The sequence below is a fragment of the Anticarsia gemmatalis genome, chromosome 5 (genome assembly GCF_050436995.1).
Source record: "Anticarsia gemmatalis isolate Benzon Research Colony breed Stoneville strain chromosome 5, ilAntGemm2 primary, whole genome shotgun sequence".
Lineage (NCBI taxonomy): Eukaryota > Metazoa > Arthropoda > Insecta > Lepidoptera > Erebidae > Anticarsia > Anticarsia gemmatalis.
This window is the reverse complement of record NC_134749.1, coordinates 3,523,979-3,786,447: the sequence shown is the minus strand read 5'-3', so window position 1 is coordinate 3,786,447 and position 262,469 is coordinate 3,523,979. Positions and strand designations below refer to the sequence as shown.

At 32.9% G+C, this 262,469-nt stretch overlaps 4 protein-coding genes and 1 non-coding gene across 6 annotated transcripts; all 5 read left to right on the top strand.

Moving 5' to 3' along the window:
* Positions 1–52,596: 52,596 nt before the first annotated feature.
* Positions 52,597–192,064, top strand: CCAP-R (Crustacean cardioactive peptide receptor). Of its 2 annotated transcripts, XM_076114143.1 has the most exons (13): positions 52,597–52,847; positions 103,295–103,343; positions 134,289–134,313; positions 172,839–172,989; positions 175,421–175,556; positions 183,017–183,120; positions 184,103–184,196; positions 185,449–185,544; positions 186,522–186,725; positions 187,332–187,433; positions 188,546–188,726; positions 189,377–189,521; positions 190,500–192,064. In XM_076114143.1, the coding sequence occupies exons 4-13, from the start codon at positions 172,843–172,845 to the stop codon at positions 190,596–190,598; spliced, it is 1,308 nt and encodes a 435-aa protein (XP_075970258.1). In that variant the 5' UTR covers positions 52,597–52,847; positions 103,295–103,343; positions 134,289–134,313; positions 172,839–172,842; the 3' UTR covers positions 190,599–192,064. The 2 variants fall into 2 exon arrangements, with proteins under 2 accessions (XP_075970258.1, XP_075970259.1); XM_076114144.1 differs by lacking the exon at positions 190,500–192,064 and having other exon boundaries at positions 189,337–189,442.
* LOC142973248 (odorant receptor 13a-like) lies at positions 161,809–163,511 on the top strand. Its single transcript, XM_076114887.1, has 5 exons — positions 161,809–162,587; positions 162,668–162,767; positions 162,842–162,946; positions 163,218–163,373; positions 163,458–163,511. The coding sequence occupies exons 1-5, from the start codon at positions 161,809–161,811 to the stop codon at positions 163,509–163,511; spliced, it is 1,194 nt and encodes a 397-aa protein (XP_075971002.1).
* LOC142973329 (uncharacterized) lies at positions 165,215–166,781 on the top strand. The gene is made up of 5 exons (XM_076114977.1): positions 165,215–165,993; positions 166,060–166,159; positions 166,265–166,369; positions 166,478–166,633; positions 166,728–166,781. Exons 1-5 carry the CDS (start codon positions 165,215–165,217, stop codon positions 166,779–166,781), a joined length of 1,194 nt encoding a protein of 397 aa, XP_075971092.1.
* On the top strand, positions 167,905–169,563 carry LOC142973328 (odorant receptor 13a-like). The gene is made up of 5 exons (XM_076114976.1): positions 167,905–168,683; positions 168,763–168,862; positions 168,963–169,067; positions 169,183–169,338; positions 169,437–169,563. Exons 1-5 carry the CDS (start codon positions 167,905–167,907, stop codon positions 169,488–169,490), a joined length of 1,194 nt encoding a protein of 397 aa, XP_075971091.1. The 3' UTR covers positions 169,491–169,563.
* Positions 185,257–185,329, top strand: TRNAV-UAC (transfer RNA valine (anticodon UAC)). The gene has a single exon. It is a non-coding gene; the product is annotated as a tRNA-Val (tRNA).
* Positions 192,065–262,469: the final 70,405 nt, after the last annotated feature.

Here is a 262,469-nt window from a genome sequence, read left to right as displayed (position 1 = left end):
ATAATAACACGATACTCCTCAGGAAGATTTGCAGGGTTCTGACTACTGATAACGACAGTAAAAGATCTCTGAAAATAATAGCCGGGTCCCACAATTTTACTTGCATTACGAAACACGAAGTAACTCTATAGTATATATTATAGTGTTCACCTATCTAATGATCAACCTCAGCAAGTGTAGTGTAGCTTACCCTAGGGGAGAGATCTGCAGGGCTGTAGACACGTCGTATTGCTTATAATCTAAAAGGAGATTCTGGTCGATTTCATTAAAGCAATCTTGGGTGAATAAAAGAAAATAATATGTAGGTATTTAATTAATGAAAACATGTCTAAAGGTTGTGTTGTTCCATTAACTTACTAGGTATTTTGGTTGTTACAGATATAAATAATTATAAAATAACTCAATAATAACAAATATTTTACAAATTAAATAAAAAATATTTTATATCCTCGCTTAATAAACTTACGAAGAATCCATAAATAATTCCGTAAAACCATTTATCGTGACGCGCGTTTATCGGACGCCAAACAAGTGGATTGATTCGGCCCTTTTTCCTGCAAAAAGTGCCTTTCCATGCCCATACGGCTTAACCAAATCCCTGTAGAATGTAACACCATGACTCCCCATAATAAGTTGGGTTATAACTTGAGAAGAATTAGGTCACCTATATACGGACAGCTTAGCGAACGGCACGTATGGGACGCATTGTTGATTTTACCATTTTTTCCGCCAAAAATTTTCCACCCCAATGGCCATTGGCTTTGCAATGAGATTACGGGTTGATTATTGAGATTTTACTCCTTTTGTGGTAAGGCTATAAAACAATGTCTTCTTTTACTGCGACAGCTGTTTATTTACTTTATTCAATTTTAATAAAGTTTAGTGTTTACAGCACCAAAAATAAAAGGGCGCGTAAAATCATTTTGATTGGTATCAAATCACATCATAGTGAGCAACAATTAATTTGTTTCAGCAACGAATGGAGTCCAATTACGAACAAATAGAGACTTTATTATAAATTAAAAGTTGGAGCCGTCCTAATTATTTGGCTGTTGTTTGACTTTTGACATTGTACGGCCTCGAACTCGGACAGTGGACGGTAGGACGAAGGAGGTCGAAGACACAGATTTGATCTGCCAATTTACTTCAGTAATAAAGTAATTAAAATTCATGCATGTTTTGGCAAAAAAGTAATTTTATTAGCAATATTAATTAATAAAATGTTGATCAAGAATTACAACTGGTTGGAACTACTTACTTACTGACAGAATAATGATCTAGTGAAGTAAGTGCCTGCTTGTAACATGAATGGTTTTCTCAAATACGAGCTTAGCAACAAGTTACATAATCCTGCATTAGGTGCTTATTTGAAAAAGGATTTTCTAGAAAGTATTTTATTTTGTACCCTTAAAAAAACCTTCCCAAAATACTGACAACCACAAATATAAAGCCTTTAAATTGACTTAGCAACTGATATAATAAATTCTCATCGGCCGGAAATGAAAACCAACATCGTGTCCTTTCTTTATCCTGTATATTAACTCACCCTTGAAATAGTTGTCACATGTCACCTTTACCGAAGGACAAAAGCTATGAAGGTTAAAAAATATGAAATATGTATCGTCCTTGAATCTTTCTTCTCCATTGACTCTGTATCTTGTATCGGATTACTGTCTGAGGTAATTATGACGTCATCCATCTTCCATCCATTCAACGGTGATGGCCGATATCAAACTATATTTCTTGTGGCTATCCGTTTGGCGTGTTCTTGCGGTCATTATTTTGTAGATGGTGATGATAATATACTTTATGATTTGGGAGATACGAATATTTTGTGTCGTTCTAGTTTTGGACTTTGGAATGTAAGTATATTAGATCATACACTACCTACGTCCGTTACTAAGACACCATAATATTAACAGTCTTACTGCACCTGACAATTTTGAACATTCCCTCCAAAACACTCAGTTTGTAAACATGCAAAACGCTCACAAATTACAAAGAGGCTTAATATATCTTACTTTCTGGCTGTCAAATAAGAGAAGTGTTCACCAAATCTATGCAGACAGGCAAAACAAGTAACTTTACGACTCTGCTATGCAAAATGCACTTAACTAATCAGAACTGCTCACCTTTCATCTCAAATAACGATATTTCATAGCGTTTTCAGTAGGCGTTACTAAGATGAACAACCGTAGGGGTAGACAAAGCACAAATCTTGGGGAAAACGTTCATTTATCAACATAAATTCAATGCAATTTGCTACAGTGACTTGCGACTACAGCATTGCTTCACCGTGTATAAAATTACTGGCATTTCTTAGAAAATAACGCGTGATGTAACATTATTTAGACGTTATTTTTCAAGCGGAAGAATGCGATGAAATATTGCGTGATCATTTGAATATACTGGATTGGGGTGAAATTTCAGAGGTGTCGACTGTCGATCAACCATTTTTCTTTTCTCGCGAAGATGCTTTAACCCGGAATAAATCATTTATGAAGTAACTAGAGTAAAATTATAAAACAAAGGCTTTATAAATAGAAGCATTGCCTTGCAATTTCGATTTCACTCGTATTTACTGTAATCACCGTAGGTCGCAACATGATAATAGATCATTCTACGTATGCATGCAATAAACCAAAATCTTTCAAAATTGACTGGTATTTCCAGAAATGCAAAAATATGAATAAAAATGTGTCCAGCCTTATTATAATAGCCCAAAGACTTGAACCTATTAATATGCCGAGTATTTTATGTCTCTTGACCCAAACCCGGTCATTGCTATTAAATAGTTTTCCTAAGCTTTCATCTCCACTGAAGCGGAACGAGGAAGTCAACATTGCGACTTGAAGTTTGTTAATCATCTTTCGGGTCAGTTAAGTAATTAAACTTTGATCTTCGTGCTAACAAATTATTATTTAATTAACTAGCAGTTTAAATTATCTGCCTTGCGGATATAAATCTACTTAAATTGTTCATTGTAATTATAAGGTAACCGCGTCGTTTAGGTTAGGTACTTAAGGATTAAGTAATACTTCGTTAGCTCTATTTTGTTTAATAAAACAGAGATACAAAAGATAGGAGATTTTGAGCATCGGGCGGTCCATGAATACGATTTCGGTACGAAACAGAAAGATATGCTAAGCAATTTGTAGTTAACCTTTCTTTGGTTTCTTGATTGGTCCTAAAACATAGACTTGAAACATCGCTGGAGGTGTCTGTTGGATTCAAAATGAGTCGTCAAACCAACAATGTACCACAGTTGTTTCTTCCTGTTATGACACTGACCTTTCCTCTTTCTATGTGATCCCAAACATCAACCACAAGTATACTCTTACCAAAATACTGAGAAAACGGGTCATAAGTGAGAAACAATAAACAATTCAAATGACTCCAGGGACCAATATTAAATCCATGCGAACTGCGAAGTATTTCCTTTACCTTTAATTTAATTATGTTAAAAGCTCGACGTTATAGACGTTAATTCGTTGGATATTTACCCGGCTATAGGAATGTGATAATAAACATTGTTGCCAACTTTACTATCGGAATTAATGTTTAATTTTCCCGTTTCTATACTCGTGGGGAGTGAGAACCTTGTTTGGTTGCTAGGCGGATTATTGTATGGGATGAGAAAAGGTATGATACGTAATCAGTGTTCATTGTGATCATTGTTAATGGAAAAAGTACATTATAAAATAAGGCTTTAAAACTCCTGATTTTTTCTCGGTCGGATTAGTTTTATTGCCAAATTATTTCGCCATTTTTATTGTAAATTATCTGACTGCATACATAAAATCACGTCGTTCTATCAAAGAGGTACGTAGAAACCAAAGAACGCCATTTGCTACGATTTCTATAAAGTTATCTTGCTTCATTTACATCTATAGGTCTTGTCATGTAGGACCGCTCTGGTTATGAGTACTACGCATCTGACCTTGCAAGACATCACCTAGTTAGACCTCTAACTACCTACCTATAAATTATGTGTTAAAACGTTAGGTATAGGTACGTAAATATTTCTTCATAACTACGTTTGCAATATGTAATTCAAATGTAGGTCAATTCGCGATACATAAAAACTTATGTGGTCCATTTCGTTTTCCTGTATGCAATCTACGAAGCAGGTAAAGGATTAGGATAAAAGGATTTATTTATATTGCCGACAAAGCCTCGTATCGTGATAAAGCGTCAAAACTTCTTTTACTTTTACACAACAAAATATGGAAAGAGGGTTTCGATACAAGCTTGTAACAAAGTTTATCAGATCTGAAGTTTACCCTGTGTACTCTGTATGCGTATGTTGTGGGTTAAACAGTCTGTTCTCGACTTAACTATCTATCTATCTATCGTATGGTTAGTGGTCAACCTAGTGTCAAAGTTGTTCAAGCCGCACGAAAGGCCTTTGACATGGCTTATCGACTTTTTTCTTAATTGACAACAACCGGGACCGACGTTCAAATACAACTATACGGTCACCCATCTATAGAATGACCGCGCCAACGGTTGCTTAACCCACAGATTGTTTACCGACCGGTGAGCACAACTGGCTATGAGCGCCTCGACTTGACTGAATACAGTTCAAAATAATTTATTGTCTTCTCTTGTAAGAGATTAAATCATCAAGACTCTTGTATCTCAAACGGTGCTTATGCGACCGTCCATCGAATTATCGCTGAGTTGACACATGGTAAAAGGCTCGACCCCTATTACACGCGACCACTGTTAAAAGCCAAGAGCGTGTACTTCGATATACCACTGGCCACAATGACATATTGTTTGCGTAAAACGTGCGTAAAATTATAAAATACCACTTAATAGTGTAATAAATTACAGAAAGTAGGTATGGTTTACTATAAACAAGTCAGTCAAGAAAATTTGCTTGAAAATGGTCGTAGTTTTTGTAGGCCTCTGCCAACTTAAGATAAGAGTTTAGTCTGCACTATCTTTATGTACGCAGAATAAAAATACTAAAGAGGTTGTGTGTGGCAAAGACATCTTTTATTAGATATTTTTGAAACTAATATTTAGTATTGTGAATTTTAAGTCTTTCGTGTGAAAATCAAAATATTTATTATAATGACGACTATTGAATTTGCAATAATTTTTCAGTCACGATTGCACGATGAAACTGAATCTATTGCGGCCAAACATAAACAACTGCAAAAGTCAATTAATACAATTTTATAATATGACATTAATACTGTCGGTATATTTTAGTCTATTCTTATAATTGGATAAAAATGTATTATGTAGGTCAGTTTTTTAAAGCTGAACACACAAAACAAAACATTTTGCTACACATCTGTTGCTTTCTCATGTTAAGAAGAAATACGAAGAGTTCGCAATCGATACTTTTTGCTCTCGCGGGATCTTTTACTACAATATATGTTTAACAAGTTTGATGTAACACGTGAGGAAAATTGCACGGTTTGTAAAATAAAAACTGTTGTCCTCTACAACAATTTTTCTTGCATGCAATTACGGAAAAATCTATACTAATTTAAGTTTGTTTCTTTGTTTGAACGCGCTAATCTCAGGAACTACTGCTACGATTTGAAAAATTCTTTCAGTGTTAGATAGCCCATTTATCGAGGAAGGTTATAGGCTATATAACATCACGCTAGGGCCATTAGGAGCGGAGTAGCAACGAGAAATATTACAAAAACGGGGAAAATTATGACTCTTTTATGTGACGCATCTTACATAATTCAGCATCAACTTTTCGATTATTGTCATAATAATTGGGATGGATTTCCCAAATTTCTTTATTCAATTTATACTCACAAAGTGAAAACATTTTTGGTTAGTACTACCCTTTATAGTTTACGTACCTGAAAGTTACTTTTACCGTTCAAAAGCCTAGACTCATTTTTCATGTCTTGATTTTTGACTCGTAATTACAGTAGGCAGTATATTCATGCAAAGCTTAGCTTATTTATATGTTCGTGTATTTCAATCTAAACCGTATCTTCTTTATATTGACTAAGGAATAATTGTGTATTTAAGATTCACCCGTATAAAGGTTTTCTCCCGGTAATTCTTATTGAAGAAGGCTTATCCCAATGGAAAAACATTATGCGCAGTATTTTCCTTGAGAAATAATTAAGGATTAAAGCTAAACCTAAACTGCAATTGAAGAGATAGAAAAGCAATTTCTTTTTAAATATATTAAGTTTATTCGCTGGAAAAAAACTAGTTATTTGCTTTGATTCTACCTTCATAGCTTGCCTATAAAGTAATCTTTATCCTTGTTTTTATTCTATTAAAACCTATCAAAACAAGATCATCGCCCCTGGCGGGTACCGTCTTAACTAATTGTTCAATGAATTTTAAATGTCAAATTCTCGAAAATAGGACTACTTGGTACTGACCAAGTGTAAAGAATCGCGTTACAGTTATAGTTATCCGTTAAATCGTTATAAATAAAAATACAGAGAGACTTTTACTTTGATATTTATTCGGCCAGTTTCTTCATACATACATATCTAAAGTAACCGCTAAACCCATACATTTACTTAACATTTGTGTAGTAAAGGCAAATCTGTTTCTTCGTAAAACTGTCAGTAAATTGCGGGAGAAACAAATTGGACCATCATTTTAACTTTACCCATATACTTTGGCTGTTACTTACGATGAAATAACTGGAAACTATGGTGAGTATATAACAAAGTCCATCGATTTAACCATACAAGTTAACCTCGTCACGTACAACTTACCATAACACGACCATAAACCCCATGATATTGTTCATTTCTCTATGTATCGAGTGTTCAATATCGAGGTCGGATACATTCTCGCCGCCATTACGCTCGCGCTAGTCGGGAGTCATTCCAGCTCGGTTGTGTTTGTGATTGGAGGAATCTACCTTTCTTTTAGCTTTTATTATTTATTGTAAAGGGATGTAAGATTGAATGTAGTAAAAATAATGTATGTTAAGATAATTGTAGAAGAAAGAAGGAATTGCTTTTGGAAGTAGCAACGGAGGGGGCGAAACAAATGACTATGTATCAGCGAGCTTTAATAAGCCCTTAGCTATATAATATAAGATAAGAATCATTTCTGCGTCCTTTGAATGTAACCTAATATAATAATCATGTTTATCAAACTTTTTATTAGGTCGGAGAAAAAGTCTTTTCGCATTATAGTATGTATGTATGAACCTGTAATAATTGTTTTTCTCTACACAAAAAAGCTCGATATTTGGGTAAGTACCTCACGAGCTCATTGAAAGAAACTTAATGAACCGTTTCTAATTTGTGATTCTTGAAGCTAAAGAGATTTTATTACAAGTTCATACATACTGTAATGCGAAAAGACTTTCTCCTCGACCTAATATTATACTATGAAGTAGTTCTCCAGAAAAAATATATCAGAGAGTTTATGATATATAGCTTGTTCAATTTTATTACTCCATGCATCTGTGAACGGATTACCAACTTTTTTGTGATAAAAAGATATCACAAAGTAATTATAAAACAATTATTTTTCAATGTTTTTACCCAGTAAATTACAAACTAATATTTTCGTTTGAAGTTCTTTTCTTTAAATTATTAGCCATTGACTTCGAAACTTATCCCGCTGAATATAATTTTGAATCATAAATATAAGAAAAGTTGCAAGTAGGGAGTGACGTTATTAGATTTGGGAGCAGGAGCCAATTTTCGGTGCAAATGACGCGATTTCCCATGACCCATGGTTTTTCCTATCGGTTTTCGATAGTTATAGGAATATGATGGGAATATAAGAAGTATATATGACTATGGATATAGGGTTTCTGCAAGTGTAGGCAATAAATGTCGCATTACATGATAAAAATATGAGTAGTAAAATGTCAAGATTAAAAGTAATAAGAATAATTAAGACGAACAATGAAGATCCTCTAAAGAAAGTAAATGCATTTTGTTGGATACCTACTTTCAGTTTTAACGGAGCCTGTTTTGGAGTCTCGAAAATGGCTTCTTGTTCTTGTTTTGTGTTGTGTTGTATGTATTGAAAGTAATGAAGCGCGACTCTCTGCCACAATCGGCTAGCTAACGATAAGTTTTGTATGAAAGTCTGATCAGCGCCTCTAGCGGGCGCTGTAGGAATCATTTTTGCAGTACATTTTAACTGTCAAACTGTCGACAGTCGATTGTATCAAGTATAGTAAATATGTAATGATAATGTTTTCATGGCTAGTCAAACTATCTATCCCGAAATTTTGTCAACTTAGATAAAAGTTGCAACTTGACTTTTGATATTACAATTTCTAAGGTGCAATTTTCTATTATAACCTGATTATTAGAATTTTCAAGTACAAATGAATTTTAAAATGACAAGGAAATTCTCTAAAGCTACATAACCATTACCTTGCAGGTGGCTGCGTAGAGAAATTCGTTTTTTAGTCTTGTTGTAACAAGGCGGATAGTTTGTGGCAAATTGTTTGCAGATAGACTAAATTAGTAAGCTGTTCACTAGCATTGATTGGTATATCTTGGAGCATTTTAAATATATTTCTACTACCAGCCTAACATGGAAATGCTGATGTAATGACGTCACTAGTGAAGTATTTTTCTTAGGATCAAACGAGTGATCATCCAATATTCAAACGATTAAGTTGTTAAGGGCAACGTTAAGACAGCAACACAATAAAATTGTCTGATAGAATGATACAAGTTTCTTTTATTAACTGCTGACTTGCTAACATTCTGGACCACACTGTTGGCCAAATACAAAACTGTCGTAAGACTTTTAATTCACGTTGTTCCAGGTTTTTCCGCAATTTCCTACGTGACGCCGGCAACAAAGGCAGTACGTGTACTGTTTTTATGGACTCTACGAACATCACATTATGTAAGACGGTATAACTATCTATGTATACAACATTATGTACCTACTTCTACAATCTACAGCAGCCATTTCTTTTTGGCTGAAGAATGAGGTTTTATACAAAAATTTGTAATGAGGCTTTTCTTTAAGAAATAATGTAAAAATTGAAGGTTTTTAGGTTTAGGTTTTGTAACTTTATGAAAATTTGCTCTTACAGTCTCATTAAATACTGGACATCAACTCTTGCCTGTCTGTCTGTGCTTCTATTACTACACGCCTACAGCTATGATTCATCTTTACCTATCAAGTTTTAAACTCACTGTAAAAGAAAAACTAATCTATCTTATGTATGTAATGATATTCTTGTGGTAAGGCGTATTGTGGGTCAACAATTCGCGGCAAGTATTCGACGTATTCAAGCCACATTCTGCCTTCAGTCCCTATTCTAAATATAACATTGTTCAACAATACTCATGTCTTAAATACTTTTCTACCCCTTTACTTTCTGTAATCTGAAATTAAATAGCTTTAAAGCGTCAGTTGAAAGCCATTGCCAATTTAAACACGATGGGGTCCAAATGCCCTTACATTTACATATTCAATTAACATTTTACATGGCGTCATGGGAAATCGTTTAGACGCCTTTAAGTGGCTCGTTTACGAAGACTTTTATGGCAGATATTTTCTTTTTTATATACTGGCTGAGTTATTAAGGGGTACTTGGTGTAACGATTTAGATTTTTTTATTTTTTGGTAAGTGTGCGGTTACTCTTGCGGTTTCGTGAATGGATTCTTTTAGTTCGCATAATTACATCTTATGTTTTAAAGTAGAAAGAAGTTAATGAAATTTTCTGGTCGCAATATAATTTATATCATAAACGATTTTATTATGATTTTTATAAATTACCCTTAGCCAATATTCTTCCATTGTTAAATTGTTAAAGAAAATCTAAGGAGGAGACCTTTACGGTCTCCTCCTTAGTTTTTCTCTATAGTCTTTCTCCGGCCGGTGCTCCTCTTTAAGAGGTTTTGGCGGCTTGTGATAAAACTATATATATAAAATTTGGCACTAGAACCACTACTACAATTTTTGTAGTAGAACGTACTATACAAAAAATTGCTTGATGATGCAATTGAGAAACAGTTTTTTGGCACAGTACCTCCCTAGATCGAAGAAGTGTCAAAACGATTTGTAAACTCGTAAATATCTTTTGTTGGTGATAAACTGGACGTAAGTTGTAAACACTGTATGTTTACAACTGCTCACAATACTCCATTCATTAGTTTACATGTTTCTTATAAGACAGTACTTTCAGTTTTATGTGCATGATCTGTTGACCATATGTTGTGGTCATGCGATATCTACCATTTATTATCCTCGTCAAATCGTGTACAGTCACGAGCATGTCCTGCGACTTTAAAGCGAAGCGAACGTACTTTATTCAGTAGTCAATATTTCGTATAAATGTAATGCAAGAAGATTAAGCTCCGTCTTCACCACTTATAAATAAATATCGGGTAGGATCTTGACAGCTATTTACGTACATTTGTTGTCACGTAATATTTCGGGTAGATATTTTTAGGCCTTGAAATTGGCCCTAAGCTTAATAAATCGGAATCTTACAATACTATCGAGGAAATTTCGCTTAACTAAATACCAATGTATTTAGTTAAGCGAAATTTCCTATACTCGGTATTATTGGATATCGAAAGTTTCACATTTAACGTTAAAGACATGAAGAATTAGTTCCTACTTCACCCGTTAGGGGCGCTGATCAGTTTTTCATACAAAATTGGTATTACAGTTTAATTAAATTTCCTGGATGAATTAATCTGATAAAACTGAGCAAAGTTTATAAAACCTAGTTGAAAATACCAGCAGTCAGACCCGTTTTCTGGGAAATTTTGTTCATATTACGCATTACGTAAATTTTGTGTTCTATATTTCATTCTATAAATAACTTCTTATTTACACAGTTATAACTTGAAATGTCCAAAAAGCGTGGGTATAAATTAATTTGTGATGTTTTAACTAAGTTTTGAAGAACACTTGGCCCACTTCCTCAGCATAATTGGAAAAAATAAGTATCATAAAGAAAAGTTCTTTGTTTTTGTTTTGTTGTCATCAACACCAGTTGTGTAAGGACCAGACAAACGCTCTGTTACTGAAATAGCTTTTTATTGTGATTAAAAGAAATGGAATATTCTCTGATTAGCCGGTCTAAAACACACATTTAGATAATATATGTGTTTGGAAGAGATTATAATAGATTGAAGCTTTAATATTTTCTGTCTGTAATGGTACCTGTCCTTTTCAACAGTGCAACATTACCGAGTTTCACATACAAAATGTACTGAAAAATTTGCTTCTACGGCACCCGCCCGGAGAATTGATAATTTTCTTATACAAAATTAATAATATTTATTTTATACATTTTATTACAACACTGGGCAGACATGACGCATGCAAGAAGCATCGTTCCGCAATCCGATATGAACTTATCGTATCATACTACTTATAAAGGGAAGTGCACATTAACAAAAGTTCAAATAATTACAAATTGATGACTTTTTATAACTTAATCTTTATGGCGAAGTGCACAAATTTTAAGCAACAAAACAGTAGCACAATTCAAAACCATTATTATCAACCCTCAGCAAACGACTAGTTATCTTGTATGAGAACCTGATCAGCGCTTCTAACAGGAGAGCAGTAGGTACCTACTTGTTTTGAGTACATTTTTAATGACAAATCTTTCGATACTCGGTAGTGCCGACTTTAAAAATCGAGCTTTATGCGTGGATATAAAGGCAACCGTCTTCATTATTCTTTCAAACTTTTATATTACAGTTACAGCACAGTAAACACTCCTTACATTGTAACCTTATAATAATGTAATCCTTTTAACTCGTCTTAATCCATAAATTAAATTCGCTTTATAATGCCAATGGATGACGCAAGCCGGTCGAAGAAGACATTGGAGGTCCAAACCGAGATGATGGAACGATCTGGCCACGTTTTTAGAAGGAGGGCCAGCAACTGCAAGGGATTGAGGAGTCTGGAAATATACGATAGAGGCATACATTGCAAACAAAAAGAACTTGAACGTCGTATTTATGCCAGGCCGTTTTTAGATGCAAAAATGCTTTAGAACTAGGGTTTAGTGTAGCGGTAGTGTATACTATCTTTAAAATGTCTGCAATGTAAACCAACGCGTAAACTGTAAGCCCACGTCATAGCAGATTCAGTTCGCATATTTTTCTCTTGTTTTTCAACAAGCCATTGTATTATGATTACATAATGTACTTAAAATAGAGACAAAGAAACGTGGGCGGGTGGAGTTTAGGAAGATCTCGATGGATGTTATTTATGTATCCTCAAATCAATCATGCTAATGTTACATTGAAGCGTTTATTTTTTGTTATGACATGTCTTGTGCAGTTATTTATTATAAATGTGTTATTATTAGATTTTATTGCATTTGTTTGTTAAGCGATTGATTAGATTGCATCTATGTACAAATATTTCCTTTTTTTAATCCTCCTAATACAATAGATTATAATTGAAAATCATATCTTGTCACTATACAACATTTTGAAGTCTACTAATATTAAGTACTAGCTGACCCGCGCAACTTCGCTTGCGCGACATAAGAGGGAGGAAAATGTTCCCGCTTTTGTAACATTTTTTATTGCTACTCTGCTCCTATTAGTCGTAGCGTGATGATATATAGCCTATAGCCTTCCTCGATAAATGAACTATCTAACACCGGAAGAATTTTTCAAATCTGCCCCAAACAAACAAACAAACAAACTCTTCAGCTTTATAATATTAGTATAGATAAAAAAATTATTTTTGTTTTGTTGCATAATCTACAACGCTTATCAGAAATGTATATTTTGTTGCCATAGAGATCCTCTCTTTATTATGAACGTCAGAAAGTAATGCAGTGAGAGGGTGTGAGGGAAGACATGAATAACTTGCTCTTTCAATAGACGTCGATCAATTATTTGCCTAAAGACTAAACACATCACATTTACATAGAAATCAAATTTAAAATTGCAACATGAAACTTTTTAAAACTTGCTTATAAATATCGCCGCTATAAAAGCACTTTATTTATTCCAGGGAATAAAAAAATATAATTTAGGATCGAGTAAAAAACAATACTTTTAGATAACTATTGAAATTCTTTTGTTATCTTGACTAATTTGATCACGATAAAACCATTGGTATTTCCTTTGCAATGCAAAACACTTGAGAAACAAAATTAAAACATCGCATTCCTAAACCGATAAAATTAATGTAGTCTACTTTCGACTACAACTTGTACGAAAATGATTTGCCGATGGAGTTGTGACGTCACAGGATTCCTCGCGGTACAAATTAGGCGAGAGCGGGAACAAGGCGGGTGGAACAACACCGGCAAACTATTTTGAAACAAGATACAAGAAAAATTCTATAGTATTCGAACTAATTTATCTATCAATTCAACTATTTGGAGCCAGCATTCCTTAGAACTTTCGAGATCGTTAAAACTTTGTTTCTTATTAGTTTTACTTAGTATTGACAGCTTATAGTCTGTAAGCCAGGCGCTAATTTTCGTCAGTCATTTCCTCTCAGTCAATAATTCGTAAAATGCCTCAGAGAGTCGCATTATGACGTGTTGTAAACGTCAGCTGCGGCTCCGAGGGTGGGTTGAGCAGTGGCAGCCGCCCACGCACGTAATAAAAAAAATATTTATAGTCATTTCTTCCCGATTAAAAACTTGATCAAATTAAAGTTAACCCATATCTTCCCAAAGCAATAAATATTCAAAAATACATTGTTTTCTTTACACTTTTATTTAAAGTAGCCTTTCAATAAGACAAAAATAGGCGTCAAATTTTTTAGGGTTGTAGGGTAACTGAAATTCAGTACCGCACCTTAAATGGGGCGCTGGGATAATATGCCACTGGTATATGTATAGAGAAAAAATTACCTGTTGTTATGTTATATCACTTTTATTTATGGAATGTCAAATAAATAGATAAAATTACAAGTAATCATATTAAATAATAAATAAATAAATGAAAAATAAATCAGTAAATCAAAAAATATTGAATTGTGAGGCAATATTGCAGGCAATGTGCGAAAAATTACGCAAACCCTTCATTAGCGGCACCTAAAATTAGGCTTTTGTGGCATTCACGACACCAAATTTGAGTTCCGTTTTGATAATATAATGATCCTTTCCTTCCTCTTGATCATAGTCTTAGCTTTCTTAGGGGCGCAGCAGACATATCGGATCAAATAGGGGTCTTCACCGCTTCGCCTTTCCCCTTGACGTCAAACAGTCGTCCACATTGCCTTACCACATAACTTCTGAACTTTTGATGATGAAACCGTACATCGAACTTCGGTTTCAGCCAACAATTAGCGACGCGCAAGATTATAAATCGCCCCTGCATCCTTGCTTCCACTATCTTCGTCACTCAAATCATCATTTTCAGGTGGCGTGACAAAAATATTAGCTGAAATTGTAATGTTATCGTCTTCTAAAGCTGATAGAATTCACTGATATTCAACCTTTAACTAAAAAAAACAAAAGTAATTCTAAATAAAACTCTAAATTCTATATAAACTATGTTCCAATAAAATTGTTCAAACAAATTATCATGGTGCCTTCTGTTCCCAACGCACCTCAAATGGGGCGTTCAATAGAACATTGTAAAATTCACATAAAAAAATGAAATAACTTTATGTTACTATTATTACCTGATAATATAACCTTATTACTTTCCAAAACATCGCCCCACTAAAATAATGAATAAAAAATATAATAGTTATTACTTACCTTTTCCTGCCACTCGTGTTGCTTGAAATTGACCAAACTCGGAATTTTATAAAAAAAATACTAATGATCACAATCACTGCCAATCACTACTAGATTAACTGCAAATATGTCTAGTATATAATAAAATTATAAAATCTATCGTTAATTGTTAACATCCAGGTTTTATCGTGTAAAATATAAGTGCACCTTAAATGGGGCGGTGGGAAGATATGGGTTAAACCAATATTTCGAAGAAATAAAATCGTCAGCTGGTTATACAGTGGTGGATTATACGTCAGCTGGTCACGCAAAGGTGAAAAAAAAAAGTTTTGTGATTTCCTCTCAAAAGAAAATTTATCAGATGATAGTTTTTGTATTGTTTTTAATAAATAAATAAGTCAGCTGGCTGTATGTAGGTGGAATGTTTGTCAGCTGATGACCTTAAGGTGTAACATAGGAGCAAAGTAAATGTATCAGCTGACGTGTTTTCCCCCAACATACTGCCAGCTGATTGTTTTTATTACTTACAGGATCATGTCAACAATTAGTACAAATTTTTTTTTTCGGGAGGAAATGACGTACATAAAGTTATTCAACATTATATTTAATGTGCAAACTAAAATGTAAGATTTTCTGGCAATGTTTCGATTGAATATTAAGTTATTAAGCTGCGTTTAGACGTGTATAGTATATTGTATCTGATATTGTTTTTATTTTCTCTCTCACGTAAGTAAGTGATACTTATCTTAGTCTTACTCATGGCGTAAGCGGAAACTTTAAGTAAATAACACAATCAAACAAATAAGCATTAACAAAAAAAATATTCTAAGATCGTCAGATCATAAAATAATACAGCCACTCACGAAGGACTTTAAAAAAAAACAAATGTGTTGAACTGTATGTTATATGTGAAGTTATGGATAAATCCTCAAATTTTATTTCGGTAATTCATATATTTCGTTCTCGCTTTAGCCCATGTTACTCGCATGCAGTGTGGCCAGACCGTGGGATATTTTTCCCTCCACTTTGCCGTTTTTAGTGTACTTAGATGAGAGTGTGTCAAAAAGTGAGGTAAAAATATCCCACAATGTGGCCACACTTCTCTCGTGTCTTTTAGATTTATGTCTGTCCCCAAATATCCCTCCATCGCCCCTTACGGTGGTAACTCGTATATTATTCTAGTTGTACCAGTTCGGGCATATCTATCCTCACCCAAGGCTAGGTATAGTTCTGGGTTTTGAAGTATTATACGTGCTAGTAAATAAAAGAGAGGAAAGTGAGATGAGCAGAAGCGAAAATGAAAATGATTAAATTACCAAACATAATTAAATAACTTTTTGTATTAAATCTTAAGCATTATTAATTTAAATATTGAAAAATTATAAATTAATTGATTAGCTCAGCAAAGTATTTATTTATTTCTATTCTTAAAAATCGTAGTTCCCATAAAAAAAAAATTAATCGAAACATTGCCCGAAAATCTTACATGTTGAATAACTTTCAGTACGTAATTTCCTCCCGAAAAAAAATATTTGTACTAATTGTTGACATGATCCTGTAAGTAATTAAAACAATCAGCTGGCAGTATGTTGGGGGAAAACACGTCAGCTGATACATTTACTTTGCTCCTACGTTACACCTTAAGGTCATCAGCTGACAAACATTCCACCTACATACAGCCAGCTGACTAATTTATTTATTAAAAACAATACATAAACTATCATCTGATAAATTTTCGTTTGAGAGGAAATCACTAAACTTTTTTTTTTTTTTTCACCTTTGCGTGACCAGCTGACGTATAATCCACCACTGTATAACCAGCTGACGATTTTATTTCTTCGAAATATTGGTTTAACTTTAATTTGATCAAGTTTTTAATCGGGAGGAAATGACTAAATTTTTTTATTTTTTTTACGTGTTTGGGCGGCTGCCACTGCTCAACCCACCCTCGGAGCCGCAGCTGACGTTTACAACACGTCATAATGCGACTCTCTGAGGCATTTTACGAATTATCGACTGAGAGGAAATTGGTCGTGAAAATCTGTCACTGGCTTACGGACTATTAGTTTAGTTATTCTATCACTCTGTATAACTTATTCGGCTAGAAAATTACTTTAGTAAGTTTCGTTTCGAGAAAAAAATTGTTTTGGTTAAAAAAGTATAAATATTTTTTAAATTTGCGAAAAAATCTTATTTGAACGTTGCACATTGTTATAATCTTACGCTTGAGCAACAAATTGCAATTTTATATTTTTTAGAATTTCTGTAATGAGTTCATATTTGAAATTTGAAGCGAAAAAATGTTCAAACGGTTTGGAGTGCAATGCCTTTATAAATCTAATAATCAAAGGCGATATTTCGAACGAAATATGAGCAATATTTGATTTCATCAGATGCCATACATGACTGGCTGAAAATAGAGTTTTCCACAAATTTTGGTGCTTCAAAAGACATGCAAATCTAGTTTTGCATTCTTACGATTTGTTAGGAATTTTTCAATCATCGTCACCAAAATGGAACTAAACGTTCTTGGTGATATTTTTAATATTTGATGAGCGATTTTAACCTTACAAAAGTACAAGTCAAACTCATAATTCGTATAACGAACAATCGAAAATAGATACACATCAAGCCAAAATAAAGCAATAAAACTGAAGAAAGATTCGCACTTCAAAAGTCATGACCGGTCATACAATATTTTTCGTAAATTCGATGCTAGTGTCTCAGTACTTTTAACCAGTGAATCGGAACACTATCTGGTATATCTCTGAAGTATTTGAGTTATAGTCCGATAGAGATTTCTGTGTGGAACTTAGTACCGCTTTGGGGAAACTGGGAATTTATTGTCATCGCTTCAACGAAGTATGTTCTTTTTGAGGTTTATTTATCTTTATTGTAAAGTTTTTGCTTAATGTACTAGAAAAACGTAACGTCTAATTTTACCAAGTTTTATGTTCATGAAATGACTTCTTTGTCGCCTTTTCTTGGTACAGATAGACGCGTGAATACTCACTTTGAGTATACTTAAAGGCTTGTACTTAACCTTTAGGCTTGTGCGTAACGTTGTCATTAATAGATAATTATATGATCATGCCGAATATGTCGGTACATTAATAAGAATATTTTCATGAATGTCACGGCAGATTTGAAGCAACCTTCACCTTTTTGTCCATAATAACAAAAGCTAGACTTAGTTTGCGTGACTTTTAAGCAGTTTTAGTTACACTGTATCATTTCAAACTTTTGCTATTCATGTAAATATCAGAATAAATTTGACAAAATGCCTATCAAGTACGAACAGGTTGAATTATATTAGTTTTGAACACAAATTAAAAATATTTCAAATGTAACAATAGTTTGCTTGAAACTGCTGAATGTAATAAATTGTGAGGTGAGTGAGGTCACCACGAAAAGTTCAAAATAAATTGTTTAGACATCATTGCCGTTTTGTCTTCAGAATATTTTAGTGTATGTTTCACGAGCTATAAATGTATCGTGTTATTTTTTGACAGTGAGTGTTTTGAAGGAATCATTTTAGTGCCTGTTTGTTTTAGTGTTTGCATATTAAGTAGGGGCGGGTTTAATCAAAATATTATATTTAAAATATGTGTTTTTTTATAATAATAATAATATTAAAGAAGATACATACATCTTCTTTCTATAATATAGAAAATAATAAAATATTAAAAAATTATAGTATTAAAGTAATATGACACATAATTGAAATTAAGATATTAATATGACACATGAGCGAAGTGAGCAATAATAATTTTACTGTAGTTAATGAAATAGTAGCTATGATTATGAACATCTAACTGGTATTTTTATGTCCTACCCACTGGGCGCCTATTGGCATTACCTAGCCTTTTTCTCTAGAGTATTTCGTATTTTTTCACATCTTTCAAGAAAATATTTTCCAGCCATCATTATTTGTGTAGTAACTCAAGTACTAGAAACATGATCCAGTATCTCAACATTTCTCAAACCTTTTTGAGGGTACTTCTAAACAATACACGTCACGTACTCTTCCCACAATAAGTCTGATAAATTACGAAGATTACTGTAAAAATGACGACCACATGTATTCATTTCTTTGTCGTATATCATTCGACTATGGTAATGTTACGAGAATGCTTAACATTTTATATGAAGCCCTCGATTATGTTGCGGGTTTATGAGGAAAACTCATTTTTATGAAATCTGGTGAAAATACGCATATATTTTGTTGCTCTTCGTTGTATTCAGCGCTGCATTCATGTTTTCGTAATATAAAAAAAACACTGGATAGTGTAAACTTTAAACAGAGTTTAACAAACTTTAAACGCCGGTTAGAAAATAACAGGCTTAAATTACAATTGAACTATTACTTAGCAAAATCAAACCTTGGATGTGTTATGGAAATCGAGAAAGGGAAATAAACAACAAATTTACGTAGTAACGTAAAATTCTATCTTTCTTATAATTTGCCTAACAGCTTTCCTCAATCTATACTATAATACTATATATACTATATAATCTATACTAATCTATACTAATATAATAAAGCTGAAGAGTTTGTTTGTTTGTTTGTTTGAACGCGCTAATCTCGGGAACTACTGGTCCGATTAGAAAAATTCTTTCAGTGTTAGATAGCCCATTTATCGGGGAAGGCTTTAGGCTATATATCATCATGCTACAACCAATAGGAGCAGAGTACCAGTGAGAAATGTTACAAAAACGGGGAAAATTATGATTCTCTTATGTGACGCAAGCGAAGTTGCGCGTGTCAGCTAGTTTGTTGATAAAAAATGAAGTCCAATTACCTGTTAAAAATGCTCTATACATTTAAAAATAGTTCATCGAGAAACCCAGTTGTGCAAATAAAGCCTAAATTAAGTCAGTCCAGTTACTCTTACTCACATTTCGTAAAACCTATTAAGCTTTCCACGTGTCGAATCACGGTATGAAAGATAAACAATTATAGTACTGTTTACCTTTGCTATAAGAATGGTTGAATACACAGTAATGATGACGAAATGTAAGCTTTTCCTTGTTCTCCTCAGCGTGTAAGGCAATGGAAATAAATTGGAGATTTATTGGTGCATAAGGAGTACCTAATTTGATCTATAATAACACGGAAAGCTGTTATATTATTTATTTTCCAGCACACAAAATATCGTTATGTAGAAGGGTTTTCAAAACTTTTTTTTTTACCAAAAATCTACACTAGTAAGCCTAGACTCTCACATATATTTTATTTGTATAAAAATGAAACAACCTAAAATAATGTACCATAATAACAACTTTACGGAAAACGCCATGAAAGAAAGAAGTTGAGTAAAATTTATACAATCACTTTAGACAATTTCAGACCACGGAAATGAATCCAGAATGTACGAAATGCTCGCCTAGTCTTAAGCTTATTGGAATAAAACTACATTGAGTTCGTTACCCACTTTATCGCAACTATGCTTTAGAAAAATAACCTACTTTCACATAGACAATAACCCTCAGACAAAGGTCCAATCTAACCGGATATTCCCTTGGGAACTACGCAATATTGTAATATAATTTTAAAACTAATAAGCAAGTAATAACGTTATACGTTCAACTCGTTCGTATTATGTTGGAAACTTGTATCACATTTAATGTATTAACATAGCCTTATTTACAGGGAAAATGTAGCTATAATATTGATGTAGAGATCAATTATTGTTATACTAGCTGACCCGTGCGGCTCCGTTCGCGTGAATTTCGTACTGTTGCTTATTCGTTTGACTACGCGAATTGCGAAGCACTCGATACACCTACACATAAAAATGCTAACAACTCTTTTGTCATCTAATGGTTATTTACGAAATGGACCCGAAGGGCACACAATGTGACACAGGCTGAGGCAGGCCTGATTTCCTGTGGTTACCTTCTTTCCCGCTCTTTCTGTAAAATATAATAGGTACCTTATTATAGACTGACCATTGCTTACCCGTCTGGATTCAGAATATTATTATAGGTACAAACAGACCTATCTGCGCCGGAGCTCTTCACACGCGTAATAATGTATACTTGCGATGATACGTCCGAAACCGCGTAACCCGTAATTATTTTTTTAATATATGATCCGTTGTTTATTTTTTAAAACTTACCACATAGTCTGTTTCACAGCTATCCAATTTATTTCCTTAATGAAACCAATTAATTTGGTTATGTGATACGAACTACTACGCCATCTATTAGTTGGGGCGACAACAAACGAAATTACTCGGTTTGCCATCTAGTATATCCCGAGGGCACCGGAACCACGTAAACCAACATTTTTGTGTAATATATCATACAACATTTATGTTTGAAAATCTTATTAATGTATAGCCTGTTTCAAAGGTTTTTTTTTTACAATAAAGCAATCAAAATAAATTAATTAGGAAAAACATGCTGTGTTGCTGACTATAACGCCATCTATTGGTTGGTGAGAACAACAGGTATCGATACGGATGGCACCGCGTTAACTATATGCGAATGTTGTGAAATAGATTGCAACGCCATCTATGGTCTCTTTAGGGAAACGCAGGTTCAAACGATTTCTACGTATTTTTTTCAAATTTCTAAAAATCTATGAAATTTTATGCGATAAAAAGTATCCTAGAAATTGCTCCACTACTTATTCTATGCATATATCAAATTTCAGCGCATTCTATCCGGTAGTTTTTACGTGATAGCGACACATACAGACGGAGGACAGACAGACAGACAGACAGAAAAGAAAATTATAAATTGCAGATTCGGTATCAGTATCCGTTACTAAACATCCCCCATTGGTTTTTTTTTAAATATATTCGATGTACAGAATTGACCTCTCTACAGATTTATTATAAGTATAGATGTTATTACACCAATTGACAACAACAACTGAATTATAACGTATAATAAAAAAGAGATTTCACTGCTAACTTACTGAAAGAAATCTTTCAGTAAGTTAAGAGTGAAAACGCTACTTCCCAACACTACTAAAGTTTCAGTGTCAAGGTTTTTCACCCACTCCAAACATGTTTGTCTTCTCAATTAAAGCAACTAATCCCAAAACTTTCATTTATAAACACTTTTTGAAAAACATCCAACCTTTTAAATTTAGCCACGTAAACCAAAAAGAAAAATACATACAAACAACACAGACGTGAATACAAAAAAAGTGATGAAGAGTTTTCCCAATAGTCATAAAATTTTGAACAGCCTGTGATTCAAATTGTCTGATTTAACGACCAGTATTGCAGTTGATTAACTCACACGATCAAGAGAATCTTCCAGTGCGCTGATTTCTGATTAACATCATTAGTTCTTAGAAATTATTCTATAAAGAATGTTCACTGAACTAGAAACCAAGACGTAGGATTTTTCAGTAATAATACCAACAGGAAAATATAACATCGAATCTCTGTTCTGTTTTGAGAACAAAATAGTAAAGCAATGGAAAACTTTAGAATAATAATTGTCTGATCCAGACAGTAAAAGTGCTTGTTGAAAACTAAAATAACGCTGCGGCTTACGTTTTATTTCTAGATGTTTTACTAGACTTAAACTAAATACAAACTATATTTTATTAACTACATACATTTTAAAGATGTACAGTCTAATAAAAATGTGGTTTACTAATACCATTCTACGATTGAAATTCATTTACACGTCTTCGGCTTCCTTGTTATATGAAGCTTTTTTATGACAATTTTTCCGCAGTTTATTTGCATTCTAACTTCACGTTTTACGCAGTGGTTCACGTGTCAACTCGTTGCAATAACCGTAGCGCCGCGCGTGGTGGGAATTTCACCCGGGATAAAAAGAGCTCTCAGGAAATGTGATAAGCAGGAGTATCTGTTCTGGACCTAGTTGTTAACGTATGTATATAGAAGTATATAAGTATGTCTATCAGTTATTTGGTTATCATACAAACCCTGCTCAGCTTGGAATCAAATGACAAGGTCATTTGATTCCAGCTCAGCTTAGCGTGCTGCTGAGCTGAGCTGAGCTGTTAGTTGTTCAATGATATTTATTTATTTCGGTTAATAGAAATTGTGTCGAAACACAAGACAAACGTTGCAATTCAACACAAATCTATGCTGAAATTGCATCAGCTAGTCGACAAAATGTTCCGACAATTCAATCGAACACAAACTAATATAACCATCAATTCAATTCACAAAGGAGTTGCAATTATGCACCACTGAACTGCAAGCGAACATGACACATTGATTTAGCGTTTGCAGACAAAATGCACTTATCTTTCAGAGCTATTTCCATGATGCATTCAATAAATATATCTGGAGTGAACCGCAACAGTAAATCAAACGCCAAATGATTCAGCAAGGTACAGATATCAAATTTATGATATATACAGACGAAGAAATCGTGCGTTTTATTGTTTAAGAACATGTTGGGTTTGTAATTTATGTGTGAATTGCTGTACGGTGTCGACTTAGAGATATATATATATATATATGAATGTTGTAGTGTGAAATAAAAGTTGGGTTTCCTTTTTCTTGTGTTCCTTTTTTTACTTTTTCATTTCTTTAGGAGGACGTGGGCACAAGATAAGGTAACTAGAAATTACATCGACATACAAATAACACCGACGTGAATACAAAAGGCCATTACATCTACACCTAACTACTTGAAGTAACGAGAATGAAAGGTGATGGAAGAAGTCTTTTAACCAAGAAAATGAAAAATAATCCCCTTTCACCGAATATTTTTTAGCAAAGTCACGACTCCTTTCATATTATTGCGAAACAGGTAAACGAGCTCCCCTTCAATTTTTTCCTGCAACAGCAAAGCAAAATCAAAAACATCAAAATTTCGGAGAAATGCGCCAGCAATATCAGTAGCTAGCTCTAATTTTGTAAGAAATATTCTGGTACGGAAAATTCTGCTGCATTTATAGTCCCAAGAGGAAACAGTGACGAGTATTTCTCTTGGTTTTAACCAGGACTGCCTGACATTTACCGACAATCTCCCTAAGGATGCACTGCATAATGATGTACTCATATTAATAATACAATAGTTGATATAACTATGAACTATTTTTATTATTCAGCATTAGTTTTAGTGTTTGGTTTTTATTGAGGTAGGTACAGAAATCAAACAAGAAGCACTGAAATAGTCGATGCATCTATAACCTACATTGCGTATGTCGCTCACTACTAGAAAGGTTAATGTATTTTTATTTTTTCAACTGCTTAAATGTTGGAAAAAAAAGGAGCTGAAGAATTCAGAACGTCCCTTTTTAAAAAGCCTGTTGAAACATAAAACGAAAGTTGTGCGTTATTTCATATTAATTTCTTTAAAAAAGTTCAGAGAATAGAATTTGAGTAGAGAGTTGATAATGGAACATTTGCGAACAATACACTTTTGTAAAGGATCCTGCGACATAAGGATTCATACCTATATTTTATATGTCGTAAGTTTAAAAGCAATTTGTCTCAATCGATGTTGATTAATGCCTTATATTAATACGTACTTAGTAAGATTTATGGCTGTTAAAAATAGCGTGAACGATTTGTTGAATTGTGTACGTGGTTCAATTGGATTTCGAGTTTTCGACGATGTCGGCTACACGTGACGATCGTTACAAGCGATTTATGTAAAACTTTATTTTCTTTGCTATAGCAAACGAAGTGAATTCAAATATACTCGTAATAATACATTTGTATTGTTACGAATCTTTAGGATTGGTTTTTTTGCAAGGTTTCGGGAGCTGCAGAGACGCACCAAATGAAAGTCTTGCTGCCCTCTGATTTAGGTTTTACAGTTTCAAGAAGTACCTGGTACCACAATAGATTGAAACTAAAGCGTATATTGCGGCAAGACAACCACGAATCAAGAAGTATATTTATTATAGAAGATCTAATATAGTAGTCTGTAGCTCAATTTTCTACCACTATCGACTATCCACAACCGGCCGGCTAACAAAAATGTTGTATGAATACCGAATCAGCGCCTCAGTCAATTTTAACTAACAAACTCTCGTTCAATAGTACCGACTGTAGAGAATCAAGCTACTTTTTATATATTCTGATCTATTTGATAATTCTATAGAATTAAGACTCATCGTTTTCCCTCATCACTCTTAATTATTCAACTAAAACAAACCACCCACAAAACAATCGCGCATAATAACACGAAAGTTACGAGTGGGATGAAAAACCGTCACTTTTTCATTTACTGGAAACTTAGTATGAAAATATTCTATTTTTATACAATTGCTAGAGTATTCATATCACGTAGGTCGTAGAGGGTATAATCCCGGGAACGTTTTTATTCGAGTAAAGCGTGCACGTGGCTAACATTGCGCTAAAGAACGCTTGTTTGGGAGCTTTCGGCGTAAAATTTCTGAGTCACTCGGCTTGATAGAGCATCAGTGTGAGAATCTTGTATGAATGGCTAATCGGCCTGTTTATACTTCGATAGTTTGTTAGTTTATTTGTACGAAATATCCTCAGTGTTTTTCATCTGTATTTATTTTCATAATGTACATTTTTGTGATGTTTTTATAGAATGAAATGGCATCTCCTACGTACATTTTTAAGACTTAACCAGCTGTAATAAGTATAATAACTCTATTATGCATTAAATTGCTGAATATTGGGTACAAAATATGGAGCACTCTTATTAACAAAATGTATTGTGTAATAAACATAAAATAATACTTTAAAAAACAACCACTTATAGTAAAACTAAAAATGTACCTACATAAAACTTTGAATTTCATAAATTTAAAAATATATAAGTGCACTCCATTAAAAAAAGTTCCCTTACATCTCCCACGCCATGTAATATTCGTCCATGGTAAGTATAATGGGGGTCATAGCTAAAAGCCCGCGGTCTATTACCGCCCACTCTTTAATGTATATTAGGCCATTCCCACCACATTCCGAATAACTTGAGTTGTGCAGAGACTTAGTCGCCCCATTGACGACGAGGAAGTCGTTTGGGAAGAAACGTTGGTATTGTTTTTGTTTCTTTACGCTTCTGGTAAGAATGGAAATTGAATGACGGGAAGGATTGAATAAATAAAGTTTTATAAAGAGTTACCCAGAAAAAAAAATGACAAGCGAAAAAAGGTTAATCGATTGAATTATCATAATTTTATTGGCCTCATGATATACAGTTGAAATAAAAAGGGGTTTACAGAGACCCAATCTTGCTACATGGTTTATTGCCTTATTACACTTCAATGCATTTCCTAATACGATTAGGTGAGATAAGGCAGACATTTTTTATATGTACGCGAGGTTTTCAATTCTATCCGATTCATAGGCACTTGAGACTGAGGCCTACGATTCTTGACGCAATGTATATCGTGTTGTCAAATTTCCAACGAGGTACAAAATCTAGAATAAAATTTCACTAGGTCCTGGATTTGAAATAAAGCCCTGGTTTATCACGCCTGAAAAATATCTATAAGCTGTAAAACTAGAAATTAGTTTTGCTACTCTTCAGCATCCAGGTGGAAGTACCTTATGCTGAGTACGACTACTAATTCTCCGAAGGAAGCCTACGACTCCTAGAATCTACCAACTCTATATACTTTAGTATAGAGCTGTTAATGTAATTCAATAACTCAATCACAGCGTATGATCTAGATGCTGACGTCATTGGACACGTGTTTGTATATAACAAGTGTCTGATGCACGCTGCCTCGGTGAGTACTCGCTATGCGCATTTCTAACCTAATAGGGTGAGGAATCTTTATGACGGTATTTTAATTCAGAACGGGGTTTCTTCTTCGATTTCAGGGGTTTAATTGTGAGGATCACAGCAAAGGCCTCTTCTATCAGACTTCTCTTTCAACCGTCCCGGAAGGCATTCAGATAATCCAACCATCTCGCACTTTCTTGTTCTTTCTTCGACGCTAACCAGTTTACGAAATGTATGCGCACTATTCTGATTGGATAAGATGGACGTGTCCAGCGCCATTCAGCTTCTTAGAATAAATAATAAAACAAAAATACTAGGTAAATAAAAAAAAAGAAACTATTAAACACGTACTATGATTTTACTTCTTTTCATTTTTAATGGGTTTTAAAAAGTATATTTTGTTAAACTTTCGATTGTGTACTTGAAAAAAATTATATAAAATACCTTCACCATAATAAAACAATAAACAAGACACCAAAAACCGCATTCTTCTTTATTCAGCGCATATAATATGACAAACGTTAAAGGCAAATAAACAAAGTAGTACCAGACTTTCAGGAACGTACCCCCCACTATATAAATACTGTACAAGATCACGGCAAGTCAGTCTAAAATGGTCTCCAATAAAACGCAACAACTCACCCTCCGTTGTCTCAGTTCAATGACTCAATGTTGAATCAACAAACATGCAAACAAAACATATAAAAACAAATCAGATTTTTATTACTTTTTCACTTGTTATACTCGAAGGAATTCCTATCTTATAAATATGTGGGAATCAACGCTACGATGTATTTTCCAGTGTCATTTTAGTTGACAAAAAGTGAACGTTTAATTGGTAGCTATATGCAGTACATTGCTGCTTTAGACTTAAGTATTAATCACTACCATTTTACGAAAGAACAATGTACAACATACTTCGTGGCGCAGTGGTTTAGGTCACCGCGTCACCATTGCTTTCGGAGGTCGTGGGTTCGATTGATAACAATTATTTGTGCGATCCAGAAATTATTGTTTCGGGTCCGGTTGTACTTTGTGTCCGTTGTTTGTCCACACGACGTATGAGCAATTCTTAGTGCGGGAGTTGTTTTTTAAAATAAATAAATAACAAAAAACATAGTGCTATCATGTAGCTGTAATGTCTAAGATACAGAATAGCTTCTCTAGGTTTGTTGCTCTTTTCAATTAATGTCAGAGTTAATTAATCATGTTGATTATCTTGAAGAATAGAATGTCTATTCAGTGCAAGTAATTAACAGATAATATACAGTTATGTACGGGTAATTGACTGGTCTATCTTCTGCTCGACGAAGTTGAAACAATGCTATTGTGTTGGATGAAGGAATTTCAGCGTTTGTTCAGGTGATTCAGGTGATTATTGACTGTCCATTGATTGACGTTTCGATCAGCACGTATTGTAGTTAGAGAAAATTGACGCAGCCTTTTGAGAGGTTGTGGATGATAAAATAGAATAGTACCATATTCTTTCAACGTTTTTTCAATTGTTTTTTTTTGTTCTTTATAGTTTTGCTGTCTTGCAAAGCTATTAGAAAGCTTTAAGAAGACAAAATTAAACTTTATATCCATAGTATACATTAGGTACCATTATTATATTATGCATACATTCTTTGACTGCAAGAAACACTTTTTAAAAATAAAATCTACGCTGGAAAATTACCTGCTACTTATTCTTTTTATTTTCTCAGATAATAAAAACTTTGAAAACTAAACCCTAGAAATAGCAATCTATACTAATCTATACTAATATTATAAAGCTGAAGAGTTTGTTTGTTTGTTTGTTTGTTTGAACGCGCTAATCTCAGAAACTGCTGGTCCGATTTGAAAAATTCTTTTAGTGTTAGATAGACCATTTATCGAGGAAGGCTTTAGGCTATATAACATGACGCTACGGCCATAAGGAGCAGAGTAGCAACGAAAAATGTTACAAATAAAATATATATAAGAACATTTTACCTCAGAATTTTATCATAAACTAGCTGACCCGCGCAACTTCGCTTGCGTTACATAAGCGTTAAAAAAATTCCCCGTTTTTGTAACATTTTTCACTGGTACTCTGCTCCTATTGGTAGTAGCGTGATGATATATAGCCTATAACCTTCTTCGAGAAATGGACTATCTAACACTGAAAGAATTTTTCAAATCGGACCAGTAGTTCCTGAGATTAGCGCGTTCAAACAAACAAACAAACAAACAAACAAACTCTTCAGCTTTATAATATTAGTATAGATTGTATTTATTTTAACTTTAACGATGCAAACGAAAGAGCTCAGGACTATAAAAATAGATGCACACATGCATAATTTCACTTACACATAAGCACAACTCACGTGGCCATATGGCAACCGCTACGCAAGGCAGCGAATCCACACATACGCTACCTTGCGAAGTAGTTACCGTTTTCCGTCTAAAGCTTTTTGTGTTGTGAAAGAATGAATTCGTTTCTTGCACAACTAATGCAAAAATGTAAAGCCATTATTTTTTAGTAGATCCACCTGTCACTGTTTTGAACTCTCACAACTGAGTAATCGAATCAGTCGGGTTATTACGAGTATCGTGGTATTTTAGCTACAGTTCAACTTGAAGCCCTTTAGGGTCAGCTGGCTCATTTAATATCTCATATCGATCGATAGGCGCCCCATAGCCACTTGTGCTCAGCACTCGGTAAACGATCTGCGGGTTAAGCAAATATTGGCGCGGTCATTCCATACATAGATGGGTTACCGCATAGTGGTATTTGAGCTGGGCGTCTTCGTGTTTCGGAGGGCACGTAAAAAGTCAGTCCCGGTTGTAGTCAATTAAGATAATAGTCAATAAGCCACGTCAAAGGCCGTCGGGTGACTTAATCAACTTTGACACTAAGTTAAACACTAACCATACGATAAGAAGAAGATGGATATGTAAGTTGATGGTTAGATACATTGGTTTTTCTCTATCGTTTATACCTTACTCTGTTTGATCCGGTAAGAGCCAAAGAAGTCGACAATGTCGAAAATTCTCAGCTGTATATTCTATGCTCTTACTACTATACATATAAAATTGTGGAATGATTGCGTAAAATGCTTTTAGCAGACGATATTGTAATCCACTTGAAGCAGGTATGAAAGTTTCACCGGAACTATATTAACTGAATCTTTATGGGTTTTGCAGTGTATCGCGCGGTACTGCGGTATTATTAGACTGTAAACAGATTCAGTACGGTGCAAGGAACTTTCAAGTAACTCTGCTATATGTATTTAAACGTTTATATACAAGTAGATTATGTAGTAGTTATATATCGGTGCTCTCATAAAAATGTAGATAATCTTCTTTGAATAAAATTTTGTTTTTTATAATTAATCGCAAAAGCTTCAGTATGAAAATTGATCACAAAAGCTGTCCGACGGTTGACTGTCTTCGTAAAGTCAAATTATGGACAGCGGCTGTCGGAGGCTGAGAGTTTGATTCCCGAGTCCGGAAAAATGCTATTTGGTTATTCTATTGCATTTGGGTTTCTCAGTTTGTATCGTAATGATTAAAAATAGAGTCTGGATTTTCCTTCTCATTAAATGGCTCACAGAACTAAGCGATACGAAATAAGCCTACACCTACATATATGTCATGAAGTTTTAAAAACAGCCAGATAAGAATCTCTTTTGTACACTGACGTACGTATATAGAGATCTTTTACTCAGTCAGTACGCACATTTCAGAGTCAGAAATGCGTGTAACGTTATTCAAGATACCTGAGCGTGTTCTGTATTTTGGGCGTCTTTGTGCTGCCTCTATTGAATAACAAAGGTTATTAAGATAAGGCAACAAGCCATGCACGTGGATAGAACGCCTACGGGAACTCTGAAGGTTAAGGCTAAGGTTAAGCTAAGTTTGGATTGTTATGACAGATATAAATTAATATTTTTGAAATAGATTGGTATTTATAATACCTAACCTTAAAGAAAACTTCCGTATTGAGAATCTCGTGTTGAATTTTACAAACATACAAAGGATTCAAAAGTTTGACTCGGCAAGGAAAACTATTTAGGAATCATACAAACATTTAATCGACAACCCCTCAGTTTAGTGGCATAGCGACTACAAACGGACACTATAAAAAAGGGCTTTAAAAACGCTTTCAGTCCAAACCAACAATATGCGAAGTGGTTTGTATTTTGATAACTAAATTAAAACTATTGCCCTCCCATTGTTGCACAAGTTGCCTCCCAGAATGAAGAAGGAAGATCCTGCACCTGGACAGATCTGTGGGTGTTATGCTAGTTTAGTCCATTATCCTATGCCCGATTGCAGTCTTGCTTGTAACATTTTTTCTATATTTTAGTGATTTATTTTACAGCTAAAAAAGATTGGTAAGAAATTTTCATGAAACTTGGCAGTTGATGTAAGCGCAATTTTATGAATATGTATGAAAATCAGTTTGTTCATAAAACAGAGGTGAGTTCCGGTGGCCTAAAATCGTTGAAGTAGAAAAGAGTGTTTTTTGCTTACCTTTCACAGTTTGAAATATTATTATTTGTAGTACCTGTGCTTGAGTACCTACTAATATTTTATTTGGCGTTTCCCTTAGACGAAATAATTAGTTATGGGTTGGGGGAAAGATCCGTTTTAGTTTTATGGATGGAATTTCAGGATTTCAACAATTTTTCTGGAAAGTTTCGATATTTGTACTGGAGGTGTTATTGATGGAGTAATTTTGAAGTAAACGTCATATTGTTCCGGAAATCTGTTTAAAACTTTAAACCGATACATGTTTTTAAAATATCCGTTAATTTTATGAAATGCTTAGCTACGAGACCAAAAGTTCTTTCTGCAACTTTTAAAATACCAATTATGACGGACTGACACAATCTTAAATGCAGAATGTCAAAATAAAAGTAGTATTCAAGATAAACTCTCGTAAAAATGACATAGGAATAGTGCAACTTCGCAGACTAATAAAGGTGAACGGTGACGGTAAAAGTCTGTACCTAATGTAGACGTTCTAGACCTGCGGGCTTATCACGTATCTCAGTTGACAGCTAGTATACGTCAAATCTATGGTCACTATTCAGTACATTGCTGCTTTGACGTAACGTATTAATCACTATAATCTAAGAAAGAAAACAATGGACAGCATAGTGGCTTTCAAATGGTTGTCTTAGTTTATTAATAGACACTAATTTGGTTCAGAAAATTGATGTCAGGTGAAGTAAAAATTGTTGATAAAAAAGTATAATATTAGGTAACAATCATGCATCGCGCACATTTAAAAACTGCGTGTAGTTAAATTTTGTATGCATATTATAAAAGAGAGAAGTTTGGAAGGAGACCCTTGCCCTGCAGTGGGACAGTAATGAGTTAAAAAAAAAAGTATTTATACAGTTTAATTACTTTCTTTTATTTCTAGGTAAGGTCCTACTCAACTCATATAATAAATTTTTTCTTGCGCATCTCTAAATTCTGAAATCACGAGGCAATGTTATCAAATACAAGATGTTACTCAAATTTTTATATACTTTATTTAAGTTATACAACTGTCTAATAAAGACACAAAGAATATCTAAGTTTATTAAAACTAATTAGATATGCTACACGAGGGCTATAAAAATCCTACATTGTAGACTTAAATCCAGGCATTTTTCTAGCCATCATTTTATCTAAGATTAGCTCCTAGACTTACAATTATGTTTGAAAGCCACGTACACACAACACGACCTAAATACGCACGTACTCGAGATTTTGTTCGATTAATCTTTCAAAGTTAAAATAAAATGTGAAATACAAAGGCTTTGTAGTTTTGTTGACCCTAGAGATTGAAAGTCAAAATCCTAAAAATAAGAAAGACTAAATTGTAAAATTGTGACATAAAAGTTTGTTATAAAAAACTTTCTTAAGACTTTGCTAGGAATTAATACTTTGCTGTGGGAGTCGAAAGTCGATGTTTCATCATACAAAATATTAGGTCGGGGAAAAAGTTTTTTCGCATAATAGTATGTATGAACTTATAATAAAATCTCTTTGGCCTCAAGAATCACAAATGAGTACACGGTTCATTAGGTTTCTTTCAGTGAGCTCGTGAGGTACGCAAATAACGAGCTTTTTTGTGTAGAGAAAAGATTTTATTACAAGTTCATAGATACTATAATGCGAAAAGACTTTTTTCTCGACCTAATATGTCTTTCCCGGCCCGTCTGGAGAGTAAACTTACGACAGCTATTCCAAAAGTTGACCCGTACTATCTACTTTAACCACTACACATACCAAACATGGCATCAAGCTCATTATCTTCTCTTCTTCTTCCTAGCATTAGAGTTCATTACTTTCCCTCTTCCGTCTCGCTCTATCTTGGACATCATATCCTACAAAATCGCAGCTGTGTCATTTCATAAATTATGGTATTCTGAGTAATGTGATAATGAAATATTACTTCCACTTTCGATAGTGTTTATTTATGTCATTATGTCATAATTATGAATGAATCACACAATATGATAATATTACGAGAATTGTAATGGTTCATGCGTATAGAGGTCAAGGACGTAGCAAGGAAGTAGATTATAGGAATATACAAAATAAAAAAAATACTTGCACTTTACTGTACTGCTTTTGAATATAAGAGGAACTTTTTTTGCGATGGGGATAATTTACCTGATCAGCGCCTCTAGCGGCCGTCATAAAAACTATTTTGGCAGTACATTTTAAGTGTCAAACTCTCGATACTTGATGGTTCACTAAAGTAGCTGTTAAAATGTATAATTTTATAGTATTCTATATTTTTCAAAAGTTAAGAGACTCGAAGTGATACGTATTTTCGGTTTTATCAATAATAATACTTGGAACTAGTATTGACGTATTTAGTTAAGGAAAAACGTTGTCCAAAAATCAAACCGAAACCCCAGACATCAACTCAACAAACTATCCTGTAACTAGAACAATTTATACATTTAAATTTATATAAACCAATGACAAACGCCCGCATATTCTTATCTCAAGTTCACATAATTCTCACAGATGCGGGATATCCCTCGCTCTGAATAAAATATCGCTTAATTCATCACATATACATTATAAAAGTGATGTCCGTTTTCCTGCTCGTTACTCGGAAACTGCTGAGCAAAATTTCGCGTTGTTATGATAATCGACAAGGTCTAAATTGTTATTGATATCGGAAAGGAAATGTATTTTTTTCACATTTTGATAACACTTATGTTTATGATAGCCGATTTTGTACATTACTATGTTACTAAAGAAATTTAACAACAATTTCTGATCCCTTTAGCTATTTAAATGATTGATAACTTTGCTATTGGGTTGAAAGAGCTCTTCAGTAGTCTACTTGTTTTCGGGGTATAAGGTTATTAGACTATAATTATTAATGAAACATTTCAAATTGACGTTCTATATCTTATAAATGAGATAAAAATTAAAAATAGTGAAACTGAAAACAGATGTTTCGTTTAAGAATTTTTGACTACAGAGCAACTATACGTATGTATATAAATATATAGACTAACACGTATCGCAAAAAACGGCTTTCAGACAGATTTTAAATTTGGCTTTAACTAAGTGGAACATAAAGTTTTAATTGGCTATCTGAGGCCGCAAATGAGTTTCTCCATAAGTAATTAGGCGGTTCAAATGAAAATTGAGCATCGACTATTTAATAAAAGGCCTGTTTGAATCGAATTACGAATACTAATAGCAAATGCGACGATTATTCGATCATGCGATTATAATAAATTATTGTCATAGGTTTGGATTGATATCACATTAAATTGTATCGCGTAGGTTTCGTTTAGTAGAGTTAACTACCTTAAATGTTTAGAATTTTTATTTGAAAACAACGCCTTACGGGTAGATTGTTTTGCGCTTGTATACAACCTCTTAATAAATCGTTGTTATCAAAATGAATAAATAATTCCAGTTCTTTATAATAAATAATTTCAATTCAATTCATAAAATTGAAGAATATTAAATCCGCTAAGACAATACAAAAATATAAATATCCGTTTTAAAATTTGTCTTCACAACAGTTGAATAAAACCTCGGATTTTGCTTATTGGAATGTCACTGATATTGTAAAGATATTCATGCATGACCCCAAAGGTCAACGTATTCTGTGAATAGAGAGAAAATAGGGTCCTTTCTAATATAAAATAAGCTTATAACGTCCAGGGACTGACCCTATTGGCTTTCTAATCCATACAATGCTAAGTTTCGTACAATTCTTACGCCTGTATTTTTCACGCATGTTTTTGTTCTGCAAAATTTATTGTATCATTGTATCAATTGAAGCGTTCAGTAAAGGGTTTGTTTTTCTAAGGAGTGAGAATTTATTATCAAAAAACAACATTAGTGCCAATAATTTGGGGCGTTTTATTCATGACGTATTATCGAATTGCTAAACTGTGCGATGTGAGTTTGTGCTGTAAGTACATAGATAGTTTTTATTATACTTAAGTCTTTCATTTTACATTAAAGCTTAATTTTTGAAACGTGTAAAGAATCTAGCAGAATATTTTAACATGAATATTTTCAATTAAACAATGTAATAGCAAACAGCGAGCGGTCAGTGCCAGTACCAAAGCAAAATGCCATTCAATTTTGAAACTAAGGCTTATAAGTCACATAAATAAATATATGTTCCGAGTGAGAATAAACTTTGCAACACCATTTAAACTAACATGAGCACGATGTCCAAATAATTATTGCAACCAACATACCAACTGACAAAGTCATTGAACTTTCCAAGTAAAACAATTCGACTTTCCATAATTTATTCGTTTATTCTGCGTGTGCAGGAAGCGACTGTGGATCAACTAGCGATGAGTGCTAATAGCTTTTAATAAGGGAAGTGGCGCTACACGTGTGCCTAGACTAGACCTTGCGAGTTCAATGATATTATGACATAATTTGCACTGTATTTATACCTCGACCTGATTGTGTTGTAATCGATTATGGTATGCAGCTCCTTATACTTGATATTGTATTTATGCTAATGATTTGAATTCAAAAGATAGTGTTAGGTAGTAATCTGTACATATTCGTATGATAAAACAGTAATAAGTAATAACTAAAATTAGATTGCATATTTGGATGATCTTAAGTAAATTATGCAATAATGTGGAATGGGTTTTTATGAAATGTAGTACTTACACAGTTTATAGCTTAAATAAACGTGTAAGCTACTTTGTATCCTAGGAAATCATTTCACGCAGACCAAGTCACGGACAGCAGATGATGGTTCTAACCCCACTTTTTTTCTGGGCATAAAACTTTGAAATATTAGGTCGTGAAAAAAGTATTTTCGCGTTATAGCATTATAATGCGAAATGACTTTTTCCCCGACCTAATATTTATATTTGTTAAAATTGGCTCTACTCCCTGATCTCGTAAAATCATAAGCTGTAACTTTGTTAGTTATAAGTATGACTAATATTGTACAATTGAGAAGTGACGGTCATTGGCAAATGTTTGAGTTGGACCAATCGCGTTCTGAAGGACATCGCGATATTTCGGTACCAAGAGCGGCTAGCGGCACTTAAACAGCAAATGGGCTTCAAAATCCTTCATAAGTACTTCTGCCTTAATCCCCTAAACATCGACTTGTGATCATTCGAAGATCACAATAAAAGAGGGATATGTCCATTCAGTTTAATCGAGCATTAAAAATATAAGAGTATTTCATTTTAAAAGGGTATTCGTTATTAAAATGATGGCAAGGACGTTGTTTGGCTATAGCCCTTTTACACGCTTGCAATGTTGACGCATATGATACTGTTCGCTCGACAGAAGCGATCTTTTCTTGCTTATGAAAAACTTTTTTATTGTATCAAATGAGACGACCTTGTTATATCACTTTCTTTCGCAATCAGCGTTTTGAAATTTTAAATTAGTTTATAAAAATATAAACTTGAAATCCTAAATACATTTATATAACTAGTCATTCAACAATATCTACTCGTAAGTAAAAGTGAATCTCATATGACCAGTGTTATTACAATATTAAATAATAGTCGACTGATTCAGTTCACAAATTACATTTCCTCCAAAGGAAGCCGCGAATAACGATATCTGCCAAACAGACTATTGGCACTGACTTTAGTTCCGTTTCCTGCGACAACTTATTGACAATGTTACCGACGTAATAAACTCGCATTTCTTTGAAAATTCGCGCGTCAAAGCATCTCTTAATGATTTATTCTAATTATTTTCTTTGTATTAACTGCCCCAGTTAACTAAGTTATTGCAGTGGTGATTACGATAACTGAGATATTGAGTTCGATTCTTGAAATACCGTAATAAAGTAGAAAAGAAAAAAAGTGTGGTATTAATATTTGTTCAAACAATTTTTTGTCCGCTCTAGGGTTATTTTCAGAAGAGAATAGAAGCATATAATGGCTTAATAACCGAGCTTTTCAGGTTTTCATTAAAATAGAAAACAAGCTGAACAAAACATAAATGCCTCTTGCCAAATAATTTTATACATTATTATACATAAATTATTATATTTTTTTATAAAAATAGCCAGTAAGCATTATTAAAATTCACTCTATATACAAAATATGCTCAATATAATATGATTACTGGCCGCTATAAAATAAATCTGCGATATTTTCTAAACGCTTTTTCACATATATTCGATCTGGGCTTAGAAATTTACGAGTACATAGTCGTTATGTTTGCGGCGCAAATAATAAGATCGCATGTCGTAAATTTTCATGTTCTTTGTAAAGTTTAATGGTTTAGGTAGGTCAAAATGTAGAGTGGCTAGCATTTTTATTTTTCAAGCTTTATTAAAATTTTAACAACATAGTTTTTGGGTGGTATGTTCTCCCTCGGTTAAAAACAAAATCCAGCTTATAACCTAACTTACCCAACTAGTGAAATTTTGCATATGTTATATATTTCTTTTGTGTGGTGCCAGTTGGTGTGAGTCTATGGTAGGGTCATGACAACCAAATTATAAAGACCTAATTGCTAATCAAAGAAAAAAGCTTCTTTTACCACACACTGTCAGGTACTCCATTCTCAAAAGTATTTTCAATCTATAACATTTCAATACTTTACTACGATTTGCTTGCAAACAATACAGTACAATCATTTATCACAAGTGGACTGTAACAAACACGAACAAATATCATTGATATTCAGCGTGGGAACACAATGATAAAATATTTCCAATGAAATAGTGCAGAGGGGTGACTGTGTTAGTGGCTCGAGGAAAAACATTCTGCAGCGACAAGGATGAAGTTTATACTTTTTGGGTCAATATTTATTTGCAAAACTAACTTGTTCTTATGATTGAAACAAGATAAGAGAGTAATATATGTATGTAGAAACTAGAAAATAAAGCGGAAGAGGCTATATTATACAACAAATCTTACTTACTCTATCAAAATAGAGGTTTTGTGATTTATACCATGTAACTAAAATATTATGAAATTATATTATTAAATAAGTAGCTGACCCGCGCAACTTCGCTTGCATCACATAAAAGAGAATAGGTCATGATTTTCCCCGGTTTTGTAACATTTTTTACTGGTACTCTATTCCTATTGGTCGTAGCGTGATGATGTATAGCCTATAGCCTTCCTCGATAAATGGGCTATCTAACACTGAAAGAATTTTTCAAATCGGACAAGTAGTTTCTGAGATTAGCGCGTTCAAACAAACAAACAAGCAATCAATCAATCAAACAAACAAACTCTTCAGCTTTATAATATTAGTATAGATATTAGTATAGATAATAAACAAATAACTTTAGTGTTTGGAACAAACAATACTACGGAACCTTTAATACAGTTTCACTTATTTTTATTATCATAATTTGAGAGTTTTTGACCTCAAAAGCTAACATCAAATCAAATTGAATTATAGATCGAGTATTTTTCTTCATTTTAGTTTTAACTATTTTGATACAATAACAAACGTATTTTATTGGTTTTTTAAAGTAAAAGAGATTAAGTCTAAAGGCAACCTTTAGACTTTATCTCTTTTTGTCCAAATAAAACGTTAAAACCTCATTAAACGTAATAATAATATTTTTGGTTATTATTTTGTGCTCGTTAAACGTCACCATTTTTAACTGAAACATATTTTTGAAAGACGCCATATAAAACGTTGTCGAAAGAGCAACATTTTCGTATTCTATAGTTCTAAAAGAAATGCCGTGAAAAAATAAGGTTCCGAGTGTTTTTCGCTAAAATATATTATGACACCTTTTATTAAAAACCTCACTGCACCTGAATTAAACGCAGCCTTGACACAAAAACTGTTTTATGAACACCTTTTTATACTAATATTTTAAGAAGAGAACATTGTACTTTTAGAATAATCTCTGAATCCATTGAACGTGTTAAGAAAAATACTTCACCATCTGAATGTTACGTTACACGAAGTAGTAGTAGCCTCTATATAAAGGCTATAATATATGTATGCACAAATTAGTAAAACCCGAGCGAAGCCATGGCGATATTAATATAGTTTATAAACATTATCTATCATATAAAGTGCATGCGTCCCACGATAATAACGCCTTGCGTTTAGATCTTGAGTGCACTTTAATAAATAATTACTGGTTATACGCTATCTCAACAGCGATGTAATAAACCTCTGACTATTTTAATTTATGGAATAATGGGAGTAACATGCAACAAACTCCAACCTTGCATGTTAGAATCTACTCCGCTGCCGTGCATTGCGTAACGTTATCGATACTTCTTCTTATCGTATAGTGGTCAACCTAGTGTCAAAGTTGTTCAAGCCGCACGAAGGCCTTTGACGTGGCTTTCGATACTGAAGAGAAAAATAATGTGTAACGACTTTGATCGCGGAAAGATACCGTAACCTGAAAAAAACTATAGTTTCATTCTTATTTCGTAAATGTATTGAAAGCAGTGTCTTGATAAATTATGGAAAATTTGACTGCAGATAAAATAATAAATCAATCGTTATGTTGTTTTTGTTATAATATACCTTTGATCATTATAAATCATGCTTAAAATTCGTTTCATACTTGTCTTTTCTTGACGGCGTGCAAAGTCCACTTGGCCAGTGTGGGTGGCTTAACCCCCCCCCCCCCTCATCTTTCAGTAGGACACCCTTGCCAAGCAGTGGGACAGGAAAAAACGATCAATCCCTCTAAATATTGTTTTTTCGATACGTTAATATATTTGAACAAGTTACACGTGTCGTCCATATAATTATTTCATTACATTAATGACTATACCTTGTGTACGCAACTTATTAATTAACGTCCTCAACCCTTGTTCTTTAGCAGTTTGCATTATAAATGTGTCCTTCCGTTTATGTAAAATATTCAACAGTTACATTAGAGTTTAGAATTATGTATTTTCTATGCGTGAAGTTAGCGATCATCAGCTTAGTGGTATAACATATATTTATCATATCAATTTAGGTTTACCTAATTCTGTTCAATTTTGTCTGTAATGTGTATAACAACCACCGATTTCCACTAAAAATATTTAAAGCAAGGGCTTTTCTGGTTTTACAAAAATCACGAGATCAGCTCGAATGACGACACAGGGCATGCCTAGTTAGAAGACCAGGGAGAAATTAGGACAGAGATATAAGGCAGGAATTGTACTTACCGTTATATAATGTATCAGCGTTAGATATAGTGATGATATAATATATTTATTTCACAAACTTTTGTATGTTTTATTGCTGCAAAAAATATTTTTCACTATAAAGCGAGCATCCATCAGTGAAGAGTCCATACAATAATCACTTACCACTCATTTACCGACCGACGACCGCTAAAGCATCTTGAGAACTAACTAAATTAGCAAAGGTCAACTTCCAAATGGATCAAAACAAACACCTTCGGTTCATTGACCTTTGTACATTGAATAGATCTCTGATGAATGAGTGCTCATCAACGCTCATCAACGCTAGTCGCTTTTGGTACTTAATCTTGCTCCATACAAATAGCATTCACCGTCAATGGATCAGGTGATGTCTTAATGTGGTTGTTGAACTGCGAGCGACTGCACCCTTTGGTTTTGATAGTTCCGGCTTTTGAGTATTACTGTTGTTTCGCAATACTATACGCGTATGTAGTTCAGAACTCTTAATCAGTAAGTATCACAGCAATTGATATGCTACCTTTGTTTTAAATATAATTGTAATTGTATGCTAACTTTCCTTCGAACCTAAAACAGATGAATGTCTTTACTTTATTTTGAATGAGTTTCACCGTCAAATAAATTTACGAAAACTTAACCACTGGGGTATAAAACTATAGCTTTTTTCATTTGTCACCTTTCTTATATAAAATTTTAAACAGCAATCGTAAATTGCAGTCGTCATATTAATTGCGATAATATTTTTTTTGTAAGTTAAAAAAAGAACAGCACCACATGTTTACCGTTAATTAAGCTTATATTTTGTTCCAAAGATAAAACCTTATAAATGTTTCTTATATAAATTGTAAACGCCAGCGTAAAAAGGCACCTACGATATTTCAGTAGTAACTAAACGCCCGTCACTATTTCGCATGACGGGCAACAAGTGATTTGGTGTTAACCGCGAAGTGTTAAGCAAATGTTGTTATCAATTATCTACGTGCGGCTCTCAGGCTGTTAATTAGGTTCCGCACCCACGCACTGTGATAAGATAGCTCGTGTCCGCAGGTGTGAGTTTACTTTATCTGAGTTTGTACGAATTGTTTTTGAGAGTTGTATGAGAGGTGTATTTTTAGGTTATGTTACGATAGTGATGATTTGTAGGTTACAGGATAGTTTGCGATTACAGTTTCAGTGAACGGTGCCGAAACGTCAAGCAATTTGACATAAACAGATCGTATTAATATCCGCAATAAATAGGTTAGTTGCGAAATGCATAAGTTTTGGGGTAGTAAGTTTTAATATAACCAATAATAAATTTTAGTTATACATTTAAATAAATATGTGGTATAAATATATGGAAGAATTTTAGAATCGAAAGCTAAACATTTTTTGCCAAAATTTTATACACGAACTAACTGTATTTTTAAATAAAATAACAACGAATAAATTCTGTATAGTATTTTGTAATTCACAAATTATGTAAGTAGTACCTAATCTAACACACAATAGAAATTACTCGGTTTATTACGTTTTATTTAATAGCAGCAAATTACGAGCTTTAGCAGTATTTAGTAACAAATCCATACCAGACGGATCCCATTTAGCAGGCTTAGAATGACCATTAGGAGTATTTTTACGACTCTAAATAATAAAAGTGTATTACCACATTCAACTCCCATTTAAAGTTGAGCCACTTAATTTGTTAGGTTTAAGAGATGATGTACACTAGACCGGTAATCCCTAGGAATTAGATGGCTACAGGTAGAGTAGGTACAGTGAGTCTAATGCTGAAGATTATTTCGAAGCGAAGTATATAATGTACCTGTCGTCAGGACATTTTATGACGCCTATTTACTACCAAAATTATCCAGGCACATAAAATTTTATCTTCTAAAAATAAAGCTTAAGATATAGATCGAAAAAGCGAATATTCATCTAGTTAAGTTTCACACGTGAATAAATTTCCTATACTCGGTACCTACTGTCGAATTACGAGCGTTTAGCATTTAAAAATACTGCATAAAATTGGCTTTGTAGAATACGGTGTATTAGTTACTCGATTGTCGACAGTGCGTTAGAAAGTCACCTTTCTTTGTACACCTGATTGGTACTGAATTATGATTCTGGATACTTTATATTTAGTTGCACACGTGTCTCTTCTAAATTGCCAACACGCAACACTTAGTGCAGTCGTCGAATGCGTACGTGATCTTAAACCCTCACATATTATTAAACAGGTCGCAAGCCCATATTTTTACGACTAAAACTTAACTTTTGAAACAGTTTAAACGTTTCATATCAAGAAAATAGGCAGTAAAAATATAAAATTGTATGAAATTGCAGCGAACAGGCCTTTTTGTAAAATGCTTGGAAATAAAAGTGAGATGAAAAGTTGTTTATTTCATCGTAAAGTGGAGGTTTGAAATTGAAAGTTTTTCTTTTACTAAATGTAATTTGGTGAAGCCTAATAATATAGTTGTCACGTTTTGTTAACTTACTGTAAGCTCGTGGAATTCTTAGTAATACTGGGGTTAATAGGCGACTGTAAATGTGTTTATACACTGGACGTGGACGTACAAGTTTTGAATTTGAACTTAGATAATAATTTATAATGATATGCTATGTTGATCGTCTGATACGTGCTTTTATAAGCGAGTGTATCACGTTCATATTTTCTGAACTTACCATATGAGTTTATACATAGTTGTATGCTAATCTGATGTTAATAAATAATAAATACTGTGCTTACTCTCAGCTAACAACAATTTAACCTTTTTTGTGGGAGTCCCATTTAAATTGCTTTTAAATGACTATACTTTCCCATAAGCAATATGCAAAAGTATTATAATATATCTACTTACTAATTTAATGGTCTTCCATCGATTCATTCTTGGTGATTGGTTTTGAGAAGCTTTAACAGTCTTTCGTGTGTAAATAGAAATATATTATAAACCAAAAATACTAGTGTAAAACATCTTCATAAAATTAACTCGAACATCGAAGTCAGTCATGAACAAGAACATGTTAGTCAGATAACCTAAATACATGAAACCTCTCAACTATGCCCCTAACTTTGAACTGACCCAGACATTTGAAAGTTTGAAACAATATTTAGGTCTCCACATCAATTGTTTATTAAAAGTTAAGTATTAGCAACCAGGTTATAAACTACTGATTATATTATTGACTAGCTGACCCGCGCAACTTCGCTTGCGTCACATAAGAGAATCGTAATTTTCCCCGTTTTTGTAACATTTTTCACTGGTACTCTGCTCCTATTGGTCGTAGCGTGATGATATATAGCCTATAACCTTCGTCGATAAATGGGCTATCTAACACTGAAAATAATTCTTCAAATCGGACCAATCGTTTCCGAGATTAGCGCGTTCAAACAAACAAACAAACAAACTCTTCAGCTTTATAATATTAGTATAGATTTACTAAATATACTTAAGTATAGGAAAAGCGTGGTCCTAAGCGTTTTAATTGTTCTTGAAGGAATGCAAAGTTGCACAAATGCCAATATGAAGGATTCAAGGAAGCTTTCAAGAAGATAACGAAAGCTTGCAAGAAGCGGTCCAAGGAAGATATCATTTCGCATTCTGGTAGAGGACCCATGCCTAGTGCTTGGATAGTAATGGGTGGGATAGTAATTATTCTATTAATTATGGTTTCAGTGAGATGAACTATTTCATTATCAAGCTAGTGTAGTGTAACTAACGTAATTAGTATAGTTTCGTTCGACATAACACTATCGTAATTGTGCTAGTAAAAATAATTGAATCTGAAATCTAAATAAGCATAAATAACAATTCGGGTCGCTCCATAAAATTCTGTTCAAATAAAATTGGTTGGTCATAAAAATGGTAGCGTTATTCGTATTATCATTATACTTCAGGCACTTAAAGCTGTTGTATCAAAACACTGGTGGGGTAAACAACCTCTACTGCGGCTAAGGAATTGATGAATGACAATTAAATATTATCCTTTTCATACTTTTTTTAAACTATGTTAGTGCTTAGATGGGTCGAATGTTTGCCCAGAGGCATCAACCAGAAAGACAGACAGACAGGCGTTAGGCATTTAAAGGTAAAATGCGTGTTCGTGTTAATTCTCGTATTCTATTATACATTAAATAATTAACAGCTTTAGGGTGAATTCGAAATTGAAGGTACTAGAACAATTATATGAAACGTTTTAGTATCAAAAACACTAGTGCAGGTATAGGTACAACTGACCCAACAAATATGAGTACTAGGTACTGGTTCTGGTATTAATTTTAAGAGTACAAAAATACTTACTAGCACGGTAGAGCTAACCTAGGTATTAGGTATAGTACCTAGTACGTACCAGACCGGTGTGTACTGCCTAGCCGGCTAGTAGACACCACCGCTAACCACAACGAAAAAGTAAGAATAAAGAACAGACATCACCTAGACACTATAGCCAAACGAAAATTCTACCGTAGATTGTCTAACGTCATAATATTTGTTCAACGGCTTCGAAAATAGTTCTCATAGGTATTTAGGAGCTATTAAACTAATTTACTGAGTCACAAAAGTTTTCAGACCAATCCAGAAGTTCCCCATTGATTTATACGTCTACTAACAATTTTATTAGAACGTTAAATGAACTGATTCCTGTTTCAGAGTTCTTTGTTTTTTAAATATACTTTAGTTTTACTGTTACGGTACCTCTTCTTTTGATGTTAGTCTGTAAAAACATTTCCTAAGCGAACTACATGGATTTGGCATACTAGGTACTAGTTTTTTCTAAGAAATTACTAGTTTCCTTAGCAATATACCTGGATTTGGCATAGTACTAGTTCATCTAAGAGTTTTTAATTGCTTTTTAGAATACACATAATGATTTGATGATCGAGAATGTTATCATTGGCCGCAAATAAAAAACAATTTTGCTAGAATTTTTCCTATAGTTCCAATTTGCATTCTCTTCTGCTACAATCTTAAAACCTGTTGCTGCTATATGCTAGAATCTTATGACAACAATAATGATAATCTAGTTATTATGTCCGTCAGTTATTGAAACTCAACAATAAATAAAGTTGCACTCTCTATTAACAGCCTGTGGTCACCAATGTAACAACAAAACCAGTTAAATTTTGCCTTTCAAGCGAATAACCTTGATACTTTGAAATTGTCAACTTAAAAGGTAATAGAACGATTCAAATGAATTAATTTGTATTAAGTGGAATTTTGGGAATTCACGAATTCATTTCAAAATATTTCGGATAATTTTAAATTCCGCAAATTGGTAGCCAGGAAACGAGTCTCTATCTCAAAATTTCTGATGGATCAACTTAAAAGTACGGTTTTAAAAACCTCTTGGACCAAGATTTGCATAGACTCTTCACCCTAGTGCTCTTCTCTACAAATTTATCGCTTTAAGGACAATAACAATCACAGCTGAGTGCGGCGCTCAGATCGTTTTCTTAGTAAATAGCTTAAAAAATCACAAGAAATGAACACAAATGGAACGACGAAGAAGAATCTTAGTAATTAACTTAACATATCACAAAAAATGAACAGACGCTACGTAACGACGAAGTAGAGCCTAAAATATTACTATTTGACTGTCTTACAAAGATCATCTAGGTCATTACATACAGGGTGTGGCGTAAATAATGGATAATCCTTTACCAGCGGATGGGCGACCACCCAACTGATCTAAATATCAAAATTTATATCTGGCACAAGTATCATAGTTTTTGAGATTTTGGCCATTTTGTGTGTTTTTTAAAAAAGCGATTTACGCTCGTTCTTTTTGAAGCTGTGATCACAATTTAAGGCTTTTTTTAAATCCGTTTTTTGCAAATAAATCCTGAATAGATGTGCTATTGAATCTACAATCTTGTTTTGTTATTACTACTTGTTTTTTATTTAAATTATGCATTCAAAGTTAAATTTTATAATCATTCACAACTTTTGGCAACTTTGAGCACTTGTGGTGAAAAAAAAATGTATGGTGGCTTTACTGCCCACGCCATAAATAATTTCTAAATTTTATTAGAATTCTAAATTGGTATATCATGCAGCATTAATACCGATTATCGTCAAAATATTACAACGAACTTAAATTATTAAAACTTTTGCCGGTCGACTAATTTTATTTTATCAGCGCGTTTAAGCTAAGTTTGCTTTCAAATATTCATGTTTACAGTGTTATTACACTATTAAAGATTATTTAGATGATAAAAATGCTTGGAGCTGTGCTGCTTCTACCAAGTCTATTTCAAAATAATGTATTACAATTTGATGAAAAATGATTTTTTTGTCAACAGAGTAGATTTCTTTAGATTTCTAATTATCTTTATTATTTGAATAGTATTTATGTTTTGTATTTCTTTTTTTTTCAACACTGCACACAAGTGCTCCTAGTTGCACAAAAGTGTTGAAAAATTATAAAATTTAACTTTGAATGCATAGTTTAAATAAAAGACAAGTAGTAATAACAAAACAAGATATTAGGTTCAATAGCACATCAATTTAGGATTTATTTGCAAAAAATTTTGGCCATTATGTGTGTTTAAGAAAGCGATTTACTCTCGTACTTTTTGGTGCTGTGATCACAAATTAAGACTTTTTTTAAATCCGTGTTTTGCGATTAAATCCTGAATAGATGTGCTATTGAATCTAGAACGCGCTTAGCGTGAGAAAATAAAATTAGTCGACCGGCAAAAGTGTTAATAATTTAAGTTCTTTGTAATATTTTGACAATAAACGGTATTAATGCTGCATGTTATACCAATTTAGAATTCTTATAAAATTTAAAAATTATTTATGGCGTGGGCAGTAAAGCCACCATACATTTTTTTTTCACCACAAGAGCTCAAAGTTGCACAAATGTTGTGAAAGATTATAAAATTCAACTTTGAATGCATAATTTAAATAAAAAACAAGTAGTAATAACAAAACAAGATTGTAGATTCAATAGCACATCTATTCAGGATTTATTTGCAAAAAACGAATTTAAAAAAAGCCTTAAATTGTGATCACAGCATTAAAAAGAACGAGCTTAAATCGCTTTCTGAAAAAACACACAAAATGGCCAAAATCTCAAAAACTATGATACTTGTGCCAGAGGTAAATTTTGATATTTAGATCAGTTGGGTTGTCGCCCATCCGCTGGTAAAGGATTATCCATTATTTACGCCACACCCTGTATATTTCTTCAAGAACATTTCTCCATCCGTCTAATCCATTGGCTTTCCTAACAATTTATATCTTTCCTTCCTTCTGTTATCTTTGCTATCTAACGTTCTAGAATACACGTCGAATTGAAAAGATTAATGAAAGTTCCAACTACCCTGTTTCTTTTCACTGCGCCTTGATTTAGATAGCTGGTGTTTGGAACTGAATTTATTTTACATCTAAAGTACATTGACCCTTGTTAAATGTACAGTCTCGAGGAAAAAATAGAACAGAAGGGCTATTTTCTAATACTATGACTGTCAACAACCGGCCAGCTAACGAAAAATGTTGAATGAAAATCTGATCAGCGCCTCTAGCAAGCGCTGTAAGAACTATATTTGCACAATTGGGAACTATTTCTCAAACTCTATATTCTCCATACTCGATAGTAGCGATTGTAATTGCGAGAATTGTACTACAGTTAGTCATTTTCAGATATACTTAAAAAATGGCACCAAAGTAAAAAAAATAAGTGACAGTATTTACATATTTTTGCTCATAACTAAGTATACTGAATGTTGGGATATCGTTAATGATAACGATAAAAAATATAATTACATTAGCGAAAAGGTCTCAAAAAGTAATTGGCAAAGGTTTTGAGTGGATATTTCCGGAATTAACAAAATTAGAGATTCAATTGAAGTAAGTAGGAATCCAGCGTTTGAACCTTAAATATATTTTTATACTAAAAGACGAAAAAATCTAGGATTGAGAGTGTGAATGGATGGTGACATTTAACAGGGTTTTTGTGAGAATTGATTTCATTTGGCAAAAATTTCGCAACGACGACATGATGGACGGTTTTAGGTCCGCATGGAATAAATAGTAGTAGAATAATAGTTTTTTGCGTAGCTCAAGTTAGGCGGCACCTTTAATAGATTGTGTCCTGGAAATATGGGTTTGTTCTTGTCAAATAAAATGTGACTCAATTTTGCGACCACGGGCAAATGCTACATAATTATGTATGCTACATATTTGGTTCTAAATCATAATCATAAGATTGAGAGATGATATTAATTATTTTTATTAATAAAGTTGTGATCTATTGAATGTTTTGATCGTAAATTGATTTTGTAAGGCCATTTAGTTATAAGAATAGTGGATGAATGTAGTTTTGCGGATGTAAGTCATATAGTAAAAGTTAGTTGAAACGATTTATGACTTCAAAAACTAGTTATAAGTAATGGATATTATAGTTCCCAGATACCTATAAGTAGTTACCAATTCCATCTTTGTTGGCATCTGAACTTCTTCATCTATGTGCCAGGTGAATGATTGACTATCGACAACCGGCAAGTTATCTGATGAGCGCTTCCGCGGACTATGTAAGAACTATTTTTGCAGTACATTTTAAATGTCAATCTCTCGATAGTAGAGGCTGTAGAGGATCACGCTACAGTCCATGTTGCTTTCAAAACTACAAATATAAAACTACATTTAGCTTTACAGTGTGGAAGTTGGCTATGGCGACCAAACGAAGACGACTCGCATTTTTGAATCTGGAAAGAAAGAGCAACGGCTTTACATGCCTTCCGAAGTACGGCATGAATATTTTCGCATAAAATGTAGGATGATTACGAAATACAACAAAAGTATGAGTAACAAAATATGATATCTGTCAGTACATAGAGATTGATCGCGAAACTTTACTACTTAACTATTAGTAATAAGCTTACTGATAGTTCCCAACGAACTTGTAGGTACAATGTTCGTATAAATTATGCGTAGGTACAAATTTTCATTTACATACAGACCTACTTTACAAACCTATACGTCTAATTTCAAATAATTTTAATTATTATTTTTTAAAGACAACTCCCGCACCAAGAATTGTTCTTGTGTCGCGGGGACTTTTACAAATACAAAAATAACGGACACCAAGTACAACCAGACCCGACAAAAATATTCGTAGACTGCACAAATAATTGCCTCGTGAGGGAATCGAACCCACGATAGATGCAATGATAGCGGTGTAGCGACCTAAACTACAGCGCCACAGAGCCGAGATTGCCTAACAAATTGAGTTACGAGAAAAAAACAGATTATGATGGTATTACAAAAAAATACGTGCACAAATTATAAAACTGGAGTCATATATTATTACTCCTATATGTAATGTGTACTAAGTTAACACATTTTTGTAAAATAAAATTTGGTTTGTAAGACGGGTACAATTCCGTGAAACGGTTTGTAATGTTGTTCAAGCAGGGAGCGGGGTTCTAGCCTCGGGCGCGAGCGGTCGGATGCACTTCCTCCACTTAAAACTTTTAATTAAGTCCCAAACATATAAACATGTTACTATGGCGGTGACGTTTATTGCGTGATGTGCTTTAAAAGGTGAGTTTCTGCTTAAATTTGTGTAATTCACTTGTAGATCTAAAGGATGAGTGAAGAGTGAATTTTGACTGAGTGAATTGTGCGTTTGTTAAAATTTTGCCTAACAATAAACATTTTAGTCTTATTTTTTACTATATTTATGTTGTCATACTGGCAACCCTTTACAGATTTAAATCGCGTACCCATGGCTGCCTTGTGAGCAGTGAAACGTTACGAGTTTTGATATGCGTTTTGCGGCTTGAGAAAAATGAAAGCTTTCGATTCAACTTTAGCTTTTGATTCAGTTTTGTTGATTCTCCTGATTCTCTATCTCTATCATGTGTCGAAAACCGGTTAACGAGATTTTTTATAAAAACCTGATTAGCGTATCTATCGGGCGTCGTAGGAACTATTTTTGTAGTACATTTTTAATGTCATCGTCTTGATACTCGATAGTAAAGTAAGTGACTAAGTAGTTAAAGTTAGTGACGAGGAGCGCGATTCTGTACAGTCGGTTCGGCTGTGCACTGATAAATAACTTACATGTCACACTGTCGGCAATATAAGTTCAAAATAAATTTACCGTGTACACTGTGGTAATCATTATAATTTTATTAATTTCCCCAATCATGTACTAGTCAATCAACTTAACAGTTTAACAAATACGATTATTACGGGATTGTCAAACGAGTGCTTATAATAGGGTATAATATTCGCACATAATAATAACGTGTAGTACTTCCTATGAAACTGGTTACACATCCTTTAGCACTTAAAATATAATTATATTGTACTAGTTTCCGCTCGTGCCGTTTTTTGAAAGAATAAGAAAAAAACAAAGTTATTTTGATGTTTAAATTAATTATGCGGTGACGATTTTTAGCATCGTCACTTATTATTCTAATTATGAAGGAAAATATCGTGATGAGACTTGGCATACTGGACAGTTGGAAAAACAGTAAATGGATACAAAGTCTTCAATCACTGCCTAGTCGGAATATGCTATACTTGGGATAGAAAAGTCACTTTATTTCTAAGTCTATAAAAAAACATAAAGAAAGTCTCAAAATTTGTGTCATTTATGGTTTGAACTCGGTATATACGTTGTATGATGAGGTGACTATAATAACTACTCTAGACAAGCCAAAGTAATTAAATAATAATCAATACGAAAAAGTTATTCGGTTGAAAGCTATTAACAGTTATATTTTATCACCTATGGCAGTTGAAATATTTGTATAAATAATCTTTATTTATGAACATTGATTAAGTTATAAATAATTACAATATTCTTCTCTCACCTCGGTAAGATTGCTAACATCTTATTAAGGACGATGAGACATACATATACCATATTTTAACATTTTCTTTAGTTTAGTTTTTGTTTTACCGACTTTGCAAAAACCACCTTAGGATGAGCCTCCTTTGCGGTTCACTATTGAGTTAGTATTCTGCTGCGGCAATTTTCAGGAAGCACTGAGAATATTTGTCATTTCAGCGTAAAAATGTTTTGTTTTGACTATCTAGTCGGTGAATTTTACTAAAAATAGATTTTGCAAATGTTTTTATCGAAAGGCTATGCATTTTCAGTTATTCGACAGGCTATGTGATGTTTAGCTAAGTGGTATGAACTCTCTGCCTCGGAAAAAATGAATAATTTCATGTATTTTGTAGGTAAAAATTATAGTGCGGCTGCCGTATTTTTTCTTTATGTAGAGTGTCTAAAGACATCGTACAGTGATTGAGCGATTGAGCATAGATTGTTTGACTTATACATTCCAGATATATAATTAAATATCAAAGGTAGTAGTTTCACGTAATTCCGGAAGCTATCACCTATATTTAATACACGAACTTATAATACAAATTGTATATTATTATTTTTGTCCGTTATAAAGCAAAGGAACTTGCTTATTATATTATGAATTACGATTATTGCTTTATTACTTTCGTAAATCCAATCAATCTTATAACTAATAAGGACTTTATGATGTACAAATGTTATATTTTTGTACAAATTGCAACATTGATGGATGCTAAAATCCGGTTGCAAAGTTATAATCAAATCATCTTATTTCGAACCGCAGTCTTTTGGTTTCGTAATAATCAATTATGTCTTTTGAGAAATATTGCACTGGAGTCAATTTAATTGATTTGTATTATAACTTGGTATTTAAGTCTATTTTCTCACGAGCTATTTTCTTTTTAACGAACCCATTCCAATTAGAAAAACGAATTAATTATTCTGGAATTTTTAGCCCAAAATAGGATCAAACAAGATCGAAGGCTCGCTCAATTCGACGTTCTCTATGAAGGAAAAGCTTGGAAATAAATCCTACAATATTGAATATTATGTGTCTATTTTTTTTACTTCTTTATCATCGCGAATCACAGGTGTCGTCCAAATCTTTAAACAAAATCTACATTATATTTATATATATATATTTATTTAGCTGTACCCAACCTCGTCTAGAAAATCTTGCTGATTAAACTTTGATAAAAGAATTATTCTCACGGCTAACAAAATAGAACACCGATTTTTAGGAATTGCCTTACTCAGGTACTAACTCATTGGTTATGAATGGATAATACACAATTTCCACAACAACAAGACAGGTTAAGACAACCACGAGCCAGTCCCCCTTTTACCAGCAGAAGAAAATAATAGATGTGAATTATTTGCTTTTTGTACTAAACTAGGTACTAATAAATATTACTAAACAGATATACATCATTATATCAATTTGAACATCGCACTTAGCTTATAACACGCCTACAATAGCGGCCAAGAGCTATGGATTCTATTAAAACAAATGAACGAAAATAAACAATGTATTCAACGGTTTCTGTTTAATTAAAACCTACAAAGTATTCAAACGCCGTCGACTCGTCGGCGCGAAAATAAACTCAAAAGAAAAATCATTGCGGTAGGTAGAGGAAATGCAATCTTATTCTGAAAAGAACGAGTTCAAAGAATACTTAACCCGAATACGGGAGGAATAAACGATCGAAACACAAAAGAATTTAAATAAGGTATCTGAGGACCCTTTTATTCTAAAACGGCCAGTGTTCAATTTAAGTGTAATCTTCCAGTGTTCCTTAATTGACTGACACGCAACTGTTGCAAAAAGTACGATGGGATAGCGTTTGATAGAGTGACGGACCGGGATCTCTACGTTCATTTCACTTGTCGATTAACTGCGGTCGCGAACGAACGCGCCGACGAACCGCCCGCCGCACCTAACACGCGCGTCGAAACTTTACAAAAACATGTACCAATTTGACGACGTGACTTAAATTAAAAATTATTTATTTGTTTTTTAGAAAGTTGTAAAAATCTTTTCAGAACTTTTTGACAGAGTGTTAAAAATTGTTTTGTTGTTTTTTTTGTTTTGTGAGTTTGTATTGACAATGTTTTGAATGAACTGAGTTTCGGAGTCAAGGCAGTAAGTAATTGCTTTTTTAAATAACTAAGATATAGGTTTAAAACATTCAGGCTCAGTTTATGTTACTTGAACGTCTTGGGAAGTAAATATATTGTTTTAAATGGCTTTAAAATGTTTTTAGGAAGGAAGAAATAAAAAGCTTACCGGTTGTATAAAATTCAAGTCCGAAATGAGTCACTCATTTTTCAATAGCAAAACTAATTTCAACAGTTATTTTTCAACTGTACTACAAAATTTATAACCGTAATAAATATAAAACACATACACAAAATTACATTAAAATATTGTTTACACATTTTTACATTTTGAAATCGATAAAAAACGAAAAAAATTACGAATATAAAAAAATAAAACACCGATAATGACACGTTCTTTCAAATAAACATCAAAAAGATTTTGTTTTAAAAATAAACAGGTCGTTTTGGGACCACGTACTTGCCGGTAATATTTACGTGTTAATACATAAGAATGCTGTTCATACATTCTCATACATTGTCGTTTATTTATTTAATCCTTATTTATTACATGTCTTAATACTTAGTTACGAGAGTTACAAAGTTGCAGGACTTTGGGAAAGATAACTTCATTTGTTGAGCACATTCTTGTTATAGTTTTGAAGTTCGATAATTGTTTGTTTCTGTTGAAGTACTGAAAATTCTTGCTCTAATTCATGATAAAGAAAAATAAACAGTTGCATATTCTTATGCCCTATTTACTAAAAGAAATAAATAAAACACTTTATAAGCGGCCTAAAATATTCTACAGCTTTCAATATAAAAAATGAAATTAGTATCAAACCTAAAGATTTTTAAATGTATGTGACAATGCAGATATATTCCTGTGGGAGTCATAAATAATAACGTATGTTACTAAAAATTTAGTTTTCCCATAATTTTTAATTTCCAAAAACATGTTTTTTCCCTAGTCAAAATATCCATTAGTCATTTCAAACACGGCCCAAAAGCTTCATAATCTAAAATTTTATAATATACTAATTTATACTATACTAAAATAATGTCATCCTCAACTTAATCCCTAGTGATTTAGGTGTTAGTTTATCCTATAAAGATCCTAATAGCCTAGTTTTAGTAGTTCGTAATAAAGTTGGCTAATTAATTTGTATCGTATATTGAGTTAGTAAGATTTAATCTAGGAAGTAATCCCTAGGCGAAATAAGTTAGGAATGTAAGTAGTAAACGAAATAAGTTGTCCCAAAGATAATTCTAGGGAAATAAATTATTAAAATTGTGGTTATATAGCGGTTTTTTATATTTTTGTATTAGCGTTTCAGTAAACAAGCTACATAGAAATATATTAACTTTGATTCGAGCTTAAAGATTTCTGTCATTCGTATGATTTATAATAAAATTCGTCTCCGATTGTTAAAATAAATGGACTTCACACATTATTATTGTATCTCTTTATGCTTTTCATAAAGTAAAAATAACACATTTTTCTTTGAAATCGAATCCAAGACCTTGCAGGGCCTTTTGATAGCAATTGCAATCAACATTAAACCAACACAAGTACAATGGAGCTTAAATTCAATTAACACTGTATAATTTATAATTTAGGCATGATTGTCTGTTTGTGTGTGCAAGTATGAATACACCATTATGCCATTTGCGTTGTGCCAAATTTAATGTTACTTACCATACAAAAGTTGGCCAGGTTAATTGATTAATGTGATGTTCTTTGTTATACAATTCTAATAGGTTTTAAGGTAGTCAGCCCAATGATGGTTCTAATATACTAAATATTCTTTACTACTATCGAGTATCGACAATCGGCTACCTATCGAGAAAAGTTGTACGAAAATGTGATCAGTTCCTCTAGCGGACAAACTATTTTTATAGTACATTTTTAATGTCAAACTCTCAATAGTCGATGGTTCCGATTGTAGAGAATCGCGCTAAAGGACATTTGGAACATTGCACAGGAATAATAAAAATAACTTAAGTAACTGTTCCACTCCTGGGCAAAGGTCTCCTCCCGGAATGAGGGTGGGAGCTACGCCCTGAGTTCACAATGCTGGACATTTGCTATCTTAGCATACGTTCAAAAACTGTCCTTAAGAACAATGTTACTCACGTGAAATATACAAAAAAATACCTAGTTTTAAAGTACAATTCAAAATATAATGCAAAGTTGAGAACCCCCTCTTCTTTTAAGTAGACTAGAATTACCTATTCTAGGGACTTTATAAAAACTACGAAAGCTGAAAAAAGCATCAATGGAACACAGCATTTTAAGACTTTTGTGAAGTGAGCAGACTTCATGACTAACATAGCACCTTAACCATTTTGATAAACAAAATCTACGACAACTAGATCAACTACTTGTATTATAAATAAAGTTAGCTGTAAAATAAATAGCCGTCCAATCGTTCAAAGACTTCCAAATTATAGTGTTGTGATGAAGCTGTTCTTAAGGACCTGACGTTGTGTGTAACGGGTTAAAACGCCCTGCGGCTCTGTGCGTCTTATTAAATCGACTAAAGAATAAGTGTTTGATCACTTTTAGTGTGATTTGATTTTGATAAATATAACGCGGACTTTTGGTTAAGGTTTAATTGATTCTGTTGTTGGAGTAGTAGAGTGTAATCTGAGTTGTGTTATTTATTAAATGTGTAATAAACAAAACGGATAAGGATATTTATTTTATAAGGATTCCTAATAAAATCCGATGGTTTAATATTTGCTACTTATGCAACTTATATATACTTAACCTACACTAATAATCCAAAAGAGTTCACTATTTTACTATGTAATCCTAGATTCATAAAGTTTGATATCGTGTTGAACGTGTTTGATGAAATTGGCGAGCGATTTGCTTCGTATATCATAACTACGTATTTGTACGTTTCAAAAAGTAGATAATTAGATATTAGTTTTCATTCTTTATTTTCATTAATACATACTGATTAATACCTTTATAAAGATGCAAATCCATGCATAGATTCCCTTCCGTAATGATTTGTTTAAATTTAAATAGACTTTATACATTATTGAGTGAAGCGCGGTGCAAAGAATTAATTAGTCAATTAGCACTCCGGGCAAATAAACGCGTGTTAGTTCAATACGTTGTAAACGACTGATGATTAAGAAAGAGCTTTGAATCCCACATTGTGTATAAAATAATAATTAAAAATATATGTTTTATAATGTACTCGATGTTTCAATTTTACTCATCAAATACGAAATCGAAGTCATTTTCAACTTTGCAATACTGGAGAGATACTAAGTCCTCTAGGGCTTGTTATAAGTAATTGTAGTATCACACAAAAATCAACTCTATATCATAACCAACACAGATTGATTTCAAATACAACAGCTACCTAATCACGATACAGCAATCAACACAGGCCAAAATTGCAAAAACTTTAGCCTATCCTAGATCTGGGAGTCTGAACGCAGCAAAAGTTTGTTTACATCCATGATGAGCCAAATGTACTTTTTCGTGTAACGAATTTTGTGGTTTTCTTTAAGTAGACCTTTGCCCTGCTTTTATGACTACTCTGTAATGATATAAGCTGTGTTATTGTGCCAACCATGAGCAAAGTCATATGAGAACCAATGTTCAAACGAATAATAGACAGAATTTTATTTATGTTGAATGAAGCTTATAATGTTTCCAGCGGAAAACAACAAAATGAGATTAATAAATATGATTTTAGGCTACCTTTAATTTTCAGTCGCGTTTAAGACCCGTTACATTATAATATTGTGTGCACAATATGACAGACGGATACCTCTTTTTTAAATAAAAAATAGTCTGTTTGTTGTTAAAATAATACCCTCTAAAATGAATTTATAGGTTCCATTTCACGCGACAAAGATTCTGTTACTAAAACACTACTCTTTTCTATTACGAATACATATTTCTAAGACTTGACCTTGCCGGTCATTTACCGATTGGGAAGCTATAAGCACCTTAATCTCTCTCGGGATATTCCACTGCTAAAATATACAAGCATCGAATTAATCTCCAAACAGTTCCGTATACCGAGTTTCTTAGAAAATAAACAAAGAATTTTATCGTTTGTTTTAACATATTTTCTTCAGTATCCTATTCTCGGAAAGTGAATAATTTCGTTATATAACTGTTTTATTCGGCTGACTGGTTGTTCAGACAAATGGTCTCAGCTGAGAACATAATGTTCTTTATCTTGCCGTGGGCGATCGGTAACGGCTGATGTCTGAATATAATTATTAGTCTATTGTTTGTTTGACATTTACGGAGTGTGGAAGATTTATTTTATGTAAATTATTTCAATAATGGGTAAAGATTTTCCGTAAATTTTCCGAAAATAAAGTAACCTAACATTGCGGAAAGAAACGGGCTTCCAAATCAATAATATTCGGACCAGTAGTCCCAGAATTTACAGACTTAGCAATATTATTGTAGAAGTATTGGATTCTATCATTCTATTAAGCAAGAAAAATATGTGCAGCAAAGTCATAAAAATAGGCTCAATAGTGTTTCAAAATTTAATTCAGAGCTTTAATAGGCACGTAGCAAGAGTTTGCATTGCAAGTTCTCAAAACGTAGAACATTCATACACAGCGTACTTTAATTCAATTCTAAGTAGATACGTGAGACAAATTCGTGACTAGGTACATTTCAAAACATTGCAAGTTCAAATAATTAAACAATTTTACCAGGTTGTTTGTATTTTTTGTTTTGTGGATTCTTTTATACTTTATATAGCAGTCGTTTAACCGCATAAAAATCATTTTGCTCTGTCTGAAGTAAAATATTTTTTGTAATTCATATTATTGTCCCACTTGGTCCCTTACCACTGATGGGATAGGATCTCTTCCCGAACGAGGGAGGCATTAAAACCGTTACATTGTAATAATAATAATATAAGGTCTAAAAATATTAAATATACATTCATAATAATATGCACTGTGCTACCTTCCTAATTTCCTGTGCTTATTCCGAATTGCAGAAATCAAACGTATTTTTTTTCGATGGCCCAATTTAGTCAAAAATTCCAAATGCACTTGAGACGTTTCTTTATGTAGGTTAAATATCCTAGCATTAAATCATTGGTGAAACATTGGTGATTTTAAAGTGGTTCAATGTTATTTTTGATTGAAATAGTTTACTATGAACTTTTAAATTAAGTATATTAAAGATTGTGGTTAGATAATAAAATAATATAGATGATGATCTAAGTCATAAATTGCATTTAAAATAATGGATTCTACTGAAAGTAAAATGAGGCGTATTTTTTAAAGTGGCTTTGTAGAAGTACATTATTTTAAATTGATGCTCATTTTGAGGGGGTGTTTCATTAATAGCGAAAAATTATTAAGTTAGTTGAATTAAATGAAGTGACTTTGCCTAGATTCAATTTACAAAAATATGTTGTTTTTCAACAAAATAAATTCAGTGCCATACATTAATTAAATTCAGGGGTAAGCATTTAAAGACATATCTGATAGGTTGAAATGCCATAATGTACAAAAGTACATACATATAAATATCAATCAATGGAGCAAAGAATTGATCACAACTTTTGTTAACAAACCATAGTTTAGTCAATAGATTTACCCACTTATTCATAAACACACTATAAACCTATTTTAGTTAAACAACTACTATAATATGTTTTCTCTTTTTCACTTCGCTAAGGAGTGATAGAAACAAAACTCTTTATAAGCCTTATATAACTTCATATATTTTTGTGAATAAGAGGGTTAAGGTCCAAACTAGCTTTGAAAACTCTAAATAAACGCTACAATTAAATGAGTACAGAAATTAAACTTGACCCGTATATTATTATTAGCACTTATCCCAGTTATAATATATCGTATAGAGGTGATAGTTTCCTCATAATATATATTATAACTGAAACAATATTAAGGTAAATACTTACGGCAATTACACTCAGATTTGTATGTTTGCGGTGTCTTTGTTAAACTAATGTGTGATTACATTGAAATTAGTTTAACTGTGAGACGTATAACAAACGTAGATGAATGAAAATAGCGATGATTTCTGTGGAAATGTCATTTGTCACTTTTAAAGGGACAGATTCCAGATCGCGTCTTTGAGGCTTTCGCAGCTAGTTGCTCTCATCATCAGTGAGTTAAGTCACATTGTGGTATTTGAACTGAGCGTCTCCGAGTTTTGGGGAGCACGTAAAGTAAAGTACTTTGCACTATAGTAGTATTATGAGTACTGTCTTGATAAGAACAGAATATCATATCTTTTGGTTCACAATGTTCGGTTCTGCCAATAAACTTAAAAATATCATACAATATCCTAGATTATTTCAAACTTAATAGCCTTTGTGTAAATCCACTAGCAGGCGACAAAAATAAATTATAAACTAAGTTTATTAAAAACTATGTTAAAAGTTTTTTTTATTCGCATAACTTTAGCACCACGTTATTTTATAATCTCGCCGTGGAATGTTCATAGGAGTTAAATAGAGCAATCAAACGTGATTAAAATCAAATTACGTAGTGGTAATTGTGTCATCAATGTACAGTTTGAATTTGTTTTACATTGAATTGAGTCATTCCATTAAAAGTTCATTTGATTGCTTTTATTTTGAAACAGTTAAGTTTATTTTTGGTTTTAAAGTTATTTTTGTGAAAGTAGCATATTTTCTTCGTCTGAATATTACAGGCCCAACATTTATTTTCTTAGAGTCAAACATACATTATTTTTGATAAAACTACGCTTTACTATTATTAAAAGTTACAAAATACATATCTATGCAAGGAGCTAAACCAACGATTTCCTTAGACAAACAGGCACTGTTTTGTCTACTGTGACGTACCTATAGCTTATATAAACATGTTACGTATATAACCGTGTTATTGTATGAATAAATGTCAGTATAACCGCAACTCTCGTCTTGATCACTTACATTCCTAAACAACACCTCACATGGCGACCCTGCCGAAAGAGTCGGCCATCCGATCCCCGTCGCGCATTTGACACCGGCTTGCGTTCGTCTGGCGCCATACGTACCATATATGGAGCAAATTTTTTAGAGTATTCGCGTACCAAACCAAGATGCATATTATTATAACGTTGTTGGACTTATTAGCACGTATTTTGGCACAGTCAAGATGGGCAAATCCCAATCTCGAGAGGAGGTAATAATTGCACAAAACGCAGCAGGATCGAATACGGCCACAGTGGATGAATTTCGGTATTACCTCAGTACGACGACAATAATACTGTCGCTTATAGCCTTGGCGATAGGCATCGGGCTGATTTTTGTCGTATTAAGAATGTATAAGAAGTGTCACGGTCGATGGATAAGACAAGAAATATCTCGGCACAATCTACGTAGATCAATTTTTCGGCGTGAGCGTTCGCGAGACCAGAAGGACGACGATATCGAAATATAGCGCTACAAGTAACTTTTCGGCATCACGGAGTCGGCGTTCGTATTATTATTATAGCAAGTAAAGTGTTAAAGTGGCGGTAAAATGAAAGTTTAACAGTGACTGTGCAGTGAAAAAAAAAATATAATTAGGCGCGATTCGTTTAAAAAATGTAAGTTAATGTATTCTGTTTTCGGTTACTCTGGATTACTATCGTTTGCGGCGTACTGTGTGAATCGAACTATATAGTGGACTTTAAGGCTTATAAAGTATATAATGTGACCAACTATTTACAATATTGACTTCTATAGTGGTAAGTTATGACTGAAATTTTAGAAACCTTATGTAAAGAAATAAAAGAAGTTAGAGTATACTTGATTAAAATTGGTGAAGCTCGTAGAAAAAGGAATATTTTGATAAAAAAGTTAAGCGAGGCGAATGATATTTTTTCTAGGTATCAATCCTGTGTAAATCAGATTAGCAGTGATATTAAGCAAGGTATTATAAAGACTAGTGATACGCCTTTAATTGACAAGTATATAGATTCATTTCAAACTTTATATAGTGAAGTTTTGTCCTTGTGTAAAACTGGTGTACCGGCAGAAATAACCATGTCGACCTTCAACATTAAAGTAGCCTTGAGTTTATTACCACAGATGACAGATGAGGAGGAAAATATACAAAAATTAATTGAGAATATAGAATATTATGCCTCTACCCTTGAGACCGCTGAACATAGTAAGCTCATTGAATTTATATTGAAAAGCAGATTATCGCGATCAGCAAAATTACAGTTGAGTTCTAATTATTCTAAAGCATCTGAGTTAGTTTCTGACATGAAAAACATTTTATTGCCAAAAAAATCTTCAAGTGCTTTGCAAACAAAACTAATTCGTATGAGGCAAAATGAATTAACAGTAAAAGATTTCGGTAAACAAATCTCTGAGTTATTTGTGAACTTAACGATTTCGCAGGCCGATGGTAAATCAAGTAATTATAACTTGTTAAAGCCGATAAATGAACAATTTGCTATAAAGAAATTTGCCGACGGCCTGAGGAATCGACGTTTGAGCACAATAATCGCTTCTCGTAATTTCAGTAGTCTTAAAGACGCGATTCAAGCGGCCCAAGACGAGGAGTTGGAGACAGCTGGAGTGTCAGGAGATATTTTGGGTATGTCAACGTCCAGAGAGCTTAATCATAGATTTTTCAGAAGTAGGGGTCAGAACTTCGCTCATGGTCGCGGAAGATTTAACCAGCGAGCATCGACATGGCATAGAGATACCAGCACGCACCGAGGTGGTGGCAACCAATACCGCGGGAGCTACGTACGACGGGGTCAGCAGCAAGCGTTTACACCCAGACGAAATAATAGAGGTAGGTCTTATTATAATTCTAATTATCAAAGAAAGCAGCACATCAATATGACTACTGAACCAGAACCGACACTGGCATCAAAATCGCCTGAAACTGATTTAAAACATAATAATATGTTTTTTCGAGACTAACGAACAAATTTTATCATGTAGTAGTTCTTATTTTATTCAGCTCACTTCAAACAATTCCGATTACACTTGGTTGCTTGACACCGGCGCTTCAATATCAGCGCTTAAACATAAACATGTCATAGAACACCATATTCCATTTGTTAAACAAAGCTCATACATAAATGGCATTGGCGGCAAAGTAAAAAGTGTAGGATACTGTTACTTGTTTTTATTTGTGGGTGGTCATCGCCTGCGTCATAAATTTTATTTGTTTGACTTCTTACCGATTATGGCGAATGGAATAATTGGAAGCGACTTTTTGACGAAATATAAATCAGTTTTAGATTTTAATAACAACATTTTAACACTTTCGGTAGAAAATGTGCACATCAACATTCCCATATTATTACGTTCTAAAAGTTGGTTAGATATACCACCTAGATGTGAATCAATACACTACATTGAGACTAACTTACAAGGTGAAGGAGTAGTTTGTGCATCTCAAATTGATGACGGAATTTATTTAGCTAGCACCATAGTCAAACCTGTATGCGGTAGAATACCAATAAAAATATTAAATACAACCGAGAATACGTTTAGCTTAAATGAATATAAATTAAATCCCGTTATTCATAACGCTAGTGATTATAACATATGTATTTTTCAGGAAACTAATATAAATGCAGACCGTGTAAAAAGACTATTTTCCCAATTGCAGTTAAATAATTTAAATTTGGAAGAACAAACTTGTATAGAAAACTTATGCGCGAAATATTCTGATATATTTTATTTGGACGGTGATAAATTAACAACGACTAATATTTATGAACACGATATAATATTGAAACAAAACTCGTGTCCTGTGTTTAGTAAGCCCTATAGAATGCCTCATTCTCAGAAAAACGAAATTCAAAGTCAACTTAATAAGATGTTAAAGGACGGTGTTATTGAAAAGTGTAGAAGCGAATGGAGTAGCCCAGTATTACTAGTTCCAAAAAAGGTTAATGCAAATGGATTAAAAAAATGGAGACTAGTGATAGATTATCGGAAATTGAATAACTGCGTAGAAGATGATAAGTTCCCACTCCCTAATATCACTGAAATTCTAGACTCCCTTTCGGGTTGTATTTATTTTAGCCACTTAGATCTCTATCAAGGATTTTACAACGTAAATTTATCGGAAAATAGCAGAAAATATACTGCGTTTCATGCGGGACAATATCAAATGACTAGGATGCCCATGGGGTTAAAAACTAGTCCAGCAGCCTTTTCGCGTATGATGACGATGGCTATGGCTGGCTTAAATTACGAAAAATGTTTAGTTTACCAGGATGACCTTGTAGCATTTGGACGAAATTTAAATGAAACTATGAAAAATTTGCAACTTGTGTTTGAAAGAATTCGACAAGTAAATTTAAAGCTTAATCCCGTAAAATGTGAGTTCCTAAAAAAACAGTTATTATATCTCGGCCATATTGTGTCAGGTGACGGTGTTTTACCCGATCCGGATAAGATATTAGTAGTAAAAAATTACCCATGCCCAAGGTCACTTGATGAAGTAAGACGATTTACAGCGTTTGTTAACTATTATCGTAAATTCATACCAGGCTTTGCGGAGAAAGCATTTCCTTTGTACGAACTATGTAAAAAGAACGTACCCTTTGTTTGGGATGTGCGTTGTCAAAATTCTTTTGAAACTCTAAAACAGTGTATTATTTCTCCACCAGTACTACAATATCCAGACTTTTCGGAAACTAACGAGTTCATTGTACAGACGGACGCGTCTGGCAATGCAATAGGTGCTGTTTTATCTAATAGTAATAAAAAACCCATAGCATACGCCAGCAGAACTTTAAACAACGCTGAAAAACGATATCCGACAATAGAAAAAGAATTATTAGCAGTAGTATGGGCTGTCAAATACTTTCGTCCTTATTTATACGGACGTAAGTTCAAAATTTTAACCGATCATAGACCATTAGTTTATCTTTTTAACATGCGTGACCCATCCAGTCGGCTTATGAAATTTCGACTCACATTAGAAGAATATGATTATACGGTAGAATATGTAAAAGGCGCAGACAACGCAGCTGCAGATGCATTGTCTCGCATATCTTTTACATCTGACGAATTAAAAGAGATGAGTGAACCTTTAGTTAGTGTCATGACGAGAGCTCAAACGAGGAAATTACAGAATCTTTCGGATGATATGATTCCTTTAGACCGACGGCCTGATCAACCAGACGTTTTGGGGACACATATTAAACCGAAAGAAGCTGTCGAATTAAGATTTATTGACAAAATTGACTTAGAATATTTGAGAAAAAACAATAAGATAAATAAAGAAAGAAACGCGTTTTGTTTTGTAGAAGATAGATCGACTATTTATATAAATCCAGACTTCCAATCACAAATGACGCGAGCCGCATTCGTGAGGGAGCTGAATGAGTTTTGTAAGGAAATAAACGTTAGTGAAGTTTGTTTTATAAAGAATAAAGATAATAATATATTTGTTGAAAAATTACTAAGTGAAATAAAGCTTTTGAATGGCGTTCGATTGTTTATTTTAAATGACGTACAAAGAATCGACGATAAAGATGATAGGAAGGTGATTCTTAATGACTTCCATTTCTTGCCCACAAGTGGCCACGCGGGCATGAGAAGGATGTTAAATAATATCAAAAAATATTTTTATTGGCCTGGATTAGATCGCGAAGTTAGAGAATTTGTTAGGAAATGTCATAAATGTCAAAAGCAAAAACATGCTCTTAATATAAAAGAACCTATGCATATTACGTCCACAGCAACATCTGCATTTGAAAAAGTTTATTTAGATTTAGTTGGACCTCTAGACAAAGACTGCTATAATCACTGTTACATCTTAACATTGCAGTGTGAATTGAGTAAGTATGTGGTAACTCATCCTTTACAGTCTAAATCAGCAGCAGAAGTAGCAAATGCATTGGTGAATAGCTTCATCCTTCGCTACGGTATACCACAGGTAATTGCTACAGACAGGGGCACGGAGTTCATGTCGTCAGTTTTCAGCGAGGTATGTAAACTCTTAAAAATTACTCACTTAAGTTCCACAGCTTATCACCACCAAAGCATTGGCGCATTGGAAAACTCGCATAAAAACTTAGGTTCGTATTTACGCATCCAAACAGATAACCATCCTGAAGCTTGGAGCGTATGGTTGCCTTATTGGAGTTTTGCATTTAACACAACAGTGCATTCCGAAACAAAATTCACCCCGTATGAATTAGTTTTTGGCAAAATTTGTAACCTTCCGAGTAACTTTAAAAGTAATATAGTAGACCCCATATACAATCACGATAACTATCCATCTGAATTAAAATATCGCTTACAATTGTCACAAAAAGAGGCTCGACAAAATCTACTTAATGGTAAATTCGCTAGGAAAAACATTTATGACAAATATGTCAACCCTATTGTGTATAAACATAATGATTTAATTCTAATAAAGAATGAGAATGTAAACAAGTTAGACAGTCTTTATTCTGGACCTTATGTTGTTGTTAAGGATATGTCTCCAAATGTACAGATATTAAAAAATGGCAAATTAGATATCGTGCATAAAAATCGAACTAAATTGTATATTCCTGATGATTTTAGCCCATGACTTTGTACAAGATTTTTTATTTTATTGTTACGCTAGTACTCTTAAACTTAAATTTATCTTTGCTAAACTTTTTATTTTATTGTCATTTTATCCATTTTTTTTTATATCTTTTTATTGTCATTTTATTTTGTGTATTGCAAAAAAAAAGTGAAATTGTACTTATCACTTTTTTTTTTCTGTTTATGATGGGCGTGTGACGTACCTATAGCTTATATAAACATGTTACGTATATAACCGTGTTATTGTATGAATAAATGTCAGTATAACCGCAACTCTCGTCTTGATCACTTACATTCCTAAACAACACCTCACACTACAAAAAAGCTTAGCGACTGAAATAAGAGATGACAATATTTTTACTAAGCTGTGTTGGTCAGTCATATAAACGGTTTTCTATTTTACTGTCTCATAAGTCAACGGTATTATAGGTCAGCATTCTCACAATGGGTTCAGAATTCGTCAAAATCTGGTATCGCAGTTCCGATTAGACATAACTTAGCGCTTAGGAATGGGCTTCGAGTTACGTGTGAGTAATCTAAGTCGGTATTTTCAAACACATGTCACACGCTATCTCGGGATTTCTAGTCTACGGTTCCGAATTCCTTAATGTCATGTTTGTTTCTGAATATTTCGGCATAAAGCATTGGCTTATGTGTGCGATGTCATGAATCTTACTAATTTAATTGTATGAGATAACATCATATCATAAGAATGTTTTATTGTTTTTCGAGTTTATTGAGAATCAAAGTTCGTCTTGTTTCTGAACCCTGTTACGGTACCTTTCTATACCTGCGTATACTCCTGTTCGATTGTTATCCAGTATTGCCTTGCAAAGCTGATGATCTAATTTGAAATCGTTAGACTGCATAGGCGTTAGGTTTTATCTTCGATCATTGTTTTATATTATAATGTATTAATGTTTCAATAGTAATAAGTAGAATACGTAGAGTGAATTTGATAAATATTATGTAAGAGTCCATATTGGTTTGATGTTTGTTAAAAATATATTTATATAATACAATTTAGCAACCGCGTTGTCGCTCGCGTGTTTATTATTTGCGATTAAGCAACTCATTCGTTATATTAGATTACCGCTTCAAATAAATTAATTAGTAACCATAAACGACGACTGAGCGATTCCACTCATTTCTGAGACCCGCATGGATTTTACGACAGACTACAGGCTCTCTATAGACTGAGTTTGTACCTTTTAAACTTTTAGATGATCATTATCTAATGACCACAAAAAAATATATGTGATAATAATACCTCACAGTTTCGCCTCATATATCAAACTAGCTGACTCGCGCAACTTCGCTTGCGTCACATAAGAGAGAATGGTTAAATTTTTTTCCCGTTTTTGTAACATTTTTTACTCGTACCCTGCGCCCATTGGTCGTAGCGTGATGATATATAGCCTATTATAGCCATCCTCGATAAATGGGCTATCTAACACTGGAAGAATTTTTTAAATCGGGCCTATAGTTCCTGAGATTAGTGCGTTCAAACAAACAAACAAACAAACTCTTCAGCTTTATAATATTAGTATAGATATATTTACAACTTTACGATGTACATATAAATCGATGGTATCTTAATAGTCATTCATGTACGCAACAATGACACATGACTTTATATGATAAATGGTCATTAAATACTCGATAACTCGTATTATGTTCTGATAACGTGTAAAGAATAGTTATTTTTAGGTATTTAAGTATTGTTTCCTTTCATAAATCAAAGTTATTTATTGTTGGCTCCTTAATATTTTTTTAAAGTTACGCACTCAGGGATTTTATATTTATGATATGGAATTAAGATAGATTATAATTATTATGTAGTTTAGTTCCAACGGACTTTTGCCTTTTTTAAGTTTTGATGCAGCTAACGCTACGTTGCTGTTTTAGATTCGAGACAGACCTGTCTCACATCGTCAAGTCTGTTTTCTTGTACAAAGATATTTGACAGTCTTACTAATGAGACATCTTCTTTAAAGTAACTATGTAAACGTTTTTAAACAATAGTATTGTCCAAAGTCAGTCTTAACATGCAACTGCGTTCAATCTTACATTATTATCACTTATCTTACATTATATTAGTATATGTATATATATGTTACTGTAAAAGCCCGAACTGTGGTAAATCCTAAGATTTTCCGGTAAAACCTAAGATTTACCTAAGATTTACTTAAGATTTTTGTTTATATTCAACGCATTTCATAAAATCACTAACTCTGATCAAAAATTAACTAACTCGAAATTATGTTACATATTTTAAAAATAAATTTAACTAATTTATTTATTTTGATATTTCCAAGTGTTCAGACATTATTTTCTTAATGTAGTCTATATTAAATAAACTTTGTTATAATTTCCTTCATTTAAGACTATAAACGTAGAGATGGGTTACTGCAAACGTAAGTTATTAATTTTTATATTTTTAAAAACTTTGAACAGCCATATCTCAAAACAAGGTTTTTCGAGTTAATGACTTTTCGCTCTACGGGGACGATATATAGTTATACTATAGTTATTAGTGGTTACCAAAGGCTCACGACTATGACAGAATGTCTATCAAAAGGGCGAAACGGCGAGAAATTACTACGAGTAACTCTTAATGTTAGGAACATGACGAGCCTTCTCTAACAGGAAGTTATACGGAAAAGGAACAATACTATTTGTTTGGCTTGTGGTCGTTTACTGAAACAATTTTGATAAATTGTTCTTTTGATAAAAGAATTTGTTGAGACAAGTTTTTGTTGTTGCTGCATTTGAGTGTATTTCTTTTTATGATTGTTCTAGAGGCCGTCTTCGCCCGAGATCACTCAATTATTTATATCTATCGTAAGGGAAAGTAGTAGCATAGTATATATAATGTAGCTTGTATATGTGTGCTCAAGTAAAAAAGTAGTAATAGATTACTTAAAGGTGCTTTCTCGAATACAACCAGTTTTCCACTTTAATACACTTAGAAAAAAAATATTTATTCTTTGTCTTTAGCACAAATTAGTTGAATCTTATAAAGGTATCATAACTTTTCGTTCTAGACCTACACAGGCGTTGTTTTGCTACATAATATAGTGACAGACTAGTAAATAATAACCATAAACTGTACAAGATACTTAGTCAATAATTTACATTTACATTTCTAAATATTTCGTTGAAAATGTTTGTGAAATTCTACAATAAAACTTGAGTTTTATCTCCTTATACCATAAACTCATTCTTGACTTGTTGGGAATATTGTTCGTGAACATTATTACTTTATCTTTCGATACCGACAGTGTTAAGAGCAAAGTTTGTAATACGTACCTGATACTTCCAAGTTCAAGTTTAGAATTTTTTGGATGCGTTCAAAATACAAATGTTTAGACGTGACTCACTGGGCTATAGGATTCGGGGGACATTTTTAAGAATAATAATACAATTAATCTATAAACATAATTCCAGTTTTAACAAACATTGTATATTTTTTGGGTCAACAATTCTTCTCTTTACATAAAATTAACATACATTATCGTATATATAATTATAAAAGAATATGACTTTTCAACAATTGATTGTGATTTTCGATTTTATGTAGAAGATTACCCTAATTAAATAAACCTGTGCATAAAATTATAAACTATTCAAAAATTACAGCTCATATTTTTGTGTTTATCGATTAATAAGGTTAGCCTGATGAAGAATATTAAATAACCTAGTCTATTACCTGCACCTCATTAAAGCGTATAACGATATTACTAAGAAAGTAGCACAAAATTATCTAGGCATCTAGGTATACTTTGGGCCCATAATAATTTATGTTCAATGTTTACATTATACTGGCTTTATATACATTAAGTAATCTGGTCAGGGTTTAGTGTCTACAAAATTTTCCTTGTCTTTATAATTGTGGCTCCTGACTTGCCTTGCAAATTTGTAAGGGCTAACTCACATGGAAACTTCCCTTAAAATGTATTGAAAACCGGTATTGTATTTGAGGCGCCCATAGCTAGTTGCGCTCACCGTTCGGTAAACGACCTGTGGGTAAAACAAACGTTGGCGCGGTCAATCCATAGATGGGTGACCGCATAGTGGTATTTGAACTGGGCGTCTCCGTGTTTCGGAGGGTACGTTAAAAGTCGGTCCCGGTTGTTGTCAATTAAGATAACAGTTGTTGAGCCACGTCAAAGGCCTTCGGGCGGCTTGAACAACTTTGACACTAGGTTGACCACTAACCGTACGATGAGAGAGAGATTTGCTAAATAATTTATTTTCGCGTAACGGGTGATTTGTATGATAAGGAATCATTTAAAGCACATATCAGCGAATTGTACCGCAACATAAAGCAGTAAGTCATCGTAACTATTAAATACAGCGAATAAAATCATTGAGGCGTGTGAATTTGTCGCATGCTAACTCAGCAAACTAGTTGCGAACGGTAGGACCATGTTGTGATGGACTGTTTAAATGTTAAAATATCGCGCAGTTGTTAGTTCTTGTTGTAATTAACTACTAAATATAAAATTTATTAACTTATATTATGCATTGTTTTCTCATTTCCGCATATGCTTTATATTAATAACGCTTAATTAATTCGTAACTAATTCAAAAGGTACGTACGATTAACTTGATTAAAAACAGTCACGAAGCTTAAAATATGAAGTATGTTGAGTTTTATAATTCAACCGTAGCACTATTCTTTACTACTATCGACTTTAGACAGAAGAATAGCTAACGAGAAATGTTGTATGAAAATCTTATCAGCGCTTCTAGCGGGTGCCGTAGGAACTATTTTTGCAGTACATTTCGAATGTCAAAAATTCGATACTCGATAGTACCAACTGTAGTAAAGATGAGTCAGCTGCAATTGTGAATCGTTGAAATTTCGAAAAATAAGAAACACCGTAACCTATCAATTTTCATCAATCATTAAGTCCGTTTGCATGGTGATGTGTGAAGACTTAGCGCTGGTTAAAAAACGAGAGTTGTAGAGTTTTGATTAAGAGTAAATATAGTGACATAATTCACGTGAGGTGACCCTTACGTAGTATTGCGTAAACTAGTTGCGCATCGTGATTTTTAGATAGAGAAGACCGGTCTTTCCGGTAAATTTGCATATGCATAGTCCTCTGAATAATAAATTAAGGCCATCATACGTAGCAAAAAATAATAATAAAAAAAACATTTTCTTTTAAACAAATGTAAGTCAGTTGAAATATTTACCGATTTAACTTTTAATGCAACTTAATTTTTTCTTATATTGAGAGTTGGTATTTTGGTTTGACATAAAACTTAGATTCTTTTCTTTGAGGTTACAATTTACAGACTACTAGCTAAAGTACTGTATTAATTAAAGATATATAGCTTATAAGTCTCAAACTATTGTCATGCTGCTACCGTTAGACCAGTGTCAAAGCCTTCAAAAACGGTCAAAAGTACAAGAAAATAGTAATGTAGTGTTAATATGCTAGTATTTTTTTTGTTCTTGAAACTTATTGGCACTGGTCTATGTACTTACTATACAGATAGTTTCAAATTAATATAGTACTATGCGAAATAGAATGGCCCAGCTCATTTACCACTAAACGTCGAAGTATAAACGAACCGCACTAAAGATTGCCTAACCGCAGTACTGGTCAGTAATCGTTTACTGATCATTATGGAAACAGTTACGATTGCTTCATTGTTTACACTACAGCTGAAATGTTCCAAGGTGTAACACAGAGTATCCAGTGAGTAAAACGCGCACGGCTTTTTATTAAAGCGATTTTCCTAAAGAAGCGTTACTATGTTCCTTGGGGTATTATAATGAGTGGGATTCATAGTCACAAAAAAATCTTTGTAACTAAAAGAAATAACAAGTCATCTTATATTAACTTTCAAAAAGGGTAGAATATTATTCAACAATGTTCATGAATCATGTCTAAAGATTCTTATGGAATCCATAGAATATTGTTAGGCTCTTTCAAGCAATTAATCTTACCCTACAAAATTTGATTTAAGGTAGTATTTTTTAATTAAGCTGATATATGTACCAGGGGATAATATTTTAGTAGACAATGTACAAAAGTTAGTTTACGATACCACGGTACGGTACGGCACTGTGGCATCAATTTCCCAACTTCTTCAATCACAGTATTTTGTTCGCCATCAATCAGTCCATCAATTAAGTTCAATGAAACTGCGTAAGTGCGAATAACGTGAAGCAAAGATAACAACAGAACAAATATACAAAGTGCTTGGATTAACTAAATCCCTGCGATTGATGCTACCGTTTACTGATAAACAAACTTGTTGCAATATATTTTGTCTTTTTATTTCGCTCTACGGGATTGGATGATGTATTTATACAATATTTACGTCCGTTTTTTAAATGCTTAATGTATCTTTTGGGATAAATTGTGTCGAAAATGTAGTTGTAGTTTTTAAAAAAGCAGCGACTTTGTAATAGTTTTAATGATATTTAATCACGGAATCAACACGTTACAAACATATACACAAAGTTATAGTTCAGGAAAAAAATATAAATAGTTGATAATTTTGATTCGGATGTTTTTTGAATCTAGTAAGCTTTACACGACCTAATAAATGGTCGACACATTATGCTTGAATGCCGGGAATCGAACCCCGTAATCAACAGTCCTAAGCTCAAATTGTCAACGCATTAGCAACTTGAATAAAGGATTATTTATAACACAACACAAAAGTTTAAAACTTATTATCTTTATAACGCTTCAGAAATGTTTCTTAACTGTTGTTTATAATCTCGCTTTCACAAGCCGTTTAATAAATTACGCAATTTATTCTTTACTTCAAGACAATACAATGCTTTTATCTTGAGGTCACAAAAACAAAGATATGTGAGGGTCCTACGAAATACTGACGGTTTTGGGTACTAACTGTTATTTTGGCTTTTTACGGCACTTTCGGTGGTACTAAGAGAATCTTGAACTGCTTGAAGTGCCTGATTCTCTTATTGTAGTAATTCTATGTGCTAAAAGGTTAATACGTAACATTCGGCTTGTACAAACTTGATAGTTGCATAGACGATGCGACGATATTCTCTACATGTCTGTTCAATGTTTTTATAGAATGAAATGCTTTTGGTTTATACAGAAAAGTATACTACTTTATATAAAAAAGCAGTAATATCTACACAGTTATGTACCTCTAGATTTGATCCTCAGAATAGACCTTACAGTCACGGCATTAACAGTCAGTATATATTTTTTTAAAAATTGTGTCATGAATGTTAAAAAATAAAGTATATTTTCGTAAATTTATACCACAACTTTCGTAAACTTAGTTTAAACGGTCTAAGCTATAGCTTGTCTACAAACCGCACGAGAAACAGCAGTAAACTATCAAACAAACACGACAGTCCAAGTCCGAGACAATAACGTAACTGTCGCGATAAAATCCTTTGATATCTGTAAACCGAACAACGGATCTCAACTGTCGCGTATTTGAAGATGCAATCCTTTTAAACGGGATACAAATATAATGTTTCTCACAACATGAATGGACATCGAAAATCAATGCTTTTGACTTTTGCGGTGCTTATTTGCTTCCGAAAAAGTTTTTTGACAGTTATTTAAGACATTATATTACAATTTTGAAGGTTACGATACCTTATTTGTTACTCGACGGTGAAGATGCGTTTAGCTATTAATATTATGTTTTTTTCTTTAAAGTATTTTAATATGGTAATGATACAAACATATTTATAAAGATAACAACAAAAGGTACCTGATTGTGTTTTCAGAAAACAGTAATTTTATTAGAGGTATACTCAGAGTTTTTATCGCATGATTAGTATAGTCACGTTCTAAGAAATTCGCATTTTACTATAATAATTCAAATTTAAAATATGGGTAAAAATCCGGGAACGCAAAATGTAATCAATATGTCTTTACTTTCTTTATACAATCTAAAGTTACAACGGTCACCATATCATGAAATCCCTACATCCGTTGTATTTAATTTAAAACCCGTTCTGTAAGTAATCGAGAAGTGTAATCTCACACTGTCACCGACAACCAAATGAAAAAACCGGCCAAGTGACAGTTGGACTCGCGCATGAAGTGTTCCGTAGCATTTTTTTTATATAAACGGTAAAAAAACTTATATGTTTATTTAATTCTATTTTTAGTAGTAGTGTTTGTGCGACAGCAACAGATATACATACATCATTTGTAAAAATTTCAATTGTTTTACTATCACCGTTAATGAGATAAGTACACAGTTTGGTGACAGACCGACAGACGGACAGCGAAGTCTCATAAATAATTCCGTTTTTACCCTTTGGGTACGGAACCCAGAAAACATTTCAATGTTTAACTTCAATCTTAAACCGTATCATAAACTGGAATAATCGAATATAAAGAAATCATTCCATTAACATAAAGTGCGTGTCTTCGTATAATTAATTTTGGTATGAAATTTATGCGAAGTCCTTTCTCGGTGAATGTAGGGAATGCAATCAGAAAGGGATAAGGCTTTTGATTGGTTCATGATACTGCTGTGATTTGGCTTTCATCGATATTGTTTTGTTGTGTTTATTGCGTATCGTATGAATAATTTTAAGATTGTATTGCAAGCTTACTTACAGATTAATTTTAAAGAGTCTTTTCACTTCTTTCTTCATTTTGTACGTATTATCAGTCGTGCGGTAATACTTTTAAAGTACGAACTGCGAGATTGTGTACGCTTTGTTGGACCAATTAATTTAATTAGACACATAAAATGAGTCACTTAAAATACCTCTTTTTACTTACCTAATATCCACACCGCTTCATTGTTAGGTGCAGGTTTCCTTCAAACTTTATAACCTTAATAATATGTTGTAAATAATGTTATTTGGTTTACATAAAATATTTAGTAGTATAACAATACTTAATGTTTTTTTATTGTTGTTCTAGTCACTATTTTAAACAAAACCGTTATAGATTTATTTAAATTGATCGTAAAACTGTATCAAGATAGAATGAGGAAGCGTCTCATGGAGCGTAATAGACTATCTCACGGTGCAAGTTGTAAATCATATCGAATCATCTTAGATTGTCTGTGGGACTATAATACTATTACACAGGTTAAAAACAAGATATAGAATTAAACTACACTTTTAGCCGTTTTACTATATGAATCACCTTGTAATTTGAGGATTAAGATGTAATTTTTAGAATGATTTTGAACCCACTCATGACCATTTGTTAAAATTTAATTTATGTGGGATCAGTAGCGCTCTTGTCAACAGTTGATTTTATTGACAAGTTATAGAGTGTTTGTTATTTAAGATAAAAGCAAAAGTAATTCCTAAGGCACTCGTTTTCACCTGAAATTTCTAACAGCATCATACATTTTATATGTCAAGCTAGATACTCGCTAGATACTCGATAGCACCGATTGAAAAGAATAGCGCTACAAGTTACTGTATTTACCGAACACGTTAGCACAATGTTTGTAGTAAAGTACAGTGACTACAGTGCAATAGTGGAGCATTTATTCCGCTAAAATGTTTAATCTTATCAATTTAACGACGCTTATCTAAAAGCTTTTAAATTAATGTGACAAACAATTAAGAATTATAAGCGCCTTGAAACTTTCGATACCATTTAAAATAAAAAAAGTGATAAGAAGTAGTGTTACGATTTGATATTGCAAGAAATCGAATTGGAAAGGATCATTGTGGTGACAACACCTTCTTAAAAATATGACGCTTTTAGAAATCGCATTTTGATAACCTTCGTATGTCAATGAGGAAGAGTTAAGAAGCGCATTTGTCTTCAAACTGTACTGTAAAGTATCGAGTATCTTAAATGTGCTGCAAAAATAGTTCCTCCGACGCTCACCAGAGGCGCTGATTAGGTTGTTATACAAAATTTCTCGATAGCCAGCCGGTTGTCGATAGTCCAAAGTGATAGAGAATTGAGCTATAGCAGCGCTTTCTTTACTGCTATCAAATATAGCCAACCAGCTAGCTATCGAGAAATGTTGCGGGAAAATCTGACAGCGCTTCTAACGGGCGTCCTAGGTACTATTTTTGCAGTAGATTTTTAATGTCAAATTCTCAATACTCGATTCTAACGACGCGGCGACGGCAGAGAATCGCGCTACAGTAATAATTCACGAACGACTACAAATCAAGTAAAACTAAACGCTGACCTGTCACAACTTTTATGAAATTCTACAGATTGTCTTCTATCCTGACAATCAAAGTTCCACTGTGGGTATTGGAAACGGAAAATATGTTCCAAGTTTATTGTTTGAAGTAGTTTTATGCTTGATATATATTTCTCTGACTCATTTATAGTGTGAGATTTTATAGATAGAATTCTTGAAAAAAATTGTGATGTGCTGCTTCAGTTTCGCAAAAAATAAAAAAGAAAGAAAAATAGCATTCTTGCTATTTTTTTTTCATTTCAATAGAATTAAGATAACAAGCTGCTAACCCTTTCCTTTCTTACGTGCACGTAGAACAATAAGCTTGTAATAGGAATTTTGTGACTGAACTGTTAATACAATAAGCTACTTTTCAGTTTGTGTTAATGGCTAAGTGCTTCAGTCACTCAGTTGGCGGCTTGAACACCACTTGTACCCTACCTTCTAACCACTAACTAACCAGACGCGAATGGTTGATTGCGCCGAGTCACTGCTAGCACTACTGTAAATACTTTAGGCTCAGAGCTTGTGAACCACTCGGGCTGTATGCTCTTGGAAAGGTTATTATTAAGTATGTTTATTGGGACCACTGACTTTTAACTGAAGAAATAAGAGAATATGCAAGCACCATCTTTCAAACAGAAAAAAAACCATTGAAATTGGTCCACCCAATAAACATTTATGAGGTAACAAACGTAACGACTTGAGAACTTCTCCTTTTCATGAAGTCGGTTAAAAGGCTGATGTTATGTACGTTTTAATCATAAAGCCTTGAGCATAAAGCCTTAAAGGCTTTCTCGTTAGTTTGGTAGGGAATTATTATTATTATAGTTTTATCCTTTGACGAGATAATTTGAAGCTCGGCACGTAATTTCTTTGCTTTATAGAAGTTAGCCACTTACTAAAGTTACTTCTTGAGTAGAATTACACTGCCGTGCATAATAATGTGAAAATATTTATGTGATTGAACATTTGGACTGAAGAAGTACTCTTCAATTTGGTAAGATATTTAATTTCTCAGGCGTGCAATATGCTATTGGAAAATCTAATTAGTATTAAAGGTGGAACATATAATTTCCGAGAATATTTTTGGTTAATGCATAGCTTGTATGCTTGCAATTAAAGTTTGAATGTTTAGAGGAAACACTACAGATTTCATGCAAAAAATGCTTCAGGCAGCTGTTTTATTGTAACCAATATTAATTGTTACTACGTATAAAGCCATTTATATTACAGAATCGGTAAAATGTAGAGCAAAATCAAGTCATAGTAACAAGCAACCAAAACGTATGCTTTTGAGAAACATCGTCGCAGAAATGAAATCTACTTCTTCTATTTTTCAAAAACATCTCTCTAACTAGGTATTTTTACCATACTTTTGTAGTAGGACAAAGTGTAGGGACCTTGCCAACAGATGTCTATCGGAGTTCATTGTTTTGTCTTGAGATATCACGGCCGAATGCGTTCCAATTAGACTAGTTATTTTTGTTTATTGGCACTCTTAATATTCTCATTTATTAACATATTTATAGACCACCGTTGTCGTGTTTTAATTTAAATTATGCTCGTTATACGTTGTAGTGAAAACATATTTTGTACCCCAGCGAAACTAATTTTTTTTGTTTTTTCCTGTATGTGTTTAGTGACATTCTTTTGTAAAAAATAATAAACTTATATCAAAGTTGTATAAACCAAAACCATTTTATTCCGTATCGATCCGAATTACCATTAAACCATTTCATGTATTGACGTCAATTAAGACGATTACCCATCTATGCGCTTGCCTTGTGATACGTAACTTAACCTTGGTGATCGACTATTATCCAACAAATTTAATACAGTTACCAGTTTGTGACTAATTTATATTCCAATATTAACGCACTATTTACGCACATAAAATTCAATTTGAAAGTAACAGTAAAGTATTTCGAGATGAGTCCGAAGCACTTAATCGAATGTCATTCATTATGGCGACGACACGGTACGGAATTTACTCGTTCAAAAGTGGGTTATTTAAATATCTTGATAGTATCTTTCATAACCAAATAAGAGGTGTATATTTGAGCTTGTAAAGAACGGAATGTGAATAAAAAAGTGCTTAATGTTGCACTTAATAAAGAAACTTTGTTTCTCAAAGTTTTTAGTATTTGTCATTTCTTGTCGGAAGCGAAATGTTAACATAATTATAGTGACTATACCATTTTGTAGCCGGGAAAAAACGAATGGAATTGCAATTCCATTCGTGTGGAATTTCTAGTGAAAAAGGTGGCCATGTTGTTCTGCCTCGACTCTCATTGCGTGAAATTTCTGTCGATGTATCACCCTATAATTTTTAACACAAGAGCAATACAAAATTAATCAATATTTAATAAGTGCACTTTATTGCATTCTCATTGGTAGTTTATAAAACAAAATTGTTGATACATACCTAGATTGACTAACAAAATAAATGGCGCAAAACAATTAATTTGCAAACTCATTAAAATTCATCATTACGTTATCCACTTCATTAAGTTGCCATTACCATTTGATCCGTTAATACATACATGAAAAGAGTTGTATTTATTTTAATGCATGTATGAATGTAATATAAAGTATGTATGAAAAAAAGGGGAAAATCTCTACGCTGTTTTTTAAAGTAAATATTTTGACCAAATGTTTTGTTGAACGAAAAACGTAAGCTGCTTAAAAATTAATAGTTATAGCACAGTTTTCAATGTTGCAATTGTTGATAATCACTCAATCGGTTTGTAAGTCTTTAATACAAAAATATTGATGGAACAATACCGTTTTCCCGTTTAGTGAAGTGGACTTTTAGAAAAAAGGCCGTGAGTTCTTAAACCATCCTCTACTAATAATACTAGCGAGTTTGAAAATATGGACCTATTCCTATTTAATACCAAAAAACGAATAGAACTGGTATTAGTTAATTATCACAGTAAATTTATTTGTATGAAATAGGCATAGTTCAAAATATGAGGTGCCTTTACAAATAGCAGTAACAAGAGATTCGTGGAACATAAAATATCACTGTCATTCTAAAAATAGCTCCACTATTTACAATCCTAGGACACGGGTTCCGTAAAACTGGAAAGGTCAGTTGCATTCATTTCTAAAACTGTACTAAACCAATTAAGAGCGCTTCGTTTAAGCGGATTTCATATCATTCGTTCAAAGCAGTGGCTCTCAACCTGTAGCTCGATTCTCTACTACTATCGACTACCGACAGCCGACCTGTCATTGAGAAATTTTGTACGAAAATCTGATCAGCGCCTCTGACGGGTGTCGCAGGAAACATTTTGGCAGTACATTCTAAATGTCAAAATTTCGATAGCTAGTCGGTTGTCGGTAGTCATAGTGGTAGAGAATCGAGGTACTACAGTAGTACAATAAGATATTTTACTGTATGCAAAACTTTTTCCACTACCATGGAATTTATAGCATTGAAGAGAAAGACTATGCAAAACACAGGTACATTATAATTTTACTTCATCATTTTTATGATTTAATAGGATTACAGACAGAAATATCTTATATTTCTCGTCGCTGTACCGGCACAGCCCGCGTTTACCAATACATAAGAGTGAGAACGTACTTTCTGGCAAAAAAACCCCGTCACAGCTTTTTGAACTCACCCAAAACGCCACAGCAAATTCTCGCGTCAAATATGTTGAGAACCTATGCTTCAAAGAATACCAAAACGCGAAAACCAAGTGTTCTTTTTATAAGCACCCACACGGAAATGTTTGCGCCAACAGCTGTTGTGTTAAAAATATAATTTTTACAGCTTTTATGAGCTTAGTGTTTATGGACATAGCGAATGTATTTATAAATCCGATGTTTTCGCTCTCTATCGCGGTTTAACTGCTTGCAAAAAACGCAGATACGCGCTGAACAATCCGGTTTTATATTTTATTATTTTTACATTTTTTGTTTGATAGTTTAAACTCGCCTTAGTCTGCAGGGCTAGGTCATAGCACAATGACAATTTTTTTCTTAAAAGACTATGGTCTAACTACAGGGATAAGACAGGTGGGCAGACACTAGTTGAAAAACTAGATAAAGAGGTATAATTCTTAAATTAAAGGTATCATAATTCCACATGTTTATCAAAATATTTGATATTAGACGACCCAAAAGTCCAATCTCTCTTCATATAATATGATTTTGGTATTTTGATGCGTGAACTACGGCAATGTTAGGTTACAATTAAATAAATTTAACACTTAATGCCTAAAAGAGCAACAAAATACCGTACATTGTAACTTCACAAAACTTTCGCAGTTATGAAATTTGTAGGATTTTTAAGAATATACCAAAAGTGTAATTAGTGAGACAACTGTGCTTATATTTTTTCTTTGTCGTTGAAACGAAAGCGTGTAACGCTATACTTTGCACTTAAACTTAAATAAACGGTTTAATGTTATTCTTGTTCATGTGGTCCTTATTTATCTGAGTTGTAAGATGGAATTCACAGAGTACAATATTGTGGTTCCTTATCAGTTTGGCAGCAACGCATCGTATGTTAACTGTACGGCTAATTAGGTTATTGGTACATTTGTACAATGTGTTATTGATTTCTTAGTATTGATTGCAATTTATTCGAAATAATTGTCACGGGATGGATGAGAATGCAGATAATGATATGACTTGGATGTTTTTCTAAATGGGTTGCCAGACGCAACCAACAACCGAGGGGACTAGAAGTTTAAGAAAGAGACCTTTGCTTAGTAGTGTTTCTCAAAACAAGGTATTAAAAAAGCTTTGTGTGGCCTATTGTATCTCAAGGCAAAATTCAAGGCAGATCTATTGACACCATAAGATTATTTTTTATCGCTTCAAAATGACTAGGTATCGAAAAGAGGAGCATCTTCATTTTTTACATTTTGAAGAGGTTTTTTCTTTTAATATTTTGAGATCAAAGTTGGTAAGTATTTGTTTTCAAAGTACTAGAGGATTCTGTTACGTGTAAAGCTTATTGAGGCTCACCGAAATTCACAGCATTTTTTTATTCAGTGCACTAATCGGATTTGATGCTTTCAGCGTTTGAAACCGCACGTTCTTTCACAAACTTAACTACTAAACGAGTTTTATTTATTTGGTTAAGAATTCAAGCTTACGTGATAATTTTTAAATGATGTTATATATGTATAATACTCATACAGACTCTCATACATAAAAAAATGTATGAGTGTCGATTCGGGCCAGTGCCTCGATTCTCTGCTAATTTTGTATGAAAATCTGATCAGCGCCTGTGGCGGGTGTCGTAGGAAACATTTTGGCAGTACATTCTAAATGTCAAAATTTCGATAGCCAGCCGGTTGTCGGTACTCGATAGTTGTACAAAATCGAGGTACAGTGTGAATTTATTAAGTTGGATGTAATTTTAATTGGTGAAGATTGGCAGGCGTTTTCCTCACTTTGTAATAATCTCGATAATCAAACTGCCTGCCTTGGCCCTTTTCTCTAAAACTTACATTCCTTTATCCTATTAATTGAGTCACTAACTGATAATTTTTAGACAAGTGACACGTGGTGAACGGAAAACGAACCAGTGAAAGAAATTCATATAATTCACATTTCAACATTTCGCTTTAATTTGACAAAAAATAGATTAGTTATATTATCATCTTTTTATAGCCGAAAAAGTCGAATTAAATTTAATTTTGCTTCTATAAAAAGTAACCTACTCGCTTACAATTTCTAATTTACATTTTGTAATTCAAAACTAAGTTAATAGAGCAATTTCAGTTCCAATCATATCCACACACTTACTCGTATAACTCAACACGACGGCAGTTCAACTCTAATTGCCGTGCAATTAATCATAAGTAATTTAACTAATTACTGCACGTGGTACAATCACTTGAAATTAATTCGGTTATGAAACTTTCAGAGATCACGATTTGAAAACATTCATTTACTTCAACTTTGATATTGATGACTATGAAATTGTGTTTTGGAGTCAATGTTTATTTTTCATTGCTGTTAGGAACTGAAAAGGTTGCTTGTTTATTTTTGGATCGGTATAAAACAAATAAATATGCTTGAAGATGACGCGATGCCGCCACAACGTTTTTTAAATAGTCACAGTTATTGTCTTGAGGGGTTAACATTTTTGAGATTAATTACGTGAATTCTGTGGACTAACTAAAGAACATTTTTGATCATGGACTTATATTTATTTTTACGGGTAATGCCACATCAACATATTGATTCATCGAATAATATTGCCTTACGATGTCAAAATCTAAAATATGTATAAGATAAGAGTTTTTCGAGCATTTAGAATAATTGGTTCACTAGTACCTAGAGAATGTCTTGATGCATGAAGTTTAAATTAATATGTAAATATGTATTTTGTAGACATTATACGTATATTCTTAATCAAATTGCTAACATTACATACATCTAAAGTTGTTGAACATGTGCCTCTCACATAAACCAAAGGAAAGCTTCGTAGAACTCGGTTTATCGCCCGCGCGTTCCTAATAAAATATTGGATAGGTTAGTTTTAGAGGGAATTTCACCAGAATACTGTGTAGGGTTGAATATTACAAATAGCTCATAAGTTTAATTTAAAATATCAAGTAGATTGAAAAGTTATTTGTTTATGTTTTTATAAAATTATTTATCCACATTATTGTAACTAAAGAAAGGCATTTTTTGCAATTTAAAGAAATAATTACGTATTTTTCTTAAACGCACCTTTCACGTTTGTGTTCATTGTTTTAGTCGCGAGCTTTGTCTGAATATCAATCTGGCAACTGTAATTAACAACATCGTTAATTGACGTTACAACAACCGATTAAAAACAAGTATGTATATAAAATGTTTTTTTCTGGAAAACAGCAGATTTGTAACAGTGTAAAAACGTACACAGTAGTTTTCCTCTAATTGTTTAAACTCGAGCGATCAAAATCTCATACATTTCGCAACCAGATGTTCACAATAACCGTTTTCAGTTATACAACACAGTTATTACAAACAGGAAATCTCGTTATATAGGTTTACGATTCCATAATAATATGAATGGTATAAATTCTTTATACTTTCTGAATTTCCTGCGGGAGCAGTCTTTCAAAATACATGAAAGCAATTTAAGAACGGTTATCTCGAGTCGCCGAAACGATTATTTTTTTGTTGGTTTTTTCATGCGTGAGATGTAAATTGGAGACCACGTGTGCTTTTGATATAATATTTTATTAATACAGTAGTTTAAAAATGAAACAAAAATAACTATTGAATAGGAGCACATTGTTTTTGATTACGATTACCTATCTAACTCTACTAATCCTAATCGTACTCAAAAATATAATAATAATTAACTGCAAAATAGGGACTTACTGCCTAGGGCTACTGAATGACACTATATCATTCATAATTCAGAAGTCCTCCTCTAATTGGTTATTGGGTTTCGTTAAAAAATATTTGTAAAAAAGATGTTTTTGTTTGGAGTTTAAAATTATAACAAATCTCATTGTTATTTTGTTGATAAATCCTTGTTAACGTATAAAATTAACTGAATAAGTAATGTTTGTTGCATTTAGGATGCAAAAGACATAAAATAATATCCGCAGAGGATAAAGTGGCAACACATGGCGCGGAAACGACAAATGCACTGAATGCAGTCTGTAGCATTTCACATTTAAAGGATGTTTTAGTAAACAAATGTTATGTTGTTGGGTAATTAAACGTTTTAGAATTTTTGGATGTTAAGATACTACTATTAATATAGGAGCGAAAGATTGTAAAGATGAATGGATCATATTGTGCATGTTTTCAAGCGATTAATAACTTGTTCTAGCTAAATTTACTCACATAACTTCACAGTAATACATATTTCATACACTTCATTTTCGTTGAAATGATTAAAGAAAATATCTGCAGCAAATATTTTTTTTATGTGATAGCTTTTGTATTGTTGCCTATATTATTGTGCTCTCGTTTTTTTATTGTTCACCCATCTCGATATTGACCATGGTAACATGCAGGCTTTCAACAGTTTAACATCAACAGATAGGATACCACACCCTTTCACAACAAAACGTAAACAAAATAAACGTTAATAAGTGTATGGCAATAAAAAGGCTTCTATGCATGTCAACCTTCATCCCAAGTTGTAAAAATCAATTAAGCGAAATGGTTTGTTCCGTCGTGTTGATGGCTTCAAATTGTTACTGCAAGTGATTATTGTGACCCGCTTTATTTTGTAACCGCAAACGATGTTGACAGGGTTATGATTTTTAAATGCAATTTGTATTTTCGAAATCAAATTATTTTTACCAATCCCTGTGTTTATACTTTATTTTATTTTGGTTGGAAATATTACAACGCATATTGCAAACCACTTTTATTTACGGTAAACATTTACTTATGCCTTAACCAAAATTTAAGGCACCGGCATAAACAAAACCAAAAAAAGCTTGCCCAATTTTTCGTCATAAATTATATTTCTGAAGCTATAAATTATATACATTGCTCATATTACATGGACATATGCTCACCATATTGGCCGGAAGACGAATTACTCGCAGTTTCCTGCATTAGCACCGCTTACAATTCCGCTCATCCCCTTAAAGGAAATAGAGCGTAAAGATAACTGAGTAAACAAAAGGACAACATAATTTTGTCCGTCCTTTCGTCATTCGACTCCCTAATTTGAGGCAGTAGATGTCTAAACTGCTCTAAAGTTATGTCACATTGAACGGAAAGCGTATAATAGGAACGGGTCAAGCTTGAAGAATCGTGACAGGAATTTTCGAGAAACTAAAGGAACTGATTCAACTCCCTGATTGATAGTCTTCAGCGAGCTTGGATTCAAGTAGTGCGTAATCGAATTTTGGATCAAAATTCTTATGTGACAGAAATGTAATTCAAATTCTTTTTGTATCTTGCGTGTTAGTATCTAGGCTTGGTATTTTGGAGTGCGATTTGGTGCAGTCAGTTCTATCGAGTATCGAGACTTTGACAACTACCCTCTTATTCATGAAAATATATGGAGTTATGAAAGGGCTTATAAAGAGTTCTGTTTCTTTCACTCCTTAGCGAAATGAAAAAGAGAAAACATATTATAGTAGTTTTTTAACTAAAATAGGTTTATAGTGTGTTTATGAATATACTGCTAAAGTTGTTTCTACGGTGCCCTGTAGAGGCGCTGATTAGATTTTCATGCAATCCTTCTAGGCAGGTAGACGATTGTCGTTAGACGATAGTAGGAGAGAATCGCGCTACTGGTATAGAGATGTATGTAATGTACAGTCGGCTTGAAAAATTGTATGAAATAAATAACAACTTGATAGGAAGATTGTTGTTTCCTAAGTTTGTTTCCTTATAGCCCGACGGTTATGATTGATTATACTGATACGCTACGCTACGCTATGTGCAAACTTTTTTCCAAGAAATATTGCATTTTAACTTTTGTATCATAAAAGTAACGAATTGCATGACAAGCAACTTTGACTAATGAAACTATATGTTATGTTTATTTTTTGTCCCATTACTGTCCCACGGCTGGGCAAGTCTTCTCCCAAAAGAGAGAGCTGTTAGTCTTTGAGTCCTTAGATACAAATTATGATAAATACTGATTTAAAAAACATGTTTTCAAAACTATCCTTAAAGACAGAATAACTAAAAAGACGAAAGAGTGAAAGCTTCCAGAAACGCTAAACCGCGCGTTAACCTCTCCCAAGCGCTCGTTACGTGTGAGTTGACACTAATAACTCGGACACAGTTGTTTCAGACGACTGAAACGTGATCAATAATTGACATCTGAGCTTACTGCGACTTGTTTTATGAACAGAATTATGAATAAAACTGAAACTGTGGGGTAACCAGGATTAACGGTAGTCCGGGTCAACGCCTCCGTCTGTTTAGTTGATTGTGTAATATTGTGACAGTTGTATGCAGTAAAATTCTAATGGGATTAACGTATTTTATGAAAGGAACAACCTGAAAACGTCACAGAATAGAATGTTGCTGTCTTTTTTAGTCAGATGTTTTAGAAAGAAGATACCGTTTGGTAGTGGTTGGTTTAAGTATAATTTCATAAAATCTTTACTGAAAAGTTTGAGTAAATATGTAAGTCGCTTCTCGTATAAAAATACAAAAAAAACTGGCTTATGAATGCAAGTTCAGATTGAATAGAGATCACAACGCAAAACCCGTGTATTTTGCAAAGTAAATTTGATTTTGTTTACTCAAACTTGCATACTAATTTTTCAAATGTTTGTGGATTGCAATTTAGAATCAAGGCTTCAGGAAAGTCCTCAATATAAGTATTTTATATTTTTTAAATATAAACGGAAATCTTAAACAAACATTATCAATTTCTCGGTACATTTTCTGTAGTTTTTGATGGATAGTATGACTGTCGCGGGGACTATTTGTCATCTGTCTTCAGCAGATAGCGAGGAAATACCGTCGCGGACGACTGCAATCAGTTCTTGGCGAAATGGAAAATGGTGTACCTAGTACTTACTATACTTATGATTTTTACTGTACCTAGGAATGGCAACATTTTTTCATCAAACCAATTTATTCTGAATCATACACACATCAACAGATATAATATAAAAACTGTTTTATTTTTATTTAACATGAGGTTCAGCGTAGGATATGCATACAATGTGTGCTTATAATCTAGCATCGAATTAGTTTAGTACAAACTTCAAGCCTCCCTTCGATCCTAGAAAACTGCTCCACGTATTTTGATAAAATTTGGTACACTGATAGCTGTTGAACATTAATTATACTTTATATCCCGGGATTTTCTTTACGCGAACGAAATCACGGGCAGAAGCTAGAAGATCATAACTGCACTTCATGACCAGAAGTCTATTCTCTACAAGGGTTTCTAAAATTACGCAGAAAAGTTTCACAGTAAAGACTTTCTATTGGCTTACCCTAGGAAAATACGGTACAAACAAATGTTATAAATACACCATAATATACCCATGAGTGCCATGAGAGGCGACTGAAACGACATCTGTCGACCCTTCCCGAAACATTGATTGTTATAAATGTGGTCTATTTTAGTCACTTTACTATCTTCTTTAAATTGTAAATATGTTTGTTGATTACTGGGTTAATTAAAAAAAAATCTATTTATATTTATATTTAATTATCTATTTATATTTAAAAAAAAGTTTACAACCTTTAAAATAAATTACTGTAGAATAGACGACCAAACCCGAATGATTTCTAAGTACAAGTAATTACAAAATTCTGCATAAATACGTCTGATTTATCGAGATTTAATAAACATTTCATTTAAACTACACTGCACTAACAAACAAGTTTCAACATAATTAATATTATTAGGAAGCCTAGCCGTAGGCAGTACATGCCGAAATTTATTATTTTACTAACAACCCATCATTACCTAAAAATAACATAGTCGAGTTCTAACCAAAACAGAATTAAGTATAAAACGACAAACAAGAATTGATTACATACGAAATCACAATAAACAATTATCGGATACAGTGACACATTCACATTGTACGAGCGACAATTAAACGCTGTTAAATAAAAACTTTATGTATGAAATATAAAGCTGAAGCTTTTGTGGAAACACATTTGTACTATAAGCCGCACTTGTACTTTTATATGCTCGTAGCCATGTTTTATTCTGTTGAATTATATAACAATAATAATATGTACATTTTCTAATATCCTTACCAAACCGCCGTAAAAGGTATATTACATATTATTATATATTTGAAGTAAAACAGTAACTGATGAAAAAGTGATGGTCGGAAAAAAGAATAAAATACATTATTATGATAACATAATAATGTAAAACAGCTTCGAAACCAGTCCAATTTTTGTAGTGTTAAGGATACAATATCGTTAAACATATTTGTTTTTAGATCTTGCCTGTGTTATCTTGAGTAAGCCAGAATTTACCCAAAATGATTTTGCTTACATGATGCGAGGCACGAACAATTTTACATAATATTATTATGTTTCAAAGAAGCACACGCAACATTTAGGTACATATCTTAAGGACTTTATCGTTAAGTTTTCAAGTATATTATGTTTAAGTGAAATTCGAGCCAAAATTACCAAGTTATTTCAAGTCAAATTCTGCAAACTCAATAAGCTTACGACTTTACACGTTCAAAGCCTTTCGAGAGTGAGTGAATGAACGAATGAAAAGTAAACAATAAGTACAAAAGGTTTTGTTTGTCGTTATCCCGACCAATGGTTCGTGAAACTGGTATGTGAGGCCTCTGTCATTTTGTATCGCGTATTGAAAACTGATGGACAGTGATGCCTGTTGTAATGTATCGGTTCGGCTTTTCTATTTACTTTTCCACTGATACGTGTGAATTCTTTGAATATTTGAGTTAAGTTTATGTGTATGTGATGTCTCATGTCGAGATATTGCCTTGGTAACAATATTTTTCCACGCGAACGCGATTTAGGCAATAACTTAGCTAATTTGTAAAAATGGTTAACAAGTTTCTAAGTCAAAGTGTAGTTTCAAAACTTATATGTCTTTACGTTTAAAATACGTTTCAAAAGACAGTGCTTAGCTTAATACGATTTCATTGAAAATCATATCAGTAGGTATAGGTATCTAGAGTCATATAATATTTAGCCTCCAAGTCACAGGCAGTTGAAAAAATACATTGAAATTCTGCTCCAATATGCCACAGACATATTCCTTTACGCTATTTATCTTGGACCCAAAACTAACAACATTATGACGATCTCGAGTTACCTATTCATATTTCAGCGACAACCTCACATTAAGATCGTTATATCAAACTCTCACATTTCCCGCCCACGACGTCATCTATCAAAACATCCACTTATTAGTTTCGCACCCTTTAATTACAAACAAATCGATAGACCTTAACGCCTTCGCAATTCAATTGATTTCATTTAGGGACATTGCACACGATGTTTCTTGAACGAGTCGACAACGCATGTGGAACGCAATTAGGACGCTGAATAAACGTAAGACGCGTTGCATCTTTTGCATACGATGCTTACGCTTCTATCGGTATAAACGTACATAATAATATAGCTTTATAAACGCGGTGTGAGCGCGCTTGTGTATTACTGTAATAAAGACGTCCACATCGATTTGCATTGCTGATTGTATCATTAGATACAAATTGCTTATTGTTTGCAGAGCGTTCCACTATCATTTACATCGATACAAACATATATATGCTATGCAGTCTGCTTAGAATAACGTACTAATGCCCGGTTTTTGAGGCACATTTAGCGGTAGTTTACCTATTCTATCTGTTTTTTTTTTTAAATATAAATTTAAACGTTATTGAATAGATAATAACGCTTTTCATAACTTTTCTTTCATAACTTTAAGACTTTTGCTTCGCATGATAAATATATATTGGGATAGAAAGTATCCTATTATATTTACTAAGACTCGTTTATTAAAGATGCGCGATGTCGCCGCATTTACAAAAAGTCTTGTGGAAAGGCTCTGAGTTGCAAATAGATAAACCTTCGCGCCCTCCACTCAAGGACCAGTCCTTGACTTTTTAATTTGGGAACTAAAGACTTAACGGAAGATATATTGTGCAATGGAATTTCACAATTGGAAGCTTAAGGAGGATATCTCTTTAAGCTAATATATTGAAGAAAATAACTGTCTAATATATTTCGAGAGTTAAAACTTTAAGCGTAATTTGGTAGTTTTTATACCACTCAGAAGCTATTTCAGTGCTTAGTAATTCGGTGTTCTACGTCTAAACGTGATCTATCCGCTTTACTAATACATACTCGATTTTATATGAAGAGGAAATGCTAGATTTGTTCCTTTGACGTAAATACGGTTTAACACTGATCAGAATCTTAAGTCTGTAATGAAAATAATCTCACCAATTTCCTCGATAGAGAAATCTCCCAAACCCCATTTAATTGGCTGAAATTTGGCAGAACAGCAAATATTTTGCCACATATAACTGAATTATGGAAACACTTGGAAGGGTACGCCTTAGTAAGACATACGTACTAAGATTATATTTGTAAGAAGTCTGATCAGCGCCTCTGACGGGCGTCGTAGGAACTATTTTGGCAGTAGGTACATTCTAAATGTCAAACTTTCGATACTCGACAGTACCGACTGTACGGAATCGCGCTACTGAATTAAAGTCTCTTATACCTTTGTAGTACACGGAAGCGGAATTAGAGTGAATCCTGTAAGCCTGTTTCGTGACCCTGACCTTAGTTATTAAGTCAACATAGAGGATTAATTGAAGAGGTCAGAAACTCTCGAACCTAATCATTTATTTTCTTGTCTTTTAAATATTGGATAGAGTTTTGAGTGGAATGGTTGATTACTTCTTACGATTAGTTAGGTGATCTTTATTTTTGAATCAGTTTGTATCTGCCGTATTCAATATGGAAATGGTAACCGTCTAACTAGGCTTTTGGTTTATTAAATTTAACATGGAGATAGTTGAGGAACTGGATTCATCATAGGCTACTCTCTTTTAAAAGCAATTCGTGAGCAGCTGAAATACGACACATAATATTAAATACCTTGCATGATCAATTTTTACGATCAGTACCCACATAATTAATTCAAAGAAAATTTTGAACATACAAACACAACAAACACAGGATCTTAATTTGTCGAAGCTTATCAAGACCGTAATGGCTGCCATTTGACTGTGATGTTACCTTAAGGGATTTAGTAGAAAGCAATTCTTTTTTCCCGACATAATCTGAGTAAAGTCAAAATTGTTTGCCTAAAATAATTTTGTTGGTACGAGCATCAGTCTGAAAAAAACGAAGATGAAATTCTATTTTGGATATAAATAGTTTTTTTAAATTGGATAAAAACTAAAATAAACTTCAAATACAACCAAGAGAAGTGAATTTTCAACGAAATGCGCGTTTTTTTAATAAAGATCTTTAATCCAGACCACCGCGAGAGCTATATATTTTTGATCTTTTAAACCTAAAGACTCAGATTCATCATTTGATGTTCTAAATTCCGTAACATGACTAAATAAATTTCGAAATTATCTTTATTGCAGTCCTTGAAACGTTTGCAAAACATTGCTTTCCCGTGTAACGCAATAAGTCGCCGTATGAAAGTGAAAATTAGCGATGTCACGAAAAGACTGAAATATGCTTTATTAATTCATTTACCGTATGGTAAAAGCCCGACAGAGAAAAGATAAGTAGACCTACAGAGATAGAGGCTTGTAAGCATAGTTTATTTAGAATATCAGTAGCCCGCAAGTCTATGCTGACGACGTGGCGACGACTTGTTCGATACAGTAACTTATTTTGGAAATATACTAAACAATGATATAAAATCGATAAACCTGGCTGGGATTCTCTTCTAAGTGGTCAAACTATAGTGGTCAAATTCATTCAGAAATATTCCGTCGGTCCATATATTCCTATATTCTATGTAAATATCACTTACATACAAACGTCACTGACATAGCAGAAACATTTATGTCTCAGATGAGTGATAGGAATGGTGGCAATTGTATGAATTGCACAAAAGAAAAGAAAATTATCTTATTTACCCTCGAGGTGCACACAAACAACAACAAAACAAAAGCATTAGTAAATAATACAAATGAGAAATGAAATGAGAACACAAAAACTGGGCCTTAATTTCCTTGAATGTTGGGTGGAGAAGCTCTCAGACAGTTGCGATGTATTATTTCTACCGGGTGATTGCTAGTCCTACACAGCCCTTACGCTATACTATTTATTACCAGTTTTGATTTTGATGGTCTTGTTAAAAATAAATTAAATTGCGTATTTAAAGGAAAAAACGCGGGACAGTATATAAAGAATTTCAATAAAGAGTACCGTGTTAAAAAAAAATTGATAGAAAACCAAATTCAAAGAAGAAAATATCAACATAAGTTATCTTTAATGTATTCAAAATTAATTTGTAGGTATTGTAGACACTTTAATCAACGTGAAGTTCACATACTTCCGGTTTCTGAGGTACATTTAGCGGTAGTTCATGTATTCAATAGCGTTTGAACTCATATAAATAAAACGCCATTTAATAGATAAACTACCCCTAAATGTACTCAAAAACCGGGCAATAGAAGTCTACTTTGATAAAACATTATGAGAATAAAGAGAAGAAATAAATAAACATCACAAAACTCCTAATTTCTTGATCGTACAGTAGCATTCACACGACCCCACATCTGTTCGCCCAATACATCATTAATACGATGATCCGTCGCCTGACATAGAATAAACAATTGCCATCGGAAATCCGCAGCTCTTGGCGCCAATTCAAAGAGTACAACTTTGTTTATATATCACGAGACGTTATTCAGTGTTTTAGTATAATTAGGACGGTGTGAGTGGATTGTGACGTAGCAAAGGGCATGCCAAATAGCTAGCTTTACTCGAATTGATTCGGTTTCGTTTGTTGTCAGTACTGTCAGGTAAATTTGGAGTTTTAGTTCAAATAATCAAACCTCTTTCCAATTTAAAACTGAAACATGTAACGCTTTGCTCCTATAGATAGTGCTAGGACTGTACCCTAAATTTTCAACAAAAAATTTCGATGTTGACACAACTAAATTTGCGAGATTATAATTTCATTCAAGTCCGCGTCCCGATTCATGATTATGGTATCCCGGTACTTATTATATTCTGTAATGCGCTCAGGCATATTTGACTTTCCATTGAATTCATCTCTATACGTTTTTACAGCAGATCAAAAAAGCAATATAAAAAACTAATCTAAGTAATTTTTCACGGAAGATGCGTAGAAACATGATTGCACGTAGCCGAATACCAAATGTTTCCAATACATTCGTAGTTTGATTTACTCTCTCCCTTAAGAGCAACGTATTATTTATTGAGCAAACTGTACGCGAGCAATTTACCCGGTTATTGGTGAAATATTGGCGTATTTGTTTATTTTGTTCGTTCCTCTGATTTTATTGAGGAAATGCTTGGATTTGTTTCGGAAGGGTTAAGGCCTGATTTTGATTTGTTAGTTCAGGGAGTTACTTTAGTGTCAAGGTTATTAGAGTCCTAATAATTCAAGTTTGCATGCAAAATAATTCTTAATAACAGTTCTATAAGGTATGCAAAGTCCCGAAACCTCATTTGGTTAACTCGGTAGCCTGAACCTTGCGTCTGGCCAGCGTGTTGGAATCAAAGTCTGATCTTTACCTAGTAATGGAGTTGGAATTTCTTTTGCAGTCATTCAAACTTAAATACGTCCTTCATTTGGTCCTGTAGGTCGTAAGAACCTCTGTCGATATTTGCAAGAACATTAAAATCCCGATGACGAAAACAGAAAGTGAATTGTGTGGGTGATCGTTTCCAGTTACGTAGGTGTCTATTATACAAAAGAAAGTTTTAATCACTATGAAGGCCATATTCAGGAGTTTGCCGCTTGAAACTAATATTACACGTATATGTAGTATACCAAAACATAACCTAGATCTTTCGTAAAGAAAATAATAATACACAAAGCCTTGAAAAAGAAAGCCTTGAGAGTATACCGAATGAAAAATTACGATTGATTTTTATTCAATACATCTCTTCACGAAAGAAAAACCTTGAAGCATACATAATTAATCGACAAGTACGGTTTGTAAATTATCAAACGTATTCACGCATCGGTTGATATGCGGAATAAAAATTTGACGAGACCCACATAGTGAAACATTGTAAGTACGTAACATTTACGCAAATTAAGTATAATGAACAAAGTTAGAAGTCTTTTACGTATAGCTCTAAAATACATAAAATAAATGATAGTAACCCATCTAGATCTGGTAAAATTAAATCGAAATAGGATTTGCTTTCTTTTCCACTACTCAACAAAAAAAAATCTTGGTAATTTTTTTTTTAATGTAAATCAGATTTTTTTAAAATTTGGCATCATCGAATAGTATTTAACCAGGAACAGATTTTATTATATTATTACATAAACAAGAAGAAAGTGTCATCGTATCAGGTGGAACCAGTTCTGCTTATCCCCACGGGAACAAGGCGTGATATTATACATGTACTTAATCAAAAAAGGGACAACATTATTATGCTCCAGGGAAATCTTATAACTATTTATTGAAAGGGCCCCGACCCAAAGTTTTTGATTTCATCGTGAGATTAAAGTTATTTCGGAAGAGACGCCAATACACTTCGCGGCCGGAATTGAGTGTCTCGAAAGTGTCTGTAAATCAAAGTAATTTCTATAACTTATTTTGGAAGTTGATAGAATATTTATTTTTAGTACCTTCTAGTTTATTACAGCCATCTTTAAATTCAATTCGACAGAAAGTTTGATTTAAACTTTTTTTGTTCAAGTTTTTTTAAATTTACTGTGGGACGTCAGTATTTTCCATTTTCACACCAGCCTTATCAGTAGCGTAATGCTCTACAGTCGATACTGTCGAACAGCGGGAGTTTGACATTTAAGCCCTTCTCCCATTACGATACGCCCGCGCGACTCTAGTCTCGGAGACTAGTCGCCACGAAGTATCTCACATACATTTGTATGGAGACTACCAGTATCGTAATGTGAGAGTCTCCATACAAATGTATGTGAGATACTTCGTGGCGACTAGTCTCCGAGACTAGAGTTGCGCGGGCGTATCGTAATGGGAGAAGGGCTTTAAAATGACTGCCAAAAAAGTTCTTACGGAGCCCGCTAGAGACGCTCCTCAGATTTATTGAAAAAATATCGATAGATAGCCTGTTGTTGTTAGCCTATAGTAGTAGAGAATTGCGCCTTTGTTCTGTGACTGTCGTGTATAAATTGTTATTTTGTTGTATGTGCTTTAAAGCTCATCATTTGTGTTCTTAGTTTATTACTCCAACGGCTATGGCCATTTTAATTATTTACTTTCTTCACATGTAGTTTAAAATATCTATTAATCCCGGAATTGATAGTTTCGCCTCCTCAACTTCGCCTGACCTCCGCCTCGCCTCTACTTCAGTGTGACGTCAAATCCTCCTCTGTAAAGAAAATAGAAAATGTCACTCGATCATTTATCTTCCCGGGGCATTTTACTTTAACTAAAGCAATTCTTTACTGTCTTATTCTTTTAAAAGTATAGCCGTGATGTAGTGGACGAGATTAGTTAGTTTAAAGTAAGCTCTACTTCGTATAGAAAAAATAATAGTTGTAGTTTTTTCAAAGCCATTATTATTATGACAACTAGTTTTCAGTACTTACACGGATAGTTCCTCCCTAAATAAGATACGTTCTTTACAATTGGGAACAAACTATATTCTTTTCTGCTTTTTCTTACTGTCTCTCTCTTTTTCCTCTACTACTCATCCCACTTGGCATTTTTATCCAGTGTCAAAAACCTCATTACAGAGGAAAACTTAATAAAAACTCAACCCGGTAATTCAACCCGGTACTTACTAATCACCGATATGTAAACGCTGCCAACCTTTAGGCGGCTAATAATAAAACCTTAGTTATAAATCCATGGATTTTATTTTATCTTTTCCATCTAATAATATACATTCACTAGTACACAACTTATCTGTTACTAGTATTAGTACACCATAAAAGTATTACTGTTATATTTTAATATCGATAATAATAGCCTTTTAAGTTGGATCGTATATTAAATACGCATTTGCTGTTTGTTTACTTAGTTTAAAAATAAAAGCTATCTATGGTCTAGCCGTCCATTGTGCATTAAAAAGAAAGATAGAATTTTCGGTTTACGCGCAAAGTTACAGGTTTGCAAAACAACAGATTTTCCGGCTAAAAAGGCGCTTGCATCTATGACAACGTATCAAACGAAATGTCCTTTTAAAAGTATTGTGAAGATTATTTTCTGCGCCTTCCAAAACAAGTGTTTAGGTACATTGACTTATCCCCGGTTTCTGAAATACATTTAGCGGTAGTGTATCTATCCAATAGCGTTTAAACTCATACAAAAAAAAAACGCTATGAATAGATAAACTACAGCAAAATGTACTCAGAAACCGGGGGTTAGTCAATGTACCTTTCGTCAAAGCATTATACAAATATGTTGGATGTAAACTTACTAGGTATAAATATTCATAAACGTAAGCGCTTGGGACTAGAACATTATGTAGGTAACTCGTTAAGGTAATTTGGTTTGAACTAGGGCTTACATAGGCTTTGCTTAGAAGCTTACAATTCAGTAATTTCTTAATATATTTTTGTATATTTTTTGTTAGGATTAAGCCTAACTATATGATCATGAATGCAGGGAAAAGTATATTAGGTACGTATGTACCTACTGAAAACATAAAGATACATGCATGATGAAACAAAATCTATCAGAGTTGACAAAGCAGTTATTTAAATATCGTTGATATATATGATATATGATTGAATTGTAAATATAGTAGATCTTCTAAAACCTCTTGTAAGCGAAGCCTAACAAATTTTCTGAAGGGAGCATATTATTATATTATGCATTAGCACATTAAATAAAAACTAAGGTAATATAAATATCACAATACTAATATAAGTAACTTTACATTTCAAATAAGTGACAAACCAACCGTGACTAAGAAGCTTTCAAATACGTTATTGAAAATGCTTACTTACTCTTATAAGGTTAAGTTTTTGAGTACTTTCTACTAATCTAGCAAATGAAGACACTTAAATGTAAATACTATCTTAAGTTAATTTAAATTCGTATAAAATAATTTGTTCTAAACGATTATGGATTAAGAGAGAACTTATGCTTAATGTACTCATTAGTCTTGAGAAGATAAAAATAAATATACACATTAACTGTGAATTACATTACGGTAATAGGTAATTAAAGAATTTAAGTAAGGTGTCTGATAGAACTTCGTCATGAAAGATTGAGAGATCCTAACTTATTATGAGCGATTTCATGCAAAACAGTATGCCAAAGACCGCTATTGAATTGATCTATTTGCCTGTCTTAACTTCATTGCTAAATGTTAATTCTAATTCTAATAATAATTATTCTGATCTCATTGCTGATTATTATCTTCTATGATTTTAATAATTTTAAATCTGCTGACTCCATTGTTTTTTTAGGACAATTGTTTATTCATCGAACCTATTAACTCAGAAATTTCTTTAAACTTATCTAGGAATATTTGATTCACGGTTCGCTAAAAGTCACGACAAAGTTACACGTGGTCGCTGCTAACATTCTATCACCAGAAAAATATAACTCAAATGATTAAACTCCAAAAGATTCATATTACAAGGACATAAAATACTCGTTATGATTCACAGGGTTTAGCAAAAAAATCCGTATTTTAGACTCATGTTTAAAATGTCGTTACTGATTTTTTACTCACACATTTTTCGTGTTGGTTTAATGGAAATGTGATTTTACTGAAAATCCTTCACTGGAAATGTAATTAAGGAGCGTCCTCTTTTGACAACGTGATTAGTACATACAAACAAAATACATCGAGCTTACAAAAGGTTCCAGGTTTTGTAGTTCTACACAAGAATACATCTGCTGGTTATTGGTTTTGCGGTCGATTTCCACGTTAGAGATATTTGAAGCTGAATTTCGTATTGGGTACTACTAAGAGGATCTACTTTCTACATGTTAAAACCTGAAAATAACTTATTTGGGGCACTTTTATTCTTCAATTACTTGTGGAAGTCCAGAGAAGGTGTAAAAAGTGAAGTTTGAAAATGCGCGGTATTAAATAAAAACAAGCGAGCTTGAGTAGAGCTGCGCGAGTCAGCTAGTTCTTTAATAAAACAGCGTGGTTATTGACTACTCGTACATAAGCTCAATACGATGTATTAATTAATAACTACAAATCATTCTATTGTGATGACTTGTTTTATTCATGTTTTAAATCGTTCGTCTAACAAACTAATCCAAACGAACCTTAATTGTTGTCAACGAAACAATTAATCTAGTAGAATTAAAACTGCCTATTTTATAAGAAGTAATCATACAAGTCATTGCGTATTTTTTTAGTCTCCACTTGAAATAGTAAAGACGAACTCAAGACATTACAATAATATAATAACATGAGTAAGAGGTAACGATATAACTCATGAATAAAGTCTTATTGACTAATGTCTCACTTTGAGAACTAAACTAAACAAATTTAACCGTTTTTTTCCAACTTAATGCTATCTTAACAATATATTTTAAGATCATTACGCAACAAAATGTGTTTCAGTAATCTATGCTAATAACTTTCGCTTTACAAATACCATAACATAGTTTTGTGTTTTCACTCTTATTACTACCTAGCTTTTAGAAATAGAAGCAAAATCCTTAACTAAAAGAGGTCAAAGCCATGAACTGCGAGAGGTAAATAGTTAAATAGCTAACAATCAACATACATTACATCCGACATTACGAATGAAACCTACTTATTCGCGTATAATCCCTACATTTTCTTCGGTATATAAGCATCAGCTGTTATTTTCAGTAAATAAGCTCAGGCAAGGTTGCTATTGTGTATAATTTGATTGCCCTCGGAGTTAATAGAGGGCTGGAAATGTCTCGTGTCTTCAAAGACTCTGTTGGGAAAAAATGCAGGAGATGTTATTTGTGGCTTATGTATGACATAGGAATGTTTGTAGTTGGTTAGTTTGTTATTATGGTCTTAGGCTCAGCCGTCTCGAGTAATTGACAATTTTCAAAGTTATCTAATAGATAAATTAATTTGACCCACTACTGTCCCACTTCTGGGCAAGGATCTCCTCCCAAAATGAGGGAGAGCCCTTGATTTTCTTTCTTTTCTCTTGGTTAGGGACTTTGCGTACCTTCATGAACTACTAATCACACATATTTGTACCACAAATATTATGGATATTATTTTAATAAATGCCTATTTCTGAATTACTAGGTTTGAAATAGTTAAAGATCTTTTGAGATAAATACACCTAGATTTTACGTATATGTATTTTATCGTTTGAATAAAAACTGTCTAATCGATCAAAATAATTGACACCTGTAAATAATTGGGAGCCTACGAAGAAATTCTTTCAAACAAAAGAATGACATCGTTAAAATCTTCACTGACATCTGAAGTATCAAGTAACGAGCCTTCAAAATAACAGTCATAATAAAAAATACTGATTCTTTATAATATAAAGTAAAAAAGCTTATTTTATAAAAATACACACATAATAAATATCAAACCTGTTATAGTGTAGCAGAGGTGCATGAAATACATCCGCGTTTCGCCATTAATTATGTTAGTCCCATATAATAGAGGGCGAGCCTATTGCTATGTACCTGGCACGATAGGAAACTCCGGACTAATATTGAGAATAGTCTATCTAAATTAGAAAAATACCAATAGCACTTTGTCCGACCTAGAAACTGAAACCGAGACTACATAGTCGGCAGTCGGAACCACTACCAACCGCGCAATAAAGACAGTCAAAGCTTATTTTAATTTACATTTTTATAGCGTTTAAACTAAGTAAACAAACAACTGCAGACAATTACACATATATCTTACGACAAAATCCTCAAAATTACATAGCGATTACTGTATGGGTTTATCTCTAAACCCGAGTTTATTTGTCGCTTAAGCTTCTACCCACCTACCGTCTGGTTACGTTGAATAAATAAACAAGTCCTAAGTGCAAAATGTTCATCGTCGATCCCTTATTAATTTTAAATGTAAATTGTGTGCTGACTGTATTCCTTGGGTAGTGTACGAATGCATTTTGCGTTTTAGTGGTTGGAAAAGGTGTTAAGTACCTACTTTAGTGCTTTCCTTACTTACGGGAGTATTAGATATAAAAGTGTTTTAAACTTCCGTTCCGTTTCCGTGTTTTTTCTTGTGTTTGCCCGGTTTCTGAAGCACATTTGGCGGTAGTTTATCTGTAATTGTCGTATAGTGTTACGAGTGAGTATAATTATTTAGTAGAAATAGTAAGTATAATCTTTAACGGTGTTTAAATTCATTGCTACGTCATGATTATGGTATTTTTTCAGAATAAGTATTACAAAATTATTTGTCTCTATTTTTTACGATATTGTATTATTGTCTGGATGAGCTTATAGTGTTATAATGTATTAAATAATAATAATACTTAAAGAGTTGTGTAAGTGACGATAGATATATTGCAATAATATAAATAAATAAATCTACAAATCTCGGAAGCTCGCAAGTTCACCCGTTAATGGCATTTCTTTTAACTGTAGATAAAGTTTTTCCAGCAATTAGACTTCTCACAACTTTCTAACAAGTCTGTGGATAGACTCTTACCAGGAACCCGCAATTAAGAGACATCAGTATTAACTGTTAATCTAAATGATGGATGGGTCATATATTATGATTTTTACAGTCCGTCTTCACTTCTCCGGATAAGTGACGATTAACTTAACCAATGTTTTTAAGTAGCTATTTTTTACATTTGTGAGCAATTTAAAAATCAGATAGTACATCAGTAAGCGGACTGTGGTTTACTCGCCATTATATCATATAATTTAATTCTAAAGGACCGGCTTCTCTCTCATTTTTAGGGGAGAGCCATGCCTTGCAGCAGAACGGTATTGTTTTATTTAATGTTCTTATTCTATGTATGGAATTTTACATACAGAAATCTTAAATTAGATAAATAAATAAATATATAATCTTAAATTTACGTCAAACCTTTTGTGTGAAGCGATTTCTATCTAAATTAAATGTACTCACACCCATAATTAGTAATTTCTTTGCTTGTTACGTCACAATAGAATATGATTTACCTAAGTAGGTAACTGTTATACAAATACATGACATATTTTACTTATGTATGTAACCATAAAATTACATGTAATAAATTCACTGAAGAAGAAATATAGAGGGTTTTGTCTCCGTAATGTAGTCTAATGTAGAAATGGTTTTACCCAGATTAGAATTTTGGGTAGTAAAATACCTAATAGTGGCGAATAAATCTTAGGTAAGGTTTCGATTTGTAATAAAGTATAGAGATTTGATTATAAATCGTCACAAACCTTGTATTGCGAGTATCTAGCTAATGAATATTCTGGTATATTAATTTGCAAGGTACTTACATAATATTGCACGATAGTTTTATTCGAACAATCTATCAACTCTTTTCTATACAAATAAAAATATTATGCATGCCTGACTACGAACTACGAAAGTAGGTATCAGTCGATTGCCTGACTGATAAATATTGCACAGCCTAAACTACGAAAATTAGAAAACACTAAACAAAAATACTGGATATCACGATACGTACTCAAAACTTACGGCTCGATCGAGTCAATCTGTTTGCACGGGGTGAGTACGAAGCGATAGGCCGAGCACAAATATATTGTGTTATTTAAGTCACTTCGTGCAACGATGCTACGTGCTACAAGTTTGAGTTGCGGCTGAACTAAGCTCATATGGTTATACTAAAGCAATTATTATAAACGTGACCTCATATCTACTTTGTTCACTATTTATATGTTATCACGTGCAGTTTTAATTGATCTTACGTGATCGAATTTCATGTTTCTACTGAATCGTATATGGAAAATCTATTTTCTATTAGACCTGCAACTAAGTTTCTAGAAAGTTCACTTTGCATTATATTTTTTTTATATTAAATGATAGATTTGGTTGAGAAACCAGTGACGCGGAGATTTTTACTATCATACAACCACTACACACCACCAAACCTAGGCGAAACGCGGTTAGAGTTCAAAAACTTGTTTCGTATGGGAATCAAACCCACGCTTCTCGCGATGGCAGCAGTTAACTCTGAACGTATTATTTGAAAGCGTTTATTTCTTAGAAAATAAAATCATAAATCATTATGACTCAAGGGTTTGTAAGCGCCAAGTATTCTTGAAACTTGTTGACTCTACTCAAGAAAATAACACTTTAGAGGTAGTGCTTGGAAGAGATTACCAGTTTTTCTACTCATTTATCATTTTTCTACGCAACCGTCGATGCTAGTCCAACAATTTAATAGAGACCCTTTGTATGCAAGGTTGGTGGCTGAAGAATGCATACAAAATTAAAAAAAATATAATATAATAATAGTTACCGCAGATTTATAGGCTGTTTGATATAAAAAGTTTTATCTTGGAAATACGAGTACACCGAAATGTATACTTTTGAACAACTAAACTAAATAAGAAATTTATTTTTAGCATGCTTGCGATTGTCGGGGCAAGGTTGTATGGCATCAACATTTAAACAGGATTTAAATTTACATGATAAAATTGTACCATATACAGGTACGAAGTTAGACCAGTCCGTTTAAATAAATCGTACTAAGTTGTAAGGCTACAGCGACTAAATGAAAAGCACAGGTATTAAAAGTTCTTATAATAATAGATTTTCACTTCAAAAGGTGTTATCTTAGGACTAATGGAACGTATGCTATCTGAATGAGCTGCCAGGTGTATTGATTCCCACAGTATGTTGTGCTGCGTTGGTAATCCAAGTGACAAACAATCGACAAATACATTACAAATAGGTACGACTTAATACAAAAAAGATTTTTTAAGTGTATAAAGACCTTCAGGTTCTTATATCCCAACTGATTAGGTGCGAAAAATGTATCTTACTTCATTCAAATTATAATTAGTAATTGAATAAGATATATACATTGTTATAATAGCGTGCCCATATTTGAAATACTTTAAAGGTATCTTAAGATTCTAGGCCTATTAAAATATATGGCCAGTATTGAAGTATCTAATACATTGATACTGCCAGGTCACGGCCACTTTCACTCCACTATTTTCTCAACCCACAAACTGCACACTCAATTACAATTGGAAACGCCCCTGCACTTTACAGCATTCGCCAAAAACCCTCACATATTATCAGGTACTACCTTCCAGCACTCAAGATTTGAAGAGCTTTCCGTATAATACGTACATTTGAACCCTCACACGTACTGCCCCCACTTGATACTGCGCCATTTATCAAAATTGTGTCAGCTTTTAATGCCATGTGACATGGAAAATGTTTTGCTGAACTCGTTTCGGGTTTGAGAGGTCCATATCGACTGTCAATTGCTGCAAGTGATTTGAATGAAGGACTTTCATGGAGAATCCTTTACCGCGGACCATGTTGAAGTTGCAAATACTCGTTTTTAAATAAGTGTTCATCGAAATCATATTTTTAAGCCTCTTTTTTTGTTTTCTTTACACTCTTTGATTGAGTGCTTCGTCAAAATTATAGAGCTATATCTTCGGCCGGTATTCGGATTATAGGCATCATAAATAGTCTCTGTAATTTTTATTAGGTATAGCTTTTGAGAAAGAATAATTACTGTAGTTACAATCTAGAGCAATGCAGACTTGTCATTGATGGATAACAAAGGTGACACTTTGAAGTCACCTCTGTGCCATTGGATATATAATTATAATCACGATATGAAGTGTCATTCTGTTAAATAAATGGTATTTTTCTTTTCTATATCAAATACACATCGTTTTGTTCAAATATGGGTGGAGTGGAGATGAAGGATCACTATAATTTATAATATTATACTTCTTTTGCTTTACCGAATTTCATTAATTCGATTCGTCATAATATTATGCACTCTGTTCAGGTTTCTGAATCAAACACATATTTAAATCATCATTTAAATAAAATTACACATCAAAAGTCATAACTCAAAAGTAAAACTTTTAAACAATTCGCTTTGGAAATAAATATCAACTAAAAGTTACAGCGGTCACTTGTTTTATTGAAATACTCTTCAAAGCGGTACTAATGGCTTCCGAATATCATGAAACTAACTTCGCGAATATTTGGAACAGTCGAAAGTTTCGTTTGAACGTTTCACGGATTCTGAGTTATAAAGGTGTAACTTTTCGAAGCAGATTTTTTTATGTCTTATCTATTGTAAAGGTTAAAATTGTTATAAATGTTTTTTTTTCTTTTGTTACAGTTTCAAGTGATGAAGGCCGTGTGTCTGGAACATTTCAGTACACTGAATTGTGAGTATTGACCTTTTCAAAAACTACTTTTTTGAATTAAACTTTATGTGAGTACAATAGTGTAGGATTCATGCCTAGGATATTTTCTTCCATTAATTATTACTTTCGATTTATTGAATTCGACAACTAACTTTTTGAATAATTATTATATTTGTCTTGAATGAACTTGATCACAATATGTGTTCGATGTTGTGTTTTCTTTAAGATAACAATTTAAAAAAAATCTAAATCCCTTATCGTCTATCGACCTTGTCATCTATCTATATCACTGAGCACAGTTGTATCCTGTAAAAATTCTTAAATCTGTGATGCAAAATATTTTTAATATCATCTATTTATTTATATTGACTTATTCGTATTTAATATTTTATCATTGTTAATAATTATTTATGTATATATACTTATCTATATTTATGTACACTCACATGACCACATTTTTATTTATTTGTAAGCCTTTTTCTCAACCTAATTTTCCTCCTTTATTATTTAAACACCTACTTCATATAATCTCTGCATCACCCCAAGGTAGACTGGCAGAAAATGCCTTTGGCATTAAGTCCGCCTTTGTACAAATTTTGTATAAGAAGTTTTTAAATAAATAAAATAAATAAAAGGATACATGCAAAGCTTATTTTCGAACATGTGGTAAGAAATGACTCGTGACTCAATGTTTATCTGTCTAATTAAATGATTAAAACATATTTACTTTTTACTTTCTGCACATCAAAAAATATTCACAATCGCGGATATATCATTCATTTGCGTTGCGAATAAACATAGGAAAATTTCCGCGTTTTGGAAATAAAATGTTTTGCAAACAATTATAAAAAATTATATACGAATGACGAATGGCGTAGTAAAGTATATTTAGTTTATTAAAGACATGCTTCCTAGTTGTTTACAAAAACTGTTTGATGATATAATATTCTCCAGACGTAATAATCTCAGACATCATTTCACGAATATATTTCAGACATATTCGTCAAGTTCAATGCTAATTTGTTAAAGTAGGAAGTGATATTTAAATTGTGGGACAGCATGTTTTTATCTATTTATATTTGTTAAGAAAGTTAGAGATAATTAAAACTCTGTATGTGCTGATTCGTCGTCCAAGATTCTTGAAGGAGTTTTGGTCCTTTTAAGTACAGTAAAAATAAAAGTATTACAATTGACCTTTCTGGTTCGAGCTACTGTTTGTAGTGGCAGGGACAAAATTCTTCTACACAGCCTTAGAATCTTTTCCAAGATCGCAGATTCGATATCCAAGTCGGAATTGTCAAAATTTGTTGGAATATCCTCAGTAGTCGGCCGGAATCGTTTGTTCGTCGCACATTCACCGTAATACAGATATATGACTAATATCCGGCCTACTTCTCGAAAAACTTAAATTAAAAGTGAGGCATCGCAATAATACTTATTAAAAGATTTCAGACTTCCTGCCACTGACAACAGTAATCAATATTTCTTAATTAGTTCATTATATCTCGTAACAAGTAGGTGTGTTTATCATTTCATTTCCAGTTCTCACAATAAATAAATATTTATATTTTGTTATCAGCTTGTGAATTTATTACACTTTCCCACGCGTTTATGAATAATGTATCGTGTTTAATAAAGCTAATTGAAACAAATAACTTGTTGGTACATATTTTACGAATTTGTATTGAATTGAATACATCCAATCATGTTCTAGATTTTCTTTTACTCCTATTAAAATCTTTACAAGCAAAAGACTTTGTTATATTGCGTGGAGTATTTTATCTTCAGATTATGCTTAAAATACTAAATTATTTATAGATAGGTATAATAATGTCCCACGGTTGAGCAACGGTCTCCTTGGAACTGAGGTATAGGTCTTGAGTCCACCACGCTGGCCAAGTGCGGGTTGGGCACTACAAAATACATGACACCCCATACTGTTATTACTAGGCACAAAAAAGTTTGGATTTTTGCAACATTACATTCTAAAAGGAACAACACTTCTTAATATCAATTAAAACTATATAAATATAATAGTCATGCATCGGTAAAGTATATAAAGAAAGTCTGTTTGTCTCAGTTGCTATTCTTCATAATATCAAGTGTTCTTTGTAATTTATAAATTGGACAACTAAAATGACACAGCCTTGGAAGTTTCTTGCGCCATTAGCTGGACGAATGTTCTACTAAAATTACAAGCGTTTGAATACTGACAAATAAAGTTTTACGTACTTTGTAATCTTAGTAATGATACAACAACTATTAAGTATGATGTTTTGAACTGTTTTAGTGAAGTTTGTTAAACAACTGTGATATAAGATACACTTAGACACGCACAATCTGCAAAAGTATTTTATGAAGCTAAAGTTTAAATAATAGCTAAGGTTATTCTAAGAATGGATAAATTAAAATAAATATTTATATATTAAATCAATATGGAAATGAAATTGTGTGACTAAAATCCTATTTTGCTTCATCCATAGTTAATAATAATCAATCCATAGTTATGTGCGCTGCGCTGGTTGAAAGTACCGTTGACTTAACTACAAACTTAGATTTTTGAAGAGCTTAAGAACATCGGTACAGCCAGTATTTCGCAACAAACAAACACATGAATCCAAAACTATACCAAAAATCCCTGATCTATTTTCAAACCCTCAAACCCAAAAACCCAGTAATATTACCAATGCCATTATCATATCTATATGTTAAGATAAACAGAAAGCGTGGATGTATAGCACCGTCGCACGTCGCACGTGCCGAGTGACGGTGACAAAGTCCCACATATTGCTGCTATAAATTGTATGCGATAAGCATTGTAGGTTATGTTTTATGCGTGTTTTTGGCGATTTACGAGAGTATTTGTATTGGAGATAGGCTTTTATAACTATTAGGTGTTTGGGAAGTTAGAATTGGATTGGAATTATGATAACTGCCTTCTACCGTGATTAGTATAAATATAACTAGTATATTTAAGTGGCATTAATCTAGTAATCTATTATATCAGCGTGTGGCGTTCTCATAAAATTCAATGGATCAAAAAAAATTATATGCTTGCTAAGGGTCTTAGTCTAAACACTTTGTATATCTACGTGATTACTTTGTTAGTTTTGAAATACCTTTTCTCTGCATCATTATTTTTAATACTGTAGTTGATATAAAGCAGTAAATACTCATACAAAGAATCACATTTTGATATACTTGAAACTAGTTAAAAGAAAATTGCTAAACTTGCAAAAATGTCCTAATAGAACCTCCCAGGGTAAGAAAGACTGAAAGACACTAAGAAACATTAATAAATTAAAAATGTTTAATATAAATCATCATCATACAACCAAAATTCACGTTCCATTACATCACTTTTATCCCACAAATTCACGTATTTTTGTATACGAGTGAGCGCAAAAATTTTAACCGTCAAATAAATAAGGGGAATGTTTGTTAGAGACATGAATGGAGCAGTTATTATGAATGGGGATTATTGCAAGTTGTTAAGGGGATTTTTTTCCACCTGAGAGGTGTTATTTGTAGGTAAACGGCGGCAGGGTTAATTTTATAGGTGTAGTTGTTTTTGTTTACGTATACGAGATTTAATATTTAAGTATATTTTTTTACGGGTTAGGTATTGTGTGATAGTAATGTACCAGAGTGTTCGTGTATTATAAATCTACGTTGAGATATACTATTATTTTAGTACCAAAAGTTTGTAAGACACCGGTCCTTTATTAGAATCTTTACATATTTCCAAGAACCTTACAGAGAAACAAAAATAATTCTCATCTGTATGTATAATAATACTGAAAGAAAGGAGTTTATCTAAGAAGTGTTGATTTTACGAATTCTCCGAAATATCTATAATAAAAAACAGCATTTTTATACCTGATACTGAAGCTGTAAAAATAATTTTAATTAAATAATTCCTTCACCTAACAGATTGTCACCAGTTTTATTTAAAACCAATTAATCGTGTTCGGAACACAGCGTTAATTTAAACAACGTCAACTTGTCCGAAATGAACACCCTTTGTTAAAATGTTAATTCAGCGGTTACGTTATAATAAACGTTATCAATGATATATTTTATCAGTAAATTTTTGGTTTAAAATATGCTGTAGCCGGTGACATATGACACGTGACAATCTGTCATTGGTCAGTGGTCACTTTTGTAGTCAGCGACATTGTATGAAATTATTATTTTCGCGGTTTAATGAGTTGTGTTATTACTCTTATATTTTTGCTATTTACTTCTTGCCAAACAATAATATCCTTAAAGCCTTTGAATGACATAACGAGTTTATTCTTCTGTCGCAGGCTCACTAACCCTGTGAAACAAGGGTAAGCGAAATTATTATACCCAAAAATCATAAATATCTTATCTTCCCATCGTTTACAGATTTTTATTACTGTCTATAAGCGCTTTAAAATGTGTGATGAAATAATATATATGAAAATATATTCAGAATCAAATTATCGTTTACCAATCGCAATTGCTAGTCGAGGGCACCAAAATGACAGTATCTTGATAATACACTGCGTTTCTCAAGATAAATTAAATTATTGACACCAAAATGACAGGATATTTTAATAATAGGTATTTTATTAAAATATGTTTATATAGAGTATTGACACATGCCTCATAAGTTCATCTCCATTGAAATCTTTATCCTTTAAAATATAAATTTAAATTCCTTCGGTGGTGTGTCCGTTGCCCCACATATTGGTGTAGCGACGTCAAGGCTGATCTTTGTGAGCAGCTACTGAGATACCACTTAAGATCGGATATTGAAACGCAGTGTCATATCGAAGATTATTCTGAATTTCTGCGGTAGAAATTGAATTTTAGAAATGTAATTCTGTAAAATATGTTTCTCTCGTGTGTTCATGAAAAAGTATCAAACTGTATATATTGCCCAGATCCTATATTGGGAAGAGGGTTATGACCTTTTATTAATACGCCTGGTTTGTAAGTTTCATGTAGTAAACTTAGGTCTATAAAAACTTTAAATATTTTTTTTCAACTCGATTTCAGAAGTATTTGTACTTGTATCGAGTTGAAAAAAGAATTGTTTCTTATTTAAGCTTTAGGTATCTGGTTATCAAGTATATATTTAACGTTAAGAAAATAAACGTGAGTTCCAGTAATTTTTATTTAAGTACTTCTGTATAGGTTGATATATTCGCCATTAATATTCATAGAGTGTTATTACTAAATTAATATTAAGTAACGATGCCTAATATTCAATATTATTTTATAAACTAAGAATTATTTTTAGAGAGCTTTCGTGTGAATCGTAGTTAGTATTTTGAAAAGTAGTTATCGAGAATAATCTAGTTTCTTTTAAAATACCTAAATATATATACAATTTTTGCTTCGCGATTAATTACAGACGGAAGACTGAATAAAATTTTGTACTAATCGAAACTGAAATCTTAAAGAACGTTAACTATGGTGAAAAAAAAATCAAATCTCATTATTGCATAGAAAACATAGTAAAAAGTTTATAGATCAAAAATATGTATGCTTTAATCAACTTTCTGACTTAACTCCATCATTCAAAGTTGACATAAGCAAATTCGCAGCCCTCCAGAAGTCGTCAACCCAAAAATTTACACCGCCGTATAAATCTTGTTTATATAAAGTATAAAGAAAACAAAATCCTAACACTGTTTACTGGAGGCTCCGTAAAACAAATATGGCCAACGGTTTTTTATGCCTGGAGAAACAGCTTGGGAGTGTGGTCAAGGGCTTGAAGGGCATTCTAGGAAAAAGATTCCTTATCGTTGAAATTTCACGGAAATATCGAATGTTCTAGGCCTTTGTGATCCTTACTTATTTCTATGATTAGGGACGAAAAACTACCCCTTTTCGCATTACCACGAATATTTTCAATGGTTGAAGGTGTAGGTTCAATTTTGAGAAAATTACACAGTTGATGGAAAAAAAATTTACAAACTACTATCACAAAATAAGGCCACATTCAAAAATAAAAGAAAACAAAGTTATTATAGGCGTTCTTTTAAATAGATCGAGCAAAAACTTTTGAACCTAATTTCATAAAATTGCTTTTGTGCCTATCACCAAAACAAGCAATTTACCTCTATTTTCAGTCAAAGGCATTATTTTTAAACCTCACCAAGAACATAAAAGGGTTATTCTAAACGAAATTGCAAAAAATAATATCATGCCATATGGATAGACTACACGCGATTATCTGAGAGTCTAGCGATAATAAAAAAAAACGATTTGGAATTGCCCTCTGATCTTTAAATAAAAGAAACTACCACAAGCAGAAATTAACTCTATCGAAGTAAAATTAGAATTGAATATTGCATGTAGCTTTAAATTGAATAGAATTTTTAATAGTCCGCGAAATAATTTCTGCTCCTACAGTCTGAGTGTTTTATTTCAAGTGTGAAATGGTTTGCGAAATTACAAAACGTTTAGAATTATCATGTGTAAAGATTAATTTATAATTACAGAAGTTAATCCCTAGAGTGGAACGGAAAATTAAAGATGAAGACACACTAACAACAGTAGTTTCTGTTTAGAAACCGATACATTTCCGTATCTTATTTATTGTCTCAATATCAAATACGATGTCCAACGAGTACAAACTCCTTTCCACAGCTTCAACAATATCCCGTTGAAAGTTTCCTCTTACAAAAATACCGTGCTAACACACTGGAAATTCAATATAGTTCGTGTCACGGCATTCGTTTCCTATATTTCGTGGCGTATCCACGGAAATCCCCGAAAGTCCACGAAAGCGTCCGAAGCTCTATCGGCTAGTGACGTGCCTGTTCAATTACGATTACTACCGATAAACGTTTCGATTTCACGGCCAATGTTACGTTAGGACGGATCTACGTGAATACGGTTTTTGAATGTTTTCTTACGATTTCTATGTATAGAACTGTAATAAAATATGCTTAAAATATTCAGGTGGCTGACCGCTAGAAGGGTTTTTCCAATTCTTGTTGGTAGTCAATGAAGGGCTTTTCATATTTTTCATGTTTAAATAGTCAGTATCTAAAGCGGCGCAAAATTACTGAATACATTTTAACCACCGAAATAATATAAAATCACGGTCCGACGATTTCATAATGTTTTTTTGGAATCCAATTTGTTTAAGGCTCTTGGTATTATAGGGTGAATCTGAATAAATTTCTGACTCGGGATTTCATTTACGGTATGTTTTTCTTGCCCTCACATAAGCTAAAAGGGTCCCTACCCTTCTAAGGTAATTCTTGAAATAGCCCTTCGAGTGCTTTAAAATCAAATATATTTAACCTTACGTTTATTTTGAACTGAGACTCTTAGGAATTGCGACGTTAAATGGCGCTGAGTTCTATGTAAATCGAAAACGAAATGGGCCATAACTTTTGTCGTAAGCGTGAACACGTCCTTATAAATGTTTGGTTTTATTTGAACTTGTTATCAACGCGATGCGATACAAGAGATTTGGATAAATAAAATGTTTTTACACGAATTGCAACCTATTTATCCTTGACTATAAACTAAAGTCCAATGTAACTGGTGAAAACTTATGGAAAAAGTAAACGATTTCATTTCGAGTTTTGTTTTGTCATGTGTTATCGTACATATGTAAAATAACAAAGATGTTCAGCAAATTTATAGAGCCCAATAAATGTATTCTGATTGCTGTTTGCGGCTCCATTGATTGTGATATTACGGACAATGAGCCGCGAACTATAAATCTAATGCTCTGAGACCAAATTTAATAGACTACTTAAAGTTTCAAAAAAAGGATGCGTGTTGTTTTTGGCGATTATTATGGCGGTCCAAATTTGAGTAACAGAATCAACTTGATAAAGAAACTAGGCCGTTCTAAATAAAGTTTTTTATTATTCTATTTTTATACTTAAGCCTCATGAAATCTCCTTTGAAGCTATTTCTGACGAACAAAAAGTTATTTAGTATTTTTTGTATCGTTTGTGTTCGCGAATGGTATTCTCCTTGAAAGATATTTTTTCTTCCGGAATTCTATTAAATTAGACCAGAAAGTCAAATTTCTTCAAATTGGAACAATTACTTGTTTGCAAATCCTTTGAGTTGTAATAGGATATTTTTGTTCCAACTTGGTAGTAACGAACTAATTTGAGATGAAAGAAGTTTTTTTATTTCTTGGAAACCTAAAAGTTATTTAAAGCTTAGTCTACATAAATAGACAATCATGCCTACACGGATTTATATTCTCGCATATACGTCTAGTCAAAAACGTATTTATCGTATACATTGCAACATTTAACCCATCATCATCACTCATTTCGTCAGTGGTACAAATTTTACGAAATATAACTTTTTTCGCAACAAATAATTCACATTAACTCAACCGCGCGAAGTAATTTCCGCTCACTTTAGTATTAAACGATACATTGTCTTGAAGAAATTGAGTACACATACATGCCCGCTTTTATCCAGCCTCATATCTCTGAAAGGTAATCGGGTAGAGGCTTATGATACAGTATCATCGTAACCAGCCTAAAGAGAATAAATCTACAAGCAGTTTTCACTTGACGTATAGAGATTTGCTGAATGTTCACACTTTGTAGTCACTTCGTACCTTTGCTCTTTGCAGTCAGGTGTTTACGGCTAGTTTGATATCGTTTTATTTCTGGAGTGACTGCAAGTTTAACATTGCTCAGGTACTTAACATTGGACTACGCTCTCCAACTCTCTCTCTACTGTGTTTTCTAATCAACAAAGATTATGTCCAAGAATTATATAAAAAATCTATGTTTTCAAACCTATAGAAGTCCGTAACGATTCACACTATAAAATAGTGAAAAGCTATTTCCAAATTTACTGCAGTTCTGTTTCTTTTTCTTTTTATAGATTAGATGTTTGCTTTCAGTGAATAAGGTAACTTCAATATTTCAAGTAGGTTCAATGCATGGTCCATAATTCTTATCTACCCTGTATTTCATAGTCTCAATGGTCTTGTGTAACTCCTATTATTAAAACAGGCTAGATTGTAATTTAAGAAAAAAGGATAGACGTCAGAGAAACTTCAAAACAAACAGCGTCTAAAACGAATACTAAAAATCATCACGTCATCCAAATACACGACTATTTACAAACGAACTCATGTCTTCATAGATTAACTAATTACGTCAGTAAGAGAAAAAGTCTGTTTTATACCAAGTCTCAATGATAAAATACATTCGCGCCAACACGTACGGGTTTTATTCCCGTACAAAGTATGTTTTTCCTGTGACGTGGTATTTGAATGAAGGCGCCAGTAAGATCGGCATCTCAAGAGTAGTCATATGATCGTACAAATTGCTATTTTTTCAACTGACGTCTGTTTTAAAGAAAATGTCGATTGCATTGTAGTGTAACGAGTAATTGAACAATGAATGTTCATTTTTTGTATTGAATATCGATGGGTATTTTATTAAATCTGACGTTTATAGTATTGCACAGAAATATGTAACGCATGTATTACTATATATTATGACAATTGATTGTATTCATTCTTGATTGCATTGGAGTTTCTGTTATTGATTTTATTACAAGTATGTGTATAAAAACTTTTAACGCTTGTTGAACTGAAATCGGTATCATTGTCAATGATAACATTTTCACACAGGTCCTTTTACCGCGATTTGTATGTAATAATATTGTATAATTAATCATATTCTTATAATACATAGATACCTAATAAATAGAGCATAGCAATAGAGTAGAACAAGCTAAGTTTTATCATAACATAAAATATTTTTTACAGCGATGCCATGTTTTAAGCGTTTCTTTCAAAAGCTGTTTTTCGAGTAAACGCAAATACTATTTCCGCATTATTTTTATTCAATTCGCAATTCATATTTTGTTTGAAAACATGATAAAACTTGTTACATATTTCTAATTTATTGTTTTTATTTGATGTTTATTTTAATACTCTTTAATCTTAATGTTATTTATTATTTGACATATTGTGTTGATGCACTGAATACGTGTAAACTACATGTCTACTAGACTTTTTGAAACATCAAAAGCTGCTTATAATTTATATCATTTACATTCTTTCTTGAATCTCGTTCATAAGATCGCAGTGGTTACACTCAGTAGTATATTATTGGTACTTTAAATAGACACGACTGTATTTAAAAGATATCGTTTATGGAAATTTCTAAATCACGAATTCCTAAAAGAGCAATATTTGTCAGTTATCTTGTTGCTAAATTATCTCAGTATAGGAAACAAAATTTCTCACTTTGGTACATGAGCGAAGTCAATTTTTTGGACCTATTCAATATATAACTACTAAAAATGTCCAAACCAGAAGGTTATGTTCATTGCAAAGTGAAAGTAATACCTATTTAAAAATAAAGAACCTTTGATTTAATAATTTATATTTTGTGTGAACTTTTCATTTATCATGTAACAAAATAACTTGTCCGTACCGAATTAAATACATTGCGTACTGACATTGACATTTGTCACGAGTTTATTTAAGTTTAAGGGCAATGTACCCTGTAATTTATTATCAATTAATCTACTTTATATAGGAAGGCTTTTTATTTGAACTACTTGTAACAAGTTGTAGTATTAATATCATGAAAACTGACCCTTGGTGTGAATTGTAGGCCACGCGGTCGAGACACCAATTATTTAGTAATTTGTGGTCTGATGCCACTGTCACGTAAGACAGTTTAAAGTCAACCTTAAGCCTTTATATAACGTGCAAAGAATATATTACTTTTTAACATGTATTTATTTTTGTTGCCCTTTTGACTAAAGTTTTGAGTTGATTTTAGTCAATATCACTTAAAATATTCCTCGTTTTTTTTATATGAATTTAAACGCTATTGAATAGATAAACGTAAATGTACATAAACCGGGCATTAGTAATATTAAACTTGATAATACATTTAATAATTACTAGCAGACCGACTCGACTTTGTCCAGGTATAATACAATTTTATCGGGTTGAATCCTTTCCTATGAGAATGTTGATCCCATCGATTGAACACAAATCTTGTCCTTACAGTTACTAACATATTAAAAAGATAATTATCCAATTCGATTTAATTGTTCAAAAGCTGTGCGTGTGTGTATATGTGACGCCTTTTAATTTATATAGATAGATGGATAAGGCTCAGACCAAAATATTTTTATTCCCATGGAGACATACTTCCATTTTTACATAACTCAATTAATATCCAAACGTTTCATAAAGCAATTTCACAGAGCACTTAGAAGTGGCGTCAAATCTTTATAAGTAGGTAATAACATTAAGATATTCATTTAAAGATATCTTATTAAAATTGGCATGAATCATTGAGATAAATTACTTCTCGCCGAATAAAATGTTAGGCGACTACTTTCACATTACGCTCGGTAATAACTTTTGTCTGACACTTCGTAAGAACGAGTATAATGAAGTACTTGTGTTAATACTAGTGAAATATTATGAGTATTTTTAGAAAATAATATTGTTGGGTAATGTAAGTATTGTACGACTAAAATGAGACTTTAAGGAGTGAATCATGTGTTTTATTATTACGTGGAACAGTTATTTTTCTTTTCTCCTGTTATAGTTCAATTATTAGCTAGGAAAATAGTATATCTAAAATAAAATTGGGCCTTAACAGTATTAACGTAATCAACAACAAATCGTACATTATTCAGTTGCGTAGATGTAGAATTCGTTTTTAAAGTAAGTGCGGAAAACTAACAGCTTGAAACATATGTAATTTTAACAAACATATCACATTTACAACGTATGCCAAATCACATTAATAATTATTATTTAGCTAATAAAAACGCCCACACATCGTAAATATTGTGTTCCATGTCCCAAAAACGAACACACTACACTATGTTTATATATTACACTATATTTTAACATAATATTATTATAATAAATAAAATAAAAATAATTTTTATTGTTATACCGGCACTCTATCGACGCTACGTCAAAACGATTTTCAGGTCAACATTGTATAAATAACTTTAGAGTACACACAGCGTACATTCTTCATAATACTATAAATATAATTTCTATTTTAAAAGCTTTTATATACTTCCCGGCTGTCCCACAAAACTATTTTTTAAAGAACAGTGTAAGACAAACAAGGTGTATTTGTTTAAAACGGGATCGATGATAGGAATCGTTTGTAGCAAAAGTCGCAATATTGTTACATCCAGAATTCCATCGGTTTCTCATTTTTTGCTCTATTCTGAACTAGTTTTTGCCTGTGTTGGGTTTATATTGTATGCTTTTAAGAAGTCGCTTAACTTAATACATGTCATCTATGCTAATATTATAAAGCTGAAGAGTTTGTTTGTTTGTTTGAACGCGCTAATCTCAGGAACTACTGGTCCGATTTGAAAAAAAATTTCAGTGTTAGATAGCCCATTTATTGAGGAAGGCTATATCATCACGCATCACGCTACGACCAATAGAAGCAGAGTACGGGTAAAGTATGTTACAACAACGGGGAACATTTTGACGCATTCTCTCTTATGTTGCAATCGAAGTTGCGCGGGTCAGCTAGTACATAGATATAATGATAAATTATACCGAACCACCGTGATAACAGATTAGTTTGACATTTACATAATATGTTGAGTTACCTTAGATAGGACTACGTTGATGTAAATGAAAATTTGATTATGTTGTTTTCTTTTTTACGTTCGTAGTTAAAGCTGCGTAATTTATACTTCCTCTCTCGCCTGTCTCTATGTCCAAAATTTTCTCCGTACATACTTTATTGTTTATTATCCTTCATAACTTAAGTTGTCAAGTTCAAAGCTTATCTTAAAATATTTTCTTTTTATAATTTGCAGCAATTAGCGAACTAAGTATAATAAACTTGAGGAAGTAAGTCCTTCTCAAAGAATTGCTAATCATTGTTTACATTTCGTAGGTTTCTCCATTACCGGCCGTTCGTTCAAGGGTTAAAGGGTACTTGACCCCAAATTAATATTAAGCCGCATTGTTCCTTAAGTGGAGAGAGGAAAAATGAAACTGTAGGGCTGCTTCACTTATTGTACTATACCGGGTGGAAAAAAAAATAGTCGAGAAGGGAAAATACAACATTGCACATACCTTAATTTTCTGAAATGATATACTTTTATTTTTCCATTACCCATATTTTTTCCGCTATGAACACAATCATTTAAAGTATAACTTACATTTTTTATCATTATAGCTGATGCAGCTTCTTTGAACTCTTTCTGATAATGTTGAGGGTTCCAAATGTAAAGATCAGAGTATGAGAGATTTTAAGTATTTTAATAAGTACAGGCTTGTTTCTTAGTAATTTAAAACTAGCAATCTAAAATAGCACAAATGTTTTGATACAGTTTTGCCTCTTTGGAAAAGCCTTTACATAAAATTTACTTTGATACTTTTTTAATCTGATCAAATAATAGGCCTGTATGTACAAAAAATATTTCAACAAATTGGGTATATAGAACAAAGGAACTATTTTGAGTTATTTTATTTTTGTTAAATATTTCCTCGTATTATATTCGTTCGCTCGCAGCGATGCTTTTATAACGGATCTGCGTTGACGTGTGTTATCGTTATCGAAGCGGATTGATCGCAACCTTCATTAGTATTCCCTGTGAACGAAGAGTATCAAAATCGAAGTATATTTTATTTGAAGAACCTCTATATATTATGTACATACAAATAAAACTTTTCCGTTACTGAGTAACTGATGGACATCGCACAGCCGAAACCAATAGGCATAGAAAGTTGAAATTCGGTGTGGAGGCATTTTACCAATTGATGGTGGTTTAGGTCACCACGCCGCTACCATTGCGTCGGGAGGTAGTGGGCTCGATTCCCACACGAAAAAATTATTTGTGCGATCCACAAATAATTGTTTCGGGACTGGATGTACTTAGTGTCCGTTGTTTGTATGTTTGTAAAAGTCCCCGCGACACAAGAGCAATATTTTTAGTGCAGGAGCTGGCTTAAAATGGCAAAATTATAAAGGTTTGAACCGGAGTAGAACATTACACTAAGTAAAGATTCAACCCTAGAGAAACTAATAAGCAATTGTTTGGAGTGCATAGATTAATTGCCCTTATAATATTAAGAGCATTGAGGTCAAGAACAGGCAGCTTTATTATAATATTTATCGTTCTGATTGAGGCTTGTTCCCGTCGGGTTTGTAGGGTAGACATAGTGGTATGTAATATGGAAGCTACTTTAAGAAGGTGACTAAAAGGGGTCAATGGTATCGTGAAAGATTATGCCCTGTTTATGATAGTGTGGAAGTTCGTGTGTTAAAGTGTCGATACTATTTTGAAGGTATGTATATCTCTCATGTTGTAGTCTTGTTTTAGGAGCACTAAGGCAATAAAATATGTAGTTGTGATAACCAGAGGTAATAATGAGTAATTTATTTTGATAGTATTATTATACGTTTTCACATATATGTACCTAGAATGACCCAGATCTTAAGCAGCGAGACACTTTCTTTAACTTAACTTCCATATCTTAAGCCCCTTTACCATTCTTATTCAAGTCAGTTATACAAAATCGGTGGTACTTTTTAAACCGTTCCAATAACTGCATGACTGCACAGCTCAACATTCTGAATTTACGAAAACGGATTGAAAGAGAGAGAAAACAGGGGAGATCTGCATTATTGCAAGCGTTACGTTGTAACCAATAAACAAAGGCAAGGGAATCTTCAAGTCGTTTACGGTACGTGCAAAGATAGCCACGGCGGAGTTTTGTCGGAAATATCAGACAAAGTGCCCTCCCTAGAGGATCGAGTATCTGCTGTAGATTTGTAGATAAGAAAAACCTTTGTTGGAATTTGGTTGTAGAGGTAGCTAGGTTCCCGGTATATTCAAAATCTCATAGGAATGCGTTCAGTAGTTGTGTAGAAGAGACCAATAAAATCTTCGTATTTTGATACTATTGGGCTCGTTTTGTAGACATGTCGCAAGGTTTTCAGACAGTTATCATGTAGCGAGAATATAAGTATACCGACGTTCGTTAACCATTGAACTTATAAACTTTTTTTCCGCTCATGGGTCGATAAATAATCTGCAGGTTAAACACTCCTTGGGGCGGTTATTCCACAGAAGGGTGGCCGCATAGTGGTATTAGAACTAAAAGTCTCTGTTTCGGATGACATGAAAAATATCGGTCCCGATTATTATCAATCAAGATAACGTTAAGCCATATCAAAGGCTTTTCGAGCGACTAGAACAACTTTGATTCTAGGTTAACCACTAACCATACGATAAAATAAAAAAACTATTTTTGATCATTACCCCATAGTCTCTCTCCTCAGGTGATTTTTAATTTGTTAGTAAACAGACAAACTCATTTCGCATTTTAAAATATTGGTAAAGGTTGTTGAAATTCGTTCAACATTTTGAACGCTGCAATCCTTTAAAACTCATTTACAGATCGTTTACATAAAAGAGCCATTAAAAGGGTCATCATTCTTGTAAATATTTAAATTACGTACCTCTCTGGTTTGTGCAATGGTTGTTCAAAGGCTTCATTTAATGGTGATTCATTTATTTTATGTTCAGGACATGCTTTCAAAGTTTTATTTTTGGATAGTGGCGACAGATTTTCTAATGGATTTCAATTAGTATACTATTATTTGCATTAATTTGTAACGAATAATTTCAAACAAGATTTTGACTGAATATAAAAAAAGATATTATTGTTGTGTTAAGTGCTTTTAACACATACGGACTACTTCTATGACTGGAGTCTATAGAAATATAGGTACTCACCTACACTACTATTTATTTCTTTTGCATTTTTCTACTTAAGAAAAATAAGAGCTTCATTCACATCGGTACATTTTGCCATACGGGAAATAAAAAATTATTAGATTAATACTCTTAGTTATAGTAAATCTTCTTGCTTGTATATATCTCTCTTTAATTTACCACGGTAAGATGACGTCACGCGAAGCTCAAAGCTTACATAATGAGTTCTTCGTAACTTAATATTCCTCAAATACTCATTTGGACAGAAAAAATCTAATTCCGAATAACAGGAATTCAAATATTTGGCCGATTTTCTATTTATATCTTCGTGATAGTAGGAGTAGAAACTTGTTCATTAAGTTTTATTTGTTAAGCGTTTTAGAAAGGAAATGTTTCATTCTTTCCTTTGAGGACTATGTATTTAGTTTGTAAATAAGCTATTATTCGTTTTTGAACTACCAACACTTGTACATCTGAAATTAGGATGAAAATATACAGTAAAAATAGCTTTCCGACCTAAATTATGTGCCTATATCGTCAGGCTATATACACCTTGCCCAATCGGTCTAAGGACACATCTGGTGGTTTTAAGCCACGTCAAAGGCCTCTCGGGCGGCTTGAACAACTTTGACGCTAGGTTGACTACTACCATACGACAAACAAACAGTGAGAGTTTGATGCCTGCTTTTAGAGAGTCCCACATAACACTGCACTCCAATTATGGTTTGCACCCTAATTGGAGTGCAGGGTTTTATGATAATGCATAATGTGATAATAATATGTGATGCATTCTCCACGATAAAAAACTAATTTACTAATTTACTTTCTAATTGAATTCTTAATATTTTATTGAACTTTCACAGAAGTACCATTGTACATTTTAATCTTATTCACCAAAAACCTATCCACAAGGACAAAATATTTTTCACAAATAAGATATTAAAATGTAATCTAATCCCAGACGAGCAATCTAAACATCAAGCTATGCAAGCCTTATTAGATTTCACAGTCGACTGCATCAAGAAATGTCTCCAATGCTAGACTAGACATTCGTATTTATTTCTCTGCTAGCTTTCAAACAGAGGAGGAGGAATATGAAAGGAGTACTCAGTCATGCAGCGATGCAAAAATTTTCTATTTTCTCCTCAAGTTTTACTCAGCCTTTTGAAGTATTGCTGCACATATGGACATAATATTACAACTTATATTTGTATTAGTAAGGAAATATCTAATGATCGGACTACTTTGATGTAAACATTGTTATTTTTAATTAATTTAGCTCATAGGTCTGATATAAAAATATTGGTGCATATCTTTCGCTCTTTGAATGAATTAAGAGGGAATTTGATAATCAGTAAACAATAGAATATATTATAATAAAACTTTAGAATAAGAATACTTGATACAAATAGACCCGACAAAACAATTTGCTTTTTATGGAATACGAACTCAAGACTACAGCGTATACCACGACACGATATTAATTCTTCCACCCAAGTCATCAGAGTTATAAATACGCTAATCTTTCATAGGCATATCAGAAAATGACTACATTTCGTTTGAAAATATAACATAAGGATCAAATCTTAACCTATCACTTTGTACATTGTAGATCTAATCATACTCTGTTGAAAAAGATGGATTCTTTTTACGTATTAACGTGTCTTCAAATGATTGATTAACTGAGATCGTTTACCGATCGAGTGTTCCAGACTTTTAGTAAACAACTCTACCATCTGGGGTACTTTGATTTAACAAGATTTTTATACGATAATTAATGATAGTGTACAATTCATACTGTTATGTTATGAGAAAATTCTCGTAGCCATATTTGTGCCTTAAGTGCTACTTTATGGCTAGGTAATGATCAATTCAATCAATACCGACAGGGTGAATAAAAAAAATATATTTATTTTTCAGTTGGCTATTCATCGTAATACGAGTAATTGCAATTCTATTACGTTATATACGAATGAGAGAAAATAACGAATACGCAATAACAAATAACAAAGTAAAGAGACGTCCTCACAGTCATGGACATACACAACAATAAAATAACTTAATTTAATTAACGACAAGGTCAGTTTTCAATACGATTCGGAAATCGGTTCCGAAAACCCATCAATTCCTTATAATTAAAGTTTGGAGTTCCGATTCAGATATTTTTTACGCTCCGTTGCCTTCAAAACCCAATAAAGAGCCTTGAACCGATAAAGGGTTGCAGTGATATCCCCAAAACGATTGACAAATCGACCGAAAAGGAACGGTAAGGTCAGTATTCAATTATTTTTTGGTGTACATTTCGGAGACTGTATTGTTATTTTGTACGTAAGTTCGTGGGGATTTGTAATAATTTACTTTAATATCATGTATACACTGAATCGGTATTAATAATTTGTAACAATAAATGAAATCCCATCTTGGTATTATCATTTTACCCGCGGTGGTCTCTACCGACAAATAGTGTTTATTGCACGAATTTACAATTTTGTTTTTTTATGATATCGCTGTCATCGTAGATAATAACATTTTTTTATATAAAAACCGTGCATCACAAAGGCAAATTGTGTACCGCAGTTTTCAAAGCTACTTGCACAATTTCAGTTGCAATATATTTCATTAATATTCTTCCTTGCAACCTAATAGCCATGCTGCGTAAATTACTTTAGGTAGTTAGTTACCGTACCTCGGTGAACCACTTATAAAGACACAAGTGCTTAGCCTGTGGCTCAGTAAAACAAACCCCAAGGGGTTCAATGTTTGCGTACATTTAACTAGGAAAAGCTTTCAGTGCATCCCGTGACCCAACCGCTGAGGTTTTAATTGTTCAGTCTTAGGATTATTATAATGGAAGAGCCATAGAACTTGAGGGCAAGGCGCAAAGAATGTAAAACAAATGATTTTATGACGAAACATAAAAATTTGTAATGTTTGCGTTTTTTGGATTAATCAGATTTAGATTTTTGTTTATTACAAATATTGTAAAAAAACACATTAATTGTATGGAATCTGGGCGGACAGACACATACACTTTGTATGGAACTTTAAAAAAGAGCTGAGGTATTATTTTAGTTTATATACATAGCATCATGATAAAAGGGAAATGTTGCAAAGCTGATAGGTGCATAGGTCAATTCGTTTATGACACGGATTTAGACGAGTATCGCCGGTCAGTAAGCATTGTAGCCAATTATACTACTGCCGTGTATTGCTGTATTTTCATTCTAATTCTACGACGCAGACGTGAACCTGAAAACAAAAAAATATAAAAGTAGTGCATCCTTTTCTGATAAACAAAATAATTTACTAAACATATTTAATAATGAACACCGGTGAGTCCTTAGAGGTATATTTTTTTTACTTTCTCAAAGAAACATGTTCAAAAGAACCTTTTAAAGCACAATACACGGGTATACGCTTTAATAAAAATAATTACGATGACAAGAAGTTATTATATTGTTCTTTCTTGGTAGCACTGGAAAATAGAAGCTAGTTACAAAAGATTTATAAAGCACTAAAAAGAGTACAGTTCTTCCTTGATTTTTGTAAGTGAAAATGATTCTGAAGTTTTTAGGAGCTTGAAATAAAATCAAGATTTTTGCTGAACTCTAATTTAATTACTGTGAAATTGAATTGCCCGCGACCTAGACCGGTATAATAACTCGATCGAAACATTATGTTATAAATAAGATATCGCTATTTTCAGAATTTTCATCGCGTGTAAGATCCGTAGTAGCATTTTAAAATTATAAAAACATAATCATCTCTTAACATAAGGCACCGTAAACCAACCAATCCTATGGAAATTCAGACTCACATAATAAAGAGCTACCCTTTAAATCTCCAAGTTAACACAAATAAATTTTTCAGACAACAGTCAAACATAAGTCTTCACTACATAGTATAAAACAAAGTCGCCCATTTTGTCTGTAGTCCCTTCGTATGCATAAAACTTTAAAACTACGCAACGGATTTTGATGCGGTTTTCACTAATAGAAAGAGTATTTTCTCCGACAGGTTTTTATATATAATTGAAATACATTGAAACTATATTAGCTGAGTTATAGCGATTTATGTCCAAGAAGTCAGAAAAAAAATCTAATTGAAGATTGCATTTGTGCGTGCGCCGCTTATACCGTTGGATACAAGTAAGAACAATGTATAGCAAAAACATTGGTCTTTATTAGTTCTACAAAAAAGTCCGCGATGACATATATCCAGCTTTTTTATTTAAATCACAAAAACTACTTTTCTGTATTAAAAAAACATTTAATTCCTTGGGTGATGTTTAACTGGTGATATAACCAATAATACATATATCCTTATCAAAATAAGTAAGTTCATCATCACGAGCATTTAATTTAGATTATTTTTGCAGTTTACAGTGTGTTATTTAGACATATAGTTTAGGAGATATCACGATATTAGTATTGCGGCACGGTACGGGCCGGCCGCGGCGGCGCGGGCAGCGTCCCTATAACGGCCAAATATGTGAAACTGTATTATAAATAAGAACTCTGAACCATGTTTGTTGCAATAACTAATTTTGAATTTGGATTTGAATTTGAATTTTGATAATATTACTAGGTACAGACATTGTGTTTTATCACTTTCAAAAAAAAGCAAAACAACAAAAACCCGCTAAATAAATTGATTAAAAAACATTTCTAAAAAACCCCGTATAAATTTCACCCATTCTCCCTTATAGGACGCAAGCGAAGTTGCGCGGGTCAGCTAGTTCTAAATAAAGCTTGCATTATGCAGAGCGGATTCCACGCGTCGTTTCACTTCATCTTCATGCGTCACCCGGCGTTGCTTGCGGTATGGTAATTAATACCGCAGATGCAAGTTTTGTGCTCTATCTACGTTGAAGATATAATGCTAGTTTGGTGACGGTTGTCTGTTACAGGGATGTTTGAAACTAAGCGTATCGTGTTGCTTAAAACTGTTTTAGGTTAAATTACTGTACCCCAATTTTGTACAGTCGGTACTGTCGAGTATTGAAAATTTGACGTTTAGAATGTACTGCCAAAATAGTTAAGTCTACGACGCCCGTCAGAGGCGCTAATCGAATTTTCATACAAAATTTCTCGATGACAAGCCGGTTGTCGGTAGTCGATAGTAGTAGAGAATCGAGCTACTATTCTCATTATAGTGGATTAAAGAAATCATTATCCATCTAGAACAGTGGTTCCCAACCAGTGGTCCGTGGAAGCCAAAATATGGTCCTTATTAGAATTATTACACTTTCGCGGTCGCGGTCTTTATCTGAACCTAAATCAAATATAAACAACACCAACCTATGGATAAAGTATTCCATCAACCATATTTCAGATACAGTATTCAGATTATTTCTGAACACAAACTATCGACTCGAACAACGTGTTGAAAAACTTCACCCGCCTACAAAATTACGACGGAGAACCCTTTCGTACGCAAGTTTCCATACAATGTTTTCCTTCAGCGATAAACCAAGTAGTTTTTCATCGTACTCTCATAACACATACGTCCTAGTTATTTATAGCTCGTATAAAAGGTCCCTGGGACATGGCATCATGTACAAAGGCTTGAGGACTTCGACTTCGTGTCAGTGAAAAAATATTCCGGGGTAAAAGTCTTTTGCGTGAATCTAATTTATAAGCTGCCTGTGTGCCTAATCCGTCAAAATCTATTCTGTAGCTCGATTCTCTACTACTATCGACTACCGACAACCGACCTGTCATCGAGAAATTTTCTATGAAAATCTGATCAGCGCCTCTGACGGGCGTCGTAGGAAATATTTTGGCAGTATATTTTAAATGTCACACTCTCGATTTTCGATAGTATCGACTGTAGAGAATCATAATACAGTATTTTTTGTGAGAAATTGTTGTAAACATAATTCCATTCTCATAAACTTTCGCATTTAAAATATTAGTTAGGATTTACATCAGAATCTCGGAACTTCATTATTCTAAAAATATCGTGGAGACTCTATGGCTTGTATTTTTAGTCGCGAGTCGTTAACCTCAGAGAATGCTCTGTCTGAATTTGCATCCAAATGTTTTGTTATGCGTCTGCTTTTTTAAAATTACTCACTTGCACACATTTGTACGGATTTTGTAATGGTGATTGTGTGAAAGTGGAATTCAGTGGACAAATTTGGTATTGGTTTTTCAGTTCAAAAATGTTTTAAACATTAATTTTAAGCACATGTTGAGATATTTCACAGGTATGATTCTTTTATTTACTGTATTATGGACTCGATATCGTTTACTTTGGAATATTGCTTGATTGGATTGTTTTGTATGTATATAATTGCGCATAGTGAGAACTTAAGGAGTTGCTTTCAATTACATTAATATTAAATTATTATGGGTGTTGAAACTTTGACTCAGGTTATAACTGATAAGTATGCTATACAATTGAACTTGCATCTTTAGCTAAATATAAAAAAAAACTCAACTTATTTATCATATTTTCAAATCGTATTATCTCAAATATTGTTCATTATTAATCGATGTCATTAACCCTAGTCCCTCAAGACAGGCCTTCAATGGTACTGTATACGACTTGATTTAGTACCTAATCATATTAATCCAATACATAGGCCCAAGGGTCTTCGTTATCGTAATTTTATGACCGTTAGGTTGCCTAATTTAGGTCACATGTCAATCTAAATGACTGATTTTATGAGCTTTTCCTTCAACCCAATTATAAGACTCTTAATCTCAACTCTCACGACTGCCTCCGTGGCGCAGTGGTTTAGATCACCACGCCAATACCACTGCGTCGGGAGGTCGTGGGTTCGATTCCCACACGGAGCAATTATTTGTGCGAACCACAAATAATTGCTTCGGGTCTGGTTGTGCTTTGTGTCCGTTGTTTGTATGTTTGTAAAAGTCCCCGCGACACAAGAGCAATTCTTAGTGCGGGAGTTGTCTTTTTTAAAGAAAGAAAGAAGAAACTTAGTGTTTGGATATCCCTGCATGAAGGAATAAAAATAGAAAAGTAATAAAAGCTTGATGTCAAACCTTCTCGCAGGCGACAAAATTCATGAAAAAAGTCATGCTTCGGAAAAATATATGGAAAAGTATGGACCTTTTTTCTGTACGTGGGTCGGCAGTGAATCTTGTGTCCAAATTAAAAATGTTTAGGATCAGTATTCACTATTCTGATTTAGATTGAGTGAAACGGATGAGAACCTTTTTGTTATAAATAGTCAATTTACCAATTATTTATGTGGTGTTATATTATTTAAGTCACCGAAAGTAAAGAGTTCACATTCGAAAAATATTTTTCATAGAATCGTTAACCCCGCTTATCTGGGTAACAGCCTGTATGAAGTGCTTTGTTTATCATATAAAATGATGGCATTGACTGAGTGGTAATTAACCCTGATTTCTGAACAAAGGGTGTGTGGGAAGTACCGTACTAATTTATTAATTCGGCGATTAACACCTCTACGCGTTTATATGTCTGCTATGCTCTTGATTTTTTTATCGATAGTATCCTAGTATATACGATGTTATATCAAATCATGGTATAATGGCCTTTTTCCTATGGTGATAGACAAACATCGAAGAATGCCACTTGCTACGATCGTTACAAAATACAAAATGTATGATCGTTCATTCGCGTTTATACATTTTGTCACGCAAAACTGTCGGTTACGAGAACTAAGCAGATTTTTTTGCTTTTAATACATTATGTACATTACGTAAATTATGTAAGTATTATATCGTAATCGTAAGCACTTAGTAAGCTTCAACAAAGTCTAACCCATTGAAATAAATTTTTGACCTGTGTTTGCCATTTTCTTTAGTTTGTGCGCCACAGCATAGTAAACCTCCTGCTATAACATTTTCTTGTCAGACAGTCTACTTAATTTTGTCAATAGGTACAATTCAGAAGAACAATTTGTGACATTGTTTGACATAAAAGACAAAATAGTACCCGACAACGCAGTCAACTCGAGTCCCGACAATAGAGACCGTCTCTTGTTTTGATATTTACATGTTTACGGCGGAAAATTCAAGGGATCCTTCGAGATTGCAACCACTTCTACCTTTATATAATCTCTCGTTTCTCCAAGGACAAGGTCGATTACGTCATAAGTCGAAGAAAATCCTATATTTCATAATACGTCAAAATATTCCATGCGATAACTCAAGCAAAATTGCCTCTAAGTTATAATATGTAGGAATTTCAGAACCATTCTTGATATCTAAGTTTGTAAGGCAAGCCGAGGTTAATTATGTGGAACACGGCTCCTAAGAGCTCTCACGAGAGGAAGGGATTAGGGAACTAATCTCTGTTTTTCCAGACGATATAAAATATCCACTAAAACTTGTGTAAAACTACGGATATGGTTTAATTGAGGCCGTTCCGATGCTCGTTTGGTAGTTCGATGAAGATTTTCGTTTGCTCATTGGTTTTTATTGACAGTTAATATGGAAATTAAGAATTTTATGTATTTCGTAATCCAAATTTTACCCTTTGAAGAAAAATGTCAATAAGAAATGATTTTGACAATTTTTATTGTATAGAATTATAGTAGTGAGATCTAAACATATTGTTGTTTTGTAACCCAGATCGCTAATACTCGTCTTCCTTTCGAGAAACAATTCACTGCACCCGGTGCATTTGTAGTTGGCAAGACAACCGTTTTCCCAATACCCCGATTGTGCAATAAACGTTGATCTATTACAAAGTTGTGTATGATTTATTTTACGTAATATTAGTAGGTACGTGAACCTATGACTTCGCAAGTCATTATCTTGAATTAATAGAATATAAAACTATGATATTCGTGGAGGCACAAAAAGGTATATTAGTGATATCAATAGATCTATATAATATGGTACAGTACAGTTAGGGAAATATAAAAAGCTTCTATAATATAATTAAAAGATATTTCGTTGTATTAAAATATCATGCACACTTTATTTTACACCCCATTACATTTTTATAGTTGTACGTAGTTATCCAGTAAACGTTAAGCGGCAATAAAATTAGCATCTTAAACCATCCTTATCACACGAAATAAAACGTGAATAACAAGACGAAACGAATAAACCACAGGCATTTCATAACTTTTACGATATCGTAAAATTATAAATACATTTTGATAAAAAAGCTTTACTACAAAACAACTGAGAATAAAATGAGAATTTCTTCTAGGTGTCTTATTTGAGGTGACTTCTTTGAAAGAAACGGAACCTCCTAGCCACCACAGGAATCAAATCACTTTATTATACCTGTGCAAAAGGAATTCAGCTTTAGCAGTGCTCTGTATAAAAGGAACATAATTTGCAGAAGGATTGCCCCAAGCCAGATAATGTGACACCGAGGTTACATTCTTAGTTTGTAGATAGTAAAAGTGCGCGATTCTTTTCATGAAATAATGACACAATAGTGAAGTGTAGTGTAACTACCTATTATTAGAATTGAAACACACCTTTATCAAACTCAGGTGGTCGAGAATATACACTTTTTAAAAAACTTAAAAAAGAAACGGTTTCTCAATTAGTTGCGATTTATTGCTAATTTATATGTAATACATTAACTTACCAATACCTTACCCGAATCTGGAAAAAGGTACGATAAAAAGCTTTAAATTGAACTTTTTACCAAAAAAGCTCTCGAATCGTTTCCAAGTAAACAGCGTTACTTGTAGTATACATGGAAGACGTTCCTTCACATTTATTCATACAAATACTTTATTCAAAGGTTTTTAGTATTCCCTTGGGAATTTCAGATTATAGGAATAATTCAGAACATCGTGCACTCATGTGTACTTTGTACACGGGCTGGGAAATCGTAGGTAACGTCGTTATAACATTGCCTACGTGGTGCCTACGTTTTTTTTTATACTTACTTTTTGGCTAAGGATTTTACTCCGTTCGTTTGGTTCTTTAACATTTTCAATTATTGCCAGAGCTAAATCTATACTGCAATGTTATCATAAAATACTTTATATATGTATATTAACTTTGTTGTGTTCAGTTCAGTAACAAAGTTGTATGAGTATTTTTACTCAAGATAGAACGGTTATTGAAACATAGGCCGTAGAAGTAAGTGAGGTACATAATAATTTAGTAAAATTACCCTGTGTTATTTTTGCCTTAATAAACAGCTTTTCCATAGTCAACATCATAAATTATCCATTAAAGATTAACAAGCAGAACCGCAGTCTCGAGAGGACAATAAATTCGTAAGATTATTCCTCTGGGCTCGCCTGCTCGCCCACTTGCTTGCAACTTGGTCAGATACCTATAGCTGGGTAGAATGCAACTGGATACGTGAAGTGAGGGAAAATTATTTCCTTTTAGAATTCCTCCTTTTACATTTTTTGTGTCTACTTTTTGCGTTTTTTGTTGAGGTTGCAGAAGTATTTTGTTAATTGTTTGTGAGTTATACAAAGTAGTTACTAAAGTGTTTATAACCCCCAAACTAACTTAGTAAGTTCCAATTGATCAAATAACTTCTACATAAAAAACAACGTAAGATTTATGTGGATAATTAGTGTGGAATATTAGTTATTCTGCAGTCTTTTTATCTACCTTTTTATCTGTAAAATGTGTCTGTAGGTTACAGAAAGATACTTTAAACCCTAGGCTAAAGTCGAAGATTCACAGTAATATTTTCAACACTGTAGTCGAAAATGGAAGCATGTAACTAAAAATACATACACATTGACTTATCCTACAATACTATTCTTTGGTTTATTAAAGCCTAAAAATTATTACTTTCTAAGTACAATAACATACTCTCGTACATTCTCTCTTCTTATTTATGACGAAGCCTACCTCTACAATTCTCTGTCAGATTGTTTTAGAGCCAGCTATCTAGATCCTAATTACTTAAACAATGTGATTATATTTGTTGTCTGGAAGGCAATATTACCTGGGATTGTTTGAATACCTCGTTCTCTGTTTTCATTAATTAAAACCGTGTGTTATGTTAGATATGTCATGTATGTAAGGCACTGGAATTAGTATTGTTCGTTAGGATGTCTCGACTCTAAGCCTTGTAAAATGATGACATTTTGTACTGTACTCATTTAAAAATTTAAAATTGTAAATTTTTAAATGAGAACGAATATGTATAATATTTTTTGTTAATGATTTAATTGTATTATTGTTTTTACTTATTTAATTGTAGAGGCATTATTAAATTTAAGCAAAACTGACGATATGAGGACACTTTTGTAGGTAAATAATTCTTATGAATCGTTCAGGTAATATACTGAATCTTGTAGTATTTTTGCTTTTAAGAAAATGATTGAACGTAAACAATAACATTCAGATCGTCGCGTAGCAGAAGCGAGGCACTTCTAGGGTAGTCGCGACAATCAAGTTAAAAATAGCCTACCAAGAACAACAAATAATTTTCACTACAATTTATTTGTCATGATTCATTACTAGGAAATATTTATTTACCAAATATAAGTTTTTAGCTCTTAATCCAGTTTCAGTAACTTAAACGAATTTGATTTCAATTTCACTAACTGTCAAAGTTACTAAGCTGTTTAAGTTTTTGATTTATTACGGTAGCGGAAAATTTAATTAATTTTAATATCTTCTTTTTGTAAGATAAATTAAAAACTTTTAGCTCAAACGTACTTCAACATCAATGTGTATATACAGATATGGCTACCATTATTCTTATTTATCGTGACAAATAGCATCCCCGCGTTTGATAAATAAAAGCAATCAGATTTGTCATATTTATACCCAACCAATAACTCAACAAAAGCCATGAAAAATACTCAAAACGCCATTAAAATAAAATAGTTTAACACGACAGTAAATACAGCGGAGACATTGTAAATTTTATTTGTAAATAGAGCAGTAATATCTTTACGAGCGATCGCAGTAGATAAATAATATAATGCTGGCTGAAAATAAAAGTTTGTTCTAATTTCAAACTCGTATCCCGGTTAGTTGGCAGACTGAATTATTGGTTATTGGAATGATTAGAATGTCTGTGATGACTTTTTTAGGTTGGCAATTATTTGGATTGCGTGATTTTGATCGGATTATTTGAGTTCTGAGATAGCTATCGGATTAAAATTCTGGGTTTGTTGTTTTGATTAAGTTTTTAGATTTAAATTCATAATTAGAATAATGCTTTACAATATCAATGAAAAAGTACTTACGTTGAAATTTCGTTTGTTTCTTACAATAACAATTATATTATCTGTTACTAAATGTTGATCAAACTATGGGATATAAGATATTCATATTTATGGGAAAACCCATATAAACGAAAGCTTTAAAGAAACACCTTCAATATTGTACAAAATTTCTATAGCAATAGTAGTCTATAAAGTCATTTTGTTTTTATTAACTTATTTTTCGAAGCCATTATTAAGCAAGCTTAGTTGCAAAATCTAATAAAAGATTTCACAAACCGTCTCGTTAAAAATACGACAGCAACTAAAGGGCGATTTAATTATAACAAGAATATGAGAAGGGCCAAGTTCAACCGGATTTAAAATAGAACGAATATATTTTATGAATGAAGTTCAAAGTCATTGAGTAATATTAGATTTTCATATATTAATAGAGTTTATTGAACACCTACATTACTTTCACGAGGTGGACCTTAAAGTTATGAAAATAGTTATGAATCGGTTAATTTCAGAATATTGAATACAATTAACTAATGGATATTCAAATAAATTAATAGTAAGCTAGTAAATAACACAGTCAGTATCTTAGTTATTTTATTTTAATTTCATTAATAATAAAATGAATGTACAAAAATACGTTAAGAATATTGTATGAAATAAAAGATAACGACAGCATAATAAATTATGTTGTAGAAAATATTTATTAATTATCTAATGTGTCACCGTCATTGATCTTAAATATACTTATTTATTTGTGAACAAAGAAAATAAAGACTACTTTTAGAACAATAGGACACTGAAAAGCAGTACTATTATTCTCTACTACAAAGCTTATAGTCTTACAATAAAAGCCGAAACAAAATGGCGATTTGATGACAGCTCGTTACCCAAACAGTCCATTTATCAATCAACGATATTAAATAAAAATAGTAGATAGAAGAAAAACAATGTTATGTACGTGTTTATTTTCAGAAATAGTGTCAAACATGTTTTTAGTCTCGCGTGACTTGTCTATGACACATTCGCCCTGATATTTTTTATCAACCAAAAGTTAGATCATCGGGGCTCACAAATAATAATAATATTAGATATATTTATTGTTATCTTTTAGTTTTCTTTTAGCGGAATATTAAACACAAAATGATTTGGGTATATTTTTCTAACTGTCGCCTTCCTAATTATATTCCTCATTTCATTTTGCATTGCTTTTACGGTGTGCGGTTATAATTTAATTGCAAAGAGTTTTTATTTACAATACTTCTAAAATAAAAATATTAAGAAATTCTAAACATGAAATGGCCGGTTGTAAAAAAGTGGTTGCAGAAAAATAAAACAATGGAACACTCTTCTGATAATAAAACCTCAGGCGTAAAAAATAAACTTTTGAAAAAAGAATCTGTATTTTTGTTTCGTATTTGGCGCTATTTTTATTTATTCTGTGTCTTAATTTGACCGTAAAAAAGTAATGAAACAAGTACGAATAAAAAGTTCTTTGTAATTGACATTGAGTTTGTTATTTTATGACAAGGACGGCCAGTAAATTGATATTTACCCGGATGCCTGGTTTAGAACTACGAAACTTAAACCTGGATCTTCGACATCAAAGCTATGAACTTGAAAGGTACGGAGAGTCGTCGATATTACTTGGCTAATATCACGAGTTATTGGAGCTTAGTGCCTACAACTTATATAGGTACAAATTTATTTGAATTATTTTATTCTGTGTATTAGTATAAAATATTCTGTCTAATATGTAGTTGGAATAGCTTTAGAGAAAGAAAGTTGGGCAAAATGCTCTCTCTCTCTCATGCTTTTCTGATTTTAGTAAAAAGATATTATTTTTAATATAATTTGTAGAGATTCAGCATATTATTATAATCTAATACTGTATACCTACATGTTTTTTATTGACGCATTTTTTAATACACGAACAACGCAAAAAATAGACCGAAGCCTAGACCAATATATGTCCTAGAAAAGCCGCCGCAATATAAAAACTAGTGATACATTTTTTCTAACGTTCATAAACCTTTATTACAAGAAAATATAGGTATTCTGAACACGTGTCTGGCTGATACTCCGTCCGTACATACAATGAAAAATTCATATAATCTTTCATTCCAGCGTAATCCGAAGCGAGGCTAAATTTCAATATGACAGTAATAATTCAAAGTCCCATATGTATAGCGTGCCTTTGTGAACTTTGACATTGAAATGGACTGATATGACTTTTGTTTTACGTGAATGATGTACGAAGCGAATGCGAATATGAGATTTGTGATTTAGAAAGTGAGGGCATGACCTAAAAGGACAGCTGTAATGTTATATTATTATGATTTTATGGGTTCAATTTGTGAGGTCAATTAGTGATGTTTTGGTCAAGTACAAGACCTGTGCCTTACATGTGCCACTTGCGCATTTGAATACTTCAATGTTACATGCAAAATATCTGCTGTTCATATTAATTGAATTATATGAGAAGTAACATTTCTAAAATTTTTTGACTGTCTTAATAAATTATTTATTTTTATATTGTGTTCGCTCTTAGTCCCGACGGTTTGTATTCAATGTATGCAAAATATTTAACATATGTATTTTTACTTTTACGCGTATTCTGGAATGTAGCTTTTAGGGGAACTAAAATATTTTGAAATTCATTTACGCAGCACACGACCGCTCTCTGCTACGTGGCTGTGTAAAAACGCAGGAAAGGGAAATTGAACGGAATTGACTAAAAGATTGCATTACGAATGCCTGATGAACTACGCAAAAATATTATTCCTTTTTACGATCTATTTTCGTTCATTTTTACAATGTTGAAAATAACTTTCCAATATTTTATTTTAGAACCACGTAAATTTTATTTAGAATTATAAAATATGTTTGTATTTTTCTATTCGTTTCTCTCGAGACATAAAAAATAACTGTTCGCAGATGATAACTATTGAAAATTATTTTATGTTATTTTATTTCTATTGAATTTATTGAAATACAAAATATTTGTGAGTTAACTCTAGAGAAGATTATTTATTAATATTATATTATTAAGTATTTGCTTTAGCTTTCAACAACTGTACAATCATTGTCTGTTTGAATACTCATAATTTTCTTTTTTTCTTTTGCAGATTGATGTTCAACAGATAGCAAAAGGTATGTACCATTTATTTCAACATCAAAATGTATATTTTTGATACGATCAATGCCCGGTGTCTGAGTACATTTAGCGGTAGTTTAACTACTCAAAAGCGTAACTAACTTTTTTATATGAGTTGAAACGCTTTTGAATAGATAAACTAACGCTAAATGTACCACAGAAATCGGGGATTAGTCGTCGCCGTCGATGACTATACTTAGTCAGCGATAAAACATCATAACCAATAACTTTCACGGTTATTTCACGGTCGCCCATCAAAAGTGTTAAGGCGAAAGTACTGATAGTAAAATAACTATAATCGTACTCACTAAGCTTTGAGATTAAAGCAATATACTTGATATCAGCATAGCTTTTACAGGTCTATAGAAAATATTCAGGTTTTACTGGATGATAAAATGTCGGTAAACGCTGACTCTTATATACTGCTTTATATGTTGTAATAAATATTTGACGACGTATGTGGTACATGAAAGTAACAGAATCGCCATTCAGATTTCTTCATATTATCTTCATATTAATTTTAAGAGATGAGCCAGAAAAATAGTTGAGTTTGAGCCGTCGACCACTATCATGGTGGATGCCAACTCATACCACTCGGCTAATCAATGTTTTATTTACATGGTGGTCTCAATGCCGTACCCCATTTTGGAGGACCCTTGAGCAGCAATGGGACAATAATGGGTTTAAAAATATAAACACACTACTAAGATATGCGATCTGTCAGGCACTCTGTTTAAAGTTACTACTTTAAGCGGCTATTGTCTATTTATAAAAATATTTTAGTTGTCCTAAAGAAATTTGTGCCGCGGTCTTTATTTTACCTACATACCTCCTAAAATATTACGGAAAACTTTCAGAATTGCTGATTTTGCACATTGTTTTCGCCATTAAAGCGAGTAATTAATTACTTATGTGCATATGCTTTTGACATGTGGGCCGAGCCAGAGACCTTTAACTTCAAACTTTGGAAATAATTCCTGGAAATATTCTGTTTTTGAGTTACATATTTGCTTAAATGGCGCTTTTGTACTAGCATAAATTAAAAATAAATAATTGAAAAAACGGGAAAAAATAGGAAAACAATATAAAATCACGTTTTTTCCCAAAGGGGTAGATAGATACCAAGGAACGCCACTTTTTGCTACATTCGTTAGAAACTTTTCTTGCTTCATGTACATCAAATATTTTGTACTACTAAATGTTTATTTTATTAATAGTTTTTCAAAGGCAAGTTCTGCCCTTGATTTATAAAAATGCGCAAATCACACAATAAAAACTGACAACACCCAAAGGCTCGATCTTTTCAAATTCTAAAGAAAGAGTAAAGAGAATAATTTTATAAAGCACAGCTGTGTAATATCTTTCACGCATTACGAAGGAGTGTCAAAGACGAATTGAGTTTTTTATTCGCGACAATGTACTCGCCCCACGAGATATAACTCACGGGACTTTCGAATTACATCGTATTAAATAAAATTGTACCATCGTGTGAGGCGATTTGCTCAAAAAAGAATCATTGTAAACTCTTTGCAATATAACTTAGTCGTTTTTTTAAAATAATGATTCTTTGGGCTCGGTTCGATTCGTTTTTGTGACAGATTTTTCGAATAAAATTATATTATTTATGATGACGAATACAAAAAAAAATACGGGTTGAAAAAGGGTAGGACTTATTATATTTACTGATTTACAATTTATCTCTATTACTTCTTAAATTGCCATTTAACCATTTACCAGAATCAATAATCAATACCATGAAAATGAGCAATAAAAAATATAAGCACTAACTATTATATTACCTCAGTGTACTTCCTACGTTTTACCACTTAGCAACACATTCGACAGGACTCTCAAATAATCGGAGGGCTTACAAATCAGGTCCAAATTGCTTGAACAAAAAAGTCAGGATCAGTGACCTGCGAATGCCTGTGATAGAAGAAAAAAGGGGCAGGCGGGCGTCTCGTCAAAGTAATACATTTCGCAACGACTCTTGTTAATCAAAGCCTTGTAATACTGAAGTCTTCACACCATGTACCTTTTCGGAAAAGTAGCCTTTTGTTTTTTACTCCTTATGCTGGAATGTTCGTTCTGTTTTATAACATGGTAATATATCCAATTTGTAATGCCTGAAATCCATTTACTTTATGATAAATAACGATGTCGGTAGCCCTAATGTTACTACTTGATTTCGTTTTTTTGAATAATTCAATACACACCAAGCATAATTTGCAATTAAGGACGGAGTTGAAAATTCTTTTAGGAATCAAATCAACGGTTAAAATAAACGGTTTCAATGCTGCGAAAATTTGTCGTTAACTTTTTTTACTTAGTTTCCACCGCTAAATATTAGATTTCCAACTGACTTGTAACCTATTTAGCCGATTTATTTCAGAAAGACGGAAATCCAAGGCCATTCCCATGATATAGAACACATTCCTTTGAAATTACTCCAAACTTACGACTTCATATATTTTCGAGACGATTTAATCCGCCAGCGTTTATCTCTGTCTGTTTCGAATTTCATTATAATTAGTTGAAGCAAGTCTTTAATTTAGTGTAGCAGCAAATTGACGTCAAATAAATCAGTACAGATGTGATACTTATGGTGGTCGTACTATTAGATGACATTATTATAAAAATGTCTGGAAATTAAGGAACTAGACTTTCTGGTATAACATTTATAGCTTTGGCACAGAACGATTAGGTTGATAACGTTGTATGTATTTTATTTTAAAAATAACTTATTTAATAAATTACTGAAAATAGTGGTAACATGACTTAAGGTGATTACCTACATCTAGGTATCTATCTAGAACTGGTAAATACCAGTTTGACCCGATATGAACTAGCGGTTGCTGCAGAAATAGTTTAGCAATACTCAATGAACACTCAAAGTTATATTATTCCATTCTTTTATCACCATTTCTGGTTTGATACTTACGTGATAAATTCTATATGAAACATTTAAAGGAAGAATGCTTCACTGCACACTGACATGGCGGAATTAAACACACAAAGCCGCAAACTACGATACATCCATCTTACATAACATTCAGTTTCGCTAATTGCCGAAGTTTGAAGTACACTTGTGATGTTTGGCAATAAATCTGGGGGCACGGAAGTGCCCCCGCAAGTCGAGCAAAAAAAAAGCGGCACGGCCGTAACATCCTTTTCTCGAAGCAATTCGGGCTATTTTTGACACCCCTATAATTTCGTTGTGGATAAAACAAGAAGCCTGGATTTTCAGCAACTAATCAGTCGTTGTATAAACACGGTATATTTAAAATTTCAGTCAATTTGAACCAGTAGTTTAAGAATGACAACTTGTTAAAATTTTGAATTTTGTCACTCACTGATTCACTGACTCACTGACTCACCGATCATCAAAAGTCTAAGGTACTTCTAGCAGACTTAGAAGCTTAAAATTTAGAATACAAATAGGGTTTAGTGTCTTAATCATGGGAAAATTTTAATATTTTCTAATTTCGGTCCAGTTTTCTAAATACACCGACTGCAACAGTAACTTTGTAATCCCATATAAATGTATAAGATTACAAGGTTACATTTGCAGTTAATGAATTGTTATTACTGTAGAAAATACAATAATAAATAGGTGTAAATAGGTACCTACTATATGAGGCATAACGGGAGGGGGTAAAGGGTGGGTAAGGGTGTTTAGCCCATGAAACTGAACAACATTCCCATAAGAAAATATGTTGAATTATGAAAAAAAAACGTCCTTCCATACAAATTGGACTTATGTTCGCTCTACAAAAAGAAGTGAGATGCCATCAAAAACATTCTGTAAAAACCTCAAGTCTCGCCGTTAAAAGTTGTGAGATCTATATAATACCAAGTCGATTAATCTATTTAGTCTATACTTAAAGGACCTTCTGTCTTAAGTTAATTCGTATGTTATTATCATGCCAATTTAAAAAAAATACCTTTAAAACAAATAGATCGACGTGGTCATCGCAAGAAAACACAAATTCGCCATTATTAACATTTCAGGAGCATTAACTTCTTGTCGTGCTGTGTAGTGTGATATATACTAATAATCAAATCATGCGATGGCCAGGTCGATCTATTTGTTTTAGAGGTATTTTTTTAAAATTGGCATGATAATAACATACGAATTAACTTAAGACAGAAGGTCCTTTAAGTATAGACTAAATAGATTAATCGACTTGGTATTATATAGATCTCACAACTTTTAACGGCGAGACTTGAGGTTTTTACAGAATGTTTTTGATGGCATATGAATTTATTGGAAGTGGTTAGTTGCTAGGAAACCATTTATAGTGGAACCAGACTATACATTAGTAAAATTGTTGGTAGAGAGGACTTAATAACGCAATTAATAATGTGTTGATTACATATGCAACAAACAATTTCTATATTTTGCATCGTATTTCACTCAAAATTTTAGAGCCAAGCAAAGTCTATATAGATTCGATGAGCCTATCGTATTTATTAAAGACAGATAGACAAGTAAGTACCTATAATAACTATAAGTACCTCGACAATATGTTCCTAAATATTATTTTTGGTTAAATTTATAATACCTCTCTGAATTTTCTCCAATCCGTAAGATAGAAGAGCGTATTCTTCACAAACATAACACACACTGGCTTATCTTTTACGAGTAATTGCCGATAATACGAGCCGACCAAGTGCTGCCTTCATTGTGATTTGATTGGGCATAAAGAGTTCACACCTACGAACCATAAAAGTAAGGAAAATTCTTGTCGTAAATTGTGGCACAAGTCATGAGCGATAGCGGGATTTATTTAACAAAGTAACAGTTATAAATATTTTCGTTCTACAGAATTTTCTTCTAGTATAAATTATTTCTGTTATTTATGATTACACAAAAGTCATAACTTTATTTATTTTTCAGAAAATTTTGTTTATTGAAAATGGTAACATTTCACATTTGATAACGTGAGTTGATCTTGTAGAGTTAATTATAATAATTTTATAATACGAATTAAAAGTACCTACGTGTAAAAAAAGTTGAATATATTATACAAACTAACAAAACCGTTTAAGCTTTTCTTTGACCTAAACTGAGCTCATAAATAAATATATTGTTTGTTTTATTACAAATCTTATTGAACGGTGCTCAAAAGCATTATAGAGAAAATCACCACATCTCTATATTTTAGCCCACGCATCACAAATGGTATCATAAATGTGATTTTATACCAAACACCTAAATCAATGACGTCATAAGAACTCTAATTTGATTAGACTCGGCCGCGACCTCTTATTACTTGGGCGGTTTTATTGAAACCTTTTACGACGACACTGGGTTACTGACTTTACGATCAGCAATGATCAGTTTCAATGTCCTGACAAGGCAAACGTTACTTTATAAAATGAAGTATCATATTGTAGTTTTGTCATTTGATCTTTGTAAAAGAAAGTTATTGAATTCCTACCCTAACTTAATAGTTTTCGACTTTTGGCCTTAGTTCGCCAGACTGGCCAAGAACGGACTAGCGATATTAAATTGAAATAAATTATTCCTACAAATTAAATTTTGAAATGAAATTGTATTCCCTGTTTCATCTCGTTTTCAGAAAGTTTTTGAAATAGTAAAAGTTACTAAAGTGGTCCGTGTTTTCAAAATGTAGGTCGATAGATATTGTCGTTATTTGTTACTCAAAGTACAAAGACTAATATTCTAAATATTTGGTTGAACAGCGAGACGATAGACGGCTGAACGTGCTTAAATAATAAAATTATCAACGTTTAACGTTGAAAGCTCAATAAGGATACACTTTAATGGCTTTCTTAGTATTTGAAAAACATTTAGAAAACTTGTAATCATGTCAGATTAATAAGAACTTAAGATGAAAACAGTGATAATAAGTATAATATTTAATTACTGAGTAATCTTAATAACAAAATATGTCAAAGTACCAATCGTAATTGATTACTAGACTAAACATTTTTTCTACTACGAGCCCGAACAACCTAGAAACAAAATCCAGACCATTAGTTCAACCAATAGATGAATATTACAGCCATAAATAAGAAGATACGAGTTTCATACAAATATACGAAATTTTGGCAGGCTAGGAAGAAAGTTTGTTATTATCCGAGAAAATGAAAGGACTGCCTTGATAGCTGTTCGTATAAATAAGTGGTGAGCACCAACTGACGGAAATTACTTGGACAAACAACAATATTTAACAGAAATACAAGTAAACGAGATGTCAAATGAAAATATAGTACAGAGATGAGTCAGAGGGGAATAGCCGTAGATGATCAGAGCTAAAGATAATTTAATTTTGCGTTTGGTATAAAGGTATTAACTAAGAAATAAGTAAAATTCTATGAGATCTCTAGAATACCCAAATGAATATGAGGCTTTATGTAAAAATTTAGTATTTAGTAGCATTAGTAAACGTTATCATAATATCAAGATGTTCTTAAGAAAAATTTGCAAACCATCACCAAAAATAATTAGCAACAAAGTACAATCACATAAATAACATATCATCCAAATCTTTTAATCCGAATACGACCCCACATTTTTGAAACCTCGTTCTCGAGACACACTAATGGATTCAATATAAATAAAGCTTCATAATTCTCCGATCAGCATATAGGTTAATGACACAAAAAGGTGTAATAAAGTACGTAATGAGTGCATTTGGTTTGATCAGACTGTTTTATTATTGTTTAAATTTCTGCTCCGAGTTACGCTTGAAGGTAGATCGTAATTTTGTTTATGAACATTCGTATGTGTTTTAAAGGAAGTTTATCATATTTTGTAAATATAATTTTGTTGAATAAATAAACCTTGAAACATCTGAAGTTGTGCAACATATTGGTCGAGAGTCGAGTTGAGTATTAATTTTAAGATTATGAAGATTGAGGTTTCAAAAAATCTTTAACCACCGGTTTCTGACTACATTTAGCGGTACAGTTTATCTATTCAATAGCGTTTAAACTCATATAAAAAAACGCAATTGAAAAGATAAACTACCGCTAAACGTAGTCAGAAACCGGGGTTAATACCGGTTCGTAATGCCACTTTCACAATCAGTATGATAATAAATTACTAGAGATTTAGTGATATCATTAATATCGTCAATTTTAGGTCTCTAAATAAGATCAAAAATAAGGAGTCCTTTGTCCAGCAGTGGGACACTCAAACAGGCCGAAGGAAAAAAAAGAAATAAGGTCGACAACCTAACCTATTTTACATACATTACGTATACATAATGTTATTATGATAAGCGACTTCGTCATATTATCATTAGCGACGTTTGGCTGAAACATAATTCTGCTAAATTTACATATTTTTGTTATTTTTATTTCGTATGTTTATGCTACTGTCTCTTCCTCCCTTTTCATATTGTCTCCTGAACCATAAAAAGGTTATACGGCTCTCATTATATTTGTATGTAAATTAGACTAGTGACTACATAGCCGATAAGGTTACCTACTTACTCTAGCTCTTCAGCAAACTGCTTTTACAGCAGAATCAAAAACAAATAATATTTAATTTGATAGCAGATATAAGGTACCATTATTTTTGTAGAATCCTGCGGTTGTGTTTTCTTCCAACGATTTTCACAGCTTAAAGAACTTTTTTTTTATATACGGGCTACTTAATTCCCTCAATGCCTAACATTGCCATTCAGACAAATATATTGCTAGCTGAATGAAAATTCTCTAATCACAAAGACAAAGAGCAACCTATTTCAAATGGTTGTTCTGAAACAATTTGGCACGATCGACCGAATGGGTATAGGTTAGTTTTTTGTGGTTTAAAATGTATATTTATCCATACTATTATGAAATTTAAGGTATTGAGCCCTAATTTCACCAGGTCTAAATATGGTACCAGATAGCTTTTAGTTGGAATTTTGACAGTTGTTTCCATTTTTTGTCACTTTAGTTATCAGTTAGGTTATTTGACATTTCTATAATAACAGACTGTGAAAGTGGCCCTTCTTTTCTTTATTTGAACGCATGAATCTTAATACAAGTTTTCAAAAAAACAAATAAAAAACAAATTAGTCATACATAATAGACTGATGTTTTCTTTGTCTATCTTTTCTCTACTACTAATCTACCATTATGATCAATAATGCAGTGCAAAATAATCATTAAAAACACAAGGGAAATAACAGGGAATAGCAAGTATTATTTTGTGTATTTAAGTTACACTGATTTTGTGATCGGCCTGTCTACGAGTAGAAGTTTTGGAAGTTTGTAAAGTAGAACAAGTTCTATCGAACTTTTAAAGGTTACGACTCTGTACTTTCTACGTTAGTAATAATTGATCACATTTCTAAAGGGATTGACAGGGCTTGCTGAGTTAGCGACAGTTTGTCTAAGTATTGTTTTAGAATAAAACTTTAGTTAACGTTTTAAGCTTATTTATTTCTTTACTTAATTCTACTGATTGATTTTATTTATATTGATTGATTGATTATAATCTTACCAAATGTTATCTTATTTAGTTCAGCCGTTTTTACACATAAGGACGACAAACAGACATTTACATATACAATTGATTGTGGTAAAATTACGATAAAAATATTGTTTCTAATGGATTCAACATTCTATATTTCATATCAAATGAGCGACGAATTGGTCATTCAAGATTTTCAAACTAAAATCAATTTTTCAAGAGCTTAATAAATCTGCAGTTCGATATCGATCAATCCCTTAGAGAATATTTTACACAGATTGAATAGTAGCCTACGCTATTCGTCTTGTGTCAGATAGGTTAGAGCAAGTGTCACGTCTTTGTTCAAAGAAGATCGATGTATGGCCAGCCGTTTAGTTAAGAGCTCCCTGATAAAAGGTGTTTTGTTTCACGTCACTTAATGACGGGTAGTGTAGGTGTAGCTGTTTTTATAGCTGATAGATTACTTTATATACTAGATGTGCCCTGTGGTTTTACTTGTGTTATAGTGGTCACGATTTCGTCAGTAATTAATCTGGTCTTGCGTGTGTGGTCGTAGCCTGATGTTAGAACCATTCCTGTAAAATCGTTTTTCTAGTAGTGTCAGCTATTGTCGTAGCACTTAAAATATTTTGTGCCTTTTATAAGACAGTTGTGCTTTCATTTTGTTATAGCTCTACTGGCAAGTCACTGGACATAGTCCTAAATACGGCTTAATTAGATTCTACATAACACAATTTCTATTAATTAAATTTGTTAAACATAGTTAAATTAAAATTTCTGTGTATAGAGCAAGCTAAATACTCAGTAACAATATAACAGATACTAGGTATCAAATAGTATTCATCAACAAAACACAATAGTATTCCAATAATACAACTAAACTTGTTGTTTACACTGCGACTGAAATCAAAAGCCTTTTGTGCAATGTTATTGTGTAAACAGGCTATTATTTATACTCCTAATATTAGCATTGATACCAGTTACCGATACTCAATTACATGAAGCCGCAACAACAGAACTAATATTGAATACAAATTCATACGCGGTTTCGTTCGAAGCCTAAACATGGTTCAACTTAACTATGATGAAATGAATCACCAATATCTGTCCGAATTGTGTATTTGGGAGAATGAAATTTATCATTTTCATAGGAAACTAATTGCTACTTAATGCTAAGTAAAATTGAAATAGAAATAGGATCAAATACATATTATTGAGTTATCATGTAAAACTAAGGCAAAAAAGTCCCTTAAGAGTCTCATTTTATTCACTAAACGTAGTAAAGGCGGAGTTAATTTTTAATATAATATGTATACTGGGAAATAAAGAAACCAATAAATAACTAGTTAATGGTAGCACCAGAATGATAAATTTAAATGTAAAACGTTGATGACAATATGTATAGATGTGAATTAAACAATAATAATTTAACGTATGTTTGTATGTGTGTTTTAATAATCAGGTTAAAAGATAACCTCCGTTAATAAGAGCTTACCACTTGTCACTTTAATACATCTCTAGCACTGTACTCTAGAAACCAATAAACCATTCGCACGGCCAATAACAGCGTTGCAAAGACAGATCACTATTGCAACAAACACTTATGTACACTACGCTACTTAATCTTGCCAGGTGGGGTCAAAGGAACGAATGGATATTGCGAATGTGCAAGACAAGACTGTATGGCAAATACTGGCAGGAAATTCCCACTATCTGTCTTAGAACACGGAAGCATTTTGCTTTATTACGTGTGAGCTAGATTGTGCTCTTCTATCTGAATTACACTGTTCCTTCGAGCAAGGAAAGTAAACGTCAAAATTCTGTATAATTAAAGTTTGCCTTAATAGATACTTAGGATTGATCAGTATTTAAATGAGTCAAATGATAAATTTATCCTCGCATTAGATGTTAATGTTAATGTTTTTTTCGCTAACGTTTTTCGTCTACTTTATTGCATTTAAAACTAAAGGCTGTGAAAACAATTAGTACCTAGGTAATCCTATCAATATCATAAAGATGATAAAACACTGTAACACGTGAAATCATGATGAAACGCAGTATCTCGATGATCTTACGCCACTCATTTCGTAACGTAAATTCGGCTTAACAGTTCTCCATAGTTCATAACAGCATCGGTAAACAAGCAACTCACTTCCTCATATTTTTATAAACATACCCTATAACACAGTAGCTGTTGAAACTAACTCAACACACAACACTCTTTAAAATTATTCACAGTTTACAAGTTGAAGGTTAATTTTATGGATTTACAAAGCTTGCAAAAAGCATATAAATCTTTGGTTTCAACCGAATTATGTCGGTACCTTGTTTACATAGGGCCTCACTGACAGCGGATTCTATAGTAATTTATGGTGCTGTTCATTTGGAGATTGTTGTAGAACGTAATTGATGTCTTCGAGTAGAGTTATGGACGTTATTTATAGATAGAAATTGTTCTCGGTACTGTGGAAATTTACGTAAATACGGAAGATGTAAATAGAATTTAGATTAAAAATAAATCCGGGCGTCTTAAATCACTTGTAATAGGTACGAACTACATATTAAAAAAAACGTGTATGTTGTATAGTAAAAAATATTATGCAATACGATACTAAATTATCAAGACCATACTCTACCATGTAATTTATTAAACATCATCAACAACAAAACATAAATTCACATATAAATCAAACTACAAAAAAGATTTTCGCATTAAATCTTGTTCGCTCCCACTACCGCCCCTCCCGCATCAGTCAACATACTAACGAGTGTTTTACTTGCGCACCACATTTTAATGTACACAATAAATAAAAATAAACACATCAACACACCATTACGCATCCAATAAAGAAACGAGTTTCCTTTGAGCAGTCTGCCTTTTCGAGGCCCGACGATTCGGCAATAATTTTATTTTATATGGAATTTACTTAGCAAAATTTCACGCGAATAAAATATGTTGAGTAAAACTTTAGGTTGCAAATTCCAGTAGCGGTTTTATGTTGACATAAATGAAGCCACGTAATAAAGTTATCAAAAATATACATATATCTGGAACTTGATAAGAAATAGACATAGTTAAAATTAGTTGTGTCATGGCTTCATTTTACTGAGCCCGTAGAATGAATGATTATTCTCTATCGTTCTAATCACCTTGGTTATAAAAATAAGGAAACCTATCTGAACTTTACTATGAAAAGACCTTTTTCAAAAACTACTTACCTACTAGATTTTCCGGTTCTTTTTTTACAGACTTCAATCAAAACAAAGCATCTAGATTTCAAATTCCCAATATTTTATTTCCTTTAGGCACAAAAGCTGGATATCTAATACAATCACACGGATATTTCACTTCAATAGAAGCCTTTAACCGAACAATACATTTTCATTTGAATACAAAGCCATCGTATTGCTGTCATGTGAAGACATAAAAGTGTACTCGGATTCTATTTGAAACGATCACATGTAAAGCTCATATTTCATGCCACGATTCACTCGTAAAATTCTAAAACAATGCCAAATTGAATATATGTTGCTTCTTGCCTAGAAACCTTGTCGTCATTAAATCTGTAATGAGCAGTTAATACAGTAATCCCGGAAAATAAATATTGCATAATACTTTGTAAATGCTTATTAAATAATAAATACTCATGAACGTTTTGATACTTTATAATCTTAAGCCCGCACCACTAAAACTACTAGTACTAAAACTTTTGTTATTGTTTAAACAATTAATTTTATACCCAAGTTTTTTCAATCGTTACTATTACACTAAATGATTCCTTACTGCATTATTTATTTTATTGAGTACACTATGCAGTAAGTAGTCAATGCAAATAAGTTACAATATGTTTTTAAAATTTCACTAACAAATCATATAAATCGATGAAAGAACCACCCAAGATTACAATTGCAAATCGTAACGGACTGCAAGGAGGTTGATGGTGTCATAAATTAAGTAGACGTCGACGAATTTGATCAGTATGCGACGGAGGACTTTATTAGCGTAAACGAGTAAGGTAACACCTTAACTAGAGTTAGTGGGCGATGAAGTACGGCACGTCTGGCGTTTAGTTACTGTTTAGTTGTGTGGTGCAACTTATAAGCGAATGAATGAATGATTTATGCTTATGGTTTAGAACTTTATATTATTAGTCAAATATAAGTAACGTATTATTTATGTATTTTGCTACAAAGAGAAATAGATACTTCTAACAATAATTTTAAAAATGAAAGTATAATGTAGACGCTATTCTCAAAATAAACCCGCTTGTTTATGACTTTATTTCATCGATTCGACTCTCCTTAAACAGGACAAATAGCAATACTAATTATATATAGTCAACTGCCTCTGTGGCGCGGTCGGTAGTATATGCGACTGCGGTGCGAGAGGTCTCGGGTTCGAATCCTGGGTCGGGCCAAAAAATCTTTTCTGAGATTTTCTGTTAAGAATTTCCTAGAAATTGCCCGGAGTTAGGAAGTTGAGGTCGAAGACCTCCGTGCCTCGGAGAGCACGTAAAGCCGTCGGTCCTGCGCCTGACCTCTCACTGGTCGTGTCGGTTATCCGTCCCACCAAACTATGAGAGTGATGGAATAGAGAGTGTACCTGTGTATTGTGCACACACTTGGACACTATAAACAAAGTCCTGCACAGATGGCCAGTTTCAATGAAACTGACCGCCGTAGCCGTATATCGGCTAGGAGGACATTATTATCATTATCATTATAGTCAAATAGTAATATAAGCAGCTTTAAGAATCAAAGAGTCTACAATAGGCAGTTTAATCATTAACATAAAAGCTTGAATTTTATAACACGCGTACAGCTTTTGGCTTGTACCACACAACGCATAAGTTAAAGCTGAACGGTGTGAGGGAAATCACGAACAGTAGGAAATTTGTGCGATACCGTCTAATTTACGGCTAAAATACGCGTGAGCATTTTTTAAATAATGCCAGAGAAGACGTGATGGATAGCAGTAATTGTTCATTATGAAGGATCTTACTATGATATATGATTACTTATACGACTGATTTCCTGTTTGATAGGCATTTGACGTAGTATATTGACAAGTGAAGAAGAATTAAGTGAAGTATAACGATTTTGATAAAGAATAATACGAAATGCTGGCTGGCTCAAGTAAAATGTTACAAATAGAAACAGTTCAGAAATTCATTCTCATATTTGTTTATGGAAGAAAATGAAGGTCAGTACTAAAATTTAGAAAGAAATTTGGACGTTATAAAAAAAAGCATATTTTGTAGTTCCCGACAGAGTAGCAAATATTATTATAGTTCTTCATTATAAGCTCTTAGAAGGACTTATTACAAGACTCATGTAAAATAATGCTAGCTAATATAATGGAGGCTTTTTCCTACAACTCAGTCATTTTATTGTTCATCTCGTAATAGGGTGGAGTGATACTTAATGGGATAAATGATTCAAGGACAACGTCTCACGTGGCTCAGCAATTAAAACTGGGCACGTGTCACTTCATTGCTCTTTAATTTGGTGATAAAAATGGTATTGGATTTTTCTGGAGTAGGCAGCTGGAAATTTATTTGGCTATGCTTACAAACTCAGCCGACAAAACTCTGCGTAAGTAGTAAGGTTTCTGTCAAAATGTTTGCTTTATTTTGCTTGAAAGAACTATCTAACTGAACTGTATTTTTTCAATTGCACGAAACATAGGCTACTATACAAAGGGATACCTTGCCGTATACACAAGGATGGATGATACGTATTCCCTATTTGTATACCTAGTATGTATTTACTGGTATACAAATAGGGAAGTTAAGTAAGTTAAGGGTGTTTGCATCTGTCCTTATCGTCGTCTAAAAACAACTACTTTCAAGAGCTCTTTAGGACTTATATTAAACCCCAAAACCTGAAGTACCTAAAAATAGCTACAAAAACGAAAAACTTGAAAGCAATCTAGACCGTAAATTGTCCATAAAACAAAATGCTAATGATGCTATGATAATACTGCATCAATATTAACATTGCTAACGATTTGTAAATACATTTCGCGACCAATTAGGGACCTTAAAGGGTATTGGGCGGAACCTATTAGGACGGTGATGAATAATTTAACGTTTACCTCACTACCTGACAAATAACTGGAACTGTCAAATGGTCTAACAATTTAGTTTCGTGTTGATTAATTTAAGAAAGTTATACTGTCTAGTTTTGGTCAATTTACTGGCTGTTGAACTGTGTAGTCACTTTGATAACCACTGATTTTAGTGGCATACGAACGACCTTTCGAAGTTATTAGAAATAATTGCTCTTACTGGATCGGTGAAAGAAAACATTGTGACAAACCTTGCATGGTTAATAAATTGTATAATACATTTCCCCAAGAAATCTATACTAATCTATACTATGATATAATAAAGCTGAAGAGTTTGTTTGTTTGTTTGTTTGTTTGTTTGAACGCGCTAATCTCAGGAACTACTGGTCCGATTTGAAAAAATCTTTCAGTGTTAGATAGCCCATTTATCGAGGAAGGCTATAGGCTATATAACATCACGCTACGGTCATTAAGAGCGGAGTAGCAACGAAAAATGTTACAAAAACGGGGAAAATTTTGACCCATTCTCTTAGGTGACGCAAGCGAAGTTGCGCGGGTCAGCTAGTGTATTATACAAATGCAAAGTCCCCAACCCGCACTTCACCGGCGTTGTAGACTCTAGACCTAACCCCTCCCTCGTTCGGGAGGAGACCCATGCCCAGTAGTGGGATAGTAAACGGTTAAAAAATGTTTAAATGCATGCCGTTGGAGTATCTTTTAATTCTCAAAGGGTGCAATATGCCAATATTTGTTCAAGAATAAGTTGCTTATCCAAGGCAAAACAGTCAGTTAGTTGCCCTACTGCAATGAAAGTAGAAAGGCTTTTGTTTTCATTGAAGAATAGTAATTGTTTCCTTAATGAGATTCCTTGATTACTGTATCAATGACAACCTCAGTTGCAGCTTTTATTATTTGTGTAACTAGCCAAGGCGTTCTGCCGTTCTAAAACGCCTTTAAGAAGTATGAAACAAAAGAGATCAATGACCTCAAGATATAGATAAAACGAGAAACGAAAAATCTTTTGAGCTTTTAATTTTCGATTTTCTATCTGAATATAAATTACCTTCGTATTCCAAAGATGTACAGAAACAGCCGAGTAAGACAATCTATTTCGTATTCCTGTAATGGCACTACAGATTGTGTGGTAAACGAAGGACGAACTTCCGCGAAGGAATAGGAAATTTACTTATTATTGATTAGACTATTTGATTTGTGGGAACATGTGTAGATTGGAAAGCTTTGTAAATTCAGAGGGTTAGTAGGTCATGGAACAATGGGATAGAGAGATTGATAATGTAAATATTATGAGATGCTGTAGCAGTAGTTACGTAGGAGATTGGGAATCATCAGATATATGTATTGATTTTTAAGTTAAACAAAATGCAACTTGGCTTAAAAAATCACCAATATATCCGTATTGTGAAAAAAAGGAATGTGAAATTTTAAATAAGTATCACCATTGTTACTCAATACATTGTAAGTACTAAACATCGCATGTCCGTAACAAATTGTTAATGACGAAAATGAGTGTATTTCTTACACCTCAGCCTGATATTATGTATGTACGAGTATGTGTAAGTATCCATTACAAATACTTACACTGCCTTATTATAACCACTCTGTTATGTACATTGTTTTTTTTTTTTTGTTTTTAGTATTACTTTGTAATTAGTGTAATTGGCCTGGCCGTTAAATTATATAAATAAATAAATAAATAATAATAAATAATCAAACCCAAGTACCTAAACATTGCTATATTAAATTGAAAATTTCCAAAACGCATGTACAAATCCTTTGATAGTTACGACTTGAAATACGTGTTAATAGTATTAAACACGTATTTCAAGTCGTAACTATCAAAGGATTTGTATGCATGCATTTTCTGCATATTATATCGTTTTAGATTGATACGCATGCATTTAAAGCTGCCATTAATTTATCGGTAAATACTAAATCCCTTTGGGATCATTCTCAATTTAGAATGGAAGATTTATACCAAGTTTACGATTCAGATTAAATCTTAAAGCGATTCACAGATATTTAGTCTTATGCAGATTTACAATGTTTATTTAAGTTCTATTTACTCTTATGAGTTTGATTGTCTTTGAAATGCTATTTGGATACGCTATTAAGTATCGATAATGTGAATCTTATAAAAAGATGCAAAGGAAATTCGGGCGCGGAGCTGCGCGTACCAGCCAAATAATAATGTAATTATAATACCTAGAATTTTAATTTTACTCAGAACTATATGTAAATACTTTTTCTATAAATGCTCTTTCTAACTTTTGGCACAAAGGTCGATGAAACTTCATATTATTTTTTAATCCAAGACAGTTGTATAACTGGTAGAATAGACGTGACAATTGCCTAGCCGTGTTATATTTCTTATTTTCGCAGCATTGATCAATAAAAACAAAAGAATTGTGAACGTAAAGCTCAGTCAACTTGTTACCATAATATAAGGAAAAATGTCGCCAAAGAAATTGATCCCCTAACACAATTCACGCTATGGAGGTATTTTTTTTTGCGAATTACCGCATACCACAGAAATCTGCTAAAAACATTGTTACGTTATTTTCCTATGAAATATCCTACTAATATTATAAATGCGAAAGTTTGTGAGAATGTATGTATGTATGTATGTATGCATGTATGTATGTATGTATGGATGTTTGTTACTCTTTCAGGCAAATACTACTGAACCGATAACGATGAAATTGGTATATAGGTAGCTGAAGATGCAGTATAACACATAGGCTATTTATCCCGGAGTTCTCGAGAGATCGGGATTTACACGGGAAGGGTTTCCACGCGAAGAAGTCGCGGGCGGCCTCTATAATTATGTGTTAAGTGGCAATAGGCTCGCCCCATATTAGATGGGACTTAAATTGTTCATGGCGAAACGTGAGTGTATTTTATGCACCACTGCCTATACCATTATGTATAATATAAAAAGTAAAAATATAAAAATGTTATTTTAAATGAACCCATTCGGTTACTAGCTACTTTATTCTAAGTGCGTTTGGACCGATAAATGAACATGGCCTAGCTTTCTTTAGTGCTTTAATCTAGTGCTTTGAGAAAATATAACGTGTTTTTATGTTCTACTCTGTGGGTAGTGTGTAAAATTAAATAAATATTATTTTGCGATAGATCGACGCAATTCCAGCAACATTTTGGTCGGCTGAGCTGAACATTAGGGATCAACTTTTGTTGACACATTAGGTTGCTTAAACAAAATAATAAACCTAAATACTTATATTGGTTTCGTCGTCAAAGTTTGGGGTTCAGGGGGGCTATCACGTATCTCAGTTGACAGCCATTTGAAAGCCACTATGCTGTCCATTGTTTTCTCCCTTAGATTATAGTGATTAGTACGTTACGTCAAAGCAGCAATGTACTGAATAGTGACCATAGGTTTGACGTATACTAGCTGTCAACTGAGATACGTGATAAGCCCGCAGATTCCATTTCTTTTCACGATCGTCCTTTTTTTTTGGTCTGATATTTTCGACCAAATTTTACATCAAAATATTACTTCATATTTTGTTTTAACACTTCGGTATATTTCTACCATAATTCTTTGCTAGTAAGGTAAATGTAAGTTACAACGGTCGTAGTTTTTTTGTTACAGACGAATATAGGCTTAATTTATCTTGATTTTGAGTAGTTACCAAACTTCAGGTAGTTACGAAGGAATTGCTTGTAACTGTAAGAATGCTTCAACTATAAACTAACCGTAGGAAAAGCACTAGTTTTGGACAAGTAAAGTTTGCTTTAGAGCCGCCTACGTGAGCTTATTTAATGGTACCAGCATGTTAAACGGAATGTTATTTTTGTCTTTCAGGTAGTTCAGTAACTTCACAATTAAATGTTGTAAGAAATGTTTTTGAAATTCACTTCAAGTAGTCCCTTGTTAACATATTTGTAACTCGATTCATTAATTTTATCCTTGGATATCCAAATATTTTAGGCAATTTTCGCTAACCGGCTTTATAGGAATTTATTGGCATTTTGTGCAATACTTAGATTCGGTCTAGTTTTAAAATTCGCTTACGACAGTATCTCAAGTGTATCTACGTCAAATAATACCAGATAATTCTAGTTTCTCCATCAATCTATTCGAGACTGAACCAATTTAAACACACGAAACGATACGTCATCATTGACATGATTGCATAGGACTACAAGCGTCACCAATATTAATAGGAAGGTCATCGGCTCCCTCAAATTAGATCGGTCTCACGGGCTACCCTTAAATTAGAACAGCTCTATTTGTCTTCACCGATTGGAGGCTCGATAACCTATACATATTAATCTTCAATAGATATAGCTACGTGCACGGATATGTATAATAATGTTTATCTATTATTATAATTTAATTCTGCCATCCAATTTGTTTAGTGCCTGGTGTGAATGAAAACGTTAAGGTATTACTTTCTATCTCATGTGGATCGAAATTCACTAAAGCGGCACTTATCACCGTAATACAAAAGTCTCGCAATATTGATCCCAAAAACTAATTGATTATACTTCATTTATAGAATGAATGATACATATATCGTATTGGAATTATATTTTTTTACATTTTATTGAAAAAATATATTGATGTGGATGAGGCAAATGAAAGTTTGTAAGGATCGTACCAAGTGGCGTTCTTTGACAGTTGCCTACCCTATGGGAATAAGATGTAATTCCGGCATTACTCAGCGAAATCTCTTTCCGTATCATACATGCTCTCAGCTGTTATAACATCACTAAACTTTGGGTCTAAATTCTATTTACACAACGAACTAATAAAACTATTTCCAAGTGTTATATGCTGTACGTTTGACGTGAAACATGCCGTGATTAGAAAACGATTGACTTTGTGAGGAGATACCGCGAAATTGTGGGATTATTTGAGAATACCCCGCCTCTGACGCTAATTAAAGTTTCATTTTGATGTGTTTCTTGTTATGTTAATATATTATGTTTGTTATATAGTTAATAAGTTATATATTTCTATAAACAGTATCAGTAACATTGATATTTATAGAAAGAAGGTATGATTCTGTTTAAAATTTGCTCGTTTTGTATTGCTTTGTTAATTTATTCGAAAATGATTCACATATCTGCCTTTTTTTTAAGCAGGCTTTCTTATTCTAAGAAAGAAGGGGAGACTTCGCCTTAATTACTAGAATAGAAGTCATTAAAGGTCACTAGTACTGTACCTTTGTACTGTAAAGTACCTAATGACTACATCGCGGGAGGTTTAATAGATATTAAAATGATGGAATACCATAATCTAACAGTATTGTTTTGTTATTATTATTTCCCGGAAAATATCGAAAGCTTAAATAAAGCGATTGCTTTTTATGCGAATAATGGACAACGTCCTAGACGAAAATAAAACGAGAATTCAGTGTAATAGAATAAGTAACGTCAAATTACTATAACAGTAAGATGATTTCTTTATAACTTTTATAGCGACTATATAGTAATGCTATTAAGCCAACAAGTAAATACCAATATCGTTCATTTAACGGAAAAACATCAAGAACAAAACAATAAATGCCAGGAGTTTCTGATATTTACTGGCCTTAAACAAAACAATACCATATTGTTTGCAAGTAACAGTTCTCGGTCGGTGATTTCACGAACTATAAAAGCACTAGGCTAAAGTGTTTCTAGACTTTATATGGGCGGAAAGGCTAAACCCAGCTGGAATATTTATTAGATCGTTGATTCGAAAGTGATTTATATAAAACATACTCTGGTACAGATTTCAATTGATTGATTTTACTTTGAAACCGCTTTGGAAAGTAACGGCCATATTGAAAAGAAAAATGGCGTCAATTTTTCGTTGAGTTTGTCAATTTTTTTATAGGTGCAGGTGGAAAATGAAATTTGTGTTTTTGTTGTTAAAGGTGGGTCATTTATTTCAAAGGTATTTTATGCAATATAACAATACCTACCTACCACATTTTTGCAAATTTATCCTGAAAATTTTTCAAAATAACATAGTCAATTTTACGACACAACATTTTATTGAAAAACAAACATTTTTGTATGTTGCATTACATAAGGTACGTATTCCTACCTAATTAAGATAAATGTACGCAGTTCACCACCGCCACCTTTTCTGCCTAAAAATTGTATAATACGTGCGAAAGGTAAAGGGTAACATGATACAAAAGCAGCATCATAATGACTAATGGAAAAAGGTGTGATGTTTATATCAACAATGGAACACATCACCTTTACCAAATAAGGTTGCCTTATTTCACAACCCAAACATGAAAAATACCGCAATCAATATCAGTTCTCTACATGTTTGATATTCGCTTAATTACGGTGTTACACAAATTATATCTACTAAATAACAGTTATAAAGACATTTAATAAAAACAACATGAATATTATTAAGTAGGGCAGAAACGTCGAGTAAAGTCACAAGTCTTTTAAAGAGTACGGATCATGATTTCAATCAAAAGTAGTTTTCAATGAAGAAAGATGTAAGGAAAATTTTCGTTCATAATATTTGTCTGAAAATTCACACAATAGAAAACTTTTTTCAAACAGATTGTCGCTGTTATTTGTTTAGATGATAAAAGACCGATACAAACCATTGGACTTTATCCTTTTCAATATTCGGAGATAGGCTTACAAGGGTTAACTTACGTATTTACTTACAACACAAAGAATTCAATAAGCCGTAGTCCGGGTTTGTAATAATAGGGAAAAAAATCTTTGTAAATACTCATTGGGTAGTCGGACGAATGAATTTTACCTTTATATTGGACACACGAATAAATAAGTACTGCCTACGAATTGAGTTTAGAAAAACGGAGATGGATTTTAACATCGTTTCGTGGAAATTTTCTGACATTTTGTTGAAAATCAAATGGTGTATTTAACACTGTAGTTATTAGTTATATAAAATATACTGCAAATAACGCCACCGAGGAAGTTACGATAACACTTCCAAAAAAATATAGCATTGTGAGAATTAATGATACCTAGAATTTAGAATGTGACTCAACTGAGAGTAATCTTTTGGTTTTAATGCACCATTAAACACGTATTCGACCCTGATACTATCGGTTTTATAGAAAAATTTGTTTCTTATTTATTCTATTTAACAGACTATAAAACGAGTACACAAATGTAATACATATTGATTATGATGACGAATCAAATCGATGAAGAAATTTACGTAGTTGTTAAAATGAAGTGAAACAATTTATTTCGAAGTTACATTAATTATATTATAAATAACTTAAGAAATTACAATAACTTAAGTCTCTTTTGTGAACATGATAAATTACGTATTCCTTCTATTTCCTTTTATTGAAAATTTCCTAATAACAATTATCTAGCACGCGACAAGTCAGTCAAGCGTGACTAATGACGACGTTAATTCATTTGATGGTATCTTGTTTGTATTGGTCGCAGGTTTGGGTCCTGTTTGGAGTAAATATTTGTACGCCTTCCGTGCTTCGGTTGTTTGTGTAAGTGATTTCAGTTTTTACCAACACCGGTAAAAAAATATAGAAGCAATGTTTTGTAATGTTTTTAAAGTCGTATTTAAATTATAATCTAAATGCCATTTAGACTATTCAAGTTTACACAATTAGGAAACTAGAATATCTTAATTTTATTAAGGTACGAGTTAAACAAAACTATACCTAAATTGCTAGTTCTCTATCGATTTAGGTCGATGCTAAGCCATATTTGATATATAATCCCAAAGAAACTTGACAACGAGAAATTAGCAATAATAATAAAAAAATATTTCGGGAGGAACTTGGTGATATCTAACAGCCCATTATCCTCAAATAAACATCAATAATCTCAACTTAGAAACAACTATTCCTCACAACATTATACAAATATCCAGTTACGACCAGTATGAGCTCGCTAAGTCCAGCCGTAATTGGATATTCCCGGATATTGCCGTTAAAATATGGGTCGAGAGACAAAAGTATTCATAACTATGGAAGTTTGGATGTTATACCATGTTACGACAGGATAACAAATGATTATATGTGACAACGACTATTGAAAGATAATATTATGATGTTATTGATTTTCTCATTAGGTTTTATGATTCACAATGGATGTTACGAAGGAAGTAATGTTACCAAGAAATTACAAAGGATGTCTGATTTGTTAGGCAATAATCGTGAGTCTAGTAATCTTGCTTTTGTTCTAACTAAAACGAAAATTTGTAGGAATTATTGTAAAGGCTTCGTTATTACAGAAAGTTTGTAAGTGGCGTTTTCTGGTCTCTGCCTTCCCCTATGGGAAGAAGGCGTAATTTTATTTAAGTTCCTAATATAATGAAATAAAAAAAAATTAAAGAGGTAAATAAATAAATATAATATGATATGTATGCATAATAATGAAGATTGCTAAACAAATATTTAAATTTGATAAACTACAACTTACTTACTGACTAACGATGTCTGTAACAATAAACTTAATCAAAATTGCAAAATGCGAAAGCATCTTGAAAACTTTGAACCAATACTTAAAAGCTTTTTATTAAATTTTCTTCCTTTAACATTTTGATAAAGTTAACAATATTTAAGTCCAATCGATACGTATTTGTTTAAGGAAAGCTGTCATCTAAAACTTTATTAATTTGACTAGAGACATGTTCATCACACCACAAACCACTATAAAAACTTTCAATAAAGGCCTTAATTTATAATATCTATTCCATTAAACGTGACGTTCCTGTTGATTAGTCATTGAGTCCTCTCTCTTCTCATTCCAACACTTCGTACCGTATAATAAGATACCATTTAGTATTTTTTTTGCTCTCCCTCCACCTTTCTCTATCTTTGGCCTAGTCATCCTCATGATCACATGACTTGGTATCTTGCAACACTTTTGTCCACGTGGTGTTCGGCATCACTGAGTGCAAATCTCCAAATATACTTACGTATTGCAAGAATTCTTTAAGAAGACAGTACAAAAGTTTCTTCAATATTATTTTTTGTTTTCCAAGCATGTCGCATCATTAAACTTCATTCGTAAGTATTTTAAAAGAAAGACTTTAAAATAACTTTGGATCCAGCTTTCAAAAGTTCGTTAATTAAATAGAAAGAACATTGGGAGACAGAAAAACTGCAGTGAGTGTTTGAAACAAGTTTATTGAGACATTGAAGTTGGTACTTGGTTCGTCGGAACTAATAGTTTGTGTAAAACTTTGGCAGATCGGACTTTGCGGGTACTTTGTGCTTTCAAGATTAAACGGTTAAAGAGCGGTAATATGACTCTTGCAAGTGACTGTTCATAAATACAGGTAATATTAATGAAAATCATCATCATTCTTGACAACTTTTTACGTAGCTTGAGTTTATGAATTGGACGTGTCGGAAAAAAATGTTAAAATCGTTTGGTAGTCATTTCGACAATCTTTGTCTACGCATGCCTTTCTAAATGGCTTAAGTTATCTTCAATGGATTTGTAATAATGATTTTAAATTTTTCATTTTTCACCTTAGAAAGCCACTACAATACTTACACAAATATTTTCAAATCAAAATAAGTAAAATCCGTTCTCGAGCTTTAACGAGACAAACAGCAATTATTTTTTACATGTAAGAGGAAGATAATTTATGAATACGATCATGATGAACAGTATATTAACCTTAAGAATCTACATGATTAAAATGTAACGCGAGGTAAGGATCAGCTAATCCATTAGTAATCTTGGATAAAGCGACCTCTGTTCTCGATCGCTGTAAACATTACACGTTATCGAGGCCAATAAAAGGTCAGGTTCATAGTATTTTGCAACTGACGAACGTTTGTAATACTTCGTACCCACACAAGACTTATGAATATAGGTGTAAAATCTATCGCTTGACACGTGAAATAAAAGATATTGAATTACCTTATAAATTGTGCTACGAAATTTTGTACCTCTGTGTAATCGGTCTTCTCTGCACTGAGACACGCTGTCTATGTCACCCTTCATTGTTCCATGTCTACAGCATGTTTAGATTTTTCAAAGTTCATAATTTCATTTTCCATGTAGGTAATATGTAACTGAAACGATTGTGATAATTTTTACATAACATTGCCTATGTAAATTGTCAAATAATTTATTTGAAATAAATACATTTTCAGTAACTGTTAACATTTATGTACATTATATACACATGTAAATCTACTGAATACAAAAATCTGCACTATTTATAAATCAAATATAAAATTGGTAAGATTTACGAGCAATCTATAGTCAATAGAAACAATACATTTATTCCACAACATGCTGTACAGTTGTGCACCTAATTCATGTTTTCTTGAAACTGTCATTTAATGCCAATCGCACATTTAGTTTCACAGTGAAACTACTACGATTTAATATCCATTAGCAATACGAATTATAACAGATGCTTTTTTACACAATAATGAATGACTTTTTCATTAAAATAATCCACTGGTTGTTTTGCAAGCAAACCATTTAAAGATCTGTCGGTTTTCCGTTTACAACAGCATCTGCTATCCATATCTAGCTAAGGCCTATCCCTGTTTGTAGAATATGCTATTGGTTCTGAAACTAGCGACTCAAAATGGAAATTTAAACACATACAAAAATAATATTTATTGCAAGCCTGTTCCAACTCAATAACTTTTCTAAAAAAAGTTATAGGTATTATTTCATCAAATTATTGTTCATCTCACGGAGTAAAAAGATTCGTCTCTTTTTAATTTAAGTACAATGGCCTAAGACTTTTATGAAAGTTAATTTGGAATTTATATCACGTAATGACTTAATATTTTACTGTATTTTTTAAACATTGATTGTACATAAATAAAAAAAATATTATTCTGCATATACTATAGGTTATCTTAAAGCCGAAATACTGTAACCTGAATACCAGGTACAAAATGAAAGGTAGCATTGAGCTAGAAATAGCCATAGGCAATGAAATATTCGGAATCGAACAATTTCAATTACCTAAATTCTTTCTCGCTTAAAAACCTTCCTCTTTCGTCTTTTCGATATACAGGGTGTGGCGTAAATAATGGATAATCCTCTACCAGCGGATGGGCGACAACCCAACTGATCTAAATATCAAAATTTACCTCTGGCACAAGTATCATAGTTTTTGAGATTTTGGCCATTTTGTGTGTTTTTTAAAAAAGCGATTTACGCTCGTTCTTTTTGATGCTGTGATCACAATTTAAGGCTTTTTTTAAATCCGTTTTTTGCAAATAAATCCTGAATAGACGTGCTATTGAATCCACAATCTTGTTTTGTTATTACTACTTGTTTTTTATTTAAATTATGCATTCAAAGTTGAATTTTATAATCTTTCACAAAATTTGTGCAACTTTGAGCACTTGTGGTGAAAAAAAAATGTATGGTGGCTTTACTGCCCACGCCATAAATAATTTCTTAATTTTATTAGAATTCTAAATTGGTATAACATGCAGCAATAATACCGATTATTGTCAAAATATTACAAAAAACTTAAATTATTAACACTTTTGCCGGTCGACTAATTTATTTTTTTCACGCTAAGCGCGTTCTAGATTCAATAGCACATCTATTCAGGATTTAATTGCAAAACACGGATTAAAAAAAAGTCTTAATTTGTGATCACAGCACCAAAAAATACGAGCGTAAATCGCTTTCTTAAACACACATAATGGCCAAAATTTTTTGCATTTAAATCCTAAATTAATGTGCTATTGAACCTAATATCTTGTTTTGTTATTACTACTTGTCTTTTATTTAAACTATGCATTCAAAGTTAAATTTTATAATTTTTCAACACTTTTGTTCAACTTTGAGCACTTGTGTGCAGTGTTGAAAAAAAAAAGAAATACAAAACATAAATACTATTCAAATAATAAAGATAATTAGAAATCTAAAGAAAACTACACTGTTGACAAAAAAATCATTTTTCATCAAATTGTAATACATTATTTTGAAATAGACTTGGTAGAAGCAGCACAGTTCCAAGCTTTTTTATCATCTAAATAATCTTTAATAGTGTAATAACCCTATAAACATGAATATTTTAAAGCAAACTTAGCTTAAACGCGCTGATAAAATAAAATTAGTCGACCGGCAAAAGTGTTAATAATTTAAGTTCGTTGTAATATTTTGACAATAATCGGTATTAATGCAGCATGTTATACCAATTTAGAATTCTAATAAAATTAAGAAATTATTTATGGCGTGGGCAGTAAAGCCACCATACATTTTTTTTTCACCACAAGTGCTCAAAGTTGCACAAAAGTTGTGAAAGATTATAAAATTTAACTTTGAATGCATAATTTAAATAAAAAACAAGTAGTAATAACAAAACAAGATTGTGGATTCAATAGCACATCTATTCAGGATTTATTTGCAAAAAACGGATTTAAAAAAAGCCTTAAATTGTGATCACAGCATCAAAAAGAACGAGCGTAAATCGCTTTTTTAAAAAACACACAAAATGGCCAAAATCTCAAAAACTATGATACTTGTGCCAGAGGTAAATTTTGATATTTAGATCAGTTGGGTTGTCGCCCATCCGCTGGTAAAGGATTATCCATTTTTTACGCCACACCCTGTATATGTATTTGTTATATCTGACTGTTATTTTTACTGTTACCTGAAATACCAACGTAAACGTAACGATATTGCTAATCTTTTAATATAGAATTCATTCATTTTATATAGACTTGCCGCAAATGGTTGACGCCGTCAGCAGGGGTGGCAACATTTTATGGCTAAAATAGTTGGCCCGTGTGCAGCGGCTTTAAAAAGTAATTAACTTATCAAGTACAATTAATAATAGTAACTATTAATTGCTATTTTCTATTATTTTGACATTTATATATGTCGACCGCACGCTTTTTTTTCTCAGGGAAATAACTATAGTTATTATGCCTAACCCACAATTATAATTGTCTTATAAAAGCACTGGATTCTTTTATATTATTTAGATCATACACGGAAATCTAAAAGCATTTCTCTTAGAACAAAATGTCTAACATTTCGGACTTGCAGTTTGACGATCTGTTTAAAATATCAACTTTGTCACTACGTGTTAATCGGTCCCATCCGTACATAGTGCGCGATAAATGGTGGAAAATTCAATACTTCATTATATTCGGAGTGTCATTCTTTTACTTTTCTAATCTCCTTTATTCTGTTTTGGGTCATGATATAAAACACGGAAAGTATGCTGACGCCAGCAAAAACAGCTGCATGGTAATCGTATCGATAACAATTAATTTAAAGTATTTTTCGTTGCTGAAGTTTCAAAAATCTATAAACGAAATGATTAAGTATTTAGAAGATGATTATAAAGAAAACAATAATTATTCGAATGAAGATAGAGAGATCGTGTTAAAGTATGTAAATAGAGGTGCAAATGTTTGCAAGTTTTGGCTGGTTGCGGCAATTGCTACAACCGCTATATATCCTTTAAAATCATTCATAGTGATGAGTTACACGTTCTGGAAAGGAGACTTACTGCTAGTACCATTTTTTGAATTGACATACTTTCCTGCAATAAACGAATATAAAAACGACCCAGTTATCTTTTGTGTGTTGTACGTTTTAAGTTCTATTTTCGGTCTTTATGCTTCAAGCATGTACGTTGGATTTGACCCTATTATTCCCATATTTTTGCTACACATTTGTGGTCAGCTACAGTTGCTCAGTCGACGTCTACAAAAGATATTTATTGAATTAGATGATCCTAGGGAGATTGAAGAACAATTGAAAATGATTATTATAAAAACGCAGAGCCTCTATAAGTACGGAGTCATGATTTTTATTTGCAATGAATCGCTTTGGAATAGACATAAAATATAGATAAATATTTATGTTTTTGTAGATTCATGGATACTATTAAAAGGAATTTTGTGACTTTGTTTGAATACAACTTGAAATCAACGACCTTTCTTCTGCCTCTTACTGCTTTTCAGCTTGTTGAGGTCAGTACTTTTTTAACTTGGTGTTAAGTTATACAAATCGAGGTATGCATTACAAATGAATATATTATTTACAGGAAATGCGTAGTCATTCGCTAAACCTCGAGTTCGTGTCATTTTTTGGTGCCTCTATTCTTCATTTCTTTATTCCGTGTTACTACAGTGATGTTCTTATGGAGGAGGTAATATATTTTTCGTTTTTAATTTCAAAATAAATCTGCATTTTCGTAGCTGACTTTTTAAACCAAGGGGTGGTTAAAGAACAAGAACATAGGGCTACGTAGTGTAACGTAACTAAACATGTCTTAATTTTTTACAGTTAGTTCTATCAACTATCGAGAGATTGACACACAAAATGTTTTGCAAAAATAGTTCCTACAGCGCCCGCCAGTGGCGCTGATCTGATTTTCATATATACTACTATATATATAATTTATGATGCCTTGATTGCAGAGTGAACATTTTCGTCAATCTATTTATTCGTCTGGATGGGAAAAATGCCCCGATAAAAGAGTGCGGAAAACTATACTATTTATGATGACGAGATCCAAAACTTTGATGGGAATAAAAACAATATTCCGTGAAATTAATCTTGATACTTTTGCTGAGGTACATTTGTCACATCTTAAACCAATTTGTACCTGTGTGTTAAACGGCAGCTGGTATATTTTTAATATTGATTAAATTTTACAGATGTGTCGTCAATCATACGGCCTTTTTAATTTGATGAATGCCGCATGGGGCTAAAGCGTTTCAAAAAATCTAAGCAATTGCAGTATTTTAAATAGTATCTACACTCTTATGACTCTTTTTTTATTAATACACCAAATAAATACTATTTTTCTAATCCCAACACAAATTACAATTTGATCGCTTGTTTTGTCTTTGTATTAAGTTAATTTTCATTCTTAAGTCTCAATAAAGTGTCAATAAAAGATATAATAAAAAAAAATCGGAAATTATTATTTCGATCATTCTACCTTCAAAATTACTACGTTACAAATTAACTCATCTGTCTTTTTTTTTATTTGGAGTACTCCATTTAATGTTGCTTTTTAATAGCTGATGTAAATAACTAAAGTTTTTAGGTAGTATGTGTAAATACAAAACTGGAGAGACAAATCTGCAGAAATATGTATATTTTACGACCGCACGCCCAGTAATATGGGCCAACATTGTATTCAGTGGTCGCCAACTTTCATAACTTGTGAAATGAGGAATGTTCTCGATGTCAGAATTAGTAATTTATTATCGGCGTTTTTTTTACCTCTGGCGGAAAAGCTTTTCAGCAATTTTAATTTAGAAGCGATAACGCGTCAAGTTTCTAAAGCGAATGCGCACAGATTTTCTCCAGCAAATTATTATTATACTCTATTATGAGATACTTGCATATTCCTCATTTCCTGGAATTAAATAAATCTAATAAGTTTTAGTTACTTACATAAAATGAAATGGAGCATTTTGTCTTACCCAACAAAATAATACTAAAATAGGAACTACAAGCGTAGATACTTTGTATATCTACTTATTAAGTATTTTTTTAATGTCACGTTACAGGTACAAAACATGAATTTTCGCGTCAACTACACGTTCAAATTCTCAGAGAAATCACAACCGTTATTATGCTTTACCATCAATTAAATTTCTACGGAAAAGAGCAGTAGACAATTTTTTTTTTTTTTTTTTTGATCGTGCCATCATTGTGGAGACTGCCCCGATACGGCGCTGCATACACTGGCACACTGCCAGGCGTGGTCGTCGCAGCGCCGTCAATTGACCGGGGTAGTCGGGAGCGACCTCTCGCTCTCGGCCGTGGTTCTGTCCATGGTCGGGAGCGAGGCAGCGTGGTCGGCCGTCGCCTCATTCTGCGAAGATGTCATTTCCGCAAAAGAGGCGGCGGAACGGGAGCGGGAAATTAACGCCCCCCTCCCATCCCGCGCAAGACGCACTGGGCGTCGTAGGCGCCGGGACGATCTCCGGCCCCCGTGACGCGGACCTGTGGGCGGCGGAGGCGGAACGCTCCGTCGCCTGGACAGGGAACAGGTCCGAGAGGTGGGGGTGTGCTGTGTGTTCCTGGCATGCCCCCTTGAAGTGGAGAGCTAGGGGGGGCAATCTCCATGCCCGCCCCCGCTCGAAGGTGGGCCCGCATCCAAGGCGGGCTGTCACCGGCTGGGACGCGGAGTATCCAATTGGAGGTACCGTGTCCTGGCCACTTTATGGTGACTGTTGAAGGAACACCGTCAGGTTTTTAGTCGGTATGCCCAAATTTAAAGCCGGAACGCCTAGCCGGCGGGAGAGCCCGACAGACCCCCGTTTCTCCCTGGAGCGGGACATGCAGTAATGCATTTTCCTGACGAAAAAAAAAAAAAAAAAAAAAAAAAAAAAAGACAATTTTGTTGTACGTTTCATTTCATCATTGTGCACAGTCTTGCATTAAAACTCTAAACAAAATGACTAAAACTTTGGATTTACGATTCGAGGAATTGTTTAAAATATCAACTATGTCTTTACGCGTTAACCGATCACACCCAAACATAGTGCGTGATAAATTTTGGAAAATTCAATTCTCTCTAATATTCGGAGTGTCTCTCTTCTGCTTTGTTAATCTTCTTTATTCAGTCCTCTGTCACGATATAAAATCTGGAAGATTCGCTGAAGCTAGCAAGAACTGCACTATGGTCATTGTTTCGGTAACCATTAATTTAAAGTATATGTCGTTGCTGAGACACCAAGAATCTGTCAAAGAAATGATAAAGTATGTGGAAGAAGATTATAAAGAAGATAATGACTATTCAGAAGAAGACAGAGAAACAGTACTAAATTACGCCAATAGAGGTACAAATGTGTGCAAGTTCTGGCTTGTTGCTGGATTTGGTACAACGATAATTTTTCCGTTAAAATCATTTGTATTAATGGGTTACTCTTATTGGCAAGGAGAAATGGAACTGGTACCATTGTTTGACTTAACCTATATTCGTATAATAGATGATTATAAGAATGTGCCAGTAGTCTTTTGCATATTGTACGTTATTAGTTCAAGTTTTGGTCTTTACGCATCAACAATGTACGTTGGTTTTGATCCAATTGTGCCTATATTCATGTTGCACATCTGTGGCCAACTACAGTTACTGAGTAGACGTCTTAGTAAGATTTTTATCGAGGCGGACAATCCTGTGGTGATACAAAGACAACTGAAGATGATCATCATAAAATTGCAAAGTCTTTACAAGTGCGTATCTATTTAATATTATAATAAGTTATAAAGAAAAGTAATTAATTATTAATAATTTTACAGAATAACGGATACTATTAAAGCTAACGTTTCGGTTTTATTCGAGTATAATATGAAATCTACAACTTTTTTGTTACCTCTTACTGTTTTTCAACTCATTGAGGTCAGTGTTATTTTTTATCTTGTAACTTATCTTTCATATTTTTGTTACATATAATTTTTAATCATACCCTTATTTACAAATTTAATTTTGCTGCCTTATTTTCAGGATATGCGAAATCACAGACTAAATATTGAGTTTATGTCATTTCTTGGTGGATGTTTTCTACTCTTTTTTGTTCCATGTTACTACAGTGACCTTTTGATGGAAGAGGTACATATTTTTTCATTCAAATAACTATTACTTTCTTAATATCGCTTGAGATTGTTTTATATTAGCTTCCAATCGCAATAATAGTGTATGAAACATGTTGTATTTCAGAGTGAGAATTTTCGTCAAGCAATATATTCTTCTGGTTGGGAGAAATGCCCAGATAAAGGAGTACGCCAAACTATATTATTTATGATAACAAGAGCTAAAATACTTATGGGAATACGCACAGTGTTCTACGAGATTAATCTTGATACATTCGCTGTGGTACACACATTTCCTCAGTCTTAAATATGTACCAATTAATGAATATCATAGCGTGTTATTATGATATTATCTGAAATCGATTTTTATTTTACAGATGTGTCGTCAATCTTATACTCTCCTTAATTTGATGAACGCTGCTTGGGGTTAAATGTTTCTAAATATATCAAGCACATACACACATACCTATAAAGCTATTATATTGTTCTATTCGCATAATAAATAAATAAATATTAATGGACAACTCACACACGGTCATTTTGATTCCAAACTAAGCAGAGCTTGTACTATGGTAACCAAAATAACTGATAAACATACTTATATACTTCTAAATACATACTTATATAGATACATTAACATCCAGGCTCAGAACAAATACTCGTGCTCATCACACAAAGATTTGTCCCGGGTGGGATTCGAACCCACCACACGCGGCGCCACGGTTGTTCCGGCGCGGTGACCGCTTAAACCACTGCGCCAAACGTGAAGTTAAATAAATAGTATGTTAATAGTCATAATAAAGAGGATATTAGCGCAATTTGTTTTTATTTTGTGTACCCTGTAGTTCAGTTATAATTATGTTTAACTACACTACACTTAACGTCTTTTAGCCAAATACCACAAGACATCTTACGACTGAATTTAATACTTGTGCTTGCAGATGATATATCTATATTCGCACAAACGGAAGCTCTGACATTAACTGCTGTTTGTCTAATATGGGCCAAGATTGTATTCAGTCGTCGCCAACTTTTATAACTTGTGAAATGAAGAATGTTCTCGATGTCAGAATTAGTAATTTATTATCGGCGTGTTTTACCTCTGGCGGAAAAGCTTTTCAGCAATTTTAATTTAGAAGCGATAACGCGTCAAGTTTTTAAAGTGAATGCGCACAGATTTTCTCAAGTAAATTATTATTATACTCTATTTCGAAGTACTTGCATATTCCTCATTTCCTGGAATGAAATAAATCTAATAAACTTCAGTAACATAAAATGAAAATAAGCATTTTGTCTTACCCAACAAAATAATACTAAAACATGAACTACAAGCGAAGATACTTTGTATATCTACTTATTATTGTAATGTTACTGTCATGTAACAAGCACAAAACATGAATTTTCGCGTCAGCCACACGTTTCAATTCTCAGAGAAATCACAACCGTTACTTTACTTAACCATCAATTACATTTCCACGTAAAAGAGCCGTAGACAATTTTGTTGTACGTTTCATTTCATCATTGTGCGCAGTCTTGCATTAAACTCTAAACAAAATGACTAAAACGTTAGATTTACGATTTGAAGAGTTGTTTAAAATATCGACTATGTCTTTACGCGTTAACCGATCGCACCCAGCCATAGTGCGTGATAAATTTTGGAAAATTCAATATTCTCTAATATTCGGAGTGTCTCTCTTCTGTTTTGTTAATCTTCTTTATTCAGTCCTCTGTCACGATATAAAATCTGGAAGATTCGCGGAAGCCAGCAAGAACTGCACTATGGTCATTGTTTCGGTAACCATTAATTTAAAGTATATGTCGTTGCTGAGACACCAAGAATCTGTCAAAGAAATGATAAAGTATGTGGAAGAAGATTATAAAGAAGATAATGACTATTCAGAAGAAGACAGAGAAACAGTACTAAATTATGCCAATAGAGGTACAAATGTTTGCAAGTTCTGGCTTGTTGCTGGATTCGGTACAACGATAATTTTTCCGTTAAAATCATTTGTATTAATGGGTTACTCTTATTGGCAAGGAGAAATGGAACTGGTACCATTGTTTGACTTGACATATATTCGTATAATAGATGATTATAAAAATGTGCCAGTAGTCTTTTGCATATTGTACGTTATATGTTCAAGTTTTGGTCTTTACGCGTCAACAATGTACGTTGGTTTTGATCCAATTGTGCCTATATTCATGTTGCACATCTGTGGTCAGCTACAATTACTGAGTCGCCGTTTAAGCAAAATATTTGTCGAAGCGGACAATCCTGTCGTCATACAAAGACAATTGAAGATGATTATCATTAAATTGCAAAGTCTTTACAAGTGCGTATCTATTTAATATTATAATTACATCTAAGTTATAAAGAAATATAGAATAATATAATTATACATAAATTTACAGATTAACGGATACTATAAAAGCTAACTTTTCGGTTTTATTCGAGTATAATATGAAAGCCACAACTTTTTTGTTACCTCTTACTGCTTTCCAACTCGTTGAGGTTAGTGTTTGTACATCTTTCATCTTATTCTTTTTATAAACTGCTATTTAGAAGTATACCTTTATTGTTATGGATTTTAATGTTGTTGCCTTATTTTCAGGATATGCGAAATCACAGACTAAATATTGAGTTTATGTCATTTCTTGGTGCTTGTTTTCTACACTTTTTTGTTCCTTGTTACTACAGTGACCTTCTAATGGAAGAGGTACATAATTGCTCATTTCAACTACCATAAAAGTTTCTTAATATTGCAAAATATATATTTTTTATTACCTTTGCTTCTTAACAGTAATAGCGCATAAAACATGTTGTCTTTTCAGAGTGAGAATTTTCGTCAAGCAATATATTCTTCTGGTTGGGAGAAATGCCCAGATAAAGGAGTACGCCAAACTATATTATTTATGATAACAAGAGCTAAAATACTTATGGGAATACGTACAGTGTTCTACGAGATTAATCTTGATACATTCGCCGAGGTACACACATATCCTTAAGCTTAAATATGTACCAGTTAATGAATATCATAGCGTGTTATTATGATAATCACATATAAAATTAGTTTTTTGTCTTACAGATGTGTCGTCAATCTTATACTCTCCTTAATTTGATGAATGCCGCTTGGGGTTAAGTGTTAGTTCTAAATATATCGAGCTCTTATATCTTTGAAGCAATCATATTGTTTTATTCGCATAATAAAGAAGATATTAGCGCAATTTGTTTTTTATTTTGTGTACCATTCAGCTTAGTTGTATATTTGAATACAATACACTTCATTTTAGATACGTCTTTTAGCCAAGCATGATTAGCAAACAACGACACTACAGACGTTTGAATTTAATACTTTAGCATACAGATGATATATCTATATTCGCACAAACGGAAGCTCTGACATTAACTGCTGTTTGTCTAATATTAAAAGGATTTACAATGTTCAATGCTAAAATTAAAAACAGTGACCTTGCTTCTGAGTTACATAATTTATGGCCCTTGAGTCGGGTCTAAATATAAGAATGTTATTTTTCCTGTTGATTTATTTCTGATCGGGTTCGTGTGCATAGTTTTGATGCGGTAGCAGACAACGCTCACGCAATCGTTTATTTGGTCCATTTATATTTTCCTTTGCTTATAAATATCTAAGAATGAATCGTTTTATTCATTTCAACCGCATTTGTTAAAATTCGTAATTCTCAAATCTTTAAAAATAAAAATGAATCAACGAAATGTATGCACGCGCATAACTTTTGAACAAATAAAGTAAATTAGATAATTATTAATATATTTGTATAGAATTTGGTTTGTAAGGTTTGTATAGGATTGATGGGAATGGAATCGATGCGATATAATTTGACTTTATCCAGAAGTTAGGCGAGGCCGTTAGTTTATTATAAGCACTGGTTGTTTGTGCGACGAAGTCAGATAATTACAAACCGGCGTATCAGAAAACCGATTAAACTTGTAATATCATCAATGAATAACGTCAAATAGCCTAAGTTGGAATATGCGCTAATTACTACTATATTCATTTAAAAGCGAACTATGTGAATCAAGTTATGAACAAGAGAATACAGTAATTAGAGTTCTATTTCCAAGTATTGCTATCCAATATTCTACATCATACGAGTTATATATTAGTCTCATATATTATCAATACTCTGAATCTGAAAGTCCCTATTTTTCATTTGCCTTCAAGGGAATACAAAGTAATAATTCCAATATGGAACAAGTTTATCAAATGACACAAAGGAAAAAGGATTAAACAATTCCAGTACACAAGTTTCACTTTGTTATGGATGGTAAAATTGAAAATCTTGCTCTCGAGAAAGTTTTGTTGAAGCGAAAGTTCACCGTTAATACTTTTTAGTTTTATTTCTTCTGAGGAACTTAAATGAAATGAGTGTTGCAGTATTGTTATACTAATTGTCAAGACTTTTGTTGATGCTTAATGAAGCGGTGCACTTCGTTTAACAAAAGGTTTTTGGGACGAAAATTTACTTTACTTACCGTGGATTCTATTCCTACAAATAATAAAATTATAAAATTTGTAAGTTTTAGCAAATCTAGAAGAGGGTCTTATTAAAACCTTACTTATGAATGAGGATAATATCTGGTAAATACATAGGTGTAACTTAAATTTTAATTACGTTACACCACAATAGCACCAAAGTAAGAATCAGTGAAAAGGAAACTTGTAAAACCAACTAGTTTGTAGCATCAACCAGTGCAATATCGTTTTATAATTAAGACAAATGTGGTGAAAACAGTATTTTCTAAAGAGAAAACTTTAATTAAATTGTAGCGGTCAGCGCAAGCCCGGCGGACATTCTAAATGTGTTTATGTGGAACAAGGAAGAAAAATAATCTGCCTGTGTACGGTTTGAAAAATTCCCTCTTACTTTAGACTAAGTGGAAAGTGTATAGCATTGTTTTGTAGAAAATTCTTATAAGTACCTATTTGTTTTTTGCTATATTATTGTGAGTCACAAAACTTCGGGTCTATCCCACTAGTCCCCTTGAGTTGTCCCGTGACGGGACAACTGGCACTATTTTGTCCCAGTTGTCCCGTGGCGGGACAAGTGACACTGTTTTGGTGCCAGTTGTCCCGTTGCAGAAAAATCACGGGACTAATGGGACAGACGGAAGGGTCAAAGCAACTGGTTCCATTGAGTTGTTGTGTGACAACAGGTACTTGGTACTTTAGTAAGATAGCAGACGTTATACGTTGTGTTGTAGTACATTTTTTCTTAATTTCTAGTAGATAAGTTGAAATTACATTAGGTACATGTTGAATTGACTTGAGTGTTTGAGCTGCTCCAGGGGCCTGTTAACAATATATTTTTAGTTTCCTTACATTATGCTTTTTCAAGTAGGGAATTTCGGATAAGCATTTTACATTTATGGTATGGAAGGTCATAGATAAAGACACACTTGTCAACTTAATTATAAAGTGAAAAGCCCAAATGGTAAAAAAAAACTTCTTGTGATTTTAATGTTTACATAGGGTAGCGTACAATTCATCATCTGCTATCTTACCAAAGTACCAAGTACCTGTTGTCACACAACAACTCAATGGAACCAGTTGTTTTGACCCTTCCGTCTGTCCCATTAGTCCCGTGATTTTTCTGCAACGGGACAACTGGCACCAAAACAGTGTCACTTGTCCCGCCACGGGACAACTGGGACAAAATAGTGCCAGTTGTCCCGTCACGGGACAACTCAACGGGACTAGTGGGATAGACCCAAAACTTCTCAGTGTTTTTTTTAAGTGCACTCTAAAACTGCAAAATGTAGGCATTCATTATTTACGTTTATATTTTCATAATGGATTTACGATACTATATCAATTATAAATTTGTTTGATACTATATATAAATACATCTAAAATTTTTTAAAAGTATTGTTTTATCACGAATAGAACTACCGGGCGTCATGAAATTCATAAACATATCATTTACTAAAACTTAAACTTATATTGGAAGAAAATATTTGGTATAAAGTAGTTTCAATTCTACTTATCTGTTTGAAAAACACCCATTGTGTAATTTTTGACAAGGGTAAAACTTTTGAAATAAACTTGTAAAGTTTCTGCCAGTTGCGGTCTTCTGGTAAGTTTAATGGTGTTCGGTCGATTATCGTTCCCCTTAAATTCCGCAATACTATAACTTATCCTTATTTTTCCAACACAACTCTTAATCAAAGTAAAATGTTTTCACAATTTGCATTGAAATTAAATTCTCAAATACATTCAATGTATGATGATAAAAGTTCAAAATTAAATATGATTCCAGATTATTTCAAACTTTTACCTGCAGCGGCTAGTAAATCATCAGGTTTACCGGTATATCTTGTGATTTAACGCACTTCTGACTTTTACAAAAACATTTATTGCACAAAGGTTTCGATACTATATAATAGAAAAAATCTCGCGTAAGATTTTTCCTGCCACCTCTACTAAAAATTTAAATGTCTATTGTTCCAGGATTATGGAACCAAACATAATGATCGAAGAGTTTGAGGAGCGGACAACGCCGCGAACCTCATACTACACCACAGCGTTCACTCCTGACGACGACCACGGGGTGAAGAATGCTACTAACGCTACTGATGTTAACTTTTATTTCTTTTATGATGTAAGTATATAAATATGTATAAACAATATAATTTTAACTATTCAAAGGTTACGAGTTAAAAGGTTAAAAAAAGTCGCTTACCTAGTTTTACAAATATTAGGGCGACTTTCAGCATACACTTCAAGGGACGCCGCTCATACATATTAATGATCTGACAGAGTCTCTTCGTATCTAGTACCCCTTTTCCAGACGAGATCCTCGTTTGACGTATGTGCATTGATATGTGCGAGCGCGTCAGCTTTGCTCAAACTTTGATTGCATGACTGCTCTGGACGAATACTAGTGCCCAAAATTTAGCAATTCTAAGGTAGAATTGGTTTAAGCAAGGAAAACCGTTAGTTTTTTATACAGCAATAAACACATCACATGATAGTAACTAGGTTCAACGACTTCAGAAATAGTTGTGGTCATAGACTTGACACCTTTTAAATAAATATTAATCGAATTTTCAATTTCTCGGAAGGTAAGTCGTTGCTTTCAAGAAGAGATAAAGTTTCTGAAAAACAATTTATATTTGCGATTGCAAATTATGATTACGAAGAACTCTGTGCCTAGATGCTCTAGTAGAGCAACGTTTAACTCTTATTGCATTTCCTTTTAGTTATTAAAATTAATTAACTTAAAGCAAAAAACGCATTGTAATTTGTATCCTATAGACGTATTTGATTTCCGGCAAGAGATTAAAGAAAACAGAAACAAAATACAAATATGCCCAACATCAAATAATTTTTTATAAGTGTTGTTCGATTGAGCGAATGTTTTTACAATTTCTGAATCATTAGAACCTTATAGCAGACACGCAAATGAAGTCAACCCGACAGAACAAATGAACGGAACGAAATCTCGTCCCACCCACAAATATGTTCAGGTGGATTATGCGTCATAAAGCCTGAAAGGTTCTAATCATGTAATGGATATTTTTGGGGTTAACGTCATCGGTGCCCTAACAGCCTGTCGCTCAGTTCATATCACTATCTGTATACTTGGTGCTTTTAAATAGAGTAGCCCTGTACATAATAATATGTTTATCTCTATATGGCACTTGATACACGGCTCGAATTCAATATTATAGGGCTTATAACTGTCGGTGTTTCATACTTTGTTGTTGGTTTTTCCTTTAATAAGCTGTAGCGGGAAAATATGTAATAAATATTTGTGATCATTGAAGTACGTATTTATAGAACACAAATATGATGGAGCATAGATAAAACTAATTCTAACCATACCCAGAAGTATTCATAACTTTCTGTCGATGTGTAGATTTACTTTTTACAGTTATTTGTAAACCATAATCCTACTAATATGATAAATGCGAAAGTTTGTGGGAATGTATGTATAGATGTTTGTTACTCTTTCACGCAAATACTACTGAACCGATTATGCTGAAATTTGGTATATAGGTAGTCTCCGAGTTCCCAAAAGATCGAGATTTACACGGGAAGGGTTTCCACACAGACGAAGTCGCGGGCGGCCTCTAGTACTGAATATAACAGTTTAATTTCATGTACACTTTCATGTACACAAGTGGGTTTAAAAGCCAATATTATTACTTTATTTTAAAATATAACAAATTTTAATATAAAACTTTTGTTTAACTTAGGCACGTGTTGCATATTAGCTGTAACTCTTAAACGTTGATTAATTTCACAGCCAACTTTCATGGGTTAAAAGGGCTTAGAGAAAGTTAAAATAACATTTTAATCAATTTAAATGAACGAATATTGCTTATTGAATCAGATTATTTGAAATGAGATTCGTTGGAATTTTATTTGTTTAGAACTGTATTGTTTTAATTTGAAAAACGGAGTGTAATTATGTTTTAAAATCAATCGAAAAGGCTATTCGTTCTGAATTGGCTTCGATTAAAATATAGGGTGGAATAAACAATACCAATACTGCGAAATTTCAATGTTAAAAATGACGCATGTATGAATGCTACGCAGGGAGTATGTTCGGCCAGATTTCTCAATATCAAACGTAGAAATAGCGTGGTAAAGGAAGATTTTGTTATGGCTTTTGAATGCTCCATCTATTCACTGTTTACTTACTAAAGACAAGCAATTCCCCCATTCATGGATAGCAAATCCTACAAAAATAATTTAAAGATAGATAATAAGTGATCAAGTAAAATTTTACATTTAACGAAAAATAGATAACAAAAAGAAACATGAAAAGAGTATTTACAAATTACTAAAAGATAGATTATTTTCATGTTATATTCTATAATCAGTCAAAACATTAACTAAAAATGCCGTACAATCACTGTGACAAAAGGAATGTTTTCAAACATAAATATACGTAGATATCCCTGATTATAGACATACGATTATTTCAAAATCATGTAGTCAAAAGAACAAATGACAATTTTACAAGAAAACTCAACTACACCTGAGTATCCAGGTACCTATATCTCCATATCGTTGTGTTCCAGACGATCCAGTTCACGGTAATGTGGGTGCTGTTTGTCGCGATAGTGGTGTTGAACGCGTCAGTTATAGCAGCGTTGCTCTGCACCAATGCCAGGAAGAGTCGCATGAACTTCTTCATTATGCAGCTCGCTATCGCTGGTGAGTACTGATAAATAAGTTAGAAGGAAATATGCTGTGATATAGAATATCTATAGAAGGAACACTGAAGGAACTTGGAACACCAAGTGAACGTCAAGTGTATGTGTTGTTTTTGCTAGATTGTAAAAGGGATTCATTTGAAAATTGACATTATTTTAAACCTTTTTTCTTTCAATTTTTAATAGTAATGACTACTTTTAAATGAAATGGCCTCTCGGGCGGCTAGAACAACTTTGACACTAGGTTAACCACTAACCATACGACAAACAAACAATGAATCCTAACTTTAACTGCCCTCAGTATAGGTTTTGAAGAAAATTCTCTGTACCAAAATTATTGGTGGATAAAACATCTTATAATTGAGTAGCGATTAAAAATTTTTTTGCTATTCCTTTCAGAAAATTTGTCTTTGGGTTTCGATTTACCGGTCAATTTCACAATCTTTCTTAAAAAGAGTAATTTTAACAGATATTCTTTCATACTCTTCCCGTTTTTATATATAGGATAGTTTTCCTGTTAAGTATATGTATAAGTAATGAAGTTTAGTTATTTTTTGCTATAGATAAATATTAAAGATAAAAGAAATATGTGCAGAAAATTGTATCTAAAACATTTTTGAGGAAAAGCAATATTTTGACCGCTGTACCTTAAAACGACTCACTCAGAGTTATAAATTGTCTAGTCTGATTTTCCCGGAAAGATTAATGTGATTATTTCTTCATTTTATATTTTCCTGAAAATATCTTTGTAGATACGTTTTTCCTTTAACTATCTCCCTCATAACATCTCGATAGATAGATTCAGAGAAAATAATAATTTTTCCTTCCTCACTTTAACTTGCTATCGTTAGAGCTCTTACAGGAATTTTTATAGCCTTTTTTTATGTAAAAATATTTTAAGAAATAAAGAGCCGTGCCACGAGCCAAAATGCGGCTTAAAATTGAAATGTTTATTTTAAGATTTATACCAATTGCATTACAAAAAAGATGTTAGTAATAATGTTTGCTGTAATATATTAATTACATTAAACATTATCACCAAAATAAATATCTTAATCTAATTACGAATCTAAGGTCCAAAATCAAAGTTAAAAACAGTAGTAACCCATACTAACCTATGCGGTTAAAGTTTAAAAGTTCATAAATTTTAAACACCACGGAAGGGTTAGTGCAGTCAAATCTGTTTTTCATACAAACCCCTAGTTAATTGAGTATAAAGTAAGTTAATTTAAGTTAATGGATGCTTGACTGCGTGTGACGTCATTGCATTAGACTTCTTGTAACGATTAGATATATTTTATCCAACATATGCACAAGATACATATCTTCCATATTATTCTTTGATGCGCTCATAGCCACTTGCGCTCACCCGTTGGTAATCAATCTGTGAGTATAATCACACGACAAATATAATAAACCTTTTATCGAAACAAAATTTAAACTAACATTTAAAAATCTTTTAAACGTCTATTCTATTTACCTACCGTTTTGATGCTTGATATTGAAACGCATTCATATCACTGTTAATATAATTTAAAATACCACAGTGTTATTTCATTAATAACTACAAAAAGAGCATGTGAACCAACTAATGTAAACTTTGTCACGCTAAATATTTGTATTGCTTAGCCTTTCATTTCATATTTAAATATTTACTCATATTGTCAAAGGGAATTCAAAATCAATACCTACTATGTTAAGAAAGTTTTAATCAAAATCGATTCGCGGAACAGTCTTTCTATGAAGTAGTACTAAGAAGGTCAATAAAGACTCATCAAACCAATCAAGTGGAAGTACTAGATTATTTTTCTTTGAAAATCCTCTCTAAGTCCCCTTTCTTTCATTTCAAGTTGAATCAAATTCTGGACGACCGTAATTATTACACATGATTGGACAAAATTTGGACGTCTCTCATAAAAATCCGAAGATTATCATTTTTAAGTTGACGGGCAGGTTTTGAATATCAAAATATTAAATGTTATGTTTTTTTAAATAAAATTTTGACCTGTCAATACATACCTATACATTTCACTATTACTCTTTTCTATTTATTTAAGGGTTTAAATTTTCTATGAAACCTAATCAAATTGTCACCTTTTTTGACCGCGACAGAAAATTACTCCCGAGAGTGTAACTCAAAAGAATGTGTTTTTATATATTGTTTTTATTATTGCCAAAACAAAGAAAATTGCCCGTTTTAGGATACCGTCTATTCGTTAGTGCAATCAACAAAAAACGTGAACAAATTGCTTTGTGGCTTTCTCGGTGTATTTCGAATAGTATGTTGTTGTGACACCGACACAATACAATTGGAAATACGAATATCGATGGTTTTCAACAGTTCACTGGTTTTTGCAGTCATATGCACATATCTCAATGAAATAAAAAGTTTGCCTCGCGATTTAAAATAACTAAAGTTTTAAAGAACAATTTTCAGATATCGTGTTGTTGTTTTTACCAATTCAAAATGAGTATTCAATAGTTTTTTTATCCGAAGAAAATAAAAAGTGACCCTTTTAATTAGCTTCATAATTAAATACAATTTTTGTATACAATGATTAAGCACGCGTCCCATTTGCTTCAATTCATTAGATACAGATTTGGACTAAACCCAGAAAACACTTATGCAGAGAACTCTGTGGCATCAGGCATTTGTGGTTGTTGATTGCGTACTGTTTCAAGCAAAACGTGTTATATGCATTAGGTTTGTAGCCAATAAAGACTTTATAACTTGCAAAACTTTCTTTCGAAGGATAGTAAGCTAAATTTGCAAATGTAAATAATGTAGTAATCGACGGAAAAAACTTCTTTGTAAGATAATATTAATTTAATTGTTGCTATTGACCAACTCACAATGCGCAGTGCATGTAAAATAGCTCTTAAGTTAATTTACAGTCTGTAGAATTACAACATTTTCATTGGTTAAAATGCCTCTGAAAATGTGACAGTGTATAAATATTTTTAGAATTGACCGTACTTTTATTAATCACAAAAGCTTTATTTACAAAAAGTAATCAACCACGCAGAAAATCCTATCTTCACAAGTCAATCCTCTTTTATAAGAGTTCTTTATATTGAAAATTCTTTCAACGAAATTCAGGCATCGAGATTGTTTGAACATTATTTTCGTGTTATGAGCAATAAAATACGGAATAAGTTTTTTTCGCAATACTGATTCTGGGTTAGATAATAGAAAAGTTTTTGAAATAAAAAGTAATAAATCTTTGGGGAAACACTATTCGGATTCTCTATCAGATTGGCCTGAAAACTTTTTACACTATGTTTTGAGTAAAGGTTAAGTCCATAAAAATAAATGGTAGCATTTAGAAGTGTTATCTAGTAATAATAGTGCTAAAGAATTACTTGCGTAGTAAGGTTTTGTGTGTTATAGCCTAAAAAGTACTTAAGCAGGTAATCTAAAGTTTTCACTATTGATAAGTAGACGAGATAGTTTTTATAGTTTCCGATGGGTACTTAGTTACAGACGTAAATGTCGACTAGAAAATTTTAGATTATTTTTCATGACTTGGTTACTTTATCTTCATCTATATAATATATTCAGAAATCGTAAGGTTTATTTTACAGCCAAGTTGAAAAGTGACATAAATACCAGTGTATTTAAAAATACATGAGGCGGAACTGAAATAGGGTAGGATGAACATACGTAAGGATACAGTGTGGTGACTATAATTTGCCGAACAAATGAAGCGACTCTACAAAAAAGCGATCCCATTCCCATAAATTACACAAAGGAGGGTTAATCTCGAGTTAAAATCAGACCTCACCCTAGTTTTCGTGATTTCTCTGCAAGATGTAAAGCTGTGTTCATGTTAAAAGACATTTTTTCGACATTTCAATAGACATATGATATTTGTGACGGTCGTATAAAATGGTATTTCTACTGATATACTAATGATTATAAAATTTACCATATGGCCATAAAAGGTGACTTACGAAGGTTTAGATAATATTTTAGTTTAGATAATATTTATGTTCTACAGTAACCTTTTCGGAAACACCGCCCTACCATACCAAAATTAGAGTAAAACTTTAAACTAGATCTGAACAAATGCGTAACCACCATATGTTTTACAACAAAGAAAGTTTACATTTATTAAAGCAGCTTTGTACCAGCTGTAAAGTTTGTTAATTTGGGAGGCCCAAACAAAATAACTAGCAACCCTTCTCATACAATAAGCCTACATTTTATCCGCTTTGATGACGGCCAACGGAAAAAGGATTCATATTACCGCAGACACGTGGATTTATTTTAAAGTCACGAAACACGAGAGAGATACTCGTTCGGCAATTATTTTGACAAATGGCCACTGTAGCATGTTGACGTAATTAGGTACTTAATCAAATATTCGGATCGAAATGAAAGCAGATCCATTTATCGGATGGTCACACCCAATAATTCAAATCTATATATAATGTCGCGCTCTCCCGTTCTGGTTACATCGCCAATGCGTGGGATGTTATTACCATACGCTTACAGTTTTGATGCTATAAATAGGGTTATAGGATTAGGGTCATTGTGGAAAGTGGAATTGGTTATTGTCTTCGCATTCAGAAGCTCTGAATTGCATTCAAAGATTTTGATTAATACCAATTGATTGACTCTACTTAACTAAAATTTCATTAGATTCAACATGTCAATTTCTTCTACCTTCTGGAAGGCAGTTATAGTTTATTGTTTCTGCTCAGGAAAATTAGCATACAATATCTTTCCCTATGTTCGCTGTAACATGTTACATGATTACCTAAATAAGTTTTGTTAGAACAGTTACTTCTAATTCCACATTTTTATCTTAACTAAACGCACTAGAAATACCTATCTAATTTAGAATGCATTGAACGCAAGTTTCTTGTGAAAGCGTCCCTACTCTGACACCGCAGATTTATGTCGTTGATACTTCACAGTGACATCGCCGGGCTTGCACTGTTTGTGCCAAAACGAACGAATTAGGAACTAGTTTCGTGTTAACTTTAGATAGATTCTTGGCATTGAATTGAAAAGAGCACATAGATTAAAGCTTAAGAATGGCAGATCCATAAGGTCATAAGACGCATTACTTTGTAAGTCATGTATTACTTTTTTCTTACTGAGTACAGTCCCTTTAAGTTTTTTAGTCTCATGTTAGAATATGTTATTGCATCTTGTATTTTTTCGATAGGCAGCCGCTACATGTAAAACACTGGTATTCAGCTGCACCCGGTGAAACGGAAAGCCAACTCACAGTTGGAAGAAAGACTAGGCTGATAAGATTTATCTTTAATATATCTGTCATTAAATGGTATGTTTCCGTATATTCGAATCCCATGACATCGCACCATCAGTCATCTACGAAATATATCAATTCCAAGGAACCTGTCAGTCCTTCGTCAGACAACGACTAAGTACCGTCAATAGTTTCCGCGTCAAACTATTTCTGTCTCACTCACACATCTTAAAAATAGATACAAAATGTTACAAAAATGAAATAGGTGACGTTTATATAAACAGATCTGTGTATTTACAAAGATAACAAACCAAAGATTTAAGAAAAAATATTTCATTGTAATATCTACCTTATTTTATCGGACTTAAGATTTCTTATATGTTTTCGTGGGTGTAAAATAGTTTCATTTTCAAGAAAAATTAATGCTCCAGTCAATCTACGCTTATGACTGTGTACAGCAGTGTGGTTAAATGAAGTCGCACTCGACTGCTGTAGAAATTTGTAAATATTAATGAAAATCTGTAAAATATTACACTATGTTGACCTATTTTGTTGACTTGCTGTTTCATAAAACTAGACAGCGAAATTAGTGAAATGTGTTGTAAAAGTCACTTGCTTGACAGCAGTTGATTTTATTTAAGACTATTCTTTGGTGAAAATATTTGTTTCTTTTATGATACAAATGCAATGTTCTTATTTCAAGTCACGAAGTACTAGTCGTAAAATTTTGTATCGTAAAGTAACTAGCATCTTAGATTCTTTACTCCAACACCTTAAGATCCGCATGTAAAGTAGGTGGAAAGCGCCATACAGATATAGGTAATAACTCCAAAGATAAACATCTTCAACGGTTTCAAGCATCATTTGCACCTTAATGCACAACCTCAACAAGATTAAGGAAAAAGGGACGCACTGCAAATATTATCTTTTGAAAAAGAAAAAAAGCGTAATAGGGTTCCCATCAGTTTCGGGTTCTTATCAGGGTAGCCACTCACTTCCGCAGTTCAGTACTGGGGGATGCACGAATGTTGTCTGAACTTTACGATAACGGGGAAATATGAGGGAGTGAGGTATGACCCTTAACAGCCGTAATCTCGTAACAGCGTTACCCGATACATCATTGACTTTAGCTAAAAGGTCCCGGGAAGTGGGAAAAATTACGAGCCAATGTTTTAAGGCACTCCCTGTAATGGAAATATAAAACGGCGATGATTAATGAAATTCTATTATGTAGCTTTTCGATTTTTTTGGCTCGGACTGTAATAGGTCGTCTCTTTGAATCTTCGGGGAATCCATTTAGAGCATTAGAAAGTAAAATCCATTTGCAAATGAGTGCCAAAAATGCACATAGTGTGGTTCTTTTCAACTTATTTTTTTATAGGTTTTACGGAAAGATACAAATCTATAGATTCAATTAGAACAGTTTTCTAGCAAATATAAATAAATCTCAGTACATCATAATTATCATAAAATCTAATAACCCAAATGATTTCAGGCCTTGACACATAAAAATCAAAATATTTACACAAACATATCTAAACAGAGCTACCACTGTCCAACAGATGTGCGGTTTCTTACAGACCACTGGGCAATCTCTAAACCTTAGTATACACATGTAGTAAATAAAACCGTAGTTTGACGAGATCACGCAAAAACAGCCGGTCATGAAATTCTATCAGATGGTTGCAATTACGTGCTAAAAGTAGGTCAAAATATTGTAAATCGCAAATCAGTTTATGTTGTTAATGTGTATTAGTGAGTATAATATAAAAATAATATAATGTTTTAATTTTATACTTACCTCTGCGTTAAAATTGTGACTTCATTGAGCTGCAATGATGAAGATGACACACAATAGCACGATTCTGTACCACTATCGACTATTGACGACAGGTTAGCTATCGAAAAGTTTTATACGAAAATTAGCGCCTCTGCAGGGCGCCATTGGAACTATTTTTACAGTACTTTTTAAATGTCAAACTTGCAGTACTCGATTGTACTGAGTGTGGAGAATCGGACTTCTGCGGACTTGAATTATTGAATTAATCAAACAATATTTTGCCAATTGTTAGTCAAAATGATGCAGTAGGAAGATATAAAAAATGCCTTTGTCTGGCATTGGAAACACATCAGCTAGGAACAACTAGATGTCATTATCCACACATATCTGTCTCATAATGTAATACTTCTTTGATTCGATTGTGTTTATTCTTTATTGTGTTTGTAATCTTTGTTTCAGATCTTTTCGTCGGCCTTATCTACGTGTTCCCAGACATAATACAGAAGCTCACAATCGCTTGGTTAGCCGGCGAGTTTATGTGCAAGACTGTGAAATTTCTTCAGGTAATCCAAATAAAGAGCTAATTAATTTGTTTGTAAATCTCTTGAAGAAACAAACTGTTTATAGAAGAACTAAATTATCAGCTTTATGGAATATTTTGTTCGTGATGTGTAAATATTTGTACTAAGGCTTAAGGTTTCCATTGTGTTCGTTTCTTAATAGCAGTTGTTATTAATTACTTTAAACTGTTATGACAAAGGTTCAACAAGAAGTCAGGGCTATTTTGCAATTTGCTGTTTTAACCTGCGTGTGTTACACATAACCGTTGATTCTATATGACAAGATTTATATGTGTTATTATGTGCATGAAGCAAGGAAAGTTTCTAAGGATCATCGCAAGTGTCATTCTTTGGTCTCTGCCTAATCTTTTTAGTCCGATTTTGCCAATGGAAGCTATTCTCTCTAAGAATGTCCTTATTTTTGGAAAATGACTGATTTTTATTTTTGATATCTTTTATGAGTTTGTGGAAGAACATCCATAACAATATATTTCGTAGAAATATGGTATGTACTTAACTACGTACCTAAATTATTCAGAGTAACGCTCGCAAATATGATTCGGAAATAAGTTTAGCGGAACTTCATCAGAAGGAATCTTTTATCCAATAAATATGTTCCAGATTCGTTTGGAGATGAAAGGATGCCATCTGCGACGAATAGTGAAATTTGAATATCTTATTCTCAAGACCCAACATTTTCGATTCCAGAAATGAAGTTTTTGAATTAAATATTTTGGTCGTAGGCTTGGTGGGACCTGCTGCAAATGAAATTTCATTCTTATTCGGATTATCTGTATTGAAAGTTGGAGTCCTAATTTAAAAGTTGTGTTTTGAAAATACAAATTAAATAATAATATCGTAAACACGAGAGTCACGCTAAAATTTTTAAAAGTAGTGCAGATTACTTGGGATTATAATATAATTTGCTATTCGATTGCAACTAATACCTATAGTTTCTCATTTTCAATAATTTATTTTGTTACAGGCTGTGGTAATGTACGCCTCTACGTACGTGCTTGTAGCTCTCAGTATAGACCGGTGCGATGCCATCACAAATCCCATGAATTTTTCAGGAAGCTGTAAGTACTATTTCTATTATACATTATAACACAATAAGAAGGTCATCTTCAAATAATATAATATTTATTATCTTAAATAACTAACACTTATCTGGTCACTAATTGTAGATCATAAACTTAAGTGTCCTAGGAAAATTTGAGCATATTTTATGGGGCGTATACGATTTAAATATTTAATGTATTCTAAGCACATGCATCTGTTTCTAATTTTTGTATTTTTTTTTGTAATGGATCGTAAAAAAACTTTTAATGCGTCAAGTTCTTTATCACTCTGTGTGAAGTAATAAACATGTTCACAAACTCTTAGTTTAATGGTATTTGTTTTGTTTTTTAAGATGTTGAATAAAACATAGATTTTATTGGCAATTAAAACTTTACTTTTCCATTTCCCACTTTAATGGGTAGAAGGAAATTTATTATTATTTACTTATAGCTTTTAATGTTAACATCCCATTAACTTGGGAACCTTTTTGTGAAGGTCAGATACCTACTCGTATTATATAATTTTTGTGCTTCAAACTTAGGAAAATATTGTTAGTTAACGTAACTTACTTGAGTCGGTTTCTTAGTTTACAAATAAGTGCCTGATAAACTAGTTGCTATGTAAATAGACAGCAATTGAATAAAAAACTGTCGAAGTTCCAGCTCATAAGCTATCTGGTATATATATATTTAAAAGTGATGAAAATGGGTCTCTTTAATCTCCTTGAATTTTACATAGCTTAGGGGCTATTACGTAGCTCAGTTGACAACTATTTGAAAGGCACAATGCTGTACATTGTTTTCTCCCTTACATTATAGTAATTAGCACGTTACATCAAAACAGCAATGTACTGAATAGTGACCATAAATTTGACGTAAGTTGTCAACTGAGATACGTGATACGCATGCTAGCTGTAATAACATAGTACATATATACATTCTGTTTTGACCACGATACTGCGACAAATACTCTTCTAGGTCAATATTAATTGCTCATTATCATATAACCGATATAACAAAAAAAAAATAAAAGGCATTTCTTTGGACGTACACACGTATTGGACCGACTCCGACAACTGGTTCCGTGGTGTAGTGGTTATCACATCTGCTTTACACGCAGAAGGCCGCCAGTTCGATCCTGGCCGGAATCATATCTTTTTGTTCATTTTTATACTTTTACACAACCAATTAAAAGTATTTTACCATATTTTAGTGGGAATTTTTACATAATTTGTAGTGAAAATATTTTTTAAATACTTTTTTTTTCTAGGGAATCGGGCAAGAGCTCTTATAGTGTCAGCGTGGCTTATTAGCATATTCTTCTCCATTCCACTGCTCATATTGTATGAAGTCAAAGAAGTTCAAGGTAAGCACAGGTCAATGACCCCTTACAGAATAATCTAAAATTAATATTCTCTTCGTTAATTATTCGGTATTGTTTGCCTTTCAATAGTATTGAATACTTTTTAAAGATATTTACATATTTTATTCAGATCTGATTCTGAATTTAGAATGAAAATTATCTTTGAATAAAACTTGCATCTTAATTCATTGGTTCTTAAAAACCTTAATGTTATTTGCCAACTAGAATATTAATCGAATTACTTAAAAGTATTAAATAAAAGGTACACGTAAAACTTTTCAACTCAGTCTTTAATTAGCATTTCAAAGAAAAATATTTTGCACGTTAATCTTAATCGTGTAAAACATTTTACGAAGATACCTTTTTTCAATTATTCGGTTCAAATATCGCCATTTATTGCCCTGTTCTTACTTTTGCTAAATTAACTCTACAATTGGCGGAAGAAATTGTACAGAAACGGGTCATTTTTTTAAGGTCCCTGCGAAGGGTCCTCCATGCTTGGTTAATGGAAAAAATGGTCCAGTTTCAAATAGTGACCTACTTTTGTCCCCATCAGGAAACGAACTGACATTTCGACTTCGATTTGCCCTAATAAAATATTATCTTTTTGTGGTATACTTAGATATAGCTGCGAGATAAAAATATTTGTACAGCTATTGACATACTAGTCTAAAGATAAAAATAAATTATGAATTTGTTAATTGCTAGCGGGCTGACAATTCCTGTAGGAATTTTGTTACCAACCATTCCATACAAACCTTGCCGCGACAACTACAAACAATGACAAACATATAAAAAAAATGCCCAATTCAGTTTAGTTGGGATTCATATTTATTTATATAGATTTCTAGATTTTCTAGATTTCATTCTATTACGATATAACCAATGTTTCACTTTCTTGTCAATTATTTGCAACAACTACGTTATAATTTGTAACTTACGTGGTTAAAACACTAACTCAATTTTGATTAACTTTTCAGGTCAAATGCAATGTTGGATAGAACTGGGTACTCCCAAAAGATGGCAGATTTGGATGACACTTATTTCCATAATGATCTTCGTACTACCAGCGTTAACGATAGCAGCATGTTATGCAGTTATAGTACTCACGATATGGACTAAGAGCAAAGCCGTCGTTATGAGCCCGCCTATTAATTCTAGAAGAACGAAAACTATGAGAAATGGTAAGACATCCTCGTAATATAATTTTAGGAACAGAAAGATTGAAATATTGCTTTAGCCCAATACCATGTAGACAATGTGATAGAGTGGTTTGAAAGATATGAATGGTTTTCTAGAGATACAATTTCTCAAATGTGTGTGAAACTTCTTCTCGTTAAATGTTGTGCCTATTTGTCTCGAATAACAAGATTAGCATTAGTATAAAAGAACCGATAGATTATTTTAATAATGTTATGACTACGTCTGAAGCTATTGGTATAAAGATCAAAGAATAAAAATAACGTATTACTGTTTTAAAACATTCATTATATTAGCTGACATACATATAGAAAAGGGAGTACACATAAACCTAATTTAAACGAACTTCAAAAGCTTAACAGAATTAGGTATTCCAAACAATGTTTATATTAATCAGTCAGCTAGTCTTGTACAATCTATTCAAACGTGTTCTCGATCAAATAACGCTAGGAACACAATAAAATTCTAAAACCAACAACTTTATTCGCCAAAAAGTAACGAGAAACAGACACCTGACAGCCGCTAATGAATCCTCCAAATAGAATTAACTGGTTTAGAATTAAATGGTGTGTATATTTAAACGTTTTCAGGTCAGGTGGAAAGCGACCCGGATTCGAGGCGAGCCAGTTCGCGGGGTCTGATACCTAGAGCGAAGATCAAAAGCGTCAAAATGACGTTCGTCATTGTTTTCGGTACGTATATTTATATAATGCTATTGATGTGTTTTATTACGTCCTGATTCTTTGACAAGCTCAAGTCTAAATTCTTCGTTATTGTTTTTAGAGACATTGTTGAGTTCTATTTTTATTTTTGCGACACCAAATTCTGGGTCAATATCGTTATCGTTACATTTTGAAGAAATATTCTTAAGATCGTAATCAGAAGTTGTTAATGTAGGTTACCTCAGATCTTTTAGACAATCGTCAAATTTTCTTTCATCTTTTCAAATAACTTTAAGATATTATCTGTCGAAAGTGTCAGTCTAAATTTCTAACACTTGATTTTCTACAATATTGTTAGTTGAATTTGTAAAATTAGCTGCGATTGTCTCAATAACGTCTACTCAATAGTTGAAGTGAATCTCAAATTAATTGCTCATTGAATTGTTGGCGATAATGATCAAAGTTCTCAAGTACATTGTGGTTAATGAACTTGGGCAACAGTAATTTGCACCTTGAATTTCGAAGTTGTCTAGATATCTTGAATTTATAAGCGAATACCCTTTTAATATTAAATACCTTTATTACATTATTAGCAGATACTAAACATTTCATCCAAATAATCGTTCAATTGTTTTTAACTTTGAATACTTAATTAACCTTACTCCTTCAACTTATTTGTCTAGGATCTTCAATGTTATTTATAGTAAATTCCTCAGATCTTGGCTTAATATCTTATTCACACGTTTTTCACCCTACAATGTAATGTCTACAGGTCACGACAGTATAAAATCTGTAAATGTTTTAGAACATGAGAGAACTTAATTAAATTTATAATATATAATTTAAATTAAACATAAGAAAAAAATATATCAAACAGAATGCTGTTGATAAATGCTTTTCTCCTACCTGCAAATTGAATACCTAGAGCTTTGACACTTAAAACGAATTCATATTAAAATTATTTACCCTCAGTTTCTGAGTACATTTAGCGGTAGTTTATCTATTCAATAGCGTTTTTTTATAAAAGTTTTAACACTATTGAATAGAAAAACTACCGTTAAATGTACCTCAGAAACCGGGGGTTAGAGATTATTTTTTAAGGAAGGTCACCAAAATATACTAATAAACATTTTCTTTTCCAGTGTTCGTGCTATGCTGGTCACCATACATCGTGTTCGACCTCCTCCAAGTGTACCAGTACATCCCCCCGTCGCAGAGCAACCTGGCCATCGCCACTCTCATCCAGAGCCTCGCGCCGCTCAACTCGGCCGCCAACCCGCTCATCTGCTGCATGTTCTCTCCACATATTTATACTAGCTTAAGGTTTGTTTATTGGAGTAATTTCTTTTAGACTGGAAATTGTGTTTTAATTCTTTGATAGGCTATTTTGTTGTTATAAAACAGTTGTTATTGCGTACCATCTGTATGTAAAGATTGGAAATTCTTAGTAAATACGACTTGAGGCTACTATTTTATTAGCAGAAAATTAACAAAATCTATATTGAATTTTGGTTATTATTATGAAGGAAGTCTATCTATGTCAATGTTTTATTGATTACTAAAAAAAAATACCCATTAATGTTCCACTGCTGGGCAAGGGTCTCCTCCCGTTATGAGGGAGGGGTTAGGCCTTGAGTCCACCACGCTGGCCAAGAGATAAATAAAGATATAGAATACTTTAAATTCTTACCTATGTATATGGTGATTTTATGTATCTACATGAACACTTAAATACACCTTCACACCAATACAAATGTTTACTGCACACTGATATAAATATCACATCATTTTTGTAGCAATGTATTTAAGAGATTTATCTATTTAATAAATTAAAGCTTCTATATGTATGTATTCACTATATTCTTCCTATATAACATTCACAATACTAAACAACACTACACAAGAACTCATGATACCAATAATACAATTTCAGACGAGTAGCACCGTACAAGTGGGTATAACTTTGATTGCAGACGAGTACCGCCATACAAGTGGCTGTGGTGCGGAAGACGACTCACCAGGCACGCGAGAGGAACAGTCCGCTCTAGATCAGACTCTACGGCGAACTCAGACCTGCTCAGTTCGACTCATGCGAAGAGATCACACTCTGTAGCCACGGTAATTATAGTTGCACGTTGTTATATTAAAATAAGTAATATTGTACAAGTGGCTCTGGTGCGGAAGACGACTCACCAAACACGCGAGAGGAACAGTCCGCTCCAGATCAGACTCTACGGCGAACTCAGACTTGCTTAGTTCGACACATGCGATGAGATCACACTCTGTAGCCACGGTAATTATTGTTGCATGTTATTTTTATATTGAGATAAGTACTGTATGTGGGTTTAGTGTGGAGGTTGACTTACCAGACACGCGAGAGGAACAGTGCGCTCAAGATCAGACTCTACGGCGAACTCGGTCCTGCTCAGTTCTACACATGCGAAGAGATCACACTCTGTAGCCACGGTAATTATTGTTGCATGTTATTTTTATATTGAGATAAGTACTGTATGTGGGTTTAGTGTGGAGGTTGACTTACCAGACACGCGAGAGGAACAGTGCGCTCAAGATCAGACTCTACGGCGAACTCGGTCCTGCTCAGTTCTACACATGCGAAGAGATCACACTCTGTAGCCACGGTAATTATAGTTGCATGTTGTTGCACTAAACGTAAGTCAAATCATACGAGTGGCTTTCGCGGGAAGAGTTAATAACCAAACACGCAATGGGAACAGTCCGATCAAGATCAGACTCTGCGGCGAACTTAGAACTGCTCAGTTCCATACATACCTAGAGACCTCTGTAACCAAGGTAGGTTTATAGATGCATGTTATAAATATTTATATTAGTCCTTTTATATGAGCGGGATTGGCGCAAAAGACAACTCACCAGACACGAAAAATAACATTCAGTAGCTACGGTAAGAAATTTAACACATTATTATATGATTTTCGAAACATCATAGTTAAATTACTGCTCGCATTAACTAACTTAACAGTCAAGCCATAATGACTATGCACTTACGATGAGACTGAAGAAGTAGAACAATGAAAAACCAGAAAAAAAACAGTAGATCAAACATAGCTTCATTTGCAGATACTAAACCGCACGCGCAGCAGCAGCGTATCCCGCCCACACTCGAACAGCGACCCGCGCCGCACGCAGCTACTAGTGCTAGTGACGTCACGCGACTGACAGCGCGCCGTGCGCGAGCCGCCTCGTGACGTCATGCTCTAGCGCTCACACCACACGCACACACGAGCGCTGACGTGCAACTGTGTGCGACACAGCGACTACAGTGACTGGAGTGTACCTCGTGACTGATGGACTGATTGTAAGTGATAGTGCATTTTGTATTTATTGTAAGGAGTAACATCTTTGTGAGATTTTATAAATGCTATGTTAGTGTAGCGATACACACGTTGTACCTTCATCGGTTGATGTTCGTTAATAAATCGCAGAACGGTGTATCGTAAGTGTATTTTGTATTCTTACGAAAAATTTTAAATCGCTACGAGATCCATTACATCTTAAGCAGCGCATGCATTTTAGTGTGTCTATAATGGACTATTGCAATGTGAAGTTGATTTAAATTAAAAGTACATTTAATTACATTCTGTACCAGTTGAAAAGTGTTAAGTCCTCTCCAATCGAAAAAAATCGCTGTATTCTATAAAATGATCCGTTTCATTTTGTTTCATTCGATCACTTGAGTAAAAAATATACAAAAAGTTAACTTAGATTGTACATACAATTGAGAAGTAAAGATGGGTGCGGGACTTTAAAGATCATTGTGTGATCGTTTCTGATGTGTCATAGTAGATTTCTACATTAATATTTTAACTTAAGACAAAAGTTACTCTTTGAAATTACACTACAATGTCCAAGTGAAAGAAAAACATGCCTCAATGTTAAATAAAACGTTATTATAATTCATATTATAAGCATTTTCTATTACTTGTGAAAATACTGTAAACTCTAGTCAAGGACTATCAATTTTGTATTACTTTAAGGCACTGAAGCATTTATTTACTTATTAGTGCCATTTATTTATTCTTTATTTTAAGTTTAAGCCATGTTATTTTACTTTTCTATTTCAAAATTTGAAACACCACCTTTTATAAAACATAACAAGCTAAAGGCTTTCAATAATCCATCGCCGGTAAGGCATAGGCCTACTTCAGTTACGTTGACAAGATACCTACGTCAAACTGTGGCTACCTATCTATAGCAAGAGTCTATGCTGTAGATAGTTTAAAACTGTTCAAGAATTAACAACTATTACTTTAACTTTTAAGATAAGCTTTCAAAATGTATGAAATTGTAAATATTCGTCAAGATCTTACTAAATCGCCAAATCGTAGATTTATAGTAAAAATACAAGGAAGAGATTTATTTAAGAGTATTTGTAACGAACTGAATGTATAGACAAAAGTATTTTATATTTATTATTAAGAATTATATTAGTACCCGTTTAAATGATAAATATAATTGTATAATATATAAATAAATTATTATATTTTAAATATAAGTAATTATGTAAATTGTAAAGAGGCTTTTATCGAATCGCGTAGTTATAATGAAATGTGTACAATTATTTTTGTACTGTGAATAATTATTGTAAAAATATGTTTTAATATTGTATTTAGAGATGCTATTAAATGTCGTACAAGTGTGTGTGATTCTTATTGTACCCTCCGAAAACCCTCCCTTAAAAGAATAATATAAATAATTTTTAAAAACCGATTGAGAATTTTCATAAAAGTTTTAGTGGAGACATTTCAGGCAAATGAGGTATGTCTTAAATTATAATCATGTAAAGTAAAGTTTTGACGTTTTGCAGGTCTTATATAAGTATAGTAGCAATAATAAACAGCAAGCAGGTAAGTTCTACATATACCTAAACATTGAAGTTGAGTAATTATTGAAAACTAGCTGACCCGCGCAACTTCGCTTGCGGCACATAAGAGAGAATGGGTCAGAATTTTCCCCGTTTTTATAACACTTTTTACTGTTACTCTGCTCCTATTGGTCGTAGCGTGATGATATAAAATATGCCTTTTTTTCACGAAAAATATATCAAAATTATTTAAATATCTCCTAATACTTATAACGAAGTCGCGCTAAGGCATATCCGCCATTAAAACAGTTGCCATGACAACGGAATTTTGTTAATTTAATGTCATTATGATATTGATTATTCGCGACTTAATTCACCACCTGAATTTTCCCGGGAAATGCGTCATTTTCCCGGGGTAAAAAGTAGCCTATGTCCTTTCTCGGGTATCAAAATATGTCCATACCAAATTTCATGCAAATTGGTTCAGTAGTTTAGGCGTGATTGAGTAGCAGACAGACAGACAGACAGACAGACAGACAGACAGAGTTACTTTCGCATTTATAATATTAGTATGGATTTACTTTCAAAACAGTACGAAGAGATCTTTACATTCTACTTATAGCGCCATCTATTAGAGTTTTCACGTACTACGTAACGGCGTAGCAAACTAAATTCCTGCGGTTCAGTAAAAACTCTGGAAACAAATGTAACGTGGATAGCTACTCTTCTCCTAAAATATTGCAAGAAAGTTGCTGCCTTAGGCCCAGCGCAGACAGACCGGAATAATCCTCGCGCGGTCTCGAGCATTTTCTTTAAGGCTCGCGGATGCTCGAGCATGCTCGCGACTGCTCGAGCCTGCGCGAGGAAAACTTTCTAGGTTACCATTCTTCATTAAACAGGCCAGTTTTCGTGAAAATTCGTCAACGATGGTAGACTGGGCCATGATTATAATTGCTCTTTTGATTGAAGAAGAATAAAAATGACGTTCTCTATCTTTAAACTCAGTAACAACATTGAAATTTTTCGTACGATGCTCGCGCGTCCTCGAGTATGCGCGGGGATACCCGCGCATCCTCGAGGACGCGCGAGCATTTTTTGTCAGGTTCAAGCAATAATGCACTTTATTTTAATTAACTTAAAGTTGATTTTCAAGTGCGTTAAAAAAATCCTCTCCGCTGCGCTCCTCTTAGTCTGCGCTGGGCCTTATTTCCAGAGTAACTGCAAAGAGAGGATTACTTAACTTAGGTCGTATATTTACCTAACCTACAATTGTACACATCTTCAAACGAATGCCACCAGTGATTATAAACTATTGAGTCCTGCATTTAGAATCCTTGGATTAATAACAACAATCAACCTTCAAAACACCTCAAATAAATTATTACAACGATACTTCGAGAGAAATGATTAATCCTACTTATTACCGACCAATTAATTTGATGTTTTTACAGCACATTTAATTATCTCGCCATAACTTCAGTAATAAACGGCCCACGCTTCAATTAAATATTATTTCGAAATGAAACAACCATTGTTTATGGACTTCTTGAACCGGAAGTTTGTATTTGAAATAAGAAAGGCTGATTGACTTGTTTTCCGCAAACTTTTCACGTAAATTATTTTTCCTGAATGTTATTTTGGGTCTGCGCGGTTCAGTTATAATTTATTATTTAGGGTTTTTGACAAGTTATTTATGCTAACTTTTATTAATAGAAGGAAATAATTTGGCGGGTAAGCAAATGTCGGGTCTGAAAATATCCGGCATTCAGATTTTCTTTTATTCACTTAAATTGTTGGTGACAAAATGAATAACGGAATTTGGAACGTATAGGTACGCGATTATTCTACTTACTTAAACAGCAAATTGTTATTCCCTTAAACATACATATTATGTAGGGTACATTGTCTAATCAGATCATAGATTTACATATTACTACAAATTGGCTGAAATTAAAACTGATAATTTTTGATAAATCTTAGATCGTTAAGTTTGACATCTTAATAAATAAGCTATTGAATTGTTTCTCTCTCTCTATTGATGCATGATTGTTAATTGGACAAAATACTAGCATTATAAAAGTAATTAACTAAGTAAAGGCAAGGAAGAACACTACATTTCTGAAGAGAAACCGACACTATTAATAAATAAAGAGGAAAGCTCTCGCTTCCCAGTACTTCTGTATGTGTCACGCATTCACATTGCACGTACTCATTAATATTTATACGTACACTAACATCGAGCTGCCGCTGACTTAAATGCAGACTCGAATGTCACCGTCTCACCGAGAGGAGAAACTTTCAAGCTATGTTAGCGAAATGTCGAGATTTTAGAGAAATACGAAATGTCAGTTTTGAAATTAAGATTTGTTAGTTCAAACATGCATACAATGCAAACAATGTGATGTACTAATTTTTACTTTTTCTTTTATTAGGAGAATGAAATGTTTTCTATCAGAAGGCCATAATCTCTACAAATATAGGCCCTGTTAGGAAACATATACGCATAATGCACATGTCCAGACTCAGACAATTATCCCGAATGAAACAAAATACTTTGAACACATTACAGGGAAATAAATAAGATATTGACATGGTATCATACATCTATATGGTGTCCAGACTTAGACAACTATCCCGAATGATAACCCAATATATCATCAACTATCGAATGCAATGTAGACTATTGCGTTAGTAAAAAATACCCCAACGCTTAGCTAATTTAATAACTGAAAGTAAGACCTAATAAAAAGAGCAATCCGCTTAAAAAGCAAGAATACAAATAACTCTACCAATAGTACAAATAAAATAAAATTTTATTCCAAAATATTCTATTATTTACACCGAACTAACATTCGTGACTGAGAGCCTGTCTAGACTTTAGCACACGATTTAAACTGGATTAGAATCTTAAAGTAACGAATAAAAATATTTTATATGGCTTGAATATTATTTTCGTATTTGATTCCTCAATAAAGTTGTGTATTTTTACTGTGTAGTGTGTATGTAGTATATACTTTTCATGTGTTTATTTTCTAGAAAATAAATATTAAGACAGGCTCTGGCAGTACAGGATTGATTTTCATCACGCATAATAATTTTATGCACATATACATACATACAAAAACGTCTTCTTCTCATAGAGGAAGGTGTAATGCGATCCATTTGGTACGTTTCTTCCAAACTATCTTTGCTTCATTCACAGCTATACTTCCACGGATAATCAAAATTATTGTATATGCCTATAAAAGCCCTCTACAATGTATACGCGTCGCTAGAGCAGTATATCTTATTATCCTAATTACATTTAGCTAAATAACAATCATAAATACATTATCTCCATCTTAGTTTCACAATTCGTTGTTCTATGACGGGGGTTTAAAGAAAACAACTTAAATGCAACCAAAACAGGAAAATGTGAAACATCCAAGTCATTTCTTTTAACTATGAGTGATCGGACCAATTTATTTCTGTTTATTTTCTGATTTCCAAACAGATTAAAGTTTGATTAATAGTTTGTGATGTCGTAAAAATTACAATTTACTTACTTAACAGTTGAATATCAAATAGTCAAGAATTGGTAGTTTTGTACATTTTGAATAACGGACAATGGACATTAATATTCATAAAAACATTTGAAAAATCTAATTTTATAGTTCCCCATTTCAATTCAAATATGTGGATAAAAATGTCTCATATAATATTGATTATGGAAATATTCGATTGATTGTTATAATAAAAAGGAAATACACACATGCTCTGAGAAAATCTAATGCAAATATCTTTCAAAGTAAAATACAAGTGAACACATCAGCCAAGCAATTTTCAACCATATTATTATAACGCTAAGGTTTATTGATCCAAGAAAAATCTTGTTTAATGCAAGTAGGTCAGAGCTCAAGGGAAAGGGATAGTCAGTGAAAAGTTATAAATAATAATATGAAAGAATATGAAATAAGAGGAAATACGCAATAAAATGCATCGTAAACCTGAAAAATACCAAACACCGTGCAAATAATTCATTTTCACATAACAGGTTACTGTTTGGTTTTATTTCAGTAAACATTTTGGGAGCTTTCATCTAGTTTAGGCATCGTTTAATTTTGTAACTGTTGTAAGTTTGTAGCAATCGTCGTACCTTCGTAGCATTAAGAAGATTACGTGGCGTAGAATGAAATATACAAATATGTTTATATAAAAGTATATAGAAGTGAAGATTGATTGAAGTCACATAATTATGTAAAGATCACGTTAAAGCATATTAATGAATACATTTTATTTATTTTTAAATTAAATGAAAACATATTTTGTAGCTGGAGATGGAGAATTTTAAAATCATTTAAATATAATGTTCAAACCAATTTTCCTTAATTTCACGACATTTTCTTTTCTAAACGTGTGTGTGAATAATTTATTACTTTCACATCACTTCTCACTAGGTGGCGACACGGGCGTCTGCTTCCTGCCAACACTGTGAAACGATTACGAATGTAAATGCGTAAACAAATATAGACAGGATTTGTGAAAATTTGCCTTTAACGCGTTTCCTTTTTTGCTTTGCTTTTTTGGTGGCAGATGGGACGCGTACGCTTGATTTCAAGAAAAATACAGTATTTTACTTATATTCAAATGAGCTCTAAACAATGATGTATTTAACTGACTTTTATATGATAATTATTTCAAATTTTGTGGTAAGTTTAAAAATAATACACAAACATTAACACGTTTGTTGACTTCGCAGAAAACTAGTACAAATAAGTCATCTAACAAATTGCAGAAAGGTCGTTTACCCAATTTTAAAAGCTGAAAGTAACTAGACAAACCTTGAATAGTGTAAAAGCGAATTATAACCCAGGTGTGTTAAATCTACCCGAAGCTTAATTGAAAATTCTTCCACGATACGCCACCGCTCGCGATTCGAAGGAAGTTACCGACACTCGGCCAAACTTGAGGGCACTCAACTCTGGAGAATTTCAATTTAACTATTCACATGCTCCCGATATAGGGGGAAGAATAGTGGTGATTGCGACGGCAAGTTGAGACGGTGATGTTAAGTTAAGTTCTGTCTGGCTTGTGCATGTTGATTAGAAGAACACTGTTTCATGTGTAGAAGGACACATGTGAGAGTATTTTTGGTAAATTCTGTTGCTGTTTTTTTTGGTTTTGCCTAGTTTTAAGAGGTATAAACTCTTTTTAAAATGGTAACCACTACTTTTTTGTTATAATATATGTAGTATGTTTAATATCTAGATTTGCAGTCATCCACTCTTTCCACATAGCGGTCACATTATGTTCCGGCCATTATAATAACAGAATATGGCTGTTGAATATAAATCGCTGTAATCTGCCATAATATGTTATTAGATCATGTTATTGTCTTTGTAAGCTACAACATTAATCACCACGAAAATTTTGGCGTCTCTTAGGATACAAAAAAAAACCTAGTATTATTGATTAAATGCTGATTCTTGAAAATATTTCATAGGTTTAAAAAAGTATTAAAATCTGATAAATAATGATAAACAAAATAATGTCTTTAATAGGGTAGGTAATCATTTCTCGTAGCTGACACTATTGTACCTATATAAGGTGTCCATATTACATACTCCAGTTCCACACATTATGCTGCGACGTTCAATGTTCGTCTTTACAAGTTCCAAACTTCATACAACTAGGAGCAGGTATTATTGGATAAGTAATACAGTTTTATTTGATGAGGTTCTTTGATAATATTTGTACTAACAGTTTAATAAAAATTATATTTTAAAATAATTTTTATTAAACTGTTAGTTAACAAAAGGAGAATGGGCACTCCTGGGCGGTCGGCGGCCATTAATGAAAGTAGTGTCAAATTAAAGTAATGGTAACTAGGAACAACTTTTACTAAGAACGTTTCGCTGCAATTCTTTTAGGAAACAATATATTGACATGTAAATATAATGGAATTTCATAGAACAAATATAATTATTTCGTGTCTGTAATGCATTTAATGTTGTGTAATAACGTTACATCTTCATATAACGATTGCAATGCCATCAACATGAACAACAATCGTACCTCGTATCTATCTATCATATGGTTAACCTAGTTTCAAAGTTGTTCAAGCCGCTCGAAAGAACATAGCTTAACGACTGTTATCTTAGTTCACAACAACCGGGACCGACTTTTTACGTGCCCTCGGAAGCACGGAGACGCTCAGTTCAAATACCACTATGCGGTCACCAATCTATAGAATGACCGCGCCAACGGTTGCTTAACCCGCAGATCGTTTACCGACCAGTGAACGCAACTGGCTATGAACGCCTTATTTTTTAAGCTGAGCATTCAAGACAGGGCTTATAAAACATAGAAGTGTATCATAATCAACAGTTAATGACAACAACTTAATGTTTACTTGTTACGATATTTATATATTTATTTGTTATGATTGTTCGAAAATTAATAATGACTATATTTATATGCAATAATAGAAATAGTACTTTTTATTTAATCTCCGAATATAAGCCAAAGATATGTTTTTATAGTATTAAAAGTGCTCAAAAACCAAAATGTATTTTATTGTCGCGTGTAAGTGCGTCGCGGCAATAAAACTTCTACACAGTAATTACAGGACCAAGCTACATTAAAAAAACACAAAATCAAGTTTGGCCGCGGATCGCCCAGGCTCCATACTATTTTGCCCATTCTCCTTTGTTATGTGACAACAAACAAAACAAATTTTGTTTGGTAGAAGCTTTAATCTAGCTTTTAATGCATAAGACATGGCTGTATTATGTCCAGAAATGGAGTTAAAACGTTACGGAAAATTCTTTACCAAGAGGAAAATAAATTGCGAGTACACTAATTAAATATTAATTATCTTATGTAAGCAACATTAGCCCAAGATTTCAGAGGTACATTTAGCGGCAATATATCTATTCTATAGCGTTAAAACTCATACAAAAACCCTATTGAATAGATAAACTACCGCTAAATATACCTAAAAACCGGGGGTAAGTAAGTTTCAAAATTCTTAGATTATGTTTATCGTATCTAAAGCTTACATTCGTAGCTTAAGTATTCACTTGGGTTTAAAGTTGAGCGTGGCACTTACCACTAGTTCGCTCTTGTTTAGTTTATTGCATAACTTGCATTCGAATTCACTGCACAGAATAATAACTATTTTATTACCATTAACTTAAATAGTTATACTTTAGACATACTAACTTTATTATAACATAATTATTACTTAACATTTAATCTACAAACACAATTTCTTTTTTGTCAAGAATAAATGCCGAAAACACAAAATTTTGAGGTGAGTTTACGCTAGATGAGCAAAGCACCAATGGAGCTCACGTCGAGCACAAATTTGCGTAGTGAGGACTAGCTTATAAGCAAAACTAATGCTCAACGCGTAATCGGCTCCTCTTGCGTAGCTCCACCATTTAGCGCACTAAATGTTTATTTGTCCCCAAGTAAACTACAGTTACATTAGTTACAGTACAAGAATCACCTGTAAAAAAAAATTTTTGATTACGATGTAATTGCTGAAATGGATTTTAGTTACGAAATAGTTTGGAAACCAAACTATTTCGTAACTAAAATCCACTTCAGCAATTACATCGTAATCAAAAATTTTCTGCGTAAATCGTGTCCATGTTGGATTGCGGTCCACCGGCACATGACAGCTGGCTTAACCCTCTGATTGCGAGTAAACTATTCTGAATGTTCCAAATGGGACGATTAGACCCGTGTCTGTGGAGGTGATACTTGATTATTATGAGTGGGCAGTCGCTTGTTTAATGGAGAATTGCTTTTATAAATCTGAGATTATAGTTAGACAATTTGTGATGCTTTTAAACCTCCTCGTTGCTAGTAAGTTGAGTAATAGGTATTAAATGAAAACTTTCGCTAAATTTTATTTTGTCTTAGATAACTTGACGTTTTGGCGGTTTTAATATTAGCTGGTTTTACAGTCAGCAATCTCTTGTCATCAAATCAGGCAGGCTGAGTCAGGCAAGAGTAATTGATTCCAAATTAGGTACACAACAAATAATTTGCAACCTAACTCACTTACCTGTATCGAAAAATTTTACACGAATGTCTGTTTAGCGCCTCTCCCGGGCTCCGTAGGAACTATTTTGGCAGAAAATTTTTAATGTCAACGGTACTCGACAGTACAGATCATACAGAATTGCGCTTCTAATCTACTAACAGAAATAGCGTTTTCTCAGTACATAGCAATAAATATAATGTATATTTCATGAACGTATCCGCGATATTGACCTTCCATCTTATGTAAACAAGCGATCCATCATGACCTCAATCAACAAGAGGATTGATAAGAAATAATACCAATCTAAAATTGTACCGAAGGTCGTATTCTTGGGAGTCGGAAAATTGGTTCCGTGAAAATATTGAAATGAATCAGAGCTCTCAATGTAGGTAAGAAGTCAGCTTAACTTAGTGAAAGTTTAAACCGTGATTGAAATACCTTAATACTCTATTTTTAAATAGTCAGTCAAAGTAATGTATTCTTATGTTCTTACTGATGAATAGTCAGTATAAAGTACTAATTTTATTATACTCTGTCGACGTCTTTTTTTCATTCCGATTTAACTTACCATAATTTATAACAATTATTAAATATAATAAAAGGTATTTAGACTTATATAATTTGACAGAACACAGGAATAAAACTGAAAAACCTCTTTTAATTATACTAAGCAAAAGCGTAACAGATTTTCAGCCAGTATAAAAACCATTAAGAACACAATATCAAAAAATAATCAACATACAAAAAAGCCTAATAAAGCTTTTAACATAAGCCTCCTTATTTTCATTTAATTCCGACTCAATAAAGGGCTTTTATAAAAAAGGAATTAATCAAACGATTTTATTGGCCTCGTCAAACAAAAAACCTCTTTGTAATTTCGATACAAAATGAAATACCCAAACGAAATCCAAATAACTGAATCCTTTTATCTATTGGGTTTGGGTCCATCCATCTGTGTAATGTTCGACCAACATGCCATTAGTATTGAAGTGAAAACAATCGTACAAAAGTATGCGGTTCAAAAATATTGAAAGCTTGAATTAATTGTGTGACGTAAACAAATCTGTTTTGCTTTTGTCAAATATTTTAAGAATTCTACGACGCTTGTTGATTTACTTATTAGAAAAAAAATTTTTTGGACCTATTATTTAGTTTGTGAATGTGAAAAAAAAACGAATTTTGCTGTCAAAAAAGTTAATTCCTTTCATAAATAGATCAAATACAGCAATAGGATCTATTGAATGAGATACAAGCGATTGAAAGTAACGACATTGGAACTGAAACGTCAATGGAGATTGTCGAAGAAATTCTATTCGAGAAGGCAACCTATTGACAAGATCAAGTCGTCTCAACGAATCGCTGGATAAAAATATCTGATGGAATTATCGACGTGGTGGATGTTTATTTCGTTTATACATTAATGCGATTTGCTTTTGAATAATGTGATGCAATAGATAAAATTATATTACTGTCTCATATAACATGTTATATGGTTTCGATCCCATCTTCGGTGAGTAAATAGAAACATACAGTTAAAATGGCAGGCAATTTAAGTTTAGATAAATAGTTAGTATCTCTAGTCTAGTTAATAGTTAGTTAGAAATGTTATGTAAGATAGTCACTATTATTCACTTTAAATCATCATTTGCGATAGTCTAAAAGATAAAAATCAATAGTACGAGTTACGCCTACCATGAATTTTAACAAATTGATTTTTAAAAACCGGTCCCTTCACTATTTTTTTTGTAATGGTTCGATTCTTACTTGGATTGAATATATTCGAGTTCGTCATATTTATAAGTGTAGTAGTTTTTTACGTTCACAATTTCTATATTACAATTTCAGATGGGCGAACTCGATTTTTGTACAGCACGATCATCTGAAAATTTACATGTGCATCATATTGACATTATACCTACATACCACCAAACCAGGGCCGAAAGATAATTGGCATAACAAATCCTTAATCCTGGAGCTTATTTCTATTAATATCAGTGACATAATGACATTCATCCCTTCATCCCTTTGTTTAAGCCACAGGTTGTTGACAGCCTATTATGTTGCATGGAGTTTGTTTATGACAGTCGAGGTCAAATAGGTCATATTATGTAGGGCAGATTGATAAATATAAGTACTTCAATATATAATACTTTTATATAACTAAGCAGTGATAGCCGAGTGATTTCAGTTGGTAACTAACTAACGCAATCGCTTGCGAATGCTATAACCCGCAATTGGCCAGCATGGTGTACTCAAGATCTCTCCTCCCTCATTACGGTAGGAGACCCTTTCCTAGCAGAGGGACATCAATGGGTTAAATTAATTTTATAAATAGTATGTGACAGCAAGGTCTAATTCTATTTGTTTCCCCATGGACTCTTTCTAGAACCCACTGATTGTATGATTGTAGCTGATCCATTCATAGCTAAAGGCTAACTTTGCTAAACAGTAAACCAAGTATTCTGAAATTAAAGTATTGTATTATTTTACAATAAATAATAATATATTACTACCAAACGCTGGACTTGTAAGAGTAGATAAGAAAGTAAACGAATTATGTTCCAATAAGTTTTTACTTCTGCAATAGCAAAGATAAAAGTTTGATGAAACAAACTCTCCAATTAAATCAAAATCGGTGTAAGGATCTTTTAATCCAAATTAGATTTTGCTGAACAATTTTCAATCAAAGTTTTTTATCATTAACTAGGCTTTACATAAAGCTGTATACGAATTCTAGATAACAATTGACATTTGCAAATAAACACTTGGGAAAACAGCAGATTTAATTTTTTTATAAATTTTAGGTGAGAAAAGTAGTTCTTTGTTCTCGAAACTAAATATCAGACATTGAGTGACAGTCCATTAAGCACCTTTTCATGTGACTAGATCCCATTTCGTGTTATGTTGACAAGATCTACTATGTTAAGACTTTAAGTACTTAGCGTAGGACGTGTGTCCTACCAAAGTCAACCATGTGGTTGTGAAAAATAATATGCATAAATTAAAATCGTTCACCATGTAATAAGAGAAAAGATAAATTTGATTTATGGATCTTTCTGTTTTGTAAAATAGGTACTAAGCTTAAAGCTTTTTAACGACAAGCATATGAATTAAATCTTTGCCGTTTAAATAATTGTAAAAAGAAGAGGGCACGAAAATTTATGATTTGGTGAGTAACGATAGTTTTAATATACTATAAAAGCGACATCAGGAAATCGTTCATCAATGTACAGTTTACTTAAAATGTTCACAAGTATATCTTAGTATAACATTTATCAAAAATATTTCGCGGAGTTCCATTTAAAATCCAATTTAGCTGTACGTCGGTGGATTTGCTCCAATAAAAGAGCGGGTCGCGGTCATCGCAGAGCGAGCACTCAAGGACTAAATCTTGATCTAAGCCACTCTCCGACTTACTTTCATATTGAGGACACTTATTACATAGAGAAACTGTGTTTTTTATATAATCTGTATCGGCTATAGGTACATCCTTTACATCAAGATTTGAATTGACTTCTAGGGTCACGAACATTATTTTTATGGCAATAGTACGACATAGTTATTTGTCTTTTGTTCTGCTTTCATAATTTGTCAAGTGGGCACGTAGGATACATAGCCCCGCCCCACCTAGATAAAATAATTGTATATTTTGCTTACGATTATGAGGCCCTAATCAAAGATGAAATAAGATTCGACATCTTTCATCGCCACTGCTTCTTAAATCACTTGATCTACTAAGTTTGATGGTCAAAAAATTTACAGAGATTATAATAAGATTTTATCTACGTACTAGTAAAGTCTCTACAACACTTTTAATACCGAAATCAAATAGAAACATCATTCGTTTTAACTACACATGTGTTGACTCCAGATAAAAATATTAGTTACAACATACATCTATTTATAGGTCACTAGTTACTAAGAAAATATTTTCGAACATACTTCAAGAGATATCAAAAGAATATTCGATGTCTACAAATATGTTATTTCTTATTGATATTGAATATTGTGACAGGGTCTGTCGTTGGCATTTCGACTTATTGGCTCTAGATTCCTTCAAAAACTATTTTGTAACTTAAGAAATGTCTTTGAAATTATAGATATGTATTTTAGGCACAAACGTATAGTTAGTAGTTTTGTAGATATATAATTTAGCTGGTAACTGGGGTGGTTTCAAAATTATATTACCGATATAAGATTGATGACTATTATAGTTTAGGCGACGATCAATATTTCCTCGAACAAGCACTGTGTTTGAGTCAAATGGATGTACTCGTATCGCTTTTATACGTATAAACTCAGTAAGTACGAATTTGATCAAAGCCCAAAAATATATATCCTAAATATTATTTGTACCATAAGTTTTCAGAAATAATTGCAACAGTCTTTAAAACAAATATCGTATAGTTTCCTAATCACATCTACGAATATGTAATCTTTATCTTAACAGAAAAAATACACCACATTACCATACTTCCGGCCAATAAACTGTGAAAACCCATCCATCCTAAACAAGCCTCATGTGACAAAAGTGTCAACTCCTCAAATCTGTTCCATAAAAAGTTCGATGGACTGCGACCTTCATTTGACCTTGTGCCCTTGCGAGAGGACCGGCCCTCGGGCTATGTCATTACAATATTGTCGGCTATGCACTAGAGATATCCTTCGTCCTTTCTTATTACGAAGGAATGGAATTAAGGTTAGATAATAAAGTGGTTATTTATAGAAATGAAACTATATATGTATAAAGTTAAGTAATTCTCGCCCCGGATTTTTTGTAGATTGGTTATATAGATTGGTAAACTTGTTTCGCCTAAATAATGATATCAACTGCTCAAACCATAAAGGAAAAAATGTGATGAAACGTAAGCCATAATTGAAGAAATTCAAAATCCTAAATCGCATTATAACAGCATAAAGGACTTGCAATTTGACTTTGAACAGTGAGATTGTAATGGCATATTGCTATTAAGAATACTAAACACAGCAAAAAACTGAAAGGAAGAAAAATATATAACACTGCTCATTCAATTGCGTGTAAAATACGATATGAATAAATCAAAGCTACAGAAATTGTATTATCCATGACAAAAACAAGCAGTAGGAAAACACAACTAATTTAGCGGCGCAATGGTGTGTAGTGTCATCAATTTTCTAGTAAATACTGCGTACTAAATATAATTTATAACTCCGACGAGCGTATAAACGGTACACAAATACTATGCTTAGATAAACAAATGGTACCGGATTTCTAGTCTCATAAAAATGTGTAGAGTAAAACAAATAGACTAATATGTTGTTCGGTTGTGAAACTTGCCAAGCCCATCATTACGTTAATCAGTAAGCTAAGGCTAAGCTATTCCGTGAGCTGCGATAGTATTAATTAACGATTTCAGAGACAAGTAAGCTACTTTTCGTCTATTTATCTGTTATTTACTGCTCTTGGTTTTCTTAATTTTTGAATTTTTGTTTGCCACATAATAATGTAATTTTATTTATTAAAAAAAGTTTTTTTTTTTCAAAATTATTTCTCAAATCGCATCTACATCGTGGTAAAATAAATCGTTTTGTCATTGTGCTCTACGTTATGTAATAAAAGATACAATTATTATGTAATAAAAAAGTCCTCAAATTAAATAATAAACATTTCTATAACGATCATTGACAAACTTGGCTATACAAGATTTCGTAGCACAATGTACCGCTACGCAAAACTGACTTAAAAAGGAAAACAAAAAATACAATTTCGCGATCCCTGACACAAAGTATTAATAATTTAAAATGTTTTTATTGGCTTCACTGTGAAGTATTGGCAAGGGAAGTGGCACAAACAGAACGATTTAAACGCTTTATTGTCATGTTGAATGTGCCTTACACTTGAAGTTTTCAGCTGTTAAAGCATGGAGTAGATTTTAGCGGAGTTGTTTTTGATTTGTGAACAGTACCTCGATTCTCTACCACTATCGACAACTGACAACCGGCTAGCTATCGAAATTTTGACATTTAGCATGTACTGCCAAAAAAGTTTCTGCGACGCCCGTCAGAGGCGCTGATCAGATTTTCATACAAAATTTCTCGATGACAGGTCGGTTGTCGGTAGTCGATAGTAATAGAGAATTGAGCTACTGTTGTTCCAGTTATTGACTAACGTGTGTAAGTTTGTAGTTCGAATTATTATCAGTAGCTACATTCTCTACACTATCGGCTATCATAAACCGGCTAGACATTGAAAATTTTTGTATGAAAATCTGATCAGCGCCCTTGACGGGCGTCGTAGGAACTACTTTGGCAGTTCATTTTAAATGTCAAACTTTCGATACTCGACATTATAACGTAACACTTGTACGTAATGACTTAACTATAACATCTCTGACCTACGAGCTTGGTCAATATTGTGATTCTTTACTCAGATAAAAGGATAATAGACAACATTTATGCACGACTATATTTTTTGTATCTGTGACCAATATCTCTGAATCGTTTAACACACAATGGAACAATTTTGGAATACTATAACTTGTTTAATTTTCTTGGATTTATTTGATATTGCAAGAGAATGCATCATACGAATTTTCTTCCGGAACTCTTTATTTTTTTGCAAAATAACGTAAAAGTACTCTAAAAAAAACGACTTAATACATTAATTAACCTAAGCTTACTACTTATTCAACGTAAAAAAGTAACCTCAAACAATTTTTAAGCAGTCTTTCTTAAATCATTTGTTTTAAAGCGAGTCACGTTCCAAGTTTATTACAATAAATGACTATATGAGTAGATAAATATATTCTCTGAAACAATTTAACTTGGGCTATATTTTAAACTGTTGGAACTGGTATAAATTCAAGTAATATATCAAAAGATGTGTATCAGTGGCGCATATTTCAAGATAACATTCAATGATAGTTTGCTTCCCTTTGGAGAAATTTTAAAAGAATCGCGTATGATGCCGTTGTAAGTGCTTTTAAAGTTTTGATGCAAATAAAGTTTATTTATAAGCGTTCTTTTAAAAGATTTTTGTTGTTTAAGGTGTTTTAGATCTCAGTCATTTTTCACAGTTCATTTGTGTAAAGTTTTGCATTTACAACGTCAACAAGCATAACAAGTTAACACTTATATCCATGCATTACCCACCTACATTTCACAATAGACCTACAAATCTAATCTAGTGGAACGGCAGTTGACAGTTTGCCAACAAAAGGTAATCCATTCACAACCACTAATGTATGGCATCACAAATTCTTCCTACTGCACAATTTTCATGAAAACTTGGCTAATATTACTACAGTATTTATGGATGAGCAGAAATGAAATGTTGCAGTCAGTTTTGCTTCCCAAAAATCGCGAATTTGTGAAACGTTTTAGCTTGTCGTTCGGATGTGTGTGGTTATACAGGCAATTTATCAAGAGTGGTTACTTAAGTTATTCCATATTGCGCTTATGAATTTTGTCTCAAGTCGTACGGATTTTATATTCTACCCCATTTGATCAATTGGCTCGGTAGTCGGTATTTGTTAGTAGATTTTTGGACATAGATGCTGAGGTATTGATTCGTCTCAGTCATCTTACATAATCAGGAATTAGCATATTTCAATATAAGTGATCGTAAAGAGACATTCTCGGACTGAGGTGATTATGCAAAATATGTATTAAATGTTTATTGATAAGATTTATTCAACTTGATATCTTGAATTGTAACTAAAAGACTATTTTGTATTGCATTAATGGCCGATAAAAGCCAAAACGACTTTTTCACAACGCTTTCTTTGGCTGAAGACAGTTTGAAGAATACGAATACCGCGTACCTGAATGATCTCCAATAATATCTTGGAAATGCCCTGCACAGCGTACTTTTCTTCTATAATCTACCTAAATCACTGTCATACACAATACCAGTAGTATCTTGTACACAATATAATCGGATCACACAGAGCCGCTGAACGGATTACAGTCGCATGATTGATTTTATTATCCTTGTTGAATATTGTACTGAACCCTGTGTACACTAACAGATGTGATAGTGGTTTAGCCTGATTGAATTTGGTTATGTTAACCCTCTCGAACGTCAGGTAACCAACAAGTGAAGTTACTTGAAATATGAGAGTTTTCTCTCAATGACAGTCTTAAGTTTAACAATTTGGTGTCGTGTTGTTTTCTGGCTACATTAAGCAGGTAAATTTTAAAAAGTTGTTTGATGTTATCGCAGCGGAAAATCTCTGCTGACTTAATGGAATAGAAATAGGTGAGTACAATAGTAAAATAATGAAATCGATAGAACACTATCAACATTTGTTTAACTATGGTAAAAAGAAAGCAACTTATTAGGTGGCCTGCAAAAAAATCAACGTATTTTCATTAAGAAGATTTAGCTTATTAGATACTTTATTACTTTGAATATTTTATTTGATCTCATTATAAGTTACAAGCTTCAAATAATTACTTACCAAAAAATACCTAGACAGTTATAACAAGCTAACTTATTACATTTTTCCTTATAATAAAACTATACCGCCGTCATATTTTAAGGATTAGTCTCAAAACGTCTAAAGGTTATTAACCCCCATCTCATAAATGTGCGTTAAAACATCAGGACATTGGCTACACGTCGGTATTACAAAGAAAAACTCTTAAAGAACAGTTTGGTCACTCCCCTGCCGCCTGTCACCTCCCCTGGCATCCCCTGTGTTTCCCCTGTCAACTACTCATCCCCTTAGAGTGAAATACACCATTTTTATTCTTATGGACGCGTGTCAAAAGCCACGGAATGACGAGATTTACGCGATGAGTAATAAAGTGTGCTTGAGTTTTGATTTGATTTTGAGTAGATATACTCATAAGTTGGTAAGTGGTTAAGGCATTTTATGTTGTAAATCAACTATTTGAAACATTAAATTTAATTTCGTAATCTTTTAATCAGAGTCTTGAAACCGTCGCAAAATAGGCGAAGTTAACAACCGTTTTGGAAATGCAGGAGACGTAAGAAGTAACTACAAGGAGTCCGACCTTTTCTCATTAAAATTGACCTTGGAGTTGACGAAAAACGCGCTATTATATGTTAGGAACTACGTCAAACAAGTTCAAACAAGCTTAAATAAAAAGTCACACTAAACATTCCGTTCAAACAATAACAACTAAATCCAATTGAAGAGCTTATCTAAATCCTTATAAACGTCTATGTAGGCAACGTAACAATCTCCTACATAGTATGTACAGCAAATGGTGCAAAGATCCCGCCTGTGTTGGGTTTGATAAGGGGACCGACTTTTTGGTCATATTGTACCACAGGACTGATGACATGTCCTCCAAAGTTTTATGAAGTACTGACCTTTATTTCGAGTTCTGTCTAGTTTCTAGGTTTACTAATGTAACATCAAGTAGTTCTACCCGAAACCCGTTCATTTAAGATATAGAGTTTTTAGCTAGATGAACTCTATTTATTTATTTCCTTCAATATATTTTTGTCTCAACTAGGTCATAAACTTGTTCATCTGTGCTAAAATTAAGGCTATTTAGTCAATATAATCATAATATTGGCTATACTTAAAAATCGTACCAAATTTAACGATAAAATAGTTTAAAGACTTAAAGATTTTTCTAGGCCTTTCAAAAGATTAAATAATGTACAATATGTAAATAAAGGTCTTTAAGCTCTAAACAGGTAATTTCAACAAAACCACCTTAATTTCTAACATAACTAATTCTCAGGATTACAAAGGTCTATTAAAACATAACTACGTCTTAGTACAAATTGTAGTATACTAATAAATTCCACCCACATACTCGTAACTAGTTAATCTAATACTTTCTCGCTAATTTCCCGAGATACATAATTCATACGATCGTACTGATTAATTCTATTGTTTGCGTTCGTATAAATAACTTTATCTTTTGTTCCGCATAACAACTAAGAAGAAAGTACTTGTAAATAGTAAACATAATTATTTATGTTCAATCTATGAGGTCTATAAGAGCGATAATATGATGGGCGAATCTAAATAGCTACTTTAGAAATATAAAAAGCAAGCTTCACACTATATCTGTATCAGAAAAAAAATCCATCCTAAAAAGTTTTCTGTGCAAATCTAGGTCGAAAACTTGTCAAGCGAGAATAGATTGGAGTTTGTCTAGTTTAAATAAAAAAAACCATCTACGTAAACTTCTACTGAGTAAACTAGCTATGCAATGGTAATAAGGATGTTTCGATAAAGCAGTTACAAATTAAACAAATATTTTAAGTTTCTACTATAATATTAAGATTTATTAAATTAAGCCTTCTCATTATCTACCATCTTTCAACTTAACTTCATTACTTAAACAAAACCCGAAACTGCAGCGAACAAACTCTTAAAACTTTAACCAAGCGTCAAAGTTCAAGTTCGAAATAGCGTTCTTGTTAGAAGAACAACGTAAGTCACAACTCAAGACGTCACATTAACAGTATGACAGCTACATACCCTGACTGACACTAAAACAACGATAACAAAGAAATTTACACAAGAACTATCTACACCGACTTTTTACTGCCAAAGTTGGCAAATTGATCCTAAGACTTGCTTTTGGGATGTTTCCAAAGATGTGAATAAAGATGGGTTTTCACGAGACAGTCAAATACGTACTGGATTAAAAGACTGACACATGGTTGGTATAAACTTAGCTGAAAGAAACATTACAATGCTATGTTGTCATGCCACATAAATAGAATTTTAAAAACAAGAAGAAGAAGGTTTTGGGACAAATATTCTTTGCAAAAGAATTTCACAATACCTACTGGTGAAGAGGCGATTGTAATTATTTTACCAAAAGCGAAGCAAAAAGAGAGAAATATAAAAAATGAGGCGTGCAATAATGCCGCTACAAGCTTTAGTTTGGACATACAATCAGGCCACGATACAAATTGGTACAAGATACACAGGTACTACCAGAATAATCAAACTTAACTTTTAAAAGTGGCAGTCAATGTATCGAAGATTAGAAGATTATACAGTATGACTGGTGAGATACCTTCAATACAGAATATAAAAAAAAAATATTAGTGAAATCGATTCAACTGCTCCCGAGATTGGCGCTAAGCAACAAATTTAGCGATTCATTTTTAAATTATTGAAGATGTACATAATGTCCAATACTCTTCTTATAAATCCAAAACACTACTAAACAAAACACGGAAGCATCACTAAAACGACAAACAGTAATCTCCAAATGTCGATCTCTAGTGAATACCGGGCTTAAGGAATCTATAGAGGCTCAAATGGCTGGGGCTGACGTAACGTGACGTCATGAATAGAAATCTCAGCGTTGAAATATGCGTCAACTGTGAGAGATAAATCCTTTAGTAATGACTACATATTTTTGGTATACGATCACTATTGTTTCGCCTAGATTTATGACGAACTCCCAACTTTTCAACGTTATTGATGATATTTGTTCAGCAACACGAATTATTTTTGCCCACTTTGTTTGTTCGTTTCCGTATTAATAAAAGTAACGAAATATGTTTTGGTAATTGCTTTTATGGCTTCGTTAAAATTCGGTTTGAGTGCGTTATTGGTATTTCGTCATCAATATCAATCATAACAATATGTATTGCATATGAATGGTACTATATAGACTACGTAAAGTCAGCGAGTAACTAAGTAAATAAAATTACTGAATTTCAAAATATTTTTTGAAGAGACGATATAAGTAATACGATTATTACAGGAGAGGCATAAATAATTTTATTTCAGAAAGCTAATGAAACATATTTTATTTTCTTAACATATCGCAAAACATCTAATGTTACAAAAAAAAACGCAGAAATATTTAATCGAAATTACCAGGACCACAGAATCATACGGTTGAGTGGTTCGCAAAGCCGCGTTTTAAACCAAGGATCACAAGATCTCATTCAAGAGTAATGTAATTGAATTCAAAAAGTTCCAACATTAAGCCATAAAGACTGGCAATAAAAAAATACAAGGTCCATTTGTACAACTTTTAGGAAGTTTGTAATAAGTGAAAAAGCTGATACTCATTTAGAAGAGACATATTTTACGAGTTTGTATTTCACGCTGTATACTTAATTTAAATGTAAAGATAAAAAAATAATAAAAATACTCAACACTTCATTACAACAAAATTCAGAAGCATAAATTAAAATGTATGTAGGTACGCGCATAACATTTAAGCAACTACACAAAATTAACTTTTTTCTTCTAGTGTTTGTAATTTTCGGAACAAAGTTTGTACGGCATCGACGAATTTAAATTCCCACATGGTTGTGATCAATCAGATAAAATCCTACTATATATTGTAGTAATAATTATTTTAATTGCAATTTTAACATACACAGTTTCCGTCACTTAAACAAGAGGCATACGAGACGATTTGTATTTTTAGTGCCATAAATCTTAGAAAAACTTAATTACTTCGTAGCATATCACAAAGCTACATTGTATAAAACAAGTCACTTTCCACTGACAGTCCTCCGTACTTTTCTTTCTTCTTCTTCTTAAAAAATACGCATCGGGATTTGATGCGGTTATTTAATAGTAAGTGATTCAAGAGAAAGATTGATATGTAAAAACTGTAAAGGTTTTTTTAAAACATAATTAACTATAAAAGTAATTACAATTTAAGTTTTAAATACCAATCGCTACATTTTATACAAAAAATCGTAATTACCGAATTAAAATCCATTAGCGCGTGTAATTGAAATAGCCAAAAAACTATTTCAATTTAGGAGACATCAAATCCATTACTTTTTTCATTCTAAGTATCTAAATTCCCAAAATTAATTCATTGGAATCTTTTTCAGTAAATCCGAACAGTGAATGGACGCCCCTGCAATTGAAATCAAAAAATGTCTGGCGTATTTCCAAAACGATTAAATCACAATTTAAAATGAATGTATGAATTAAAAATGTGGTTGAATTTTTCCAAAATTTCGTGTGATATTTGAAAGAGATCATTGAGAATGTTTGTTGAAATGAATTTCAGTCCACTTTGAGTTACTTTATTACATTTTCAATTTGTTTCGATGTCATTCGATGTCATCGTTAGTGAATATTGTGTGCGTAAATCAAACCTCGTTAAATAATCGTTTAGTCAAAATAAAATTGATTGCAAATAAAATTGACGTCTTTACTATGCCATTTTTATTTTAATCAGTCGTTAATTAGATTTAGGGACCAAGTTGGATAAAAAGCATCATGTAATTTTTATCGTGCCTTACTAACTAAGAAGGCTTATTGTCCGTCAATTTCGCTGAAGGTCGCAACCTTAACATTTTTGTCCTCACTAAGGATGTGGTAGTAAAAGTCGGGTAATCTCAAAATTAATTAACCCAACTATATTACAAGGTCGCACCTCTATCGCGGTGAATCCCTCTAATTGCGGGAAATGAGCGAAAATTTTTATTGACCCATAAAAGTGTTAGTAATAAATTGTCGAGTTCATTGCTCCGTCTTTTGAGGAAGATTAGAAGAGTAATCTTTGCTATGCAGACATGTATCGCTTGTGTCAGGATAAATCTCAAACAGAGATTACTAATCTCCACTTTTTCAGTTTTAGCATGAGGAGTTTGATGGAAAAAGAAAAGAAATTGTAGTGAACATGACATGAGCGAGTGTAATGTTCTTGAAAACGTTATCTAGGAATGGATTATAGGGGAAAAATTAAGCAGACTGACTCTACTGTCATATGAAATGCAAACAAGCAAGAAGAGTGTGAGTGGGAACTTAGGTGCCCCAAAAAGCTCGAGTAAACTATAAATCATCTGATACATTTGTCTGATACCTATAAATACATAGAAAAATGTATTTGACATTGTTATGTATATTATTTCAACCATTTGTGCCATCTCAAATCTTTCTCAAAGAAAATATATACAAGCAAACATTGAAGAAAAAAGTAAAACTAAACAATTCGTTGTAATACTGAACCAAATTTAGTATTTAAGTAGTACTATATTTCTATTACATTTACGGACATCAAACAAAGCCTTCAAATGATTCAGTTATTTGTTCCCCAAATCTTGCTCAAACATCTTTGAACCATCACTACAATATATGAAATTCCTGGAACGACAAAATCACATAAGGACGCTAATGGAATCGATATTGATACCTTGAAAATGACACTTTACCTCCTAGCGCTATGGTAAAGAAAAATAGGTGCTTCACCTTGGCTACCCATGGAAGAAAATTATGGTGTATTATTTTCGTAATTTACTTCTGCTTATCTATACTAATATTATAAAGCTGAAGAGTTTGTTTGTTTGTTTGTTTGTTTGAACGCGCTAATCTCAGGAACTACTGGTCCGATTTGAAAAATTCTTTCAGTGTTGGATAGTCCATTTATCGAGGAAGGCTTTAGGCTACATATCATCACGCTACGACCAATAGGAGCAGAGTATCAGTGAAAAATGTTACAAAAACGGGGAAAATTTATGTGTCGCAAGCGAAGTTGCGCGGGTCAGCTAGTCCGATATATTTTAGTTCAAAAAACTAAAAGCCAGTTAGGTATGTCAAAAATTGTGATGTGATTTTGAAAAGAAAATAACATTAAATAAGTATTTTTTTATTTACTCGATTTTAAACTAAAGCAGAGTGTACCCAAAGTATTTATATAACGGTCACTTTATAATTCCAAAAGAGGTAATTTCTGTTCTATCCAGGAATTACCTATTTTGAATCTGTTATAAATGTGAACTCTCGCAAAAAAAAACAAAACAACGCAGGTTACCGAAACTTAAAGAAAATTTCTCAAAGCTCAAATATTATATTTCAAATTACCGTATAACGCACTGTCACACTCTACCACGAAAAGCTAAAATCACGTAACACCCTAATGGAATCGATGCTGATGCCTAGAATATGATACTTTATGCTCCCGAGTATTATCTTAAGGAGGAAATACGCACACTTGACCTTGAACGTCCTTGACTCACAATCAATTTCGACCGGCCTGGTTACGTCGCCAACAGGTTTTACGGTCCATTTTATGACCAGGATTTGCCCGGGTTGTGGATATCCTCGAGTTTCCTTGTACTCTGGTCGCGACAAAAACAAGTTTTCAATAAATAAGACGGTTAGGACTGCGTTGATACGGTCGAATTGCGGTGTAATGTTATGACGTGGATTATTTTGTTACATAGATTTGGTATTTTATTATATTTTCAACACATTTGTTTGGAAAAAACAAAGACAGCGTGAGATATTAATACGTTAGGTTCTCAATTTAGATTTGTATAATTATATAGTTATTAGAAGTCTTTTTTAAAGTAGTTTAGTACTGTTTCTATAATTTCAAAATATATATTTTAATCTGACTGAATTGTTATTTATAGGAATCAAACATTTCTAACACGCTTCAACTTTCCAATAAATTTTTCAGACAGCTTTGTAATTTTAGAAAGATTAAGACAATCAAAAAAAAATTATATTGTTTAAATTTTCTAGGCTTGTATTCAACCTAAAACATTACCAAACTAAAAAACTAGCAAACAGCTAAAGTCAAGGAAATTAGTTCTGCTTCACCTTCCTACAAAGTAAACTCTCTTTAAACCTTGCCTAAAACTTGGTGGAACTAAGTTTATTTACACCTAACATCTTAGGAAAGGTGACCCTTTATGTACCAAAACTTCAGCCTAAATCAAATTGAGCTAGTTCGAGTTACAAACTAAACTGACATGGTTTTATAACTGGATTATTATTACTATTTCAGCAAAAAAAATGTGACAGCTTGAGGTCGTTGTCGATCTTGAGATTTCGGATTCAATTTCTAATTGTATATGTTTTACTGTAAAAGCCCGAACTGTGGTAAATCCTAAGATTTTCCGGTAAAACCTAAGATTTACCAACTCTCAATGGTAAAAGTCTGATAGACGTGCAACGACTAATTAACGACAAAGACCAATGGAGTTAAAACACATTTACAGAATGTCCTAGGTTACGTTAGTCTAATATATAAATAATAATAAATTTTACCCATTACTGTCCCACTGCTGGGCAAGGGTCTCCTCCCGTAATGAGGGAGGGGTTAGGCCTTGAGTCCACCACGCTGGCCAAGTGCGGGTTGGGGACTTTGCATGCCCTCATTAAATTTTTTTTTTTTTTTATAATCTGTATTTATTGAGGGCTTTTAACTCTATGAGCTTATGTCAGCCCCATCACAACAAAAACAAAAAATCGACACAGTTATTTTCTTAAAACTACAAAATATAAATTTATAAACACATTTCACCTCACTGGCTGGATAAACTAAAAAAATACTAAACATTCCTATGTCTAAACAATTCAAATTTAAATTATTATAAAACTTTTGCCTCTAAACAATAATGTTTCAAAATCAACTAATTTAGGCCTTAAACTTTGAGAGTTTTACTGTAAAATATCTAACTTATCCATTAAAAAGATTAAACAACTGTCCAACGACATCTCCACTGTTAAACATACTCCTAAGAAAATATTTACATTCGTCACAAATAACTCTAAATGCCAACTGAATCTTTTCGTCTACAGTTTTTTCTGATATAAAAATATTCTTTAAATTCCAAATTAAATTCAGTAAGTCAAATTTTTTCTGTTTAGTACTACTAGGTTGTTCTCCAGTCATTTTCTCAAATTGTTCAGATTGTACAAAGCTGGGAATGGACTCAAACGAATCCACATTTTCACTCCGACTGCTTTTTGTCCTTGTGCTCTTTTCTTTTCGTTTGACGCTGTATTTATGTGGTAATATCGGGGAAGAAGAATTCATGTCTTGCTGGCCATCTGAAGAACTATGCACCACAACATTTGCTTGAACAACACTGCTGTACGTCCTATTTCCACTTGGCAGAACGTTGCTCAAGTCAATAGGTTTCTTTTTAACTATACTCTGAGGTACTGACTTATCACCTTTATTTTTCAAATACATTTCGAAAGCTTTTTTATAAGTGACGCTCTGGTCACTCATAATAAAACAAATCTTCTTCTCTTGCACAAATCGAGGGCAACATTTGTCGAGAGCCATGTGCGATCCCTTACAAGTAGGACACTTAAACACAGCAATATCACAGTTAACGTGATCCAAGCCACATTTGGGGCAAACTATTTTACTGGACGAGCAATATTTCTTTATATGCCCAAACTTCCAACACGCGGAGCACTGTGTAACTGGAAATACATATTTCTCGACGGTAAATTTACACCCGTATGCGTAAATATACACGGGAGGATGTATACTCTTGAAAGATAACCTCAAAGTTTCGCTGTCAACCCATACATGATCTCTGTTCAATCTCTTCAGTCTTTTTACAGACAGAATGTCACATGACGCCAAAATATTTTCTAGTAATTCCTTCTCATCAATATCCAGATCAACTCCTCTAATGATACCATAAGACAAATTAATTTCATCAATAAACTGAGCTCGTATTTTCTTTTCAATTAATTTTTCACAGTTGGCGAGCTTTTCTGCTTGAATTTTATTACTGAATCGGACAAATACTTTATATGGGCTTTTATATTTAATTTTAATGATGTTCATAATACCTTGATCACGAATAAGTCGAGCTAAAGCCATCTGCTTTGGTAAAATTTGTACCGATGACAAGGATACTTCATACTCGCCTCCAACTCGCATACTCTCCTCAGCATCCACGAATGTTTCAGATGAATTTATATTATTTTCAGCTGAAAAACTTCTGAACAGCTTCTTCTGCTTTCTCCTACAAACCGTGATATAGCCATCCTCGCTGCTGTCTCCACTATCCCGGGCTCTCTTGCCCTTTTTATTCTTGTTATCGTCATCACTGAGGTCGCCCTCCTCCATAACAAAGACAATTGTATATTATTATGTATTTACTGCTTATTAAATCCAAAATATTGCGAAAATATAATTTTGGAAATAAAATTGAAAATTTTAGACAACGTTACGTCAACGGACCATAGACGAATGCCCCCTCATTAAATGTATTAAACAAATTTTAGGCATGCAAGGTTTCCTCACGATGTTTTCCTTCACCGTTGTAGCATGTGATAATTATTTCTAATACACACATAACTTCGAAAAGTCATTGGTGTGTTACCTCGGGTTCGAACCTGCGACCACTTGCATGGGAGGTGTCGACTTATACCACTCGGCTATCACTGCTTATATATATGTCTAGTTTGGCAAAAAATACTGAGCAAGTCTTTAAGTAAATAGAGTTTCTGCTTTTCTCTTGAAGCAAAAAAAGGGTTCTTAAGGGTTGATTTAGTGTAATAGTTTTTCTAACAATGTATCGATTAATAACTGCCAAAGTTAAAGGTCGAGAAGTCATTAAAAGCAAGTGTTCCCATATAAAATAAATTAGATATTTGTCCTACTCTTTCCTAAACCAAAAAAACGTACGTAGACTGTTCTAGATTTGACTAGAATTCATGTTTTTCATGTGAGAAAATACAAAATACAAATAGAATATATGTTTTTTTTCTATTTTCTCAAACGAAAATCAGTTCTAAACACGGAAACATCGCAATCAAAGCATAAACCACGCCGAGCAACGGCAAAGCTTAGCCGACCTTAACTAAATAGTTTCAATCTCCAACAGGATTACAGAAACAATGGGGTCGCGGCTTCTTTGAAACAGAGAATACTAGCAAATCCTTATTATTGCTGTACCAATGGGAATTGTGAATAAAAAGATATGCACTTGTTACAAGGACGCAATTTATTTTTAGGATCGCTGATCTTTTAAGCACGAGAGGGTCTAAAATGCGTATATTTTTATTGACGTGCAGATTTATTTTTTGTGTAAATTTTTTAAATGGCAATTATCAACGTCGATATTATCTATACTAATATTATAAAGCTGAAGAGTTTATTTGTTTGTTTGTTTGTTTGAACGCGCTAATTTCGGGAACTACTGGTACGATTTGAAAAATTCTTTCAGTGTTAGATAGCCCATTTATCGAGGAAGGCAATATATCATCACGCTACAACCAATAGAAGCAGAGTACCAGTAAAAAATGTTTCAAAAACGGGTAAAAGTTTGACCCATTCTCTTTTATGTGACGCAAGCAAAGTTGCGCGAGTCAGCTAGTTATACATATACATAATCTTTCTATGGTCCTTATTTCCTGTATAGATCCTGATCCTGATATGAATTTTTAAAATGTTTTATTCTATCTTTCGTTTTCTCGCTTTCGTATCTGTAACTTAGAAGTAAGTATCTCTCTTTCAACGCCTTACCATTTTTTTCATGTAGTCTAGCCTAAGTTGCTAAAATTGAAAGTGCTGATAAAATTAAATGTAATTACTCAAAAAAACTACTCCATGTGGGAATTGAAGGTACCATAGACGTATTTAAATAATATATCGTACGCTTATCCGAGCGTTTTAAATCTTAGCTTCTAAAATTACTAAAAATACAAGTAAATACACGCAAAATACGGCCTACATGTAATCATGCTAAGCAATCCTAAGAACTGCGAGAACTAAGTAGAATATAAATTAAGCTCATCTCAAGCATTCAATCTAAACAAAATCTATAGTGTACTTAAGCTTGAAAGGCTGCCTTCACTATCTCTGTTTACATTTATACATCTAAAGTGAATACTAAGACATCAGTCTAAAACGTTTTGTTTATTTAGGCTCTTATTTAGACATTTACTGAGATTATAAAAGGCTTTATTTGTATGTAGTAATGGGTTCTCTCTCTCTCTCATCGTATGGTTAGTAGTCAACCTAGTGTCGAAGTTGTTCAAGCAGTCCGAAGGCTTTTGACGTAACTTAACGACTGTTATCTTAATTGCCAACAACCGGTACCGACGTTTTACCACTATGCGGTCACCCATCTATAGAATGACCACGCCAACGGTTGCTTAACCCACAGACCGTTTACCGACCGGTGAGCACAACTGGCTATGAGCGCCTAGATTTTATATTTACATTTATACATCTAAAGTGAATACTAAGACATCAGTCTAAAACATTTTGTTTATTTAGGCTCTCATTTAGACATTTGCTGAGATTATAAAAGGTTTTATTTGTATGTAGTAATGGTTTGCGATGATTAGATGCGATTTTATTATTTAGAGTAAAATGAAATGTGAAGTATTTATTTAAGCAGGTTTTTTTGTGTATTTAGTGGTAAGTTCAGAGTAAACTTAATCGCTTGAAAAGCCTCTGATTCAGCAAAGACTGTTACTACAGCTAGTTTTGGCTTTTAAAGTGACTTGCGAAAAATAAAGACTTAAAGTTCAAAAGTCTAATACAACCACAATAGAACCTAATGGCTATCTATAAAACGGACACTTTATAATTTGTTACTACGTACACACGCTCACTTCATTTCATAACATTTTAGGTTGAAAAGCCTATAAAAATTTTAAATATTGATCAAGTAACATTATCGTCATAACAAATACCAAATCGACCGGCACTCCAGCTTTTAAAATTTACGTGACTCATCCCAATTTACCTTTCGAAAGCTCAGCTTTTATTAACACAATTAATATCCATCCACGGCATGCATTAGCATCGTCCACCCATCTCAAAAATATGTAACTACAACATATTATATACATTAATATTATATCTATACCAAAAAAGTAACGTGTATGTTTGTGTTTGTGTTCAATAATTACATGATCAAATCATAAGGTCCAGTTCTTTGAAAAATATTCTTGTCTGTCTGTTTGTCTGATTTAGTCTTTGGAACAGCTGCACCGATATTAATTAGACTTTTGTTTGACAGTTTGTAGCGTCACATAGGCTATTATAAACCAGAAACTCATTTTTAATTCTTATGAATATCAAAATGACAACGCATTTAAAATCTTTATCTACTAACGCGAGTAGGCATGTGGAACATTACTGGTCTCGAATCTACATCAGTGACACACAAAATAAAATTACAGCCATCTGTTGAAATGGGAACCGCCATTTTGGTCGGCTACGTCGATTTCTCGTATTTCTGTAGATGTCACAAAAACACTCTGGGTCAGTCTCGGTCAGTTATTACAAGATATTTTTTAGGAGATCTGTTACAAAGCTTGTTGGTTCACAGTCTGGTAGGAATTTTCCGAAAATACTAGTAAATGAAGTATGAAAAGTAGGAATTTTCCGTTTTATAATTTGTTGTTTGTTTTTGAGGTCGTGTCATCGGCAATTCATAGTACCTGTATCATTCTTTACAGATTTTTGTTACATAATTAATATTATACGGTGTTCCTTGTTGCTATAGCCAAATTACGTCACTTCAATAGCTTGTGACAATTTTCGTTCAAACAGTATTTTATTACTCTCAATAGCTTTCAACCTTACCACATTATTATTTACGTATTTTTTATACTACAAACCCAAACTCACGTTCCAAATTTGACCCGAATCTTCTCTACGAATCTAGTTTTCGCTCGAATATTCTGTTCGACAGAAATATATCTGTACATGGAAATACAAAATTACACTCTTGATTAAACAAAACTAAGTAGCAAATAACGATGTCAACATTAATTTTAGCGTTTATTAATTAAACATTAATTCGCTACTTAATTAAAATCGTACGGTGAAATTATCTCCCTAATGTTACTTAATTTTATAAAGTAAAATTACGAATAGAAGTCTCTCATTTTATTCCTTCAAATACGTGTTCTATAAATAGCGTGTGAAGATTATTAAAATATTCTAAATATAGGAAATATCTTGCCAGAAAATAAATGACAAAAACTTGGAAATATTGATGCCATCAAAAACATTCTGTAAAAACCTCAAGTCTCGCCGTAAAAAGTGGTGAGATCTATATAATACCAAGTCGATTAATCTATTTAGTCTCTACTTAAAGGACCTTCTGTCTTAAGTTATTACGTATGTTATTATCATGCCAATTTTAAAAAAATACCTTTAAAACAAATAGACCGACCTGGCCATCGCATGATTTGATTATTAGTATGTATCACACTACACAGCACGACAAGAAGTTAATGCTCCTGAAATGTTAATAATGGCGAATTTGTGTTTTCTTGCGATGACCAAGTCGATCTATTTGTTTTAAAGGTATTTTTTCAAAATTGGCATGATAATAACATATGTAATAACTTAAGACAGAAGGTCCTTTAAGTAGAGACTAAATAGATTAATCGACTTGGTATTATATAGATCTCACCACTTTTTACGGCGAGACTTGAGGTTTTTACAGAATGTTTTTGATGGCATCTCACTTCTTTTTGTAGAGCGAACATAAGTCCAATTTGTATGGAAAGACGTTTTTTTTTCATAATTCAACATATTTTCTTATGGGAATGTTGTTCAGTTTCATGGGCTAAACACCCTTACCCACCCTTTACCACCTCCCGTTATGCCTCATATAGTAGGTACCTATTTACACCTATTTATTTTATTTTCTACAGTAATAATAATTCATTAACTGCAAATGTAACCTTGTAATCTTATACATTTATTTGGGATTACAAAGTTATTGTTGCAGTTGGTGTATTTAGAAAACTGGACCGAAATTAGAAAATATTAAATTTTTCCCATGATTAAGACACTAAACCCTATTTGTATTCAAAATTTTAAGCTTCTAAGTCTGCTAGAAGTACCTTAGACTTTTGATGATCGGTGAGTCAGTGAGTCAGTGAGTCAGTGAATCAGTGAGTGACAAAATTCAAAATTTTAACAAGTTGTCATTCTTAAACTACTGGTTCAAATTGGCTGAAATTTTAAATATACCGTGTTTATACAATGACTGATTAGTTGCTGAAAATTCAGGCTTCTTGTTTTATCCACAACGAAATTATAGGGGTGTCAAAAATAGCCCGAATTGCTTCGAGAAAAGGATGTTACGGCCGTGCCGCTTTTTTTTTGCTCGACTTGCGGGGGCACTTCCGTGCCCCCAGATATTGAAAATGATGTGTTACATAAGATTGTTTTTTTATTTAATTGAAGGCCATCCCCACACTCACGCTGATCGTCTTTTGGGGACAGACACAAAGTACATTCAGACCGGAAGCAACTGTTTATGGATCAGACAATTATTTGTTCTGTTATATAATTGTTGGAACGAAACTTTGACTCCCACGCACAAAGATCGTAGCGACTGTCAAACCACTGTGTCAACAAGCGTATAATAGTAGTATTATCTTACAAGTATTAGGTGACTCTTAACTACATCGTATACCGAGCTATTTCTTAAAGTATGGAAGATTAAGTTTTGCATGTTCGTTATTTTAGTATCGAAAAAGAAAGCCGGGAAACATTATGAAAATTCAATTTCATTTTTCAAGGCAAGTCTTTAACAAAAGCAATCAATCTTTGAGAAATATGAATCGATCATTATTTCGGCAACAAGCTTTGTGAAGGTTCTCTTTATGAAATAACGTACATCTATTGTACTGTAACGGAACATATTATACTTGGTGATCGATTGACAGAGTAGCTTATCAGGAAATAAAGACTGATAATTAAAAGGAACTTACTACATAATAAGTTTTCAGGGCGTTTTACCACTAGTAAGGTAGCTTTCGACAAGTTTTGTAGCGCGATTATGTATAGTTCGTACTATTGAGTATTGAGACTTTGACATTTAAAAGGATACTTCCAACAAAACTCACCAGGCAGTGCCTCGATTCTCTACTACTATCGACTACTGACATCCAAACTGTCATCGAGAAATTTTGTATGAAAATCTGATCAGCGCCTCTGACGGATGTCGTAGGAAACATTTTTGCAGTACATTCTTAATGTCAAAATTTCGATAGCTAGCCGGTTGTCGGTAGTCGATAGTGGTAGAGAATCGAGGCACAGAGGCGCTTATCTAATTTAAAATTTCTCGATAGCTAGCTGCTTGTTTTCCATAATGGGGAGACAAGAATCTGCCTGTTTTTCGTGGCATCACTACTCTGGCTACTCTAGAAAATACATAATATTACGCCTTTTTCTCAAGGGGTAGGCAAAGACTAAACAGAAAAATATTTGTGCCATATGTTATTTACGAATATTGAAGCATAATAATTGTTTATTATCTTTCCAAGAACACCTACATTCTTCCTAAAGTGCTAATGGCTAATTTATCGACACTGTCGGTTAATGATTTCGCGCCACGATTTATTGGTCGCCAGTGTTTAAGCGCCCACAAGTCGGGAAAGTTAACTTTAATTACTTCTTCATGATATTTTTCACGGGGACAGATGGCTGTAATAAACAAAATTGAAAAATATGTTTGTCTTCCAAACCGAAGAAACTAACAACTACCATTTAGATAGTTAATGATTTTGTCTGATTCCATTTAAAAGAGGATTTAGGGTGACTTTGATAGTTTATTGTGGTAAATAAGTTTAAGACTAGGTATATTTTAATTTAAACTGGTTTTTTTAACGTACATGATGATGTACCTATAACGATATTGATTTGATAGTAGTATTAGAGAGAGGTTGAGTACCTAGTGAAAGGATTTAGAGATTAGACAATTATCAAAAATAAACCACAACTTGAAGACACTCTTGGTATACATTTTTCGTTTTCTTCTTTATAATTTATCTTTTTAATAATTTTCTTGTATAAGAATTTCTTAAATTAGACGCCTGATTTCTCCATCTATATTAACAATGAAAATGACTTCTCACATTCAAGCATATTGTCACCCAAGAAAAACACATGCTTATATTATTTTCGCCTAAAACGGCTTCCAATATTTCTAAATAGGGTTTCTTACAAGACAAAAACAAAACATTAACTTACGTCTGGTATTTCCTTGCTCGCATTACAACAGTCCTCCACACTTAATAACATGCCTCTGTTTGATATAAAATGTTTGTTTATTGGACACTATCCAAAACAGAAACGTCATTTATAACCGACCAATTTAACTTGACCTCCTCTCCCCTGCTGGTGAAACAAAAATTGCATCCAATGAAGGTACTTGTATAGTGTTGGAGAGACCAAGTGAAACTGGTTGCTGAATAATAATGTACAATGATGTAAAATGGTATATTTCAAACAATACATGGGAGGGGTTGTCGCGAGTTAATGATTAACGTTGGTTTTATTGCACTGTCATTTAGTTGGATAATTCTGTTGAATGCATAATACCATTGAAATTTGTGTAAGATATTTATGTCTGTAGCTAGATCCTCTACCACTATCGACTATCAAAAACCGGATAGTTATGGAACAATGTTGTATGAAAATCTGATCAGCGCCTCTAACGGGCGTCGTTGTAACCGGTTTGACAGCACGTTTTAAATATCAAACTTTAGATACTCGACACTAGTGACTGTAGCAAATCGTATTACTGTATAAAGCATTTTAGTCGAGCAAAAACGAATTTATCACATGATAGTATCGAGTCATATCGTCTAAACGTCAAATACTCGATAGATTTTGACAGTTAGACACTCATACTCTATTAGTTCCATTAACGTCCGCTAGAGGCACTGCTTTAATTCTATCAAAGTAATTGATACAAAGCTTCTTGATGATAAAGTCAGTATGTTAAACTGGTCCCTTTAGTACATAGCAATTTTATGCAAAACAGCAAACGTCTTCAAAGGTCTTCGTCAACTGTATACGGTTTGAAATAGTCCTAAATAAATGACTGTGTTTCATCACTAAGGTCTAATTGATGTTGACATAGCGTCCTCTTGTATTTAACCCTCATATGATATGCGTACAATGATTAGGGTCTGAATATATTTAGACATATTAAGTTCTCTAAACTACGACAGAGGTCTAAGTTTAATATGGATTGTCTAAACGTTGACTAGCTAATAAGTCACTGTAATATAGTGAAAAGATGTACAATAACATTATTAGATTGTAAATTTTTCTTCAACTATTTCAATTTTTGATAATTTATTACACACATTTATTTCCTCTCGACATTATGTTGCGTTCGGCCATTCATGCAGGAACGCGCCCAAATCAATCCGCCATATCCGTGTAAATTGTTATAAAAAAAACTATTACTAATATAGTTCAGAAAATGACTTTGTTAGTTTGTTCGTTTCTTTTACGGACACGTTTTTCTGGATTAAATAAAGCAAGATTAAAAAATGTATTTTGAAAACCTATAAAAATAACAAACTTATAACTGGCTAGAAATAAAAATAGAATATCGAAACTTCTTCAATCATCAAAAAATAGAAATCATATTTTACGTTGAAAAGTATTACAAACCAATCTCATTTCCTTTCCAAAATAAGAATAAAAAACTAAAGAACAACAATGTAATAACGAGACATTGAGACACGTATTTTCATCCCATGTATTTTGGTACAGCAGACTGTATTACTCATTCCGGGAACACATTAATTTACTTATCATGAAATGCTGAACAAATTTTTCCTTAACGAGTCTTTGAATGCATTTTTCCTTGTAATTTGTTTTGTGCTAACGTGAATCGGGTTTGGTTTAATGAAATCATATTTTTGCTGAGACGGTTGGAATGTAATAATCTTTAGGACGTTTTTTATTCGTTGCCAATTTTTAAATCGGAGTTTAATAATAATACACTGCAACTTCGCAAAGGCGTTTTACATTTTTTACTGTGACAATGTACAGAATTAGGTTAAAAAAGCAAAGCAGAAACAAATTAATCTTGGATACCCCATTACCTAGGCTGAGTCTGTACAATCTAATGGTCACCATATTTGAACCATCGACATGGCGTTGATAATAGGACCCATATCAACAATTGTATCATAGATCTAAGCATGTGCAATCAGACAATTAACTTCAAAATACATTGATCATACAATTTGTTTATACAATTACCATGCAATACTAAACAATAGTACATCTCAATCAGATAGCTATTGGCTAGTACTAACATTCTGACACGTTACATTACAGAACTAATATCGGAACGTCCAACCACTGACACAGATATGTGGCCTGACAAACAAACAGTATTGCTTAATGCATCTTGTCTAAATATTTTGTCATCGGTACTCTTGGACATTATGAATATTTCAGACTAGTAATGTACTTAACAGGTTTTCAGTAAAAAAAATTGCATAGTAGTAGGTATAAAATGTTGCTATTAATAATTATTATTATGATCTGAATTTCGGACACTGGTTTAAATCAAAATTGTGATTGGTTTTTAAACTTATTGTATGGTATATAGACGATTGAAGTTAAAAATTCCTAAGTGAGTAAAGACTTTACTGTCGTAGCACTTTCTACAAATTAAAAATGAAAGGTTTACACTTCACCAAAAATTATTGCAATATATTTTTTTCAAAATCTTTTTAGAAGAAGACCTTTACGAATACTCAAAATTCAAAGAAACTTTTTTATTGTCTGCTTTTCTTACTTATTATAATGAACGGGCTAGATATTTTCCTTTAACTTAAAGCAGCAGAATACTGCGATTTATTGACGATACGTAAAGTCTAAAACAATTTTCTGTGAACCTAAAGTGCCGACTCAACCATGATGTCTCCCGACTCTATGTCGTCCAGCGTAGTTTGTTCAAAGTTTCCGTTTCGGAGAAATAGCAATTGAACATTATTCACAATCGAAGTAACACAGCTAATTGAATTGATAAATCTAGACAACCTATACTACAAATGTCACGATGTTAGAATGAAGAAGAGTAAATAATGGTCTTGATTTTTTTATGATTACTTATTATCATCGAAGCTTATTTCATACCAATAACAAAACCATGTTATACAATCTGTTGCTCGATTATTAATTTACACCTATTGACTATTGGCTAAAAATCGAGAAATTTTGTATAAAAACGTGAACAGCGCCTCTAGCGGGTGTCGTAGAAACAATTTTTTCAGTAAATTTTAAGTGTCAAACTCTCACTACCCGATTGTACCAACTTTGGAGAATCGCGCTACTGTTATTGTCATTATGCATGTTTTTCACTGACGGTAGATAGCGCGGGTGAAGCCCCAAGTACAAACTAGTTTTCACACTAATGTTACTCGGTGTACTCGTTTTGAGTTGTCCTTACTCTATTTTGTTGTACTGTTTTGACGTGCATTCGTCTTCGAGATTATACTAAAGAGGGCACCCTTGAACCGTTGCGATACCAAATACAAATTGGCACAGTGTACCTAACTAGATGTAGGTGAATTAACAGAAATGGAAGCGAAATGTCTTGATTCCAAGAATTTGTTTTACGTAGATAGGTAACAGTCACGTATTTATATCAATTTCACAAACAAACATTGAAAGAAACTTCATCACCTTAAAACTATTTTTACCTTGGTTTAACATTTCTTAGACAAAGAGCCACGTTCAATATTATTAGAAAATTAACGCATGAGCATTAATGCGCGATAACAGACGGCTTGCGACCACAGCCAATGAAACTTGCGCCGAAATGTCAAGCCCAGCCTTCATAAAAAATGCGTTTTTGTGTCAATTCTCATAATTATTTTTAATATTCCACGCGGAACTTCAAAACTTGATCAGCACTTGCACACAAATTATAAAATTGTGCATTGAATATAAAAACAAACGATGCTCTACTTGAATCGAAAATTCAAGACACGAGCAACGTCGATAAGCATTAGAAACCATTTTTCAGATTATCTGTTAGATAATAGTTTTTGACGGATAGGATTTCCCACCGGGCACACTTGCAGTATACAATTTAAAAGATAAGTCGATCAAAGTATCAAGTAAGACCGACATTGTTTCACAAAATGCAATAATTTTTAAAGGAATTAATTTCAAGACCAGCGAAAAACACAAAATATATCTACTGTCTTTGGTACCTATAACCTCTTACAAAATGTCTTCTGTGTGTATTTTTCGTAGCATTCTCTGGAAATTCTACTTGCGTATTAAATTCACCTATTCGCAACTGCGACACTGCACAATGTGTAAAACAATGAATACAATGTCCGTTATTAATGGTCAGACATGTCTTGATGTTTGAGCCAAACGATTGAATTTCGTCACATGTGCGTGTCCTAGTCTAGTTCGTAATGCTTTCAGATCAAAAGGAAAGTTATTGTAAGGTTTTGTTACTAGTCTAAAAATACTAGAATAATTAAACCCTGTCGTTATTTTTTGTGTAAATTTAGCCATTAACTATCACAATTATGAAAACAAATAAAAACATGAGGCCCTATAAATCTTCTATCGACAACAATGATTTTAAGGGTGATTCGGTATCACATTCTGCGGAAGTTTCAATGTCTACGTAACTCACTATAGGGTTATTCTCAGTTTTTCCACACAATAAAACATGGTAGTTTTCAACTTTGTTGACAAAAACCAATGGTTATGTTTATACAGGGTGATAAGTTTTTATGTAGGAACGCCATTACAGCCCTTTCCCCTTGGTTGACCTTGACTCCATGCTAAATAATGCGCAATGGGATATCAGGATGCTCGGGGAACAGGGGTCAATGACACGTACATAAGACGATCTATAGTAATGTAAGCTTGTGTTTTTGAAGCGAATTTCGCAGCGGGACTAACGATGATTTTCTTTTACGCTTTTAGTTTAGAATATGAATTTATTAATGTTTCGATAGGTCTATACTGTTACATTGGCGTCAGAAAAAAACTAAATTAAAGAAAAAGATAAGCTCTAGTAACAATATGTCCAATATTGTTGTTTTTTAGAAACTTCAGCATTTCTTCAAATATAATATCACGCCTATTATCCTCGAAGGTGTAGGCAGAGAGAGGTGTATGAAATACAAACACAAGGGGGTGAACTTATTGCCATTTACTATACACGTATATGGGGTACATTAACAAGCATTGCTTTTTAATTAAGTAGTATTTCTGTACTATGTATGACCTAAAGCCGTAATATAATAAACTTTACACAAAATCTAAAGTTGCTAATAGATTAAATTATCTTTAATATCAGAAATTGCGTAGTCTATCCATCCACAAAATTTCAGCCTGTCGTCAAAATTTTGTTTAATTCTTTAAGATTAAACAAAATTTGCGTCTCTTCACCATCACAAGTTCGAACAAGTCAAATGTCGTGATTGTCATTTTATTGCCCAGTAGTATTGGTTGTCGACCAAATAATGTTTGGTAGACCGCTCCGTTTTAAGACATGGCTATAAACGAAACTTCATCTTGACTGACAATAGAATGTTTATTGCAAACGATTTTAACTTTTACTAGTACGTTGACCGCACGTTGACAGTTTCGAATTATATCTCGCTGTAAATTACTTGTATTGATAAATTGTTTTGTTGTTGTTTTTGAAATTGTAAATATTTGTTACTAGCATTGAATAGTTTTACTTGTTAACTTAGCTCAATTATCGATTTTCAAACATTATGGTATATTTTCATCGAATGTATTCAAAGTGTAATTATATATTTTCATAAGATAGGGTTAGTTTATTTACGTTTTTAATCCTTTCGAGGGGTATGTAAATATTAAAAAGAACTCCAACATTTTGTTCCAGTTCCGTGTATTGCTGAGCAAGCCTTTGCTATAAACCAAGAAGATATTTTGGTGTCAATTGAAAAAACGTCATTCATATAACTATGCGGCTCCAATGGAACTTTTCTTTTACATTAACCAAGATGATAAATCAGGCACTCAGTACTAGTTCATATTGGGTTTATCCATGACCAGTCTCCAGACTTCGTCTAGTAATTTGATATCAACCCAATGCGTTTTCCTTCCATCCATCACTTTCAACTGCCAAAGCAGCATTTACTACTATTTATACTATATAAGTTCTACAGTTCTTAATCTATCTTATAAGGCCTTGTAATCATTAAACACTCATTTAATAAACACTTATCTCTAAGGTCAGACCTGCCAATATAAATTATTAATAACTCAGACAATATTGCGAGTATTTGATTAAAACCAAATAAATCCATAGCTTATCCCGTCTGCATTCTAGATTAATAACTAAATAATTGACATGATCAATGTATTTCTAAATGGTGTTCGAATAACAATCTTACAGCGCTTAATACTCTGATAAATCTATACTAATATTATAAAGCTGAAGAGTTTGTTTGTTTGTTTGTTTGAACGCGCTAATCTCAGGAACTCAGGAACTACTGGTCCGATTTGAAAAATTCTTTCAGCGTTAAGTTACTCATTTATCGAGGAAGGCTATAGGCTATATATCATCACGCTACGACCAATAGGAGCAGAGCAGCAATAAAAAATGTTACGAAAACGGGGAACATTTTGACCCATTCTATCTTATGTGCCGCAAGCGAAGTTGCGCGGGTCAGCTAGTACTCTGATAAATACAGTACAATTTTCGTAATACATCAAACTGATAGTCTCGTATAAACTAGGCCAATCTGTTTGGGAATATTTCAATCTGACGTATTATTTTAATCCAAGTTATATAACAGTAATATTTGGTCCAAAATAGCGAAGTGTTTGGGGAACTGACGTGTGTCTAAAACCTTTTTGCCCTTCGTTCGGCTTTTCTAGAAGACTGTAGTAATCTTTGAGTAATCTCTTTGCAGTAAATGCGTGTAAACTGTCAGCTGTACAACATAACACGATATTATGAGAGGTCATTATTGAAGTTCGGAAAAGTATGTAAAGACTAGAAAACTACTATTATCTAAACTAGACTGTTTAAAGATTAGACTGGAGTGTCGATTTAATCCATTTATAAAATCAGTTTGTAAAATCAATATCATGATGATGACAAAATCAATATGATGATGAGTTTCAAATTATACTCCAGTATAATTTGAAACTCATCTTAAATACAATTTGATTATTTTTGAAATAAAATTATCGTAGGTACTCGTTCGTACTACGATTATTTATTCTTGTACACGTTTTTCCTGTTCTTGTGTCTCATTGCAGTCAAATTAAGAATCAAAAACGTTTTAAGATTCGTCTAAAATATTGGTCTATAAAATAATGCTAACCTTCACACGTACTTTAGTACGTTCATATCAAAACCATTAACCATTTTAATGCCCCTACACCGTAGTCAGGTAAAAACAATAAACCTACTTAGAGTAATTAAAATTTGTTTTGATTCAAGATGCCTTTACAGCAATAGCTAAAATAGCCAGTGTTTTAGTTCCAATGATTTGTGTAAAGAAAATAGATCGTGACGTAGGCAATTTGTGACTACTGTTAAATGTCTCGTGAGAAAATACGAGCGTAAAACTGTTTGTGGAAGTGCGAGCATGTTAGCCAGCATGTTTGATCGATTATATTATAAGTTAGTTTATGGTTAAATAATAATTTGATTATATTGAAATTGAATGTTCAAGTTAACTGAGTGACTAGTGCATTTATTTCAAGGACTGCTCCAAAAATTTTACAGGTGGGACAGGGTGCTATATCATTGCGTTTTCCTTAACCACCAGAATACAAGATTACTAAATTTAATTGACACATAACTTTGAAAAGCCATTGGAATCTTGCCTTAGGTTAAAACCTACGAGCAGCTTCTTTAAATGTTTAAACTATTGCTTTCCTTTAATTTGACTGATGTTGTGAAATATTACGAAAAACTCTGGCCTAATCCACTAAACTGCAGAGAGTTGATACGTTAAACATATTTTTACGACTACAAAATAAACAGCTCATATAAAATTCATAAGAATAGTTTTATTTCAATGCTTGTGTAAATGTTGGGAAACATTTTAATGTGTTTTTGATGGTGGCCAGATATGTTATTATGAGTTTGTATGAAACTGGGCCGGTTCATTGTTGTCTTGGTGTTATGGTGTGAGATGCGTTCGGATTTCTCTTATTTACTTGATATTACGAACTTAGATCGAAACCGCAAGCAAATAGTTTACTATAATCATCAATATAAATAATTAAAATCTTCCGTTACTGAGTGAGTAGTGACTGACTTACTGACTGACTGATGGACAATGCACAGATTTACTTAGCGTAGAAAGTTGAAATTTGGTACAGAGATACGAGGATTTTTGAAAGGATTTTTGGAAATTAATAGACAAGCATCATTTTGGCCCAAATTACATGAACACTAACATTATTTAAATAATGTTAGACTTTGTCAACGTAAGAGATTTTCAGGAGCAGATTTTTTCTCTGTATATTTTAGTCAAAGAATAATTTTGACCCAGGTTTCATGAACAGACACATAATCAAAAAAAAGTGGTTCAAGTAAAGAAAAATGGCCCTAGAAGTAACAAATTATCCTTACCACACGTTAAGTAAGTCGAAAGTGGTACTTCCCAAAAAGGTCCATCGAGCAAACCGTCCATCAAGTTGTCCAACAAGTCAGTTCATGAATAGTTTCATTACTTCCAACAGTTCCAACCCTAGAATATATTATCTTAGGAGCAAAAATGGCACGTAAACTAAAACGTTCTGTACTTTCAAGACTCCTGACCTAACATGTTAGCGTTCCTTAATTTTATGCCTGTTTTTACTACCTAAATTATGCTTATAGCTTTTTAATGGCACTTTTTGGTATGCGACAGCTGAAGAAATGGTCTGGAGGTCAGAAATTAACAAAATTGTTTTAATTCACAGTAAAATATCACATTACTTGAAATATTATATGAGACCATAATGCTTTTTCAGATCTTTTTATATTAACATTTAATTGTAGTATATTTCCGAAGAATCTATCTTCAGATTTTGACATTTGATTATTAATCAGACATTCTTGGTTCAAAAACACATGTAAGTTTTTAAACTATTGCGACTCGTGTACATTCATAATTATCATGATTACACCGGCCCATATCAGTAAAAAGAAAAAGATTACGTTAGCTTTTAAAATATCATCGTTTAAAGAGTTTTAAATGCCCTTAGCTTTCTTACTTACATTTTTTTTTTTTTTTTTAATAACCCATATCTGTCCCACTGCAGGGCAAGGGTCTCCTCCCGAACGAGGGGGAGGGGTTAGGCCTTGAGTCCACCACGCTGGCCAAGTGCGGGTTGGGGACTTTGCATGCCCTCAATAAATGTTAAACAAATTTTAGGCATGCAAGGTTTCCTCACGATGTTTTCCTTCACCGTTAGAGCAAGTGATAATTATTTCTAATACACACATAACTTCGAAAAGTCATTGGTGTGTTGCCTCGGATTCGAACCTGCGACCACTTGCGTGGGAGGTGCCAACTTAAACCACTCGGCTATCACTGCTGATCATACATTAACAAACTGAATTTGAGGCAAATAGCTCAGATTTTAAATCTTAGTTTTTTCCCTCAAATTCAGTACACATGATAAATCAGTACCAAAACATGCATCTAGAACGTAGCAAAAATTAACTATAAACTTGAAGCTCAACAACGTGCTAACCACTTCTACACAGTTCATTCCCGCTTGACTTTCAATAAATAACACAGGAACTCCGAAAATAGAAGCAAGTTTCTTCAAGAATACCTCTGAGGATAATTCATAATACCATACCTACCCACGACTTTGGCCACTTGGAAAGGATTCACCGTAGAAAGTGTCCTACATACTGCATAAGCTTAAGTCTTGCAACACACCTACGTAGAGCTCGGTACCCAAGGTTCAGTGGATGTGTCGCTACTCTAAGAACTATGTTTTTGCATCATGAAATCCCATAAACTTTTTTGTAATTGACAAACTAAAATTTACCTCCATAGAATAATTAAAACATGCTTATATTCACATAGTAAATACAGCTTTGCTTCTGTGGAATCGTTTTTGAAAAGAAAAAGCAAAGTTCGGCCACGGCAAACTATACATATTTTGCTAGATGGTAGATCCATTCAGCCAAAAAATTTATATGACGTATTCTGAATCAATTATGCTTATTACACGAACTAGCTGATCGGGTTTCTATATTCTTAAAAACAATTCCTAAGGAATTATTCTTATACCGTAAAGACTTGAAACAGACAAACATACAACATACACTTTATAATATTAGTACGGTTTCAGTAAGGTTACAGTGCGATGACGTCACGTACTGTCCACCGTACTAGGTGGCATGTTAGGGCTCGTATTCGTTACTGTATCGCAAAAAGCTCTTAGTGTTATCTTAGCTAGGGGATCGGAGTATCTGTCGGTTGTAATCGACCGGTGTTTGCATCTAAACCTGCTGTTTAGCGTCCTAGCGACCTTTGTTATAAGTAGGAAATGTGGCGGATTGAATCGTTAATGAGATTAATAAGTAGACAGAGAATATGACTTTTTAGAAGAAATGTAAAATAATATTATGTTTACGTCGTTTGACATTTAAAATAATTAAAGGACAGTCACAGTAACTATTATGATATTCTATATTATAATTAAAGTAGCTACTAAATTCGTCTGCATACCCGTGTTATTTAGAATAGTTAACATAGTTGGATAATTTTAATTTGAAAAAGTATTATAACAGTCAAGAACGTGGCTGTTTTATTTTCGATACTAAAACTTTATCTATCATTTTTTATCTTAAATCTGATATTAAACAGATATAAGCTTATTTTTAGCTTCAGTTTTAGGTTATTTTCCTATAATTAAATCGTGGTACATACTAGTGAAAATGAAAGCAGGCCTTGAATTGTCGCTCGTGTAATCGATGCCTAATCCCGAAGGTGTAGTCTGGGTATAGGAGTGTTTGTTTAAATCCATGGATTACTTTCACCATCGGATTTAACCTTGATTTAGTATAGTGTGTAGTGTGTAGCAACAGTAGTTGTAATTCCGTTAAATGAGAGTCGTGTGAGTTTTATTAGAGAGAGTATGTATAGGCTAAGTTAGATTTGATGTGTTACTAGCCGACACACCCAGCTCCGATTTCGGTCAAACCATAGTTCCTAAAGAAAAATTTTGAACAGAAAGTATATTATGTATAGTTTTGTGATGCAGTTGTGACTGCGTGACAGATAAATAGACAAGCACACTTTCGCGTGAATAATGTAATGTCGCCCACGATATCGTCCGTCCATAATCATAGCGTGATGTTGAAACACACAAACTTTTCAGCTTTAATTTAAAATTTATTATTTATAAATATTATTTGCACTTAACTTAAATCGTCAATCACTGTTAGTATTTTTCATTAATCTATGATGTGAAACAACAGTACAAATTTGAAGTTACATCAGAGGAGCAGCCTGAGGGCTGTCAGACAATTTTCATTTCAAGAAAATAAGATAACAAACAAATCCCGAATATATGAGACACTTCTTTCTGAACACAAACCTGACCCTACGTGCATCGGACCTCTTTTTGTCCCAGAAATTGTTAATCGATTATGGGAGTTAATAAGTAATTTACGAATGTTTCTGTTAAAAATTGTATGAAATTATGTAAAAATCATCGGCCAATATTTCCTTTTGTAAGCCATCACTGTCCAAGGGTGTTGTGCCAATAATTATTATTAGGGAGGTTTAATTCTATTTGTTAGATTTATTTCATAAACGCATTTTTTAATGTTCTTAAACTAAAAAAAACCAAAGACAGATTTAATGAATAAATAATATTTTTATTTGTGGCCAAAAAAAAACCCAGAGATAAACCTTTCCCAAATTATTCAAAAATTCAGTTCTCACCTCAATTAAAAACCCTACTCGTAATCTCCAGTTACGGCTGACAGTTGACGGGTTAATCCATCGTCAGATTATGTCCAACCGCTGAAGTTAATTACATCAAGCTGAGCCGAGCGCTAAAGAGCCGTGATTATACATCAAATTGATATTTCCGTGCGAAATGTGCGATAAAACACTGTCGAATGTTTGAGGTTACACGGCGCTGCTGTTTATTGACGTAATGTTTATGTATTTGTGAATAAAATATTAATAAATAAGTACGCATATTATATAGGTTTAATAGTTTTGTGTGTGAATGAAACTGAACGCAGGCTTTGTGCAACTTGGACTCATTACTTTATTTAAAAAAACTAGTCATCATAGTAACCAAGTTTTGACTAACTACGGGAAGTAAAGAAGCTATAGGTGATATTGCTCCATATTCATTATACATCAAATTGATATTTCCGTGCGAAATGTGCGATAAAACACTGTCAAATGTTTGAGGTTTCACGGCGCTGCTGTTTATTGGCGTGATGTTTATGTACCAACATATTTGTGAATTTAATAATATTAATAAAAAAGTATATTATATAGGTTTAATAGTTTTGTGTGTGAATGAAACTGAACGCAGGCTTTGTGCAACTTGGACTGATTACTTTATTTTAAAGAAATGAGTCATCATAGTAACCAAGCTTTTACTAACTACGGGAAGTAAAGAAGCTATAGGTGATATTGCTCCATATTCATTATACATCAAATTGATATTTCCGTGCGAAATGTGCGATAAAACACTGTCGAATGTTTGAGGTTTCACGGCGCTGCTGTTTATTGGCGTTATGTTTATGTGTTTATATATTAAATAGGTTTAATAGATTTGTAGTTGGACGAATCTGACTATTGGCTTTAGGCAGAAATAAATGCTGCAATATGATTCTTGAAATATGTAATCGTCAACAATAATCCAAATGTCAAACGATTATTTAAATATCAAAATAAAAGTAATAAGAATCAATAGGTAGAAACAATAACTTCCATACCCTGAATCGACTTAAATGTGGTTAAAGGTTCAATTTATTTTTTTGAAATTTAATGCTTAGTCGTGTTAAGATGTGATTGAGTAAAGGTCTCAGCTGAGAAATAAAAAATAGACAAATCAAAAGATGTTTGGCTCTTAATTTTTTTAAAAGCTGCAAAGTAGCAAAGTCCCTAGACAAAGAAATATGCCTATTCCTAAAGCTCGTGTAGTATTTTACTTTTATTATAACAAGAACATTTTGGCCAAAATATTTTCGCAAAGCCATATCAAGCCACGTACAAGTAGAATATTGTGTTCCACGTAATTGCGCGCAATTAGGGATAGATATTATCGCAATGGGAGGCAATATTGGCCAGGAAACATTTGGTTCCCGACTGTTGAGCCCAACATGTTGGCCGATAAGCTTGATTAACTTGCTCGGCTTTTGTACTTGAGAGGAAAAGTGAAGAAAAAAATTGTAGAGATATTTTATGTGGCTTTTGGTCGGATGTTTGATAAGTTTAAGAAATTCCTTGTTTTATCACAGTATGAACATGAACTTAAACTAATATGGCAATTATGAAAGTAGGTAGATGCGTTCTTGGTTGGAGAAAATAAGAAATCTGCAAGTGTATGAGATTTTCCTCAAAAACAAATGGAATAGTCAAATTTTCTTTAACGAATATTGTTAACTTAAAATTATTGTCATCAAAGCATAATCTATTTATATCATTAAGTAAAATTATTAATAATACAGCTTGTGAATCTAATAAAGTCACAATATTTCTTAACCAAATTAAAATATCAGCCAAAATAATATCTTTACAATATCTCTAAATTATTTTTACGCACGTGTAGAGTCGATATGTAGAGTCACAGTACGTAGTCACGCCGGCTTCAGTTTTCAGCGCGCGATTCTGAAACCGGCGCTCGTGAGCGGCGCACGGCTGCTCTACATAGAGCGAGAGACTCGACTCTACATTCCCGAATAAAAATAAAGTTTTTTGAACTATTGTAAATTAAAATAACGTGTTTTAAGATTAGTAGTAGTGTTTTTGATTTTTGTGTGTGTATGTGTAGTGAAGAAAACTTTTGTGTAGAGTTAAGATTGAAAAAGTTGGAGCCGGTCATATTATAGTAAGTAACATGTCTCTTGTTTTTGTTCAAACGATGTGAAGTTTGATAAATTTGTTCGGGAAGTCGTTATATTGTTCAGTTTTTGTTGAGATTCAGTTTTACTTTTATAATATTTCGTGTTTTTCTTGGACTTTCTTTTTGGTTGCTGACGTTGAGATATAAGTGGTATTTTTCATTTAGTTGTTTGTATTATTATATTTTTGTTATAGCTTATTATTAAATATGCTACATACATTTTGTTTTAAATTTATTCAAATATTAATAATAATATGCGAACTTAATTTTAAGTGCCATGAAGACATTGCAAATTAGTATTTAGATGGGCGATATAAACAGTTTCCAAATTATTCTATTCAATAGTTAACATTATTTATATATAGTGACACTAAAGTTCAAACATAAAACCCTTAATAAAAATGATAAAAATAATGTTTTTAAATTTAAATAATTAATTCAAAAACCAAATTAATTGTAACTTCACAACACTAGCTATTATACCGTTAAATTCAAACAATGTCTAAAAGATCATGAAGTCAAACAATTTCTACCGTCGATCAACGAAGCAGCCCCAACATCATAAAGGGGGAAATTTAGCGGTCCTCACAAAGAGGCCCTCTCTTCTAACAAGTACAGACGTCTTTGTTTTCTCACATTATGTAAACGTCTATTTACTTTATAAACAAAATATTTACATAGTAAACTCGTAATTTTTCGGTTACGAGATGAGCTGGGCTCGAAAAATGTTGACAAAAATTAGGACCGTCAGCAAAGGCGTAAGGAATAATAAGTTATTGTTGAAGAGATGAATATAGGGTGAAATAAACAACAGATTTACTTACTATTCGTTGGGAGAGAATTATTATCATTATTTTTGATAAAATAAATTAATTTGAAGGTTGATAAAGATTGTTACTTGCAAAAAACTGCAAAGCAACTAAAGAAATCAATTTTTGAGCAGGGTGAAACCACCTTCAAACTTAAATCAAAAACATGTAATAAATTGATTCCAAAAATGTGAATATAATGTTAGGCATCTAAAAAGGTATTTATTATACTTATGCGCTCTATATTCTTCAGCACTACAATTGCATTACCATGACATGTAATACTAAAAACTCGTATAAAAGTTAAAGTTATTGAAAGAATCCTCGTGAAAGGTAATAACATAAAATAATTTGAATAAAACCACAATTTTCTTAATACACGTCTTCGAAGATATACGCATAATGTCATAATAATATTATGTTAACGAATATCTTCAATGAAATTCTATTGGAGATCATCCCCAAAAAGGTCGGAGGAGACACTATCACACTCTCGCACTTTGCTAATAGTCGTACAGACCTTTAGGTAACGTAGAGCTTTTAACCCGGACATTTTATCTAAGACCATTTCTGTTATAGGATTATTATCTTTTAAAAGATTATTGGATGGAAATATAACATACATACAAACCTCTACGCCTTTATACCCAAAGGTGTAGAACAAAGTTTGTCTTTGTAGCCTTTTGCTATTTTAGTGCACGATTTTTAATATTCATTCATTTTAAGTTTCGGGCACTTTATCTGCAGCTTATGAATACCCTTATCATCCTTCGTGAAACTGGCCCTTTTGTTCAAAAATATTGATAAGTCTTTTCACAATTCTATTATGTAAATTTGATGTGTTTTTTATTCAATTTTAAACAATCGCAATCGATGTCATGTCCATTAAATTATTAAACATATCTTGTAGAAAACCAAATTTTATTTATCAGATTAATAATTACGAATTATTTAAAGCGGCAAAAGCTCAATGCGGTGACTACACATTCGTAGCACTAATCCGTAATCACATTTGTGCAAATAAATCTAAAGTCCTTTTAGAAGTTTCATTTAAATTCAATTTACAAAGCAGTTATAAAACTAGAAGTATAATTCTCGAATTTAATCTTATGTGTTCGTCCTTAAAACACATAGTTGACAATAATTCCGGAGTTATGCGTACATCCTGTAAGAAACTGGGGCGATGGAGGTATTAAATTCAAATGAGGTTTCACACATAAACGCGAGAGATTAATTACTAAGAGACAACTGCACGGTACTGTTATATTTAGATACACGTCATATTGTGATGTGCTGTGGCAAGTTTGTATTGGATGCTGTGCAAATAAGTTTATAATAATATCTTACTGTTGTTACAATCTACCAATTGCGTACATAGAAATTGGTATAACTTAGGACAGATTGTTCTGATTTCTATTAAGTGCAATTGTCTTCTTGCTCAGATTAATATTGTGTGGCGCAATGTAGCTTAGATGTTATATACTTACTTAAGTTCAAGTGGGAAAAAACTAAATCTCAAAAACTCTTGGAAAGTGCAATCAATTGCAGTTTCATCTCTACACTAGCTCGATTCCATACTACTATCGACTACCGGCAATCGGCCAGCTATTACTAAATTTTGCACATAAATCTGATCAGCGCCTCTAGCGGTCTATAATAACTATTTTGGCAGTACATTTTAAATGTCGAACTCTTGATACTCGACAGTATTGATTATAGAAAATTGCCCTACTAATCTATCGTTAGTTATTGGTATGCAAAATAAGAGCAATTTCTTCATATTTCTGCGAATTAAATTAAAATTTCATTGTACTGTGTCAAGTCCTAAAGACATCGTCCGTATAAACAAAACTTTTATTAATTAGTGAAACTTTACCATAAACCCTTGTATTAATAATAAAAATCTCAGTAAAAATATTAATAACATATAAAAACTGTGAACACAAACGTTAGTGCTCTCAACATCACTCGATCTCGAGTGTGTCGATAACATGCACTGAACAACTTCAATGTGTTCAGCTATTTTCTGCTACTTCACTTTTTCATACGAATACTTGAGTTTTTCCCGTTTATAAATACGTTTAAAATATGCAATATTATCTTTAAACCTGTATATGTGTGTTATTTCCTGCTATGAGTATGATCAGACTTTGTTGATCAGAACGTGCCATTTCTTTTAATCATCATTGATATATTTGACTTGTGTTCATATTTTACTACGAATACTAACAACATATTTTATAACTATTGAAAATACTAAGATGCACAACATGTTTGCGGACAGAATTTTCGTCGCGCATAAGAACCGCTGCGCATCATAGTTACTACGGTTGAAAGTTGGCAATTTTTATTTGATTGATTATATAAAAGAATCCATAGTTAACTATAAGAAAGTAACACTCAATACATAATTCGATTTTATGGATACTTAACCCCATAAACATATATAAAGAGCGGTGAAAGCATAAGCCTTATTTTTGTTCTTTTTTTGGTTTATTTCATGTATTCGTCTGCAGTAAATGATATCGATATTGGCATAATATTTTCGGTTGAGTGGTGAATTGATGGCCACAATGTATCGATGCGTCGAGACCACGACGTGATTTGATTGCTTTCTTCTTCTACATTAATAACTTGATTTATATTGCTATTACCTACAACCTACATCTTTTGATTTGATTGTTTGGTAGTTCATGCTATCTTCAAAACTTAATGTATGTATCTATATCGCTACCATTTTCTGTAAATGGTACTATAAATATAGAGGTCGCTAATTTCCTTAGCTGGACATCTAAGTCCAAAATGATCCAAAAGTCATATCAAATTCGCACGAAACAAAAACAGTTTACCATATAACCATGTAAAAATGTTTTTTTTAAACTATATGGCACAAGGGCAAATATAAAATACATAAAATTTGATATTTCTTAAGCATTTGGCCCAAAAAGATAGCGTGCTTAACATGAATAATAAAGAAAACTTCTCATTTACAGCTAAAGAAACATAAAATTACTGATCACATCATTAATATTACAATACAATGTTACTACCCGACGTTTCCTGTAAAAACTCGTTAGGTTTCTGATTCATGTTTACAGCCTTTGGACACCAGCCAGGTTTATGTGAAAAACCAAATACTGTGTAATAGGGCTTGTATGTGCGTAAAAGTATATAATTTACAGTAATTCGGAAAACGGATACAGGATAAAAAAGCTTTGTAGCTTCAAAGGAAATAAATACTATATCAGGCCACAAAATATTTGAACTAAAAAGTTTTATAATATGTAAAACCTACAGGTTTTTCATATCAATAGGAAGAGGTGACATTTTCAGTCAAAAATATGTGGCAGCTCACTCTTGTTTCGACCAAATTCATTTCCTCCTAGCTTTTCATGCATTCCATTCGCTTTTCGTAGCCAAACAACCACCGAGTCTATCGAAAAAACTCAATGCTTGACACAATATAGATCGTATGCAGCTTGTAGTGCAATAGCGCGATATTTCCGATAGGTATGTAAAAGGATGCGATTGACGTTAAAATCACTTAGCCGGTAATCGATCATAATAAGAAGTCGGCCAAAAACTCTTTGCATTTTGCAGACCAAATAAATTCAAGACATCAGTTCTAAAGTAAAGAGATCGTATCTTAAAAGTGCTCAGTCTCCGTTGTGCTATCGGCATCTAATCTTCCGATTCCGATTCCGATCACCCATAGATCATACTAAAACACAAAAAACCGAGTAGAAGCTTCAACGTTTTCACACACCTTGTTCGACAAAGCTGTATATGTAAATATGACGAAATCTTTATGGCAATATTAACAAGTAAAGATACTGACGGTCAATTTATTTCATTAAATGCTAACGAAAAATTAAAGCTCAACAAAACAAATATTCATACCATCACATCAACAATTATTTAAATTAACAGAATTTGAATCTTAATATACAATTATTTAAATTTAACAAAATTTTAATCTTCATATTTTGTTAATTTAAAAAATTGTTGAACCAATATACCTATAGGTACTCCGACAACAGTAGAGATTCCTGTATGCAAGGTTTGCGGCTGGCGGAGGTATACAAAATTTAACATTTAGAGCATTACGCAGGTCTATACAGCGGATGGTGGCATCTGACACAGCTACTTTATTTTAAAACTAAACTGGATTGTTCAAATCAAATCAAATCAAATCAAATCAAAATTCAATTGGTATAATCTAGAAAGTCGTACATGCCATGGCTCTCTACTAATTTGTCAGTCTATATTTTTCAGTGAATCAGAATCATTTTTTTTATATTATTTTATATTATTATTGGACAACTCACACACGGTCATTTGATTCCAAACTAAGCAGAGCTTGTACTATGGTAACCAAATAACTGATAAACATACTTATATACTTCTAAATACATACTTATATAGATACATTAACATCCAGGCTCAGAACAAATACTCGTGCTCATCACACAAAGATTTGTCCCGGGTGGGATTCGAACCCACCACACGCGGCGCTACGGTTGTTGCGGCGAGGTGACCGCTTAAACCAAACGTGCAGTTAAAACATGAAAAATATAAGTAGAATACATCATCATTTTTTGTAAAAAGACGTTTCACGTGTTGTAAAAAGAGTCTATTCTACTTACGCCTTTATTTTCCTGGGTGTGCGAGGTATCTCTACGTTCCATATAATTACGTGTCTCATTTTATGACTTTTAAAGACACCTCATAAATGAAATGCTTCTTTTATATTCAAGTAATAGGTTCTTGCTACAGTGTTATAAATCTTTTTAAAACAGACTTTAAGTGGCAAATGGCTGCCATATTATTTTAGAATGTGTAAAATATTAATATGGAATGTTTAAGAGAAATGTGACCCGACAGTGAGTTTGGAAATTATCATTTTCGGCAAGAACAGGATAGAATACTAGGATATTTTCTATGTGTTTTCCTTTGAACTTTTGTGACAAAATTCATTGACATGATGGCATTGAAATTATGTTTGGCTAATGAAGCCTGGAGCAATCTCAACTTCGTGGCTATGTTTGGCTCTTTTTTTTAACTGCACGTTTGGCGCAGTGGTTTAAGCGGTCACCACGTCGCAATGCGCCGCGTGTGGTGGGTTCGAATCCCACCCGGGACAAATCTTTGTGCGATGAGCACGAGTATTTGTTCTGAGGCTGGATATATCTATATAAGTATGCATTTAGAAGTATATAAGTATGTTTATCAGTTATTTTGTTACCATAGTACAAGCTCTGCTTAGTTTGGAATCAAATGACCGTGTGTGAGTTGTCCAATAATATTTATTTATTTATGTATAGGATTGCTAGAGATATGCCACCTCACAAACGGTAATCACAGCCTGTACGAGTGTAACAGCAGAAACATCACAAATGCGTTGCCGACCCTACTAAAATCTATTAAGTGGATTAGAGAAAAAACCTAAAAAGATTTTAAAACCAAATTTGAAACGTCACTGCTCGATTCAATGAATAACAACAACAAAAGCCCGAAAATGTGAAATAAATCTGAATTGAATGCACTTTATACCAAGTAGTACACGCACTGGACTATCCGTTTTGATTTATAACATAATCCATTAATAATTATGATAGTGGCACACGAGTTAATTTACCCTCCATTAGTGGGCAAAAGTGATTAGTTTAGTAAATGATACTATAATAACTGCTGTAAATGACAAGTCACAACATTATTTGGGGAGTCACGGCAACTTGCTATTGTCCGGCTGCGGAATATACTTGATGTATTTTGTGCCCAATATTTGTATGTTTGTAAACTTTACCTGTATTGTAAACTTTATCTGTAAAAATCAGAATTATTCTTTGATTGAATGGAGCCTTTAGCCTGCGAAACCAGAGCTGTATTATAAAAAAAATCTAGATTAAATAACAACAAGCATTTTCGGAAATGAAGATATTATTATGAAGATACAAATAAACTATAAAAATATTTTATCCTCGACCTAAAAGTCAATTTTCAAATTCCAACAATGTAACAAAAAATATTTTCATTCTTACGTGACCACCAAAAAACGTCGCATACTAAATCAAAACTATTTCCGTAATCAGATGTACTGATTTTTAATTATTAAACTACCCTTTTACCCGAAATAAATATCAGAAAGAGCAATAAATAAGTCACACAGCCTATTTAATTGCGGGTAGAAGAAAAAAACCATGTCGCCAAGCCATTAACGGCATAAACACGTAATAAAATTATGTGGACTAACATTATCCCGTGGTTTCGCTTACGTCACAGCTCAGTACTTAATGACAAGGCTATTTGTATGCTCCAGTTTGCTTTTAGGACATGAGGATAGTTTGAAGTTATTAGATTTTCTTTTGTTATAATTTGTCGATTATTAAAAAAAGTTTAGGAATTGTGTCATAAAAAGTACTATAATTTGTAACAAAAGTGCTATTTAACTATGATAATAATATAATAAAGAGTATGATAAACACTTTAACCCTAGTTAACTATTTAATTATTACTGTCGAATTTGAAATGAGCAAAACAACCGAAACGTTACTTTGGTTGTTTGTTTTTTCTTGATTACTACCAAACGGATAAACCGATTTGGATAAGTCTACTTTTTTAACCATAAGCGCTAGAGATAGGTATAAACAAAATATATTGTTCTATAAAATTAAAAACCAACGCAAACTTAAATTGACGTTTAAATTAGTAAAAAAAAAAACAAAATAGTTTTAGTAATCAACAAGAATTGAGTTTATTTCAGTAACACACAATAATCTAGTGACACCGAAGTATCTCTACTAAGAATAAACCGGACATATTTATTCGTTCTATTATAAGAAGTTTTGATAATGTCCAATATTACGTACACGGGTGACCCAGTTTACTTAGTTTAATTTCTATATTTGTATGACAGCGTGGAACTTTGTTTTTTTATTTCAGTAGTGGCCGTGAGTTTTTGATAGAATGGAGTGTTTATGTACGCTTTTATGTGGAAAGTAGTATGTACTATTTTTAAATATGATCGCTCTTATGAAGGAAAAAAATCGTTAGAAAAAACTATCCTAGAAAGGCTACGGTACGGATTTGAACTTTTAATCCATTGAAAGTTACTTTATGTCTCCGATTAACGGTATTTCCATGACACGATCAGCCAAAGAAATAGCTCATTGTTGGAAATGGAGGCAGATTGCTATGAGACTTAATGAGACTGAATAAAACATAAGAGAAAAAAAAAGTAACGTATAATTCTTTAAAGTCTTTAGCAGACTTAGTTAAGCAGGCCTAGACGCCCTTGACAATGAAATTTTAAGTACAAACGACAATTACGAATCAGTTTTTTTTTTATTGGTAAGGTATTTTTATGAAGCGATTCTGGACATTGCGAGTTCTGTGTGTGAAATTATTTATTACAATGCTTTTATATTCATTTACTTCTCCATGCACCTCTAGAACACACAATATTATTTAACCGTATTTCCAAACACATACAGTTAACCCATTAATTTAACTCATCATTATTTAACCAACACCGAAAACAATAGAACCGAACAACATTGGTTATCATCAAATAGAACAAGGTTGAATTTATCTATTAACAAATTACTTGCCTTGTCGTTGAAATGTTTAAAATTCTAATTTCTTGATATCTCTATATTAGACATTGTAACTTGTCGAAATTAATTAGCAATTAAAATATAAAAAAGTTTGAAAAATACCCTATTACATTTCTAGGTCAGACCCAATACCCCTTGGCTACAGAAATTTCATTTTTATTAACAACAACCAGTAGCTCTATTCTCTACGACAATCGAAAATCGACAAAAGGCTAGCTTTAAAAATATTGCATGAAAATCTGATCAGCGCCTCTAGCAGACATTGTAGAAATTATTTTTGCATTACATTTCAAATGTCAAAATATGTAAATACGCGATGGTTCCAATTATAGAGAATCATGCTACTATTTTCACTATGCACTTTCAATACATTAGAGTGACGAAGACTAAGTTGATCAAAAACTAGAAACCCAGTTTAAATAATCAGTAAAAAGAATATTATAACTCATTCATAAATACGTCTCAAAAATCTAAATGTTATTATAACATTGGTAAATATAGAAAGCTAAAAATATATCGCAATCTCCGAAAAAGAAAATCTCATGTCCTAACAATAACTCTCATTAAAGTTCCTTCATAGTTCTTTACAGAAACACGACAAACACATTTTTCCTCCACGTGTCCAGTAAATGTCCTACAAATTCAGGGCCCTTGTGGCAAAGTAGGGCCCACGTTTTCAAAAGGGCCCGAGGGATACAAGAAACAAAGTATCTAGAGTGAATTCGTAACTACCCACGAGTATCTTAAACCATAGTGCGAGTTCTTTATGTTGTTAGAATTTAATTTGGTATGAGGTCTTCGAAAAAGTTTGTGGTTTTGCTAATTTCGTGATAAAGAAAGTAATGGTTTGAGATCGGACTAATGAGATATTAAAATCAATGTATGTAGGATAGGATACTCCTCCATCGTTCTTTGTGATCAAAGGAATGGATCGGCGAGCAGAAAAGGCTTCTATTTTTTACAAAAGATAATCATAGCATCGTAATTTTATTCGTAAAGATTACTAAAAAAATACATGTACGTATTTTTTTGTAACACAGTCACAGTTCAAAAATCTCATATTTTAGTGTATAGCACATTCTATCTCAAAATATTACACGTACAAACAAAACAAGATTTATATTTAACAATAAATAAAGTCAAATATATCACTTTATCAACTTCAGGTAGACATTTCAAATAGAAGGTTATTTTTCATAGCAATTCTTTTGATAATAAAATATCTCTATATATTGAAAGTATTGATTATTGGTTAGAGGACGTTTTTGCACTAGTAGCGTCACGTAGAGAGTTGGCTGTACATTGATGGTCGGTTGCCACTGCTCATGTTAATAAGGGAATGTGGAGACATGCTTTTCTACTTGAATTACTTATAGATACTTTAGGGCTGATGGTAAGTATCAGAATATTTTTTGGCAAGATTAATTATTGTCTAAAGGTCTAATACATTTTGTAAATCTGGATTTTTATTGTTACTGGGATTTTTTTTGGATTTTAAATGGGTATTAATGATTGCCACATTAATTTCATTAATTCATTCATTTTCACTTTAGTTTGAAAGGCACTTAATGTAACCATTTAAAACATCATAATAATACATTTTGCCATAAACTACAAATGGCCTTAATCAAGCTACAGTCAACAGCCAAGGAGCAAAGTCAATTTCTATCAGTATTTAACTTCCTAGGAATAATAATAGTAATAACGTATATAACACTTTAAATACATTCCAGGTAAACGCCTCACAAATTAACAAAACAATGTAAACAGCACAATATTCAGCTAATAAACAGTTATCATAACAAATTATACAAAGACTAGCTTTTACCCGCGACTTCGTCCGCCACCTTAATTTGTTCATTATGCATCATTTTCCCGGGGTAAAAAGTAGCCTATGTCCTTTCTCGGGTATCAAAATATCTCCATACCAAATTTCATGCAAATTGGTTCAGTAGTTTAGGCGTGATTGAGTAACAGACAGGCAGACAGACAGACAGAGATACTTTCGCATTTATAATATTAGTATGGATTTACGTTCCTAGGAACTTGTTCCGGCACTTCGGGGAATTAGTTTAAGATGTTCACTGCATGGTGGTCTGTTCTCATATTAACTAAATATGTTACAATCATTAGAGAATTCTCGAAACTCGGTATGAAATTATACAATCATGTACAACAAGAGCGATGGTAACCTTCCTCCAATGTAGCGCACGTAGACTTTAGTTTTCAGCTCCACTGCTATTAGTCATAGCGTAATGTTATAGACTTTGCCAGTAAATGAACTATTCTACACAAAATAATACGAACAACCTATTCAGCTTAATATTTTAAATATAGATTGATAAAAAGGTAGCTTGGGGTGTTCTGTTACTACTTTCATTCATAAATATTATTCGCTACTTTACGAAAATATATTTTGCAAAAGCTGCCTGCCACTAAAAGTTTATTAAACTTTTAAATAGCTTCACTCGATGTTCTGGCCCATATCCAAAGGATTAGACACATTGTAATTTCGAAAAGAGTTAACAAAAACATAATATAATAAGATCTCGTGATCGATAACTTATTACTTTAAACACCAAAAGGTGCAAACTTCAGTATTTCTCTATTAAAGTCAAAGGTGAACATCTTATCACATCAATAAATAAGTATTTTCATTCTTAATTGTCTAACTTTTCCAACAAATTACTTGAATAACTACACCTGTTAACATTAAATTAATGAACAGACCCATTAATATTAAATCAGAGTACGCCCATTCCGTGTAACGTGGTCAGAACAATTTCCAACTGATTATTTCAATAGTTAGGTTTAAATAATAGATAGACTCGCCGCGTGGAGTTCTGACTCAGACCAAACACCTAAAGCCAGGGTTTAACTAACTAAGAAACTCATTTGTTCTAAGACTTAGTGAGTTTATAGACGGGCAACTTTTTGTTGTACAGATGTGATTATAAATTGATAGATTATCTTCTATTTGTCTTCTGCCGATTCGATTTTTTGCGCTTGGCTCGATTTCATGAGACAAACTGTAACTAAGATAGTAATATCTTGTATTAAAACTCTGTTAACTACTACTAGTTATGACTTATCAGCGTATTGTTGAAATTCGTAATGTGACTTTAACAAACATTTTTAACCTCTCAAACGTCCATGGACAGTATACCAGAAACTTTTCGTATACTTGATATTTTAAACAATATTTTTTGTAAGAACCATTAGGTGGACAGTGGCATACTCTTAAATTGAAAACTTAGAATCTCCTTTTCTGAGGTAAGTTGTTTATTTCAGTTACAACCCATCATACCTTATTATACAACCGATATACATAAATTATCTTCAACTAAAAGTATCAAGTATACGCAGACTCTTATATAAAACTATTTGGCTCAAGTAAATCTCTCCATTTGTACCGCGCCAGACTAAAGGCGTATTTAGTCTCAGCTCAGGTAAACACGTCGTAGATCATTTCTTTAACTTATGTACCTTATTACTCATTGTTACTTGTATATTGCGTTGCTTTTTTTCTTTAGCTTTCAGGAGAAACAATTTAAGTATACATTTAACACAAGTTAAGTTATGGACATTTTTTTAGGTACGATTGGTAGATGGGATGAGCGTTATTCTTTTAAGGCAAATATCATCAAATATACATTTTGTTTTATCTGTCAAAGAGTAGTTATGATCATAATGTAATCTTACACAGAAGGATATCTACCGAAGAAAATAATATGCGTATATATAGGTATAACTAATTTTATCAGAGAGTCAAAAAAGCGTTCAGGTACTCATTAAAAAATAATGTCAATACGCATGTAGCTTATTGCACTCGAATCTAATCTTGCTATTCATTATGAAATTAAAATCTAAAAATACTCGTATGTCTGACAAATTAACAAGTCCGAGCAAGAATCTCGTCACCAATTTTAATAAAAATCTAGTTCAATAACTATGTTTAGTTTACTATCACAAAACGTAAAGTCTACCTAGTTTCTTATAATCCAAATGTATCTTTAGAAATTATATTCAACCTAAATTTCTTGCCACAATAGATAATAAGGCAGCCCAATAAAATACTACCAAGAATGTTTTTACTCGAAGACTATTATCATATTAAATGCGTTCAACCTACTTATATTAGTGCCGTAGTTTAATTTATGCAAGAACATTGTTTCCAAAACAAGGAGTTTCACCAATTTGCTATAGAATTGATGGCAATATTATACACAGTGATGGAATAAATGAAGGTTGAGTAACCTGAAGATGATACTAATTTGATTTCATTTGAATAAGTACTGATACAACGAGGTTATGGTAAATTTAGGTCTGCGACTGATAAGTTGAAATTTGCAATGGTTTATCGGCAGTGTCATTGAAATCATTGCTGTTTAGAATTCAGTATGATATTAATCTATAATTCTATACTTATAAAACCTCTGCCAGCATAATACAGTTTGATGTTATTTTTTAATTAAGGTATGCTTAGCTAGAGCATAAAAATTTATATAAATCAATAAGTTGTAATTGCCACGTGCAAAACAGCATCACCTTTGTAAAACCATCAAAAGTTTACAAACTTTTGTCTGAATTGGAATCTACTTCCTAACTACTATCATTTCAACTTTTCATCTCTCTCCCTAAACTCAATTTACAACGTTCAACATTAAACACAAATTAAATTTACAGACAATTTTTCCTCCAACGGAACCTCAGATTCCCTGAAGAACATTCACAAGATTGATTTCGACCAAAATATCGTTGGCGGTTCCCGTTAAATTGTCCCTATTGCCTCAAAGAGGAAGCAAACACGCGTTAAAACCGTCCCGTGTGCTTTCACTGGAGATTTACCGTGTACTCTGGTGCGAGAACATTAATCACGTGAGCGCGTAAAAGAAACTCCGACTTTATGCTACAAGTCGGAAAGTGTTTGTGAATAATAAATTCTAGTGGACATTTCGTTTGAATTGTGGAAATGTGACGTAATAAGTTGGTAGAATTCTTAGTGCCTTTTGTTATCAATGCCTACATAATATATTTATAAGTCCGAGAGCTCTAAAGACAGACATTCCATTCAATCAAAAGAAGAGTAAGACAATACGGTTGTGTGGCTATGAGCTTAAGTCAAAATCCACGTTTCATTTTTGATTCATAACAGGGTACTCGGTACTGTCGAGTATCGGGAGTTTGACATTTACACTGTACTGCAAAAATACTTTCCACGGCGCCCGTTAGCGGCGTTGATCAGATTAAGATACAAAAATTCTTATTAGCTAATCGATAAATGTAGTGAATCGCGCTACAAGTCATAACAGATAGTTTTATGTTACACATTTCTAAGAAACAAAATCATAAATTCCTTTTAATGAGTGCATTTCAGTTTTGAAAAACAAAACGATGACGCAGTTAAAATAGCCCGTAATTTCTAAAGTGTATTATGACATGATGACGTAGAGGTCAGACTTCGGCCTTTCGTGTGAAAGGTTGCGGGTACGCTCTGGTTTGTGACAATATTTGTACGAACCTGTTTATATTCCGACGGGTTTCCACCAAGTGATTTATTAGAGTAACATCAAATGTGGTGAAAAGGAGACCATTTTTATATAGGTACTACTGCCCGTGTCTCCGTCTACGCCGAAAAAATTAACTATAAAATTGTATCAAGTGAATCAAGGTAAAATATGTTAAGATATAGTGCTTGTTCACGTTGGAACTCGCGGGCGCAGTGGCGGTCGCGAGCGCGGGGCCGTGGCGATTTGTGTTCACGTTGGCCGCCAGGCGGGCGTTTGGCTCAAACTGGCTCAAACTGGTTGATCTTACTTGACATCGCGAGTGGATCGCGCCCGCCACCGCTAGTTCGACGTGAACACACACGAACATCTTCACTTGTTTGATATTGGCGCGAGCGCGCCACGCGGGCCGCGCGCGACGCCGCTAGCTCGCCCGCGACTTAGACCGCGCGAACGGTTTGTACGTGAACACTTCGGTACATCGCCATATGTTTGATATTTCGCGACCGCGCCCGCCACCGCGCCCGCGAGTCAACGTGAATGCACTAAATCTTGTTTAGTACTGAATAAATAAAATATCTTATACCACGAAATTTTCGTTTTAGAGTGTTATAATCTACTCTTTCAGCACCAAAGGTGAATACCCTTGCCCAGCAGTCGGATAGCAAACGGGTTGAAAAATAAAGAAGTTCCTGGTTCTAAAAATCCTTAAAAAAATGGTACTAAAAGAAACACTTAGGTTTTTTTACTTTAATATTTAAGCAGCCATACAAACTATCACATGGTACTAGTAAGAATAATAAAATCACGGGGCAGTGGTTTCGCCAAGTATCACCCACTTTTTCAGTTTCACTCGTGTACGTTTTATTTTAATTAAACTTTTGACATCAAAGAGTTAAAATGATTTTTCCTGGTATGTTGTATTCTACGCACGGCGGTACAATTTTATAAAACTTTTTGCCTTTGTGATACCAAAATATCTGAAAAGTTTGTAACAAAATTAACTTTCTTTTCGAAAATCGCTTTTCCTAGAAGGGTTGGGCAGAGGCGTATTGAATACACCTGCGCTTGGTTGGTTATTTTTCATTTTACAAGGAATATATGGACAATTTCCAAAAAAGTTCAATATATTTCAAGTTCCAAGAATTGATCAAATTCACAGACAACGCTATGACAAGCGCGCGAGCATATATCTCCTACACATGCTTTAAGGTAGCTGCTGGACTAAACTGAAATGAAATTAAAATGATTTTTCATTGAGGTAACGTTGACACTTATGAAACCAAAAATCAAAGCCAAAATTATTGAATCTACCACCAAAGGCAAACGCTACAAATATAACAAATGTGTATTGTGTATAATTTAAGAACCTTTTTTTGCAGGCTTATACTTTAAATACCGGTCCAATTTACCGATACTTTAAAATAGTACGTTCAACCTTTCTATCAACAGTAATGATCGATCTATCATAAAGCTGTCACATTAAATAACAAGTGCAATAAAATAACATATCGTTGTAATAAATAAAAGTATATATCATCACAATGCCTAGGTAAGTCATAAAATTAAGCTCTGATGTTCGAACGAGCATTAAACGTAACAATGGCTTGTTTTACAGTTGTTACTGAATGTCATCGAGATATTCAACTTATTTTTAGGCAATTAGGTTACTAGATTTGTATTTTTGAATCGTTTAATGGTGTAGATTCAGCTGAAGTTTATTTCTTGTTGGAGATCCATAATAAATAAATAAAAGGCGTGATTAAGTAATAATATATAGCTTTAATACATACAGTTAAAGTCAGTATAACATGCTAATTTGAGATTTTATCTTGCATTAATAATATCGTATTCTTATTACGTCATAGCCTAGCGATAGTAATATCGCTTATACTGAATCCCACTTCAATACATTGCAAAGTACAACTCCAATTCATTTACTTTAAAAGTTGGCGCAACGTTGTCTTCCCACATATTTGTTTGATAATAATATAGACAACAATATCTATGAACAAAAGTAACTAAATAAACTATGATAATTTATGAAAAAATGTTTACATAAAAATATCGTTTTTTGGGTCACAATCACAATAGGGCTCACGAGAATCATAATCTAATTTTCGCAGTAAAGTAATTCCTTTTTTATTTTCTTTAAAACATCTTCGCGATAAATATTCCGATGGAATGCCAAGCTGACAAAATTATTTGCATACTTCATACTTTTTAACAGCCTGAGAGATTTAGAATGCCGAAAAAATAATAAAATTTAAGGAATGGGATACAAGTATTTTGTTTATTTACTTAGTACAAGTATTTTATTAAACAACTCTGCGAATTCTTCTTTAAAGAAATTTATACCTATGGGTATTTACTTCTTATAATTAAATCTCAAACTTAACACGTAGGGGTATAGGATTCTGATATAATATTGATACAACTTTCTTAAGAAACGAAATGATATTTTAAAGATTATTTATTCATAAGGAATCAGGTTGATTCTATGATTAGAAAGATTTCACATGGTACCTAAGTGCTTACAAACTTTTAGTTAGTAGATGCAGTTACAGTAATGCATTATTGGTAGTTCTTACAAAACTTAAATGAATTTTTAAAGAACCGTCTGAGCATATTTCTTCACAATAAAGTTCCTTAACAACTTCTGCAACGTGTTTATGAAGCCCAAGCATTCGAGTATTATAGATTATATTATTGATTATACGAGTATAATGTAATACATAGATTTCAAACATTCCCCATAATTGTATAACACCACAATTTTGTTATAAAGACCATGGTCTCTATAGTTCCTGCCATAGTTCATTTACCTCGGCCTAAAACTTACAAGGGTGCTCAACTCAAACACCTCTAAAGCCTTAACACTATGACATACAAATTAACCGTCCAATGATCTCTGACGGCGTTGTGGCGACACGAACTATGAAATAATCCTACCTACTTTGTAATAATCTGTTATGATGTACCGTACTGCAGTTTTGGGAACAGATAGTGTTGCTTAAGTTTGGTGTTACAGTCTTCTGGGATTGGGAAACTTTGTCCTGTTATTGTACTGTTCTTTAAAAAAATATAATAAATAACACTTTATTCTGATGCGTATAATAGTGTTGCTAACTCTGTTCACGTTTCGATGAAAATTCTGTCTATTTTCTAGTTTAAATGAAAATTAACTGGGTTTTTATGTTGATTTACTGCAAGTTCGCCCTTTTTTAATCATCGTCATCTTTTCTGTCAATCACATCCAATATGAAGTGAGTAGTGCCTCAATCTGCTGAGACTAAATACTGACATAACAGACTAGAGGCAAATGGCAGAACCATTGACCCGTAACTTTTGCTCAAGCGCAATTATTATTTCAAACTTTTAGAAATCATTTTTATTTTAGAAACAATCTTATAACACTGCACTATAAAAGAAGCGGTGATGATGCATTAATGATATACCTCTCTGCTATAATCTGTGAATTTAGAACTTTTCTTTTTTAATTTTATTTCTGTAGACGGCGGCACACTTTGCAAACATTTAATTTTGACATTTTTATATCAGAATGTCTCCATTTCTGCCCATTATAAACGTGGGATGGGTTGTATTTCTTGCGATAAGCTTGTTTAGACAGATTTAACAGAGTTTATATCTAATCAAAAGATAACTAAGAAGTAGAATATAATGTTAGTAGTTAAATAGAGCAAACATACTACACCGTGTATTACAGTGAGTTACATGGTATCGCAATATTGTGAAATTGAAGTGCATGCAATGGCACATAGTAATTTTAATGTATCAATAAATCTAAACTGATTTCACAAAATTCAAAACCAACATAATATCGATTTTAGTTCAATCCTAACACGATTAAAGAAAACTAGGACGAATCCTTTGGAGGAAGGGCTTATTTTTCTAACATCCAACTTGAAATTTTACAATACAATCTATAACAATGAAAATTGTACTAAAAATCCTTTCACAGTTACTCTCTACAAACTTTTCGGCAATAACATTATTAGTTTTACACAAAGAACCATAATAGCACCCAATCAAGAAAGAAAACTCAATTTTAAGGGTGTCTCAGTTGAAATCAAATTATCTTTTTTATTTAACATTAAGTCAAAGAACCCATTTTTTTTTCGCGGTTTGCGATATAGAAAAATATAAATGTTGTAATGTACAGGCAAAATGTAAATTTTGTCGTGGGTTCGATCTTTTGAATGCATAAAATTCCAATTTTGGCAAATCATTTTCCGTTTTAAATATTTAAATCACAATCAAAAGTGTGCGTCCTATGTAAGAGTCTAAGTTCGTCCTCAGAATACAAACTATAACTTTGCCAAGATTCATCTAAATCGGGTCAGCAATTTAGGTGAGAAATGCTTTCGAACGCATAGGTTAAGTATTGAAAACTTAGTTTGTAATATTGGTATTTCTAATTGAAATATTTAGCTACAGTATTCAATGTAAGAATATAAATAATATTCAGAATATCAACAACATAGTTGAACCAGACTAATTAATTACAAGTCTGGTATTTTGGTATTTATCTGCTATAAATAGCTGCATCAAAAATGCCAGCGTCTCCATATAGTCCAAATGCATGTACGTGACGCCGTCTGAGATTAAAATTGATCAGTTCATAATATAATAAATTGAATAATTAATAAATTGTAAATTGATTTCCATTAACGTATATGCATTTGTATAGTATCGTTATGTTCGATTAACCGTATTTTTTTTTAAGATTGCACCCAGAAATAAAAGCACCTTAGGTCACCACGCCGACACCACTGCATCGGGAGGTCGTGGGTTCGATTCCCACACGGAGCAATTATTTGTGCGATTCACAAATAATTGTTTCGGGTCTGGTTGTGCTTTGTGTCCGTTGTTTGTATGTTTGTAAAAGTCCCCGCGACACAAGAACAATTCTTAGTGCGGGAGTTGTCATAAAAAAAAAGTGGAATATTATTGAATGATATTCTAGATACAAATGTTTTGAAAAATATTCTAGATACATTATATCAACAGAATGCCATCAAAAACATTCTGTAAAAACCTCAAGTCTCGCCGTAAAAAGTGGTGAGATCTATATAATACCTATATCCTAAGATTTACCAAGTGAATAGAGGTAAAAGTTCGAAATAAAAGAATTGTTCGGACTTTTACCATTGAGAGTTGGTAAATCTCAGGTTTTACCGGAAAATCTTAGGATTTACCACAGTCCGGGCTTTTACAGTAACATATAGATCTCACCCCTTTTTACGGCGAGACTTGAGGTTTTTACAGAATGTTTTTGATGGCATCTCACTTCTTTTTGTAGAGCGAACATAAGTCCAATTTGTATGGAAGACGTTTTTTTTTTCACAATTCAACATATTTTCCTATGGGAATGTTGTTCAGTTTCATGGGCTAAACACCCTTACCCACCCTATACACCCTCCCGTTATGCCTTATATAGTAGGTACCTAATTACACCTATTTATTTTATTTTCTGCAGTAATAATAATTCATTAAATGCAAATGTAACCTTGTAATCTTATACATTTATATGGGATTACAAAGTTATTGTTGCAAGTGGTGTATTTAGAAAACTGGACCGAAATTAGAAAATATTAAATTTTTCCCATGATTAAGACACTAAACCCTATTTGTGTTCTAAATTTTAAGCTTCTAAGTCTGCTAGAAGTACCTTAGACTTTTGATGATCGGTGAGTCAGTGAGTCAGTGAATCAGTGAGTGACAAAATTCAAAATTTTAACAAGTTGTCATTCTTAAACTACTAGTTCAAACTGACTGAAATTTTAAATATACCATGTTTATACAATGACTAATTACATGCTGAAAATCCAGGCTTCTTGTTTTATCCACAACGAAATTATAGGGGTGTCAAAAATAGCCCGAATTGCTTCGAGAAAAGGATGTTACGGCCGTGCCGCTTTTTTTTTGCTCGACTTGCGGGGGCACTTCCGTGCCCCCAGATAGATGTCGAGAATTTTTATCTGAAAATCTGATCAGTAGGTATATTTTAAACGTCAAACTCTTGGTTCTCAATGGTAGCTATTATACAGAATCGAACTACAGAGAACGCTTCTTCTTACGTTCCTCCCATACACTATAAATGTTTTCTAAACAAGTTTTACCCAATATTATTCTAATCCGGAAGCTTTTCTTCTTATATGAAGTGCCACTGCGTCCACAGTCTAAGAAAGTTTAACTCAATTCAGTTCAAAGCCACATTCATGTCATCATCCTTTTAACCTATATCTGGGTGCAATCGTTTAGTATTCAACGAGTCAATTGTACTGTCGGTGCCCAACATACAAAGGAATTTATATCGTTGAAAAATCCAATTTGTCGTGTCATATCTAAGATGAGTTCTTGTGGAATATTTTAAAATAGAGGTGTAAGACCGTAAAACGTGAGAATGGAACGTTTATTTGAGTTAGTTAAGTACGTGTTGCGCTGAATTTTTATGTGGTTCGTATAAATATATGTCTTTATTTTCTGCTTGTAATGGAATGTCGTTTGGGTGTTTTGTATGATTAGAGTGTTTGTATTCGCATTATACGTGCAACTAAAACTTGCAGTAAAAGGATTACATTAATCTAAATGCAGTTTAAAGATATGTTATTGCAATTTAACGGTATTTTTATGATTACAGTTTTCTTCGTATACAAATAACTTTATATCTGCCACAAGTTTCTGCCCGCGAATTTGTCCGCCTGAAAATATCTCGGAATAAAAAGTATCCTACGTATTATTTTTCAGATTATGAGCTATCAAATTTAATCAAAATCTGTCAAGTAGTTTTTTCTTAAAAGAGTAAATATCATACATCCATACTTACAAACTTTCTCATTATAATATTACTCGGGTTTAGCCAATGCTATCCTCGGCAAAATCAATAACAATAATTAATCTAACAAAAAACACTTTCGGCTTTAAATGCCAATCAATAACCAATTCATTGAAATCAAATGGCAACAACACCAAAAATGAAACGTTTAACGGTGCGAATTCAAAGAACCTTACGCTCGGATGTACTCGGGAATTTTCGTCAGTTTCCGGTATTCTCGACGTGAATAACAATTGCGGCCTTTGCGCTGCACGCACGGTTTGATCCAATTTCAAATGTACCTTCCGGATCGGAGATATGATATCATGTGACGGAACTTGCCGAAATTATTGGTCTCAGATATTCAGATGTATGTATATAAGGGACAATTTCTGTGTTTGATCATACTATGTTTTGCTTTGATGTTATTTTATTCATGTTACCTATATCAAGGAACAAACCCTTGCGAATATTTGCGTAGTATTTTTTGGTTTATTAAACTCTATTTATAGCTCAATAAGAGATATTACAAAATTCTTGTTTCCCTAACGGAATTCAATTGATTTTTCTCATCTTTGTGGGAGAAACAGATTTTGTTTTGAATTGACGAATTTTCGTACAGTTGTCGTCTGTTTATCTAAGTAATACGTACAAACAAACTACTGTACACATATAGCTACACAAATGAAGTTTAGCGCGACCCATCGTTCCCTGCGGGATTACAGCAGTTACGAAATATTACTTACAAAATTGGTAGGATTCCGTCCAACATTCACCAAACATAATTTTCATAATTTAGTCTTCCGTACGGATAAAAGGAACTTTGAGGTGTATTACTTTGTTAGTTCGTCAGACTGAGGGTAGAAAAAAACGTTTAAATTTTATTTAAAGTTTTAGTTAACGTTCGTTAAACAGTTGATTTACATAATAATATTTTTCAATTGCTAAAATAAGTTCTAATATTGCACGTTATTAACAGATATTCTGAGTTAAATTCTCCAATTAATTAAATCCAGCATCAAGAATTTAATTAACTCGAGTATAATTTTTCAATTATAAACATCTTATGTAAATAATGTCTCACAAAGCATCCTGACTCTGATTAACTGTGAAAATTCCTACGCAAAAGCGTTTGAAAACTTCACAAGTAATTTAGATTCTTGGAGCGAGTTCAAATTATACTATGGGGAAGAGTATCACAAAGTAAATAATGATGATAGCTCTAAAGTATTGTTATCATAAATAAAGCCTATCTCCGCTCACGTCCTAGAGATCATAAACTTTTTTCAGACCTGATTCTCGAAGGCTTTGTGAGGAAACATTACGACGCTGAGACTCATTTGCAGTTAGCTTTTTAAGTTACTGAATATGATTAGCCTGGATTTTCCAAGCCTCGTTATTTAGACTAAGACGAGTCATTCTATCATTCCAAACACCCATCTATTTTACATAATAATTCGAAGTTTTCTAGGCTTAAGAACTAACAGTTCTTTATAAAGTACTCTCTGCTGAACTATTTACATTAGCGAAGCAGATTTCAGTAAAAAAACCTCTCATTAAAGTCGACCCGTTTAAATAGTTGTCCTAACTCCTTCACTAAAAATGTTTCAACATTTTCTTTAAGTAATTCATAGTCAAGCGACTCGTAAAAAGTTTCTTAAGCCAGACAAAAATGTAAAGCGAGGGCAAGAACGAAGCCCAAAAACAATTGTCTGTACCCTTCATCGTATATCCTAAAAAGGAACCGGTTGTGTCATTGATGGATATTCTTTTCAGGGTAAAGCAAAGAATGTTGAGCATGCGGCTTTTTGAAAAACGTATATTTTGTTTTGCTTCATTTCCTAAAACATAAAACAATGTGTCAAGATTCTGCTCGCGGATAATAAATTGTAAAGATCAATAACCTCTCGAAGAGTTTTCTTTACATTGTTATTTAGACCAAATTACTGGTATGCTAAAGAAAAGTCTGCTAATTCTGAATGACATATTGAACAATGACAAATATTTATTTACTCTTATATAAAATTTTATTTGCAACAAAATTTTCCTTTATATTTTAAACATCAACTTAATTTAATCTCTGCATCACTCCAAGGTAGACTGGCAGAAAATGCCTTTGGCATAGAGTCCGCCTTTATACAACTTTGTATAAAGGCAGACTTAATGTTTAAATAAATAAATGAAGAAAATAATCAACTATCTGTTTCAACAGTTGACCCTCCAGTCACCTTCCACTCCACATATACATTTGTAAGCACTACTTAAGCTAGCTTTCAACCCTAGATTGTTTTAATACGAACTTACGAGTCGACTCTCGTCCGTAACAGCTAAGAATAGTCGACAATTACTGCACCTTTATTTGGAGTCGGGCGTACATAAGATTATGGTAATGCGCTACTAATTGTATACTTCGATGACCTACTTATGCCATTTCGTGTTGTAAATAGACATGATCTATTGAACTTTGTATCGTATTTATATGTATAAGACCATGTGCTAAAATTATAGTTCTATTTTAGACTGTTGGTATTATTATTCGCATGATATGGTAAACAATGTAGTAATCTTTTTTGTTTTGTGTTTTTTTCCTCGAATTTTACGATATATTCAGAACGAACATAAAACTCCAATAAATGTTTGACTTCCTGCCAATTTTTCACTAAAAGAACGAGCGAAATTGGGACAAACCTTTCTATTTCCACTTTCTTTACCCTAAACACATTTAGAGGGCCGTTTTACGGTATCACACTTTAACCGGTCCTACGCAAGAACGTAACGTATATCTTAATTAAACAAATGCCCGACGCCAAGGTTCTCAGGACTTCTTACTCCTCCCGTAAAAGAGCTTACACAAATTGAATTTGTTGGAAGAAATCCCAGCCGAGTGCG

Bases quoted from the DNA above. Each gene is read 5' to 3' on its own strand.
- LOC142973248 (XM_076114887.1), top strand. From the start codon at position 161,809: ATGTCTAACATTTCGGACTTGCAGTTTGACGATCTGTTTAAAATATCA. The intron at 162,768-162,841 runs GTCAGTACTTTT...TATTATTTACAG, and splicing joins CTGCTTTTCAGCTTGTTGAG to GAAATGCGTAGTCATTCGCT. The intron at 163,374-163,457 runs GTACATTTGTCA...TAAATTTTACAG, and splicing joins ATCTTGATACTTTTGCTGAG to ATGTGTCGTCAATCATACGG.
- LOC142973329 (XM_076114977.1), top strand. From the start codon at position 165,215: ATGACTAAAACTTTGGATTTACGATTCGAGGAATTGTTTAAAATATCA. The intron at 165,994-166,059 runs GTGCGTATCTAT...ATAATTTTACAG, and splicing joins AAATTGCAAAGTCTTTACAA to AATAACGGATACTATTAAAG. The intron at 166,634-166,727 runs GTACACACATTT...TTTATTTTACAG, and splicing joins ATCTTGATACATTCGCTGTG to ATGTGTCGTCAATCTTATAC.
- LOC142973328 (XM_076114976.1), top strand. From the start codon at position 167,905: ATGACTAAAACGTTAGATTTACGATTTGAAGAGTTGTTTAAAATATCG. The intron at 168,684-168,762 runs GTGCGTATCTAT...ATAAATTTACAG, and splicing joins AAATTGCAAAGTCTTTACAA to ATTAACGGATACTATAAAAG. The intron at 169,339-169,436 runs GTACACACATAT...TTTGTCTTACAG, and splicing joins ATCTTGATACATTCGCCGAG to ATGTGTCGTCAATCTTATAC.
- CCAP-R (XM_076114143.1), top strand. From the start codon at position 172,843: ATGGAACCAAACATAATGATCGAAGAGTTTGAGGAGCGGACAACGCCG. The intron at 175,557-183,016 runs GTGAGTACTGAT...TCTTTGTTTCAG, and splicing joins TATGCAGCTCGCTATCGCTG to ATCTTTTCGTCGGCCTTATC. The intron at 185,545-186,521 runs GTAAGCACAGGT...TTAACTTTTCAG, and splicing joins TGAAGTCAAAGAAGTTCAAG to GTCAAATGCAATGTTGGATA.